Consider the following 231,233-nt stretch of genomic DNA (forward strand, 5'->3'; position numbering starts at 1 on the left):
ATGAAAACAGGGGCGTGGCTCGCGATCGCGGGTCCACCCGCTAAGCCACGCCCCCTTTCCCGTTAGCCATGCCCCCTTTTTGCTGTGTGTGTGTCCCTCCTGCCTGAAGAAAGCTGGAAGGTATGCACTCCTGCCTGTGCCATGCCCATACCATCTGCTCCTGCTCCAAGTCTCCTATAGATTTGCCCAGATCTGGGACTCATTTGACTAACTCCGCCCACTGTTTTGACTCCGCCCAGTGTTAGCAAATGAAGCACAAAGTCACAGATCTGGGCTATTATATAGGAGATATATATATATATATATATATATATATATGTGTGTGACACAGCCTCATATACAGGAATCGTATACATGTCCTTATCACTGCCATGTATAGTGTATATGTGTGTGACACAGCCTCATCTACAGGAATCGTATACATGTCCTAGCAGGGCCGGTTCTTGCCCTTGTGGCGCCCCGGGCAAAAGTTAGGGGCGTGGCTTAGTATGGGGGCGTGGTCAGTCACGCCCCCATTTGTAGCGCGGCTGAAAGGGAAAAAAGAAAAAGCATACTTACTATACCCCGCTCCTGTTTCCAGACCCTGCAGACCGGCGCCGCTCTTCTCCTCGGATCTATGGGAGAGACGTCAGTCATGACGTCTCTCCCATAGCACAGCATAGGCACTAGAGGTCAATTATGACCCCTAGCGTCTGTGCCACAATGCTGTGCGTTGCGCGATGACGTCATCGCGCACCGCACACCAAAGGTCCTCTCCATGAAGGGAAACTAGACGCTTAGCGTCTGATTCCCTTCAGAGCGGGGGAGGACCAGCGCCACGAAGCGAAACCAGATGCGTAGCGTCTGGTTCCCTTCTCACAGCGGGAGGGGGGGCACAGCGGGGGGACACTGCTGGGGCGCACACTGACAGTGGCGGATCTTGCCATGGTGCGGCGCCCTCCGGATGGCGCCGGCGCCCTCCGGAAGGCGGCGCCCCGGGCAAAAGTCCTGCTTGCCCGTGGCAAGATCCGCCACTGTGTCCTAGTCACCGTCATGTGTATTGTATATGTGTTTTATATATATATATATATATATATATATATGTGATACAGCCTCGTATACAGGAATAGTATAGATCTCCTAATTAACACCATGTGTAGTGTGTATGTTTTATATATATATATATATATATATATATTTATTTATATAGCAAAAGTGACAAGCTGGCACTTGTGGAGACTTAAATGAACAGAAGACACAGTTTCAGATGTCTGAAACTGTCTCCCCTGTTCATTTAAGTCTCCACGAGTGCCAGCTTGTCTCTTTTGCCATACATTCATCTTTGTGAGCAGGGCACCGGAGCATTTACTATATATACAAGTGGAGTGCCGGACTTTTCTTTCATTATTTTATATATAGATGGAGGGAAGTGCGGCACTCGGCTCTTAATGAATATTACAAAGTCAAATATTGATATAACAACGTTTCAGTGCCTCCGCACTGTCGTCAGGTTTATTAAGAATGAAGTGTACAGAACATACCTTTATACCGTAGAGAACACCCCAGTGAAGGACGCCAGCTCCGGGAGCGGGACCACGCACCGGTCCGGCGGCCGTGTCTGATGACATCATCAGTTAAAGTCAATGTGCACACCCACCAAACAATGTTGCTATGGCAACTGTAAAGCAAAACGGAGAAGCAATGGAAGATTTAATCTCTCATACAAATGTATAGCACAACATAGTGATGGCAATCGATCTCAAAGTTATAAAGATATCGAAACACAATGGCAGTAAAAAAGATACATGAAAAGCAAACAGATGCATTATAAGAAACAAGTATGATTAATAACATCATTAAGGCCTTTAGGTGAACTAACATCAAGGCGAATAATCCACCTTGTTTCGCACTGAAGCAATTTGCGCGCCCTATCGCCACCCCTTTTTGACAAGGGTACATGATCAATCATGCGATATCGGAGGCTATTGAGGGGATGCTTATGTTCACAAAAGTGACGTGCCACAGGCTGGTCACTCTTCCCGGATTCCAAAGCATGGCGTATGGCAGAACGATGGGCAGCCATCCGTTCTTTGAATTTCCGCTCTGTCTTGCCCACATAACTTAATCCACATGGGCATAGTAGTTGATATACAACAAACGTGGAATTGCATGAGAGCAAATGATGAATTTTAATTTTTTTACCTGTGTGAGGATGACATAAATAATTACCGGGAATAAGAAACTGGCAGGTCACACAAGTACAGCGAACGCATCCTGTTTTATTGGATGCAGAAGCTGTTTTCATAAGAGGTGCGATGTCGGTTTTAACCAGAAAATCTCTCAAGTTCCTCCCTCTAGCATAACATGGCATTAGGCTGAAATTCTGTAAGGGTAATGATTTATCAGATTCGATAATTGGCCATAAATTCTTAGAGATCTGGTTGATTGTTGGAGATGCTGTATTAAATTTGTTAACCCAGGGGAATTTGAGGTTATTTTTGTTATTGGTACATTGCTTATTAAGCAAGGTGTTCCTATCAAGCATAAGTACTTTTTCTTTTGTAGCCAGTAATTCTTTACGAGAATACCCTCTAATTACAAATTTTTCAATTAGTGCATCGATCTGAGAGATGGATGCTTCCATCTGATTATTGATCCTGTGTATACGGATCATTTGTGAATATGGCAAACCTCTAGTCAAAGTTATTTTTTATATATATATATATATATATATATATATATATACACAGTCAATTTTGTTCGGCACTCACTGCTTCCCTATGCGCTGATCAACAGGCCGGGTGCCTTCCGTGTGAAATGGATAAATGAAGCATAGAGTCGGCGGCACTCACAGTCAAATAAACAGTCAAAGACCATGTGAAACTTTCTACGTTTCGATTTTAGTGCAAAATCGTCATCAGGAACATGTACATTACAAACAAGCTTACCTTATAAATGCTCTAAACACCACCAGTGCCCCACGTGCTTCCCCGCCATCTTCCGGCTAAAACTGACGTCATCAGCAGCGGCCCCGCCGTCGACCTGACAACCTGCGCCGGCTTCCCCTCAGTGCTCCCCATCACCAAGGTTACGGAGTATAAACAACATACGGCATTGCCGTTAAAACTTGTATCACAGCAAAAAGTTGTCCATACTTAAAATAGAAGGCGATTAGCAGTACAAGATCATACAATAAATATACATACATATATAAGAAACGTACTTATGAAAAACTACTAAAAGTAAGATACTCATTTAGCCCGAAAGGCTGTACTGTATTTAACTCAAAAATCCATCTGGACTCTTTTTGCAACAATGTCCTATCACGATCACCCCCTCTCTTATTATCTGGTACATGATCTATGATCTTATAACGCAGCTGCGCCAAAGTATGCCTACATTGTTTGAAATGCCTGGCAGCAGGCTGGTCAATAGTTTTACCTTCCAATGCTTGATGTATGGCACTCCTATGTTGGGCCATCCTTTCTTTGAACGTTCTAATAGATTTCCCAACATAGTAGCTGCCACAGGGACATCTAATAAAATAAATCGTGTATCTGGTGGAACATGTGACTACATGTTTGATTGGGATTCTTTTACCCGTATGCGGGTGTGCAAATGAATCCCCTACTTCCATATAGGTGCAAGTAGTGCACCCCAGACACCGATATACTCCTGTTTTTTTTTTGTTAAAAAATTACCACCTACCACCGGTTTTAGTTTTGATACATCCGTACAAACTAATCTATCCCTTAAATTCCTGCCTCTTCTATAGCAAGGCATCAGCCTCTTGTTTTTCACTGAAGATAAATGCCCATCTTGTTGTACAACAGGCCATAAGCGTTTTGCTTCCTTCATTAATTCTAGATTAGTGTCAGTATAATCACTTACCCAAACCATAAAATCCGTGGTATTAGACTTATCATCCTGTGGTATAGGAATCTTTGGAGCTGACCTAGCCTTCAACATAGCCTTATTCAGTTCCCCACTATCATATCCACGCTGTAGGAATGTTTTCCTCATTTTTTCAAGATGTCTATTCTCATCGTCAATCTCACTGCAAATCCTGCGTACTCTCAGGAATTGCGAGTAAGGCAGACCTTTATCGAGTGGAGCTGGATGAAAGCTACTAGCTTCTAACATCGTTTTGCAATCGGTTGGTTTCGAATATAATGAAGTTCTCAAATTATTGTTAACCAGAGAAACCTCTACATCGAGATAATGGATGCTGATTGCTTGAATATCATACGTAAATTTAATGTTTGGATCTAATGTATTGACCACATCCATCATCTCAATGAACTGCTCTTTTGTACCCAACCACAACATGAAAACATCATCGATGTAGCGCGTAAAGAAATGTATGTTATTGGAAAAAGACCTTCCAAAAAACATAAATCTCTCAACCTCAAACATAAATGTATTCGCAAACACTGGAGCTACGCAACTGCCCATCGCGCAGCCCAGTGTCTGCAAAAAGAAGACATCATCAAATAAGAAATAATTACTGCTTAAAGCTAAGTGCAACAATTTCAAAAAGAAAGACAAATTTGGACCTTCATACAAAGGACTATTCTCTAACAATTTCCTTACAGCTTCCACTCCCCTATCTAATGGAATATTTGTATATAAGCTGATTATATCAACTGTACACAACCAACAGGGGGAGGGAATTTGTCCCAATGCTCTTAATTTGGACAAAAAGGTGTTAGTGTCCTTCAAATAAGTATCCTGCGCCTGTACCACTGGTTGGATATAGTGATCAAGATATTGAGATACTTCATAAAACAAAGAGTCTCTGGCAGACACGATTGGTCTGCCAGGAGGATTTTTACTGTTCTTGTGCAACTTCGGTATCATATAAAAAATGGGTATTTTCGGATATTTCTTCTGCAGTGCTGTAGCAACATACTCTGTAATGTAACCCTCAGATCGAGCTTCTTCCAATAAATCAGAAAGTTCTTGCATATATTGCAGTGTAGGATCACTTTCCAACTTACAATAAACTGACGTATCCAGAAGCTGCCTAAACGCCTCATTCTTGTAATCAATCAGATCTTGTATAACCAGTGCACCCCCTTTATCTGCGGGGCGCACTACTATATCGGAGTAGGTCTCAAGATCCTTTAGAGCATCCCACTCCGCTTTGGATAAATTACTATGGTGTGTCTTGACATGATTACTATCAGGATGCCTAGCCTTGGAAATCAGTGCATTAGTATAAGCCTTAATTGAAGAATTATTAGAAATGGGGTCAAATGTACTTTTTACTCGTACTGGACAACTTTCCTTTTGTACTACCACCTCTTTCTTAGCATCAAAAAACTCCCGAAGGCGCAATTGTCTGCTAAATTTATTGATTTCAACAATAGAATCAAAGATAGAATAAGGCTTTGTTGGGACAAAATTCAATCCCTTTTGCAGCACCGTAATCTCCATCGGCTTTAATGTCCTGGAAGACAAGTTGTAAATGTTCATTTCTTCTTTGATTGAGGCACGGCTTCCTCTTTGACATTGCTTGCCCCTTCTGGTTCTTGCCCTTTTTTGGGCTTTTTGTGGGCTCTTGTACGAACTCCTAAAGGGGGACGCCCGGTACCTTTAACCTGACTTGGTCCAGCCACCTCTGCTTCACTAGTAGAAGAACCAGCTCCACTAGTAGTTTCTGTGTCCATAGGGTTTCTTCTTGGTCCTCTCCTATAGCTTTGTTGTCTCTGCCTAATCTCGGCTTAAGTAGAGTTGACCCAAGCGTACACCCTATTTTCTTCATAGTCACGGCTCACCACTTCGTATTTATCAGTCTTGAATTTTAGCAAGTCCTTTTTGTATTTTTCAACCTGCCCATTCAATTTTGTAATCCAATCACATGTATCATCAGCTACCAACACTGCCCGACAAGCTTCCTCCATCATTTTAATTTTATCTCTCACAAGTGTCAGCTCTCTATTAGCCTCCTCTATCACTAATAAAATCAGATCAAAGGAGGCCTTGTTCAATACAGCTGCCCACTTCCGACAAAACTCTGGGCTGTGTCGCCCTATAGTGGGGATATTGTGTATCATAAACCCCCTCGGAATTTTTCGGTTTCCTTTGTATGAAGGTCCAAATTTGTCTTTCTTTTTGAAATTGTTGCACTTAGCTTTAAGCAGTAATTATTTCTTATTTGATGATGTCTTCTTTTTGCAGACACTGGGCTGCGCGATGGGCAGTTGCGTAGCTCCAGTGTTTGCGAATACATTTATGTTTGAGGTTGAGAGATTTATGTTTTTTGGAAGGTCTTTTTCCAATAACATACATTTCTTTACGCGCTACATCGATGATGTTTTCATGTTGTGGTTGGGTACAAAAGAGCAGTTCATTGAGATGATGGATGTGGTCAATACATTAGATCCAAACATTAAATTTACGTATGATATTCAAGCAATCAGCATCCATTATCTCGATGTAGAGGTTTCTCTGGTTAACAATAATTTGAGAACTTCATTATATTCGAAACCAACCGATTGCAAAACGATGTTAGAAGCTAGTAGCTTTCATCCAGCTCCACTCGATAAAGGTCTGCCTTACTCGCAATTCCTGAGAGTACGCAGGATTTGCAGTGAGATTGACGATGAGAATAGACATCTTGAAAAAATGAGGAAAACATTCCTACAGCGTGGATATGATAGTGGGGAACTGAATAAGGCTATGTTGAAGGCTAGGTCAGCTCCAAAGATTCCTATACCACAGGATGATAAGTCTAATACCACGGATTTTATGGTTTGGGTAAGTGATTATACTGACACTAATCTAGAATTAATGAAGGAAGCAAAACGCTTATGGCCTGTTGTACAACAAGATGGGCATTTATCTTCAGTGAAAAACAAGAGGCTGATGCCTTGTGTCAAAGTCAGAAAAACATCACGATGCACACTGCCATATTTGCACCTCATACAGGTCTGCGCTGCGCATGCGTGCGCTCTCCCGTGCGTGCGCATACTCGCTGTTGCGGGCACCCGCGGGCGCGCGGTATGTGCATTTACGGTAGAGTTCATGTGTTCGTAGCGTGCGACTCAATCGTTACATATTTTCACCATATAATGTATTTTGTAGATCATGGTCCCTTTGATAGAATCTGAAAGTTTGGTTAATGTAGAATGTTCATGAACAGAGAAATCCCCCTTTGTTTGATACGAAGGGTCAGACAGGAGTAATACAGTGGTGTTTAGTATCCATCGGAAGAGTATTTAATTAGCAATATTCCGGTGTTGGTTTGAAGCGGATTAATCGCTCGTGCGAATAGTTATGGACATAAGAAGTTTATGTCCATTTACTGTATTTGCACTTACTTATCCATGCGGCGGGAAACCCAGTTTCCCTCCCACCTGTGCTGTTGGAAATAGTCACAGCCCACCTGTATGAATCAACCTATGACCTTTTGTTATAATGCGAGGAGGAATTCCTGTGTCCAATGAACAATGAGATTGTAGGGACCATTGAATTGTATTGTGTGTGGGGCATAAATAGACAAGCCGATCACATCCAGCTCTCACTCTTCAACGGTTATCATTGCTGAAAATCGGGAGCTGGATGTCCAGAGGCGCATGCGATCGTTTCCTTTGTGCGTAAGTTTTCTCCGCAATCATATTGTCTTTCTTGTTGTTATGGGCCATATCTCTCTCTCTCTTCTCCTCTTTCTCTCGTATTCTCTTAAACGTAATAGTATTATATCGTATTTCATGTGTAGTTATCTGGTTAGGTAGTCTATGTTATATTGTAGTGTATGACTTGTATTGTATTAATTCTTTTGCAAGTATAACATTCATAATATATATATTAGGCGTTGGACCCTAAGCACGGTATCTGTGTATTTCTTATAGTGTTAAGTATTCTCAGAGCGTCGGTGACGCTCAAACAGCTTTTAAGTTAATAAGGTTACACTGTGTTGCATCTACACCCTATCTCTACACTAAGGTTTTACAGCATATTACATTGTTTATGGTTTAGATATAAAGGTTTAACATTGTGAGCGTCTGCGCCGCTCGTGATCTCCTCGTGGTCTCGAGCATCCGCTACGCTGTTAGCGTAGCATTACGGTAGTCGCTCACCTATAAGTGTGCCCGATACCAACAGCGTATTCTCGTGAGCGTCTGTATCGCTCGAGCAGCCCGCTCCCGATACAGCGTCCGTTACGCTATAGTGAACCATTACGTTAGTCGGCAGCCAATAGCGTGCCTGCCTGTGATCTCTTGGCCGTGAGCGAACGTGACGCTTGAGCGTCTCGACCACGGCTAAGCGATTGTTAACGCAACGAGCGTACCCTTACGGTACTCCATACGTAAATAGCGTACAGTGTTCTTAGACCTCATAAAGGGTTTTATATAAGATAAATATTTAGCTTTATCAATTGGCGGCTCGTCCTGTCCTTCACATATCTCTGCTAGGTAATTTCAGCAGACATTATCCATCAGCAAAGGGCGGGAGATCATATTCTTCGCAGTGCTGACGGGATAAGCGTCTGCTTCGCTTAGTAAAGGGTGCTGAAGGAATCCGGAACCGGAGGTAAGAACAACACGCTAGTGTCTTTTAAAACTGTTTATTTCTGTCTTGCGTACACACGCACATATCTGCACTTCTTTTTCATTCGTGTATTTTCATATATCACTCTCCTGTTTGCCATTTTATAATTGATAAAACGTGCTAAGAGAGATTTGTCGCTATTTCATAGTTAAAGTGTAAAAGTAATGCGTTAAGGGATAAAGTGTAAAGCACACACAGCTCTACCTAAAGGTAAAAGGAGAGATTGGTGTGTTGCGCGGTAGACGATCGAGGATCATCTACATTGATAAACGTGTTAGTTGTGTTACGGTGGACATTGGTTTTGTGTACACGTGTCTCTAACAAAGGACTGAGACTCGCGTACGCAAAGGCCGACGCACGCAGCGTAAATTACGCAACGGAGCGTCTGGGTACGCCCACGTAACTCAAGTCACACGATAGTGTTGATTTTTAAATAGCGCAACAGGCGCGATAAGTAGCGCAACAGGCGATAAGTAGCGCAACAGGCGATAAGTGACGCAACAAGCGATAAATAGCGCATCAGGCGATAAGTAGTGCAAATCTATTTTAAATCCGAAATTTAAATTAACAGATCCTTCTCCAAATTTACAACACATCTGGTCTAAAGAAAAATTTCTGCGCAGAAATAGAAATAGAAACAAAAGTTTGTATGTGATGAGTGAGTGTTTTTAAGTTTTACAATTTTGGGGATTGAACCACAGAAGTCATCGAGTTCTCGTGAAGGTACATACGTGTAAGTGACATACATGGTGGCTAGGGAGGCATCTCTGGTTAAACATATATAATTTGAGCATTAGAGTGTAGCAGACCAGGAGGTCATACTGTAACAGACCAGGAGGTCAGACCAGGAGGTCGAACAGACCAGGAGGTCCAGGTACAGCAGACAAGGAAGTCCGCTATAGAGACAAGGCACAACACCAAAGAAGGGTTGGTGCGACACCCATATAGGAAAATAAAGCTCAGGCTGAAGGAATTCGCAGCTGCTGAATGTCGATTCCACTGGTCGCTCCGTACATAAGATTAGTTGCTTATGTACTGAACGATTGTACCGCACGTAATTGTGTGCATTAGTTAGTAACCTGACCAGTACCATTTGTGTACAAACCCGGTCATAAACGCTATTTGTACATTCTAACGTGATTTGTGTAATTTTTTATTTTAACCAAAAAGGGAAATTCTCTGGTCACTCAGGAATTATCCGACAACCCCACCTTTACTGGAAAGGGTTAATGCTCTTCGGATCACACCCACATGTTCCAGTAAACTCAGGTTAATAGGGGCCCTGGGTCGAGTACGCCAGCACTATATCAGTGTGTGGGCATATTGGTCGGCGTGGGCGAGTGAGTGAGGTGCTCGGTAAACTTCACCGTCAACCTATCTTTGAATATTTTGGTTTTTTAAGGGTTAGCAACACCTGCAAATTATGGGGGCCAGTTGTTCAAGAAGGGGGCGATCAACCTCGGTTCGGGTTGATTCTGTAAACCGACCAGTCGGGTCGGCAAGGTACGTAATGTGTGAAAAATACGGAAGGCACACAGAAATTTTATGTGATGAATGGGAGAAAATGACTGTACATGACGGGGAGAAATTCCCAAGAGTAGGTAGCTTCAGCCCAGAAGTGTTAATGAATTTAAGGAGAAGGATATGTCTCATTAAATCAGCAAAGAGACAAATCCAACATTATGATTATTTGCAGCTATGGCAACAGGAGGGTGAAATACAGAGAGGATTGGCTCAGGCGGCGGGATCTGGCCCTATCAGAAAACTGATAGCCACGGCCCCGCCGCCACCATACATATCAGGAGAGAAATTGGTTGCGGAGAATGACGCATCAGGGGGTAACAAACAGGCACTTAGCAACTGTATAAATGTTAAGGATAATGTTAATAAGTTAACCCATGCAAGTATTAACCCGTGCAAGTTGTACCCTGTTTTGAACTTTCCCCAGGAGTGTGATCAGGAAGACGAATCGGCAACAATATCGGCGCTCTCTCTAGCAGCCACCATATCAGAAACAGTAGGCACGGCCCAACCCATAAGATTAGTAACAAAGCCCCCTAGCGGAGGGACAGGTGAGGTCGTATCAACGGGTAAGTACGGCACCATACACTATGCTGAAACTATTTCACCACAGGCTGTAGAATCTACACAGAATGATGTTGTTAGAATTAATCCTGTTAAGGTAATAGTAGTGCCAAATGGGAAAACGGACACTTCAGGAGTCACTCCTGTTAGGAACATTGCCATGTACAGCCCGTTTTCCCGAATGGAATTAAGGACCATAGTGTCTGAATTCCCTGACCCCAGAAAAGACTTAGTTGCTAGCCAAAAATACATCAGAGACCTAGGAAACACTTTAGAGCCCAATAACAAAGATTGGCAGGTATTGCTGAGGGCATGTTTACCCTCCAATGTCGACGCAGCTCAATTTTTAGCTGACTGTGGACTGGATCAGGATGTACCTCTTACAGATGTGTACAACAAAGATAACGTAAAAAGAATAAATTCACAGTTAAAGGAGTATTTCCCAGCTGTAGCCAAATGGAATAGAATTTTTTCCATTAAACAAAAAGAGTCAGAAACAGCTGCTGATTATTTTCACCGGGCATTATTAGAAATGGCAAAGTACACTGGCATAGAGGACATTAGGACCAATGCAAATCATCAAGAAGTAGCAGTATCTGTGCTAATGGATGGTTTAAAAGAGGCATTAAAGACCAGGGTACAGACCACACAACCATGTTGGCGAGGTCTGTCGGTGGCTACTTTGAGAGAGGCTGCTATTGATCACGACCGGAATATCACCAGACACAGGGAGTCGCAAGGTGATAAGTTAATGTCAGTAAGTATACAGGCCCTGACCACAAAACAGCCTGTGTTTATATCACCAAACCCTGTGGGTAAGTCAAAGGTGGTAACATGTTATTTTTGTCATAAACAGGGACACATAGCACGAGACTGTAGAGCGAAAAATTCGCAAAGATCATACCAACCCCCTAGACAACGACACGACACACGACATTGGGAGCAAGGTCCGCAGAGACGGAGTTATGAGCCACATACAGGGGAAACAAAAAGATACCCCCCGAACAGAGACTGGCAAGCCACTGGTAGTTCCCATTTCACCCCATCACAAGTAGTTGCTGCCAGCGGGATTCAGGGAGGTCACCATACCCAATAGGGGTGTGGCCATACCTGTAATCTGCAGCCAGTAAAATTGATTGCAAGTCTTGGGAGTGAACCAGAAATTGCAATCAATGTAGCTGGTAAATCATTAAACTTTCTTGTAGACACAGGGGCGGCCAAATCAGTGATAAATTCGACAGTGGGCATGAGAACCACTGGTAAGACAATTCCAGCCATAGGAGTAACAGGAGTAGTCCAGCACTACCCTGTTAGCAAACCAGCCGAGATTACAGTAGGGCCGTTACATACCAAGCATTCCTTTTTGCTGGCTGCATCGGCACCGACTAATCTCCTGGGAAGAGACTTATTGTGCAAAATGGGGTGCGTCATTTATTGTACTCCTGAAGGTGTATTCTTGGACATACCTGAGAATCACGCTCAGGAAGTGCAAGACATGTTAGACTCCCCGTCAAAATTAATGTCACATACCATTATGACAAATAGGACTCCATCCCAAGTAGAGGAAATGACATCCCAGATACCAGAGTCACTTTGGACTAAAGATGGACAGGACACTGGATTAATGGCAAACGTAGCTCCGGTAGTTGTACAAGTAAAAGATGGTAGGATAGCTCCAAAAATCCCACAGTACCCTCTGAAGCCAGAGGTGGAGTTAGGAGTGTATCCCGTAATAGAGCGCTTGCTACAACAGGGCATTCTGGTAAGAACGTCCAGCACTGCCAATAGTCCCATCTTCCCTGTGAAAAAGAGTGGGGGGAGGGGTTACCGGCTAGTGCAGGATCTAAGGGGGATTAACAAAATAGTTGAGAGTCAGTTCCCCGTAGTGCCAAATCCAGCTGTCATCCTTATGCAAATCCCTCCCACTGCGAAATTTTTCACTGTTATTGACCTCTGCTCCGCTTTCTTTTCGGTACCTCTGCACCCTGACAGCCAATATTTGTTTGCATTCACATACAGAGGAGTCCAATACACATGGACTCGATTACCACAAGGTTTCATAGACAGTCCAAGTATCTTTTCCCAGGCTTTGCATGATTGTTTACAGTCTTTCCAACCAGAGAGTGGATCAGTATTAATACAGTACGTGGATGATCTACTACTGTGTTCTGATTCATTGGAAGCATCCCTGAAGGATACGAAACAGCTCCTGTTTCATCTTTCAGACACAGGAAACAAGGTTTCCAAAGACAAGTTGCAATTATGCCAAACTAAGGTAAAATATTTGGGACACTGTCTAACACAAGGACTGAGACACCTGACCGCTGATAGAATTCAAGCAATTAGAGACATGACTCTGCCACAAACCCAGCAACAGATCAGAACATTTTTAGGAATGTGTGGGTATTGCCGTAACTGGATCCCAGGGTTTTCCATTCTAGCGTTACCTTTGCAGGAGATGGTTTCCTCAAACAAACCTGATCGGATTTCGCATACAGACGAGTCCGAGATGGCATTTGAGAGACTTAAACAGTGCCTAACGCAGGCACCAGCTTTAGGTATGCCAGACTATGGGAAACCCTTTGAGCTGTACGGAACAGAAAGTGCTGGTTGCGCGGCAGGCGTCTTAACCCAAAAGCACGGTGATGCCAGCAGGCCAGTAGCATACTACAGCGCTCAGCTAGACACGGTAGCGCGATCCCTCCCCACATGCTTGCGAAGCGTTGCTGCGATAGCATTGCTAGTAACGAAAAGCGAAGATGTAGTGCTAGGTCACAACCTCACAATTCATACACCACATGCAGTGTCAGCCTTGCTAAAATCTGCCCAAACCAGGCACGTCTCATCAGCGCGGTTTACAAGATGGGAATTGGCACTAATGGCCCCCGTAAACATCACCATAAGGAGATGCAGTGCATTAAATCCTGCAACATATCTCCCAGGTGTGCCTGGACAGGCACAAAGGGTGGAGGATGAGAGTGGTGGGGAAGGAGAATTTAACACAAAGGAAGACACACATGATTGTATGGAATATTTGACCCAAAATTTTACCGCAAGGCCTGACATCAGTGACAACCCACTGGAAGATGTAGATCTAACTTTCTACACGGATGGTAGTTGTCACAGACAGTCAGACTCGGGAGACTTGTGTACTGGATACGCAGTCGTAGATGACCAAGGCACCATAGAAGCGGAACCGCTAGGCCCACCTCACTCAGCCCAGGTTGCTGAACTGGTCGCCCTAACCAGAGCATGTGAATTGGCTAAGGGCAAATCAGCCAATATCTACACCGACTCTAGATACGCATTCGGGGTAGTCCATGATTTCGGAGCCCTATGGCGCCTCAGAAATTTCATGACGGCAGCTGGTACACCGATAGCGCATGCAGCTCACATCAAAAGGCTTCTAACAGCGATACAGGAACCCGACAGAGTGGCTGTTATCAAGTGTAAAGCACACACATATAGCCAGGACCCAGTATCACTTGGTAACAGCCGAGCAGATGAAGCAGCTAAGTTAGCAGCTGGTACCCCCAGACAGACAGACACCACGCAACTGATGGTATTTAATACCATCAACACACAGAAGTTGTGTGAAATGCAAAATTTGTGTTCCACACAGGAAAAGGCAGTCTGGAAGGCAAAGGGACATGGCCAGGAGTCCTCAGGACTCTGGACGGATGGACAAGGTAAACCGGTGGCCCCCAGAGCATATCTTCCATGTTTAGCTGAGGCAGCACACGGGCTGACTCATCTGGGCAAGGAGGGAATGTGCAAGTTGGTAAGAGCATATTGGTGCGCCCCAGGATTTTCATCTCATGCAAGTAAGAGAGCAATGTCATGCCTTACCTGTTTGAGAAAGAACATCGGAAAGGCAATACCAACAGAACCATCTCATATCCCACCTGCAGGCGGCCCTTTCCAAGTAATACAGATTGACTTCATTCAATTACCCCCTTGTCGAAATTTGAAATATGTACTTGTTTGTATAGATGTTTTTTCAAATTGGGTCGAAGCATTTCCTGCGGCCACAAATACCGCTATGTTTACTGCTAAGAAAATTGTGCAGGAATTTGTATGTAGATATGGTATCCCTAGAATAATTGAAAGTGATAGGGGTACCCATTTTACAGGTGATGTCTTTCAAGGAATGTGTAAGTTGATGGGAATTGATAGCAAGCTGCACACTCCATACCGTCCACAGGCGAGTGCGAAGGTGGAAAGAGTGAACAGCACCATTAAAAATAAACTGAGCAAAGTTATGGCAGAGACAGGATTGACATGGCCAGAAGCTCTACCCATTGTACTATACAGCATCAGAACCACTCCCAGGTCCCCTCTTAATCTGTCTCCCTTTGAAATCTTGTTTGGTCGACAACCGCATGTTATGATTAACCCTCAGGATGATTTGAAGTGTAACAATGAAGTGACTGTAAAGTACTTGATTAACATGAGTAAACAGCTAAGGAATCAAAATGATAATTTGAAGTTAGTGATTCCTGATTTACCAGATAGTAATTGTCATGACATTGAACCTGCGGATTATGTAATGATACGGAATTTTCTACGCTCAGGTTGCCTTATTGACAGATGGGAAGGACCATACCAAGTCTTATTGACTAGCACTACAGCATTGAAAGTTGCCGAGAGAGAGACTTGGGTTCATTCGTCCCATTGTAAGAAGGTTGCTGATCCAGAGAGGTCCCGTGATAAGGAACAGACGGTAGAGGACGTTGTATCACTGGAGTGTCTGTTCCAGGAGGACTGAGGCGGCACCTGAGCATTGAAAATCACAAGATCAAAAGCAGTTGTCGATCCCCCGTTTCCCTTTTATTGTTTTTCTCCACTTCCCATCCCCTCTCCCTCAAATTATTTTTCCCCCTTCTCATTCTTCTTCGTTTCCTCCTAAGATGGACTTGCCTCAAGAGACTGTGATCCGGATTTTCCTGTTGACCAGAGCAGTCTGTTCCGGCGAGAGTACCATGGAGTTCGAGAGAGGTTCTGGAATGGGTTCTGATGACAGAGATGGAGGCGTAGTTTCCCAAGAACAACATAATCAACAAGCAAAGGCGAGTATCAGAAAACGATCCGATAGCATTGACCATAGAAGGAATTGTGAAGGATTGTTAGCTGAAGAAAACTGTATCTGTAGGCTCTGTGACAACGTAGTTGAGGATGGGTGCATCAAGAAGTGCCAATCCAGTTTTAATATCCACATGGACCGGCATCCCTTGAGTGACTATCACTCTTTAGTGGGTAGTGTGCTAAATCAAACAGATTGTTGGGTATGCTCTCAAGTACCTCAAGGTCATAGCAAATCAGGACTAGTACCATTTCCTTTAACGATAGGGGAGGTACTTGAGCTAAGTGGTGGGAGGCCGGTGGACAGGAGGTTTAATATCTCCAGTCCTCCTAGTTTGAAGCTCCACCAATATCATGTGGATAGATCCCTCATATGTTTTAACATTTCCAATCCCCGAAAGCCGGGACATTGGGAAGTGTCATGGAGTAACCAAACCATGACCTTTTCATATAGAGCAGATAGAATGCCGACAGATACAGAGCTTATACGCCACATAGCCAGTAGAGGAAAATCTTTCCAATATAGGTATACCCTAGGAAATAGGATTACGAGAGTTGGAGAGGTATCACCAGGATACTGTGCACATATCGTACAATCTGATACGTGTACTAGACAGATGGGAGAATTAGGGTTAGGAGATTTCACATGGAAGATGTGTAATATGGTTATGTCCTACTCCGTCCCATATGTTCTCCCCGATGATGCATATTTCATATGCGGGAGGAAGGCGTATAAGTGGCTTGCCCCAAACTCTGAAGGATTGTGTTATATTGGAAAAGTACTGCCTGAAGTAATGACTGTATCACATGCCAAAATGAAAGATATACACCGTGTTGCCCAAGCTCCTTATACTCATACCCATTACGAGCACGTAGTTAAACGGCACCTGATAGAAAGAACAGAGCATCCGGCCTCTGACATGATTCATGAATCCACCGGGATTCAGTTTCTAATCGCGTTAGACATCGCTCGCACCGCCAGAGGAGTGTTGAATTATAAATATATATCTGCGCTCGCAAATTTGTTAGACAATATCACAGAAATGTATGATGACACGTTTAGGTATACTGGAAGAGAGCTTCAAGCTTATAAAACAGAACTAGTTCAGCATAGAATGATTCTCAATTATCTCACGGCAGTAACAGGTGGATATTGTGTCACACTGGCAACGCAGTACGGCGTGAAATGTTGCACATATATTACAAATAGTACCGAGGACCCAGTCGAGGTCATAGACCAAAAGATGGACGATATTCTCCAATTGAAGTGGGAATTTCGCAGGAGACACAATCTCACCCTTGCTGCTGTGAGTAATGAGCTGACTGGTTGGGTGTCATGGTTGAACCCGCGAAATTGGTTCTCCGGTTTAGGAGAATGGGCTCAAGGAGTCATAATGGATGTAGGGAAGTTTCTCCTATGTATCTTAGGTGTTATCATAACGATTGGCTTGATATTCAGATGCGGTCAGGCTTTAACGAAGTGCAAACGAAGTACCAGGGTGATGAGTTTAAGGAGTGAGGAAATTGTAATTCCAATGGATTTGATTTATGACCCAAATGTAGAAACAATGATGTGATGAAAATGCGATTTCTACGGTCCGTTTCTTTCACCTGTTTTTCCGTTCTCCTCCAAGGTAAAAAGACCCACTTGGACGAGGAATTTGATGAGCCGATATACAGACAACAGATGGATTAAAGAAGAAGTTTTGACAACCTTATACACAGATTTTTGATGAACTATGCCATAGATCCCCAGTTTCCCTAGAAATTTTAAAATTACGCTAGCCCAACACTTTTGTAAATCTATGGACATTGACAAAGCTTTTGCTCGCACCTTATGGGCAAAAGCACAAAGAAGACTGCATTCAACAGACACCGAACAAGACTTCAACCGACAAATGTTCATTTACCTGACATAGAATACCACTGCATTTACCGTAATTATGTCTTTTCTTCATCTCTACAACCTTCAGGTAATTACACACATAGTATAGGGAATACAGGCACAGATATCAGCAATCACATATTCCCCCATTCATGTATCATCAACTAAAATGTGCTCCCCATTTTGTTACAACCAAAATCCGAAAAGAGCTCGGTAAAGTTTGACAGCCCATCCACAGACCCGTACCGCGGGATAAGAAGGAATTCAAATGTATACTTCGCAATGCCTCGAAGCTTGATTTAAAACACGTACGGCACGATGATACATGACCCCCAAGCACGGATTCATACACACATGCTTCTGCTATCACACTAGGTCATACCCTTTTCCTACCTTCTCCTCTCCTCCCCTACCCAACCATGTAAATGTATTAACCCCTGACATATATTTTTCTCTTTTTGAAATGTTTTAGGAAGTGGCAGTTATTGATGACTGCCAAAGGGTGGACTGTCAAAGTCAGAAAAATATCACGATGCACACTGCCATATTTGCACCTCATACAGGTCTGCGCTGCGCATGCGTGCGCTCTCACGTGCGTGCGCATACTCGCTGTTGCGGGCACCCGCGGGCGCGCGGTATGTGCATTTACGGTAGAGTTCATGTGTTTGTAGCGTGCGACTCAATCGTTACATATTTTCACCATATAATGTATTTTGTAGATCATGGTCCCTTTGATAGAATCTGAAAGTTTGATTAATGTAGAATGTTCATGAACAGAGAAATCCCCCTTTGTTTGATACGAAGGGTCAGACAGGAGTAATACAGTGGTGTTTAGTATCCATCGGAAGAGTATTTAATTAGCAATATTCCGGTGTTGGTTTGAAGCGGATTAATCGCTCGTGCGAATAGTTATGGACATAAGAAGTTTATGTCCATTTACTGTATTTGCACTTACTTATCCATGCGGCGGGAAACCCAGTTTCCCTCCCACCTGTGCTGTTGGAAATAGTCACAGCCCACCTGTATGAATCAACCTATGACCTTTTGTTATAATGCGAGGAGGAATTCCTGTGTCCAATGAACAATGAGATTGTAGGGACCATTGAATTGTATTGTGTGTGGGGCATAAATAGACAAGCCGATCACATCCAGCTCTCACTCTTCAACGGTTATCATTGCTGAAAATCGGGAGCTGGATGTCCAGAGGCGCATGCGATCGTTTCCTTTGTGCGTAAGTTTTCTCCGCAATCATATTGTCTTTCTTGTTGTTATGGGCCATATATCTCTCTCTCTCTCTCTTCTCCTCTTTCTCTCGTATTCTCTTAAACGTAATAGTATTGTATCGTATTTCATGTGTAGTTATCTGGTTAGGTAGTCTATGTTATATTGTAGTGTATGACTTGTATTGTATTAATTCTTTTGCAAGTATAACATTCATAATATATATATTAGGCGTTGGACCCTAAGCACGGTATCTGTGTATTTCTTATAGTGTTAAGTATTCTCAGAGCGTCGGTGACGCTCAAACAGCTTTTAAGTTAATAAGGTTACACTGTGTTGCATCTACACCCTATCCCTACACTAAGGTTTTACAGCATATTACATTGTTTATGGTTTAGATATAAAGGTTTAACATTGTGAGCGTCTGCGCCGCTCGTGATCTCCTCGTGGTCTCGAGCATCTGCTACGCTGTTAGCGTAGCATTACGGTAGTCGCTCACCTATAAGTGTGCCCGATACCAACAGCGTATTCTCGTGAGCGTCTGTATCGCTCGAGCAGCCCGCTCCCGATACAGCGTCCGTTACGCTATAGTGAACCATTACGTTAGTCGGCAGCCAATAGCGTGCCTGCCTGTGATCTCTTGGCCGTGAGCGAACGTGACGCTTGAGCGTCTCGACCACGGCTAAGCGATTGTTAACGCAACGAGCGTACCCTTACGGTACTCCATACGTAAATAGCGTACAGTGTTCTTAGACCTCATAAAGGGTTTTATATAAGATAAATATTTAGCTTTATCACTTGCTATAGAAGAGGCAGGAATTTAAGGGATAGATTAGTTTGTACGGATATATCAAAACTAAAACCGGTGGTAGGTGGTAATTTTTTAACAAAAAAAACAGGAGTATATCGGTGTCTGGGGTGCACTACTTGCACCTATATGGAAGTAGGGGATTCATTTGCACACCCGCATACGGGTAAAAGAATCCCAATCAAACATGTAGTCACATGTTCCACCAGATACACAATTTATTTTATTAGATGTCCCTGTGGCAGCTACTATGTTGGGAAATCTATTAGAACGTTCAAAGAAAGGATGGCCCAACATAGGAGTGCCATACATCAAGCATTGGAAGGTAAAACTATTGACCAGCCAGTTGCCAGACATTTCAAACAATGTAGGCATACTTTGGCACAGCTGCGTTATAAGATCATAGATCATGTACCAGACAATAAGAGAGGGGGTGATCGTGATAGGATATTGTTGCAAAAAGAGTCCAGATGGATTTTTGAGTTAAATACAGTACAGCCTTTCGGGCTAAATGAGTATCTTACTTTTAGTAGTTTTTCATAAGTACGTTTCTTATATATGCATGTATATTTATTATATGATCTTGTACTGCTAATCGCCTTCTATTTTAAGTATGGACAACTTTTTGCTGTGATACAAGTTTTAACGGCAACGCCGTATGTTGTTTATACTCCGTAACCTTGGTGATGGGGAGCACTGAGGGGAAGCCGGCGCAGGTTGTCAGGGTGACGGCAGGGCCGCTGCTGATGATGTCAGTTTTAGCCGGAAGATGGTGGGGAAGCACGTGGGGCACTGGTGGTGTTTAGAGCATTTATAAGGTAAGCTTGTTTGTAATGTCAAAGTCGAAAAATATTGCAGAACACACAGCACGTATAAACTGCACACACATGCCCACTGCGCGTGCACTTGTTCTGCAGTGCGTGCACATGTACGCACTTTGCGTATGGTCGCTCCCGCGGTCCTGCGCATCGGCGCGTGGTATGGGTATTTACGGCAGAGTTTGTGTACGTATGGAGGGCCATTAGAACACATTACATATTTAATCCAAATAGTGCACAATGTACACATAGTCTCCTGGCACCACATCAGAAAGTTATAGCTGTTTAAATGGTTGCAGATCAAAGGGATTCACCTTTACAGGATAAGAGGGGACAGACTAAGGTTATAAGGTGGTATTTGGTATCCAGCTGTAGGGTATTTTAAGGGAAACATTCCGGTGTTGGTCTGCGGAAGATCGCATGTTCCTGCGGATAGTTATGTGCAGAAGCAGAATATAGATATAAACTGTATTTACTGTATATTATGTATGCGGCGGGAATCCAGAGGAGACCACCCACAAGAGCAGTTGAGAAAGACATCGCCTACCTTTTCAAATCAACCTATGACCTCTCCTGTACTGTAAAATTGCATCCCTGTGTCCAATGGACAAAAGGTGCATCCCTGTGTCCAATGGACAAAGGGATTACAGTATCCATTGTATTGCTTTTGGAAGACTTGTATAACTAAAGCCTGCTGCAGAGCGGCCAGTCACAAGACTCACAACGTTATCTATTTGATTACGGAGGACTGGACCAAGAAGCGCACGCGAATATTCTCACGTATGTACATTGACTGTAGCCATTATTCTGTTACATATATATTGTCTGTATTGTAGTGTATAATTTGTATTGTAAACCCTCTTTCAGAAAGAATCCACTGTGGTGTCGGAACCCAGCGGTTAATCACAATTGGTGTCGTGTGCTCATTGCCCTGCTAAGGTTTAAAGTGTAATAGCATCACACTGCATTGCTGCATAAGGTTTAAAGTGTAATAGCATCTCACTGCATTGCTGCATAAGGTTTAAAGTGTAATAGCATCACACTGCATTGCTGCATAAGGTTTAAAGTGTAATAGCATCACACTGCATTGCAGCATAAGGTTTAAAGTGTAATAGCATCACACTGCATTGCTGCATAAGGTTTAAAGTGTAATAACATCTCACTACATTGCTGCATAAGGTTTAAAGTGTAATAGCATCACACTGCATTGCTGCATAAGGTTTAGAGTGTAATATCATTGCATTGCATTACTGTGAAGGTTTAAAGTGTATCGCTGGGTGTGTACGCGCTGAGAGTACTTTGTACCGTCAGCGCGGCGTGTGTACGCAAAATCCGTACACTGTACGGGACTCTGACCGCAAATAGCCTAAAAGGTGCGTAGAGTGAAATTAAGTATAGCGCCCACAGCGGCTAAAGGTTTAAAGTGTATTTAAGGTGTGTTTAAGGTATAGCTTTTATTCCTGTAAAGATAATCGACATTATCAATTGGGGGCATCGTCCGATTTTCCACATTTTTACTGCTTAACAGGTCACAAGCAGACATAATTGGGCAGTACGGATGGTGTAGTGGTTAGCATTACTTCCTCACAGCACTTAGGTCATGGGTTTAATTCCCACCATGGCCCTATCTGTGTGGAGTTTGTATATTCTCCCCGTACTTGCGTGGGTTTCCTCCGGGTACTCCGGTTTCCTCCCACAATCCAAAAATATACTGGTAGGGTAATTGGCTCCCAACAAAATTAACCCTAGCGTGAATGTGTCTGTGTGTACATGTGGTAGGGAATATAGATTGGTATCCGTTCACATGGTCGACCATGTTATGTCGACAGTCATTAGGTCGACCACTATTGGTCGACATTGACATGGTCGACACGGACACATGGTCGGCATGTGAAAATGGTCGACAAATGAAAGGTCAACACATGAAAAGGTCGACATGAGTTTTTTTACTTTTTTTTAGAGATGAGCGCCTGAAATTTTTCGGGTTTTGTGTTTTGGTTTTGGGTTCGGTTCCGCGGCCGTGTTTTGGGTTCGACCGCGTTTTGGCAAAACCTCACCGAATTTTTTTTGTCGGATTCGGGTGTGTTTTGGATTCGGGTGTTTTTTTCCAAAAACACTAAAAAACAGCTTAAATCATAGAATTTGGGGGTCATTTTGATCCCAAAGTATTATTAACATCAAAAACCATAATTTACACTCATTTTCAGTCTATTCTGAATACCTCACACCTCACAATATTATTTTTAGTCCTAAAATTTGCACCGAGGTCGCTGTGTGAGTAAGATAAGCGACCCTAGTGGCTGACACAAACACCGGGCCCATCTAGGAGTGGCACTGCAGTGTCACGCAGGATGTCCCTTCCAAAAAACCCTCCCCAAACAGCACATGACGCAAAGAAAAAAAGAGGCGCAATGAGGTAGCTGTGTGAGTAAGATTAGCGACCCTAGTGGCCGACACAAACACCGGGCCCATCTAGGAGTGGCACTGCAGTGTCACGCAGGATGGCCCTTCCAAAAAACCCTCCCCAAACAGCACATGACGCAAAGAAAAAAAGAGGCGCAATGAGGTAGCTGTGTGAGTAAGATTAGCGACCCTAGTGGCCGACACAAACACCGGGCCCATCTAGGAGTGGCACTGCAGTGTCACGCAGGATGGCCCTTCCAAAAAACCCTCCCCAAACAGCACATGACGCAAAGAAAAAAAGAGGCACAATGAGGTAGCTGTGTGAGTAAGATTAGCGACCCTAGTGGCCGACACAAACACCGGGCCCATCTAGGAGTGGCACTGCAGTGTCACGCAGGATGTCCCTTCCAAAAAACCCTCCCCAAACAGCACATGACGCAAAGAAAAAAAGAGGCGCAATGAGGTAGCTGTGTGAGTAAGATTAGCGACCCTAGTGGCCGACACAAACACCGGGCCCATCTAGGAGTGGCACTGCAGTGTCACGCAGGATGGCCCTTCCAAAAAACCCTCCCCAAACAGCACATGACGCAAAGAAAAAAAGAGGCGCAATGAGGTAGCTGTGTGAGTAAGATTAGCGACCCTAGTGGCCGACACAAACACCGGGCCCATCTAGGAGTGGCACTGCAGTGTCACGCAGGATGTCCCTTCCAAAAAACCCTCCCCAAACAGCACATGACGCAAAGAAAAAAAGAGGCACAATGAGGTAGCTGACTGTGTGAGTAAGATTAGCGACCCTAGTGGCCGACACAAACACCGGGCCCATCTAGGAGTGGCACTGCAGTGTCACGCAGGATGTCCCTTCCAAAAAAACCCTCCCCAATCAGCACATGATGCAAAGAAAAAGAAAAGAAAAAAGAGGTGCAAGATGGAATTGTCCTTGGGCCCTCCCACCCACCCTTATGTTGTATAAACAAAACAGGACATGCACACTTTAACCAACCCATCATTTCAGTGACAGGGTCTGCCACACGACTGTGACTGATATGACGGGTTGGTTTGGACCCCCCCCAAAAAAGAAGCAATTAATCTCTCCTTGCACAAACTGGCTCTACAGAGGCAAGATGTCCACCTCATCTTCACCCTCCGATATATCACCGTGTACATCCCCCTCCTCACAGATTATCAATTCGTCCCCACTGGAATCCACCATCTCAGCTCCCTGTGTACTTTGTGGAGGCAATTGCTGCTGGTCAATGTCTCCGCGGAGGAATTGATTATAATTCATTTTAATGAACATCATCTTCTCCACATTTTCTGGATGTAACCTCGTACGCCGATTGCTGACAAGGTGAGCGGCGGCACTAAACACTCTTTCGGAGTACACACTTGTGGGAGGGCAACTTAGGTAGAATAAAGCCAGTTTGTGCAAGGGCCTCCAAATTGCCTCTTTTTCCTGCCAGTATAAGTACGGACTGTGTGACGTGCCTACTTGGATGCGGTCACTCATATAATCCTCCACCATTCTATCAATGTTGAGAGAATCATATGCAGTGACAGTAGACGACATGTCCGTAATCGTTGTCAGGTCCTTCAGTCCGGACCAGATGTCAGCATCAGCAGTCGCTCCAGACTGCCCTGCATCACCGCCAGCGGGTGGGCTCGGAATTCTGAGCCTTTTCCTCGCACCCCCAGTTGCGGGAGAATGTGAAGGAGGAGATGTTGACAGGTCGCGTTCCGCTTGACTTGACAATTTTGTCACCAGCAGGTCTTTCAACCCCAGCAGACCTGTGTCTGCCGGAAAGAGAGATCCAAGGTAGGCTTTAAATCTAGGATCGAGCACGGTGGCCAAAATGTAGTGCTCTGATTTCAACAGATTGACCACCCGTGAATCCTTGTTAAGCGAATTAAGGGCTGCATCCACAAGTCCCACATGCCTAGCGGAATCGCTCCCTTTTAGCTCCTTCTTCAATGCCTCCAGCTTCTTCTGCAAAAGCCTGATGAGGGGAATGACCTGACTCAGGCTGGCAGTGTCTGAACTGACTTCACGTGTGGCAAGTTCAAAGGGCATCAGAACCTTGCACAACGTTGAAATCATTCTCCACTGCACTTGAGACAGGTGCATTCCATCTCCTATATCGTGCTCAATTGTATAGGCTTGAATGGCCTTTTGCTGCTCCTCCAACCTCTGAAGCATATAGAGGGTTGAATTCCACCTCGTTACCACTTCTTGCTTCAGATGATGGCAGGGCAGGTTCAGTAGTTTTTGGTGGTGCTCCAGTCTTCTGTACGTGGTGCCTGTACGCCGAAAGTGTCCCGCAATTTTTCTGGCCACCGACAGCATCTCTTGCACGCCCCTGTCGTTTTTTAAAAAATTCTGCACCACCAAATTCAAGGTATGTGCAAAACATGGGACGTGCTGGAATTTGCCCATATTTAATGCACACACAATATTGCTGGCGTTGTCCGATGCCACAAATCCACAGGAGAGTCCAATTGGGGTAAGCCATTCCGCGATGATCTTCCTCAGTTGCCGTAAGAGGTTTTCAGCTGTGTGCGTATTCTGGAAAGCGGTGATACAAAGCGTAGCCTGCCTAGGAAAGAGTTGGCGTTTGCGAGATGCTGCTACTGGTGCCGCCGCTGCTGTTCTTGCGGCGGGAGTCCATACATCTACCCAGTGGGCTGTCACAGTCATATAGTCCTGACCCTGCCCTGCTCCACTTGTCCACATGTCCGTGGTTAAGTGGACATTGGGTACAACTGCATTTTTTAGGAGACTGGTGAGTCTTTTTCTGACGTCCGTGTACATTCTCGGTATCGCCTGCCTAGAGAAGTGGAACCTAGATGGTATTTGGTAACGGGGGCACACTGCCTCAATAAATTGTCTAGTTCCCTGTGAACTAACGGCGGATACCGGACGCACGTCTAACACCAACATAGTTGTCAAGGACTCAGTTATCCGCTTTGCAGTAGGATGACTGCTGTGATATTTCATCTTCCTCGCAAAGGACTGTTGAACAGTCAATTGCTTACTGGAAGTAGTACAAGTGGGCTTACGACTTCCCCTCTGGGATGACCATCGACTCCCAGCGGCAACAACAGCAGCGCCAGCAGCAGTAGGCGTTACACGCAAGGATGCATCGGAGGAATCCCAGGCAGGAGAGGACTCGTCAGACTTGCCAGTGACATGGCCTGCAGGACTATTGGCATTCCTGGGGAAGGAGGAAATTGACACTGAGGGAGTTGGTGGGGTGGTTTGCGTGAGCTTGGTTACAAGAGGAAGGGATTTACTGGTCAGTGGACTGCTTCCGCTGTCACCCAAAGTTTTTGAACTTGTCACTGACTTATTATGAATGCGCTGCAGGTGACGTATAAGGGAGGATGTTCCGAGGTGGTTAACGTCCTTACCCCTACTTATTACAGCTTGACAAAGGGAACACACGGCTTGACACCTGTTGTCCGCATTTCTGGTGAAATACCTCCACACCGAAGAGCTGATTTTTTTGGTATTTTCACCTGGCATGTCAACGGCCATATTCCTCCCACGGACAACAGGTGTCTCCCCGGGTGCCTGACTTAAACAAACCACCTCACCATCAGAATCCTCCTGGTCAATTTCCTCCCCAGCGCCAGCAACACCCATATCCTCCTCATCCTGGTGTACTTCAACACTGACATCTTCAATCTGACTATCAGGAACTGGACTGCGGGTGCTCCTTCCAGCACTTGCAGGGGGCGTGCAAATGGTGGAAGGCGCATGCTCTTCACGTCCAGTGTTGGGAAGGTCAGGCATCGCAACCGACACAATTGGACTCTCCTTGTGGATTTGGGATTTCAAAGAACGCACAGTTCTTTGCGGTGCTTTTGCCAGCTTGAGTCTTTTCAGTTTTCTAGCGAGAGGATGAGTGCTTCCATCCTCATGTGAAGCTGAACCACTAGCCATGAACATAGGCCAGGGCCTCAGCCGTTCCTTGCCACTCCGTGTGGTAAATGGCATATTGGCAAGTTTACGCTTCTCCTCCGACAATTTTATTTTAGGTTTTGGAGTCCTTTTTTTACTGATATTTGGTGTTTTGGTTTTGACATGCTCTGTACTATGCCATTGGGCATCGGCCTTGGCAGACGACGTTGCTGGCATTTCATCGTCTCGGCCATGACTAGTGGCAGCAGCTTCAGCACGAGGTGGAAGTGGATCTTGATCTTTCCCTAATTTTGGAACCTCAACATTTTTGTTCTCCATATTTTAATAGGCACAACTAAAAGGCACCTCAGGTAAACAATGGAGATGGATGGATTGGATACTAGTATACAATTATGGACGGGCTGCCGAGTGCCGACACAGAGGTAGCCACAGCCGTGAACTACCGCACTGTACTGTGTCTGCTGCTAATATATAGACTGGTTGATAAAGAGATAGTATACTCGTAACTAGTATGTATGTATAAAGAAAGAAAAAAAAACCACGGTTAGGTGGTATATACAATTATGGACGGGCTGCCGAGTGCCGACACAGAGGTAGCCACAGCCGTGAACTACCGCACTGTACTGTGTCTGCTGCTAATATATAGACTGGTTGATAAAGAGATAGTATACTCGTAACTAGTATGTATGTATAAAGAAAGAAAAAAAAACCACGGTTAGGTGGTATATACAATTATGGACGGGCTGCCGAGTGCCGACACAGAGGTAGCCACAGCCGTGAACTACCGCACTGTACTGTGTCTGCTGCTAATATATAGACTGGTTGATAAAGAGATAGTATACTCGTAACTAGTATGTATGTATAAAGAAAGAAAAAAAAACCACGGTTAGGTGGTATATACAATTATGGACGGGCTGCCGAGTGCCGACACAGAGGTAGCCACAGCCGTGAACTACCGCACTGTACTGTGTCTGCTGCTAATATATAGACTGGTTGATAAAGAGATAGTATACTCGTAACTAGTATGTATGTATAAAGAAAGAAAAAAAAACCACGGTTAGGTGGTATATACAATTATGGACGGGCTGCCGAGTGCAGACACAGAGGTAGCCACAGCCGTGAACTACCGCACTGTACTGTGTCTGCTGCTAATATATAGACTGGTTGATAAAGAGATAGTATACTCGTAACTAGTATGTATGTATAAAGAAAGAAAAAAAAACCACGGTTAGGTGGTATATACAATTATGGACGGGCTGCCGAGTGCCGACACAGAGGTAGCCACAGCCGTGAACTACCGCACTGTACTGTGTCTGCTGCTAATATATAGACTGGTTGATAAAGAGATAGTATACTCGTAACTAGTATGTATGTATAAAGAAAGAAAAAAAAACCACGGTTAGGTGGTATATACAATTATGGACGGGCTGCCGAGTGCCGACACAGAGGTAGCCACAGCCGTGAACTACCGCACTGTACTGTGTCTGCTGCTAATATATAGACTGGTTGATAAAGAGATAGTATACTCGTAACTAGTATGTATGTATAAAGAAAGAAAAAAAAAACACGGTTAGGTGGTATATACAATTATGGACGGGCTGCCGAGTGCCGACACAGAGGTAGCCACAGCCGTGAACTACCGCACTGTACTGTGTCTGCTGCTAATATATAGACTGGTTGATAAAGAGATAGTATACTCGTAACTAGTATGTATGTATAAAGAAAGAAAAAAAAACCACGGTTAGGTGGTATATACAATTATGGACGGGCTGCCGAGTGCCGACACAGAGGTAGCCACAGCCGTGAACTACAGTACCGCACTGTACTGTGTCTGCTGCTAATATATAGACTGGTTGATAAAGAGATAGTATACTACTAATATTATATACTGGTGGTCAGGTCACTGGTCACTAGTCACACTGGCAGTGGCACTCCTGCAGCAAAAGTGTGCACTGTTTAATTTTAATATAATATTATGTACTCCTGGCTCCTGCTATAACCTATAACTGGCACTGCAGTAGTGCTCCCCAGTCTCCCCCACAATTATAAGCTGTGTGAGCTGAGCAGTCAGACAGATATATAATATATATATAGATGATGCAGCACACTGGCCTGAGCCTGAGCAGTGCACACAGATATGGTATGTGACTGACTGAGTCACTGTGTGTATCGCTTTTTTCAGGCAGAGAACGGATATATTAAATAAACTGCACTGTGTGTCTGGTGGTCACTCACTATATAATATATTATGTACTCCCGGCTCCTGCTATAACCTATAACTGGCACTGCAGTAGTGCTCCCCAGTCTCCCCCACAATTATAAGCTGTGTGAGCTGAGCAGTCAGACAGATATATATAATATTATATATAGATAATAGATGATGCAGCACACTGGCCTGAGCCTGAGCAGTGCACACAGATATGGTATGTGACTGAGTCACTGTGTGCTGTGTATCGCTTTTTTCAGGCAGAGAACGGATTATAAATAAAAGTGGTGGTCACTGGTCACTATCAGCAAAACTCTGCACTGTACACTACTGAGTACTCCTAATGCTCCCCAAAATTAGTAAATCAAGTGTCTCTCTAATCTATTCTAATTCTAAACGGAGAGGACGCCAGCCACGTCCTCTCCCTATCAATCTCAATGCACGTGTGAAAATGGCGGCGACGCGGGCTCCTTATATAGAATCCGAGTCTCGCGATAGAATCCGAGCCTCGCGAGAATCCGACAGCGTCATGATGACGTTCGGGCGCGCTCGGGTTAACCGAGCAAGGCGGGAAGATCCGAGTCGCTCGGACCCGTGAAAAAAAACATGAAGTTCTGGCGGGTTCGGATTCAGAGAAACCGAACCCGCTCATCTCTACTTTTTTTTTCTTTTGGGGAACTTTACCATACTTTCCGATCCACATGGACTACGATTGGAACGGTAATCTGTGCCGAGCGAAGCGGTAGCGGAGCGAAGGCACTATGCCCGAAGCATGGCAAGCGAAGCGAGCCATGTGAGGGGACGTGGTGCACTAATTGGGGTTCCCAGTCACTTTACGCAAAAAACGACACCAAAAAAAGTTAAAAAACTCATGTCGACCTTTTCATGTGTCGACCTTTCATGTGTCGACCATTTTCATGTGTCGACCATGTGTCCATGTTGACCATGTCAATGTCGACCAATAGTGGTCGACCTAATGACTGTCGACCATAACATGGTCGACCATTCATACCGGAACCATATAGATTGTAAGCTCCACTGGGGCAGGGACTGATGTGAATGAGCAAATATTCTCTGTAAAGCGCTGCGGAATATGTGTGCGCTATATAAATAACTGGTAATAATAATAATAAATAATAATCTATCAGCATAAGGGTGGACAGAAGGTATCCTACGTATCCTTTTCTTGGTCGGTGGATACACTGAAAACCCTACTTAATTGCTGATTAGATGGTGTCTGCTCTGTATGGTTTGGATGCTGGTAAGAACTCGTAAGGTAAGCAGGAAAAAAGCTATTTAAAATCTGTGAATTTATTTTTGGCGCCAAATGCGTACACAACAAAAGCGTACACCCATACTCTGTGCATACTCTCCCACATTGTTGCCATAACATTCAGATTACTAGATTCGTAATATAAACAAAGGAAGTAAGTGTAAAACACAAACGCAGTCTGGCCTAGTTATAAAGGTTTATACAGAAAAGAAACTGTGTGGCGTGTTAAATGAGCAATTATAGTTAATATTGCTCACATTTATAGAAATTGTATGATTTGTGCTATTGCGGACATACGGTTTTGTACACGTGTCTCGGACAAGGTACGGAACTGCACACGCGGCTTAAGCACGGTCGCGGGTTTACGCAAATTGCGTAAGAATACGGTCGCTAAGTACAAATTAAACAATAGTTCATTTAGTTTAAAGGTGAGACAGTAGCCACGCTACAATAACACAAGATTGTCCAGCTTCCAAAGTTTAGTATAAAACCCTTATTTACTGTATTGCCTCTGAGAGTAAAGCTGCTTGTCTGAATGATAATTTTCTGTACAGAAAAATAAAGTAGATTTGAGTGAGCGAGTGCAGGAGTGAGTGGATACTGAACCCAAGAACTAAGTGAACAAGGTGGACTAAAGTGGTCTAAGTGTGCACACTGGGTTAGTAGAGATCCGGTGGCGTAGGGTTCGCAACCCTGCGTTATTAAGAGTGGACTAAAGTGGTCTTAGTGGACTGAGTGGTATCCCATACAACTCTGAGGTGGTCTACTAAGTGGTCTACAACAATCGTAGGGCATATAGATAACTAGTATCTATAGGCTGTGCTATTGCATCACACGTCCGTTTGTTCTGCACAGAGCAACGTGATATTATTGTATCATCAGTGGAAGAGCATACGCAGACGTGATTGTATAGACAAAGGGGTTTTTCTTTGATAACTTCGGGAAATCTCCCTGGTGGGCTTCACTGGAAAGGGTGAAGGATAGTTATCTAATTTCTCTGTTTTTCATCCTACAAACAATTCCAGTGAAAGAAACCGAAAAGGAAATTTTCACTGCGCCTCTCAGGAAAATATTCCAAACAGAACTTCCACTGAAAGAAATTACGGTGTAAGGTCTGATAGGAGCCCTAAGCTGGGTACATTGCCTTCGCTATCAACAGTGTATGATAGTACTGGCCAGCGTGGGCGCGAGCGAGTGGAAGGCGCTCAGGTATACCTCCACCGTCTACTTATATTGAGTATTTTGGTGTTTGTGGGAATTTTTTAAAAGGTATTAGAAGAGACCCACAAATATGGGAGCCAGTTGCTCAAGTAAGAGACGTTTAGACAGGGTTCAGGCAGAATTGTGGCCAAAAGGCTCCGCAAGGTTAATCATGTGTGAAAAATATGGTTCACACACAGAAGATTTATGCAATGAGTGGATATGTATGACTAACAATGATAGGGAACCATTCCCTAGGGTGGGCAGCTTTAAACCAGAGGTACTACAGAATGTAAGCAGTAGAATATGTCTTCTTAAATCCAGAAAACAAAGGATTAGACATAATGATTGTTTAAAATTATGGCAACAGGAGGGGGATATGCAAAGAGAACAAATTCGCAAAACAGGTTCAAGACCTAGCGGGAATGAGAACACAAACACACCAGTGTCGACACAGGTCGAAGGGGAAGAGATGGCTGCAGTCAATGGTATATCCGTAAATGATAGTAGTATGCAAAAACAATGTATTAACTCTATTTTTTGCAAGATATATCCTGTTTTGAAGTATTTTCAAGGTTATAGGTCACAAGAAGATGAAGGATCCAGCCAAATTCCAGCTCTCCTCCAAGCAGTCATTTTGCAGGAAACTCAGGTGGGACCTGTCCAACCAGGTAGGGCAGTAACAATATTCCCCAATGAAAGAACTGGTGAGGTCACAGCTACCGGTAAGTGTGAGACAGTTCATTGCACAGAGACAACAACACCTCACACTAAACAGATTAGGAACAGAATGGTAGAATTACACCCTGTCTTGGAGATAGTAACTCCCAATGGGGGAACCGATAGTCAGGGAGTAGTCCTCACCAGGAATAATGCAATGTATTGCCTGTGGCCCAGAGATGAGCTGCGATCAATCATTTCAGAATTCCCCGACCATCGGAAGCATTTAGCCAGATGTCAGAAATTTATCAGAGATCTGGGTAATGCGTATGAACCGACAAAAATACACTGGTGGATATTTTGGAAAGCGTGCCTACCCCCTAATATTGACACCCAAAAATGTATCACTGATTGTAGATTAGAGTCGGATAGTCTTATGACCAGGGCCGGTGCAAGGTTTCACGACACCCTAGGCAAAACTTCTGCGCACTCTCCCCCTCAGGTGAAAATGTGGAGGTGGCGTCTTAGAAGTTCAACAGCCGATATTGCTAAATAGAGAATGCCACCTACAAAAAAAAAATGCTAAGCACGACTTTTGCAGAGACCCCAGGTAGGCTGTAGTGTAGGGAAGAGGGACAACGCAGGCAGGAGATATAAATAGATACACAGCATATGGAGTGTACGATAGTTGCGAGGGAGGGTTCTTTGCTCGGTATGCGGTTAACATCATGGCTGTCGGGATCCCGGCGGTCAGGATACCGACGCCGGAATCCCGACACACTGCGAAATGGCGGCAGTCGGAATACCGACCCAAGCACGGAATTCACCCTTGTGTGGTGGTCCACGGTGGTCCGAGGGGGGAATATATTAGTGTGGCGACCAAAGGTCGCCACTGGGACCGATGTGTGGCGAGCGCAACAAGCCCGCATGGGTACACGCTGCGCTCGCTGCCGGGATTCCGCCTGTCAGGATCCCAGTGTCACTCTCCTAACCGCAGGGATCGCCACTGCCGGGATCCCATACCAATCCCCTTTGCTCATTTCAATGAGTAGATCACATTATGTCACATTACAGTGCCCTCTACCATTATAACATCCACTACACACTCCTCTCACGGACAATGTAATGTCACACAGCTCAGGCTGAGAATGGATCAGACCCAATTGCTTAGCAGCCAAAACTAGGGAAATTGCTATGCAACTTTATAACTTGAGTCCAGGCCCCCCTAAGCCTCCGGGCCCCATAACAATGGCACTCCTTGCACCCACAATAGTTACACCCATGATTATAGGATCAATGCAGTGACAGACCATACAATACTGACAACACTGCAATGCTGCACATTCACTATCCCAATGACTACCACACCACATAGACAGCATGCCAGTAAGTGCCACACCGCACAGAGAGCATCCTATCATCTGCCGTATTGCACAGACAGCACACGGTAACAGTGACCACCATACCATACAGACAACACCTTTGGGATTGCAATACAGTACACTGAGTACAGGGTGTGCTGGAACTTGTAGTACCTCTATTGCTAGATACTTGTGGCCCCTCTGCTAGCTGGGCATAATCATGTCAGTCAGTTACATGGATTAATACAAGACTCACAAAACTCCCATGATCCATAGCTGCAGTTGCCAAATGTGGTGACATGCACCAGAACAAAAGGGGTGGGATAATTCATTGCTGACCAGGAGGGAATGGAGAGACTACAGCCAGGGAGGAGCCACCCAGGAGCAGGTGCTGCACAGGCAGGCGACATCACAGCACATGACAGTCATGTGACTGTCAGTGCTGATGTTGTAGCCACACTGAGACCAGCACTTAAGGCCCATACACACTTTCCGAGGAAATGAGCGACGGCGCTCATTTTCCCCCTTCCTGAGCGACGTCGCTCATTTTCTCCCTTCCTGAGCGACATCGCTCATTTTCCCCCTTCCTGAGCGACATCGCTCATTTTCCCCCTTCCTGAGCGACGTCGCTCATTTTCTCTGCAAGTGTGTATGCCACCAGCGATGACCGATGCGCGGCCCTGCAGGTCAGCAACGATCGTCGCTGTCGGCAGTGCATGCATGCTCTATCTGGACTGTCGGCAGTGCATGCACGGCCGGCGGCTGCGTGACGTCACTGAGCAATATGAACAGTCATATAGCTCAGTGTGTATGGGCGGTCGCCGACCGCTCAGCCCGGGAGGGGAAACTCTAGACAACATCGCTCATAGAGCATTGTCGTCTAGTGTGTATGGACCTTTAGAGCCAGGCTGGCAGTTTAATCATATGTGCAGGCAGGCACTGCCCGAGTGTAACCCTTCCTAATCTGTACTAACTCGGTTACAATACTAGAATGTGCCTCCACCCAAGCTACACCAAGAGGGTAGGGTAAAATGACTTGCTTGGGTAAGCCTGTCCCACTAGGTGGGTTCTACCCTGATATACTATTATACTGGGGTACTTCTACCTGTTCTTCTTCCTCTTTCCAGGTCTCCTCTGACCCACCTCCCCGAATACAAGTATTACGGTAAATATTATCAACTTTAACAGATAGTGGGGTCCATACAATAAACCTTCAATAACAATTGTACACACATGTGAATATAAATATACTTCTACTCCCTCTCACTTTGGCTATACAACAAAAGGTTGCATGCATTACAAAAAAAAAACTCTTTCACCTTTCCCAAGGGGTCTTAGACTCGGATACCCTTAATCAGTGAGTGCACTCGTTGGGCCCCTTACAAATATATGTTCCTCTGGCTGAGTAGGTAATCCTGATACTTTAGGGTGTTACAGTCCAGTATGGCGATACCTAGAGCTCTGACCTTATAGCAGGAGTTCAGTTCCCTTGGCTCAGACAGTACCACCTCATAAGGGGTGAACAAGCTGTAAGGTGTCTACTGTCAATCTCAGAGCGCTGGGGCACAGGGACGCTCCTTGGATAACAGCTTGTGACCGGTTGACGCCAGCTTACCCTCTGAATATCACTGTGAGCCCAATTTATCCTGTATACAGTCTAGAGCTCGCCGCAGCAGTCTGTAGTAACTGGGCTCTTGCTAATGGGAGCAGCTCTCTGGAATATATCTCCTGAATGGGCTCTATCTCTAGAAAGCCCTACGAAATTAGTCTTTAGTCTCGTGTGCTACGGTGCAGTTTAGTCTCTTGCTATTTTTAGTCTATATACCCCCCAGTTCAGGTACCTAATCAGAGCCGGCCATAGGCATAGGCAAACTAGGCAATTGCCTAGGGCATTTGATATGCCTTGGGGCATCAGAAGCTTCTGCTGATTAAAATGATATGCGGCATGCCTATATTCTGTGTGTAGCATTTCATATGCAGATACAGCCACAGTATCACACAGTATATAGGCAGGCTGCATATCATTTTAATCAGCAGAAGCTGCTTGTGCATCCTAGCCACATAGCAATGCAAATAAGATGCATTTTCATTAAAAAAAAATGTGCCCGACGTTAGCACTGAGGCAAGATTTATGAGGACACATCTGTATTCAAGCAGAGACAGAGGTCACAGTGTTAGTGGTAGTGTGAGTGTTGTGTGCATGTGAGTAGGTTGGTTGTGCAGTAGTGTTCAGAATATGTGTAAGGAGCATTATGTGTGTCATGTAAAAATGGATTAATAATGTGCAACATATGTGTAAGGGGCACTATGTGTGTGATTATGTGTGTATAAGGGCATTAATAATGTGAGGCATATGTGTAACAGGGTACTACTGTATGTGTGTCATTATGTGTATAGGGGCACTAATAATGTGCAGCAAATGTGTAGGGGGCACTATGTGTGTCATTATGTGTATAAGGGCATTAATAATGTGCGGCACATGTGTAACAGGGTACTACTGTATGTGTGTCATTATGTGTATAGGGGCACTAATAATGTGCAGCAAATGTGTAGGGGGCACTATGTGTGTCATTATGTGCATAAGTGCATTAATAATGTGCAGCATATGTGTAAGGGACATTACGTGTAAAAGGGCATTAATAAAGGTTGTCATAATGTGTAAGGCGCATTATGTTTATAAGGACATTAATAATGTGTCTCATATGTGTAAGGGGCATTACTGTGTGGCATTATGTGTATAAGGTGCTCTACTATGTAGCGTCGCATATAGAAAGGGCACTACTGTGTTGTCTAATGTGAATAAAGAGCAATAGAGTGTGGTGTATATGTGTATAAGGAGCAATTCAGTGTGATGTAATGTGAATAAGGGGCTCTACTGTGAGGAGTAACGTTTATAAGGTAAAGTTATACTACTGTGGGATGTAATATGAATTATGGACACTATCGCATGATCAAATGTGAATATAGTTGCAGTACTGTGCGACGTAATTGGGGTTACTATTGTGCGGCCATGCCCCTTGCCAGCAAAAACACACCCCTTTTTGGGCTGTGCGCCAAATGTGCGAACTGTTCCTATTTAAAATATAGAGGGTACAAACTAGAGATGAGCGGGTTCGGTTCCTCTGAATCCGAACCCGCCCGAACTTCAGGTTTTTTACACGGGTCCGAGCAGGCTCGGATCTTCCCGCCTTGCTCGGCTAACCCGAGCGCGCCCGAACGTCATCATCACGCTGTCGGATTCTCGCGAGGCTCGGATTCTATCGAGAGACTCGGATTCTATATAAGGAGCCGCGCGTCGCCGCCATTTTCACACGTGCATTGAGAGTCATAGGGAGAGGACGTGGCTGGCGTCCTCTCCGTTTAGAGAAGAGAGAGACACAGTATTTACGGGGAGCATTATTAGGAGAAGTACTACTGTATACTACTATACTACTTGCTGAAGTGATATTTATAGATTAGATAGTGTGACTGTAAGTGTATTATCTGACTTGTGGGGGAGACACTGACAGTGGGGAGCAGTTAGAGTCTGAGAGCAGGACTCAGGAGTACATATAACGTACAGTGCACACTTTTGCTGCCAGAGTCAGTGCCACACTGCCATTGTTGTGACCACACTGACCACCAGTATAATAATATATTTTGTGATTGTCTGCTTAGGCCTCGGAGTACTAGTTGCAAGTTGCAACGTGACCTGAAGTGACCACCAGTTTAATAATCAATCACCACCAGTTTAATATATATATATATATATATATATATATATAATTGTATATAATATATATATATATATATATAATATTGTATACCACCTACCCGTGGTTTTTTTTTTTTTCATTCTTCTTTATACATACTACTATAGTAGCTTACTGTAGCAGTCTGCGGTGCTGTGCTGACCTGACAGTGTCCAGCAGGTCCGTCATCAGTCATTACATAATAAATATATATAGTACCTGTCCGGCTGCAGTACTAGTGATATTATATTGATTTCATCTCATTATCAATAATTTATCATCCAGTCTAGACTCTATATTAGCAGCAGACACAGTACGTTAGTCCACGGCTGTAGCTACCTCTGTGTCGGCACTCGGCAGTCCATCCATAATTGTATACCACCTACCCGTGGTTTTTTTTTTTTTTTTCTTCTTTGTACATACTACTATAGAGTATAGTAGCTTACTGTAGCAGTCTGCGGTGCTGCTGAGCTGACAGTGTCCAGCAGGTCCGTCATCAGTCATCATTACCTAATAAATATATTATCTACCTGTCCGGCTGCAGTACTAGTGATATTATATATACATACATATATATATTGATTTCATCTCATTATCAATCATCCAGTCTATATTAGCAGCAGACACAGTACGTTAGTCCACGGCTGTAGCTACCTCTGTGTCGGCACTCAGCAGTCCATCCATAATTGTATACCACCTACCCGTGGTTTTTTTTTTTCCGTTCTTCTTTGTACATACTACTATAGTATAGTAGCTTACTGTAGCAGTCTGCGGTGCTGCTGAGCTGACAGTGTCCAGCAGGTCCGTCATCAGTCATCATTACCTAATAAATATATTATCTACCTGTCCGGCTGCAGTACTAGTGATATTATATATACATACATATATATATTGATTTCATCTCATTATCAATCATCCAGTCTATATTAGCAGCAGACACAGTACGTTAGTCCACGGCTGTAGCTACCTCTGTGTCGGCACTCAGCAGTCCATCCATAATTGTATACCACCTACCCGTGGTTTTTTTTTTTCCGTTCTTCTTTGTACATACTACTATAGTATAGTAGCTTACTGTAGCAGTCTGCGGTGCTGCTGAGCTGACAGTGTCCAGCAGGTCCGTCATCAGTCATCATTACCTAATAAATATATTATCTACCTGTCCGGCTGCAGTACTAGTGATATTATATATACATACATATATATATTGATTTCATCTCATTATCAATCATCCAGTCTATATTAGCAGCAGACACAGTACGTTAGTCCACGGCTGTAGCTACCTCTGTGTCGGCACTCGGCAGTCCATCCATAATTGTATACCACCTACCCGTGGTTTTTTTTTTTTCTTTCTTCTTTGTACATACTACTATAGAGTATAGTAGCTTACTGTAGCAGTCTGCGGTGCTGCTGAGCTGACAGTGTCCAGCAGGTCCGTCATCAGTCATCATTACCTAATAAATATATTATCTACCTGTCCGGCTGCAGTACTAGTGATATTATATATACATACATATATATATTGATTTCATCTCATTATCAATCATCCAGTCTATATTAGCAGCAGACACAGTACGTTAGTCCACGGCTGTAGCTACCTCTGTGTCGGCACTCAGCAGTCCATCCATAATTGTATACCACCTACCCGTGGTTTTTTTTCTTTTCTTTCTTCTTTGTACACACTACTATAGTATAGTAGCTTACTGTAGCAGTCTGCGGTGCTGCTGAGCTGACAGTGTCCAGCAGGTCCGTCATCAGTCATCATTACCTAATAAATATATTATCTACCTGTCCGGCTGCAGTACTAGTGATATTATATATACATACATATATATATTGATTTCATCTCATTATCAATCATCCAGTCTATATTAGCAGCAGACACAGTACGTTAGTCCACGGCTGTAGCTACCTCTGTGTCGGCACTCGGCAGTCCATCCATAATTGTATACCACCTACCCGTGGTTTTTTTTTTTCTTTCTTCTTTGTACATACTACTATAGAGTATAGTAGCTTACTGTAGCAGTCTGCGGTGCTGCTGAGCTGACAGTGTCCAGCAGGTCCGTCATCAGTCATCATTACCTAATAAATATATTATCTACCTGTCCGGCTGCAGTACTAGTGATATTATATATACATACATATATATATTGATTTCATCTCATTATCAATCATCCAGTCTATATTAGCAGCAGACACAGTACGTTAATCTACGGCTGTAGCTACCTCTGTGTCGGCACTCAGCAGTCCATCCATAATTGTATACCACCTACCCGTGGTTTTTTTTTTTTCGTTCTTCTTTGTACATACTACTATAGTATAGTAGCTTACTGTAGCAGTCTGCGGTGCTGCTGAGCTGACAGTGTCCAGCAGGTCCGTCATCAGTCATCATTACCTAATAAATATATTATCTACCTGTCCGGCTGCAGTACTAGTGATATTATATATACATACATATATATATTGATTTCATCTCATTATCAATCATCCAGTCTATATTAGCAGCAGACACAGTACGTTAGTCCACGGCTGTAGCTACCTCTGTGTCGGCACTCGGCAGTCCATCCATAATTGTATACCACCTACCCGTGGTTTTTTTTTTTCGTTCTTCTTTGTACATACTACTATAGTATAGTAGCTTACTGTAGCAGTCTGCGGTGCTGCTGAGCTGACAGTGTCCAGCAGGTCCGTCATCAGTCATCATTACCTAATAAATATATTATCTACCTGTCCGGCTGCAGTACTAGTGATATTATATATACATACATATATATATTGATTTCATCTCATTATCAATCATCCAGTCTATATTAGCAGCAGACACAGTACGTTAGTCCACGGCTGTAGCTACCTCTGTGTCGGCACTCGGCAGTCCATCCATAAGTATACTAGTATCCATCCATCTCCATTGTTTACCTGAGGTGCCTTTTAGTTGTGCCTATTAAAATATGGAGAACAAAAATGTTGAGGTTCCAAAATTAGGGAAAGATCAAGATCCACTTCCACCTCGTGCTGAAGCTGCTGCCACTAGTCATGGCCGAGACGATGAAATGCCAGCAACGTCGTCTGCCAAGGCCGATGCCCAATGTCATAGTACAGAGCATGTCAAATCCAAAACACCAAATATCAGTAAAAAAAGGACTCCAAAACCTAAAATAAAATTGTCGGAGGAGAAGCGTAAACTTGCCAATATGCCATTTACCACACGGAGTGGCAAGGAACGGCTGAGGCCCTGGCCTATGTTCATGGCTAGTGGTTCAGCTTCACATGAGGATGGAAGCACTCAGCCTCTCGCTAGAAAACTGAAAAGACTCAAGCTGGCAAAAGCACCGCAAAGAACTGTGCGTTCTTCGAAATCCCAAATCCACAAGGAGAGTCCAATTGTGTCGGTTGCGATGCCTGACCTTCCCAACACTGGACGTGAAGAGCATGCGCCTTCCACCATTTGCACGCCCCCTGCAAGTGCTGGAAGGAGCACCCGCAGTCCAGTTCCTGATAGTCAGATTGAAGATGTCAGTGTTGAAGTACACCAGGATGAGGAGGATATGGGTGTTGCTGGCGCTGGGGAGGAAATTGACCAGGAGGATTCTGATGGTGAGGTGGTTTGTTTAAGTCAGGCACCCGGGGAGACACCTGTTGTCCGTGGGAGGAATATGGCCACTGACATGCCTGGTGAAAATACCAAAAAAATCAGCTCTTCGGTGTGGAAGTATTTCAACAGAAATGCGGACAACAGGTGTCAAGCCGTGTGTTGCCTTTGTCAAGCTGTAATAAGTAGGGGTAAGGACGTTAACCACCTCGGAACATCCTCCCTTATACGTCACCTGCAGCGCATTCATAATAAGTCAGTGACAAGTTCAAAAACTTTGGGTGACAGCGGAAGCAGTCCACTGACCAGTAAATCCCTTCCTCTTGTAACCAAGCTCACGCAAACCACCCCACCAACTCCCTCAGTGTCAATTTCCTCCTTCCCCAGGAATGCCAATAGTCCTGCAGGCCATGTCACTGGCAATTCTGACGATTCCTCTCCTGCCTGGGATTCCTCCGATGCATCCTTGCGTGTAACGCCTACTGCTGCTGGCGCTGCTGTTGTTGCTGCTGGGAGTCGATGGTCATCCCAGAGGGGAAGTCGTAAGACCACTTTTACTACTTCCACCAAGCAATTGACTGTCCAACAGTCCTTTGCGAGGAAGATGAAATATCACAGCAGTCATCCTACTGCAAAGCGGATAACTGAGGCCTTGGCATCCTGGGTGGTGAGAAACGTGGTTCCGGTATCCATCATTACTGCAGAGCCAACTAGAGACTTGTTGGAGGTACTGTGTCCCCGGTACCAAATACCATCTAGGTTCCATTTCTCTAGGCAGGCGATACCGAAAATGTACACAGACCTCAGAAAAAGAGTCACCAGTGTCCTAAAAAATGCAGCTGTACCCAATGTCCACTTAACCACGGACATGTGGACAAGTGGAGCAGGGCAGGGTCAGGACTATATGACTGTGACAGCCCACTGGGTAGATGTATGGACTCCCGCCGCAAGAACAGCAGCGGCGGCACCAGTAGCAGCATCTCGCAAACGCCAACTCTTTCCTAGGCAGGCTACGCTTTGTATCACCGGTTTCCAGAATACGCACACAGCTGAAAACCTCTTACGGCAACTGAGGAAGATCATCGCGGAATGGCTTACCCCAATTGGACTCTCCTGTGGATTTGTGGCATCGGACAACGCCAGCAATATTGTGTGTGCATTAAATATGGGCAAATTCCAGCACGTCCCATGTTTTGCACATACCTTGAATTTGGTGGTGCAGAATTATTTAAAAAACGACAGGGGCGTGCAAGAGATGCTGTCGGTGGCCAGAAGAATTGCGGGACACTTTCGGCGTACAGGCACCACGTACAGAAGACTGGAGCACCACCAAAAACTACTGAACCTGCCCTGCCATCATCTGAAGCAAGAAGTGGTAACGAGGTGGAATTCAACCCTCTATATGCTTCAGAGGTTGGAGGAGCAGCAAAAGGCCATTCAAGCCTATACAATTGAGCACGATATAGGAGGTGGAATGCACCTGTCTCAAGCGCAGTGGAGAATGATTTCAACGTTGTGCAAGGTTCTGATGCCCTTTGAACTTGCCACACGTGAAGTCAGTTCAGACACTGCCAGCCTGAGTCAGGTCATTCCCCTCATCAGGCTTTTGCAGAAGAAGCTGGAGACATTGAAGGAGGAGCTAACACGGAGCGATTCCGCTAGGCATGTGGGACTTGTGGATGGAGCCCTTAATTCGCTTAACAAGGATTCACGGGTGGTCAATCTGTTGAAATCAGAGCACTACATTTTGGCCACCGTGCTCGATCCTAGATTTAAAGCCTACCTTGGATCTCTCTTTCCGGCAGACACAAGTCTGCTGGGGTTCAAAGACCTGCTGGTGAGAAAATTGTCAAGTCAAGCGGAACGCGACCTGTCAACATCTCCTCCTTCACATTCTCCCGCAACTGGGGGTGCGAGGAAAAGGCTCAGAATTCCGAGCCCACCCGCTGGCGGTGATGCAGGGCAGTCTGGAGCGACTGCTGATGCTGACATCTGGTCCGGACTGAAGGACCTGACAACGATTACGGACATGTCGTCTACTGTCACTGCATATGATTCTCTCAACATTGAAAGAATGGTGGAGGATTATATGAGTGACCGCATCCAAGTAGGCACGTCACACAGTCCGTACTTATACTGGCAGGAAAAAGAGGCAATTTGGAGCCCCTTGCACAAACTGGCTTTATTCTACCTAAGTTGCCCTCCCACAAGTGTGTACTCCGAAAGAGTGTTTAGTGCCGCCGCTCACCTTGTCAGCAATCGGCGTACGAGGTTACATCCAGAAAATGTGGAGAAGATGATGTTCATTAAAATGAATTATAATCAATTCCTCCGTGGAGACATTGACCAGCAGCAATTGCCTCCACAAAGTACACAGGGAGCTGAGATGGTGGATTCCAGTGGGGACGAATTGATAATCTGTGAGGAGGGGGATGTACACGGTGATATATCGGAGGATGATGATGAGGTGGACATCTTGCCTCTGTAGAGCCAGTTTGTGCAAGGAGATATTAATTGCTTCTTTTTTGGTGGGGGTCCAAACCAACCCGTCATTTCAGTCACAGTCGTGTGGCAGACCCTGTCACTGAAATGATGGGTTGGTTAAAGTGTGTATGTCCTGTTTATACAACATAAGGGTGGGTGGGAGGGCCCAAGGACAATTCCATCTTGCACCTCTTTTTTCTTTAATTTTTCTTTGCGTCATGTGCTGTTTGGGGAGGGTTTTTTGGAAGGGACATCCTGCGTGACACTGCAGTGCCACTCCTAGATGGGCCCGGTGTTTGTGTCGGCCAATAGGGTCGCTTATCTTACTCACACAGCTACCTCATTGCGCCTCTTTTTTTCTTTGCGTCATGTGCTGTTTGGGGAGGGTTTTTTGGAAGGGACATCCTGCGTGACACTGCAGTGACACTCCTAGATGGGCCCGGTGTTTGTGTCGGCCACTAGGGTCGCTTATCTTACTCACACAGCTACCTCATTGCGCCTCTTTTTTTCTTTGCGTCATGTGCTGTTTGGGGAGGGTTTTTTGGAAGGGACATCCTGCGTGACACTGCAGTGACACTCCTAGATGGGCCCGGTGTTTGTGTCGGCCACTAGGGTCGCTTATCTTACTCACACAGCTACCTCATTGCGCCTCTTTTTTTCTTTGCGTCATGTGCTGTTTGGGGAGGGTTTTTTGGAAGGGACATCCTGCGTGACACTGCAGTGACACTCCTAGATGGGCCCGGTGCTTGTGTCGGCCACTAGGGTCGCTTATCTTACTCACACAGCTACCTCATTGCGCCTCTTTTTTTCTTTGCGTCATGTGCTGTTTGGGGAGGGTTTTTTGGAAGGGACATCCTGCGTGACACTGCAGTGCCACTCCTAGATGGGCCCGGTGTTTGTGTCGGCCACTAGGGTCGCTTATCTTACTCACACAGCTACCTCATTGCGCCTCTTTTTTTCTTTGCGTCATGTGCTGTTTGGGGAGGGTTTTTTGGAAGGGACATCCTGCGTGACACTGCAGTGCCACTCCTAGATGGGCCCGGTGTTTGTGTCGGCCACTAGGGTCGCTTATCTTACTCACACAGCTACCTCATTGCGCCTCTTTTTTTCTTTGCGTCATGTGCTGTTTGGGGAGGGTTTTTTGGAAGGGACATCCTGCGTGACACTGCAGTGCCACTCCTAGATGGGCCCGGTGCTTGTGTCGGCCACTAGGGTCGCTTATCTTACTCACACAGCTACCTCATTGCGCCTCTTTTTTTCTTTGCGTCATGTGCTGTTTGGGGAGGGTTTTTTGGAAGGGACATCCTGCGTGACACTGCAGTGCCACTCCTAGATGGGCCCGGTGTTTGTGTCGGCCACTAGGGTCGCTTATCTTACTCACACAGCTACCTCATTGCGCCTCTTTTTTTCTTTGCGTCATGTGCTGTTTGGGGAGGGTTTTTTGGAAGGGACATCCTGCGTGACACTGCAGTGCCACTCCTAGATGGGCCCGGTGTTTGTGTCGGCCACTAGGGTCGCTTAGCTTAGTCATCCAGCGACCTAGGTGCAAATTTTAGGACTAAAAATAATATTGTGAGGTGTGAGGTATTCAGAATAGACTGAAAATGAGTGTAAATTATGGTTTTTGAGGTTAATAATACTGTGGGATCAAAATGACCCCCAAATTCTATGATTTAAGCTGTTTTTTTAGTGTTTTTTGAAAAAAACACCCGAATCCAAAACACACCCGAATCCGACAAAAAAAATTCGGTGAGGTTTTGCCAAAACGCGGTCGAACCCAAAACACGGCCGCGGAACCGAACCCAAAACCAAAACACAAAACCCGAAAAATTTCCGGCGCTCATCTCTAGTACAAACCCCAAAATAAGGACTGCTATGGATGAGGGGTGATGGTGCTGGGAAAGAGGTGCAAGGTCAGAGGCGGAACCAGTGGTGGTGCTAGGGGGCACCAGCCAAAATCTTGCCTAGGGCATCATATTGGCTAGGGCCGGCTCTGTACCTAATTACACCGTAACTCAGCAATACTCCTCCGTCTACTTGTTAATATGCCTCTCTCCTGGGTGCTTTAACTGAGTGTATATTTCCTCTAGACACCAACATCGCAGGCTGCGGCTAGCCGTCCCACGGACCTTTTACTATCTGTGCTCTTATGCCGTCTTTCCAGCTCCTTGGTGGAACATGCACCCCTATTTTCGACTACAGCAGATTCAGGGTTATGTTACTTTATAGAGGTATGCGTATTTGGCCCAGTGTCTACTCTCGATGCTACCGATAAGTGGGAGCTAGTACCATTATCAATGATGGTGCGGCTACCTGAGGCTGCTTTATATTCCCCTCACTGCTTCCAAAGCGATGCAGAGTGATTACTCAGCACTCCCCCGACTCCTCCTCTCACAGCTGACTTGCTACTCGTCCTCGATCTGGGGCATGCAGGCTATCAGCTGATATGTAGCAGACGTCCTATTGAATATGAAGCCGCCCTCACCTCTGCTGCTCATCTATAGAAGCTCACCCCCGCTGTGGCTCGACTTCACTTCTCACTTGCTGTGCAGTGCCGGTTGTGTCTATGTTCTCTTCGTGCTAAGGACCTGGACGTGACAAAACGAGAGGGCAGGAGAGAGCTTCCGCCCTTACAGCTCCTAAATGTCTGCTTCGTTCTCCGTTTGGGGGTTTGTTTGTTTTTCTATGCAGTATTGGACCATCGCGGGCTCGCTTCGCTCGCCACGCATCGGGATCGGTGTCTCGCTTCGCTCGCCACACTTTACTATTCCAAATAGATTGTGACATGGCCCCAGGGGATTATGGGAAAGGTCCTTAGCACGAAGAGAAACTAGACACTACCACTCGGGTCCGGCTCTTTCTCCCCCGGCTGTGGCTCCCAGGTCAGCACAGCTAGCTCCCAAGCTTATCTACAGCTTCCGTTCCTCCGCTGCCGCTGCCGCTGCCACTCGACACTTCAGGCCGGCCGCTCCCTCTACGGCCGCGGACACAGCTCACTCAGCGACCCCGGGACTCCAGACCTCTACCCCCGTCCTGCGTCACCTGCACCGTGCTCTCCTCACCGGTCATCTCTGCTCGCACTGCCTCTATCTTCCTCTACCCGCGCGATCACACCTTCCCGGAGTGAGGGGCTTCTAGAAGGGTATCTCCAGTGCCCTCCATTTACCACACTCAGGGCTCCCTTACAAAACATTATCATTAATTGCTAAATAAAACAATATGTACACATTATATTTTACAGTGTTACCCTTTACACCAGGTTACTATATCATACCCCCGTAGCCATCTTTTCATTAGGGCGCTACACTAGCCTAATTTTTTTGGTAAGCGGATATAGATTTTGGCACCCCTCGGTGGAATAAATCCTTATTTTTACATACAGATGTAGCCATGGTCATCATGGCTACATCTGCGCTTAACGAGCACTCTCGGCGTGTATAGGTGCACCCATTCATGTGAACGTAGCTGTCTGACTCTGTAACTGTCATTTGCTTGATGTGTGAAAAAAAACACACACTAGCCTCCACGATAAAAAAAAAACATACACATATACCCCACATTAAAAAACCCACATACTGGACATTAGCCTCCACATGAAAATAATGAAACGCACTGGAGTATACTCAATACTGTACATACCAAACACAAACTGCATTTGTATAGTATATAAATCCAGACCTACAGTATTTTACATTGTCCTGTACTGTAGATAGACAATGATGCACATGTAAACAAAGTTCAACTTAATTATTTTTTTATTAATTCTACTTCGAATAATTCAGTAAGAACCTTTGGTAAATGTTAGTCAATTTGTTTGGAACAAAAAGCAGAAATGCCTGCCCATGTTTTCCTCATTAACAAATGAATCCAGCTTCAGTCTGTAGCAGGGCCGGTTCAAGGGCGCAGAGCGCCCCGGGCAGGAAAGGGGCGTGGCCTAATACAGGGGGCGTGGTGAGTCACGCCCCCTGTACATTGAAAGCGCCGCTTGAATGCTGAGCGGTGCGCGATGACGTCATCGCGCACCGCACAGCAAAAGGTCCTCTCCACGAAGAGAAACTAGACGCTATGCGTCTAGTTCCCTTCGTGGAGAGGACCTTTGCTGTGCGGTGCGCGATGACGTCATCGCGCACCGCTCAGCAGTTACTCTCCACGAAGGGAAACTAGACGCATAGCATCTAGTTCCCTTCACAGGAGGCGCCGAGGACGGGGACGGCAGCGGGCAGCGGAGGCGGACGGGGGACACAGCGGGCAGCAGTGGCGGATCTTGCCACGGTGCGGCGCCCTCCGGATGGCGCCAGCGCCCTCCGGAAGGCGGCGCCCTGGGCAAAAGTCCTGCTTGCCCGTGGCAAGAACCGCCACTGGTCTGTAGCTATATATACTCTATTCACAGCTGCCACTTGATCCACATATTTGCTAACAAGAAAATTACACACCAAACTTTCTACATACTTTGACAAAACCGTGTGTGGGCACGGTACTGGTAGGCGCAGACGGGCAGCAGCCACAATGGGGTGATGGATGCACAAGCAATGAAGGGAGGAAGACTAGATCAGTCAGTGGGGACCAGGAGCTGGGAGGCACCGATGGGCAGGCAGCTACAGGTGAAGCTAACAGCGCCGGTGGTCGTTGTCAGTGCAGCAAGTGGAAGATGGCACCCTTGCAGATTTGTGCTGCACGTGACTGAGGGGGAGATTTACTAAGCAGTGATAAGAGAGGAGAAGTGAGCCAGTGGAGAAGTTGCCCCATCAACCAATCAGCAGCTCTGTATCATTTTATAGCATGCAAATTATAGATGTTACTTCTGTGCTGATTGGTTGCCATGGGCAACTTCTCCACTGGCTCACTTCTTCACTTTTATCACTGCTTAGTAAATGTCCCCCTGAGTACCTGGCATAACTGGGCGGCCAACCCTGACTGAATAACAAGGTGCACACAACTCATGTCCCATCCCTATTAGTGACCATGTTTCTAAGGGGGTGATTCATACCTGATTGCTGCTGTGCGTTTTCGCACAGCGGGCGATCAGGGCATAACTGCGCATCCACCGCAATGCGCTCGCGCGCCGGACAGCAACAAAGGGCATCACTGGTCAGCGACAGGATGGTGCGAAAAAAACGAACGCAAGGTGATTGACAGGAGGAAGGCGTTTGTGGGTGGTAACTGACTGTTTATTGGGAGTGTCCGCAAAAACGTAGGTGTGTCCAAGCGTTTTCAGGGCGGGTGTGTGACGTCAGCTCCGGCCCCCGATCAGCCTGTTCTCATCGCACTGTAGGAGTAAGTCCTGGTCTGCGCACACTCTGCACACAGTTGATTTTTACAGCTCGGCGTACACATGGGATCTCACACTTGCACAGCGAAAATACACTCCCCCTGAAGGCGGTGACGATCTGAACGTAGGACAGCAAAGATAGCAGCCCAGCGATCAGGTCTGAATCACCCCCTAAGATCTCTGATTCTGCATAACTCTCCCATCAGAGCCTTAAGGCCCATACACACTGGGCGATTCTGAGCTGAGAGCAGGACACTTTTGGTGTGTTGAGCAGCTTTCAGCTCAAAGCCGCCCAGTGTGTATGGACAAGCGATGAGTGGTGAGTGCTGACGCGCTTCATCGCTGGCGACCGCCATTCATCTACTGGTATTACAAGCAGATGAACGGCGGGGTGAGCGGCTTTCCATAGCGTCCTGCTATGGAAAGCCGCTCACCCCCGCTGACATCGCTGTGCAGGGGGGAAAAGAGCTCAGTGTGTATGCACCTTTAGTCATGCCATGTACACAAAGGGAGGGAGGGGGGGGGGGGATATTGTGCTAATGTTACCCACTCCTCTGCTTCCCTCTGCCCAGCTACACAGAGATGTGTCTCACTGTGTCATTCATGTAAAACCTGACTGCACACGACTATACCGCAGCAGTGTACAGTGGTAGCAGCGCAGATCGAGTACCATCTCACTGCGGTGTGGGGGGTGCTGTGACTGACAGATGAGAGGTTAAGCTGCGCTGCCCTTCTTCTTGTTGTCCCGAGGCGCCAGTAATGCCTCTCATGCTCAGCGTGAGAGGTAGGTGCCGCTGTGCAGTGCGCCCAGGCCCCTCACCTCATCCTCCATAGTCTGTTTTTCCCCTGGGTCCTAGAGCAGACACATGGCAGCTGGTGGCACCGCTGCTCCTCATTCTCCACTATGACCCTGTGCAGGGACGTCGGCGTACTGTGGCTGAGCCTGCCGGAATCCCTGTGCCTGGAGCTCCTCATGCGCAAATGCGGCTGCTTCGTGTGAGAGCTGCGAGGAGGAAGACTGGATACATCAGCGGTGACTGAGAGCCAGTAAGCACTGACGGGCAGGCAGCTGCGGCTTAAGTTGTCAGTGCAGCCTGCCCTTGAAGCTTGACACCATACGCGGCTGCGTACCCAGCGTAATTGGCCAGCCGGCCCTATGTGCATAGGCAAACGCAGGATTTATGCAGGGGTGTTTCCAAAGATTGGCTGGAGCCCCAAACATGGGGGGAGGCAGAGACTGAGGTGACCCTCTATATGTGGGGTGTGTTAGTGTTTGTGTATGTACTGTATGAATTATATATATATATATATATATATATATATAAATACCCCCCATAAGTACACTGGCATCAATAATTACAAGTCATGCACAATATATATCTAAGCTGTACATACACCCCGTTCTTACCGCTGACTGAGGTCAGCAGCAGGAGCAGCACAGCGTATACAGTAGGTCACTGACTGCAACTGGAACAGGAGCCGGCCGGGTGCCTAACTCAATCAGGCCCCGCCCCCTTGTAGCGTGTCATGGTCTGTAAAAAAAGGGGTGGAGCCAAATGCAGATTGGGTGCGGAGCTTAAATAGCGGGTGTGAGCGGGCGAGGCGACTTCGTAGCAAGAAAATAAATATGCTAGCCTGTGGGGAAGGGGTGAGGGGTTGATAAGTCTGGCGGCCTGCGGCTGCTACCAGCATTATCTAAATGGAAGGGTGTCTCTCAGACAAGAGACATCCTTCTGTGTTTTTTGTTAAGAGGATCAGTGCCGCCCTCCAGTGGCTGGCGCTCTAGGCAGCTGCCTAATGGTAGCGCCGGCCCTGCTTATGACTGACAAACACAATCAGGAGAACTTAGAGAAAATTAACAGGCAACTAGAGTTGTGTTTCCCCACTGAGTGGAGAAGAATTTTCTCCATAAAACAGAGGGAAAATGAAATGACATCTGAATATTTCCATCGGGCCCTGCAAATAATGGATAGATACATGGGGGTATCAGATACAGGGAACGATATGAATTACAGGAAGGTAGCTGTCTCTGTGCTAATGGACGGACTCAATAAGACAGTGAGGGAACAGGGTACAAACATCTTTGCCTAGTTGGAAAAAGGTCACAGTAGCTTGTCTTAGAGAATGTGCGATTGAACACCATAAGAATATTGCTAGGCGTAGAGAACTGCAGGAGGAGAGGCTGAGGATTGAAAGAATACAGGCTCTTACACCAAAGTCTCATCAACCTAAACCCCAAAACACGGATAGTAAGAAAGGACCTAGGATATGCTACACTTGTAGGAAGGAAGGGCATTTTGCCAGGGATTGTAGGAGTAGTAGAACACATAGCCAATATAGACCCCTAGACAGAGAAAACAAGCCACGTTATTAAACACAGAGACGGGATCAAGGGACATATAGTAAGGAATCACGATACAGTATAGAAAAACACAGATTCGGTTAATGGGAAGAACAGAATAAATGCAACTTTACCCTTTTGACAGAACTTACTGGGGTTAGGAGGAGGCCTCTAAACTTCTGCTTCTCTCTCTAGCAGAAGTGACCTCTAAATAACTTAACAGGAGTTTTGTTAGAGATGGTATACATATAGAGTGCTCCCACCCAGGAAGCACAAAATATGTTAGATACCCACGAAGACTTATGTTGCATTTTCACTGTTTTAGATGCATGTCCATCACAGGTAGAGGAAATTATCTCAAAGATACCGGTTGAATGGACAAGACACTGGATTGATGGCTGGGATAGTCCCAGTAGAGATATAACACACATAGAATTTTTTTTAAGGGGAACAGACCGATTAGGGAATCATTCCCCGTAGTGCCCAATCCAGATGTCAAACTTTGTAAAATCTTCTTTGCCTTTACAAACTTACCTGTTACTAAACCCTGTGATTTGTCTTCAAAATTTCCTCTTCATTTCTTACGTTCACTGACAGGATTACAGTTCAAACGTCACATGCCTACTCGGTCTTTTCAGCGTTCTGCCCAAATCCAGTATATCTCACCAGCATAGGGACACCAGTATCGGTGTGCCTGGCCATGCACAAAGGGTGGAGAATGGGAATACTGGTGAAGGGAGACTGCATAGATACCGATATACATGATGGTGTGACAGCCTGATGGTGAACGCAAATCTGACATATTTTCTTTTTATTATTTCCCCTCTCTTTTCACTTTCCAAAGATGGTTCACTTCACACAACAGTTAAACACATTGAAATGCAAGATTTATGTTCCCTACAAAAAGGTCGCTGACCCGGAAAGAACCCGTCACAAAGAGCAGAGTGTAGAGAACATCGTATCACTGGAGTGTCTGTCCGGGAAGGTTGAGAGGCAGTACTGTTGAGACGGCACCTGAGCGCGGAGAACAACAAGACCAGAGGTGGTTTTCTCCATTTCCCACTACCCTCCTTCTCTTCTTCTTTTTCTCCCCCCCCCCCCTTCTTGTTTCCTTTCTCTCCCCTTAACAAGATGGACTTACCCCAAGAGACTGCGTTCCAGGTTTTCCTGTTAATCCTGATGTTGACCAGGACAGTCTGTTTCGGTGAGGGTCTCAGAGAGGTCGAGAAAGGATCTGGAATGGGTTCTGATGGCGGGGATGGATTTGTAGAATCTCAAGAGCAACACATCGCTCGAGCAATGGCGAGTATCAGAAAGCGATTGTCACAACTGAGGGCCTGAGCTGACGGGAGGCAGCCTCAGTTGTAGGGGCTGAGATGTACCGGAACCTGGGAGGTTGTATCAGACCCCTGGACATGTAAGTAACATGAATAATAACTGCCCGAAGGCGTGACCACGACAACTTAGATAAAAGTCAATGATGTTTATTATGACAACTCCGCATCACAGCAGCAATAAAGGAAAACGTAAAAGTCAGCAAAGAATAAATACAGTTCCTGAGTACTACAGCATGGCAGGAGCCACAGGGCACTGGTAGTGTGAGATAGTTCTTATGATCTTCTAGATGGAAAGTCCTTACCAGGCCCGGCTGTAGCAATGGAGATAACCCAGGATTGTACCAGCTGGTGTTCCAGGAAGAGCTGGGTTGCTGAAGGTAAAACAGCTGCTGTGGATACTGGCTGGAACCAGACTGTTGTAAGCACGGAGTGGATACTGGCTGGAACCAGTTAAATAATAAATGAACTTTGGGAGCGATGAAATGTGAACTGAAATGTAGAACTTGAGAGCGGAGAAATAATAATTCCGGTGGAGAGTGGTAAAGTGTAGAAAGGACACCGGCCCTTTAAGGGAAGCTGTATTCTGCTGGAAGCTGAGGCTGGAAGCAGGTAGTGTTGTAGCTGGAAACAGATGAATCCACAATGGATTGGAGAGTCAGGCTACACCGCAGGTGGAATGCTGGTGCGGGTCTCTATGGTGGAAGTCTTGAGACAGGAGCTGGAACCTGGAAGACAATCATAGAAGAGAGACAAACAGGAACTAGGTTTGACAACCAAAGCACTGACGTCTTCCTTGCTCAGGCACAGCTTACTTATACCTGCAGCAAGGAAGGGGTTGGCTAGGCAATTATGCAAATCAACAATACAAACAGCAGATTGGTGGAAATGATCAGATGACAGAATCCAAGATGGCTGCGCCCATGCAGACACTTGGAGGGAAGTTTGGTTTGTAATCCATGTGGTCTGGGAAACAGTAATGGCGGCGCCGGCCACCGGAGACAGGAGACGCCAGGCTGATAGATGCACATTTAACCACGCGGGCACAGCGGAGGCCGCGGCTGATGAAAACACCACTCTGACACTCTGCATGTGGAAACTCAGGAACAGCGGAATCTGGTCCTGGAACGCTGAGCCCGCCTTAGGAGGCATCTGAAGGGTAAGTAATGGCGTCCAGATACCCGGATCGTGACAGCACCCCCCCCTTTAGGAGTGGCCCCAGGACACTTCTTAGGCTTTAAAGGAAACTTTGCGTGGAAATTTCGGACCAAGGCAGGAGCATGGACGTCAGAGGCATTGGTCCAAGAGCGTTCTTCAGGACCATAGCCCTTCCAGTCAATGAGATACTGAAGTTGACCGTAACGGTGACGTGAGTCCAGGATCTTGGCCACTTCATACTCAACGCCTCGTTGAGTTTGGACTTTCGGAGTTGGTGGAAGTGAGGAATGAAACCGATTCAAGATTAGCGGTTTCAACAGGGAAACATGGAATGTCCTGGGTATTTTTAAGAAGGGAGGTAACTGGAGTCTGTAAGCAACAGGATTGATGACTTGATCAATTTTAAAAGGACCGATGTAGCGAGGTGCAAACTTCATACTGGGAACTCTTAACCTCAAATTCTTCGTGGATAACCATACCCGATCACCCACCTTGAGAGCAGGAACTGCTCGACGCTTCTTATCCGCAAACTTCTTGTACCTGAACGATGCCTTGAGCAGAGCTGATCGTACGCTCTTCCAGATATTGGCAAACTGATGCAAGGTGATATCCACTGCGGGAACAGAAGTTGCTGGAAGCGGTTGGAACTCAGGGACTTTAGGGTGGAATCCAAAGTTGGTGAAGAATGGTGTTGAAGAAGATGAAGAATGATACTGGTTGTTATGACAGAACTCGGCCCAGGGAAGTAATTGAACCCAGTCATCTTGAGAGGAGGACACATAGATGCGGAGGAAGGCCTCCAAGTCCTGATTCACCCTCTCAGTTTGACCATTGGTCTGAGGATGGTAAGCCGTGGAAAACTTTAACTTGACTTGGAGGACTTGACATAAACTTCGCCAGAATTTGGCTGTGAATTGAACTCCTCGATCTGAGATAATTTCTTCTGGAAGACCGTGGAGTCGGAAGATCTCTTGTATGAATACTTGAGCCAACTTGGAAGCTGACGGAAGACCGGTGAGAGGAATGAAGTGTGCCATCTTGGTGAACCGGTCAACTACCACCCAGATGGTATTGAACTTGTTGCACATGGGCAAATCTGTAATAAAATCCATCGACAAATGGGTCCATGGTCGACGGGGAACAGATAGTGGAACCAGTTGCCCCGCAGGCGACTGGCGGGATACTTTATGTTGAGCACACTTTGGGCAAGATGCAATAAACTCCAAAACGTCCTTTTTCAGAGTTGGCCACCAATAGGACCTAGAGATAAACTCCAGGGTTTTTTGGATACCTGTATGTCCGGCAAAACGGGAAGCATGGGCCCAATGCATGAGCTTCTTCCTTAGTGTCGGCTTCACAAAACTTTTCCCTGATGGGGGCGTAGAGTCCATCCCTACCGTGGAGAATGCCAACGGATTTATAATAGGATGCTTGTCTGAAGACTCTGACTCATTTTCTTGCTCCCATGAGCGGGAAAGGGCATCGGCCTTGCGATTCTGAGAGCCCGGACAGAACTGGAGTTTAAAGTCGAACCTGGAAAAGAAAAGTGCCCATCTGGCCTGACGAGGGTTGAGACATTGTGCGCCTTTTAGATATAGAAGGTTCTTGTGGTCTGTAAGGATGGTGATTGAATGAGAAGCTCCCTCCAACAGATATCTCCACTCCTCTAGAGCGAGCTTGATGGCTAGCAACTCCTGGTCGCCAATGGCATAGTTGCGCTCCGCTGGGGAGAACTTCCGTGAGAAGAAACTGCAAGGATGTAAATGACCATCTTTAGCCCTCTGAGATAACACCGCTCCTACTCCAACGGAGGAGGCATCCACCTCTAAGATGAAAGGAGAGTCGACGTCAGGCTGTTTCAGGACAGGTGCAGAGATGAACCTCTGTTTTAAAAGATGAAAAGCTTGCATGGCTTCTTCAGACCACTTGGACGGGTTAGCACCCTTCTTGGTGAAAGCAGTAATAGGCGCCACAATGGTGGAAAAGTCTCGTATAAACTTTCGGTAATAATTGGCGAACCCTAAGAACCTCTGGACCCCTTTGAGGGTTAAGGGTACTGGCCAATTCTGGATTGCTTGTAGTTTCTCAGGATCCATCTCTAGTCCGGAACCGGACACAATGTACCCTAGAAACGGAATGGACTTGACTTCAAAGACGCATTTCTCTAATTTGCAGTAGAGATGATTGACACGGAGACGGGACAGAACCTCCTTTACCCAGAAACGATGTTCCTCTAAATTGTTGGCAAAAATGAGGATATCATCTAGATAGACCACGACATGACGGTATAGAATGTCTCTGAAGATCTCATTGACGAAATGCTGGAAGACAGCTGGAGCATTGCTCAATCCGAAGGGCATGACGAGGTACTCATAATGTCCGTCACGGGTGTTAAATGCGGTCTTCCACTCGTCACCCTCACGGATCCGGATGAGATTGTATGCACCTCTCAGGTCCAGCTTTGTAAAGATGGTAGCTCCGCTAACTCTGTCAAAGAGCTCAGTAATCAGGGGTAAAGGATAACGGTTCTTGATGGTAATGTCGTTCAAACCTCTGTAGTCGATGCACGGCCGCAGACCACCATCTTTCTTCTTTACAAAAAAGAAGCCTGCGCCGGCTGGAGAAGAAGAAGGTCGAATGAACCCCTTTGCTAGGTTCTCTTTTATGTATTCCTCCATAGAATGCGTCTCGGGGAGAGACAACGGATAAGTTCGGCCTCGAGGTGGAACCTTCCCTGGAACGAGATCAATCGGGCAGTCCCATTCTCTATGAGGGGGAAGGATATCAGCAGAAGCTTTACTGAACACATCCGTGAAATCTTGATATGGAGGAGGTGGAACATCAGACGACCTGGGGGAGGAGGAACAGACAGGCAACACTTTAAACAAACATGTCTTAGTACAGGAGGAACCCCATGCCAGGATTTGCGTAGTCGTCCAATCAATTGTAGGATTGTGAAGACGGAGCCATGGAAGGCCCAGGACCACAGGATGTGTGGCTCTTGGAATCACTAAAAGTGAAATAAGTTCGGAATGAAGAACTCCCACTCTCAGACGAACTGGTAGAGTCCTTAGAGAAATAACTGTATCAAAAATTTTACTGCCATCCACAGCAGTTAAGGAAAAGGACGAAGGAAGTCTCTCGGTGGGTAGGGACCACCGTTTAACATAGGCTTCGGTAATAAAGTTCCCAGCTGCTCCGGAATCCAGGAGGGCAATGACGTTCTGATAACGTTGAGCAACTTGAAGCGAGACTGGGAGGTTACAATCTTGAGGAGATGGAGAGGAGATCATTACTCCTAGCCGGCCCTCTCCTTGGCGAGCTAGGATTTGGAGTTTCCCGGACGTTTGGGACAGGCATTAATGGTGTGAGACGGAGCTGCACAGTACAAACAGAGAAACTCGGAGAGACGTCTTCGGCGCTCAGCAGGAGTTAAACGGGAACGGCCAATTTGCATGGGTTCATCTTTAGTTGGTGACAGTTGGCGAGGAGGAGGAGCAGAAGATTTTGGAGCAGATGATCTTCCACGCTCAGTTGCTCTCTCTCTGAAACGTAAGTCAACTTTCGTACAAAGTGAGATTAACTCATCTAACTTGGAGGGTAAGTCTCTGGTAGCTAACTCATCTTTAATACGCTCGGATAAACCATGCCAGAATGCAGCATACAGGGCCTCGTCGTTCCATGCCAGTTCGGATGCCAGGATCTGGAACTGTATAAGATATTGTCCTACAGTACGTGATCCCTGGCGTAAACGGAGAATCTCAGACGAAGCTGAAGTTACCCGGCCTGGCTCGTCGAAGATGCGCCTGAATGTTGACACGAATGCAGTGTAAGAAGATAGCAGGGTGTCGGACCTCTCCCATAACGGTGATGCCCAATCGAGGGCTGAGCCACTGAGAAGAGAAATAATGTAGGCAATTTTTGTACGGTCACTGGGGAAATTGCCAGGTTGTAGCTCAAACTGAATCTCACACTGGTTGAGAAATCCCCTGCAGAATCTTGGAGATCCGTCAAATTTTGCTGGCGTTGGAAGATGAAGACGTGGAGCAGAAATGGGTAAGGTGGGTGGGGTTATAGCTGGAGTCACTGTGGTTGACGCACCAGACGCGCCTGATCCACGGAGAGTGGTCTGAATCCCATCCAGCCGAGTAGAGAGATCCTGGAGACAGCGGATGATGTGGCCCTGTGCAGCCTCCTGATGTTCTAGTCGGGCTGCCAGTTCTTGCATCGGCCTGGCCGCTTGATCCTGGTCTCCGGCTGGATTCATTAGGTCAGTGCTTACTGTCACAACTGAGGGCCTGAGCTGACGGGAGGCAGCCTCAGTTGTAGGGGCTGAGATGTACCGGAACCTGGGAGGTTGTATCAGACCCCTGGACATGTAAGTAACATGAATAATAACTGCCCGAAGGCGTGACCACGACAACTTAGATAAAAGTCAATGATGTTTATTATGACAACTCCGCATCACAGCAGCAATAAAGGAAAACGTAAAAGTCAGCAAAGAATAAATACAGTTCCTGAGTACTACAGCATGGCAGGAGCCACAGGGCACTGGTAGTGTGAGATAGTTCTTATGATCTTCTAGATGGAAAGTCCTTACCAGGCCCGGCTGTAGCAATGGAGATAACCCAGGATTGTACCAGCTGGTGTTCCAGGAAGAGCTGGGTTGCTGAAGGTAAAACAGCTGCTGTGGATACTGGCTGGAACCAGACTGTTGTAAGCACGGAGTGGATACTGGCTGGAACCAGTTAAATAATAAATGAACTTTGGGAGCGATGAAATGTGAACTGAAATGTAGAACTTGAGAGCGGAGAAATAATAATTCCGGTGGAGAGTGGTAAAGTGTAGAAAGGACACCGGCCCTTTAAGGGAAGCTGTATTCTGCTGGAAGCTGAGGCTGGAAGCAGGTAGTGTTGTAGCTGGAAACAGATGAATCCACAATGGATTGGAGAGTCAGGCTACACCGCAGGTGGAATGCTGGTGCGGGTCTCTATGGTGGAAGTCTTGAGACAGGAGCTGGAACCTGGAAGACAATCATAGAAGAGAGACAAACAGGAACTAGGTTTGACAACCAAAGCACTGACGTCTTCCTTGCTCAGGCACAGCTTACTTATACCTGCAGCAAGGAAGGGGTTGGCTAGGCAATTATGCAAATCAACAATACAAACAGCAGATTGGTGGAAATGATCAGATGACAGAATCCAAGATGGCTGCGCCCATGCAGACACTTGGAGGGAAGTTTGGTTTGTAATCCATGTGGTCTGGGAAACAGTAATGGCGGCGCCGGCCACCGGAGACAGGAGACGCCAGGCTGATAGATGCACATTTAACCACGCGGGCACAGCGGAGGCCGCGGCTGATGAAAACACCACTCTGACACTCTGCATGTGGAAACTCAGGAACAGCGGAATCTGGTCCTGGAACGCTGAGCCCGCCTTAGGAGGCATCTGAAGGGTAAGTAATGGCGTCCAGATACCCGGATCGTGACAGCACCCCCCCCTTTAGGAGTGGCCCCAGGACACTTCTTAGGCTTTAAAGGAAACTTTGCGTGGAAATTTCGGACCAAGGCAGGAGCATGGACGTCAGAGGCATTGGTCCAAGAGCGTTCTTCAGGACCATAGCCCTTCCAGTCAATGAGATACTGAAGTTGACCGTAACGGTGACGTGAGTCCAGGATCTTGGCCACTTCATACTCAACGCCTCGTTGAGTTTGGACTTTCGGAGTTGGTGGAAGTGAGGAATGAAACCGATTCAAGATTAGCGGTTTCAACAGGGAAACATGGAATGTCCTGGGTATTTTTAAGAAGGGAGGTAACTGGAGTCTGTAAGCAACAGGATTGATGACTTGATCAATTTTAAAAGGACCGATGTAGCGAGGTGCAAACTTCATACTGGGAACTCTTAACCTCAAATTCTTCGTGGATAACCATACCCGATCACCCACCTTGAGAGCAGGAACTGCTCGACGCTTCTTATCCGCAAACTTCTTGTACCTGAACGATGCCTTGAGCAGAGCTGATCGTACGCTCTTCCAGATATTGGCAAACTGATGCAAGGTGATATCCACTGCGGGAACAGAAGTTGCTGGAAGCGGTTGGAACTCAGGGACTTTAGGGTGGAATCCAAAGTTGGTGAAGAATGGTGTTGAAGAAGATGAAGAATGATACTGGTTGTTATGACAGAACTCGGCCCAGGGAAGTAATTGAACCCAGTCATCTTGAGAGGAGGACACATAGATGCGGAGGAAGGCCTCCAAGTCCTGATTCACCCTCTCAGTTTGACCATTGGTCTGAGGATGGTAAGCCGTGGAAAACTTTAACTTGACTTGGAGGACTTGACATAAACTTCGCCAGAATTTGGCTGTGAATTGAACTCCTCGATCTGAGATAATTTCTTCTGGAAGACCGTGGAGTCGGAAGATCTCTTGTATGAATACTTGAGCCAACTTGGAAGCTGACGGAAGACCGGTGAGAGGAATGAAGTGTGCCATCTTGGTGAACCGGTCAACTACCACCCAGATGGTATTGAACTTGTTGCACATGGGCAAATCTGTAATAAAATCCATCGACAAATGGGTCCATGGTCGACGGGGAACAGATAGTGGAACCAGTTGCCCCGCAGGCGACTGGCGGGATACTTTATGTTGAGCACACTTTGGGCAAGATGCAATAAACTCCAAAACGTCCTTTTTCAGAGTTGGCCACCAATAGGACCTAGAGATAAACTCCAGGGTTTTTTGGATACCTGTATGTCCGGCAAAACGGGAAGCATGGGCCCAATGCATGAGCTTCTTCCTTAGTGTCGGCTTCACAAAACTTTTCCCTGATGGGGGCGTAGAGTCCATCCCTACCGTGGAGAATGCCAACGGATTTATAATAGGATGCTTGTCTGAAGACTCTGACTCATTTTCTTGCTCCCATGAGCGGGAAAGGGCATCGGCCTTGCGATTCTGAGAGCCCGGACAGAACTGGAGTTTAAAGTCGAACCTGGAAAAGAAAAGTGCCCATCTGGCCTGACGAGGGTTGAGACATTGTGCGCCTTTTAGATATAGAAGGTTCTTGTGGTCTGTAAGGATGGTGATTGAATGAGAAGCTCCCTCCAACAGATATCTCCACTCCTCTAGAGCGAGCTTGATGGCTAGCAACTCCTGGTCGCCAATGGCATAGTTGCGCTCCGCTGGGGAGAACTTCCGTGAGAAGAAACTGCAAGGATGTAAATGACCATCTTTAGCCCTCTGAGATAACACCGCTCCTACTCCAACGGAGGAGGCATCCACCTCTAAGATGAAAGGAGAGTCGACGTCAGGCTGTTTCAGGACAGGTGCAGAGATGAACCTCTGTTTTAAAAGATGAAAAGCTTGCATGGCTTCTTCAGACCACTTGGACGGGTTAGCACCCTTCTTGGTGAAAGCAGTAATAGGCGCCACAATGGTGGAAAAGTCTCGTATAAACTTTCGGTAATAATTGGCGAACCCTAAGAACCTCTGGACCCCTTTGAGGGTTAAGGGTACTGGCCAATTCTGGATTGCTTGTAGTTTCTCAGGATCCATCTCTAGTCCGGAACCGGACACAATGTACCCTAGAAACGGAATGGACTTGACTTCAAAGACGCATTTCTCTAATTTGCAGTAGAGATGATTGACACGGAGACGGGACAGAACCTCCTTTACCCAGAAACGATGTTCCTCTAAATTGTTGGCAAAAATGAGGATATCATCTAGATAGACCACGACATGACGGTATAGAATGTCTCTGAAGATCTCATTGACGAAATGCTGGAAGACAGCTGGAGCATTGCTCAATCCGAAGGGCATGACGAGGTACTCATAATGTCCGTCACGGGTGTTAAATGCGGTCTTCCACTCGTCACCCTCACGGATCCGGATGAGATTGTATGCACCTCTCAGGTCCAGCTTTGTAAAGATGGTAGCTCCGCTAACTCTGTCAAAGAGCTCAGTAATCAGGGGTAAAGGATAACGGTTCTTGATGGTAATGTCGTTCAAACCTCTGTAGTCGATGCACGGCCGCAGACCACCATCTTTCTTCTTTACAAAAAAGAAGCCTGCGCCGGCTGGAGAAGAAGAAGGTCGAATGAACCCCTTTGCTAGGTTCTCTTTTATGTATTCCTCCATAGAATGCGTCTCGGGGAGAGACAACGGATAAGTTCGGCCTCGAGGTGGAACCTTCCCTGGAACGAGATCAATCGGGCAGTCCCATTCTCTATGAGGGGGAAGGATATCAGCAGAAGCTTTACTGAACACATCCGTGAAATCTTGATATGGAGGAGGTGGAACATCAGACGACCTGGGGGAGGAGGAACAGACAGGCAACACTTTAAACAAACATGTCTTAGTACAGGAGGAACCCCATGCCAGGATTTGCGTAGTCGTCCAATCAATTGTAGGATTGTGAAGACGGAGCCATGGAAGGCCCAGGACCACAGGATGTGTGGCTCTTGGAATCACTAAAAGTGAAATAAGTTCGGAATGAAGAACTCCCACTCTCAGACGAACTGGTAGAGTCCTTAGAGAAATAACTGTATCAAAAATTTTACTGCCATCCACAGCAGTTAAGGAAAAGGACGAAGGAAGTCTCTCGGTGGGTAGGGACCACCGTTTAACATAGGCTTCGGTAATAAAGTTCCCAGCTGCTCCGGAATCCAGGAGGGCAATGACGTTCTGATAACGTTGAGCAACTTGAAGCGAGACTGGGAGGTTACAATCTTGAGGAGATGGAGAGGAGATCATTACTCCTAGCCGGCCCTCTCCTTGGCGAGCTAGGATTTGGAGTTTCCCGGACGTTTGGGACAGGCATTAATGGTGTGAGACGGAGCTGCACAGTACAAACAGAGAAACTCGGAGAGACGTCTTCGGCGCTCAGCAGGAGTTAAACGGGAACGGCCAATTTGCATGGGTTCATCTTTAGTTGGTGACAGTTGGCGAGGAGGAGGAGCAGAAGATTTTGGAGCAGATGATCTTCCACGCTCAGTTGCTCTCTCTCTGAAACGTAAGTCAACTTTCGTACAAAGTGAGATTAACTCATCTAACTTGGAGGGTAAGTCTCTGGTAGCTAACTCATCTTTAATACGCTCGGATAAACCATGCCAGAATGCAGCATACAGGGCCTCGTCGTTCCATGCCAGTTCGGATGCCAGGATCTGGAACTGTATAAGATATTGTCCTACAGTACGTGATCCCTGGCGTAAACGGAGAATCTCAGACGAAGCTGAAGTTACCCGGCCTGGCTCGTCGAAGATGCGCCTGAATGTTGACACGAATGCAGTGTAAGAAGATAGCAGGGTGTCGGACCTCTCCCATAACGGTGATGCCCAATCGAGGGCTGAGCCACTGAGAAGAGAAATAATGTAGGCAATTTTTGTACGGTCACTGGGGAAATTGCCAGGTTGTAGCTCAAACTGAATCTCACACTGGTTGAGAAATCCCCTGCAGAATCTTGGAGATCCGTCAAATTTTGCTGGCGTTGGAAGATGAAGACGTGGAGCAGAAATGGGTAAGGTGGGTGGGGTTATAGCTGGAGTCACTGTGGTTGACGCACCAGACGCGCCTGATCCACGGAGAGTGGTCTGAATCCCATCCAGCCGAGTAGAGAGATCCTGGAGACAGCGGATGATGTGGCCCTGTGCAGCCTCCTGATGTTCTAGTCGGGCTGCCAGTTCTTGCATCGGCCTGGCCGCTTGATCCTGGTCTCCGGCTGGATTCATTAGGTCAGTGCTTACTGTCACAACTGAGGGCCTGAGCTGACGGGAGGCAGCCTCAGTTGTAGGGGCTGAGATGTACCGGAACCTGGGAGGTTGTATCAGACCCCTGGACATGTAAGTAACATGAATAATAACTGCCCGAAGGCGTGACCACGACAACTTAGATAAAAGTCAATGATGTTTATTATGACAACTCCGCATCACAGCAGCAATAAAGGAAAACGTAAAAGTCAGCAAAGAATAAATACAGTTCCTGAGTACTACAGCATGGCAGGAGCCACAGGGCACTGGTAGTGTGAGATAGTTCTTATGATCTTCTAGATGGAAAGTCCTTACCAGGCCCGGCTGTAGCAATGGAGATAACCCAGGATTGTACCAGCTGGTGTTCCAGGAAGAGCTGGGTTGCTGAAGGTAAAACAGCTGCTGTGGATACTGGCTGGAACCAGACTGTTGTAAGCACGGAGTGGATACTGGCTGGAACCAGTTAAATAATAAATGAACTTTGGGAGCGATGAAATGTGAACTGAAATGTAGAACTTGAGAGCGGAGAAATAATAATTCCGGTGGAGAGTGGTAAAGTGTAGAAAGGACACCGGCCCTTTAAGGGAAGCTGTATTCTGCTGGAAGCTGAGGCTGGAAGCAGGTAGTGTTGTAGCTGGAAACAGATGAATCCACAATGGATTGGAGAGTCAGGCTACACCGCAGGTGGAATGCTGGTGCGGGTCTCTATGGTGGAAGTCTTGAGACAGGAGCTGGAACCTGGAAGACAATCATAGAAGAGAGACAAACAGGAACTAGGTTTGACAACCAAAGCACTGACGTCTTCCTTGCTCAGGCACAGCTTACTTATACCTGCAGCAAGGAAGGGGTTGGCTAGGCAATTATGCAAATCAACAATACAAACAGCAGATTGGTGGAAATGATCAGATGACAGAATCCAAGATGGCTGCGCCCATGCAGACACTTGGAGGGAAGTTTGGTTTGTAATCCATGTGGTCTGGGAAACAGTAATGGCGGCGCCGGCCACCGGAGACAGGAGACGCCAGGCTGATAGATGCACATTTAACCACGCGGGCACAGCGGAGGCCGCGGCTGATGAAAACACCACTCTGACACTCTGCATGTGGAAACTCAGGAACAGCGGAATCTGGTCCTGGAACGCTGAGCCCGCCTTAGGAGGCATCTGAAGGGTAAGTAATGGCGTCCAGATACCCGGATCGTGACAGCGATCTGGTAGTCAGGGAGCTCGGAGGCACTGTGAAGGGTTATTGGCTGATGAAAATTGCATTTGTAGGAATTGTGAGAACATTGTCGAGGATGGGTGCATCCAGAGATGTCAGTCCAGCCTTAATATCAACATGGACCGTCATCCATTGAGTGATTACCACTCACTAGTGGGTAAGGTCTTAAACCAGACAGAATGCTGGGTGTGCTCACAAGTACCTCAAGGTCAGAGCAAGTCAGGATTAGTACCGTACCCTTTAGCAATAGATGAGGTACTCGAATTACGGGGTGGGAGACCGGTGGACAAGAAATTCAATATTTATAGGCCCCCTAGTTTGAAGCTCCACCAGTACCAAGTAGATAGATCCTTATTATGTTTCAATATTTCCAATTACCGAAAACCGGGAATTTGGGAAGTGACGTGGAATAACCAGACAATGGCCTTTTTCGCACAGAGCTGATAGGATACCCATAGACTCGCAACTTGTACGCCAAATAGCCGACAGTGGAAGGTATTTCCGGTATAGGTATACTCGAGAAAGCAAGACCATGCGGGTTGGAGAAGTATCACCAGGGTACTGTGCTCATATCATCCAGCCCGATACTTGTACTGAGCAGATGGGAGAACTAGGGATTGGGTTTTTCACTTGGAAAGTTTGCAATATGGTAATGTCATATTCTGTCCCATATGTTCTCCCCGATGATGCCTATTTCATATGTGGGAGGAAGGCGTATAAGTGGCTTGCCCCGAACTCATAGGGATTGTGTTATGTTGGAAGAGTGTTGCCAGAGGTCATGACCATAACCCATGATAAGATGAAAGATGTTCACTGCAGTGCTCAGGCTCCTTATACTCATACTCACTATGAACACATCATCAAGAGACACCTCATAGATAGGACAGAACACGTAGCCTCTGATTTGATCCACGAATCCACCGGGATTCAGTTCCTTCTCGCATTAGACATCACCCGTACTGCCAGAGGAATTATAAATTATAGGTATATCCATGCGCTAGCGAACTTGATAGATAATATCACTGAGATGTATGACGACACCTTCAGGTATACGGGAAGGGAGTTACAAGCTTACAAGACGGAATTGATCCAGCACAGGATGGTCCTTAATTATATCACAGCCGTGACGGGTGGGTACTGTGTCACTTTGGCAACTCAGTATGGTGTGAAGTGCTGTACGTATATTACAAACAGCACTGACGACCCCACAGAGATTATCGATCAAAAGATGGACGATATATTGCAGTTGAAGTGGGAGTTCCGGAGGAGACACAACCTTACCCTGACCGCTGTGGGTAATGAGCTGACCGGCTGGGTCTCATGGTTGAACCCACGCAATTGGTTCTCAGGTTTAGGAGAGTGGGCTCAAAATGTTATTATGAGTGTAGGAAAGTTTCTCCTTTGTATCCTGGGAGTCGTCATAATTATTGGCTTGATATTTAGGTGTGTTCGAATTCTGACGCGGCGCAAGCACGGCACAAATTTGATGAGTTTAAGGAGCGAGGGCGCTGTTATAGCAGCAGATTTAATTTACGACCCATCCATAGAGACAGTGTTATGATAAGGATTGCAAATTAATTCCATGGCCTGTTTCTTTCACCCGTTTTTCCTTTGTCTCCCCCTCTGCCCAGATACACCCATCCGGAAAAGACATCGATCCTACCCAAGAATGTTTATATAAGTGTTATGTGAATGTATTTTAGATATGTGTCTTATCTTCATCTCTACAACCTTCAGTTAATGGCACACATAGTCGACAGGTGATATCCACATATACTAGCACTCACATATGTTCCCCATCCATGTATCATCAACTAAATGTGCACCCCATTTGTTGGAACAAGAAGCCGAAAAGAGCTCAATAGTGTTTGTCAGCCCACTTACAGACCCTTAATACGGGATGAGAAGGATTTAATGTATACTTCGCAATACCTCGAAGCTTATCTAAAACATATACGGCACGATGATACATGCCCCTCAGACATGGATTCATACATACATGCTTTTTACTATCCCACTAGGTCCTACATTTCCGGCCTACAACTCTCCTCCGACCATCCAATCGTCTGTAGATATTATATTGATATTTTTATGTTTAGTGATTAGATAGTGGCAGTTATTGGTGACTGCCAAAAGGTGGACTGTCAAAGTCGAAAAATATTGCAGAACACACAGCACGTATAAACTGCACACACATGTCCACTGCGCGTGCACTTGTTCTGCAGTGCGTGCACATGAACGCACTTTGCGTATGGTCGCTCCCGCGGTCCTGCGCATCGGCGCGTGGTATGGGTAATATTTACGGCAGAGTTTGTGTACGTATGGAGGGCCATTAGAACACATTACATATTTAATCCAAATAGTGCACAATGTACACATAGTCTCCTGGCACCACATCAGAAAGTTATAGCTGTTTAAATGGTTGCAGAACAAAGGGATTCACCTTTACAGGATAAGAGGGGACAGACTAAGGTTATAAGGTGGTATTTGGTATCAGCTGTAGGGTATTTTAAGGGAAACATTCCAGTGTTGGTCTGCGGAAGATCGCATGTTCCTGCGGATAGTTATGTGCAGAAGCAGAATATAGATATAAACTGTATTTACTGTATATTATGTATGCGGCGGGAATCCAGAGGAGACCACCCACAAGAGCAGTTGAGAAAGACATCGCCTACCTTTTCAAATCAACCTATGACCTCTCCTGTACTGTAAAAGTGCATCCCTGTGTCCAATGGACAAAGGGATTACAGTATCCATTGTATTGCTTTTGGAAGACTTGTATAACTAAAGCCTGCTGCAGAGCGGCCAGTCACAAGACTCACAACGTTATCTATTTGATTACGGAGGACTGGACCAGGAAGCGCACGCGAATATTCTCACGTATGTACATTGACTGTAGCCATTATTCTGTTATATATATTGTCTGTATTGTAGTGTATAATTTGTATTGTAAACCCCCTTTCAGAAATAATCCACTGTGGTGTCGGAACCCAGCGATTAATCACAATTGGTGTCGTGTGCTCATTGCCCTGCTAAGGTTTAAAGTGTAATAGCATCACACTGCATTGCTGCATAAGGTTTAAAGTGTAATAGCATCTCACTGCATTGCTGCATAAGGTTTAAAGTGTAATAGCATCTCACTGCATTGCTGCATAAGGTTTAAAGTGTAATAGCATCACACTGCATTGCTGCATAAGGTTTAAAGTGTAATAGCATCACACTGCATTGCTGCATAATGTTTAAAGTGTAATAGCATCTTACTGCATTGCTGTATAAGGTTTAAAGGGGGTCATTCCGAGTTGTTCGCTCGCAAGCTGCTTTTAGCAGCCTTGCACACGCTAAGCCGCAGCCTACTGGGAGTGAATCTTAGCTTATCAAAATTGCGATCGAAAGATTCGCAATATTGCGAAAAGACTTCTCTGTGCAGTTTCTGAGTAGCTCGAGACTTACTCTGCCAGTGCGATCAGTTCAGTGCTTGTCGTTCCTGGTTTGACGTCACAAACACTCCCAGCGTTCGCCCAGACACTCCTCCGTTTCTCCAGCCACTCCCGCGTTTTTCCCAGAAACGGTAGCGTTTTTTCACACACTCCCATAAAACGGCCAGTTTCCGCCCAGAAACACCCACTTCCTGTCAATCACATTACGATCACCTGAACAAAGAAAAAACCTCGTAATGCCGTGAGTAAAATTCCTAACTGCATAGCAAATTTACTTGGCGCAGTCGCACTGCGGACATTGCGCATGCGCATTAGCGACTAATCGCTCCGTTGCGAGAAAAAAATAACGAGCGAACAACTCGGAATGACCCCCAAAGTGTAATAGCATCACACTGCATTGCTGCATAAGGTTTAAAGTGTAATAGCATCTCACTGCATTGCTGCATAAGGTTTAAAGTGTAATAGCATCACACTGCATTGCTGCATAAGGGTTAGAGTGTAATATCATTGCATCGCATTACTGTGAAGGTTTAAAGTGTATCGCTGGGTGTGTACGCGCTGAGAGTACTTTGTACCGTCAGCGCGGCGTGTGTACGCAAAGTCCGTACACTGTACGGGACTCTGACCGCAAATAGCGTAAAAGGTGCGTAGAGTGAATTAAGTATAGCGGCCACAGCGGCTAAAGGTTTAAAGTGTATTTAAGGTGTGTTTAAGGTATAGCTTTTATTCCTGCAAAGATAATCGACATTATCAGTAATGTACATGTTCCTGATGACGATTTTGCACTAAAATCGAAACGTAGAAAGTTTCACATGGTCTTTGACTGTTTATTTGACTGTGAGTGCCGCCGACTCTATGCTTCATTTATGTGTGTGTGTGTGTGTGTGTGTGTGTGTGTATGTGTGTGTGTGTGTGTGTGTGTGACACAGCCTCATATACAGGTATAATATAGGTCTCCTAGTCACGGCCATGTATAGTGTATAATATGTGTTTTATATTTATAATATATATATGTGTGTGTGTGACACAGGCTCATAGTGTGTATATATTATATATGTGACAGCTTCATTTACAGGAGTCATATACATGTCCTCGTCACTGCCCTGTTTAGTGTATATAGGAGTCACAGGCACCACCCTGTACACACACAAGGTTTGGTTATCACGTTTCGGTGCTTTATTGGAGCTATCATCAGGATACAAAATGTAAAGCGCTGAGATGTTGATAATCAAACCTTGTGTTTGTACTTCTTGGAGTTTGGAGCGGAGTGCTGCACCTAAGATGCATTATATACAGTATATATCAGGGACGTGCGGTGAGGTAAGTGGCTCAGGTGGCACCGGGTATAATATAACTGCTATCTGCGCTCTGATTATATATAATGTGCCGGTCACACACCCTCATGTGTCAATCTGGGTGGTGATAGTCAGGTCCTGTGTTACCTGTGCTCTGATTATATATAATGTGCCGGTCACACACCCTCCTGTGTCAGTCTGGATGGTGATAGTCAGGTCCTGTGCTACCTGTGCTCTGATTATATATAATGTGCCGGTCACACACCCTCATGTGTCAGTCTGGATGGTGATAGGTCCTGTGCTACCTGTGCTCTGATTATATATAATGTGCCGGTCACACACCCTCATGTGTCAGTCTGGATGGTGATAGGTCCTGTGCTACCTGCGCTCTGATTATATATAATGTGCCGGTCACACACCCTCATGTGTCAGTCTGGATGGTGATAGTCAGGTCCTGTGCTACCTGCGCTCTGATTATATATAATGTGCTGGTCACACACCCTCATGTGTCAGTCTGGATGGTGATAGGTCCTGTGCTACCTGCGCTCTGATTATATATAATGTGCCGGTCACACACCCTCATGTGTCAGTCTGGATGGTGATAGGTCCTGTGCTACCTGCGCTCTGATTATATATAATGTGCTGGTCACACACCCTCCTGTGTCAGTCTGGATGGTGATAGTCAGGTCCTGTGCTACCTGTGCTCTGATTATATATAATGTGCCGGTCACACACCCTCATGTGTCAGTCTGGATGGTGATAGTCAGGTCCTGTGCTACCTGCGCTCTGATTATATATAATGTACCGGTCACACACCCTCATGTGTCAGTCTGGATGGTGATAGGTCCTGTGCTACCTGTGCTCTGATTATATATAATGTGCCGGTCACACACCCTCCTGTGTCAGTCTGGATGGTGATAGGTCCTGTGCTACCTGTGCTCTGATTATATATAATGTGCCGGTCACACACCCTCATGTGTCAGTCTGGATGGTGATAGGTCCTGTGCTACCTGTGCTCTGATTATATATAATGTGCCGGTCACACACCCTCATGTGTCAGTCTGGATGGTGATAGTCAGGTCCTGTGCTACCTGTGCTCTGATTATATATAATGTGTCGGTCACACACCCTCATGTGTCAGTCTGGATGGTGATAGGTCCTGTGCTACCTGTGCTCTGATTATATATAATGTGCCGGTCACACACCCTCCTGTGTCAGTCTGGATGGTGATAGGTCCTGTGCTACCTGTGCTCTGATTATATATAATGTGCCGGTCACACACCCTCCTGTGTCAGTCTGGATGGTGATAGTCAGGTCCTGTGCTACCTGCGCTCTGATTATATATAATGTGCCGGTCACACACCCTCCTGTGTCAGTCTGGATGGTGATAGGTCCTGTGCTACCTGCGCTCTGATTATATATAATGTGCCGGTCACACACCCTCCTGTGTCAGTCTGGATGGTGATAGTCAGGTCCTGTGCTACCTGTGCTCTGATTATATATAATGTGCCGGTCACACACCCTCATGTGTCAGTCTGGATGGTGATAGTCAGGTCCTGTGCTACCTGCGCTCTGATTATATATAATGTGCCGGTCACACACCCTCATGTGTCAGTCTGGATGGTGATAGTCAGGTCCTGTGCTACCTGTGCTCTGATTATATATAATGTGCCGGTCACACACCCTCATGTGTCAGTCTGGATGGTGATAGTCAGGTCCTGTGCTACCTGTGCTCTGATTATATATAATGTGCCGGTCACACACCCTCATGTGTCAGTCTGGATGGTGATAGTCAGGTCCTGTGCTACCTGCGCTCTGATTATATATAATGTGCCGGTCACACACCCTCCTGTGTCAGTCTGGATGGTGATAGGTCCTGTGCTACCTGCGCTCTGATTATATATAATGTGCCGGTCACACACCCTCCTGTGTCAGTCTGGATGGTGATAGTCAGGTCCTGTGCTACCTGTGCTCTGATTATATATAATGTGCCGGTCACACACCCTCCTGTGTCAGTCTGGATGGTGATAGTCAGGTCCTGTGCTACCTGCGCTCTGATTATATATAATGTGCCGGTCACACACCCTCATGTGTCAGTCTGGATGGTGATAGTCAGGTCCTGTGCTACCTGCGCTCTGATTATATATAATGTGCCGGTCACACACCCTCATGTGTCAGTCTGGATGGTGATAGGTCCTGTGCTACCTGTGCTCTGATTATATATAATGTGCCGGTCACACACCCTCATGTGTCAGTCTGGATGGTGATAGTCAGGTCCTGTGCTACCTGCGCTCTGATTATATATAATGTGCCGGTCACACACCCTCATGTGTCAGTCTGGATGGTGATAGGTCCTGTGCTACCTGTGCTCTGATTATATATAATGTGCCGGTCACACACCCTCCTGTGTCAGTCTGGATGGTGATAGGTCCTGTGCTACCTGCGCTCTGATTATATATAATGTGCCGGTCACACACCCTCCTGTGTCAGTCTGGATGGTGATAGTCAGGTCCTGTGCTACCTGTGCTCTGATTATATATAATGTGCCGGTCACACACCCTCCTGTGTCAGTCTGGATGGTGATAGGTCCTGTGCTACCTGCGCTCTGATTATATATAATGTGCCGGTCACACACCCTCATGTGTCAGTCTGGATGGTGATAGGTCCTGTGCTACCTGTGCTCTGATTATATATAATGTGCCGGTCACACACCCTCCTGTGTCAGTCTGGATGGTGATAGTCAGGTCCTGTGCTACCTGTGCTCTGATTATATATAATGTGCCGGTCACACACCCTCCTGTGTCAGTCTGGATGGTGATAGTCAGGTCCTGTGCTACCTGCGCTCTGATTATATATAATGTGCCGGTCACACACCCTCATGTGTCAGTCTGGATGGTGATAGGTCCTGTGCTACCTGTGCTCTGATTATATATAATGTGCCGGTCACACACCCTCATGTGTCAGTCTGGATGGTGATAGGTCCTGTGCTACCTGTGCTCTGATTATATATAATGTGCCGGTCACACACCCTCATGTGTCAGTCTGGATGGTGATAGTCAGGTCCTGTGCTACCTGCGCTCTGATTATATATAATGTGCCGGTCACACACCCTCATGTGTCAGTCTGGATGGTGATAGGTCCTGTGCTACCTGCGCTCTGATTATATATAATGTGCCGGTCACACACCCTCCTGTGTCAGTCTGGATGGTGATAGGTCCTGTGCTACCTGTGCTCTGATTATATATAATGTGCCGGTCACACACCCTCCTGTGTCAGTCTGGATGGTGATAGGTCCTGTGCTACCTGTGCTCTGATTATATATAATGTACCGGTCACACACCCTCATGTGTCAGTCTGGATGGTGATAGGTCCTGTGCTACCTGTGCTCTGATTATATATAATGTGCCGGTCACACACCCTCATGTGTCAGTCTGGATGGTGATAGGTCCTGTGCTACCTGCGCTCTGATTATATATAATGTACCGGTCACACACCCTCCTGTGTCAGTCTGGATGGTGATAGTCAGGTCCTGTGCTACCTGCGCTCTGATTATATATAATGTGCCGGTCACACACCCTCATGTGTCAGTCTGGATGGTGATAGGTCCTGTGCTACCTGTGCTCTGATTATATATAATGTGCCGGTCACACACCCTCCTGTGTCAGTCTGGATGGTGATAGTCAGGTCCTGTGTTACCTGCGCTCTGATTATATATAATGTGCCGGTCACACACCCTCATGTGTCAGTCTGGATGGTGATAGGTCCTGTGCTACCTGTGCTCTGATTATATATAATGTGCCGGTCACACACCCTCATGTGTCAGTCTGGATGGTGATAGGTCCTGTGCTACCTGCGCTCTGATTATATATAATGTGCCGGTCACACACCCTCATGTGTCAGTCTGGATGGTGATAGGTCCTGTGCTACCTGCGCTCTGATTATATATAATGTGCCGGTCACACACCCTCCTGTGTCAGTCTGGATGGTGATAGTCAGGTCCTGTGCTACCTGTGCTCTGATTATATATAATGTGCCGGTCACACACCCTCATGTGTCAGTCTGGATGGTGATAGTCAGGTCCTGTGCTACCTGTGCTCTGATTATATATAATGTACCGGTCACACACCCTCATGTGTCAGTCTGGATGGTGATAGTCAGGTCCTGTGCTACCTGTGCTCTGATTATATATAATGTACCGGTCACACACCCTCATGTGTCAGTCTGGATGGTGATAGTCAGGTCCTGTGCTACCTGCGCTCTGATTATATATAATGTGCCGGTCACACACCCTCATGTGTCAGTCTGGATGGTGATAGGTCCTGTGCTACCTGTGCTCTGATTATATATAATGTGCCGGTCACACACCCTCCTGTGTCAGTCTGGATGGTGATAGTCAGGTCCTGTGCTACCTGTGCTCTGATTATATATAATGTGCCGGTCACACACCCTCCTGTGTCAGTCTGGATGGTGATAGGTCCTGTGCTACCTGCGCTCTGATTATATATAATGTGCCGGTCACACACCCTCCTGTGTCAGTCTGGATGGTGATAGGTCCTGTGCTACCTGCGCTCTGATTATATATAATGTGCCGGTCACACACCCTCCTGTGTCAGTCTGGATGGTGATAGGTCCTGTGCTACCTGTGCTCTGATTATATATAATGTGCCGGTCACACACCCTCATGTGTCAGTCTGGATGGTGATAGTCAGGTCCTGTGCTACCTGCGCTCTGATTATATATAATGTGCCGGTCACACACCCTCCTGTGTCAGTCTGGATGGTGATAATCAGGTCCTGTGCTACCTGCGCTCTGATTATATATAATTTGCCGGTCACACACCCTCCTGTGTCAGTCTGGATGGTGATAGGTCCTGTGCTACCTGCGCTCTGATTATATATAATGTGCCGGTCACACACCCTCCTGTGTCAGTCTGGATGGTGATAGTCAGGTCCTGTGCTACCTGTGCTCTGATTATATATAATGTGCCGGTCACACACCCTCCTGTGTCAGTCTGGATGGTGATAGGTCCTGTGCTACCTGCGCTCTGATTATATATAATGTGCCGGTCACACACCCTCATGTGTCAGTCTGGATGGTGATAGTCAGGTCCTGTGCTACCTGTGCTCTGATTATATATAATGTGCCGGTCACACACCCTCATGTGTCAGTCTGGATGGTGATAATCAGGTCCTGTGCTACCTGCGCTCTGATTATATATAATGTGCCGGTCACACACCCTCCTGTGTCAGTCTGGATGGTGATAGTCAGGTCCTGTGCTACCTGCGCTCTGATTATATATAATGTGCCGGTCACACACCCTCATGTGTCAGTCTGGATGGTGATAGTCAGGTCCTGTGCTACCTGCGCTCTGATTATATATAATGTGCCGGTCACACACCCTCCTGTGTCAGTCTGGATGGTGATAGGTCCTGTGCTACCTGCGCTCTGATTATATATAATGTGCTGGTCACACACCCTCCTGTGTCAGTCTGGATGGTGATAGTCAGGTCCTGTGCTACCTGTGCTCTGATTATATATAATGTGCCGGTCACACACCCTCATGTGTCAGTCTGGATGGTGATAGGTCCTGTGCTACCTGTGCTCTGATTATATATAATGTGCCGGTCACACACCCTCATGTGTCAGTCTGGATGGTGATAGGTCCTGTGCTACCTGCGCTCTGATTATATATAATGTGCCGGTCACACACCCTCATGTGTCAGTGTGGATGGTGATAGGTCCTGTGCTACCTGTGCTCTGATTATATATAATGTGCTGGTCACACACCCTCCTGTGTCAGTCTGGATGGTGATAGTCAGGTCCTGTGCTACCTGCGCTCTGATTATATATAATGTGCCAGTCACACACCCTCCTGTGTCAGTCTGGATGGTGATAGTCAGGTCCTGTGTTACCTGTGCTCTGATTATATATAATGTGCCGGTCACACACCCTCATGTGTCAGTCTGGATGGTGATAGGTCCTGTGCTACCTGCGCTCTGATTATATATAATGTGCCGGTCACACACCCTCATGTGTCAGTCTGGATGGTGATAGTCAGGTCCTGTGCTACCTGTGCTCTGATTATATATAATGTGCCGGTCACACACCCTCATGTGTCAGTCTGGATGGTGATAGGTCCTGTGCTACCTGCGCTCTGATTATATATAATGTGCCGGTCACACACCCTCCTGTGTCAGTCTGGATGGTGATAGGTCCTGTGCTACCTGCGCTCTGATTATATATAATGTGCCGGTCACACACCCTCATGTGTCAGTCTGGATGGTGATAGGTCCTGTGCTACCTGCGCTCTGATTATATATAATGTGCCGGTCACACACCCTCCTGTGTCAGTCTGGATGGTGATAGTCAGGTCCTGTGCTACCTGCGCTCTGATTATATATAATGTGCCGGTCACACACCCTCATGTGTCAGTCTGGATGGTGATAGGTCCTGTGCTACCTGTGCTCTGATTATATATAATGTGCCGGTCACACACCCTCCTGTGTCAGTCTGGATGGTGATAGTCAGGTCCTGTGCTACCTGTGCTCTGATTATATATAATGTGCCGGTCACACACCCTCCTGTGTCAGTCTGGATGGTGATAGTCAGGTCCTGTGCTACCTGCGCTCTGATTATATATAATGTGCTGGTCACACACCCTCCTGTGTCAGTCTGGATGGTGATAGGTCCTGTGCTACCTGCGCTCTGATTATATATAATGTGCCGGTCACACACCCTCATGTGTCAGTCTGGATGGTGATAGTCAGGTCCTGTGCTACCAGTGCTCTGATTATATATAATGTGCCGGTCACACACCCTCCTGTGTCAGTCTGGATGGTGATAGGTCCTGTGCTACCAGTGCTCTGATTATATATAATGTGCCGGTCACACACCCTCATGTGTCAGTCTGGATGGTGATAGTCAGGTCCTGTGCTACCTGTGCTCTGATTATATATAATGTGCTGGTCACACACCCTCCTGTGTCAGTCTGGATGGTGATAGTCAGGTCCTGTGCTACCTGTGCTCTGATTATATATAATGTGCTGGTCACACACCCTCATGTGTCAGTCTGGATGGTGATAGGTCCTGTGCTACCTGTGCTCTGATTATAATGTGCCGGTCACACACCCTCCTGTGTCAGTCTGGATGGTGATAGTCAGGTCCTGTGCTACATGTGCTCTGATTATATATAATGTGCCGGTCACACACCCTCCTGTGTCAGTCTGGATGGTGATAGTCAGGTCCTGTGCTACCTGTGCTCTGATTATATATAATGTACCGGTCACACACCCTCATGTGTCAGTCTGGATGGTGATAGTCAGGTCCTGTGCTACCTGTGCTCTGATTATATATAATGTGCTGGTCACACACCCTCCTGTGTCAGTCTGCATGGTGATAGTCAGGTCCTGTGCTACCTGTGCTCTGATTATATATAATGTGCCGGTCACACACCCTCATGTGTCAGTCTGGATGGTGATAGGTCCTGTGCTACCTGTGCTCTGATTATATATAATGTGCCGGTCACACACCCTCCTGTGTCAGTCTGGATGGTGATAGTCAGGTCCTGTGCTACCTGTGCTCTGATTATATATAATGTGCCGGTCACACACCCTCCTGTGTCAGTCTGGATGGTGATAGGTCCTGTGCTACCTGCGCTCTGATTATATATAATGTGCCGGTCATACACCCTCATGTGTCAGTCTGGATGGTGATAGGTCCTGTGCTACCTGTGCTCTGATTATATATAATGTGCAGGTCACACACCCTCCTGTGTCAGTCTGGATGGTGATAGTCAGGTCCTGTGCTACCTGTGCTCTGATTATATATAATGTGCCGGTCACACACCCTCATGTGTCAGTCTGGATGGTGATAGGTCCTGTGCTACCTGTGCTCTGATTATATATAATGTGCCGGTCACACACCCTCCTGTGTCAGTCTGGATGGTGATAGTCAGGTCCTGTGCTACCTGTGCTCTGATTATATATAATGTGCCGGTCACACACCCGCATGTGTCAGTCTGGATGGTGATAGTCAGGTCCTGTGCTACCTGTGCTCTGATTATATATAATGTGCCGGTCACACACCCTCATGTGTCAGTCTGGATGGTGATAGGTCCTGTGCTACCTGTGCTCTGATTATATATAATGTGCCGGTCACACACCCTCATGTGTCAGTCTGGATGGTGATAGGTCCTGTGCTACCTGTGCTCTGATTATATATAATGTGCTGGTCACACACCCTCATGTGTCAGTCTGGATGGTGATAGTCAGGTCCTGTGCTACCTGTGCTCTGATTATATATAATGTGCCGGTCACACACCCTCATGTGTCAGTCTGGATGGTGATAGGTCCTGTGCTACCTGCGCTCTGATTATATATAATGTGCCGGTCACACACCCTCATGTGTCAGTCTGGATGGTGATAGGTCCTGTGCTACCTGTGCTCTGATTATATATAATGTGCCGGTCACACACCCTCCTGTGTCAGTCTGGATGGTGATAGTCAGGTCCTGTGCTACCTGCGCTCTGATTATATATAATGTGCCGGTCACACACCCGCATGTGTCAGTCTGGATGGTGATAGTCAGGTCCTGTGTTACCTGTGCTCTGATTATATATAATGTGCCGGTCACACACCCTCATGTGTCAGTCTGGATGGTGATAGGTCCTGTGCTACCTGTGCTCTGATTATATATAATGTGCCGGTCACACACCCTCCTGTGTCAGTTTGGATGGTGATAGTCAGGTCCTGTGCTACCTGCGCTCTGATTATATATAATGTGCCGGTCACACACCCGCATGTGTCAGTCTGGATGGTGATAGTCAGGTCCTGTGTTACCTGTGCTCTGATTATATATAATGTGCCGGTCACACACCCTCCTGTGTCAGTCTGGATGGTGATAGTCAGGTCCTGTGCTACCTGTGCTCTGATTATATATAATGTGCCGGTCACACACCCTCCTGTGTCAGTCTGGATGGTGATAGTCAGGTCCTGTGCTACCTGTGCTCTGATTATATATAATGTGCCGGTCACACACCCTCATGTGTCAGTCTGGATGGTGATAGTCAGGTCCTGTGTTACCTGTGCTCTGATTATATATAATGTGCCGGTCACACACCCTCCTGTGTCAGTCTGGATGGTGATAGTCAGGTCCTGTGCTACCTGTGCTCTGATTATATATAATGTGCCGGTCACACACCCTCCTGTGTCAGTCTGGATGGTGATAGTCAGGTCCTGTGCTACCTGTGCTCTGATTATATATAATGTGCCGGTCACACACCCTCCTGTGTCAGTCTGGATGGTGATAGTCAGGTCCTGTGCTACCTGCGCTCTGATTATATATAATGTGCCGGTCACACACCCTCCTGTGTCAGTCTGGATGGTGATAGGTCCTGTGCTATCTGCGCTCTGATTATATATAATGTGCCGGTCACACACCCTCATGTGTCAGTCTGGATGGTGATAGGTCCTGTGCTACCTGCGCTCTGATTATATATAATGTGCTGGTCACACACCCTCCTGTGTCAGTCTGGATGGTGATAGTCAGGTCCTGTGCTACCTGTGCTCTGATTATATATAATGTGCCGGTCACACACCCTCATGTGTCAGTCTGGATGGTGATAGTCAGGTCTTGTGTTACCTGTGCTCTGATTATATATAATGTGCCGGTCACACACCCTCCTGTGTCAGTCTGGATGGTGATAGTCAGGTCCTGTGCTACCTGTGCTCTGATTATATATAATGTGCCGGTCACACACCCTCATGTGTCAGTCTGGATGGTGATAGGTCCTGTGCTACCTGTGCTCTGATTATATATAATGTGCTGGTCACACACCCTCATGTGTCAGTCTGGATGGTGATAGGTCCTGTGCTACCTGTGCTCTGATTATATATAATGTGCCGGTCACACACCCTCCTGTGTCAGTCTGGATGGTGATAGGTCCTGTGCTACCTGCGCTCTGATTATATATAATGTGCCGGTCACACACCCTCATGTGTCAGTCTGGATGGTGATAGTCAGGTCCTGTGCTACCTGTGCTCTGATTATATATAATGTGCCGGTCACACACCCTCCTGTGTCAGTCTGGATGGTGATAGGTCCTGTGCTACCTGCGCTCTGATTATATATAATGTGCCGGTCACACACCCTCATGTGTCAGTCTGGATGGTGATAGTCAGGTCCTGTGCTACCTGTGCTCTGATTATATATAATGTACCGGTCACACACCCTCATGTGTCAGTCTGGATGGTGATAGGTCCTGTGCTACCTGCGCTCTGATTATATATAATGTGTCGGTCACACACCCTCATGTGTCAGTCTGGATGGTGATAGTTAGGTCCTGTGCTACCTGTGCTCTGATTATATATAATGTGCCGGTCACACACCCTCATGTGTCAGTCTGGATGGTGATAGTCAGGTCCTGTGCTACCTGCGCTCTGATTATATATAATGTGCCGGTCACACACCCTCCTGTGTCAGTCTGGATGGTGATAGGTCCTGTGCTACCTGTGCTCTGATTATATATAATGTGCCGGTCACACACCCTCATGTGTCAGTCTGGATGGTGATAGGTCCTGTGCTACCTGCGCTCTGATTATATATAATGTGCCGGTCACACACCCTCCTGTGTCAGTCTGGATGGTGATAGGTCCTGTGCTACCTGTGCTCTGATTATATATAATGTGCCGGTCACACACCCTCATGTGTCAGTCTGGATGGTGATAGTCAGGTCCTGTGCTACCTGTGCTCTGATTATATATAATGTGCCGGTCACACACCCTCCTGTGTCAGTCTGGATGGTGATAGGTCCTGTGCTACCTGCGCTCTGATTATATATAATGTGCCGGTCACACACCCTCATGTGTCAGTCTGGATGGTGATAGGTCCTGTGCTACCTGTGCTCTGATTATATATAATGTGCAGGTCACACACCCTCCTGTGTCAGTCTGGATGGTGATAGTCAGGTCCTGTGCTACCTGCGCTCTGATTATATATAATGTGCCGGTCACACACCCTCCTGTGTCAGTCTGGATGGTGATAGGTCCTGTGCTACCTGTGCTCTGATTATATATAATGTGCTGGTCACACACCCTCCTGTGTCAGTCTGGATGGTGATAGGTCCTGTGCTACCTGTGCTCTGATTATATATAATGTGCCGGTCACACACCCTCATGTGTCAGTCTGGATGGTGATAGTCAGGTCCTGTGCTACCTGTGCTCTGATTATATATAATGTGCCGGTCACACACCCTCATGTGTCAGTCTGGATGGTGATAGGTCCTGTGCTACCTGCGCTCTGATTATATATAATGTGCCGGTCACACACCCTCATGTGTCAGTCTGGATGGTGATAGGTCCTGTGCTACCTGTGCTCTGATTATATATAATGTGCCGGTCACACACCCTCATGTGTCAGTCTGGATGGTGATAGTCAGGTCCTGTGCTACCTGCGCTCTGATTATATATAATGTGCCGGTCACACACCCTCCTGTGTCAGTCTGAATGGTGATAGTCAGGTCCTGTGCTACCTGCGCTCTGATTATATATAATGTGCCGGTCACACACCCTCATGTCTCAGTCTGGATGGTGATAGGTCCTGTGCTACCTGTGCTCTGATTATATATAATGTGCCGGTCACACACCCTCATGTGTCAGTCTGGATGGTGATAGGTCCTGTGCTACCTGTGCTCTGATTATATATAATGTGCCGGTCACACACCCTCATGTGTCAGTCTGGATGGTGATAGGTCCTGTGCTACCTGCGCTCTGATTATATATAATGTGCCGGTCACACACCCTCATGTGTCAGTCTGGATGGTGATAGGTCCTGTGCTACCTGTGCTCTGATTATATATAATGTGCCGGTCACACACCCTCATGTGTCAGTCTGGATGGTGATAGTCAGGTCCTGTGCTACCTGCGCTCTGATTATATATAATGTGCCGGTCACACACCCTCCTGTGTCAGTCTGGATGGTGATAGGTCCTGTGCTACCTGCGCTCTGATTATATATAATGTGCCGGTCACACACCCTCATGTGTCAGTCTGGATGGTGATAGTCAGGTCCTGTGCTACCTGCGCTCTGATTATATATAATGTGCCGGTCACACACCCTCCTGTGTCAGTCTGGATGGTGATAGTCAGGTCCTGTGCTACCTGTGCTCTGATTATATATAATGTGCCGGTCACACACCCTCATGTGTCAGTCTGGATGGTGATAGTCAGGTCCTGTGCTACCTGCGCTCTGATTATATATAATGTGCCGGTCACACACCCTCCTGTGTCAGTCTGGATGGTGATAGTCAGGTCCTGTGCTACCTGTGCTCTGATTATATATAATGTGCCGGTCACACACCCTCATGTGTCAGTCTGGATGGTGATAGGTCCTGTGCTACCTGCGCTCTGATTATATATAATGTGCCGGTCACACACCCTCATGTGTCAGTCTGGATGGTGATAGGTCCTGTGCTACCTGCGCTCTGATTATATATAATGTGCCGGTCACACACCCTCCTGTGTCAGTCTGGATGGTGATAGTCAGGTCCTGTGCTACCTGTGCTCTGATTATATATAATGTGCCGGTCACACACCCTCCTGTGTCAGTCTGGATGGTGATAGGTCCTGTGCTACCTGCGCTCTGATTATATATAATGTGCCGGTCACACACCCTCCTGTGTCAGTCTGGATGGTGATAGTCAGGTCCTGTGCTACCTGTGCTCTGATTATATATAATGTGCCGGTCACACACCCTCATGTGTCAGTCTGGATGGTGATAGTCAGGTCCTGTGCTACCTGTGCTCTGATTATATATAATGTGCCGGTCACACACCCTCCTGTGTCAGTCTGGATGGTGATAGGTCCTGTGCTACCTGCGCTCTGATTATATATAATGTGCCGGTCACACACCCTCATGTGTCAGTCTGGATGGTGATAGTCAGGTCCTGTGCTACCTGTGCTCTGATTATATATAATGTGCCGGTCACACACCCTCATGTGTCAGTCTGGATGGTGATAGGTCCTGTGCTACCTGCGCTCTGATTATATATAATGTGCCGGTCACACACCCTCATGTGTCAGTCTGGATGGTGATAGTCAGGTCCTGTGCTACCTGTGCTCTGATTATATATAATGTGCCGGTCACACACCCTCATGTGTCAGTCTGGATGGTGATAGGTCCTGTGTTACCTGTGCTCTGATTATATATAATGTACCGGTCACACACCCTCATGTGTCAGTCTGGATGGTGATAGGTCCTGTGCTACCTGCGCTCTGATTATATATAATGTGCCGGTCACACACCCTCATGTGTCAGTCTGGATGGTGATAGGTCCTGTGCTACCTGTGCTCTGATTATATATAATGTGCCGGTCACACACCCTCCTGTGTCAGTCTGGATGGTGATAGGTCCTGTGCTACCTGCGCTCTGATTATATATAATGTGCCGGTCACACACCCTCCTGTGTCAGTCTGGATGGTGATAGGTCCTGTGTTACCTGTGCTCTGATTATATATAATGTGCCGGTCACACACCCTCATGTGTCAGTCTGGATGGTGATAGGTCCTGTGCTACCTGTGCTCTGATTATATATAATGTGCCGGTCACACACCCTCATGTGTCAGTCTGGATGGTGATAGTCAGGTCCTGTGCTACCTGCGCTCTGATTATATATAATGTGCCGGTCACACACCCTCCTGTGTCAGTCTGGATGGTGATAGTCAGGTCCTGTGCTACCTGCGCTCTGATTATATATAATGTGCCTGTCACACACCCTCATGTGTCAGTCTGGATGGTGATAGTCAGGTCCTGTGCTACCTGCGCTCTGATTATATATAATGTGCCGGTCACACACCCTCATGTGTCAGTCTGGATGGTGATAGGTCCTGTGCTACCTGTGCTCTGATTATATATAATGTGCCGGTCACACACCCTCATGTGTCAGTCTGGATGGTGATAGTCAGGTCCTGTGCTACCTGCGCTCTGATTATATATAATGTGCCGGTCACACACCCTCATGTGTCAGTCTGGATGGTGATAGTCAGGTCCTGTGCTACCTGTGCTCTGATTATATATAATGTGCCGGTCACACACCCTCCTGTGTCAGTCTGGATGGTGATAGTCAGGTCCTGTGCTACCTGCGCTCTGATTATATATAATGTGCCGGTCACACACCCTCATGTGTCAGTCTGGATGGTGATAGTCAGGTCCTGTGCTACCTGTGCTCTGATTATATATAATGTGCCGGTCACACACCCTCCTGTGTCAGTCTGGATGGTGATAGTCAGGTCCTGTGCTACCTGCGCTCTGATTATATATAATGTGCCGGTCACATACCCTCATGTGTCAGTCTGGATGGTGATAGGTCCTGTGCTACCTGTGCTCTGATTATATATAATGTGCCGGTCACACACCCTCATGTGTCAGTCTGGATGGTGATAGTCAGGTCCTGTGCTACCTGCGCTCTGATTATATATAATGTGCCGGTCACACACCCTCATGTGTCAGTCTGGATGGTGATAGGTCCTGTGCTACCTGCGCTCTGATTATATATAATGTGCCGGTCACACACCCTCATGTGTCAGTCTGGATGGTGATAGGTCCTGTGCTACCTGCGCTCTGATTATATATAATGTGCCGGTCACACGCCCTCATGTGTCAGTCTGGATGGTGATAGTCAGGTCCTGTGCTACCTGCGCTCTGATTATATATAATATGCCGGTCACACACCCTCATGTGTCAGTCTGGATGGTGATAGGTCCTGTGCTACCTGTGCTCTGATTATATATAATGTGCCGGTCACACACCCTCATGTGTCAGTCTGGATGGTGATAGGTCCTGTGCTACCTGTGCTCTGATTATATATAATGTGCCGGTCACACACCCTCATGTGTCAGTCTGGATGGTGATAGTCAGGTCCTGTGCTACCTGTGCTCTGATTATATATAATGTGCCGGTCACACACCCTCATGTGTCAGTCTGGATGGTGATAGGTCCTGTGCTACCTGCGCTCTGATTATATATAATGTGCCGGTCACACACCCTCATGTGTCAGTCTGGATGGTGATAGGTCCTGTGCTACCTGTGCTCTGATTATATATAATGTGCTGGTCACACACCCTCATGTGTCAGTCTGGATGGTGATAGTCAGGTCCTGTGCTACCTGCGCTCTGATTATATATAATGTGCCGGTCACACACCCTCATGTGTCAGTCTGGATGGTGATAGGTCCTGTGCTACCTGCGCTCTGATTATATATAATGTGCCGGTCACACACCCTCATGTGTCAGTCTGGATGGTGATAGGTCCTGTGCTACCTGCGCTCTGATTATATATAATGTGCCGGTCACACACCCTCATGTGTCAGTCTGGATGGTGATAGTCAGGTCCTGTGCTACCTGCGCTCTGATTATATATAATGTGCCGGTCACACACCCTCCTGTGTCAGTCTGGATGGTGATAGTCAGGTCCTGTGCTACCTGTGCTCTGATTATATATAATGTGCCGGTCACACACCCTCATGTGTCAGTCTGGATGGTGATAGGTCCTGTGCTACCTGCGCTCTGATTATATATAATGTGCCGGTCACACACCCTCCTGTGTCAGTCTGGATGGTGATAGGTCCTGTGCTACCTGCGCTCTGATTATATATAATGTGCCGGTCACACACCCTCCTGTGTCAGTCTGGATGGTGATAGTCAGGTCCTGTGCTACCTGTGCTCTGATTATATATAATGTGCCGGTCACACACCCTCATGTGTCAGTCTGGATGGTGATAGTCAGGTCCTGTGCTACCTGTGCTCTGATTATATATAATGTGCCGGTCACACACCCTCATGTGTCAGTCTGGATGGTGATAGTCAGGTCCTGTGCTACCTGTGCTCTGATTATATATAATGTGCCGGTCACACACCCTCCTGTGTCAGTCTGGATGGTGATAGGTCCTGTGCTACCTGTGCTCTGATTATATATAATGTGCCGGTCACACACCCTCCTGTGTCAGTCTGGATGGTGATAGGTCCTGTGCTACCTGTGCTCTGATTATATATAATGTGCCGGTCACACACCCTCATGTGTCAGTCTGGATGGTGATAGTCAGGTCCTGTGCTACCTGTGCTCTGATTATATATAATGTGCCGGTCACACCCTCCTGTGTCAGTCTGGATGGTGATAGTCAGGTCCTGTGCTACCTGCGCTCTGATTATATATAATGTGCCGGTCACACACCCTCATGTGTCAGTCTGGATGGTGATAGGTCCTGTGCTACCTGCGCTCTGATTATATATAATGTGCCTGTCACACACCCTCATGTGTCAGTCTGGATGGTGATAGTCAGGTCCTGTGCTACCTGCGCTCTGATTATATATAATGTGCCGGTCACACACCCTCATGTGTCAGTCTGGATGGTGATAGTCAGGTCCTGTGCTACCTGTGCTCTGATTATATATAATGTGCCGGTCACACACCCTCCTGTGTCAGTCTGGATGGTGATAGTCAGGTCCTGTGCTACCTGTGCTCTGATTATATATAATGTGCCGGTCACACACCCTCCTGTGTCAGTCTGGATGGTGATAGTCAGGTCCTGTGCTACCTGTGCTCTGATTATATATAATGTGCCGGTCACACACCCTCATGTGTCAGTCTGGATGGTGATAGGTCCTGTGCTACCTGCGCTCTGATTATATATAATGTGCCGGTCACACACCCTCCTGTGTCAGTCTGGATGGTGATAGGTCCTGTGCTACCTGTGCTCTGATTATATATAATGTGCCGGTCACACACCCTCCTGTGTCAGTCTGGATGGTGATAGGTCCTGTGCTACCTGTGCTCTGATTATATATAATGTGCCGGTCACACACCCTCCTGTGTCAGTCTGGATGGTGATAGGTCCTGTGCTACCTGTGCTCTGATTATATATAATGTGCCGGTCACACACCCTCATGTGTCAGTCTGGATGGTGATAGGTCCTGTGCTACCTGCGCTCTGATTATATATAATGTGCTGGTCACACACCCTCATGTGTCAGTCAGGATGGTGATAGGTCCTGTGCTACCTGTGCTCTGATTATATATAATGTGCCGGTCACACACCCTCATGTGTCAGTCTGGATGGTGATAGGTCCTGTGCTACCTGTGCTCTGATTATATATAATGTGCCGGTCACACACCCTCCTGTGTCAGTCTGGATGGTGATAGGTCCTGTGCTACCTGTGCTCTGATTATATATAATGTGCCGGTCATACACCCTCCTGTGTCAGTCTGGATGGTGATAGTCAGGTCCTGTGTTACCTGCGCTCTGATTATATATAATGTGCCGGTCACACACCCGCATGTGTCAGTCTGGATGGTGATAGGTCCTGTGCTACCTGTGCTCTGATTATATATAATGTGCCGGTCACACACCCTCCTGTGTCAGTCTGGATGGTGATAGGTCCTGTGCTACCTGTGCTCTGATTATATATAATGTGCCGGTCACACACCCTCATGTGTCAGTCTGGATGGTGATAGTCAGGTCCTGTGCTACCTGTGCTCTGATTATATATAATGTGCCGGTCACACACCCTCCTGTGTCAGTCTGGATGGTGATAGTCAGGTCCTGTGCTACCTGCGCTCTGATTATATATAATGTGCCTGTCACACACCCTCCTGTGTCAGTCTGGATGGTGATAGGTCCTGTGCTACCTGTGCTCTGATTATATATAATGTGCCGGTCACACACCCTCCTGTGTCAGTCTGGATGGTGATAGTCAGGTCCTGTGTTACCTGTGCTCTGATTATATATAATGTGCCGGTCACACACCCTCCTGTGTCAGTCTGGATGGTGATAGTCAGGTCCTGTGCTACCTGCGCTCTGATTATATATAATGTGCCGGTCACACACCCTCATGTGTCAGTCTGGATGGTGATAGTCAGGTCCTGTGCTACCTGCGCTCTGATTATATATAATGTGCCGGTCACACACCCTCATGTGTCAGTCTGGATGGTGATAGTCAGGTCCTGTGCTACCTGTGCTCTGATTATATATAATGTGCCGGTCACACACCCTCATGTGTCAGTCTGGATGGTGATAGTCAGGTCCTGTGCTACCTGTGCTCTGATTATATATAATGTGCCGGTCACACACCCTCATGTGTCAGTCTGGATGGTGATAGGTCCTGTGCTACCTGTGCTCTGATTATATATAATGTGCCGGTCACACACCCTCATGTGTCAGTCTGGATGGTGATAGGTCCTGTGCTATCTGCGCTCTGATTATATATAATGTGCCGGTCACACACCCTCCTGTGTCAGTCTGGATGGTGATAGGTCCTGTGCTACCTGCGCTCTGATTATATATAATGTGCCGGTCACACCCCCTCCTGTGTCAGTCTGGATGGTGATAGTCAGGTCCTGTGCTACCTGCGCTCTGATTATATATAATGTGCGGGTCACACACCCTCATGTGTCAGTCTGGATGGTGATAGGTCCTGTGCTACCTGTGCTCTGATTATATATAATGTACCGGTCACACACCCTCCTGTGTCAGTCTGGATGGTGATAGGTCCTGTGCTACCTGTGCTCTGATTATATATAATGTGCCGGTCACACACCCTCCTGTGTCAGTCTGGATGGTGATAGTCAGGTCCTGTGCTACCTGTGCTCTGATTATATATAATGTGCCGGTCACACACCCTCCTGTGTCAGTCTGGATGGTGATAGTCAGGTCCTGTGCTACCTGTGCTCTGATTATATATAATGTGCCGGTCACACACCCGCATGTGTCAGTCTGGATGGTGATAGTCAGGTCCTGTGCTATCTGCGCTCTGATTATATATAATGTGCCGGTCACACACCCTCCTGTGTCAGTCTGGATGGTGATAGGTCCTGTGCTACCTGTGCTCTGATTATATATAATGTGCCGGTCACACACCCTCATGTGTCAGTCTGGATGGTGATAGTCAGGTCCTGTGCTACCTGTGCTCTGATTATATATAATGTGCCGGTCACACACCCTCATGTGTCAGTCTGGATGGTGATAGTCAGGTCCTGTGCTACCTGCGCTCTGATTATATATAATGTGCCGGTCACACACCCTCCTGTGTCAGTCTGGATGGTGATAGGTCCTGTGCTACCTGCGCTCTGATTATATATAATGTGCCGGTCACACACCCTCCTGTGTCAGTCTGGATGGTGATAGGTCCTGTGCTACCTGTGCTCTGATTATATATAATGTGCCGGTCACACACCCTCATGTGTCAGTCTGGATGGTGATAGTCAGGTCCTGTGCTACCTGCGCTCTGATTATATATAATGTGCCGGTCACACACCCTCCTGTGTCAGTCTGGATGGTGATAATCAGGTCCTGTGCTACCTGCGCTCTGATTATATATAATTTGCCGGTCACACACCCTCCTGTGTCAGTCTGGATGGTGATAGGTCCTGTGCTACCTGCGCTCTGATTATATATAATGTGCCGGTCACACACCCTCCTGTGTCAGTCTGGATGGTGATAGTCAGGTCCTGTGCTACCTGTGCTCTGATTATATATAATGTGCCGGTCACACACCCTCCTGTGTCAGTCTGGATGGTGATAGGTCCTGTGCTACCTGCGCTCTGATTATATATAATGTGCCGGTCACACACCCTCATGTGTCAGTCTGGATGGTGATAGTCAGGTCCTGTGCTACCTGTGCTCTGATTATATATAATGTGCCGGTCACACACCCTCATGTGTCAGTCTGGATGGTGATAATCAGGTCCTGTGCTACCTGCGCTCTGATTATATATAATGTGCCGGTCACACACCCTCCTGTGTCAGTCTGGATGGTGATAGTCAGGTCCTGTGCTACCTGCGCTCTGATTATATATAATGTGCCGGTCACACACCCTCATGTGTCAGTCTGGATGGTGATAGTCAGGTCCTGTGCTACCTGCGCTCTGATTATATATAATGTGCCGGTCACACACCCTCCTGTGTCAGTCTGGATGGTGATAGGTCCTGTGCTACCTGCGCTCTGATTATATATAATGTGCTGGTCACACACCCTCCTGTGTCAGTCTGGATGGTGATAGTCAGGTCCTGTGCTACCTGTGCTCTGATTATATATAATGTGCCGGTCACACACCCTCATGTGTCAGTCTGGATGGTGATAGGTCCTGTGCTACCTGTGCTCTGATTATATATAATGTGCCGGTCACACACCCTCATGTGTCAGTCTGGATGGTGATAGGTCCTGTGCTACCTGCGCTCTGATTATATATAATGTGCCGGTCACACACCCTCATGTGTCAGTGTGGATGGTGATAGGTCCTGTGCTACCTGTGCTCTGATTATATATAATGTGCTGGTCACACACCCTCCTGTGTCAGTCTGGATGGTGATAGTCAGGTCCTGTGCTACCTGCGCTCTGATTATATATAATGTGCCAGTCACACACCCTCCTGTGTCAGTCTGGATGGTGATAGTCAGGTCCTGTGTTACCTGTGCTCTGATTATATATAATGTGCCGGTCACACACCCTCATGTGTCAGTCTGGATGGTGATAGGTCCTGTGCTACCTGCGCTCTGATTATATATAATGTGCCGGTCACACACCCTCATGTGTCAGTCTGGATGGTGATAGTCAGGTCCTGTGCTACCTGTGCTCTGATTATATATAATGTGCCGGTCACACACCCTCATGTGTCAGTCTGGATGGTGATAGGTCCTGTGCTACCTGCGCTCTGATTATATATAATGTGCCGGTCACACACCCTCCTGTGTCAGTCTGGATGGTGATAGGTCCTGTGCTACCTGCGCTCTGATTATATATAATGTGCCGGTCACACACCCTCATGTGTCAGTCTGGATGGTGATAGGTCCTGTGCTACCTGCGCTCTGATTATATATAATGTGCCGGTCACACACCCTCCTGTGTCAGTCTGGATGGTGATAGTCAGGTCCTGTGCTACCTGCGCTCTGATTATATATAATGTGCCGGTCACACACCCTCATGTGTCAGTCTGGATGGTGATAGGTCCTGTGCTACCTGTGCTCTGATTATATATAATGTGCCGGTCACACACCCTCCTGTGTCAGTCTGGATGGTGATAGTCAGGTCCTGTGCTACCTGTGCTCTGATTATATATAATGTGCCGGTCACACACCCTCCTGTGTCAGTCTGGATGGTGATAGTCAGGTCCTGTGCTACCTGCGCTCTGATTATATATAATGTGCTGGTCACACACCCTCCTGTGTCAGTCTGGATGGTGATAGGTCCTGTGCTACCTGCGCTCTGATTATATATAATGTGCCGGTCACACACCCTCATGTGTCAGTCTGGATGGTGATAGTCAGGTCCTGTGCTACCAGTGCTCTGATTATATATAATGTGCCGGTCACACACCCTCCTGTGTCAGTCTGGATGGTGATAGGTCCTGTGCTACCAGTGCTCTGATTATATATAATGTGCCGGTCACACACCCTCATGTGTCAGTCTGGATGGTGATAGTCAGGTCCTGTGCTACCTGTGCTCTGATTATATATAATGTGCTGGTCACACACCCTCATGTGTCAGTCTGGATGGTGATAGGTCCTGTGCTACCTGTGCTCTGATTATAATGTGCCGGTCACACACCCTCCTGTGTCAGTCTGGATGGTGATAGTCAGGTCCTGTGCTACATGTGCTCTGATTATATATAATGTGCCGGTCACACACCCTCCTGTGTCAGTCTGGATGGTGATAGTCAGGTCCTGTGCTACCTGTGCTCTGATTATATATAATGTACCGGTCACACACCCTCATGTGTCAGTCTGGATGGTGATAGTCAGGTCCTGTGCTACCTGTGCTCTGATTATATATAATGTGCTGGTCACACACCCTCCTGTGTCAGTCTGCATGGTGATAGTCAGGTCCTGTGCTACCTGTGCTCTGATTATATATAATGTGCCGGTCACACACCCTCATGTGTCAGTCTGGATGGTGATAGGTCCTGTGCTACCTGTGCTCTGATTATATATAATGTGCCGGTCACACACCCTCCTGTGTCAGTCTGGATGGTGATAGTCAGGTCCTGTGCTACCTGTGCTCTGATTATATATAATGTGCCGGTCACACACCCTCCTGTGTCAGTCTGGATGGTGATAGGTCCTGTGCTACCTGCGCTCTGATTATATATAATGTGCCGGTCACACACCCTCATGTGTCAGTCTGGATGGTGATAGGTCCTGTGCTACCTGTGCTCTGATTATATATAATGTGCAGGTCACACACCCTCCTGTGTCAGTCTGGATGGTGATAGTCAGGTCCTGTGCTACCTGTGCTCTGATTATATATAATGTGCCGGTCACACACCCTCATGTGTCAGTCTGGATGGTGATAGGTCCTGTGCTACCTGTGCTCTGATTATATATAATGTGCCGGTCACACACCCTCCTGTGTCAGTCTGGATGGTGATAGTCAGGTCCTGTGCTACCTGTGCTCTGATTATATATAATGTGCCGGTCACACACCCGCATGTGTCAGTCTGGATGGTGATAGTCAGGTCCTGTGCTACCTGTGCTCTGATTATATATAATGTGCCGGTCACACACCCTCATGTGTCAGTCTGGATGGTGATAGGTCCTGTGCTACCTGTGCTCTGATTATATATAATGTGCCGGTCACACACCCTCATGTGTCAGTCTGGATGGTGATAGGTCCTGTGCTACCTGTGCTCTGATTATATATAATGTGCTGGTCACACACCCTCATGTGTCAGTCTGGATGGTGATAGTCAGGTCCTGTGCTACCTGTGCTCTGATTATATATAATGTGCCGGTCACACACCCTCATGTGTCAGTCTGGATGGTGATAGGTCCTGTGCTACCTGCGCTCTGATTATATATAATGTGCCGGTCACACACCCTCATGTGTCAGTCTGGATGGTGATAGGTCCTGTGCTACCTGTGCTCTGATTATATATAATGTGCCGGTCACACACCCTCCTGTGTCAGTCTGGATGGTGATAGTCAGGTCCTGTGCTACCTGCGCTCTGATTATATATAATGTGCCGGTCACACACCCGCATGTGTCAGTCTGGATGGTGATAGTCAGGTCCTGTGTTACCTGTGCTCTGATTATATATAATGTGCCGGTCACACACCCTCATGTGTCAGTCTGGATGGTGATAGGTCCTGTGCTACCTGTGCTCTGATTATATATAATGTGCCGGTCACACACCCTCCTGTGTCAGTTTGGATGGTGATAGTCAGGTCCTGTGCTACCTGCGCTCTGATTATATATAATGTGCCGGTCACACACCCGCATGTGTCAGTCTGGATGGTGATAGTCAGGTCCTGTGTTACCTGTGCTCTGATTATATATAATGTGCCGGTCACACACCCTCCTGTGTCAGTCTGGATGGTGATAGTCAGGTCCTGTGCTACCTGTGCTCTGATTATATATAATGTGCCGGTCACACACCCTCCTGTGTCAGTCTGGATGGTGATAGTCAGGTCCTGTGCTACCTGTGCTCTGATTATATATAATGTGCCGGTCACACACCCTCATGTGTCAGTCTGGATGGTGATAGTCAGGTCCTGTGTTACCTGTGCTCTGATTATATATAATGTGCCGGTCACACACCCTCCTGTGTCAGTCTGGATGGTGATAGTCAGGTCCTGTGCTACCTGTGCTCTGATTATATATAATGTGCCGGTCACACACCCTCCTGTGTCAGTCTGGATGGTGATAGTCAGGTCCTGTGCTACCTGTGCTCTGATTATATATAATGTGCCGGTCACACACCCTCCTGTGTCAGTCTGGATGGTGATAGTCAGGTCCTGTGCTACCTGCGCTCTGATTATATATAATGTGCCGGTCACACACCCTCCTGTGTCAGTCTGGATGGTGATAGTCAGGTCCTGTGCTACCTGTGCTCTGATTATATATAATGTGCCGGTCACACACCCTCATGTGTCAGTCTGGATGGTGATAGTCAGGTCTTGTGTTACCTGTGCTCTGATTATATATAATGTGCCGGTCACACACCCTCCTGTGTCAGTCTGGATGGTGATAGTCAGGTCCTGTGCTACCTGTGCTCTGATTATATATAATGTGCCGGTCACACACCCTCATGTGTCAGTCTGGATGGTGATAGGTCCTGTGCTACCTGTGCTCTGATTATATATAATGTGCTGGTCACACACCCTCATGTGTCAGTCTGGATGGTGATAGGTCCTGTGCTACCTGTGCTCTGATTATATATAATGTGCCGGTCACACACCCTCCTGTGTCAGTCTGGATGGTGATAGGTCCTGTGCTACCTGCGCTCTGATTATATATAATGTGCCGGTCACACACCCTCATGTGTCAGTCTGGATGGTGATAGTCAGGTCCTGTGCTACCTGTGCTCTGATTATATATAATGTGCCGGTCACACACCCTCCTGTGTCAGTCTGGATGGTGATAGGTCCTGTGCTACCTGCGCTCTGATTATATATAATGTGCCGGTCACACACCCTCATGTGTCAGTCTGGATGGTGATAGTCAGGTCCTGTGCTACCTGTGCTCTGATTATATATAATGTACCGGTCACACACCCTCATGTGTCAGTCTGGATGGTGATAGGTCCTGTGCTACCTGCGCTCTGATTATATATAATGTGTCGGTCACACACCCTCATGTGTCAGTCTGGATGGTGATAGTCAGGTCCTGTGCTACCTGTGCTCTGATTATATATAATGTGCCGGTCACACACCCTCATGTGTCAGTCTGGATGGTGATAGTCAGGTCCTGTGCTACCTGCGCTCTGATTATATATAATGTGCCGGTCACACACCCTCCTGTGTCAGTCTGGATGGTGATAGGTCCTGTGCTACCTGTGCTCTGATTATATATAATGTGCCGGTCACACACCCTCATGTGTCAGTCTGGATGGTGATAGGTCCTGTGCTACCTGCGCTCTGATTATATATAATGTGCCGGTCACACACCCTCCTGTGTCAGTCTGGATGGTGATAGGTCCTGTGCTACCTGTGCTCTGATTATATATAATGTGCCGGTCACACACCCTCATGTGTCAGTCTGGATGGTGATAGTCAGGTCCTGTGCTACCTGTGCTCTGATTATATATAATGTGCCGGTCACACACCCTCCTGTGTCAGTCTGGATGGTGATAGGTCCTGTGCTACCTGCGCTCTGATTATATATAATGTGCCGGTCACACACCCTCATGTGTCAGTCTGGATGGTGATAGGTCCTGTGCTACCTGTGCTCTGATTATATATAATGTGCAGGTCACACACCCTCCTGTGTCAGTCTGGATGGTGATAGTCAGGTCCTGTGCTACCTGCGCTCTGATTATATATAATGTGCCGGTCACACACCCTCCTGTGTCAGTCTGGATGGTGATAGGTCCTGTGCTACCTGTGCTCTGATTATATATAATGTGCTGGTCACACACCCTCCTGTGTCAGTCTGGATGGTGATAGGTCCTGTGCTACCTGTGCTCTGATTATATATAATGTGCCGGTCACACACCCTCATGTGTCAGTCTGGATGGTGATAGTCAGGTCCTGTGCTACCTGTGCTCTGATTATATATAATGTGCCGGTCACACACCCTCATGTGTCAGTCTGGATGGTGATAGTCAGGTCCTGTGCTACCTGTGCTCTGATTATATATAATGTGCCGGTCACACACCCTCCTGTGTCAGTCTGGATGGTGATAGGTCCTGTGCTACCTGCGCTCTGATTATATATAATGTGCCGGTCACACACCCTCATGTGTCAGTCTGGATGGTGATAGGTCCTGTGCTACCTGTGCTCTGATTATATATAATGTGCCGGTCACACACCCTCATGTGTCAGTCTGGATGGTGATAGTCAGGTCCTGTGCTACCTGCGCTCTGATTATATATAATGTGCCGGTCACACACCCTCCTGTGTCAGTCTGGATGGTGATAGGTCCTGTGCTACCTGCGCTCTGATTATATATAATGTGCCGGTCACACACCCTCCTGTGTCAGTCTGGATGGTGATAGTCAGGTCCTGTGCTACCTGTGCTCTGATTATATATAATGTGCCGGTCACACACCCTCATGTGTCAGTCTGGATGGTGATAGTCAGGTCCTGTGCTACCTGTGCTCTGATTATATATAATGTGCCGGTCACACACCCTCCTGTGTCAGTCTGGATGGTGATAGGTCCTGTGCTACCTGCGCTCTGATTATATATAATGTGCCGGTCACACACCCTCATGTGTCAGTCTGGATGGTGATAGGTCCTGTGCTACCTGTGCTCTGATTATATATAATGTGCCGGTCACACACCCTCATGTGTCAGTCTGGATGGTGATAGTCAGGTCCTGTGCTACCTGCGCTCTGATTATATATAATGTGCCGGTCACACACCCTCCTGTGTCAGTCTGGATGGTGATAGGTCCTGTGCTACCTGCGCTCTGATTATATATAATGTGCCGGTCACACACCCTCATGTGTCAGTCTGGATGGTGATAGTCAGGTCCTGTGCTACCTGCGCTCTGATTATATATAATGTGCCGGTCACACACCCTCCTGTGTCAGTCTGGATGGTGATAGTCAGGTCCTGTGCTACCTGTGCTCTGATTATATATAATGTGCCGGTCACACACCCTCATGTGTCAGTCTGGATGGTGATAGTCAGGTCCTGTGCTACCTGCGCTCTGATTATATATAATGTGCCGGTCACACACCCTCCTGTGTCAGTCTGGATGGTGATAGTCAGGTCCTGTGCTACCTGTGCTCTGATTATATATAATGTGCCGGTCACACACCCTCATGTGTCAGTCTGGATGGTGATAGGTCCTGTGCTACCTGCGCTCTGATTATATATAATGTGCCGGTCACACACCCTCATGTGTCAGTCTGGATGGTGATAGGTCCTGTGCTACCTGCGCTCTGATTATATATAATGTGCCGGTCACACACCCTCCTGTGTCAGTCTGGATGGTGATAGTCAGGTCCTGTGCTACCTGTGCTCTGATTATATATAATGTGCCGGTCACACACCCTCCTGTGTCAGTCTGGATGGTGATAGGTCCTGTGCTACCTGCGCTCTGATTATATATAATGTGCCGGTCACACACCCTCCTGTGTCAGTCTGGATGGTGATAGTCAGGTCCTGTGCTACCTGTGCTCTGATTATATATAATGTGCCGGTCACACACCCTCATGTGTCAGTCTGGATGGTGATAGTCAGGTCCTGTGCTACCTGTGCTCTGATTATATATAATGTGCCGGTCACACACCCTCCTGTGTCAGTCTGGATGGTGATAGGTCCTGTGCTACCTGCGCTCTGATTATATATAATGTGCCGGTCACACACCCTCATGTGTCAGTCTGGATGGTGATAGTCAGGTCCTGTGCTACCTGTGCTCTGATTATATATAATGTGCCGGTCACACACCCTCATGTGTCAGTCTGGATGGTGATAGGTCCTGTGCTACCTGCGCTCTGATTATATATAATGTGCCGGTCACACACCCTCATGTGTCAGTCTGGATGGTGATAGTCAGGTCCTGTGCTACCTGTGCTCTGATTATATATAATGTGCCGGTCACACACCCTCATGTGTCAGTCTGGATGGTGATAGGTCCTGTGTTACCTGTGCTCTGATTATATATAATGTACCGGTCACACACCCTCATGTGTCAGTCTGGATGGTGATAGGTCCTGTGCTACCTGCGCTCTGATTATATATAATGTGCCGGTCACACACCCTCATGTGTCAGTCTGGATGGTGATAGGTCCTGTGCTACCTGTGCTCTGATTATATATAATGTGCCGGTCACACACCCTCCTGTGTCAGTCTGGATGGTGATAGGTCCTGTGCTACCTGCGCTCTGATTATATATAATGTGCCGGTCACACACCCTCCTGTGTCAGTCTGGATGGTGATAGGTCCTGTGTTACCTGTGCTCTGATTATATATAATGTGCCGGTCACACACCCTCATGTGTCAGTCTGGATGGTGATAGGTCCTGTGCTACCTGTGCTCTGATTATATATAATGTGCCGGTCACACACCCTCATGTGTCAGTCTGGATGGTGATAGTCAGGTCCTGTGCTACCTGCGCTCTGATTATATATAATGTGCCGGTCACACACCCTCCTGTGTCAGTCTGGATGGTGATAGTCAGGTCCTGTGCTACCTGCGCTCTGATTATATATAATGTGCCTGTCACACACCCTCATGTGTCAGTCTGGATGGTGATAGTCAGGTCCTGTGCTACCTGCGCTCTGATTATATATAATGTGCCGGTCACACACCCTCATGTGTCAGTCTGGATGGTGATAGGTCCTGTGCTACCTGTGCTCTGATTATATATAATGTGCCGGTCACACACCCTCATGTGTCAGTCTGGATGGTGATAGTCAGGTCCTGTGCTACCTGCGCTCTGATTATATATAATGTGCCGGTCACACACCCTCATGTGTCAGTCTGGATGGTGATAGTCAGGTCCTGTGCTACCTGTGCTCTGATTATATATAATGTGCCGGTCACACACCCTCCTGTGTCAGTCTGGATGGTGATAGTCAGGTCCTGTGCTACCTGCGCTCTGATTATATATAATGTGCCGGTCACACACCCTCATGTGTCAGTCTGGATGGTGATAGTCAGGTCCTGTGCTACCTGTGCTCTGATTATATATAATGTGCCGGTCACACACCCTCCTGTGTCAGTCTGGATGGTGATAGTCAGGTCCTGTGCTACCTGCGCTCTGATTATATATAATGTGCCGGTCACATACCCTCATGTGTCAGTCTGGATGGTGATAGGTCCTGTGCTACCTGTGCTCTGATTATATATAATGTGCCGGTCACACACCCTCATGTGTCAGTCTGGATGGTGATAGTCAGGTCCTGTGCTACCTGCGCTCTGATTATATATAATGTGCCGGTCACACACCCTCATGTGTCAGTCTGGATGGTGATAGGTCCTGTGCTACCTGCGCTCTGATTATATATAATGTGCCGGTCACACACCCTCATGTGTCAGTCTGGATGGTGATAGGTCCTGTGCTACCTGCGCTCTGATTATATATAATGTGCCGGTCACACGCCCTCATGTGTCAGTCTGGATGGTGATAGTCAGGTCCTGTGCTACCTGCGCTCTGATTATATATAATATGCCGGTCACACACCCTCATGTGTCAGTCTGGATGGTGATAGGTCCTGTGCTACCTGTGCTCTGATTATATATAATGTGCCGGTCACACACCCTCATGTGTCAGTCTGGATGGTGATAGGTCCTGTGCTACCTGTGCTCTGATTATATATAATGTGCCGGTCACACACCCTCATGTGTCAGTCTGGATGGTGATAGTCAGGTCCTGTGCTACCTGTGCTCTGATTATATATAATGTGCCGGTCACACACCCTCATGTGTCAGTCTGGATGGTGATAGGTCCTGTGCTACCTGCGCTCTGATTATATATAATGTGCCGGTCACACACCCTCATGTGTCAGTCTGGATGGTGATAGGTCCTGTGCTACCTGTGCTCTGATTATATATAATGTGCTGGTCACACACCCTCATGTGTCAGTCTGGATGGTGATAGTCAGGTCCTGTGCTACCTGCGCTCTGATTATATATAATGTGCCGGTCACACACCCTCATGTGTCAGTCTGGATGGTGATAGGTCCTGTGCTACCTGCGCTCTGATTATATATAATGTGCCGGTCACACACCCTCATGTGTCAGTCTGGATGGTGATAGGTCCTGTGCTACCTGCGCTCTGATTATATATAATGTGCCGGTCACACACCCTCATGTGTCAGTCTGGATGGTGATAGTCAGGTCCTGTGCTACCTGCGCTCTGATTATATATAATGTGCCGGTCACACACCCTCCTGTGTCAGTCTGGATGGTGATAGTCAGGTCCTGTGCTACCTGTGCTCTGATTATATATAATGTGCCGGTCACACACCCTCATGTGTCAGTCTGGATGGTGATAGGTCCTGTGCTACCTGCGCTCTGATTATATATAATGTGCCGGTCACACACCCTCCTGTGTCAGTCTGGATGGTGATAGGTCCTGTGCTACCTGCGCTCTGATTATATATAATGTGCCGGTCACACACCCTCCTGTGTCAGTCTGGATGGTGATAGTCAGGTCCTGTGCTACCTGTGCTCTGATTATATATAATGTGCCGGTCACACACCCTCATGTGTCAGTCTGGATGGTGATAGTCAGGTCCTGTGCTACCTGTGCTCTGATTATATATAATGTGCCGGTCACACACCCTCATGTGTCAGTCTGGATGGTGATAGTCAGGTCCTGTGCTACCTGTGCTCTGATTATATATAATGTGCCGGTCACACACCCTCCTGTGTCAGTCTGGATGGTGATAGGTCCTGTGCTACCTGTGCTCTGATTATATATAATGTGCCGGTCACACACCCTCCTGTGTCAGTCTGGATGGTGATAGGTCCTGTGCTACCTGTGCTCTGATTATATATAATGTGCCGGTCACACACCCTCATGTGTCAGTCTGGATGGTGATAGTCAGGTCCTGTGCTACCTGTGCTCTGATTATATATAATGTGCCGGTCACACCCTCCTGTGTCAGTCTGGATGGTGATAGTCAGGTCCTGTGCTACCTGCGCTCTGATTATATATAATGTGCCGGTCACACACCCTCATGTGTCAGTCTGGATGGTGATAGGTCCTGTGCTACCTGCGCTCTGATTATATATAATGTGCCTGTCACACACCCTCATGTGTCAGTCTGGATGGTGATAGTCAGGTCCTGTGCTACCTGCGCTCTGATTATATATAATGTGCCGGTCACACACCCTCATGTGTCAGTCTGGATGGTGATAGTCAGGTCCTGTGCTACCTGTGCTCTGATTATATATAATGTGCCGGTCACACACCCTCCTGTGTCAGTCTGGATGGTGATAGTCAGGTCCTGTGCTACCTGTGCTCTGATTATATATAATGTGCCGGTCACACACCCTCCTGTGTCAGTCTGGATGGTGATAGTCAGGTCCTGTGCTACCTGTGCTCTGATTATATATAATGTGCCGGTCACACACCCTCATGTGTCAGTCTGGATGGTGATAGGTCCTGTGCTACCTGCGCTCTGATTATATATAATGTGCCGGTCACACACCCTCCTGTGTCAGTCTGGATGGTGATAGGTCCTGTGCTACCTGTGCTCTGATTATATATAATGTGCCGGTCACACACCCTCCTGTGTCAGTCTGGATGGTGATAGGTCCTGTGCTACCTGTGCTCTGATTATATATAATGTGCCGGTCACACACCCTCCTGTGTCAGTCTGGATGGTGATAGGTCCTGTGCTACCTGTGCTCTGATTATATATAATGTGCCGGTCACACACCCTCATGTGTCAGTCTGGATGGTGATAGGTCCTGTGCTACCTGCGCTCTGATTATATATAATGTGCTGGTCACACACCCTCATGTGTCAGTCAGGATGGTGATAGGTCCTGTGCTACCTGTGCTCTGATTATATATAATGTGCCGGTCACACACCCTCATGTGTCAGTCTGGATGGTGATAGGTCCTGTGCTACCTGTGCTCTGATTATATATAATGTGCCGGTCACACACCCTCCTGTGTCAGTCTGGATGGTGATAGGTCCTGTGCTACCTGTGCTCTGATTATATATAATGTGCCGGTCATACACCCTCCTGTGTCAGTCTGGATGGTGATAGTCAGGTCCTGTGTTACCTGCGCTCTGATTATATATAATGTGCCGGTCACACATCCGCATGTGTCAGTCTGGATGGTGATAGGTCCTGTGCTACCTGTGCTCTGATTATATATAATGTGCCGGTCACACACCCTCCTGTGTCAGTCTGGATGGTGATAGGTCCTGTGCTACCTGTGCTCTGATTATATATAATGTGCCGGTCACACACCCTCATGTGTCAGTCTGGATGGTGATAGTCAGGTCCTGTGCTACCTGTGCTCTGATTATATATAATGTGCCGGTCACACACCCTCCTGTGTCAGTCTGGATGGTGATAGTCAGGTCCTGTGCTACCTGCGCTCTGATTATATATAATGTGCCTGTCACACACCCTCCTGTGTCAGTCTGGATGGTGATAGGTCCTGTGCTACCTGTGCTCTGATTATATATAATGTGCCGGTCACACACCCTCCTGTGTCAGTCTGGATGGTGATAGTCAGGTCCTGTGTTACCTGTGCTCTGATTATATATAATGTGCCGGTCACACACCCTCCTGTGTCAGTCTGGATGGTGATAGTCAGGTCCTGTGCTACCTGCGCTCTGATTATATATAATGTGCCGGTCACACACCCTCATGTGTCAGTCTGGATGGTGATAGTCAGGTCCTGTGCTACCTGCGCTCTGATTATATATAATGTGCCGGTCACACACCCTCATGTGTCAGTCTGGATGGTGATAGTCAGGTCCTGTGCTACCTGTGCTCTGATTATATATAATGTGCCGGTCACACACCCTCATGTGTCAGTCTGGATGGTGATAGTCAGGTCCTGTGCTACCTGTGCTCTGATTATATATAATGTGCCGGTCACACACCCTCATGTGTCAGTCTGGATGGTGATAGGTCCTGTGCTACCTGTGCTCTGATTATATATAATGTGCCGGTCACACACCCTCATGTGTCAGTCTGGATGGTGATAGGTCCTGTGCTATCTGCGCTCTGATTATATATAATGTGCCGGTCACACACCCTCCTGTGTCAGTCTGGATGGTGATAGGTCCTGTGCTACCTGCGCTCTGATTATATATAATGTGCCGGTCACACCCCCTCCTGTGTCAGTCTGGATGGTGATAGTCAGGTCCTGTGCTACCTGCGCTCTGATTATATATAATGTGCGGGTCACACACCCTCATGTGTCAGTCTGGATGGTGATAGGTCCTGTGCTACCTGTGCTCTGATTATATATAATGTACCGGTCACACACCCTCCTGTGTCAGTCTGGATGGTGATAGGTCCTGTGCTACCTGTGCTCTGATTATATATAATGTGCCGGTCACACACCCTCCTGTGTCAGTCTGGATGGTGATAGTCAGGTCCTGTGCTACCTGTGCTCTGATTATATATAATGTGCCGGTCACACACCCTCCTGTGTCAGTCTGGATGGTGATAGTCAGGTCCTGTGCTACCTGTGCTCTGATTATATATAATGTGCCGGTCACACACCCGCATGTGTCAGTCTGGATGGTGATAGTCAGGTCCTGTGCTATCTGCGCTCTGATTATATATAATGTGCCGGTCACACACCCTCCTGTGTCAGTCTGGATGGTGATAGGTCCTGTGCTACCTGTGCTCTGATTATATATAATGTGCCGGTCACACACCCTCATGTGTCAGTCTGGATGGTGATAGTCAGGTCCTGTGCTACCTGTGCTCTGATTATATATAATGTGCCGGTCACACACCCTCATGTGTCAGTCTGGATGGTGATAGTCAGGTCCTGTGCTACCTGCGCTCTGATTATATATAATGTGCCGGTCACACACCCTCATGTGTCAGTCTGGATGGTGATAGGTCCTGTGCTACCTGCGCTCTGATTATATATAATGTGCCGGTCACACACCCTCATGTGTCAGTCTGGATGGTGATAGGTCCTGTGCTACCTGCGCTCTGATTATATATAATGTGCCGGTCACACACCCTCCTGTGTCAGTCTGGATGGTGATAGTCAGGTCCTGTGCTACCTGTGCTCTGATTATATATAATGTGCCGGTCACACACCCTCCTGTGTCAGTCTGGATGGTGATAGGTCCTGTGCTACCTGTGCTCTGATTATATATAATGTGCCGGTCACACACCCTCCTGTGTCAGTCTGGATGGTGATAGGTCCTGTGCTACCTGCGCTCTGATTATATATAATGTGCCGGTCACACACCCTCCTGTGTCAGTCTGGATGGTGATAGGTCCTGTGCTACCTGCGCTCTGATTATATATAATGTGCCGGTCACACACCCTCATGTGTCAGTCTGGATGGTGATAGTCAGGTCCTGTGCTACCTGTGCTCTGATTATATATAATGTGCCGGTCACACACCCTCCTGTGTCAGTCTGGATGGTGATAGTCAGGTCCTGTGCTACCTGCGCTCTGATTATATATAATGTGCCGGTCACACACCCTCATGTGTCAGTCTGGATGGTGATAGTCAGGTCCTGTGCTACCTGCGCTCTGATTATATATAATGTGCCGGTCACACACCCTCATGTGTCAGTCTGGATGGTGATAGGTCCTGTGCTACCTGCGCTCTGATTATATATAATGTGCCGGTCACACACCCTCATGTGTCAGTCTGGATGGTGATAGGTCCTGTGCTACCTGCGCTCTGATTATATATAATGTGCCGGTCACACACCCTCATGTGTCAGTCTGGATGGTGATAGGTCCTGTGCTACCTGTGCTCTGATTATATATAATGTGCCGGTCACACACCCTCCTGTGTCAGTCTGGATGGTGATAGTCAGGTCCTGTGCTACCTGTGCTCTGATTATATATAATGTGCCGGTCACACACCCTCATGTGTCAGTCTGGATGGTGATAGTCAGGTCCTGTGCTACCTGCGCTCTGATTATATATAATGTGCCGGTCACACACCTTCCTGTGTCAGTCTGGATGGTGATAGGTCCTGTGCTACCTGTGCTCTGATTATATATAATGTGCCGGTCACACACCCTCCTGTGTCAGTCTGGATGGTGATAGGTCCTGTGCTACCTGTGCTCTGATTATATATAATGTGCCGGTCACACACCCTCATGTGTCAGTCTGGATGGTGATAGGTCCTGTGCTACCTGCGCTCTGATTATATATAATGTGCCGGTCACACACCCTCATGTGTCAGTCTGGATGGTGATAGGTCCTGTGCTACCTGTGCTCTGATTATATATAATGTGCCGGTCACACACCCTCCTGTGTCAGTCTGGATGGTGATAGGTCCTGTGCTACCTGTGCTCTGATTATATATAATGTGCCGGTCACACACCCTCATGTGTCAGTCTGGATGGTGATAGGTCCTGTGCTACCTGTGCTCTGATTATATATAATGTGCCGGTCACACACCCTCATGTGTCAGTCTGGATGGTGATAGGTCCTGTGCTACCTGTGCTCTGATTATATATAATGTGCCGGTCACACACCCTCCTGTGTCAGTCTGGATGGTGATAGTCAGGTCCTGTGCTACCTGTGCTCTGATTATATATAATGTGCCGGTCACACACCCTCCTGTGTCAGTCTGGATGGTGATAGTCAGGTCCTGTGTTACCTGCGCTCTGATTATATATAATGTGCCGGTCACACACCCTCATGTGTCAGTCTGGATGGTGATAGTCAGGTCCTGTGCTACCTGCGCTCTGATTATATATAATGTACCGGTCACACACCCTCCTGTGTCAGTCTGGATGGTGATAGGTCCTGTGCTACCTGTGCTCTGATTATATATAATGTGCCGGTCACACACCCTCCTGTGTCAGTCTGGATGGTGATAGGTCCTGTGCTACCTGTGCTCTGATTATATATAATGTGCCGGTCACACACCCTCATGTGTCAGTCTGGATGGTGATAGGTCCTGTGCTACCTGCGCTCTGATTATATATAATGTGCCGGTCACACACCCTCATGTGTCAGTCTGGATGGTGATAGGTCCTGTGCTACCTGCGCTCTGATTATATATAATGTGCCGGTCACACACCCTCCTGTGTCAGTCTGGATGGTGATAGGTCCTGTGCTACCTGTGCTCTGATTATATATAATGTGCCGGTCACACACCCTCATGTGTCAGTCTGGATGGTGATAGGTCCTGTGCTACCTGTGCTCTGATTATATATAATGTGCCGGTCACACACCCTCATGTGTCAGTCTGGATGGTGATAGTCAGGTCCTGTGCTACCTGTGCTCTGATTATATATAATGTGCCGGTCACACACCCTCATGTGTCAGTCTGGATGGTGATAGTCAGGTCCTGTGCTACCTGCGCTCTGATTATATATAATGTGCCGGTCACACACCCTCCTGTGTCAGTCTGGATGGTGATAGTCAGGTCCTGTGCTACCTGCGCTCTGATTATATATAATGTGCCGGTCACACACCCTCCTGTGTCAGTCTGGATGGTGATAGTCAGGTCCTGTGCTACCTGTGCTCTGATTATATATAATGTGCCGGTCACACACCCTCATGTGTCAGTCTGGATGGTGATAGTCAGGTCCTGTGCTACCTGCGCTCTGATTATATATAATGTGCCGGTCACACACCCTCCTGTGTCAGTCTGGATGGTGATAGTCAGGTCCTGTGCTACCTGCGCTCTGATTATATATAATGTGCCGGTCACACACCCTCCTGTGTCAGTCTGGATGGTGATAGGTCCTGTGCTACCTGTGCTCTGATTATATATAATGTGCCGGTCACACACCCTCATGTGTCAGTCTGGATGGTGATAGGTCCTGTGCTACCTGCGCTCTGATTATATATAATGTGCCGGTCACACACCCTCATGTGTCAGTCTGGATGGTGATAGTCAGGTCCTGTGTTACCTGTGCTCTGATTATATATAATGTGCCGGTCACACACCCTCATGTGTCAGTCTGGATGGTGATAGTCAGGTCCTGTGTTACCTGTGCTCTGATTATATATAATGTGCCGGTCACACACCCTCCTGTGTCAGTCTGGATGGTGATAGGTCCTGTGCTACCTGTGCTCTGATTATATATAATGTGCCGGTCACACACCCTCCTGTGTCAGTCTGGATGGTGATAGGTCCTGTGCTACCTGTGCTCTGATTATATATAATGTGCCGGTCACACACCCTCATGTGTCAGTCTGGATGGTGATAGGTCCTGTGCTACCTGCGCTCTGATTATATATAATGTGCCGGTCACACACAATCATGTGTCAGTCTGGATGGTGATAGGTCCTGTGCTACCTGCGCTCTGATTATATATAATGTGCCGGTCACACACCCTCCTGTGTCAGTCTGGATGGTGATAGGTCCTGTGCTACCTGTGCTCTGATTATATATAATGTGCCGGTCACACACCCTCATGTGTCAGTCTGGATGGTGATAGGTCCTGTGCTACCTGTGCTCTGATTATATATAATGTGCTGGTCACACACCCTCCTGTGTCAGTCTGGATGGTGATAGTCAGGTCCTGTGCTACCTGCGCTCTGATTATATATAATGTGCCGGTCACACACCCTCATGTGTCAGTCTGGATGGTGATAGGTCCTGTGCTACCTGCGCTCTGATTATATATAATGTGCCGGTCACACACCCTCCTGTGTCAGTCTGGATGGTGATAGGTCCTGTGCTACCTGTGCTCTGATTATATATAATGTGCCGGTCACACACCCTCCTGTGTCAGTCTGGATGGTGATAGGTCCTGTGCTACCTGTGCTCTGATTATATATAATGTGCCGGTCACACACCCTCCTGTGTCAGTCTGGATGGTGATAGTCAGGTCCTGTGCTACCTGTGCTCTGATTATATATAATGTGCCGGTCACACACCCTCCTGTGTCAGTCTGGATGGTGATAGTCAGGTCCTGTGTTACCTGCGCTCTGATTATATATAATGTGCCGGTCACACACCCTCCTGTGTCAGTCTGGATGGTGATAGTCAGGTCCTGTGCTACCTGCGCTCTGATTATATATAATGTGCCGGTCACACACCCTCCTGTGTCAGTCTGGATGGTGATAGTCAGGTCCTGTGCTACCTGTGCTCTGATTATATATAATGTGCCGGTCACACACCCTCATGTGTCAGTCTGGATGGTGATAGTCAGGTCCTGTGCTACCTGCGCTCTGATTATATATAATGTGCCGGTCACACACCCTCCTGTGTCAGTCTGGATGGTGATAGTCAGGTCCTGTGCTACCTGCGCTCTGATTATATATAATGTGCCGGTCACACACCCTCCTGTGTCAGTCTGGATGGTGATAGGTCCTGTGCTACCTGTGCTCTGATTATATATAATGTGCCGGTCACACACCCTCATGTGTCAGTCTGGATGGTGATAGGTCCTGTGCTACCTGCGCTCTGATTATATATAATGTGCCGGTCACACACCCTCATGTGTCAGTCTGGATGGTGATAGTCAGGTCCTGTGTTACCTGTGCTCTGATTATATATAATGTGCCGGTCACACACCCTCATGTGTCAGTCTGGATGGTGATAGTCAGGTCCTGTGTTACCTGTGCTCTGATTATATATAATGTGCCGGTCACACACCCTCCTGTGTCAGTCTGGATGGTGATAGGTCCTGTGCTACCTGTGCTCTGATTATATATAATGTGCCGGTCACACACCCTCATGTGTCAGTCTGGATGGTGATAGGTCCTGTGCTACCTGCGCTCTGATTATATATAATGTGCCGGTCACACACCCTCATGTGTCAGTCTGGATGGTGATAGGTCCTGTGCTACCTGTGCTCTGATTATATATAATGTACCGGTCACACACCCTCCTGTGTCAGTCTGGATGGTGATAGGTCCTGTGCTACCTGTGCTCTGATTATATATAATGTGCCGGTCACACACCCTCATGTGTCAGTCTGGATGGTGATAGGTCCTGTGCTACCTGCGCTCTGATTATATATAATGTGCCGGTCACACACCCTCATGTGTCAGTCTGGATGGTGATAGGTCCTGTGCTACCTGTGCTCTGATTATATATAATGTGCCGGTCACACACCCTCATGTGTCAGTCTGGATGGTGATAGGTCCTGTGCTACCTGCGCTCTGATTATATATAATGTGCTGGTCACACACCCTCATGTGTCAGTCTGGATGGTGATAGGTCCTGTGCTACCTGTGCTCTGATTATATATAATGTGCCGGTCACACACCCTCATGTGTCAGTCTGGATGGTGATAGGTCCTGTGCTACCTGTGCTCTGATTATATATAATGTGCCGGTCACACACCCTCCTGTGTCAGTCTGGATGGTGATAGGTCCTGTGCTACCTGTGCTCTGATTATATATAATGTGCCGGTCATACACCCTCCTGTGTCAGTCTGGATGGTGATAGTCAGGTCCTGTGTTACCTGCGCTCTGATTATATATAATGTGCCGGTCACACACCCGCATGTGTCAGTCTGGATGGTGATAGGTCCTGTGCTACCTGTGCTCTGATTATATATAATGTGCCGGTCACACACCCTCCTGTGTCAGTCTGGATGGTGATAGGTCCTGTGCTACCTGTGCTCTGATTATATATAATGTGCCGGTCACACACCCTCATGTGTCAGTCTGGATGGTGATAGTCAGGTCCTGTGCTACCTGTGCTCTGATTATATATAATGTGCCGGTCACACACCCTCATGTGTCAGTCTGGATGGTGATAGTCAGGTCCTGTGCTACCTGCGCTCTGATTATATATAATGTGCCTGTCACACACCCTCCTGTGTCAGTCTGGATGGTGATAGGTCCTGTGCTACCTGTGCTCTGATTATATATAATGTGCCGGTCACACACCCTCCTGTGTCAGTCTGGATGGTGATAGTCAGGTCCTGTGCTACCTGTGCTCTGATTATATATAATGTGCCGGTCACACACCCTCCTGTGTCAGTCTGGATGGTGATAGTCAGGTCCTGTGCTACCTGCGCTCTGATTATATATAATGTGCCGGTCACACACCCTCATGTGTCAGTCTGGATGGTGATAGTCAGGTCCTGTGCTACCTGCGCTCTGATTATATATAATGTGCCGGTCACACACCCTCCTGTGTCAGTCTGGATGGTGATAGTCAGGTCCTGTGCTACCTGCGCTCTGATTATATATAATGTGCCGGTCACACACCCTCATGTGTCAGTCTGGATGGTGATAGTCAGGTCCTGTGCTACCTGTGCTCTGATTATATATAATGTGCCGGTCACACACCCTCATGTGTCAGTCTGGATGGTGATAGTCAGGTCCTGTGCTACCTGTGCTCTGATTATATATAATGTGCCGGTCACACACCCTCATGTGTCAGTCTGGATGGTGATAGGTCCTGTGCTACCTGTGCTCTGATTATATATAATGTGCCGGTCACACACCCTCATGTGTCAGTCTGGATGGTGATAGGTCCTGTGCTATCTGCGCTCTGATTATATATAATGTGCCGGTCACACACCCTCCTGTGTCAGTCTGGATGGTGATAGGTCCTGTGCTACCTGCGCTCTGATTATATATAATGTGCCGGTCACACACCCTCCTGTGTCAGTCTGGATGGTGATAGTCAGGTCCTGTGCTACCTGCGCTCTGATTATATATAATGTGCGGGTCACACACCCTCATGTGTCAGTCTGGATGGTGATAGGTCCTGTGCTACCTGTGCTCTGATTATATATAATGTACCGGTCACACACCCTCCTGTGTCAGTCTGGATGGTGATAGGTCCTGTGCTACCTGTGCTCTGATTATATATAATGTGCCGGTCACACACCCTCCTGTGTCAGTCTGGATGGTGATAGTCAGGTCCTGTGCTACCTGTGCTCTGATTATATATAATGTGCCGGTCACACACCCTCCTGTGTCAGTCTGGATGGTGATAGTCAGGTCCTGTGCTACCTGTGCTCTGATTATATATAATGTGCCGGTCACACACCCGCATGTGTCAGTCTGGATGGTGATAGTCAGGTCCTGTGCTATCTGCGCTCTGATTATATATAATGTGCCGGTCACACACCCTCCTGTGTCAGTCTGGATGGTGATAGGTCCTGTGCTACCTGTGCTCTGATTATATATAATGTGCCGGTCACACACCCTCATGTGTCAGTCTGGATGGTGATAGTCAGGTCCTGTGCTACCTGTGCTCTGATTATATATAATGTGCCGGTCACACACCCTCATGTGTCAGTCTGGATGGTGATAGTCAGGTCCTGTGCTACCTGCGCTCTGATTATATATAATGTGCCGGTCACACACCCTCATGTGTCAGTCTGGATGGTGATAGGTCCTGTGCTACCTGCGCTCTGATTATATATAATGTGCCGGTCACACACCCTCATGTGTCAGTCTGGATGGTGATAGGTCCTGTGCTACCTGCGCTCTGATTATATATAATGTGCCGGTCACACACCCTCCTGTGTCAGTCTGGATGGTGATAGTCAGGTCCTGTGCTACCTGTGCTCTGATTATATATAATGTGCCGGTCACACACCCTCCTGTGTCAGTCTGGATGGTGATAGGTCCTGTGCTACCTGTGCTCTGATTATATATAATGTGCCGGTCACACACCCTCCTGTGTCAGTCTGGATGGTGATAGGTCCTGTGCTACCTGCGCTCTGATTATATATAATGTGCCGGTCACACACCCTCCTGTGTCAGTCTGGATGGTGATAGGTCCTGTGCTACCTGCGCTCTGATTATATATAATGTGCCGGTCACACACCCTCATGTGTCAGTCTGGATGGTGATAGTCAGGTCCTGTGCTACCTGTGCTCTGATTATATATAATGTGCTGGTCACACACCCTCCTGTGTCAGTCTGGATGGTGATAGTCAGGTCCTGTGCTACCTGCGCTCTGATTATATATAATGTGCCGGTCACACACCCTCATGTGTCAGTCTGGATGGTGATAGGTCCTGTGCTACCTGCGCTCTGATTATATATAATGTGCCGGTCACACACCCTCATGTGTCAGTCTGGATGGTGATAGGTCCTGTGCTACCTGCGCTCTGATTATATATAATGTGCCGGTCACACACCCTCATGTGTCAGTCTGGATGGTGATAGTCAGGTCCTGTGCTACCTGCGCTCTGATTATATATAATGTGCCGGTCACACACCCTCATGTGTCAGTCTGGATGGTGATAGGTCCTGTGCTACCTGCGCTCTGATTATATATAATGTGCCGGTCACACACCCTCATGTGTCAGTCTGGATGGTGATAGGTCCTGTGCTACCTGCGCTCTGATTATATATAATGTGCCGGTCACACACCCTCATGTGTCAGTCTGGATGGTGATAGGTCCTGTGCTACCTGTGCTCTGATTATATATAATGTGCCGGTCACACACCCTCCTGTGTCAGTCTGGATGGTGATAGTCAGGTCCTGTGCTACCTGTGCTCTGATTATATATAATGTGCCGGTCACACACCCTCATGTGTCAGTCTGGATGGTGATAGTCAGGTCCTGTGCTACCTGCGCTCTGATTATATATAATGTGCCGGTCACACACCTTCCTGTGTCAGTCTGGATGGTGATAGGTCCTGTGCTACCTGTGCTCTGATTATATATAATGTGCCGGTCACACACCCTCCTGTGTCAGTCTGGATGGTGATAGGTCCTGTGCTACCTGTGCTCTGATTATATATAATGTGCCGGTCACACACCCTCATGTGTCAGTCTGGATGGTGATAAGTCCTGTGCTACCTGCGCTCTGATTATATATAATGTGCCGGTCACACACCCTCATGTGTCAGTCTGGATGGTGATAGGTCCTGTGCTACCTGTGCTCTGATTATATATAATGTGCCGGTCACACACCCTCATGTGTCAGTCTGGATGGTGATAGGTCCTGTGCTACCTGTGCTCTGATTATATATAATGTGCCGGTCACACACCCTCCTGTGTCAGTCTGGATGGTGATAGGTCCTGTGCTACCTGTGCTCTGATTATATATAATGTGCCGGTCACACACCCTCATGTGTCAGTCTGGATGGTGATAGGTCCTGTGCTACCTGTGCTCTGATTATATATAATGTGCCGGTCACACACCCTCATGTGTCAGTCTGGATGGTGATAGGTCCTGTGCTACCTGTGCTCTGATTATATATAATGTGCCGGTCACACACCCTCCTGTGTCAGTCTGGATGGTGATAGTCAGGTCCTGTGCTACCTGTGCTCTGATTATATATAATGTGCCGGTCACACACCCTCCTGTGTCAGTCTGGATGGTGATAGTCAGGTCCTGTGTTACCTGCGCTCTGATTATATATAATGTGCCGGTCACACACCCTCCTGTGTCAGTCTGGATGGTGATAGTCAGGTCCTGTGCTACCTGCGCTCTGATTATATATAATGTGCCGGTCACACACCCTCCTGTGTCAGTCTGGATGGTGATAGTCAGGTCCTGTGCTACCTGTGCTCTGATTATATATAATGTGCCGGTCACACACCCTCATGTGTCAGTCTGGATGGTGATAGTCAGGTCCTGTGCTACCTGCGCTCTGATTATATATAATGTGCCGGTCACACACCCTCCTGTGTCAGTCTGGATGGTGATAGTCAGGTCCTGTGCTACCTGCGCTCTGATTATATATAATGTGCCGGTCACACACCCTCCTGTGTCAGTCTGGATGGTGATAGGTCCTGTGCTACCTGTGCTCTGATTATATATAATGTGCCGGTCACACACCCTCATGTGTCAGTCTGGATGGTGATAGGTCCTGTGCTACCTGCGCTCTGATTATATATAATGTGCCGGTCACACACCCTCATGTGTCAGTCTGGATGGTGATAGTCAGGTCCTGTGTTACCTGTGCTCTGATTATATATAATGTGCCGGTCACACACCCTCATGTGTCAGTCTGGATGGTGATAGTCAGGTCCTGTGTTACCTGTGCTCTGATTATATATAATGTGCCGGTCACACACCCTCCTGTGTCAGTCTGGATGGTGATAGGTCCTGTGCTACCTGTGCTCTGATTATATATAATGTGCCGGTCACACACCCTCCTGTGTCAGTCTGGATGGTGATAGGTCCTGTGCTACCTGTGCTCTGATTATATATAATGTGCCGGTCACACACCCTCATGTGTCAGTCTGGATGGTGATAGGTCCTGTGCTACCTGCGCTCTGATTATATATAATGTGCCGGTCACACACAATCATGTGTCAGTCTGGATGGTGATAGGTCCTGTGCTACCTGCGCTCTGATTATATATAATGTGCCGGTCACACACCCTCCTGTGTCAGTCTGGATGGTGATAGGTCCTGTGCTACCTGTGCTCTGATTATATATAATGTGCCGGTCACACACCCTCATGTGTCAGTCTGGATGGTGATAGGTCCTGTGCTACCTGTGCTCTGATTATATATAATGTGCTGGTCACACACCCTCCTGTGTCAGTCTGGATGGTGATAGTCAGGTCCTGTGCTACCTGCGCTCTGATTATATATAATGTGCCGGTCACACACCCTCATGTGTCAGTCTGGATGGTGATAGGTCCTGTGCTACCTGCGCTCTGATTATATATAATGTGCCGGTCACACACCCTCCTGTGTCAGTCTGGATGGTGATAGGTCCTGTGCTACCTGTGCTCTGATTATATATAATGTGCCGGTCACACACCCTCCTGTGTCAGTCTGGATGGTGATAGGTCCTGTGCTACCTGTGCTCTGATTATATATAATGTGCCGGTCACACACCCTCCTGTGTCAGTCTGGATGGTGATAGGTCCTGTGCTACCTGTGCTCTGATTATATATAATGTGCCGGTCACACACCCTCATGTGTCAGTCTGGATGGTGATAGGTCCTGTGCTACCTGCGCTCTGATTATATATAATGTGCCGGTCACACACCCTCATGTGTCAGTCTGGATGGTGATAGGTCCTGTGCTACCTGTGCTCTGATTATATATAATGTGCCGGTCACACACCCTCATGTGTCAGTCTGGATGGTGATAGGTCCTGTGCTACCTGCGCTCTGATTATATATAATGTGCTGGTCACACACCCTCATGTGTCAGTCTGGATGGTGATAGGTCCTGTGCTACCTGTGCTCTGATTATATATAATGTGCCGGTCACACACCCTCATGTGTCAGTCTGGATGGTGATAGGTCCTGTGCTACCTGTGCTCTGATTATATATAATGTGCCGGTCACACACCCTCCTGTGTCAGTCTGGATGGTGATAGGTCCTGTGCTACCTGTGCTCTGATTATATATAATGTGCCGGTCATACACCCTCCTGTGTCAGTCTGGATGGTGATAGTCAGGTCCTGTGTTACCTGCGCTCTGATTATATATAATGTGCCGGTCACACACCCGCATGTGTCAGTCTGGATGGTGATAGGTCCTGTGCTACCTGTGCTCTGATTATATATAATGTGCCGGTCACACACCCTCCTGTGTCAGTCTGGATGGTGATAGGTCCTGTGCTACCTGTGCTCTGATTATATATAATGTGCCGGTCACACACCCTCATGTGTCAGTCTGGATGGTGATAGTCAGGTCCTGTGCTACCTGTGCTCTGATTATATATAATGTGCCGGTCACACACCCTCATGTGTCAGTCTGGATGGTGATAGTCAGGTCCTGTGCTACCTGCGCTCTGATTATATATAATGTGCCTGTCACACACCCTCCTGTGTCAGTCTGGATGGTGATAGGTCCTGTGCTACCTGTGCTCTGATTATATATAATGTGCCGGTCACACACCCTCCTGTGTCAGTCTGGATGGTGATAGTCAGGTCCTGTGCTACCTGTGCTCTGATTATATATAATGTGCCGGTCACACACCCTCCTGTGTCAGTCTGGATGGTGATAGTCAGGTCCTGTGCTACCTGCGCTCTGATTATATATAATGTGCCGGTCACACACCCTCATGTGTCAGTCTGGATGGTGATAGTCAGGTCCTGTGCTACCTGCGCTCTGATTATATATAATGTGCCGGTCACACACCCTCCTGTGTCAGTCTGGATGGTGATAGTCAGGTCCTGTGCTACCTGCGCTCTGATTATATATAATGTGCCGGTCACACACCCTCATGTGTCAGTCTGGATGGTGATAGTCAGGTCCTGTGCTACCTGTGCTCTGATTATAATAAGATTTTACTTACCGATAAATCTATTTCTCGGAGTCCGTAGTGGATGCTGGGGTTCCTGAAAGGACCATGGGGAATAGCGGCTCCGCAGGAGACAGGGCACAAAAAGTAAAGCTTTTCCGATCAGGTGGTGTGCACTGGCTCCTCCCCCCATGACCCCCCTCCAGACTCCAGTCAGGTACTGTGCCCGGACGAGCGTACACAATAAGGGAGGATTTTGAATCCCGGGTAAGACTCATACCAGCCACACCAATCACACCGTACAACTTGTGATCTAAACCCAGTTAACAGTATGATAACAGCGGAGCCTCTGAAAGATGGCTTCCTTTAACAATAACCCGAATTAGTTAACAATAACTATGTACAACTTATGCAGATAATCCGCACTTGGGATGGGCGCCCAGCATCCACTACGGACTCCGAGAAATAGATTTATCGGTAAGTAAAATCTTATTTTCTCTATCGTCCTAGTGGATGCTGGGGTTCCTGAAAGGACCATGGGGATTATACCAAAGCTCCCAAACGGGCGGGAGAGTGCGGATGACTCTGCAGCACCGAATGAGAGAACTCCAGGTCCTCCTTAGCCAGAGTATCAAATTTGTAAAATTTTACAAACGTGTTCTCCCCTGACCACGTAGCTGCTCGGCAAAGTTGTAATGCCGAGACCCCTCGGGCAGCCGCCCAAGAGGAGCCCACCTTCCTTGTGGAGTGGGCCTTTACAGATTTAGGCTGTGGCAAGCCTGCCACAGAATGTGCAAGTTGGATTGTGCTACAGATCCAACGAGCAATCGTCTGCTTAGACGCAGGAGCACCCATCTTGTTGGGTGCATACAATATAAACAACGAGTCAGATTTTCTGACTCCAGCTGTCCTTGCAATATATATTTTTAATGCTCTGACAACGTCCAGTAACTTGGAGTCCTCCAAGTCACTTGTAGCCGCAGGCACTACAATAGGCTGGTTCAGATGAAATGCTGACACCACCTTAGGGAGAAAATGCGGACGAGTCCGCAGTTCTGCCCTGTCCGAATGGAAAATCAGATATGGGCTTTTGTAAGATAAAGCTGCCAATTCTGACACTCTCCTGGCAGAAGCCAGGGCTAGAAGCATGGTCACTTTCCATGTGAGATATTTCAAATCCACCTTTTTTAGTGGTTCAAACCAATGAGATTTTAGGAAGTCCAAAACCACATTTAGATCCCACGGTGCCACTGGAGGCACCACAGGAGGCTGAATATGCAGCACTCCCTTAACAAAGGTCTGGACTTCAGGGACTGAAGCCAATTCTTTTTGAAAGAAAATTGACAGGGCCGAAATTTGAACCTTAATAGATCCCAATTTGAGAGCCATTGACAATCCTGATTGCAGGAAATGTAGGAATCGACCCAGTTGAAATTCCTCCGTCGGAGCACTCCGATCTTCGCACCACGCAACATATTTTCGCCAAATTCGGTGATAATGTTGCACGGTTACTTCCTTCCTTGCTTTAATCAAAGTAGGAATGACTTCTTCCGGCATGCCTCTTTCCTTTAGGATCCGGCGTTCAACCGCCATGCCGTCAAACGCAGCCGCGGTAAGTCTTGAAACAGACAGGGACCCTGCTGAAGCAAGTCCCTCCTTAGAGGTAGAGGCCACGGATCTTCCGTGATCATCTCTTGAAGTTCCGGGTACCAAGTCCTCCTTGGCCAATCCGGAACCACTAGTATCGTTCTTACGCCTCTTTGCCGTATAATTCTCAATACTTTTGGTATGAGAGGCAGAGGAGGAAACACATACACCGACTGGTACACCCAAGGCGTTACCAGCGCGTCCACAGCTATTGCCTGCGGATCTCTTGACCTGGCGCAATACCTGTCCAGTTTTTTGTTGAGGCGAGACGCCATCATGTCCACCATTGGTCTTTCCCAACGGGTTACCAGCATGTGGAAGACTTCTGGATGAAGTCCCCACTCTCCCGGGTGAAGATCGTGTCTGCTGAGGAAGTCTGCTTCCCAGTTGTCCACTCCCGGGATGAACACTGCTGACAGTGCTATCACATGATTCTCTGCCCAGCGAAGAATCCTTGCAGCTTCTGCCATTGCCCTCCTGCTTCTTGTGCCGCCCTGTCTGTTCACATGGGCGACTGCCGTGATGTTGTCCGACTGGATCAATACCGGTTTTCCCTGAAGCAGAGGTTCTGCCTGGTTTAGAGCATTGTATATTGCTCTTAGTTCCAGAATGTTTATGTGAAGAGACGTTTCCAGGCTCGTCCATACTCCCTGGAAGTTTCTTCCTTGTGTGACTGCTCCCCAGCCTCTCAGGCTGGCGTCCGTGGTCACCAGGATCCAATCCTGTATTCCGAATCTGCGGCCCTCCAATAGATGAGCACTCTGCAACCACCACAGAAGAGACACCCTTGTCCTTGGAGACAGGGTTATCCGTAGGTGCATCTGAAGATGCGACCCTGACCATTTGTCCAACAGATCCCTTTGGAAAATTCTTGCGTGGAATCTGCCGAATGGAATCGCTTCGTAAGAAGCCACCATTTTTCCCAGGACTCTTGTGCATTGATGTACAGACACCTTTCCTGGTTTTAGGAGGTTCCTGACAAGCTCGGATAACTCCTTGGCTTTTTCCTCCGGGAGAAAAACCTTTTTCTGAACCGTGTCCAGAATCATCCCTAGGAACAGCAGACGAGTTGTCGGCATTAACTGGGATTTTGGAATATTCAGAATCCACCCGTGCTGTTTTAGCACTTCTTGAGACAGTGCTAATCCCATCTCTAGCTGTTCTCTGGACCTCGCCCTTATTAGGAGATCGTCCAAGTATGGGATAATTAATACGCCTTTTCTTCGAAGAAGAATCATCATCTCGGCCATTACCTTTGTAAAGATCCGAGGTGCCGTGGACAATCCGAACGGCAGCGTCTGAAACTGATAGTGACAGTTTTGTACGACGAACCTGAGGTACCCCTGGTGTGAGGGGTAAATTGGAACGTGGAGATACGCATCCTTGATGTCCAAGGATACCATAAAGTCCCCCTCTTCCAGGTTCGCTATCACTGCTCTGAGTGACTCCATTTTGAACTTGAACTTCTTTATGTACAGGTTCAAGGACTTCAGATTTAGAATAGGCCTTACCGAGCCATCCGGCTTCGGTACCACAAAAAGAGTGGAATAATACCCCTTCCCTTGTTGCAGAAGAGGTACCTTGACTATCACCTGCTGAGAGTACAGCTTGTGAATGGCTTCCAACACCGTCTCCCTTTCGGAGGGGGACGTTGGTAAAGCAGACCTCAGGAAACGGCGAGGTGGATCTGTCTCTAATTCCAACCTGTATCCCTGAGATATTATCTGCAGGATCCAGGGATCTACTTGCGAGTGAGCCCACTGCGCGCTGTAATTTTTGAGACGACCGCCCACCGTCCCCGAGTCCGCTTGAGAAGCCCCAGCGTCATGCTGAGGCTTTTGTAGAAGCCGGGGAGGGCTTCTGATCCTGGGAAGGAGCTGCGTGTTGCTGTCTCTTCCCTCGACCTTTGCCTCGTGGCAAATATGAATAGCCCTTTGCTCTCTTATTTTTAAAGGAACGAAAGGGCTGCGGTTGAAAAGTCGGTGCCTTTTTCTGTTGGGGAGTGACTTGAGGTAGAAAGGTGGATTTCCCGGCTGTAGCCGTGGCCACCAAATCTGATAGACCGACTCCAAATAACTCCTCCCCCTTATACGGCAAAACTTCCATATGCCGTTTTGAATCCGCATCGCCTGTCCACTGTCGCGTCCATAAAGCTCTTCTGGCCGAAATGGACATAGCACTTACCCGTGATGCCAGTGTGCATATATCCCTCTGTGCATCACGCATATAAAGAAATGCATCCTTTATTTGTTCTAACGACAGTAAAATATTGTCCCTGTCCAGGGTATCAATATTTTCAATCAGGGATTCTGACCAAACTACCCCCGCACTGCCCATCCAGGCAGTTGCTACAGCTGGTCGTAGTATAACACCTGCATGTGTGTATATACTTTTTTGGATATTTTCCATCCTCCTATCTGATGGATCTTTAAGTGCGGCCGTCTCAGGAGAGGGTAACGCCACTTGTTTAGATAAGCGTGTTAGCGCCTTGTCCACCCTAGGAGGTGTTTCCCAGCGCTCCCTAACCTCTGGCGGGAAAGGGTATAATGCCAATAATTTCTTTGAAATTATCAGCTTTTTATCAGGGGCAACCCACGCTTCATTACACACGTCATTTAGTTCTTCTGATTCAGGAAAAACTATAGGTAGTTTTTTCATACCCCACATAATACCCTGTTTAGTGGTACCTGTAGTATCAGCTAAATGTAACGCCTCCTTCATTGCCAAAATCATATAACGTGTGGCCCTACTGGAAAATACGGTTGATTCGTCACCGTCACCACTGGAGTCATCGCCTGTGTCTGGGTCTGTGTCGACCGACTGAGGCAAAGGGCGTTTCACAGCCCCTGACGGTGTTTGAGTCGCCTGGACAGGCACTAATTGATTGTCCGGCCGTCTCATGTCGTCAAACGACTGCTTTAGCGTGTTGACACTATCCCGTAGTTCCATAAATAAAGGCATCCATTCTGGTGTCGACCCCCTAGGAGGTGACATCCCCATATTTGGCAATTGCTCCGCCTCCACACCAATATCGTCCTCATACATGTCGACACACACGTACCGACACACAGCAGACACACAGGGAATGCTCCTAATGAAGACAGGACCCACTAGCCCTTTGGGGAGACAGAGGGAGAGTTTGCCAGCACACACCAAAAGCGCTATATATATATCAGGGATAGCCTTATAATAAGTGCTCCCCTATAGCTGCTTTGTTATATAAAAATATCGCCATAAATTTGCCCCCCCTCTCTGTTTTACCCTGTTTCTGTAGTGCAGTGCAGGGGAGAGACCTGGGAGCCGTCCTGACCAGCGGAGCTGTGAGAGGAAATGGCGCCGTGTGCTGAGGAGATAGGCCCCGCCCCTTTTCCGGCGGGCTCGTCTCCCGCTATTTTGAGAAATCAGGCAGGGGTTAAATATCTCCATATAGCCTCTAGGGCTATATGTGAGGTATTTTTAGCCTTTATAGGTACTATTTTGCCTCCCAGGGCGCCCCCCTCCCAGCGCCCTGCACCCTCAGTGACTGCCGTGTGAAGTGTGCTGAGAGGAAAATGGCGCACAGCTGCAGTGCTGTGCGCTACCTTTAGAAGACTGCAGGAGTCTTCAGCCGCCGATTCTGGACCTCTTCTGTCTTCAGCATCTGCAAGGGGGCCGGCGGCGCGGCTCCGGTGACCATCCAGGCTGTACCTGTGATCGTCCCTCTGGAGCTTGATGTCCAGTAGCCAAGAAGCCAATCCATCCTGCACGCAGGTGAGTTGACTCCTTCTCCCCTCAGTCCCTCGCTGCAGTGATCCTGTTGCCAGCAGGAATCACTGTAACATAAAAAACCTAGCTAAACTTTCTCTAAGCAGCTCTTTAGGAGAGCCACCTAGATTGCACCCTTCTCGGCCGGGCACAAAAATCTAACTGGAGTCTGGAGGGGGGTCATGGGGGGAGGAGCCAGTGCACACCACCTGATCGGAAAAGCTTTACTTTTTGTGCCCTGTCTCCTGCGGAGCCGCTATTCCCCATGGTCCTTTCAGGAACCCCAGCATCCACTAGGACGATAGAGAAATATAATGTGCCGGTCACACACCCTCATGTGTCAGTCTGGATGGTGATAGTCAGGTCCTGTGCTACCTGTGCTCTGATTATATATAATGTGCCGGTCACACACCCTCATGTGTCAGTCTGGATGGTGATAGGTCCTGTGCTACCTGTGCTCTGATTATATATAATGTGCCGGTCACACACCCTCATGTGTCAGTCTGGATGGTGATAGGTCCTGTGCTATCTGCGCTCTGATTATATATAATGTGCCGGTCACACACCCTCCTGTGTCAGTCTGGATGGTGATAGGTCCTGTGCTACCTGCGCTCTGATTATATATAATGTGCCGGTCACACACCCTCCTGTGTCAGTCTGGATGGTGATAGTCAGGTCCTGTGCTACCTGCGCTCTGATTATATATAATGTGCGGGTCACACACCCTCATGTGTCAGTCTGGATGGTGATAGGTCCTGTGCTACCTGTGCTCTGATTATATATAATGTACCGGTCACACACCCTCCTGTGTCAGTCTGGATGGTGATAGGTCCTGTGCTACCTGTGCTCTGATTATATATAATGTGCCGGTCACACACCCTCCTGTGTCAGTCTGGATGGTGATAGTCAGGTCCTGTGCTACCTGTGCTCTGATTATATATAATGTGCCGGTCACACACCCTCCTGTGTCAGTCTGGATGGTGATAGTCAGGTCCTGTGCTACCTGTGCTCTGATTATATATAATGTGCCGGTCACACACCCGCATGTGTCAGTCTGGATGGTGATAGTCAGGTCCTGTGCTATCTGCGCTCTGATTATATATAATGTGCCGGTCACACACCCTCCTGTGTCAGTCTGGATGGTGATAGGTCCTGTGCTACCTGTGCTCTGATTATATATAATGTGCCGGTCACACACCCTCATGTGTCAGTCTGGATGGTGATAGTCAGGTCCTGTGCTACCTGTGCTCTGATTATATATAATGTGCCGGTCACACACCCTCATGTGTCAGTCTGGATGGTGATAGTCAGGTCCTGTGCTACCTGCGCTCTGATTATATATAATGTGCCGGTCACACACCCTCATGTGTCAGTCTGGATGGTGATAGGTCCTGTGCTACCTGCGCTCTGATTATATATAATGTGCCGGTCACACACCCTCATGTGTCAGTCTGGATGGTGATAGGTCCTGTGCTACCTGCGCTCTGATTATATATAATGTGCCGGTCACACACCCTCCTGTGTCAGTCTGGATGGTGATAGTCAGGTCCTGTGCTACCTGTGCTCTGATTATATATAATGTGCCGGTCACACACCCTCCTGTGTCAGTCTGGATGGTGATAGGTCCTGTGCTACCTGTGCTCTGATTATATATAATGTGCCGGTCACACACCCTCCTGTGTCAGTCTGGATGGTGATAGGTCCTGTGCTACCTGCGCTCTGATTATATATAATGTGCCGGTCACACACCCTCCTGTGTCAGTCTGGATGGTGATAGGTCCTGTGCTACCTGCGCTCTGATTATATATAATGTGCCGGTCACACACCCTCATGTGTCAGTCTGGATGGTGATAGTCAGGTCCTGTGCTACCTGTGCTCTGATTATATATAATGTGCTGGTCACACACCCTCCTGTGTCAGTCTGGATGGTGATAGTCAGGTCCTGTGCTACCTGCGCTCTGATTATATATAATGTGCCGGTCACACACCCTCATGTGTCAGTCTGGATGGTGATAGGTCCTGTGCTACCTGCGCTCTGATTATATATAATGTGCCGGTCACACACCCTCATGTGTCAGTCTGGATGGTGATAGGTCCTGTGCTACCTGCGCTCTGATTATATATAATGTGCCGGTCACACACCCTCATGTGTCAGTCTGGATGGTGATAGTCAGGTCCTGTGCTACCTGCGCTCTGATTATATATAATGTGCCGGTCACACACCCTCATGTGTCAGTCTGGATGGTGATAGGTCCTGTGCTACCTGCGCTCTGATTATATATAATGTGCCGGTCACACACCCTCATGTGTCAGTCTGGATGGTGATAGGTCCTGTGCTACCTGCGCTCTGATTATATATAATGTGCCGGTCACACACCCTCATGTGTCAGTCTGGATGGTGATAGGTCCTGTGCTACCTGTGCTCTGATTATATATAATGTGCCGGTCACACACCCTCCTGTGTCAGTCTGGATGGTGATAGTCAGGTCCTGTGCTACCTGTGCTCTGATTATATATAATGTGCCGGTCACACACCTTCCTGTGTCAGTCTGGATGGTGATAGGTCCTGTGCTACCTGTGCTCTGATTATATATAATGTGCCGGTCACACACCCTCCTGTGTCAGTCTGGATGGTGATAGGTCCTGTGCTACCTGTGCTCTGATTATATATAATGTGCCGGTCACACACCCTCATGTGTCAGTCTGGATGGTGATAAGTCCTGTGCTACCTGCGCTCTGATTATATATAATGTGCCGGTCACACACCCTCATGTGTCAGTCTGGATGGTGATAGGTCCTGTGCTACCTGTGCTCTGATTATAAATAATGTGCCGGTCACACACCCTCATGTGTCAGTCTGGATGGTGATAGGTCCTGTGCTACCTGTGCTCTGATTATATATAATGTGCCGGTCACACACCCTCCTGTGTCAGTCTGGATGGTGATAGGTCCTGTGCTACCTGTGCTCTGATTATATATAATGTGCCGGTCACACACCCTCATGTGTCAGTCTGGATGGTGATAGGTCCTGTGCTACCTGTGCTCTGATTATATATAATGTGCCGGTCACACACCCTCATGTGTCAGTCTGGATGGTGATAGGTCCTGTGCTACCTGTGCTCTGATTATATATAATGTGCCGGTCACACACCCTCCTGTGTCAGTCTGGATGGTGATAGTCAGGTCCTGTGCTACCTGTGCTCTGATTATATATAATGTGCCGGTCACACACCCTCCTGTGTCAGTCTGGATGGTGATAGTCAGGTCCTGTGTTACCTGCGCTCTGATTATATATAATGTGCCGGTCACACACCCTCATGTGTCAGTCTGGATGGTGATAGTCAGGTCCTGTGCTACCTGCGCTCTGATTATATATAATGTGCCGGTCACACACCCTCCTGTGTCAGTCTGGATGGTGATAGGTCCTGTGCTACCTGTGCTCTGATTATATATAATGTGCCGGTCACACACCCTCCTGTGTCAGTCTGGATGGTGATAGGTCCTGTGCTACCTGTGCTCTGATTATATATAATGTGCCGGTCACACACCCTCATGTGTCAGTCTGGATGGTGATAGGTCCTGTGCTACCTGCGCTCTGATTATATATAATGTGCCGGTCACACACCCTCATGTGTCAGTCTGGATGGTGATAGGTCCTGTGCTACCTGCGCTCTGATTATATATAATGTGCCGGTCACACACCCTCCTGTGTCAGTCTGGATGGTGATAGGTCCTGTGCTACCTGTGCTCTGATTATATATAATGTGCCGGTCACACACCCTCATGTGTCAGTCTGGATGGTGATAGGTCCTGTGCTACCTGTGCTCTGATTATATATAATGTGCCGGTCACACACCCTCATGTGTCAGTCTGGATGGTGATAGTCAGGTCCTGTGCTACCTGTGCTCTGATTATATATAATGTGCCGGTCACACACCCTCATGTGTCAGTCTGGATGGTGATAGTCAGGTCCTGTGCTACCTGCGCTCTGATTATATATAATGTGCCGGTCACACACCCTCCTGTGTCAGTCTGGATGGTGATAGTCAGGTCCTGTGCTACCTGCGCTCTGATTATATATAATGTGCCGGTCACACACCCTCCTGTGTCAGTCTGGATGGTGATAGTCAGGTCCTGTGCTACCTGTGCTCTGATTATATATAATGTGCCGGTCACACACCCTCATGTGTCAGTCTGGATGGTGATAGTCAGGTCCTGTGCTACCTGCGCTCTGATTATATATAATGTGCCGGTCACACACCCTCCTGTGTCAGTCTGGATGGTGATAGTCAGGTCCTGTGCTACCTGCGCTCTGATTATATATAATGTGCCGGTCACACACCCTCCTGTGTCAGTCTGGATGGTGATAGGTCCTGTGCTACCTGTGCTCTGATTATATATAATGTGCCGGTCACACACCCTCCTGTGTCAGTCTGGATGGTGATAGTCAGGTCCTGTGCTACCTGTGCTCTGATTATATATAATGTGCCGGTCACACACCCTCCTGTGTCAGTCTGGATGGTGATAGTCAGGTCCTGTGTTACCTGCGCTCTGATTATATATAATGTGCCGGTCACACACCCTCATGTGTCAGTCTGGATGGTGATAGTCAGGTCCTGTGCTACCTGCGCTCTGATTATATATAATGTGCCGGTCACACACCCTCCTGTGTCAGTCTGGATGGTGATAGGTCCTGTGCTACCTGTGCTCTGATTATATATAATGTGCCGGTCACACACCCTCCTGTGTCAGTCTGGATGGTGATAGGTCCTGTGCTACCTGTGCTCTGATTATATATAATGTGCCGGTCACACACCCTCATGTGTCAGTCTGGATGGTGATAGGTCCTGTGCTACCTGCGCTCTGATTATATATAATGTGCCGGTCACACACCCTCATGTGTCAGTCTGGATGGTGATAGGTCCTGTGCTACCTGCGCTCTGATTATATATAATGTGCCGGTCACACACCCTCATGTGTCAGTCTGGATGGTGATAGTCAGGTCCTGTGTTACCTGTGCTCTGATTATATATAATGTGCCGGTCACACACCCTCATGTGTCAGTCTGGATGGTGATAGTCAGGTCCTGTGTTACCTGTGCTCTGATTATATATAATGTGCCGGTCACACACCCTCCTGTGTCAGTCTGGATGGTGATAGGTCCTGTGCTACCTGTGCTCTGATTATATATAATGTGCCGGTCACACACCCTCCTGTGTCAGTCTGGATGGTGATAGGTCCTGTGCTACCTGTGCTCTGATTATATATAATGTGCCGGTCACACACCCTCATGTGTCAGTCTGGATGGTGATAGGTCCTGTGCTACCTGCGCTCTGATTATATATAATGTGCCGGTCACACACCCTCATGTGTCAGTCTGGATGGTGATAGGTCCTGTGCTACCTGCGCTCTGATTATATATAATGTGCCGGTCACACACCCTCCTGTGTCAGTCTGGATGGTGATAGGTCCTGTGCTACCTGTGCTCTGATTATATATAATGTGCCGGTCACACACCCTCATGTGTCAGTCTGGATGGTGATAGGTCCTGTGCTACCTGTGCTCTGATTATATATAATGTGCTGGTCACACACCCTCCTGTGTCAGTCTGGATGGTGATAGTCAGGTCCTGTGCTACCTGCGCTCTGATTATATATAATGTGCCGGTCACACACCCTCATGTGTCAGTCTGGATGGTGATAGGTCCTGTGCTACCTGCGCTCTGATTATATATAATGTGCCGGTCACACACCCTCCTGTGTCAGTCTGGATGGTGATAGGTCCTGTGCTACCTGCGCTCTGATTATATATAATGTGCCGGTCACACACCCTCCTGTGTCAGTCTGGATGGTGATAGTCAGGTCCTGTGCTACCTGTGCTCTGATTATATATAATGTGCCGGTCACACACCCTCATGTGTCAGTCTGGATGGTGATAGTCAGGTCCTGTGCTACCTGTGCTCTGATTATATATAATGTGCCGGTCACACACCCTCATGTGTCAGTCTGGATGGTGATAGTCAGGTCCTGTGCTACCTGTGCTCTGATTATATATAATGTGCCGGTCACACACCCTCATGTGTCAGTCTGGATGGTGATAGTCAGGTCCTGTGCTACCTGTGCTCTGATTATATATAATGTGCCGGTCACACACCCTCCTGTGTCAGTCTGGATGGTGATAGGTCCTGTGCTACCTGTGCTCTGATTATATATAATGTGCCGGTCACACACCCTCCTGTGTCAGTCTGGATGGTGATAGGTCCTGTGCTACCTGCGCTCTGATTATATATAATGTGCCGGTCACACACCCTCATGTGTCAGTCTGGATGGTGATAGGTCCTGTGCTACCTGCGCTCTGATTATATATAATGTGCCGGTCACACACCCTCATGTGTCAGTCTGGATGGTGATAGGTCCTGTGCTACCTGTGCTCTGATTATATATAATGTGCTGGTCACACACCCTCATGTGTCAGTCTGGATGGTGATAGGTCCTGTGCTACCTGTGCTCTGATTATATATAATGTGCTGGTCACACACCCTCATGTGTCAGTCTGGATGGTGATAGTCAGGTCCTGTGCTACCTGCGCTCTGATTATATATAATGTGCCGGTCACACACCCTCATGTGTCAGTCTGGATGGTGATAGTCAGGTCCTGTGCTATGATTATATATAATGTGCTGGTCACACACCCTCCTGTGTCAGTCTGGATGGTGATAGGTCCTGTGCTACCTGTGCTCTGATTATATATAATGTGCCGGTCACACACCCTCATGTGTCAGTCTGGATGGTGATAGTCAGGTCCTGTGCTACCTGCGCTCTGATTATATATAATGTGCCGGTCACACACCCTCCTGTGTCAGTCTGGATGGTGATAGGTCCTGTGCTACCTGCGCTCTGATTATATATAATGTGCCGGTCACACACCCTCATGTGTCAGTCTGGATGGTGATAGGTCCTGTGCTACCTGCGCTCTGATTATATATAATGTGCCGGTCACACACCCTCATGTGTCAGTCTGGATGGTGATAGGTCCTGTGCTACCTGTGCTCTGATTATATATAATGTGCCGGTCACACACCCTCCTGTGTCAGTCTGGATGGTGATAGGTCCTGTGCTACCTGTGCTCTGATTATATATAATGTGCTGGTCACACACCCTCCTGTGTCAGTCTGGATGGTGATAGTCAGGTCCTGTGCTACCTGTGCTCTGATTATATATAATGTGCCGGTCACACACCCTCATGTGTCAGTCTGGATGGTGATAGGTCCTGTGCTACCTGTGCTCTGATTATATATAATGTGCCGGTCACACACCCTCCTGTGTCAGTCTGGATGGTGATAGGTCCTGTGCTACCTGTGCTCTGATTATATATAATGTGCCGGTCACACACCCTCATGTGTCAGTCTGGATGGTGATAGTCAGGTCCTGTGCTACCTGTGCTCTGATTATATATAATGTGCCGGTCACACACCCTCCTGTGTCAGTCTGGATGGTGATAGTCAGGTCCTGTGCTACCTGTGCTCTGATTATATATAATGTGCCGGTCACACACCCTCATGTGTCAGTCTGGATGGTGATAGGTCCTGTGCTACCTGTGCTCTGATTATATATAATGTGCCGGTCACACACCCTCATGTGTCAGTCTGGATGGTGATAGGTCCTGTGCTACCTGCGCTCTGATTATATATAATGTGCCGGTCACACACCCTCATGTGTCAGTCTGGATGGTGATAGGTCCTGTGCTACCTGCGCTCTGATTATATATAATGTGCCGGTCACACACCCTCCTGTGTCAGTCTGGATGGTGATAGTCAGGTCCTGTGCTACCTGTGCTCTGATTATATATAATGTGCCGGTCACACACCCTCATGTGTCAGTCTGGATGGTGATAGTCAGGTCCTGTGCTACCTGTGCTCTGATTATATATAATGTGCCGGTCATACACCCTCCTGTGTCAGTCTGGATGGTGATAGGTCCTGTGCTACTTGCGGTGGGGCAGAGACCTGTTGTGTCCTCACCGCTGCCGCTCTTATGAAATGATTGTATCTCTCCAGCTATTGAGACAAGAAACCCATTGCACCATTACTTCCACCAAAGAGTTGCAGCCGCTTCCTTCCCCGTATGTGGAGCTTCTTAACCAATACTCAGATAATGAAATAATTACCCTTCACTTGCTGTAGGTTTCACATCTCTCCTTGGGGGTCATCCATCAAAAGTAGAGAGAGGCAGAAATAGTTCAGCATGTATCTAAAGGGCCCTACACATTGGCCGATCCGCCGCCGAGCTGCCCGACGGCGGATACGGCCGACGGGCGACCCGGCGGCGGGGGGGCAGTGACAGGGGAAGTGAAGTATTTTCACTCCCCCCGTCACCCGGCTGCATTGAAGTGCAGGCAAATATGGACGAGATCGTCCATATTGGCCTGCATGTACAGCCGACGGGGGACCAGCGATGAACGAGCGCGGGGCCGCGCATCGTTCATCGCTGGAGCCTCCACACTCAAAGATATGAACGGTATCTCGTTCATTTATGAACGAGATCGTTCATATCTTTGGCTGATGTCGGCCAGTGTGTAGGGCCTATTAATGTAATGCTATATGGGTTGGTTACGATATCCCGGCACACAGCATGCCGACAGGGAGAATCCCAGCGTTGAAAATCCCAACTGATTTTGGTAGTTATTGTAACCCTAATCCTCACCTAACACCAGTGCCAGATTAAGGTCTTAATGGGCCTGGAGCTGAAATTTTTGGAGGGCCTGTTGTGTGCTTCCTCAGGGCTGTGATCGGGGCTACGGATATGGGTGCGTGACTAGTGCTGTATTTAAATATATGTATATATGCGTGTGTGTATGCGTGTTTGAAAATAAAATAAAAAATCTATCTATATATCTTTATCTCTCTCTATATCTAGCTCTCTAGAGAGAGTCACTGGGGGGAATTTATTTTTTGGGTGACCATAAGTAATGGGCGCCCAATGGAACTATTCAATTGTATTGCCATGACTGCATGATTTCTGCTCGCAGTCTCTTGAGGTGGTAAGCAGAAATCTGTGAACAATTGGCTGTTGGATCGCCCAAACTGCTATTTTGGCAGCATGACCAATAGTTTAGACTGGTTTAGCCACATTATGCAGTTTTACCAAGTGCTTCTAAGTGATAAGCAATAGGTGGCCATAGCCTTCACTTTCATTTGCATTACAACTGAATAGCTCTGTCGAGCTGCCATTAATTATGGGCATGCAAGAAACAACTGGATTCAACTCGCTAAGGGGGTCATTCAGACCTGATCACAAGCTAGGATTTTTTGCTACGCTGCGATCAGGTCAGAACTGCGCGTCATACGGTTACAAAGCGGATTGTTGCAGAGTGATGGATTGTATGAAGAATCCATTCGCCCAGCCGATCACAAGGAGATTGACAGGAAGAAGGCGTTTGTGGGTGGCAACTGACCGTTTTCAGGGAGTGGTAGGAAAAATGCAGGCGTGTCCAAGCGTTTGCAGGGCGGGTGTCTGATGTCAATTTTGGGACCAGACAGGCTGAAGTGATCGCAGCGGCTGAGTAAGTCCTGGGCTACTCAGAAACTGCTAAAAACTTTTTTTGTGCAGTTCGGCTGCACAGGCGATCACACACTTGCAAAGCGAAAATACACTCCCCTATAGGCGCCGACTATCTGATCGCAGCGCTGCAAAAAGTAGCTAGCGAGCGATCAACTCGGAATGATCCCCTATGACAAAGGACACAATATGTCTAATCAAAATAGATATGTAAGTGTGTTTGTGTGTATGTATGTATGTATGTGTATATATATATATATATATATAATAAGAATTTACTTACCGATAATTCTATTTCTCGGAGTCCGTAGTGGATGCTGGGGTTCCTGAAAGGACCATGGGGAATAGCGGCTCCGCAGGAGACAGGGCACAAAAGTAAAGCTTTCCGATCAGGTGGTGTGCACTGGCTCCTCCCCCTATGACCCTCCTCCAAGCCAGTTAGGTACTGTGCCCGGACGAGCGTACACAATAAGGGAGGAATTTTGAATCCCGGGTAAGACTCATACCAGCCACACCAATCACACCGTACAACTTGTGATCTAAACCCAGTTAACAGTATGATAACAGCGGAGCCTCTGAAAAGATGGCTCACAACAATAATAACCCGATTTTTGTAACTATGTACAAGTATTGCAGATAATCCGCACTTGGGATGGGCGCCCAGCATCCACTACGGACTCCGAGAAATAGAATTATCGGTAAGTAAATTCTTATTTTCTCTATCGTCCTAGTGGATGCTGGGGTTCCTGAAAGGACCATGGGGATTATACCAAAGCTCCCAAACGGGCGGGAGAGTGCGGATGACTCTGCAGCACCGAATGAGAGAACTCCAGGTCCTCCTTAGCCAGGGTATCAAATTTGTAGAATTTAGCAAACGTGTTTGCCCCTGACCAAGTAGCTGCTCGGCAAAGTTGTAAAGCCGAGACCCCTCGGGCAGCCGCCCAAGATGAGCCCACCTTCCTTGTGGAATGGGCATTTACATATTTTGGCTGTGGCAGGCCTGCCACAGAATGTGCAAGCTGAATTGTATTACACATCCAACTAGCAATAGTCTGCTTAGAAGCAAGAGCACCCAGTTTGTTGGGTGCATACAGGATAACAGCAAGTCAGTTTTCCTGACTCCAGCCGTCCTGGAACATATTTTCAGGGCCCTGACAACATCTAGCAACTTGGAGTCCTCCAAGTCCCTAGTAGGTGCAAGGCACCACAATAAGCTGGTTCAGGTGAAACACTGACACCACCTTAGGGAGAGAACTGGGGACGAGTCCGCAGCTCTGCCCTGTCCGAATGGACAAACAGATATGGGCTTTTTTGAGAAAAAACCACCAATTTGACACTCGCCTGGTCCAGGCCAGGGCCAAGAGCATGGTCACTTTTCATGTGAGATGCTTCAAATCCACAGATTTGACTGGTTTTAAACCAATGTGATTTGAGGAATCCCAGAACTACGTTGAGATCCCACAGTGCCACTGGAGGCACAAAAGGGGGTTGTATATGCAATACTCCCTTGACAAACTTCTGGACTTCAGGAACTGAAGCCAATTCTTTCTGGAAGAAAATCGACAGGGCCGAAATTTGAACCTTAATGGACCCCAATTTGAGGCCCATAGACACTCCTGTTTGCAGGAAATGCAGGAAACGACCGAGTTGAAATTACTTTGTGGGGCCTTCCTGGCCTCACACCACGCAACATATTTTCGCCACATGTGGTGATAATGTTGTGCGGTCACCTCCTTTCTGGCTTTGACCAGGGTAGGAATGACCTCTTCCGGAATGCCTTTTCCCTTAGGATCCGGCTTTCCACCGCCATGCCGACAAACGCAGCTGCGGTAAGTCTTGGAACAGACCTGGTACTTGCTGAAGCAAGTCCCTTCTTAGCGGCAGAGGCCATAAGACCTCTGTAAGCATCTCTTGAAGTTCCGGGTACCAAGTCCTTCTTGGCCAATCCGGAGCCATGAGTATAGTTCTTACTCCTCTACGTCTTATAATTCTCAGCACCTTAGGTATGAGAAGCAGAGGAGGGAACACATACACCGACTGGTACACCCACGGTGTTACCAGAACGTCCACAGCTATTGCCTGAGGGTCTCTTGACCTGGCGCAATACCTGTCCCGTTTTTTGTTCAGACGGGACGCCATCATGTCCACCTTTGGTATTTCCCAACGGTTTACAATCATGTGGAAAAAACTTCCCGATGAAGTTTCCACTCTCCCGGGTGGAGGTCGTGCCTGCTGAGGAAGTCTGCTCCCCAGTTTCCATTCCCGGGATGAAACACTGCTGACAGTGCTATCACATGATTTTCCGCCCAGCGAAAAGTCCTTGCAGTTTTTGCCATTGCCCTCCTGCTTCTTGTGTCGCCCTGTCTGTTTACGTGGGCGACTGCCGTGATGTTTTTCCCACTGGATCAATACCGGCTGACCTTGAAGCAGAGGTCTTGCTAAGCTTAGAGCATTATAAATTTACCCTTAGCTCCAGTATATTTATGTGGAGAAAAGTCTCCAGACTTGATCACACTCCCTGGAAATTTTTTCCTTGTGTGACTGCTCCCCAGCCTCTCGGGCTGGGCTCCGTGGTCACCAGCATCCAATCCTGAATGCCGAATCTGCGGCCCTCTAGAAGATGAGCACTCTATAACCACCACAGGAGAGACACCCTTGTCTTTGGATATAGGGTTATCCGCTGATGCATCTGAAGATGCGATCCGGACCATTTGTCCAGCAGATCCCACTGAAAAGTTCTTGCGTGAAATCTGCCGAATGGAATTGCTTCGTAGGAAGCCACCATTTTTACCAGGACCCTTGTGCAATGATGCACTGTTTTTAGGAGGTTCCTGACTAGCTCGGATAACTCCCTGGCTTTCTCTTCCGGGAGAAACACCTTTTTCTGGACTGTGTCCAGAATCATCCCTAGGCACAGCAGACGTGTCGTCGGGATCAGCTGCGATTTTGGAATATTTAGAATCCACCCGTGCTGTTGTAGCAGTATCCGAGATAGTGCTACTCCGACCTCCAACTGTTCCCTGGACTATGCCCTTATCAGGAGATCGTCCAAGTAAGGGATAATTAAGACGCCTTTTCTTCGAAGAAGAATCATCATTTCGGCCATTACCTTGGTAAAGACCCGGGGTGCCGTGGACAATCCAAACGGCAGCGTCTGAAACTGATAGTGACAGTTCTGCCCCACGAACCTGAGGTACCCTTAGTGAGAAGGGCAAATTTGGGACATAGAAGGTAAGCATCCCTGATGTCCCGGGACACTATATAGTCCCCTTCTTCCTGGTTCGTTATCACTGCTCTGAGTGACTCCATCTTGATTTGAACCTTTGTAAGTGTTCAAAAAAAATTTTTAGAATAAGTCTCACCTAGCCTTCTGGCTTCAGTACCACAATATAGTGTGGAATAATACCCCTTTTCTTGTAGTAGGAGGGGTAATTTAATTATCACCTGCTGGGAATACAGCTTGTGAATTTTTTCCCATACTGCCTCCTTGTCGGAGGGAGACCTTGGTAAAGCAGACTTCAGGAGCCTGCGAAGGGGAAACGTCTCGACATTCCAATCTGTACCCCTGGGATACTACTTGTAGGATCCAGGGGTCCTGTACGGTCTCAGCGCCATGCTGAGAACTTGTCAGAAGCGGTGGAACGCTTCTGTTCCTGGGAATGGGCTGCCTGCTGCAGTCTTCTTCCCTTTCCTCTATCCCTGGGCAGATATGATCTTATAGGGACGAAAGGACTGAGGCTGAAAAGACGGAGTCTTTTTCTGCAGAGATGTGACTTAGGGTAAAAACGGCGGATTTTCCAGCAGTTGCCGTGGCCACCAGGTCCGATGGACCGACCCCAAATAACTCCTCTTCCTTTATACGGCAATACACCTTTGTGCCGTTTGGAATCTGCATCACCTGACCACTGTCGTGTCCATAACATCTTCTGGCAGATATGGACATCGCATTTACTCTTGATGCCAGAGTGCAAATATCCCTCTGTGCATCTCGCATATATAGAAATGCATCCTTTAAATGCTCTATAGTCAATAAAATACTGTCCCTGTCAAGGGTATCAATATTTTTAGTCAGGGAATCCGACCAAGCCACCCCAGCTCTGCACACCCAGGCTGAGGCGATCGCTGGTCGCAGTATAACACCAGTATGTGTGTATATACTTTTTATGATATTTTTCCAGCCTCCTGTCAGCTGGTCCTTGAGGACGGCCCTATCTATAGACGGTACCGCCACTTGTTTTGATAAGCGTGTGAGCGCCTTATCCACCCTAAGGGGTGTTTCCCAACGCGCCCTAACTTCTGGCGGGAAAGGGTATACCGCCCATAATTTTCTATCGGGGGGAACCCACGCATCATCACACACTTTATTTAATTTATCTGATTCAGGAAAAACTACGGTAGTTTTTTCACATCCCACATAATACCCTCTTTTGTGGTACTTGTAGTATCAGAAATATGTAACACCTCCTTCATTGCCTTTAACGTGTGGCCCTAATAAGGAATACGTTTGTTTATTCACCGTCGACACTGGATTCAGTGTCCCTGTCTGTGTCTGTGTCGACCGACTAAAGTAAACGGGCGTTTTAAAACCCCTGACGGTGTTTTTGAGACGTCTGGACCGGTACTAATTGTTTGTCGGCCGTCTCATGTCGTCAACCGACCTTGCAGCGTGTTGACATTATCACGTAATTTCCTAAATAAGCCATCCATTCCGGTGTCGACTCCCTAGAGAGTGACATCACCATTACAGGCAATTGCTCCGCCTCCTCACCAACATCGTCCTCATACATGTCGACACACACGTACCGACACACAGCACACACACAGGGAATGCTCTGATAGAGGACAGGACCCACTAGCCCTTTGGAGAGACAGAGGGAGAGTTTACCAGCACACACCAAAAACGCTATAATTATATAGGGACAACCTTATATAAGTGTTTTCCCTTATAGCATCTTTTTTATATATTTCTAACGCCAATTTAGTGCCCCCCCTCTCTGTTTTAACCCTGTTTCTGTAGTGCAGTGCAGGGGAGAGCCTGGGAGCCTTCCCTCCAGCCTTTCTGTGAGGGAAAATGGCGCTGTGTGCTGAGGAGATAGGCCCCGCCCCTTTTTCGGCGGCCTCGTCTCCCGCTCTTAACGGATTCTGGCAGGGGTTAAATATCTCCATATAGCCTCCGGAGGCTATATGTGAGGTATTTTTTGCCAAAATAGGTATTCATTTGCCTCCCAGGGCGCCCCCCTCCCAGCGCCCTGCACCCTCAGTGACTGCCGTGTGAAGTGTGCTGAGAGGAAAATGGCGCACAGCTGCAGTGCTGTGCGCTACCTTTAGAAGACTGAGGAGTCTTCTGCCGCCGATTCTGGACCTCTTCTTACTTCAGCATCTGCAAGGGGGCCGGCGGCAAGGCTCCGGTGACCATCCAGGCTGTACCTGTGATCGTCCCTCTGGAGCTGATGTCCAGTAGCCAAGAAGCCAATCCATCCTGCACGCAGGTGAGTTCACTTCTTCTCCCCTAAGTCCCTCGTTGCAGTGATCCTGTTGCCAGCAGGACTCACTGTAAAATAAAAAACCTAAGCTAAACTTTTCTAAGCAGCTCTTTAGGAGAGCCACCTAGATTGCACCCTTCTCGGCCGGGCACAAAAATCTAACTGGCTTGGAGGAGGGTCATAGGGGGAGGAGCCAGTGCACACCACCTGATCGGAAAGCTTTACTTTTGTGCCCTGTCTCCTGCGGAGCCGCTATTCCCCATGGTCCTTTCAGGAACCCCAGCATCCACTAGGACGATAGAGAATATATATATATATATATATATATATATATATATATATATATACACACACACACACACACACACACACACACACACACACACACACACTATGCTGTTACTGGGAGTGCCATACCGAAAAAAAACTCCTCACCTCAGGAGGCCCGGGCCACCTTCATGGAGAATCCTGCTGTCAATGCTGCCAGTGCTTCCTGGTGTAGTGGTGGCAAGGCGGCACACTCAGAGCCGGCCCTAACCAGTTTGATGCCCAAGGCAAGATTCTAGCTGGTGGCCCCTAGCATCGCCCGCTAGTTCCGCCTCTGACCAGCACCCTTCTCCCAGCATCGCACCCAACAGTACAGATCACAGCAGCAGCCAGCAACACCCATCATCCCTCATAAAGGGGACGAGAGGGATAGAGAGACAACGGGGTGAGAGAGAGGAGAGAGAAAGGGAGTAGAGAGAAAGAGAGAGAAAGGGACACAGATAGCAGGGTAGAGAAAGCAGGGTGAGACAGAAGAGAGAGAGGTGAGAGGGGGAGTGGGAGAGGGTTGAGAGAGAGGGGGAGCAGGGTTTAAGAGAGGGGAGGGAGAAGAGAACAAAAGAAAGAGAGATAGGTAGAAAGAAGGTTAGAGAGAAAGAAAAATAGGGAGAGAGAGAAAAAGAGAGCGAGGTGAGACAGAGGGAGGGGTGAAAGGAGAGAGCAGGAGAGAGAGAAATAAAAAGAATGAAAGAGAGGGGAGACAGAGAGGAAGGATGAGATATAATGGAAAGAAAGAAAGAAAGAAAGAGAGAAAGAAAGAAAGAAAGTTGAGATAAGTGGGTGAGAGGTTTGAAAGAGGGAGAGGGGAGCGGGGGAGAGGAGGCAGGGAAGAGAGAATGAGAGGGAGAGAAAAGAATGAGAGAGAGAGGTAGAGAGAGGTGAGACAAAGGAGGGGGTGAGAGAAAGGAAGGGGGAGAGGAAAGAGGTGACAGAGTGTGTGTGAGAGAGAGAGAGAAAGAGAGAGGAGAGAGAAAGGGGAGAGAAAGAGGTGAGACAGACAGCAGGGTAGAGAAAGCAGCGCAAGAGAGTCGAGAGGAGGAGAAAGAAAAAAAGACAGAGAAAGAAAGAGAGACAGACGGTTGTGAGAGTGGGGGAGCAGGGTGTAAGAGAGAGGGAAAGAGAGCAAAAGAAAGCGAGGGAGAGAGGGTTAGAGAGAGAAAGTATGAGAAAGAAAAAGGTGAGACAGAGAGGTAGTGTAAGAGAGAGGGTTGAGAGAGAGTGGGATGGGTGGAGAGCAGGGGGGAGAGAGAGAGAATTAGAGAGACAGGGAGGATGCGAGACAAAGTTGAGTAAGACAGGGGTGTGTGAACGAGGGAGGGTCAGAGAAGAGGGAGCAGGGTATAGAGAGAAAGGTGACAAAGAAAGTGAGAGAGAAAGAAAGAGCAAGACAGAGAAATGAGAGAAAGAAAAGAGAAACGAGAGAGAGAGTTAGAGAGAGAGAGAGAGAGAGAGAGAGAGAAGGGGGTGACAAAGAGGGGGGTGGGGGGATACAGAATGAAAGAAAAAGAAAGAGGGAAACAGTGGAGGTGAGAGAGACCAGGGTTGAGAGAGGGGAAAGAGAGAAAAAGAGAGAGGTGAGACGGATGGAGGATTGAGAGAGAGGGGGTACAGATGGCCCTGTGTACTTAGCTCTGTCCCCCTGCCCCCAGTACAAGTGACACTGTGCGTCCCTCCCTTCAGTGAAACGGCACTGTGTACCTCGGGCAGTAGTGGGTCCCCCTTCTCATCAGTGACAGGAAAAGCGGGTCCCCTTTCTTCTCCGGCAGCAGTGGGTCCCTTCTTCTGTTTTTTGTTGGATCATGACGTCGGGCAACAGCGTCAGAGAGTGGTAAAAAAGGTGAGTGCGGCTGGACTGGCTGGACCATCTCCTCCTGCTAGTACTGCTGCATGCCCCTTCATGGCACCACACTGCCGCAGGTCCCTGCTTGAAAAAAAAAAAAAAAAGTGGCAGAAACAACATGGGGTGGCTCCGACAGTGCCTCCAGTCACCCCACACAGCCTGTTCCCCCCCAGTCACCCCCCCTTACTCACACACACACAGCCTGTTACCCCCAGCCACACACCCCTCCCCACACACACACAGCCTGTTCCCCCCAGCCACACACCCCCTCCCCGCACATACACAGCCTGTTCCCCCTAGTCACACACACACAGCCACCACCAGCCAAGTCATGCCCCCCCTCCCCTCACACGGCCTGTTACCCCGCAGTCACCCCCACACACACGCAGCCTGTTCACCCTAGTCACACACACAGCCACCCCCCAGCCAAGTCATCCCCCCTCCCCTCAAACTCACACGGCCTGTTACCCCCAGTCACCCTCACACACAGACAGCCTGTTACCCCCAGTCACCCCCACACACAGACAGCCTGTTACCCCCAGTCACCCTCACACACAGACAGCCTGTTACCCCCAGTCACCCTCACACACAGACAGCCTGTTACCCCCAGTCACCCCCACACACACGCCGCCTGTTCCCCCTAGTCACACACACTCACATACACACACACAGCCACCCCCCAGCCAAGTCATCCCCCCTCCCCTCAAACTCACACAGCCTGTTACCCCCAGTCACCCACACACACAGCCTGTTACCCCGTCACCCCCCCCAACACACACACAGCCTGTTACCCCCAGTCACCCCCACAGCCTGTTACCCCCAGTCACCCCCCCACACACACAGCCTGTTACCCCCCAACACACACAGCCTGTTACCCCCAGTCACCCCCCCCCCCCCCCCCACACACACGCACAGCCTGTTAGGGTGCATACACACGGTGAGATTCGGACTTATCCGATTCTCACCGTGCGACAGGGGGCCGGGTCGGCACTTAGCCAGTATCGCAAGCACATAATAACTGTGCTTGCGATGCTGGCTATGTGCGATTTCAATCCTGACTATCTCTTCTATAGAGATAGTCAGGATTGACTTGCCTGCACAGCCTATTTTTTCTTCCGATGCCGACCGCGCGGGGCCGCGCATCGGCATCGGATCGGGATCGCAAGGTGACTGTCACCTTGCGATCTGCACTATATTTTCTTCCGATTCTGACTATATAGTCAGAATCGGAAGAAAATATCTTACCGTGTGTACACACCTTTACTCGCAGTCATCCCCTCACCCACACACAAACAGCCTGTTATCCCCCCAGTCACACCCACACAGCTGTTACCCCCAGTCATCCCCCCCACACACACACAACCAGTTACCCCCAGTCACCCCCTCCCACACACACACACACCCTGTTACCCCCAGTCACCCCCTCCCACACACACACACCCTGTTACCCCCAGTCACCCCCTCCCACACACACACACACCCTGTTACCCCCAGTCACCCCCTCCCACACACACACACACCCTGTTACCCCCAGTCACCCCCTCCCACACACACACACACACCCTGTTACCCCCAGTCACCCCCCCCCACACACACGCACAGCCTGTTACTCGCAGTCATCCCCTCCCCCACACACAAACAGCCTGTTATCCCCCCAGTCACACCCACACAGCTGTTACCCCCAGTCACCCCCCCCCCACATACACACACACACAACCAGTTACCCCCAGTCACCCCCTCCCACACACACACACACACACACACACACCCTGTTACCCCCAGTCACCCCCTCACACACACATCCTGTTACCCCCCAGTCACCACCCCACACACACATCCTGTTACCCCCAGTCACCCCCCCACACATACAGCCTGTTATCCCAGTAACCCCCCCACACATACAGCCTGTTATCCCAGTCACCACACATACACTCAGCCTGTCCCCTCGCCCCACACACACACATGTATTCTGTACCTGTCACCTCCAAGTCCCCACAGAGGAAGCAGTGAGGGGCAGGCCACACACAGACTACCGCCGACGCCAGGAGCCAAGCAAAATCGGGGGCGTGGCCTAACATCGGACCCCCCGTGGCCACGCCCATTTTTATGAATTATTTTATTTTATTTTTTTATTTTATTTATGACCTGGCTGGAGGCGGAGCTACCGGGACTCCGGAAGAAAGGCGGAAACACTGACTGGTGTTACGTCACTGCCTGTGCGGCGCAGGGAGGGTTAGTGACCCCTTCCACTCCGCCGCCCATGAAGTTTGTGCCTGCGGTGGCCTTTGTGCGTGGGTGCCACAGAAGGAGGGGAGGTGGTCGGAGGGTGGCAATTGCAGGCTGCTGTAGCAGGAAAAATGTTTCCTGTCTACAGCCGCAGCACAGTAGATGCAGTGGGCCTATTTTGATGGGGGGCCTGGAGCTGCAGCTCCATCCGCCCCATTGTTAATCCGGCCCTGCCTAACACCCCTCCCGAAGCCTAGCCCTAACCCACCAATCCTGCAGCCTAGCCCTGACCCTCCCCTCCCGAAGCCTAGCCCTGAACCACCAATTCCGCAGCCTAACCCTGACCCACTATCCCGCAGCCTAGCCCTGACCCTCCCCTCCTGCAGCCTAGACCTAACCCACCAATCCCACAGCCTAGCCCTGGCCCTCCCCTCCTGCAGCCTAGCCCTAACCCACCAATCCCGCAGCCTAACCCTAACCTCCCCTACCCACAGCCAGACCCTAACCTCCCCTCCCACAGCCTAACCCTAACATCTCCCCTCCCGCAGCCTAACCCTAACCTCCCCTACGCACAGCCTGACCCTAACCTCCCCTCCCACAGCCTAACCCTAACCCTCCCCTCCCGCAGCCTAACCCTAACCTCCCCTCCCGCAGCCAAACCCTAACCTCCCCTCCCGCAGCCTAACCCTAACCTCCCCTCCCGCAGCCTAACCCTATCCTCCCCTCCCGCAGCCAAACCCTAACCTCCCCTCCCGCAGCCTAACCCTAACCTCCCCTCCCGCAGCCTAACCCTAACCTCCCCTCCCGCAGCCAAACCCTAACCTCCCCTCCTGCAGCCTAACCCTAACCTCCCCTCCCGCAGCCTAACCCTAACCTCCCCTCCACAGCCTAACCCTAACCTCCCCTCCCGCAGCCTAACCCTAACCTCCCCTCCACAGCCTAACCCTAACCTCCCCTCCCGCAGCCTAACCCTAACCTCCCCTCCCGCAGCCTAACCCTATCCTCCCCTCCACAGCCTAACCCTAACCTCCCCTCCACAGCCTAACCCTAACCTCCCCTCCCGCAGCCTAACCCTATCCTCCCCTCCACAGCCTAACCCTAACCTCCCCTCCACAGCCTAACCCTAACCTCCCCTCCACAGCCTAACCCTAACCTCCCCTCCCGCAGCCTAGCCGCTCCTCCATCCCCCTGCCTCATGCCTTGAACATCTCAGCTTTGCTTGCATACTGCCATCAGGCTACCTCCCGCTTGCTTGCACCTCATGTCATCTGTCTGTCGACCCTTCCCACTAGATTGTTAGCTCTTCAGAGCAGGGCCCTCTTTCCTCTTGTTGTCTAAGCCCTCTTCTCGACACATATCACTCGCAGCTCTCTACTACTCAGCGACCATCTTTACCGCTTTGACAATGCTAAATTCCTTTGTCGTATAACCAACCCTTATGAAGCTAAGAACACTGTACGCTGTTTACTTAAGAAGTACCGTAATGGTACGCTATCTGCGTAGCGATCGCTCAGCCGTAGGCGAGACGCTCAAGCGTCACGTTCGCTCGCGGCCCAGTGATCACAGGACACGTTATTGGTTAAGTCTAGGGGAAAGATTCGCTGTTACGTAGTGTACGCTAGAGACCACGAGGAGGTCACCAGCGATGCAGACGCTTACAACACTTTACCTTGATATTAAACCTTATACCAATGAAACACACAGAATACCTTAATGTGAGTACAGGGTGTAAATGCAACCTTGTGTAACCTGACTACCTACAAAGCTGTTTGAGCGTCACCGACGCTCAAATGAACACTTAACACTATAGTAAATACACAAATACTGATTTAGGGTTCCAAAGCCTATTATCTGTATTATATCTAGTATACTTGTAAAAGAGTAACACAGTACAAATGATACACTACAATATAACAAAGACTTCCTAACCAAACACCTAACTAAGGGATAAACTACAATACTATCCTGGTCTAACACAATACAATACAATACTATAAAGTTTAGTCTAGGGGAGATATGAGAGAAAAGAGAAAATAGAGAGAGAGAGAGATAGACACAGAGAGAGAGAGAGGAATTGGCTCACAGAAAGACAATGATTACGGAGAGAACTTACGCACAAAGGGTATGATCGCCAGCGCCTCGATATCCAGCTCCCGATTATCAGCAGATAACCGTTGATGAGAGAGTGAGAGCTGGATGTGGTTGGTCTGCCTATTTATGCCCCACACACAATGCAATCTCCTAGTCCCTACAATCCTACAGTTTATTGGACACAGGAATTCGGCCCTGTACTGTAACCAAAGGTCATAGGTTGATTCATACAGGTGGGCTGTGCTGATTTCCAACAGCTCAGGTGGGTGGGGAACTGGGTTTCCCGCCGCATACCTGAGTATGTGCAAATCATAGAAATGGACATAAACTTCTTATGTCCATAACTATTCGCACGAGCGATTAATACGCTCCAAACCAACACCGGAATATTGCTAATTAAATACTCTTCCGATGGGTATCAAACACTGCTGTATGACTCCTGTTAGACCCTTCGTGCAATACAAAGAGGGATTCCTCCGCTCAGGGACATTCTATCTAAACCAAACTTACAGAAACTATTGAGGGGAACATGATCTATGAAATACATTAATTGTGAATATTTGTAACGAATGAGTCGCACGCTACGATCACATAAACTCTACCGTAAATGCGCATACTGCGCGTGCGAGTGCACGCTATTGCGGGTATGCGCTTCCACGGGAGAGCGTACGCATGCGCAGCACGGACCAGTGTGCGGTGCAAATATGGCAGTGTGCATTAAGACATTTTTCTGACTTCGACAGTCCACCCTTTGGCAGTCAATAATAACTGCCACAAAACATTTAAGGAGAAAAATGTAAGTCAGGGGTTAATTGATTTCCATGGTTGGGTAGGGGAGGAGAGAGGAGAAGGTGTGAAGAGGGTATGACCTAGTGAGAAAGTAGAAGCATGTGTGTATGAGTCCATGTTTGGGGGGGTCATGTATCATCGTGCCGTACGTGTGGTAAATCAAGCTTCGAGGTATTGCGAAGTATACATTTGAATTCCTTCTTATCCCGTACTAAGGGTCTGTGGATGGGCTGTCAAACTCTACCGAGCTCATTTCGGCTGTGGTTGCAACAAAATGGGGATGCACATTTTAGTTGATGATACATGAATGGGGGAGGTATGTGGTTGCTGATATCTGTGCCTGTATTCCCTATCGACTATGTGTGTCATTACCTGAGGGTTGTAGAGATGAAGATAAAGAACACTTATGGAAAATGCAATGATATTCTATGTCAGGGAAATGTACATTCGTCGATTGAGGTCTTGATTGGTGTCATTTGCTTGGAGTCTTCTTCTTTGTGCTTTTGCTCATAAATCGTGAGTAAAGCAATCAACGTCCATGGATTTACAAAAAAATGTTGGGCTAGCGTGATTTTAAAGTTCCTAGGGAAACTGGGGTACCCATGGCATTGTCCATCAAAATCTTGTATATCAGGTCGTCTGCTCTTCCTCTTTCCATCTTTCCGTTGTCGGCCCCTTGGCTCATCAAATCCTTCGTCTACGTGGGTCTTTGTACCTCGGAGGAAAACATAGAAATGGGTGAAAGACGGACCGTATACTCATTACATCATTACGTCATGGTTTCTAGCATTGGGTCATAAATCAAATCCAGGTTAATTACAGTTTCCTCACTCCTCAAGCTCATCACTTTCGTACTTTGTTTACACTTCGTCAAAGCCTGCCCGCATCTAAATATCAATCCAATCGATATAACGACACCCAAGATACACAGTAGAAACTTTCCAACATCCATTATGACTCCTTGAGCCCACTCTCCCAAACCGGAGAACCAATTTCGCGGGTTCAACCATGACACCCAACCAGTCAGCTCATTACCTACAGCAACAAGGGTGAGATTGTGTTTTCGACGAAATTCCCATTTTAATTGCAGAATATCATCCATCTTTTGGTCTATGACCTCTACCGGATCCTCGGTACTATTTGTGATGTACGTGCAACACTTTATGCCGTACTGTGTTGCCAATGTAACACAATATCCGCCTGTTACTGCTGTAAGGTAATTAAGAACCATCCTATGCTGAACTAGTTCCGTTTTGTAAGCTTGGAGTTCTCTTCCGGTGTATCTAAACGTGTCATCATACATTTCAGTGATATTATCTAACAAATTGGCGAGTGCGGAAATGTATTTATAATTCATCACTCCTCGAGCGGTACGAGTGAAATCTAACGCTACCAGAACCTGAATCCCGGTGGATTCATGGATAAGATCAGAGGCCGGATGCTCTAACCTTTCTGACAGGTGTCTTTTAACTCGGTGTTCGTAGTGAGTGTGAGTATAAGGAGCTTGGGCACCACGGTGTATGTCTTTCATTTTGTCATGTGTTACAGTCATCACTTCAGGCAATACTTTTCCAATATAACACAATCCTTCAGAGTTTGGGGCAAGCCACTTGTACGCCTTTCTCCCGCATATGAAATATGCATCATCGGGGAGAACATAAGGGACGGAGAAGGACATGACCATGTTACAAACCTTCCAGGTGAAATCTCCTGACCCTAATTCTTCCATCTGTCTAATGCACGTATCAGTTTGTACGATATGTGCACAGTATCCTGGTGATACCTCTCCAACTTTAGTAATCCTATTTCCTAAGGTATATCGATACCGAAAAGATTTTCCTCTACTGGCTATGTGGCGTACGAGCTCTGTATCTGTAGGCATTCTATCTGCTCTGTGTGAAAAGGTCATGGTAAGGTTGCTCCATGACACTTCCCAATTTCCCGGTTTTCTAGGATTGGAGATGTTAAAACATATGAGGGACCTATCCACATGGTATTGGTGGAGCTTCAAACTAGGAGGGCTGGAGATGTTAAACCTCCGGTCCACCGGTCTCCCACCACTTAGCTCAAGTACCTCCCCTAACGTTAAAGGAAATGGTACTAGCCCTGATTTGCTGTGACCCTGAGGTACTTGAGAGCATACCCAACAATCGGTCTTGTTTAATACGTTACCCACTAGAGAGTGATAGTCACTCAATGGATGCCGGTCCATATGGATATTAAAACTAGATTGGCATTTCTTTATGCATCCATCTTCAACCAGATTATCACAAAGCCTACAGATACAATTTTCTTCAGCTAACAATCCATCACAATTTCTTCTATCGGATCGTTTTCTGATACTCGCCTTTGCTTGTTGGATTGGTTGATCTTGGAAAACTACACCTCCATCATCATAATCGGAACCCATTCCAGAACCTCTCTCGACCTCTATGGTACTCTCGCCGGAACAGACTGCTCTGGTCAACATCATGGTCAACATCAAAATCCGGATTACAGTCTCTTGGGGCAAGTCCATCTTTGAGGAGGAAATGGAGAAGAATGAGAAAGGGGAAAAAGAAATATCAAGGGAGAAGGGATGGGAAGTGGAGAAAAACAATAAAAGGGAGTGGGGAGTCGACAGCTGCTTTCGATCTTCAAGGCTCAGGTGCCGCCTCAGTCCTCCTGAAACAGACACTCCAGTGATACAACCTCTACCGTCTGTTCCTTATCACGGGACTTCTCTGGGTCAGCAACCTTTTTGCAGTGGGATGAATGGACCCAAGTCTCTCTCTCAGCAACCTTCAATGCTGTGGTGCTAGTCAATAATAACTGGTATGGTCCTTCCCATCTATCAATAAGACAACCTGAGCGTAGAAAATTTCGTATCATTACATAATCCCCAGGTTCAATGTCATGACAATTACTATCTGGTAAATCAGGAATCACCAACTTCAGATTATCATTTTGACTCCTCAACTGCTTACTCATGTTAATTAAGTACTTTACAGTTACTTCATTGTTACATTTCAAATCATCCTGAGGGTTAATCATGACGTGCGGTTGTCGACCAAACAGAATTTCAAAAGGAGACAGATTAAGAGGGGACCTGGGAGTGGTTCTGATGCTATACAAAACAATGGGTAAAGCTTCTGGCCACGTCAAACCTGTCTCTGCCATTACTTTACTCAATTTATTTTTAATAGTGCTGTTCACTCTTTCGACCTTCGCGCTCGCCTGTGGACGGTACGGAGTGTGCAGCTTACTATCAATACCCATCAACTTACACATTCCTTGGAAGACATCACCTGTAAAATGGGTACCCCTATCACTTTCAATGATTCTAGGGATACCATATCTACATACAAATTCCTGCACAATTTTCTTAGCTGTAAACATAGCAGTGTTTGTAGCTGCTGGAAAAGCTTCGACCCAATTCGAGAAAACATCTATACAAACAAGTACATACTTCAAATTTCTACATGGGGGTAATTGGATGAAGTCAATTTGTATTACTTGGAAAGGGCCGCCGGCAGGTGGGATATGGGAGGGTTCTGTAGGTATTGCCTTTCCAATATTCTTTCTCAGACAGGTAAGGCATGACATTGCTCTTTTACTAGCATGGGAGGAGAATCCTGGGGCACACCAGTATGCTCTTACCAATTTGCACATCCCCTCCTTGCCTAGATGAGTCAGCCCGTGAGCTGCTTCAGCCAGACATGGAAGGTATGCCCTGGGGGCCACTGGTTTACCATGTCCATCCGTCCAGAGCCCTGAGGACTCCTGGCCATATCCCTTTGCCTTCCAGACTGCTCTCTCCTGAGTGGAACACAAATTCTGCATCTCACACAACTTCTGTGTGTTGATGGTATTGAATACCATCAACTGTGTGGCGTCTGTCTGTATGGGGGTAGCAGCTGCAAGCTTTGCGGCTTCGTCTGCTCGGCTGTTACCAAGGGATACTGGGTCTTGGCTATATGTATGTGCTTTACATTTGATAACAGCCACTCTGTCGGGTTCCTGTATCGCTGTTAGAAGCCTTTTTATATACGCTGCATGCGCTATCGGTGTGCCAGCTGCCGTCATGAAATTTCTGAGCCGCCATAGGGCTCCGAAATCATGGACTACCCCGAACGCGTATCTAGAATCGGTGTAGATATTGGCAGACTTTCCCTTAGCCAATTCACATGCTCTGGTTAGGGCGACCAGTTCAGCAACCTGGGCTGAGTGAGGTGGGCCTAGCGGTTCCGCTTCTATGGTGTCTTGGTCATCTACGACTGCGTATCCAGTACACAAGTCTCCCGAGTCTGACTGTCTGTGACAACTACCGTCCGTGTAGAACGTGAGTTCTGCATCTTCTAGTGGATTGTCACTGATGTCAGGCCTTGCGGTAAAATTTTGGGTCAAATATTCCATACAATCATGTGTATCTTCCTTTGCATTAAATCCTCCTTCCCCATCACTCTCACCTCCCACCCTTTGTGCCTGTCCAGGCACACCTGGGAGAAATGTTGCAGGGTTTAATGCACTGCATCTCCTTATGGTGATGTTTACGGGGGCCATTAATGCCAATTCCCATCTCGTAAACCTGGCTGATGAGACGTGTCTGGTTTGGGCAGAATTCAATAAGGCAGATACTGCATGTGGCGTATGGATTGTGAGGTTGTGGCCTAGCACGACATCTTCGCTTTTCGTCACTAGCAATGCTATCGCCGCAACACTACGCAAGCATGTGGGGAGGGATCGCGCTACCGTGTCTAGCTGCGCGCTGTAGTATGCAATTGGCCTGCTGGCATCACCGTGTTTTTGTGTTAGTACACCTGCTGCGCACCCAGCACTTTCTGTTCCGTATAGTTCAAAGGGTTTCCCATAGTCTGGCATACCTAGTGCTGGTGCCTGCGTTAGGCATTGCTTGAGTCTTTCAAATGCTGTTTCGGATTCGTCTGTATGCGAAATCCGATCAGGTTTGTTTGAAGAGACCATTTCCTGCAAAGGTAACGCCAATATGGAAAACCCTGGGATCCAATTACGGCAATACCCACACATTCCTAAAAACGTCCTTATCTGTTGCTGGGTTTGTGGCAGTGTCATGTCTCTAATGGCTTGGATTCTATCAGCGGTCAGGTGTCTCAGTCCTTGTGTTAGACAGTGTCCCAAATATTTTACCTTAGTCTGGCATAATTGCAACTTGTCTTTGGAAACCTTGTGACCTGTGTCTGAAAGGTGAAACAGGAGCTGTTTCGTATCTTTCAGGGAAGCTTCCAGTGAATCTGAACACAGCAGTAAATCATCCACATACTGTATCAATACTGATCCACTCTCTGGTTGAAAAGACTGTAAACAATCATGCAAAGCCTGAGAAAATATACTTGGACTATCTATGAAACCTTGGGGTAATCGAGTCCACGTGTATTGGACTCCTCTGTATGTGAATGCAAACAAATATTGGCTGTCAGGGTGCAGAGGTACCGAAAAGAAAGCGGAGCAGAGGTCAATAACAGTGAAAAATTTGGCAGTGGGAGGAATTTGCATTAGGATGACAGCTGGATTAGGCACTACGGGGAACTGACTCTCGACTATTTTGTTAATCCCCCTTAGATCCTGCACTAGCCTGTAACCCCTCCCCCCACTCTTTTTAACAGGGAAGATGGGACTATTTGCTGTGCTGGACGTTCTTACTAGAATGCCCTGTTGTAGCAAGCGCTCTATTACGGGAAAAACTCCTAACTCCACCTCTGGCTTCAGAGGATACTGTGGGATTTTTGGAGCTATCCTACCATCTTTTACTTGTACTACTACTGGAGCTACGTTTGCCATTAATCCAGTGTCCTGTCCATCTTTTGTCCAAAGTGACTCTGGTATCTGAGATGTCATCTCTTCTACCTGGGATGGGTTCCTATTTGTTATAACGGTGTGTGACATTAATTTTGATGGGGAGTCTAACATGTCTCGTACTTCCTGAGCGTGATTCTCAGGGATGTCCAAGAATACACCTTCAGGAGTACAATAGATGACGCAACCCATTTTACATAGTAAGTCTCTTCCCAGGAGATTGGTTGGTGCCGATGCAGCCAGCAAAAAGGAATGCTTGGTGTGCAAAGGCCCTATTGTAATCTCGGCTGGTTTGCTAACAGGGTAGTGCTGGACTACTCCTGTTACTCCCATGGCTGGAATTGTCCTACCAGTGGTTCTCATGCCCACTGTCGAATTTATCACTGACTTGGCCGCCCCTGTGTCTACAAGAAAGTTTAAAGTTTTACCAGCCACATTGATTGCAATCTCTGGTTCACTTCCAAGACTAGCAATCAATTTAACTGGTTGCAGATTACAGGTATGGCCACACCCCTATTGGGTATGCTGACCTCCCTGAATCCCATTGGCAGCAACTATTTGTGAGGGGGTTAGCTGGGAACTACCAGAGGCATGCCAATCTCTGTTCGGGGGATATCTTTTTGTTTCCCCTGTATGTGGCTCAAAACTCCGCCTCTGTGGACCCTGCTCCCAATGTCGTGTGTTGTGTTGTTGTCTAGGGGGTTGAAAAGATCTTTGTACATTTCTTACTCTACAGTCTCGTGCAAAGTGTCCTGGTTTGTTACAAGAAAAACATGTTATTATACTTGCCTTACCCACAGGATTCGGTGGTACATACGCAGGCTGCCTTGTGGTCAGCGCCTGTATACTTACTGACATCAACTTATCACTTTGCGACTCCCTGTGCCTAGTGATGTTTTTGTCATGATCAACAGCAGCCTCTCTCAATGTGGACACTGACAGACCTCGCCAGCATGGCTGCGTGGTCTGAACCCTAGTCTTTAATGTTTCTTTCAAACCATCCATCAGTACAGACACTGCTACTTCCCGATGGTTTGGGTTGGTCTTTATGTCCTCTATACCAGTGTACTTTGCTATTTCTGTTAGTGCCCGGTGGAAATATTCTGCTGCCGTTTCGGACTCTTTTTGCTTAATGGAAAATATTTTATTCCATTTAACAACGGCTGGGAAATACTCCTTTAGTTGTAAATTTATCCTTTTTACATTATCCTTATTGTATACGTCTGTAAGCGGTACATCTTTATCCAATTGACAGTCAGCTAAAAACTGAGTTGCGTCGACATTGGAAGGTAAACAAGCTCTTAGCAGTACCTGCCAATCCTTGTTGTTGGGCTCTACAGTGTTACCTAAATCCCTGATGTATTTTTGGCTAGCAACTAAGTCTTTCCTGGGGTCAGGAAATTCGGACACTATTGCTCTTATTTCCATTCTGGAAAATGGGGCGTACATGGCAATGTTCCTTAGGGGAGTGGCTCCAGACACATCTGTTTTTCCATTGGGAACTGCTATTACCCTTACAGGAGCAATTCTAACAGCATCTTCCTGTGTAGATTCTACAACTTGTGGTACAATGGTTTCAGTGTAGTGCATGGTGCCGTACTTACCCGTTGACACGACCTCACCTATCCCTCCGCTAGGGGCTTTCACTAATCTCGTGGGTGTCGCTGTGCCTACTGTGGTCTCTGATATGGTGGCCGCAAGAGAGAGAGCTGAAATTGTTGCCGAATCGTCTTCTTGTTCACACTCCTGAGGAAGGTTCAAAACAGGGTACAACTTGCACGGGTTAATACTTGCATGAGTTATTCGGTTAACATCATTTACATTTACAGGGTTACTAAGAGTTTGTGTTTTACAACCCAGTGCGTTTCTCTCCGCAATCAACCTCTCTCCTGCAATGTATGGTGGAGGAGGAGCTGTGGCAATCAGCTTCCTGACCGCCCCAGTTCCCGCCGCCAGAGCCAAACCTCTCTGTATCTCACCTTCCTGGTGCCATAACTGCAAGTAATCATGATGCTGAATTCGTCTCTTTGATGATTTTACGAGACATATCCTCCTCCTTAAATTTTGTAACACATCTGGACTGAAGCTACCTATTCTTGGGAACTTGTCCCTGTCTTGTACAGTCATTCTCTCCCATTCATCACATAAAACCTCAGTGTGACTACCGTATTTTTCACACATAATGTATCTTGCCGACCCGACTGGTCGGTTCTCCGAATCAACCTGAACCTGGGTTGATCGCCCCCTACCTGAGCAACTGGCCCCCATCGTCTGTAGGTGTTGCTTAGTCCTCCTTGGATTTTCTGTATCAAGGTTTTCAGCAAGCCTTTACAGACAACCAAATTACTCCACAGTAGGCCGGCGGTGGCGGTTTACCGAGTACCCCACTCACTCGCCCACCTCGACCAATACGACCTGATCACACCGATATGGTGCTGGCGTACTCGATACAGGGCCCCTATGGAACCTTCAGTTTACTGGAACATATGAGGGTTACCCGCAGGACACTTACTCTTTCCAGTAAAGTTGGGGTTGTTAGATAGTTCCTGAGTGACCAGCGAACTTCCCTTCCAAAAATAAAAAATTACACAAATCACGTCAGAATGTACAAGTAGCGTTTGTGACCACTTTTCTCTAATGGTATGAGGTCAGATTACTAACTACTGCACACAATTACGTGCGGTCCAATCGTTCAGTACGCGAGCACTATTTGTCATGTACTGAAAGATTAATGGAATCGATGTTTCCGGCTGCGATTCCTTCAACCAGAGCTTGTATGGCCTATATGGGTTCTGCACCAACACCCCAGGCGTTGTGCCACTGGACTTTTATAGCGGACCTTTTTACCTTATGACCTCCTGGTCTTGTTACCTTATGGTCCGCTATACTCTAATGCTCAAATATTATTTAACCAGGGATGCCTCCCTAGCCACCGTATATGTCACTTACACGTATGTCCCTTTACGAGTACCCGACTTTCCTTTTGGTTCCACCTTTAAAATTGTATAAACTTTTGTATACAAAACACACTCACTCAACACATGTACACTTTTGTTTCTATATCTATTTCTGCGCAGAAATTGTCTTCAGGCCAAGTGTGTTACCAATTAGGAGCAGGATCTGTTAAACTAAATTTCAGATTTTCCAAAAATAGATTTGCGTTATTTACCGCTTCGCGTTAATTATCGCTTTGCGCTAAAATCCAACTTTATCACAACTTGAGCTACGTGGGCGTAACCAGACGCTACGTTGCGTAATGTACGCTGCGTGCGTCTGCCTTTTGGATTGCGTACGCTAGTCTTTGTTAGCGACACGTGTACGCAATGCAAAGGATCCACCGTAACACAATATATATTTTATCAATGTAGATGATCCCTGATCATCTACCGCAATCCACACTGCACACTGGCTGCCTCGTCTCTCGGACAAGCCGTGTGTTGTTCTATACTTTAACTATTACCTCTATTATTAAATAACAGCAAATCTCCTTTTAGCCCTTTCTATCAACTATAAAAATGTGGCAAACAGGAATAGTGATATACGAAAAATGAAATACACAAGTGAAAAGAAATGCAGGTATATATGCGTGCGTATGCAAGACAAAAGAAAAAAATAAACAGTTTTAAAAAGACACAAGCGTTTTGTTCTTACTTCCGGTTACCGGGTTCCTTCAGCACTCTTTACCTAAGCGAAGCAGACGCTTATCCCGTCAGCAACTGCGAGACAACCTCCCACCCTTTTGCTGGGGGATAAAGTCTGCTGATCTACCTAGTGCAGATGTGAAAAGGACCGGGCGAGCCCGCAATTGACAATGCTAAATTCCTTTGTCGTATAACCAACCCTTATGAAGCTAAGAACACTGTACGCTGTTTACTTAAGAAGTACCGTAATGGTACGCTATCTGCGTAGCGATCGCTCAGCCGTAGGCGAGACGCTCAAGCGTCACGTTCGCTCGCGGCCCAGTGATCACAGGACACGTTATTGGTTAAGTCTAGGGGAAAGATTCGCTGTTACGTAGTGTACGCTAGAGACCACGAGGAGGTCACCAGCGATGCAGACGCTTACAACACTTTACCTTGATATTAAACCTTATACCAATGAAACACACAGAATACCTTAATGTGAGTACAGGGTGTAAATGCAACCTTGTGTAACCTGACTACCTACAAAGCTGTTTGAGCGTCACCGACGCTCAAATGAACACTTAACACTATAGTAAATACACAAATACTGATTTAGGGTTCCAAAGCCTATTATCTGTATTATATCTAGTATACTTGTAAAAGAGTAACACAGTACAAATGATACACTACAATATAACAAAGACTTCCTAACCAAACACCTAACTAAGGGATAAACTACAATACTATCCTGGTCTAACACAATACAATACAATACTATAAAGTTTAGTCTAGGGGAGATATGAGAGAAAAGAGAAAATAGAGAGAGAGAGAGATAGACACAGAGAGAGAGAGAGGAATTGGCTCACAGAAAGACAATGATTACGGAGAGAACTTACGCACAAAGGGTATGATCGCCAGCGCCTCGATATCCAGCTCCCGATTATCAGCAGATAACCGTTGATGAGAGAGTGAGAGCTGGATGTGGTTGGTCTGCCTATTTATGCCCCACACACAATGCAATCTCCTAGTCCCTACAATCCTACAGTTTATTGGACACAGGAATTCGGCCCTGTACTGTAACCAAAGGTCATAGGTTGATTCATACAGGTGGGCTGTGCTGATTTCCAACAGCTCAGGTGGGTGGGGAACTGGGTTTCCCGCCGCATACCTGAGTATGTGCAAATCATAGAAATGGACATAAACTTCTTATGTCCATAACTATTCGCACGAGCGATTAATACGCTCCAAACCAACACCGGAATATTGCTAATTAAATACTCTTCCGATGGGTATCAAACACTGCTGTATGACTCCTGTTAGACCCTTCGTGCAATACAAAGAGGGATTCCTCCGCTCAGGGACATTCTATCTAAACCAAACTTACAGAAACTATTGAGGGGAACATGATCTATGAAATACATTAATTGTGAATATTTGTAACGAATGAGTCGCACGCTACGATCACATAAACTCTACCGTAAATGCGCATACTGCGCGTGCGAGTGCACGCTATTGCGGGTATGCGCTTCCACGGGAGAGCGTACGCATGCGCAGCACGGACCAGTGTGCGGTGCAAATATGGCAGTGTGCATTAAGACATTTTTCTGACTTCGACAGCTTTTTCTCCTACTGGTAAAGGCTCCTCTCTATCTATGGCCGCCAGCCCCTAGTAATACCATGATTACTCCCTCACTACTTACATCTCAGCTGTATTATGTATGAGAATTGTGCTGCTCTGTGTTACCTGTACTCTGTTTCTGTTATTTATTTACTGTAATGCTAAGTTCTGTGTCCCTGTACTGTCCTCTGTACGGCGCTGCAAAACACTTGTGGCGCCTTATAAATAAAATGTAATAATAATAATAGCCCTAACCTCCCCTCCCGCAGCCAAACCTTAACCTCCCCTCCCGCAGCCAAACCCCCCCCCCCCCTCCCCCAGCCTAACCCTAACCACCCCTCCCGCAGCCTAACCCTAACCACCCCTCCCGCAGCCAAATCCTATCCTCCCCTCCCCCAGCCTAACCCTAACCACCCCTACCGCAGCCTTACCCTAACCTCCCCTCCCGCAGCCAAATCCTAACCTCCCCTCCCCCAGCCTAACCCTAACCACCCCTACCGCAGCCTGACCCTAACCTCCCCTCCCGCAGCCAAACCCTAACCCCCCCTCCCCCAGCCTAACCCTAACCACCCCTCCCGCAGCCTAACCCTAACCACCCCTCCCGCAGCCAAATCCTATCCTCCCCTCCCCCAGCCTAACCCTAACCACCCCTACCGCAGCCTTACCCTAACCTCCCCTCCCGCAGCCAAACCCTAACCTCCCCTCCCGCAGCCAAATCCTAACCTCCCCTCCCCCAGCCTAACCCTAACCACCCCTACCGCAGCCTGACCCTAACCTCCCCTCCCGCAGCCTAACTCTAACCTCCCCTCCCACAGCCTAACCCTAACCTCCCCTCCCGCAGCCTAACCCTAACCTCCCCTCCCGCAGCCTAACCCTAACCTCCCCTCCCGCAGCCTAACACTAACCTCCCCTCCCGCAGCCTAACCCTCCCCTCCCGCAGCCTAACCCTAACCTCCCCTCCCGCAGCCTAACCCTAACCTCCCCTCCCGCAGCCTAACCCTAACCACCCCTCCCGCAGCCTAACCCTCCCCTCCCGCAGCCTAACCCTAACCTCCCCTCCAGCAGCCAAACCCTAACATCCCCTCCCGCAGCCAAATCCTAACCTCCCCTCCCCCAGCCTAACCCTAACCACCCCTACCGCAGCCTAACCCTAACTTCCCCTCCCGCAGCCTAACCCTAACCTCCCCTCCCGCAGCCTAACACTAACCTCCCCTCCCGCAGCCTAACCTCCCCTCCCGCAGCCTAACCCTAACCTCCCCTCCCGCAGCCTAACCCTAACCACCCCTCCCGCAGCCTAACCCTCCCCTCCCGCAGCCTAACCCTAACCTCCCCTCCCACAGCCTAAACCTAACCCTCACCTACCGTAGCCTAACCCTAACCCTCTCCTCCTGTAGCCTAACCCTCCCCCCCTGTAGCCTAACCCTAACCCTCTCCTCCTGTAGCCTAACCCTCCCCTCCCGCAGGCTAACCCTAACCCTCTCCTCCTGTAGCTGAACCCTAACCCTCTCCTCCTGTAGCCTAACCCTCCCCCCCTGTAGCCTAACCCTAACCCTCTCCTCCTGTAGCCTAACCCTAACCCTCCCGCAGGCTAACCCTAACCCTCTCCTCCTGTAGCTGAACCCTAACCCTCTCCTCCTGTAGCCTAACCCTCCCCTCCCGCAGCCTAACCCTAACCCTCTCCTCCTGTAGCCTAACCCTCTCCTCCTGTAGCCTAAACCTCACCTCCCGCAGCCTAACCCTAACCCTCTCCTCCTCTAGCCTAACCCTAACCCTCTCCTCCTGTAGCCTAACCTCCCCTCCCGCAGCCTAACCCTAACCACCCACACCCTAACCCTCTCCTCATCTAGCCTAACCCTAATCCTCCCCTCCCACAGCCTAACCCTAACCCTGTCCTCCTGTAGCCTAACCTCCCCTTCCACAGCCTAACCCTCTCCTCCTGTAGCCTAACCCTAACCCTCCCCTCCCATAGCCTAACCCTAACCCTCTACTCCTGTAGCCTAACCCTAACCCTCTCCTCCTGTAGCCTAACCCTAACCTCCCCTCCCACACCCTAACCCTCTCCTCATCTAGCCTAACCCTAATCCTCCCCTCGCACTGCCTAACCCTAACCCTCTCCTCCTATAGCCTAACTTCCCCTTCCACAGCCTAACCCTAACCCGCTCCTCCTGTAGCCTAACCCTAACCCTCCCCTCCCATAGCCTAACCCTAACCCTCTCCTCCTGTAGCCTAACCCTAACCCTCTCCTCCTGTAGCCTAACCCTAACCCTCTCCTCCTGTAGTCTAACCCTCTCCTCCTGTAGCCTAACCCTAACCCTCTCCTCCTGTAGCCTAACCTCCCCTTCCACACCCTAACTCTCTCCTCATCTAGCCTAACCCTCCCCTCCCATACCCTAACCCTCTCCTCCTGTAGCCTAACCCTAACCCTCTCCTCTTGTAGCCTAACCTCCCCTCCCACAGCCTAACCCTAACCCTCTCCTCCTGTAGCCTAACCCTAACCCTCTCCTCCTGTAGCCTAACCTCCCCTCCCGCAGCCTATCCCTAACCTCCCCTCCCACACCCTAACCCTCTCCTCTCACAGCCTAACCCTAACCCTCTACTCCTGTAGCCTAACCTCCCCTCCAACAGCCTAACCCTCTCCTCCTGTAGCCTAACCCTAACCGTCCCCTCCTGTAGCCTAACCCTCTCCTCCTGTAGCCTAACCTCCCCTCCCACAGCCTAACCCTAACCTCCCCTCCCACAGCCTAACCCTAACCTTCCCTCCCATAGCCTAACCCTAACCCTCTCCTCCTGTAGCCTAACCCTAACCCTCTCCTCCTGTAGCCTAACCCTAACCCTCTTCTCCTGTAGCCTAACCCTAACCCTCTTCTCCTGTAGCCTAACCCTCTCCTCCTGTAGCCTAACCCTAACCCTCTCCTCCTGTAGCCTAACCTCCCCTCCCATAGCCTAACCCTAATCCTCTCCTCCTGTAGCCTAACCCTAACCCTCTCCTCCTGCAGCCTAACCCTAACCCTCTCCTCCTGTAGCCTAACCCTAACCCTCTCCTCCTAAAGCCTAACCTCCCCTCCCACAGCCTAACCCTAACCTCCCCTTCCACAGCCTAACCCTAACCTCCCCTCCCGTAGCCTAACCCTAACCCTCTTCTCCTGTAGCCTAACCCTAACCCTCTCCTCCTGTAGCCTAACCCTAACCCTCTCCTCCTGTAGCCTAACCCTAACCCTCTCCTCCTGTAGCCTAACCTCCTTTCCCACAGCCTAACCCTAGTCTCCCCTCCCATAGCCTAACCCTAACCCTCTCCTCCTGTAGCCTAACCCTAACCCTCTCCTCCTGTAGCCTAACCCTAACCCTCTCCTCCTGTAGCCTAACCTCCCCTCCCACAGCCTAACCCTAACCCTCTCCTCCTGTAGCCTAACCTCCCCTCGCATAGCCTAACCCTAACCCTCTCCTCCCGTAACCAAACCCTAACCCTCTCCTCCTGTAGCCTAACCTCCCCTCCCACAGCCTAACCCTAACCTCCCCTCCCACAGCCTAACCCTAACCCTCTCCTCCTGTAGCCTAACCATAACCTTCTCCTGTAGCCTAACCTCCCCTCCCATAGCCTAACCCTAACCCTCTCCTTCCATAGCCTAACCCTAACCCTCTCCTCCTATAGCCTAACCCTCTCCTCCTGTAGCCTAACCTCCCCTCCCACAGCCTAACCCTAACCCTCTCCTCCTGTAGCCTAACCCTCTCCTCCTGTAGCCTAACCCTAACCCTCACCTCCTGTAGCCTAACCTCCCCTCCCGCAGCCTAACCCTAACCTCCCCTCCCACACCCTAACCCTCTCCTCCCGCAGCTTAACCCTAACCTCCCCTCCCCTCCCATAGCCTAACCCTAACCCTCTCCTCCTGTAGCCTACCCCCACCCTCTCCTGTAGCCTAACCCTAACCCTCTCCTCCTGTAGCCTAACCTCCCCTCCCACAGCCTAACCCTAACCCTCCCCTCCTGTAGCCTAACCCTAACTCTCTCCTCCTGTAGCCTAACCCTAACCCTCTCCCCCTGTAGCCTAACCCTAACCCTCTCCTCCTGTAGCCTAACCTCCCCTCCCACAGCCTAACCCTAACCCTCTCCTCCTGTAGCCTAACCTCCCCTCCCATAGCCTAACCCTAACCCTCTCCTCCCGTAACCTAACCCTAACCCTCTCCTCCTGTAGCCTACCCCCACCCTCTCCTGTAGCCTAACCCTAACCCTCTCCTCCTGTAGCCTAACCCTAACCCTCTCCTCCTGTAGCCTAACCCTAACCCTCTCCTCCTATAGCCTAACCCTAACCCTCTCCTCCTATAGCCTAACCTCCCCTCCCACAGCCTAACCCTAACCCTCTCCTCCTGCAACATAACCCTAATCCTCTCCTCCTGTAGCCTAACCTCCCCTCCCATAGCCTAACTCTAACCCTCTCCTCCCGTAGCCTAACCCTAACCCTCTCCTCCTATAGCCTAACCCTAACCCTCTCCTCCTGTAGCCTAACCTCCCCTCCCACAGCCTAACTCTAACCCTCTCCTCCTGTAGCCTAACCTCCCCTCACACAGCCTAACCCTAACCTCCCCTACCATAGCCTAACCCTCTCCTCCTGTAGCCTAACCCGAACCCTCCTCCTGTAGCCTAACCTCCCCTCCCACAGCCTAACCCTAACCCTCTCCTCCTGTAGCCTAACCTCCCCTCCCGCAGCCTATCCCTAACCTCCCCTCCCACACCCTAACCCTCTCCTCTCACAGCCTAACCCTAACCCTCTACTCCTGTAGCCTAACCTCCCCTCCAACAGCCTAACCCTCTCCTCCTGTAGCCTAACCCTAACCGTCCCCTCCTGTAGCCTAACCCTAACCCTCTCCTCCTGTAGCCTAACCTCCCCTCCCACAGCCTAACCCTAACCTCCCCTCCCACAGCCTAACCCTAACCTTCCCTCCCATAGCCTAACCCTAACCCTCTCCTCCTGTAGCCTAACCCTAACCCTCTCCTCCTGTAGCCTAACCCTAACCCTCTTCTCCTGTAGCCTAACCCTAACCCTCTTCTCCTGTAGCCTAACCCTAACCCTCTCCTCCTGTAGCCTAACCCTAACCCTCTCCTCCTGTAGCCTAACCTCCCCTCCCATAGCCTAACCCTAACCCTCTCCTCCTGTAGCCTAACCCTAACCCTCTCCTCCTGCAGCCTAACCCTAACCCTCTCCTCCTGTAGCCTAACCCTAACCCTCTCCTCCTAAAGCCTAACCTCCCCTCCCACAGCCTAACCCTAACCTCCCCTCCCACAGCCTAACCCTAACCTCCCCTCCCGTAGCCTAACCCTAACCCTCTTCTCCTGTAGCCTAACCCTAACCCTCTCCTCCTGTAGCCTAACCCTAACCCTCTCCTCCTGTAGCCTAACCTCCTTTCCCACAGCCTAACCCTAGTCTCCCCTCCCATAGCCTAACCCTAACCCTCTCCTCCTGTAGCCTAACCCTAACTCTCTCCTCCTGTAGCCTAACCCTAACCCTCTCCTCCTGTAGCCTAACCCTAACCCTCTCCTCCTGTAGCCTAACCTCCCCTCCCACAGCCTAACCCTAACCCTCTCCTCCTGTAGCCTAACCTCCCCTCCCATAGCCTAACCCTAACCCTCTCCTCCCGTAACCAAACCCTAACCCTCTCCTCCTGTAGCCTAACCTCCCCTCCCACAGCCTAACCCTAACCTCCCCTCCCACAGCCTAACCCTCTCCTCCTGTAGCCTAACCATAACCCTCTCCTCCTGTAGCCTAACCTCCCCTCCCATAGCCTAACCCTAACCCTCTCCTTCCATAGCCTAACCCTAACCCTCTCCTCCTATAGCCTAACCCTAACCCTCTCCTCCTGTAGCCTAACCTCCCCTCCCACAGCCTAACCCTAACCCTCTCTTCCTGTAGCCTAACCCTCTCCTCCTGTAGCCTAACCCTCACCTCCTGTAGCCTAACCTCCCCTCCCGCAGCCTAACCCTAACCTCCCCTCCCACACCCTAACCCTCTCCTCCCACAGCTTAACCCTAACCTCCCCTCCCATAGCCTAACCCTAACCCTCTCCTCCTGTAGCCTAACCCTAACCCTCTCCTCCTGTAGCCTAACCTCCCCTCCCGCAGCCTATCCCTAACCTCCCCTCCCACACCCTAACCCTCTCCTCTCACAGCCTAACCCTAACCCTCTACTCCTGTAGCCTAACCTCCCCTCCAACAGCCTAACCCTCTCCTCCTGTAGCCTAACCCTAACCGTCCCCTCCTGTAGCCTAACCCTAACCCTCTCCTCCTGTAGCCTAACCTCCCCTCCCACAGCCTAACCCTAACCTCCCCTCCCACAGCCTAACCCTAACCTTCCCTCCCACAGCCTAACCCTAACCCTCTCCTCCTGTAGCCTAACCCTAACCCTCTCCTCCTGTAGCCTAACCCTAACCCTCTTCTCCTGTAGCCTAACCCTAACCCTCTTCTCCTGTAGCCTAACCCTAACCCTCTCCTCCTGTAGCCTAACCCTAACCCTCTCCTCCTGTAGCCTAACCTCCCCTCCCATAGCCTAACCCTAACCCTCTCCTCCTGTAGCCTAACCCTAACCCTCTCCTCCTGCAGCCTAACCCTAACCCTCTCCTCCTGTAGCCTAACCCTAACCCTCTCCTCCTAAAGCCTAACCTCCCCTCCCACAGCCTAACCCTAACCTCCCCTCCCACAGCCTAACCCTAACCTCCCCTCCCGTAGCCTAACCCTAACCCTCTTCTCCTGTAGCCTAACCCTAACCCTCTCCTCCTGTAGCCTAACCCTAACCCTCTCCTCCTGTAGCCTAACCTCCTTTCCCACAGCCTAACCCTAGTCTCCCCTCCCATAGCCTAACCCTAACCCTCTCCTCCTGTAGCCTAACCCTAACTCTCTCCTCCTGTAGCCTAACCCTAACCCTCTCCTCCTGTAGCCTAACCCTAACCCTCTCCTCCTGTAGCCTAACCTCCCCTCCCACAGCCTATCCCTAACCCTCTCCTCCTGTAGCCTAACCTCCCCTCCCATAGCCTAACCCTAACCCTCTCCTCCCGTAACCAAACCCTAACCCTCTCCTCCTGTAGCCTAACCTCCCCTCCCACAGCCTAACCCTAACCTCCCCTCCCACAGCCTAACCCTAACCCTCTCCTCCTGTAGCCTAACCATAACCCTCTCCTCCTGTAGCCTAACCTCCCCTCCCATAGCCTAACCCTAACCCTCTCCTTCCATAGCCTAACCCTAACCCTCTCCTCCTATAGCCTAACCCTCTCCTCCTGTAGCCTAACCTCCCCTCCCACAGTCTAACCCTAACCCTCTCTTCCTGTAGCCTAACCCTCTCCTCCTGTAGCCTAACCCTAACCCTCACCTCCTGTAGCCTAACCTCCCCTCCCGCAGCCTAACCCTAACCTCCCCTCCCACACCCTAACCCTCTCCTCCCACAGCTTAACCCTAACCTCCCCTCCCATAGCCTAACCCTAACCCTCTCCTCCTGTAGCCTACCCCCACCCTCTCCTGTAGCCTAACCCTAACCCTCTCCTCCTGTAGCCTAACCTCCCCTCCCACAGCCTAACCCTAACCCTCTCCTCCTGTAGCCTAACCACCCCTCCCATAGCCTAACCCTAACCCTCTCCTCCCGTAACCTAACCCTCTCCTCCTGTAGCCTACCCCCACCCACCCTCTCCTCCTGTAGCCTAACCCTAACTCTCTCCTCCTGTAGCCTAACCCTAACCCTCTACCCCTGTAGCCTAACCCTAACCCTCTCCTCCTGTAGCCTAACCTCCCCTCCCACAGCCTAACCCTAACCCTCTCCTCCTGTAGCCTAACCTCCCCTCCCATAGCCTAACCCTAACCCTCTCCTCCCGTAACCTAACCCTCTCCTCATGTAGCCTACCCCCACCCTCTCCTGTAGCCTAACCCTAACCCTCTCCTCCTGTAGCCTAACCCTAACCCTCTCCTCCTGTAGCCTAACCCTAACCCTCTCCTCCTGTAGCCTAACCCTAACCCTCTCCTCCTATAGCCTAACCCTAACCCTCTCCTCCTATAGCCTAACCTCCCCTCCCACAGCCTAACCCTAACCCTAACCCTCTCCTCCTGTAACATAACCCTAACCCTCTCCTCATGTAGCCTAACCTCCCCTCCCATAGCCTAACTCTAACCCTCTCCTCCCGTAGCCTAACCCTAACCCTCTCCTCCTATAGCCTAACCCTAACCCTCTCCTCCTGTAGCCTAACCTCCCCTCCCACAGCCTAACTCTAACCCTCTCCTCCTGTAGCCTAACCTCCCCTCACACAGCCTAACCCTAACCTCCCCTACCATAGCCTAACCCTCTCCTCCTGTAGCCTAACCCAAACCCTCCTCCTGTAGCCTAACCTCCCCTCCCGCAGCCTAACCCTCTCCTCCTGTAGCCTAACCCTAACCCTCTCCTCCTGTAGCCTAACCTCCCCTCCCGCAGCCTATCCCTAACCTCCCCTCCCACACCCTAACCCTCTCCTCTCACAGCCTAACCCTAACCCTCTACTCCTGTAGCCTAACCTCCCCTCCAACAGCCTAACCCTCTCCTCCTGTAGCCTAACCCTAACCGTCCCCTCCTGTAGCCTAACCCTAACCCTCTCCTCCTGTAGCCTAACCCCCCCCCCCACAGCCTAACCCTAACCTCCCCTCCCACAGCCTAACCCTAACCTCCCCTCCCATAGCCTAACCCTAACCCTCTCCTCCTGTAGCCTAACCCTAACCCTCTCCTCCTGTAGCCTAACCCTAACCCTCTTCTCCTGTAGCCTAACCCTAACCCTCTTCTCCTGTAGCCTAACCCTAACCCTCTCCTCCTGTAGCCTAACCTCCCCTCCCATAGCCTAACCCTAACCCTCTACTCCTGTAGCCTAACCCTAACCCTCTCCTCCTGCAGCCTAACCCTAGCCCTCTCCTCCTGTAGCCTAACCCTAACCCTCTCCTCCTAAAGCCTAACCTCCCCTCCCACAGCCTAACCCTAACCTCCCCTCCCACAGCCTAACCCTAACCTCCCCTCCCGTAGCCTAACCCTCTTCTCCTGTAGCCTAACCCTCTCCTCCTGTAGCCTAACCCTAACCCTCTCCTCCTGTAGCCTAGCCCGAACCCTCTCCTCCTGTAGCCTAACCTCCTTTCCCACAGCCTAACCCTAATCTCCCCTCCCATAGCCTAACCCTAACCCTCTCCTCCTGTAGCCTAACCCTAACTCTCTCCTCCTGTAGCCTAACCCTAACCCTCTCCTCCTGTAGCCTAACCCTAACCCTCTCCTCCTGTAGCCTAACCTCCCCTCCCACAGCCTAACCCTAACCCTCTCCTCCTGTAGCCTAACCTCCCCTCCCATAGCCTAACCCTAACCTCCCCTCCCACAGCCTAACCCTAACCTCCCCTCCCACAGCCTAACCCTAACCCTCTCCTCCTATAGCCTAACCCTAACCCTCTCCTTCCATAGCCTAACCCTCTCCTCCTATAGCCTAACCCTAACCCTCTCCTCCTGTAGCCTAACCTCCCCTCCCACAGCCTAACCCTAACCCTCTCCTCCTGTAGCCTAACCCTCTCCTCCTGTAGCCTAACCCTAACCCTCACCTCCTGTAGCCTAACCTCCCCTCCCGCAGCCTAACCCTAACCTCCCCTCCCACACCCTAACCCTCTCCTCCCACAGCTTAACCCTAACCTCCCCTCCCATAGCCTAACCCTAACCCTCTCCTCCCCTCCCGTAACCTAACCCTAACCCTCTCCTCTTGTAGGCTAACCTCCCCTCCCACAGCCTAACCCTATTCCTCCCCTCCCACAGCCTAATTAGATTGTTTGTAATTTGATATTCATGACCAAGCGTCTTTACAAAGAGCGTGTAAAACGTAAAAAAAAGTGCTGTACATAGGCCCTCATTCCGAGTTGTTCGCTCGCTAGCTGCTTTTAACAGCATTGCTCACGCTAAGCCGCCACCCTCTGGGAGTGAATCTTAGCTTTGCAGAATTGCAAACGAAAGATTAGCAGAATTGAGAATAGAATAGCGATTAGAAATTTCTTTGCAGTTTCCGAGTAGCTCGAGACTTACTCTGCCACTGCGATCAGTTCAGTCCATTTAGTTCCTGGTTTGACGTCACAAACACTCCCAGCGTTCGCCCAGCCACTCCCCCGTTTCTCCAGACACTCCCGCGTTTTTCCCTGACACGCCTGCAGGTCAGGAGTACATATAACGTACAGTGCACACTTTTGCTGCCAGAGTCAGTGCCACACTGCCATTGTTGTGACCACACTGACCACCAGTATAATAATATATTTTGTGATTGTCTGCTTAGGACTCGGAGTACTAGTTGCAAGTTGCAACGTGACCTGACCACCAGTTTAATAATCAATCACCACCAGTTTAATATATATATATATATATATATATATATAGGTAGCAAACTGTGTAACAAACAGCGGCACTCAGAGACTGACACAGCGTGAATAAAGTGCTGGTGCTTTTAATTCATGGCTGGTAACTCAGTGGCGTAACTACTGCCCCCGCAGTCCTCGCGGTGGCTTGGGGGCGAGGGGCTGCGGGGGCGCCACTGATTACAGCAGACTGACATGCGGACGAACGTCCGCATGTCAGTCTGCTTTATTGGAGGGACACGGCGGGCGCAGCGTGTGCCTATCCTGTGTCCCTCCTGAGCCCTGCATCATCTCCGGCGGCCCGCGGGTCTAATAGGGGGAAGTGCCGTCCGTGAGCCAATTAGAGCTCACGGACGGCACTTCCCCCTATCAGACCCGCGGCCGCCGGAGATGATGCAGGACTCAGGAGGGACACAGGAGAGGCACACGCTGCGCCCGCCGTGTCCCTCCAAGTTCTCCAACAAGCGGCGGCTGCACTGCGGCATATCTGTCACGGGGGGGGAGAGAGGAGAGGGTGTCTGGCACCGGGGAATATATGGCCATTGGGGGGGGGGATGTCAGGCACTAGGGGGGATATCCGGCACTGGGGCATATATGACACTGTGGGGGGGGGGCGGGGGATATCTGGCACTAGGGCATATCTGGCACTGGGGAAGGGGGGGGGGATATCTGGCACTGGGGCATATATGGCACTGGGGGGGGGGGGGATATCTGGCACTAGGGCATATCGCACTGGGGGGGGGGATGTCTGGCACTGGGGGGGATATCTGGCACTGGGGCATATATGGCACTGGGGGGGGGATATCTGGCACGGGGTGGATATGTGGCACTGGGGGGGGGGGGGGATATCTGGCACTGGGAGGGAATATCTGGCCCTGGGGCTTATATGGCACTGGGGGAGAATATCTGGCACTGGGGGGGAATATCTGTCACTGGGGATATATGGCACTCGGGGGGAATATATGGCACTGGCGGCATATCTGGCACTGGGGGAATATCTGGCACTGGGGGCATATGTGGCACTGGGGGGGAATATATGGCACTGGCGGCATATCTGGCATGGGGGGAATATCTGGCACTGGGGGCATATGTGGCACTGGGGGGGAATATCTGGCACTGGGGGCATATCTGGCACTGGGGGGGTATATGTGTACCTGGCACATGGGGGGGGGGGGCTATATTTGGCACCGGGGGCATGTGAGTACCTGGCACCGTGGGGAAATATCTGGCACTGGGGACATATGTGGCACTGGGAGCACAGCCCTAGCAACAAGGACTACCTCCTAGCAACGAGCATGACACCCAGTGCATGAAACACCTGACAACGAGCATGACACCCAGTGCATGAAACACCTGGCAACGAGCATGACACCCAGTGCATGAAACCCCTGACAACGAGAAGGTAATTGAAAAGTAATTAGAAGCCTTACTGTAGGACTTAATGTGTAATGGGCATTACGGTGTGTGGCATAATGTATCACGGACATTGTGGTGTGTGTCATAATGTGTCACAGGCATTACGGTGTATGGTATACTATATCGCGGGCATTGTGATATGTGGTATAATGTCTCAGGGTCATTGCAGTGTGTGGCATAATGTATCACGGACATTGCGGTGTGTGTCATAATGTGTCAGGCATTACGGTGTGTGGTATACTATATCACGGGCATTGTGGTATGTGGTATAATGTCTCAGGGTCATTGCAGTGTGGCATAATACATAACGGGCATTGCGGTGTGTGGCATAGGGTATAACGGGCAGGGCATTGCGGTATGTGTCACAGGCATTACGGTGTATGGTATACTATATCACGGGCATTGTGGTATAATGTCTCAAGGTCATTGCGGTGTGTGTCATAATGTGTCACAGGCATTGTATGTGCTATAATGTATCAGGGGCATTGCAGTGTGTAGCATAATGTATAACGGGCATTGCGATTCCTGTCATAATGTGTCGGGGGCATTACGGTGTGTGGCATAATGTGTCGGGGGCATTACAGTGTGTGCATATTGTGTCATGTGCATTGTTGTGTGCGGCATAATGTCTAAGGGCCATTGCAGTATGTGGCATAATGTATACTGGGCATTACTATAAGGAGGAAAAATGACAAATAATGTAAGGGGCATGAATCAGGATTATTTTTCTTTCCTGTGGTGGCTAACGTCTGGGCGTGCAGGTTGCAAAACTGGGGTATAAGGTAGTCTTTTCCTGCAATACCACGCCCCTTTACGAGAAACCACGCCCATTCCAACAAAACCACGCCCCTTTTTTGCAGCGCGCGCCGAAGGCGCGCGCATATTTGTCCCTTTCTTGCTCCCAGTTATGCAGCGGGGGGGGGGGGGGGGGGGCGCCAAAAATTTTTTGGCTTGGGGGAGAAAAATTTCTAGTTACGCCACTGTGGTAACTCCAACGTTTCGGGGCACGCAAGCCCCTTTTTCAAGGTGAGCCAAATACAAAGTGACTTTGTATTTGGCTCACCTTGAAAAAGGGGCTTGCGTGCCCCGAAACGTTGGAGTTACCAGCCATGAATTAAAAGCACCAGCACTTTATTCACGCTGTGTCAGTCTCTGAGTGCCGCTGTTTGTTACACAGTTTGCTACCTGCATTAATTCCTCCAGATGGCACCTGAGCAACATATCCATCGCTAGGAGAGTGCCGATCCGACAATTGCAAGTATATATATATATATATATATATATATAATTGTATATAATATATATATATATATATATATATATATATATATAATATTGTATACCACCTACCCGTGGTTTTTTTTTTTTTCATTCTTCTTTATACATACTACTATAGTAGCTTACTGTAGCAGTCTGCGGTGCTGCTGACCTGACAGTGTCCAGCAGGTCCGTCATCAGTCATTACATAATAAATATATATAGTACCTGTCCGGCTGCAGTACTAGTGATATTATATTGATTTCATCTCATTATCAATAATTTATCATCCAGTCTAGACTCTATATTAGCAGCAGACACAGTACGTTAGTCCACGGCTGTAGCTACCTCTGTGTCGGCACTCGGCAGTCCATCCATAATTGTATACCACCTACCCGTGGTTTTTTTTTTCTTTCTTCTTTGTACATACTACTATAGTATAGTAGCTTACTGTAGCAGTCTGCGGTGCTGCTGAGCTGACAGTGTCCAGCAGGTCCGTCATCAGTCATCATTACCTAATAAATATATTATCTACCTGTCCGGCTGCAGTACTAGTGATATTATATATACATACATATATATATTGATTTCATATCATTATCATCCAGTCTATATTAGCAGCAGACACAGTACGTTAGTCCACGGCTGTAGCTACCTCTGTGTCGGCACTCGGCAGTCCATCCATAATTGTATACCACCTACCCGTGGTTTTTTTTTTTTCTTTCTTCTTTGTACATACTACTATAGTATAGTAGCTTACTGTAGCAGTCTGCGGTGCTGCTGAGCTGACAGTGTCCAGCAGGTCCGTCATCAGTCATCATTACCTAATAAATATATTATCTACCTGTCCGGCTGCAGTACTAGTGATATTATATATACATACATATATATATTGATTTCATATCATTATCATCCAGTCTATATTAGCAGCAGACACAGTACGGTAGTCCACGGCTGTAGCTACCTCTGTGTCGGCACTCGGCAGTCCATCCATAATTGTATACCACCTACCCGTGGTTTTTTTTTTTTTCTTTCTTCTTTGTACATACTACTATAGTATAGTAGCTTACTGTAGCAGTCTGCGGTGCTGCTGAGCTGACAGTGTCCAGCAGGTCTGTCATCAGTCATCATTACCTAATAAATATATTATCTACCTGTCCGGCTGCAGTACTAGTGATATTATATATACATACATATATATATTGATTTCATATCATTATCATCCAGTCTATATTAGCAGCAGACACAGTACGGTAGTCCACGGCTGTAGCTACCTCTGTGTCGGCACTCGGCAGTCCATCCATAAGTATACTAGTATCCATCCATCTCCATTGTTTACCTGAGGTGCCTTTTAGTTGTGCCTATTAAAATATGGAGAACAAAAATGTTGAGGTTCCAAAATTAGGGAAAGATCAAGATCCACTTCCACCTCGTGCTGAAGCTGCTGCCACTAGTCATGGCCGAGACGATGAAATGCCAGCAACGTCGTCTGCCAAGGCCGATGCCCAATGTCATAGTACAGAGCATGTCAAATCCAAAACACCAAATATCAGTAAAGAAAGGACTCCAAAACCTAAAATAAAATTGTCGGAGGAGAAGCGTAAACTTGCCAATATGCCATTTACCACACGGAGTGGCAAGGAACGGCTGAGGCCCTGGCCTATGTTCATGGCTAGTGGTTCAGCTTCACATGAGGATGGAAGCACTCAGCCTCTCGCTAGAAAAATGAAAAGACTCAAGCTGGCAAAAGCAGTAGCACCGCAAAGAACTGTGCGTTCTTCGAAATCCCAAATCCACAAGGAGAGTCCGACTCCAATTGTGTCGGTTGCGATGCCTGACCTTCCCAACACTGGACGTGAAGAGCATGCGCCTTCCACCATTTGCACGCCCCCTGCAAGTGCTGGAAGGAGCACCCGCAGTCCAGTTCCTGATAGTCAGATTGAAGATGTCAGTGTTGAAGTACACCAGGATGAGGAGGATATGGGTGTTGCTGGCGCTGGGGAGGAAATTGACCAGGAGGATTCTGATGGTGAGGTGGTTTGTTTAAGTCAGGCACCCGGGGAGACACCTGTTGTCCGTGGGAGGAATATGGCCACTGACATGCCTGGTGAAAATACCAAAAAAATCAGCTCTTCGGTGTGGAAGTATTTCAACAGAAATGCGGACAACAGGTGTCAAGCCGTGTGTTGCCTTTGTCAAGCTGTAATAAGTAGGGGTAAGGACGTTAACCACCTCGGAACATCCTCCCTTATACGTCACCTGCAGCGCATTCATAATAAGTCAGTGACAAGTTCAAAAACTTTGGGTGACAGCGGAAGCAGTCCACTGACCAGTAAATACCTTCCTCTTGTAACCAAGCTCACGCAAACCACCCCACCAACTCCCTCAGTGTCAATTTCCTCCTTCCCCAGGAATGCCAATAGTCCTGCAGGCCATGTCACTGGCAATTCTGACGATTCCTCTCCTGCCTGGGATTCCTCCGATGCATCCTTGCGTGTAACGCCTACTGCTGCTGGCGCTGCTGTTGTTGCTGCTGGGAGTCGATGGTCATCCCAGAGGGGAAGTCGTAAGACCACTTTTACTACTTCCACCAAGCAATTGACTGTCCAACAGTCCTTTGCGAGGAAGATGAAATATCACAGCAGTCATCCTACTGCAAAGCGGATAACTGAGGCCTTGGCATCCTGGGTGGTGAGAAACGTGGTTCCGGTATCCATCATTACTGCAGAGCCAACTAGAGACTTGTTGGAGGTACTGTGTCCCCGGTACCAAATACCATCTAGGTTCCATTTCTCTAGGCAGGCGATACCGAAAATGTACACAGACCTCAGAAAAAGAGTCACCAGTGTCCTAAAAAATGCAGCTGTACCCAATGTCCACTTAACCACGGACATGTGGACAAGTGGAGCAGGGCAGGGTCAGGACTATATGACTGTGACAGCCCACTGGGTAGATGTATGGACTCCCGCCGCAAGAACAGCAGCGGCGGCACCAGTAGCAGCATCTCGCAAACGCCAACTCTTTCCTAGGCAGGCTACGCTTTGTATCACCGGTTTCCAGAATACGCACACAGCTGAAAACCTCTTACGGCAACTGAGGAAGATCATCGCGGAATGGCTTACCCCAATTGGACTCTCCTGTGGATTTGTGGCATCGGACAATGCCAGCAATATTGTGTGTGCATTAAATATGGGCAAATTCCAGCACGTCCCATGTTTTGCACATATCTTGAATTTGGTGGTGCAGAATTATTTAAAAAACGACAGGGGCGTGCAAGAGATGCTGTCGTGGCCAGAAGAATTGCGGGACACTTTCGGCGTACAGGCACCACGTACAGAAGACTGGAGCACCACCAAAAACTACTGAACCTGCCCTGCCATCATCTGAAGCAAGAAGTGGTAACGAGGTGGAATTCAACCCTCTATATGCTTCAGAGGTTGGAGGAGCAGCAAAAGGCCATTCAAGCCTATACAATTGAGCACGATATAGGAGGTGGAATGCACCTGTCTCAAGCGCAATGGAGAATGATTTCAACGTTGTGCAAGGTTCTGATGCCCTTTGAACTTGCCACACGTGAAGTCAGTTCAGACACTGCCAGCCTGAGTCAGGTCATTCCCCTCATCAGGCTTTTGCAGAAGAAGCTGGAGACATTGAAGGAGGAGCTAACACGGAGCGATTCCGCTAGGCATGTGGGACTTGTGGATGGAGCCCTTAATTCGCTTAACAAGGATTCACGGGTGGTCAATCTGTTGAAATCAGAGCACTACATTTTGGCCACCGTGCTCGATCCTAGATTTAAAGCCTACCTTGGATCTCTCTTTCCGGCAGACACAAGTCTGCTGGGGTTGAAAGACCTGCTGGTGAGAAAATTGTCAAGTCAAGCGGAACGCGACCTGTCAACATCTCCTCCTTCACATTCTCCCGCAACTGGGGGTGCGAGGAAAAGGCTCAGAATTCCGAGCCCACCCGCTGGCGGTGATGCAGGGCAGTCTGGAGCGACTGCTGATGCTGACATCTGGTCCGGACTGAAGGACCTGACAACGATTACGGACATGTCGTCTACTGTCACTGCATATGATTCTCTTAACATTGAAAGAATGGTGGAGGATTATATGAGTGACCGCATCCAAGTAGGCACGTCACACAGTCCGTACTTATACTGGCAGGAAAAAATAAGAATTTACTCACCGGTAATTCTATTTCTCGTAGTCCGTAGTGGATGCTGGGAACTCCGTAAGGACCATGGGGAATAGCGGGCTCCGAAGGAGGCTGGGCACTCTAGAAAGATCTTAGACTACCTGGTGTGCACTGGCTCCTCCCACTATGACCCTCCTCCAAGCCCCAGTTAGGTACTGTGCCCGGACGAGCGTACACAATAAGGAAGGATTTTGAATCCCGGGTAAGACTCATACCAGCCACACCAATCACACCGTACAACTCGTGATATGAAACACAGTTAACAGTATGAAACAATAGAGCCTCTCAACAGATGGCTCAACAATAACCCGATTTAGTTAACCATAACTATGTACAAGTATTGCAGATAAACCGCACTTGGGATGGGCGCCCAGCATCCACTACGGACTACGAGAAATAGAATTACCGGTGAGTAAATTCTTATTTTCTCTAACGTCCTAGTGGATGCTGGGAACTCCGTAAGGACCATGGGGATTATACCAAAGCTCCCAAACGGGCGGGAGAGTGCGGATGACTCTGCAGCACTGAATGAGAGAACTCCAGGTCCTCCTCAGCCAGGGTATCAAATTTGTAGAATTTTTGCAAACGTGTTTGCCCCTGACCAAGTAGCTGCTCGGCAAAATTGTAAAGCCGAGACCTCTCGGGCAGCCGCCCAAGATGAGCCCACCTTCCTTGTGGAATGGGCATTGACAGATTTTGGCTGTGGCAGGCCTGCCACAGTATGTGCAAGCTGAATTGTACTACAAATCCAACGAGCAATAGTCTGCTTAGAAGCAGGAGCACCCAGCTTGTTAGGTGCATATAGGATAAACAGCGAGTCAGATTTTCTGACTCTAGCCGTTCTGGAAACATATATTTTCAGTGCCCTGACAACGTCTAGCAACTTGGAGTCCTCCAAGTCCCTAGTAGCCTAGGCACCACAATAGGCTGGTTCAGGTGAAACGCTGACACCACCTTTGGGAGAAACTGGGGACGAGTCCTCAATTCTGCCCTATCCATATGGAAAATCAAATAAGGGCTTTTACAAGACAAAGCCGCCAACTTTGATACTCGCCTGGCAGAAGCCAAGGCCAATAACATAACCACCTTCCACGTGAGATATTTCAGATCCACGGTTTTTAGTGGTTCAAACCAATGTGATTTTAAGAAACTCAACACCACGTTGAGATCCCAAGGTGCCACAGGAGGCACAAACGGGGGCTGACTCTGCAGCACTCCTTTTATAAATGTCTGAACTTCAGGTACTGAAGCTAGTTCTTTTTGAAAGAAAATCGACAGAGCCGAGATCTGTACCTTAATGGAACCCAATTTAAGGCCCATAGTCACTCCTGCTTGCAGGAAATGCAGAAATCGACCTAGTTGAAATTCCTCTGTTGGGCCCTTTCGGCCTCACACCATGCAACATATTTTCGCCATATGCGGTGATAATGAGTTGCTGTAACCTCTTTCCTGGCTTTAGTAAGCGTAGGAATGACTTCCTCCGGAATGCCCTTTTCCTTCAGGATCCGGCGTTCAACCGCCATGCCGACAAACGCAGCCGCGGTAAGTCTTGGAACAGACAGGGCCCCTGCTGCCGCAGGTCCTGTCTGAGTGGCAGAGGCCATGGATCCTCTGATATAAATTCTTGAAGTTCTGGGTACCAAGCTCTTCTTGGCCATCCACGAGTATCGTTCTTACTCCTCGCCTTCTTATTATTCTCAGTACCTTTGGTATGAGAGGCAGAGGGGAGAACACATAAACCGACTGGTACACCCACGGTGTTACCAGAGCGTCCATAGCTATCGCCTGAGGGTCCCTTGACCCGGTGCAATATCTTTTATAGCTTTTTGTTGAGGCGGGACGCCATCATGTCCACCTGTGGCCTTTCCCAATGGTGTACAATCCTATTGGAAGACTTCTGGAGGAAGTCCCCATTCTCCCGGGTGGAGGTCGTGTCTGTTGAGAAGATCTGCTTCCCAGTTGTCCACTCCGGGAATGAACACTGCTGACAGTGCTAACACATGATTTTCCGCCTATCGGAGAATCCTTGTGGCTTCTGCCATCGCCATCCTGCTTCTTGTGCCGCCCTGTTGGTTTACATGGGCGACTGCCGTGATGTTGTCTGATTGGATCAGTACCGGCTGGTTTTGAAGCAGAGGCCTTGCCGGCCTCAGGGCATTGTAAATGGCCCTCAGGTCCAGAATATTTATGTGTAGGGAAATAACCTGACTTGACCAAAGTCCCTGGAAATTTCTTCCCTGTGTGACTGCCTCCCAGCCTCAAAGGCTGGAATCCATGGTCACTAGGACCTAGTCCTGTATGCCGAACCTGCGGCCCTCTTGAAGATGGGCACTCTGCAGCCACCACAGTAGAGATACCCTGGTCCTTGGAGACAGGGTTATCAGCCTATGCATCGGAAGATGCGATCCGGACCACTTGTCCAACAGGTCCCTCTGAAAAGTTCTTGTATGGAACCTGCCTAATGGGATTGCTTCGTAGGAAGCTACCATTTTTCCCAGGACTCGCGTGCAATGATGCACCGCTACCTATTTTGGCTTCAGGAGGTCTCTGACTAGAGATGACAACTCCTTGGCTTTCTCCTCCGGGAGAAACACTATTTCTGGTTTATGTCCAGAACCATCCCCAGGAACAGTAGACGTGTCATAGGAACCAGCTGTGACTTTGGACTGTTTAGAATCCAACCATGCTGTTGTAGCACTTTCCAAAATAGTGCTACCCCGACTACCAACTGCTCCTTGGACCTCGCCCTTATAACGAGATTGTCCAAGTACGGGATAATTACAACTCCCTTTTTTTGAAGGAGTATCAACATTTCGGCCATTACCTTGATAAAACACCCTCGGTGCCATGTACAGTCCAAACGGCAGTGTCTGGACTTGGTAATGGTAATCCTGTACCACAAATCTGAGGTACTCCTGGCGAGGATGGTAAATGGGGACATGCAGGTAAGCATCCTTGATGTCCCAGGATACCATGTAATCCCCCTCGTCCAGGCTTGGAATAACCGCCCTGAGCGATTCCATCTTGAACTTGAATTTTTGTGTTCAAGGATTTTAAATATAAAATGGGTCACACCGAACCATGCGGTTTCGGTACCCCAACCCGTGTGGAATAGTAACCCCGTCCTTGTTGAAGTAGGGGCACCTTGAGTATTACCTGCTGGGAATACCGCTTATTAATTGCCTCTAGCACAGCCTCCCTGCCTGAGGGAGTTGTCAGCAAGGCATATTTTAGGAAACGGCTGGGGGGAGACATCTCGAATTTCAGCTTGTACCCCTGAAATACTACTTGAAAGAAACAGGGATCCACCTGTGAGCGAGCCCACTAATTGCAGAAATTTTTGAGACGGCCCCCCACCGTACCTGGCTACACCTGTGGAGCACCCGCGTCATGGTGTGGCCTCACAGGAGGCGGGGGAAGAATCTTGATTCTGGGAACAGGCTGACTGGTGCAGCTTTTTCCCTCTTCCCTTGTCTCTGTACAGAAAGGAAGCGCCATTTGACCCGCTTGCTTTTCTGAAGCCGAAAGGACTGTACCTTTGTCTGTGAGGAAACCTGAGGTAAAATTATTTCTTCCCAGCAGTTGCTGTGGATACGAGGTCCCAGAGACCATCCCCAAATAATTCCTCACCCTTATAAGGCTCTCTATGCGCTTTTTAAGTCAGCATCACCTGTCCAGTGACAGGTCTCTAATACCCTCCTGACAGAATGGACATTACATTTATTTTGGATGCCAGCCGGCAAAATATCCCTCTGTGCATCCCCCATATATAAGACGACGTCTTTAATATGTTTTTATGTTTTCCAACTAGTATCCCTGTTTGACAGGGTCACCGACCACGCTGCAGCAGCACTATCTGCAGGTCTCAGTCTAGTACCTGAGTGTGTAAATACAGACTTCAGGATAGCCTCCTGTTTTTTATCAACAGGTACCTATTAAAGTGGCCGTATCCTAAGACGGCAGTGCCACCTTTTTTGACAAACGTGTGAGCGCCTTATCCACCCTAGGGGATATCTCCCAGCGTAACTTATCCACCTGGCGGGAAAAGGTACGCCATCAGTAACTTTTTATAAATTACCAGTTTCTTAACGGGGGAACCCACGCTTTCACACACTTCATTTATTCATCTGATGGGGGAACAAAACACTGCCTGTTTTTTCTCCCCAAACCTAAAACCCATTTTTAGAGGTGCTTGGGTTAAAGTCAGAAATGTATAACACATTTTTTATTGCCGGGATCACGTCACGGATGTTCCTAGTGGATTGTGTATATGTCTCCACCTTGTCGACACTGGAGTCAGACTCCGTGTCGACATCTGTGTCTGCCATCTGAGAGAGCGGGCGTTTTTGAGCCCCTGATGGCCTTTGAGACGCCTGGGCAAGCGCGGGCTGCGAAGCCGGCTGTCCCACAGCTGCTACGTCATCCACCCTTTTATGTAAGGAGTTGACACTGTCGGTTAATACCTTTCACCTATCCATCCACTCTGGTGTCGGCCCCACAGGGGGCGACATCACATATATCGGCCTCTGTTCTGTCACCATATAAGCCTCCTCATTCAACATGTCGACACAGCCGTACCGACACACCGCAGACACACAGGGAATGCTCTAAACGAGGACAGGACCCACAAAAGCCCTTTGGGGGGACAGAGTAAGAGTATGCCAGCACACACCAGAGCGCTATATATATACAGGGACTAACTGAGTTATGTCCCTAATAGCTTTTATATAATATACTGTATACAGTGCCAATTTTAATGCCCCCCCTCTCTTTTCCCTCTTACTGTACTGTAGAATTGCAGGGAAGAGCCAGGGAGCTTCCCTCCAGCCGAGCTGTGAGGGAAAAATGGCGCCAGTGTGCTGAGGAGATAGGCTCCGCCCCTTTTTCGCGGCCTATTCTCCCGTTTTTTATGGAATTCTGGCAGGGGTATTTACCTCATATATAGCCCCTGGGGCCATATATTGAGGTATTTTAGCCAGCCAAGGTGTTTTTATTGCTGCCTCAGGGCGCCCCCCCCAGCGCCCTGCACCCTCAGTGACCGGAGTGTGAAGTGTGTGAGAGGAGCAATGGCGCACAGCTGCAGTGCTGTGCGCTACCTTGGTGAAGACAGAGTCTTCATGCCGCCGATTTTCCGGACCATCTTCTTGCTTCTGGCTCTGTAAGGGGGACGGCGGCGCGGCTCCGGGACCGAACATCAAGGCTGGGCCTGCGGTCGATCCCTCTGGAGCTAATGGTGTCCAGTAGCCTAAGAAGCCCAATCCGGCTGCAAGCAGGCGAGTTCGCTTCTTCTCCCCTTAGTCCCTCGCTGCAGTGAGCCTGTTGCCAGCAGGTCTCACTGAAAATAACAAATTCTAAGACTATAACTTTCTAAGAGCTCAGGAGAGCCCCTAGTGTGCATCCAACCTCGGCCGGGCACGAAATCTAACTGGGGCTTGGAGGAGGGTCATAGTGGGAGGAGCCAGTGCACACCAGGTAGTCTAAGATCTTTCTAGAGTGCCCAGCCTCCTTCGGAGCCCGCTATTCCCCATGGTCCTTACGGAGTTCCCAGCATCCACTAGGACGTTAGAGAAAGAGGCAATTTGGAGGCCCTTGCACAAACTGGCTTTATTCTACCTAAGTTGCCCTCCCACAAGTGTGTACTCCGAAAGAGTGTTTAGTGCCGCCGCTCACCTTGTCAGCAATCGGCGTACGAGGTTACATCCAGAAAATGTGGAGAAGATGATGTTCATTAAAATGAATTATAATCAATTCCTCCGTGGAGACATTGACCAGCAGCAATTGCCTCCACAAAGTACACAGGGAGCTGAGATGGTGGATTCCAGTGGGGACGAATTGATAATCTGTGAGGAGGGGGATGTACACGGTGATATATCGGAGGATGATGATGAGGTGGACATCTTGCCTCTGTAGAGCCAGTTTGTGCAAGGAGAGATTAATTGCTTCTTTTTTGGTGGGGGTCCAAACCAACCCGTCATTTCAGTCACAGTCGTGTGGCAGACCCTGTCACTGAAATGATGGGTTGGTTAAAGTGTGCATGTCCTGTTTATACAACATAAGGGTGGGTGGGAGGGCCCAAGGACAATTCCATCTTGCACCTCTTTTTTCTTTAATTTTTCTTTGCGTCATGTGCTGTTTGTGGAATGTTTTTTGGAAGGGCCATCCTGCGTGACACTGCAGTGCCACTCCTAGATGGGCCCGGTGTTTGTGTCGGCCACTAGGGTCGCTTATCTTACTCACACAGCTACCTCATTGCGCCTCTTTTTTTCTTTGCGTCATGTGCTGTTTGGGGAGGGTTTTTTGGAAGGACCATCCTGCGTGACACTGCAGTGCCACTCCTAGATGGGCCCGGTGTTTGTGTCGGCCACTAGGGTCGCTTATCTTACTCACACAGCTACCTCATTGCGCCTCTTTTTTTCTTTGCGTCATGTGCTGTTTGGGGAGGGTTTTTTGGAAGGGACATCCTGCGTGACACTGCAGTGCCACTCCTAGATGGGCCCGGTGTTTGTGTCGGCCACTAGGGTCGCTTATCTTACTCACACAGCTACCTCATTGCGCCTCTTTTTTTCTTTGCGTCATGTGCTGTTTGGGGAGGGTTTTTTGGAAGGGACATCCTGCGTGACACTGCAGTGCCACTCCTAGATGGGCCCGGTGTTTGTGTCGGCCACTAGGGTCGCTTATCTTACTCACACAGCTACCTCATTGCGCCTCTTTTTTTCTTTGCGTCATGTGCTGTTTGGGGAGGGTTTTTTGGAAGGGACATCCTGCGTGACACTGCAGTGCCACTCCTAGATGGGCCCGGTGTTTGTGTCGGCCACTAGGGTCGCTTATCTTACTCACACAGCTACCTCATTGCGCCTCTTTTTTTCTTTGCGTCATGTGCTGTTTGGGGAGGGTTTTTTGGAAGGGACATCCTGCGTGACACTGCAGTGCCACTCCTAGATGGGCCCGGTGTTTGTGTCGGCCACTAGGGTCGCTTATCTTACTCACACAGCTACCTCATTGCGCCTCTTTTTTTCTTTGCGTCATGTGCTGTTTGGGGAGGGTTTTTTGGAAGGGACATCCTGCGTGACACTGCAGTGCCACTCCTAGATGGGCCCGGTGTTTGTGTCGGCCACTAGGGTCGCTTATCTTACTCACACAGCTACCTCATTGCGCCTCTTTTTTTCTTTGCGTCATGTGCTGTTTGGGGAGGGTTTTTTGGAAGGGACATCCTGCGTGACACTGCAGTGCCACTCCTAGATGGGCCCGGTGTTTGTGTCGGCCACTAGGGTCGCTTATCTTACTCACACAGCTACCTCATTGCGCCTCTTTTTTTCTTTGCGTCATGTGCTGTTTGGGGAGGGTTTTTTGGAAGGGACATCCTGCGTGACACTGCAGTGCCACTCCTAGATGGGCCCGGTGTTTGTGTCGGCCACTAGGGTCGCTTATCTTACTCACACAGCTACCTCATTGCGCCTCTTTTTTTCTTTGCGTCATGTGCTGTTTGGGGAGGGTTTTTTGGAAGGGACATCCTGCGTGACACTGCAGTGCCACTCCTAGATGGGCCCGGTGTTTGTGTCGGCCTCTAGGGTCGCTTAGCTTAGTCATCCAGCGACCTAGGTGCAAATTTTAGGACTAAAAATAATATTGTGAGGTGTGAGGTATTCAGAATAGACTGAAAATGAGTGTAAATTATGGTTTTTGAGGTTAATAATACTTTGGGATCAAAATGACCCCCAAATTCTATGATTTAAGCTGTTTTTAAAAAAAAACACCCGAATCCAAAACACACCCGAATCCGACAAAAAAAATTCGGTGAGGTTTTGCCAAAACGCGGTCGAACCCAAAACACGGCCGCGGAACCGAACCCAAAACCAAAACACAAAACCCGAAAAATTTCCGGCGCTCATCTCTAGTTTATATGCACACAACTAGGTAACACCATGCTGCACTGCAGGTGGGGCAGATGTAATATGTGCAGAGAGAGTTAGCTTTGGGTGGGGCATGGCTATGCCCAGTTATGTGCTTTTTTGCGTTGCTTACAAACCTGAATCAGACCCATTGACTGTATCCACTCAGTAGTCTGCAGAGTGACAGCAGGCACCGAGGTGCGTTATATGGGGGTCATTCCAAGTTGATCGCTCGCTACGGATTTTTGCAGCACAGCGATCATGGCAAAACGGGGCTAATCTGCGTATGCACCGCAATGCGCAGGCGTGTCGTACGAGTACACTGTGGTTCGTTACCCAGCGATGGCTTCTACGACGATTCCGTTCGCACAGCCGGTCGCAAGGAGATTGACAGAAGGAGGGCGGATGTGGGTGTCAACTGATCGTTTTCTGGGAGTGTTTGGAAAAACGCAGGCGTGTCCAGGCGTTTGCAGGGCGGGTGTCTGACGTCAATTCCGGGAACAAAAAACACTGAAGTGATCGCAAGGACTGAGTAAGTCCAGACCTACTCTGAAACTGCACAAACTGTTTTTGCAGAGCTTGGCTGCACAGGCGTTCGCACACTTGCAAAGCGAAAATACATTTCCCCGTGGGCGGCGACTATGCGTTTGCACGGCTGCTAAAAGTAGCTAGCGAGCGATCAACTCAGAATGAGAGCCTATATACAGAACTCCAGCAGCTGTGTATCAGCTGAGGCCACCTACCACTACAGCGGACCTTATATAATAAGGAGAAATCTCTACTTTGAATCCACCTGTGGAATATTATCGGGACTTACCTGAGAAGCGGAAAGTTCAGGACCGGTGATTTGGTAACAAACACCGTGTCAGGGTTTAACCACAGCTGTACCGTTACATCCTTACGTACCGCCACAAAAATGGTGGGAATATGCGTCTGCAACCAGGCTTGTAATCTAACACGATAAGTGTGTGACTTTCTCATTCCTCCACAAATGTATATATGTGTGTGTTTTATTATATCCAAATGCAATCAATCGCTGTGTGTTAAATAAGATTTCAAACATACAACTTTGGGGGTCATTCCGACCCGTTCGCACGCAGCGGTTCTCTGCTGCAGTGCAAACGGGTCGGGACTGCGGCTGTGTGGTGGCCGCAGTGCGCACGTGCGTCATTGCCCGGCGACGGTCATCACTGGGCAGCGACGCCGCCAGCGCAGAAAGTGATCGCAGTGGCGATTGCATGAAGACTGACAGTCTGGAGACGTTCCGGAGCGTCAACTGACCGTTTTCAAGGCGTGGTGAGGCGAACGCAGGCGGATCCAGGCGTTTGGAGGGCGGATGTCTGACGTCAATCCTGGGACCTTTATCGTTGGATCCGTCGCACAGGGTAAGTCTGACGTTGGTCTTGTTTTGCAGGACACTTTTTTGCATAGCACGGCTGCACAAGCGATCGCAGCCCTGCTATGCTAAAATACACTCCCCCATAGGCCGCGTCAAGTTGATCGCACGAGCAGCAAAAAGTTGGTACGTGCGATCAACTCGGAATGAGGGCCTGTGTTCCAAAGCTTTATTTGGAAACCCAGGAAACCTAGAATCACCAGAGCAAGATTGCTGCTACTTAAAGGGCTTGGTCCTGCTATACACAAACGTCTAGGCCAGATCCGATCCCTATTCCACTAAATTTCTATAATTATGGGGCAACCCCCGGATTGTTCTTCCTCCCTTTCCAATCCACAATACCATACCTGGAAACAGAAAGGGTTACCGCTATACGCAACGTCTTTCATCCCGGGGCAATTTATACTCAATCAACAACTCAAAGATATTTATTCAGTTCCAGACTCACATGTTTTCCTATATCTGCAGATCCGACACTATAGTAACAGTAAGGCGTCCCGGTACATAGGACTCTCCCAAATATATCTACGCCGTCTCCTTTATCTACTTTATTACGCTTCATTTCCACTTGTAAGTCCCAGCGTCGCTATTTATATCAGGATCTCATTCCCTAATGTTGAAGTTCTATGGAAACGAGTTTGGTCTTCCCGGTCCCGTGATTTCCCAGGCGTTATATTCCATGATCGCATCCTGACACAATTCCCTTATGTTTGTAATGGGGTTGGCTCTGCTAAATGACGGGAAATACAATTAAAGGGGGTTATTCAGTCATTGTTTGCATTTTTCTAGGTCCAAACCTTCCTGGTAAAAGCAGCCCTGTACAACTGAGGTTGGTTTAGAACCATGATGGTGGATACCCCATTTATGGTTACACCAGTCCAGGCTGTCAAAGCCAAGTGGTTATCAGAAAATCACTGGGGACCCACGTCGGTTCTCATCCAGATTTTGGGGTGAGCAGCTGTGGGCCGGGCGTGTGTGTGGGGAGGCGCCATGCACTGTATTCTTATTATTACCGTTAGGTGTCTGTCTGGATTGATAATGGTGTGTGTCTGGCTTCATTCTGTGACTTCTGGAAAGTAATATTTGCTGAAATGAGCAATAAAAAGGCATCACGCATGACCGTTTAATAACGTAGCACCAAGTATCACTGCAACTGTATCATATAACAGCGGTGACAAAGCCTTTTATAGACTATTATCTCTCCTATCAGCCAAATAGTGAGGACATGGACGTATCAGAGCACAATGGCTGTCGCTCTGCCCCCCTCATCATGCTGCAGTAGTGTCACTGTGTGGTGAGGGGCTGGGCAGGGGTCACCCTCTGGCACTGGGTACACTGTGTGGTGAGGGGCTGGGCAGGGGTCACCCTCTGGCACTGGGTACACTGTGTGGTGAGGGGCTGGGCAGGGGTCACCCTCTGGCACTGGGTACACTGTGTGGTGAGGGCTGGGCAGGGGTCACCCTCTGGCACTGGGTACACTGTGTGGTGAGGGGCTGGGCAGGGGTCACCCTCTGGCACTGGGTACACTGTGTGGTGAGGGCTGGGCAGGGGTCACCCTCTGGCACTGGGTACACTGTGTGGTGAGGGCTGGGCAGGAGTCACCCTCTGGCACTGGGTACACTGTGTGGTGAGGGGCTGGGCAGGGGTCACCCTCTGGCACTGGGTACACTGTGTGGTGAGGGCTGGGCAGGGGTCACCCTCTGGCACTGGATACACTGTGTGGTGAGGGCTGGGCAGGAGTCACCCTCTGGCACTGGGTACACTGTGTGGTGAGGGGCTGGGCAGGGGTCACCCTCTGGCACTGGGTACACTGTGTGGTGAGGGCTGGGCAGGAGTCACACTCTGGCACTGGGTACACTGTGTGGTGAGGGGCTGGGCAGGGGTCACCCTCTGGCACTGGGTACACTGTGTGGTGAGGGCTGGGCAGGAGTCACCCTCTGGCACTGGGTACACTGTGTGGTGAGGGCTGGGCAGGAGTCACCCTCTGGCACTGGGTACACTGTGTGGTGAGGGGCTGGGCAGGAGTCACCCTCTGGCACTGGGTACACTGTGTGGTGAGGGGCTGGGCAGGGGTCACCCTCTGGCACTGGGTACACTGTGTGGTGAGGGGCTGGGCAGGGGTCACCCTCTGGCACTGGGTACACTGTGTGGTGAGGGCTGGGCAGGGGTCACCCTCTGGCACTGGGTACACTGTGTGGTGAGGGGCTGGGCAGGGGTCACCCTCTGGCACTGGGTACACTGTGTGGTGAGGGCTGGGCAGGGGTCACCCTCTGGCACTGGGTACACTGTGTGGTGAGGGCTGGGCAGGAGTCACCCTCTGGCACTGGGTACACTGTGTGGTGAGGGGCTGGGCAGGGGTCACCCTCTGGCACTGGGTACACTGTGTGGTGAGGGCTGGGCAGGGGTCACCCTCTGGCACTGGGTACACTGTGTGGTGAGGGCTGGGCAGGAGTCACCCTCTGGCACTGGGTACACTGTGTGGTGAGGGGCTGGGCAGGGGTCACCCTCTGGCACTGGGTACACTGTGTGGTGAGGGCTGGGCAGGAGTCACACTCTGGCACTGGGTACACTGTGTGGTGAGGGGCTGGGCAGGGGTCACCCTCTGGCACTGGGTACACTGTGTGGTGAGGGCTGGGCAGGAGTCACCCTCTGGCACTGGGTACACTGTGTGGTGAGGGCTGGGCAGGAGTCACCCTCTGGCACTGGGTACACTGTGTGGTGAGGGGCTGGGCAGGAGTCACCCTCTGGCACTGGGTACACTGTGTGGTGAGGGGCTGGGCAGGAGTCACCCTCTGGCACTGGGTACACTGTGTGGTGAGGGCTGGGCAGGGGTCACCCTCTGGCACTGGGTACACTGTGTGGTGAGGGCTGGGCAGGGGTCACCCTCTGGCACTGGGTACACTGTGTGGTGAGGGTTGGGCAGGGGTCACCCTCTGGCACTGGGTACACTGTGTGGTGAGGGTTGGGCAGGAGTCACCCTCTGGCACTGTGTACACTGTGTGGTGAGGGGCTGGGCAGGAGTCACCCTCTGGCACTGGGTACACTGTGTGGTGAGGGCTGGGCAGGGGTCACCCTCTAGCACTGGGTACACTGTGTGGTGAGGGCTGGGCAGGGGTCACCCTCTGGCACTGGGTACACTGTGTGGTGAGGGTTGGGCAGGGGTCACCCTCTGGCACTGGGTACACTGTGTGGTGAGGGCTGGGCAGGGGTCACCCTCTGGCACTGGGTACACTGTGTGGTGAGGGCTGGGCAGGAGTCACCCTCTGGCACTGGGTACACTGTGTGGTGAGGGCTGGGCAGGGGTCACCCTCTGGCACTGGGTACACTGTGTGGTGAGGGCTGGGCAGGGGTCACCCTCTGGCACTGGGTACACTGTGTGGTGAGGGCTGGGCAGGGGTCACCCTCTGGCACTGGGTACACTGTGTGGTGAGGGCTGGGCAGGGGTCACCCTCTGGCACTGGGTACACTGTGTGGTGAGGGCTGGGCAGGGGTCACCCTCTGGCACTGGGTACACTGTGTGGTGAGGGTTGGGCAGGAGTCACCCTCTGGCACTGTGTACACTGTGTGGTGAGGGGCTGGGCAGGAGTCACCCTCTGGCACTGGGTACACTGTGTGGTGAGGGCTGGGCAGGGGTCACCCTCTAGCACTGGGTACACTGTGTGGTGAGGGCTGGGCAGGGGTCACCCTCTGGCACTGGGTACACTGTGTGGTGAGGGTTGGGCAGGGGTCACCCTCTGGCACTGGGTACACTGTGTGGTGAGGGCTGGGCAGGGGTCACCCTCTGGCACTGGGTACACTGTGTGGTGAGGGGCTGGGCAGGAGTCACCCTCTGGCACTGGGTACACTGTGTGGTGAGGGGCTGGGCAGGAGTCACCCTCTGGCACTGGGTACACTGTGTGGTGAGGGCTGGGCAGGGGTCACCCTCTGGCACTGGGTACACTGTGTCGTGAGGGCTGGGCAGGGGTCACCCTCTGGCACTGGGTACACTGTGTGGTGAGGGTTGGGCAGGGGTCACCCTCTGGCACTGGGTACACTGTGTGGTGAGGGTTGGGCAGGAGTCACCCTCTGGCACTGTGTACACTGTGTGGTGAGGGGCTGGGCAGGAGTCACCCTCTGGCACTGGGTACACTGTGTGGTGAGGGCTGGGCAGGGGTCACCCTCTAGCACTGGGTACACTGTGTGGTGAGGGCTGGGCAGGGGTCACCCTCTGGCACTGGGTACACTGTGTGGTGAGGGTTGGGCAGGGGTCACCCTCTGGCACTGGGTACACTGTGTGGTGAGGGTTGGGCAGGGGTCACCCTCTGGCACTGGGTACACTGTGTGGTGAGGGCTGGGCAGGGGTCACCCTCTGGCACTGGGTACACTGTGTGGTGAGGGCTGGGCAGGAGTCACCCTCTGGCACTGGGTACACTGTGTGGTGAGGGCTGGGCAGGGGTCACCCTCTGGCACTGGGTACACTGTGTGGTGAGGGCTGGGCAGGGGTCACCCTCTGGCACTGGGTACACTGTGTGGTGAGGGTTGGGCAGGAGTCACACTCTGGCACTGGGTACACTGTGTGGTGAGGGGCTGGGCAGGGGTCACCCTCTGGCACTGGGTACACTGTGTGGTGAGGGTTGGGCAGGACTCACCCTCTGGCACTGTGTACACTGTGTGGTGAGGGGCTGGGCAGGGGTCACACTCTGGCACTGGGTACACTGTGTGGTGAGGGGCTGGGCAGGGGTCACCCTCTGGCACTGGGTACACTGTGTGGTGAGGGTTGGGCAGGAGTCACCCTCTGGCACTGTGTACACTGTGTGGTGAGGGGCTGGGCAGGAGTCACCCTCTGGCACTGGGTACACTGTGTGGTGAGGGCTGGGCAGGGGTCACCCTCTGGCACTGGGTACACTGTGTGGTGAGGGCTGGGCAGGGGTCACCCTCTGGCACTGGGTACACTGTGTGGTGAGGGTTGGGCAGGGGTCACCCTCTGGCACTGGGTACACTGTGTGGTGAGGGTTGGGCAGGAGTCACCCTCTGGCACTGTGTACACTGTGTGGTGAGGGCTGGGCAGGGGTCACACTCTGGCACTGGGTACACTGTGTGGTGAGGGGCTGGGCAGGGATCACCCTCTGGCACTGGGTACACTGTGTGGTGAGGGGCTGCGCAGGGGTCACACTCTGGCACTGGGTACACTGTGTGGTGAGGGTTGGGCACTGGGTACACTGTGTGGTGAGGGCTGGGCAGGGGTCACCCTCTGGCACTGGGTACACTGTGTGGTGAGGGGCTGGGCAGGGGTCACACTCTGGCACTGGGTACACTGTGTGGTGAGGGCTGGGCAGGGAGTCACACCCTGGCACTGGGTACACTGTGTGGGGAGGGTTGGGCAGGGAGTCACACCCTGGCACTGGGTACACTGTGTGGTGAGGGTTGGGCACTGGGTACACTGTGTGGTGAGGGTTGGGAACTGGGTACACTGTGTGGTGAGGGATGGGCAGAAGTAACCCCCTGGCACTGGGTACACTGTGTGGTGAGGGCTGGCCAGGGGTCATCCTCTGGCACTGGGTACACTGTGTGGTGAGGGTTGGGCAGGGGTCACCCCCTGGCACTGGGTACACTGTGTGGTGAGGGCTGGGCAGGGGTCACACCCTGGAACTGGGTACACTGTGTGGTGAGGGTTGGGCAGGGGTCACACTCTGGCACTGGGTACACTGTGTGGTGAGGGGCTGGGCAGGGGTCACCCTCTGGCACTGGGTACACTGTGTGGTGAGGGTTGGGCAGGAGTCACCCTCTGGCACTGGGTACATTGTGTGGTGAGGGGCTGGGCAGGGGTCACACTCTGGCACTGGGTACACTGTGTGGTGAGGGCTGGGCAGGGGTCACACCCTGGCACTGGGTACACTGTGTGGTGAGGGGCTGGGCAGGGGTCACACTCTGGCACTGGGTACACTGTGTGGTGAGGGGCTGGGCAGGGGTCACACTCTGGCACTGGGTACACTGTGTGGTGAGGGGCTGGGCAGGGGTCACACTCTGGCACTGGGTACATTGTGTGGCAGGGGCTGGGCAGGAGTCACCCTCTGGCACTGGGTACATTGTGTGGTGAGGGGCTGGGCAGGGGTCACACTCTGGCACTGGGTACACTGTGTGGTGAGGGCTGGGCAGGGGTCACACCCTGGCACTGGGTACACTGTGTGGTGAGGGGCTGGGCAGGGGTCAACCTCTGGCACTGGGTACACTGTGTGGTGAGGGCTGGGCAGGGGTCACACTCTGGCACTGGGTACACTGTGTGGTGAGGGGCTGGGCAGGAGTCACACTCTGGCACTGGGTACAATGTGTGGTGAGGGGCTGGGCAGGGGTCACCCTCTGGCACTGGGTACACTGTGTGGTGAGGGCTGGCCAGGGGTCACCCTCTGGCACTGGGTACACTGTGTGGTGTGGGGCTGGGCAGGGGTCACCCTCTGGCACTGGGTACACTGTGTGGTGAGGGCTGGGCAGGAGTCACCCTCTGGCACTGGGTACACTGTGTGGTGAGGGCTGGGCAGGGGTCACCCTCTGGCACTGGGTACACTGTGTGGTGAGGGCTGGGCAGGTGTCACCCTCTGGCACTGGGTACACTGTGTGGTGAGGGGCTGGGCAGGGGTCACCCTCTGGCACTGGGTACACTGTGTGGTGAGGGGCTGGGCAGGGGTCACACTCTGGCACTGGGTACACTGTGTGGTGAGGGCTGGGCAGTAGTCACCCTCTGGCACTGGGTACACTGTGTGGTGAGGGCTGGGCAGGGGTCACACTCTGGCACTGGGTACATTGTGTGGTGAGGGGCTGGGCAGGGGTCACACTCTGGCACTGGGTACACTGTGGTGAGGGGTTGGGCAGGAGTCACCCTCTGGCACTGGGTACACTGTGTGGTGAGGGCTGGGCAGGGGTCACACTCTGGCACTGGGTACACTGTGTGGTAAGGGGCTGGGCAGGAGTCACCCTCTGGCACTGGGTACACTGTGTGGTGAGGGGCTGGGCAGGGGTCACCCTCTGGCACTGGGTACACTGTGTGGTGAGGGCTGAGCAGGAATCACCCTCTGGCACTGGGTACACTGTGTGGTGAGGGCTGGGCAGGGGTTACCCTCTGGCACTGGGTACACTGTGTGGTGAGGGCTGGGCAGGGGTCACACTCTGGCACTGGGTACACTGTGTGGTGAGGGGCTGGGCAGGAGTCACCCTCTGGCACTGGGTACACTGTGTGGTGAGGGCTGAGCAGGAATCACCCTCTGGCACTGGGTACAATGTGTGGTGAGGGGCTGGGCAGGGGTCACACACTGGCACTGGGTACACTGTGTGGTGAGGGGCTGGGCAGGGGTCACACACTGGCACTGGGTACACTGTGTGGTTAGGTGCTGGGCAGGGGTCACCCTCTGGCACTGGGTACACTGTGTGGTGAGGGGCTGGGCAGGAGTCACCCTCTGGCACTGGGTACTCTGTGTGGTGAGGGCTGGGCAGGAATCACCCTCTGGCACTGGGTACACTGTGTGGTGAGGGGCTGGGCAGGGGTCACCCTCTGGCACTGGGTACACTGTGTGGTGAGGGCTGGGCAGGTATCACCCTCTGGCACTGGGTACACTGTGTGGTGAGGGGCTGGGCAGGGGTCACACTCTGGCACTGGGTACACTGTGTGGTGAGGGCTGGGCAGGGGTCACACACTGGCACTGGGTACATTGTGTGGCAGGGGCTGGGCAGGAGTCAACCTCTGGCACTGGGTACACTGTGTGGTGAGGGCTGGGCAGGGGTCACACTCTGGCACTGGGTACACTGTGTGGTGAGGTGCTGGGCAGGGGTCACCCTCTGGCACTGGGTACTCTGTGTGGTGAGGGGCTGGGCAGGTGTCACCCTCTGGCACTGGGTACACTGTGTGGTGAGGTGCTGGGCAGGGGTCACCCTCTGGCACCGGGTACACTGTGTGGTGAGGGGCTGGGCAGGGGTCACCCTCTGGCACTGGGTACACTGTGTGGTGAGGGGCTGGGCAGGAGTCACCCTCTGGCACTGGGTACACTGTGTGGTGAGGTGCTGGGCAGGAGTCACCCTCTGGCACTGGGTACACTGTGTGGTGAGGGGCTGGGCAGGAATCACCCCCTGGCACTGGGTACACTGTGTGGTGAGGGTTGGGCAGGAGTCACCCTCTGGCACTGGGTACACTGTCTGGTGAGGGCTGGGCAGGAATCACCCTCTGGCACTGGGTACACTGTGTGGTGAGGGCTGAGCAGGAATCACCCTCTGGCACTGGGTACACTGTGTGGTGAGGGCTGAGCAGGAATCACCCTCTGGCACTGGGTACACTGTGTGGTGAGGGGCTGGGCAGGGGTCACACTCTGGCACTGGGTACACTGTGTGGTGAGGGGCTGGGCAGGAGTCACCCTCTGGCACTGGGTACACTGTTTGGTGAGGGGCTGGGCTGGGGTCACACACTGGCACTGGGTACACTGTGTGGTGAGGGGCTGGGCAGGGGTCACACTCTGGCACTGGGTACAATGTGTGGTGAGGGGCTGGGCAGGGGTCACCCTCTGGTACTGGGTACATTGTGTGGTGAGGGGCTGGGCAGGGGTCACACTCTGGCACTGGGTACAATGTGTGGTGAGGGGCTGGGCAGGGGTCACCCTCTGGTACTGGGTACAATGTGTGGTGAGGGGCTGGGCAGGTATCACCCTCTGGCACTGGGTACACTGTGTGGTGAGGGGCTGGGCAGGGGTCACACTCTAGCACTGGGTACACTGTGTGGTGAGGGGCTGGGCAGGAGTCACCCTCTGGCACTGGGTACACTGTGTGGTGAGGGCTGGGCAGGGGTCACACTCTGGCACTGGGTACACTGTGTGGTGAGGTGCTGGGCAGGGGTCACCCTCTGGCACTGGGTACACTGTGTGGTGAGGGGCTGGGCAGGAGTCACCCTCTGGCACTGGGTACACTGTGTGGTGAGGGGCTGGGCAGGAGTCACCCTCTGGCACTGGGTACACTGTGTGGTGAGGGCTGGGCAGGGGTGACCCCCTGGCACTGGGTACACTGTGTGGTGAGGGCTGGGCAGGAGTCACCCTCTGGCACTGGGTACACTGTGGTGAGGGTTGGGCAGGGGGTCACACTCTGGCACTGGGTACACTGTGTGGTGAGGGTTGGGCACTGGGTACACTGTGTGGTGAGGGGTTGGGCAGCAGTCACCCCCTGGCACTGGGTATACTGTGTGGTGAGGGTTGGACACTGGGTACACTGTGTGGTGAGGGTTGGGCACTGGGTACACTGTGTGGTGAGGGATGGGCAGGAGTCACCCCCTGGCACTGGGTACACTGTGTGGTGAGGGCTGGCCAGGGGTCACCCTCTGGCACTGGGTACACTGTGTGGTGAGGTTGGGCAGGGGTCACCCCCTGGCACTGGGTACACTGTGTGGTGAGGGCTGGGCAGGGGTCACACTCTGGCACTGGGTACACTGTGTGGTGAGGGCTGGGCAGGAGTCACCCTCTGGCACTGGGTACACTGTGTGGTGAGGGGCTGGGCAGGAGTTGCCCCCTGGCACTGGGTACACTGTGATGAGGGGTTGGGCAAGTCACCCCCTGGCACTGGGTACACTGTGTGGTGAGGGTTGTGCAGGAGTCCCCCCTCTGGCACTGGGTACACTGTGTGGTGAGGGTTGGGAACTGGGTACACTGTGTGGTGAGGGATGGGCAGGAGTCACCCCCTGGCACTGGGTACACTGTGTGGTGAGGGCTGGCCAGGGGTCACCCTCTGGCACTGGGTACACTGTGTGGTGAGGGTTGGGCAGGGGTCACCCCCTGGCACTGGGTACACTGTGTGGTAAGGGCTGGGCAGGAGTCACCCTCTGGCACTGGGTACACTGTGTGGTGAGGGCTGGGCAGGGGTCACACCCTGGCACTGGGTACACTGTGTGGTGAGGGGCTGGGCAGGAGTCACCCTCTGGCACTGGGTACACTGTGTGGTGAGGGCTGGGCAGGGGTCACACTCTGGCACTGGGTACACTGTGTGGTGAGGGCTGGGCAGGAGTCACCCTCTGGCACTGGGTACACTGTGTGGTGAGGGGCTGGGCAGGAGTCGCCCCCTGGCACTGGGTACACTGTGGTGAGGGGTTGGGCAACAGTCACCCCCTGGCACTGGGTACACTGTGTGGTGAGGGTTGTGCAGGAGTCCCCCCTCTGGCACTGGGTACACTGTGTGGTGAGGGTACACTGTGTGGTGAGGGGCTGGGCAGGAGTCGCCCCCTGGCACTGGGTACACTGTGTGGTGAGGGTTGTGCAGGAGTCACCCCTCTGGCACTGGGTACATTGTGTGGTGAGGGGCTGGACAGGAGTTGCCCCCTGGCACTGGGTACACTGTGGTGAGGGGTTGGGCAACAGTCACCCCCTGGCACTGGGTACACTGTGTGGTGAGGGTTGTGCAGGAGTCCCCCCTCTGGCACTGCGTACACTCTGTGGTGAGGGGCTGGGCAGGAGTTGCCCCCTGGCACTGGGTACACTGTGTGGTGAGGGTTGTGCAGGAGTCCCCCTTCTGGCACTGGGTACACTGTGTGGTGAGGGTTGGGCACTGGGTACACTGTGTGGTGAGGGTTGGGAACTGGGTACACTGTGTGGTGAGGGTTGGGCAGGAGTCACCCTCTGGCACTGGGTACACTGTCTGGTGAGGGCTGGGCAGGAATCACCCTCTGGCACTGGGTACACTGTGTGGTGAGGGCTGAGCAGGAATCACCCTCTGGCACTGGGTACACTGTGTGGTGAGGGCTGAGCAGGAATCACCCTCTGGCACTGGGTACACTGTGTGGTGAGGGGCTGGGCAGGGGTCACACTCTGGCACTGGGTACACTGTGTGGTGAGGGGCTGGGCAGGAGTCACCCTCTGGCACTGGGTACACTGTTTGGTGAGGGGCTGGGCTGGGGTCACACACTGGCACTGGGTACACTGTGTGGTGAGGGGCTGGGCAGGGGTCACACTCTGGCACTGGGTACAATGTGTGGTGAGGGGCTGGGCAGGGGTCACCCTCTGGTACTGGGTACATTGTGTGGTGAGGGGCTGGGCAGGGGTCACACTCTGGCACTGGGTACAATGTGTGGTGAGGGGCTGGGCAGGGGTCACCCTCTGGTACTGGGTACAATGTGTGGTGAGGGGCTGGGCAGGTATCACCCTCTGGCACTGGGTACACTGTGTGGTGAGGGGCTGGGCAGGGGTCACACTCTGGCACTGGGTACACTGTGTGGTGAGGGGCTGGGCAGGAGTCACCCTCTGGCACTGGGTACACTGTGTGGTGAGGGCTGGGCAGGGGTCACACTCTGGCACTGGGTACACTGTGTGGTGAGGTGCTGGGCAGGGGTCACCCTCTGGCACTGGGTACACTGTGTGGTGAGGGGCTGGGCAGGAGTCACCCTCTGGCACTGGGTACACTGTGTGGTGAGGGGCTGGGCAGGAGTCACCCTCTGGCACTGGGTACACTGTGTGGTGAGGGCTGGGCAGGGGTGACCCCCTGGCACTGGGTACACTGTGTGGTGAGGGCTGGGCAGGAGTCACCCTCTGGCACTGGGTACACTGTGGTGAGGGTTGGGCAGGGGGTCACACTCTGGCACTGGGTACACTGTGTGGTGAGGGTTGGGCACTGGGTACACTGTGTGGTGAGGGGTTGGGCAGCAGTCACCCCCTGGCACTGGGTATACTGTGTGGTGAGGGTTGGGCACTGGGTACACTGTGTGGTGAGGGTTGGGCACTGGGTACACTGTGTGGTGAGGGATGGGCAGGAGTCACCCCCTGGCACTGGGTACACTGTGTGGTGAGGGCTGGCCAGGGGTCACCCCCTGGCACTGGGTACACTGTGTGGTGAGGGCTGGGCAGGGGTCACACTCTGGCACTGGGTACACTGTGTGGTGAGGGCTGGGCAGGAGTCACCCTCTGGCACTGGGTACACTGTGTGGTGAGGGGCTGGGCAGGAGTTGCCCCCTGGCACTGGGTACACTGTGATGAGGGGTTGGGCAAGTCACCCCCTGGCACTGGGTACACTGTGTGGTGAGGGTTGTGCAGGAGTCCCCCCTCTGGCACTGGGTACACTGTGTGGTGAGGGTTGGGAACTGGGTACACTGTGTGGTGAGGGATGGGCAGGAGTCACCCCCTGGCACTGGGTACACTGTGTGGTGAGGGCTGGCCAGGGGTCACCCTCTGGCACTGGGTACACTGTGTGGTGAGGGTTGGGCAGGGGTCACCCCCTGGCACTGGGTACACTGTGTGGTGAGGGCTGGGCAGGAGTCACCCTCTGGCACTGGGTACACTGTGTGGTGAGGGCTGGGCAGGGGTCACACCCTGGCACTGGGTACACTGTGTGGTGAGGGGCTGGGCAGGAGTCACCCTCTGGCACTGGGTACACTGTGTGGTGAGGGCTGGGCAGGGGTCACACTCTGGCACTGGGTACACTGTGTGGTGAGGGCTGGGCAGGAGTCACCCTCTGGCACTGGGTACACTGTGTGGTGAGGGGCTGGGCAGGAGTCGCCCCCTGGCACTGGGTACACTGTGGTGAGGGGTTGGGCAACAGTCACCCCCTGGCACTGGGTACACTGTGTGGTGAGGGTTGTGCAGGAGTCCCCCCTCTGGCACTGGGTACACTGTGTGGTGAGGGTACACTGTGTGGTGAGGGGCTGGGCAGGAGTCGCCCCCTGGCACTGGGTACACTGTGTGGTGAGGGTTGTGCAGGAGTCACCCCTCTGGCACTGGGTACATTGTGTGGTGAGGGGCTGGACAGGAGTCGCCCCCTGGCACTGGGTACACTGTGGTGAGGGGTTGCGCAACAGTCACCCCCTGGCACTGGGTACACTGTGTGGTGAGGGTTGTGCAGGAGTCCCCCCTCTGGCACTGCGTACACTCTGTGGTGAGGGGCTGGGCAGGAGTTGCCCCCTGGCACTGGGTACACTGTGTGGTGAGGGTTGTGCAGGAGTCCCCCCTCTGGCACTGGGTACACTGTGTGGTGAGGGTTGGGCACTGGGTACACTGTGTGGTGAGGGTTGGGAACTGGGTACACTGTGTGGTGAGGGATGGGCAGGAGTCACCCCCTGGCACTGGGTACACTGTGTGGTGAGGGCTGGCCAGGGGTCACCCTCTGGCACTGGGTACACTGTGTGGTGAGGGTTGGGCAGGGGTCATCCCCTGGCACTGGGTACACTGTGTGGTGAGGGCTGGGCAGGAGTCACCCTCTGGCACTGGGTACACTGTGTGGTGAGGGCTGGGCAGGGGTCACACCCTGGCACTGGGTACACTGTGTGGTGAGGGCTGGGCAGGGGTCACACTCTGGCACTGGGTACACTGTGTGGTGAGGGCTGGGCAGGAGTCACCCTCTGGCACTGGGTACACTGTGTGGTGAGGGGCTGGGCAGGAGTCGCCCCCTGGCACTGGGTACACTGTGTGGTGAGGGTTGGGCAGGAGTCGCCCCCTGGCACTGGGTACACTGTGTGGTGAGGGTTGTGCAGTTGGCACTGGGTACACTGTGGTGAGGGTTGGGCAGGAGTCACCCCCTGGCACTGGGTACACTGTGGTGAGGGTTGGGCTGGAGTCACCCCCTGGCACTGGTGATTCCCTCAGTCACTGTGACTGTGTGTGTGCGGGTGATGAGGTAACGCCGGGTGAGCGGCTGATCGGCAGCTGATTGCTCAGGTCTGCGCGTGATTGGTCGGCTCGCCGCCAGACTGAGGAGCCTCCCTCACAGTGTCTGGGGGGAGTGACAGCTGGGCCCCGCCCCGCATGGACGCTGAGCCAATCGGAGACAGGGATGGGCGTGACGTCAGGTGGGTGGAGAGAAGAATTAGGGCTGGAGGCGTGCGGCTCTGTCACACAGCACAGACGGGACAGCAGAGTATCATCCGGGCACCTGCGAGCTCCCTCATCACCTGAGACTTCATCATGGCGGAGTGAGTGTCCTGCGTGCTGTGAGGGGACTTGTATTCTGTGATGGGTGTGTCTGAGGGGCCCTCCGTGCTCTCAGGGGCATAGGAGGGTCCTGTATCCTCCGGGAAGAGGGGTGTGTGAGGGTATTGCAGCAGGTGATCCTGTTTCCTATGATGAGAGGAGTGGGGGGTATGGGGCTCCTGCATGCTGAGAGAGGAGTGGGGGGGTATGGGGGCCCTGCATGCTGAGAGAGGAGTGGGGGGTTCCTGCATGCAGAGAGAGGAGTGGGGGGTTCCTGCATGCTGAGAGAGGAGTGGGGGGTTCCTGCATGCTGAGAGAGGAGTGGGGGGTTCCTGCATGCTGAGAGAGGAGAGGGGGTATGGGGGTTCCTGCATGCTGAGAGAGGAGTGGGGGGTTCCTGCATGCTGAGAGAGGAGTGGGGGGTTCCTGCATGCTGAGAGAGGAGTGGGGGGTTCCTGCATGCTGAGAGAGGAGTGGGGGGTATGGGGTTCCTGCATGCTGAGAGAGGAGTGGGGGGTATGGGGTTCCTGCATGCTGAGAGAGGAGTGGGGGGTTCCTGCATGCTGAGAGAGGAGTGGGGGTATGGGGGTTCCTGCATGCTGAGAGAGGAGTGGGGGGTTCCTGCATGCTGAGAGAGGAGTGGGGGGTATGGGGTTCCTGCATGCTGAGAGAGGAGTGGGGGTCCCTGCATGCTGAGAGTGGAGTGGAGTGGGGGAGGGGTTCCTGCATGCTGAGAGAGGGGGGGGGGGGGGGTTCCTGCATGCAGAGAGAGGAGTGGGGGGGTTCCTGCATGCAGAGAGAGGAGTGGGGGGTTCCTGCATGCAGAGAGAGGAGTGGGGGGTTCCTGCATGCAGAGAGAGGAGTGGGGGGTTCCTGCATGCAGAGAGAGGAGTGGGGGGTTCCTGCATGCTGAGAGAGGAGTGGGGGTTCCTGCATGCTGAGAGAGGAGTGGGGGGTATGGGGTTCCTGCATGCTGAGAGAGGAGTGGGGGGTATGGGGTTCCTGCATGCTGAGAGAGGAGTGGGGTGGGGTTCCTGCATGCTGAGAGAGGAGTGGGGGGTATGGGGTTCCTGCATGCTGAGAGAGGGGCGGGGGTTCCTGCATGCTGAGAGAGGAGTGGGGGTGGGGGGGTTCCTGCATGCTGAGAGAGGAGTGGGGGGTTCCTGCATGCTGAGAGAGGAGTGGGGGGCCCTGCATGCTGAGAGAGGAGTGGGGGGTATGGGGTTCCTGGATGCTGAGAGAGGAGTGGGGGGTTCCTGGATGCTGAGAGAGGAGTGGGGGGGTTCCTGCATGCTGAGAGGAGTGGGGGGGGGGGGGGGGTTTCCTGCATGCTGCGAGAGGAGTGGGGGGGGGGGTTCCTGCATGCTGAGAGAGGAGTGGGGGTGTATGGGGTTCCTGCATGCTGAGAGAGGAGTGTGTGGGGGGGGGGGTTTTCCTGGATGCTGAGAGAGGAGTGTGTGTGTGTGTGGGGGGGGGGGGTTCCTGCATGCTGAGAGAGGAGTGGGGGGGTTCCTGCATTCTGAGAGGGGGGGGGGGTTCCTGCATGCTGAGAGAGGAGTGTGTGTGTGGGGGGGGGGGTTTCCTGGATGCTGAGAGAGGAGTGGGGGTATGGGGGTTCCTGCATGCTGAGAGAGGAGTGGGGGGTATGGGGTTCCTGGATGCTGAGAGAGGAGTGTGTGTGTGTGGGGGGGGGGGGGGGGTTCCTGGATGCTGAGAGAGGAGTGGGGGTATGGGGGTTCCTGCATGCTGAGAGAGGAGTGGGGGGTATGGGGTTCCTGGATGCTGAGAGAGGAGTGTGTGTGTGTGGGGGGGGGGGGGTTCCTGGATGCTGAGAGAGGAGTGGGGGGGTTCCTGCATTCTGAGAGGGGGGGGGGGTTCCTGCATGCTGAGAGAGGAGTGTGTGTGGGTGGGGGGGGGGGGGGGGGGGGGTTCCTGGATGCTGAGAGAGGAGTGGGGGGTATGGGGGTTCCTGCATGCTGAGAGAGGAGTGGGGGGTATGGGGTTCCTGCATGCTGAGAGAGGAGTGGGGGTATGGGGGTTCCTGCATGCTGAGAGAGGAGTGGGGGGTATGGGGTTCCTGCATGCTGAGAGAGGAGTGGGGGGGGGGGGGGGGGGTTTCCTGGATGCTGAGAGAGGAGTGGGGGTATGGGGTTCCTGGATGCTGAGAGAGGAGTGTGTGCGGGGGGGGGGGGGGGGTTTCCTGGATGCTGAGAGGAGTGGGGGGGTTCCTGCATGCTGAGAGGAGTTAGGGGGGGGGGGGGTTCCTGCATGCTGAGAGAGGAGTGGGGGTATGGGGGTTCCTGCATGCTGAGAGAGGAGTGGGGGGTTCCTGCATGCTGAGAGAGGAGAGGGGGGGTTCCTGCATTCTGAGAGGGGGGGGGGGGGGGTTCCTGCATGCTGAGAGAGGAGTGTGGGGGGGGGGGTTTCCTGGATGCTGAGAGAGGAGTGGGGGTATGGGGGTTCCTGCATGCTGAGAGAGGAGTGGGGGGGGGGGTTTCCTGGATGCTGAGAGAGGAGTGGGGGGGGGGGGGGGGGGTTCCTGCATGCTGAGAGAGGAGTGGGGGGTATGGGGTTCCTGGATGCTGAGAGAGGAGTGTGTGGGGGGGGTTTCCTGGATGCTGAGAGAGGAGTGGGGGGGTTCCTGCATGCTGAGAGGAGTTGGGGGGGGGGGGGGGGGGTTTCCTGCATGCTGAGAGAGGAGAGGGGGGGTTCCTGCATTCTGAGAGGGGGGGGGGGTTCCTGCATGCTGAGAGAGGAGTGTGGGTGGGTGGGGGGGGGGTTTCCTGGATGCTGAGAGAGGAGTGGGGGTATGGGGGTTCCTGCATGCGGAGAGAGGAGTGTGGGGGGGGGGGGGGCGGTTCCTGGATGCTGAGAGAGGAGGGGGGGGGGGGTTCCTGCATGCTGAGAGAGGAGTGGGGGGTATAGGGTTCCTGGATGCTGAGAGAGGAGTGTGTGTGGGGGGGGGGGGGGGTTTCCTGGATGCTGAGAGAGGAGTGGGGGGGTTCCTGCATGCTGGGAGGAGTTGGGGGGGGGGGGGGGGGTTCCTGCATGCTGAGAGAGGAGTGGGGGGGTTCCTGCATTCTGAGAGGGGGGGGGGGGGTTTCCTGCATGCTGAGAGGGGAGTGTGTGTGTGTGTGGGGGGGGGGGGGTTCCTGGATGCTGAGAGGAGTGGGGGGGGGGGTTCCTGGATGCTGAGAGGAGTGGGGGGGTTCCTGCATGCTGAGAGAGGAGTGGGGGGGGGGGGGGGGGGGTTCCTGCATGCTGAGAGAGGAGTGGGGGGTTATGGGGTTCCTGCATGCTGAGAGAGGAGTGGGGGGTTATGGGGTTCCTGCATGCTGAGAGGAGTGGGGGGTTATGGGGTTCCTGCATGCTGAGAGAGGAGTGGGGGGTTATGGGGTTCCTGCATGCTGAGAGAGGAGTGGGGGGTTATGGGGTTCCTGCATGCTGAGAGAGGAGTGGGGGGTTATAGGGTTCCTGCATGCTGAGAGAGGAGTGGGGGGTATGGGGTTCCTGCATGCTGAGAGAGGAGTGTGTGTGGGTGGGTGGGGGGGGGGGTTCCTGGATGCTGAGAGAGGAGTGGGGGTATGGGGGTTCCTGCATGCTGAGAGAGGAGTGTGGGGGGGGGGGGGGGGGTTTCCTGGATGCTGGGAGAGGAGTGGGGGTGGGGGGGGTTCCTGGATACTGAGAGAGGAGTGGGGGGGTTCCTGCATGCTGAGAGAGGAGTGGGGGGGGGGGGGGTTCCTGCATGCTGAGAGAGGAGTGGGGGGTTATGGGGTTCCTGCATGGCAAGGGAAGAGAGGAGTGGGGGGTTATGGGGTTCCTGCATGCTGAGAGAGGAGTGGGGGGTTATAGGGTTCCTGCATGCTGAGTGGGGGGTGGGGGGGGTTCCTGCATGCTGAGAGAGGAGTGGGGGGGGGGGGGGGGGGTTCCTGCATGCTGAGAGAGGAGTGGAGTATGGGGGTTCCTGCATGCTGAGAGAGGAGTGGGGTATGGGGGTTCCTGGTTCCTCTGTGGGTAGGTTGTGTAAATAAATCTGCAATGTATGGGGATCGCAGATTCAGACCAAACATAGTTTGGGATTGTACACAGGTTGCAGGGAGGTACGGCGTGCTAGTGTATGGCAACAATCAGCAGATCTGCAGACTGTTACTAGTAACTGATGAGCCTGGCCAGACTGGCGGATCTGCAATCACTGACACATATCTGTAGTGTATAATATCTGTAATGTGGGCGCTGATTGGTGGATTGTGGAATCTTTACATCTGGGAAAAGATCTCAGAATCTGCAGATTGATTGATTTTTTTTTTTTTTCTTGTGATTACTGATGACTAACCTGATGTAACTCCCAATCGGCTTTTGGTTGGAATCTGTTATCTGTGTGTCTCGTATGCTGTAGATTTAAACCACTTTCAGACACACAACCCGCCGGCCCCTGTCTGACTCCCCCCCCCCTCGAGAATTTAAACCCAGTAACTTGTGGATCAACGCGGGTCTAAATTCCTGGGTCTCCAACCCTGGTAAATTCCAGGGCTGAAGTCCCGGGAATTTCTACCCGGATTGACCCTTTCACACAGTAAAAGGACCCGCGTGTATCATGAAATTACTGGTGGAACTGCGTCACCCGGTAATTCCTGTCTGTGTGTGAAAGGGGTATTATTTATACAATCGACTTCAGAATACAAATTGCCCCAGTTGATTGCTGATGTCTGGGGGCTGTTACTCCGGGCACATGAATAGACGTGACCAGTGTCGATCAGACACTTCATGGGATTACATACAGACTCAGTACCAGGTACGCTTTACTCCGCTTCCTCTCCAACTATTGTAGAACTGTAAATCCCAGCATCTCTGCCAACTTGTGGCCTCTGAGCTTGCTGGTATTTATAGTTCTACAGCTACTGTACAGCCCTTCCAGTTCGGTGGTAATGAGCTGCTCTCCTGTTCCTGGAGTCAGTGGGGTTAGTGCTGGATTAGCGAGTGCAGCGTCTGTTGTGTAATCCACGGTGACATGTTCTGGCCACAATACTGCAATAGTTGCTTTGTCACTGTTACTTTGTGACACTTGTCATCCTGTTAGGAAAGGGGCTCTGTGGTATGGAGGCGCGGGGGCTCTGTGGTATGGAGGCACGGGGGCTCTGTGGTATGGAGGCGCGGGGGCTCTGTGGTATGGAGGCGCGGGGGCTCTGTGACATGGTGGCACATGCTGCAAATGTATCCTCTCATGCCATTCATTTCCCAAACCAAGGGCCTACTTCAGAGTTGATTGCAGCACCAAATTTGTTAGCTAATGGGCAAAACCATGGGGGGTCATTCCAAGTTGATCGTAGCTGTGTTAAATTTAGCACAGCTACGATCAGGCACTTAGACATGCGGGGGGGACGCCCAGCACAGGGCTAGTCCGCCCCGCATACCAGTGCCGCCCCCCCTGCAGAAATGCAAAAGCATCACACAGCGGCTTTTGCATTTGAGGAGTAACTCCCGGCCAGCGCAGCTCCTGCAGCTGGCCGGGAGAACCTCTTCGCTGCCCGGGTTGTAGCGGCCGCGTGTGACGTCACACAGCCGCCGCGGCCCGTCCCCCCCAACGGTCTGGCCACGCCTGCATTGGCCGGACCGCGCCCCCCCTAAACGGTGGCTTAACGCCGCCGTCCAGCCCCTCCTGTCAATCAGGGAGAGGCAATCGCTAGGCTAGGCAACGACTGCCTTTGGCCGTCTGGCATGCACCGGCGCATGCGCAGTTCCAACCCGAATGCTGCACTGCGATAAACTGCAGCGAGCGATCGGGTCGGAATGACCCCCCCCCCCCCCCCCCCCCATGTGCACTGCAGGTGTGGCAGATGTAACATGTGCAGAGAGAGTTAGATTTGGGTGGGTTATATTGTTTCTGTGCAGGGTAAATACTGGCTGCTTTATTTTAAAAATGTTTTGCAATTTAGGTTTCAGTTTGAGCACACCCCACCCAAATCTAACTCTCTCTGCACATGTTACATCTGCCCCCCCTGCACTGCACATACCTTTGCCCATTAACTAACAAATGTTGCTGCTACGATCAGATCTGAATTAGTCCTCAAATACAGAACAATTTCAGTGCCCATGTTCTGCCCCGGCCTCCTGAGAGGGCAATGAATGGCTCATCCCCATAACCAGTGTAGGTAAGGCTATTCTCTTACATTGCGGCATGGAGCTATCACTTGTGTAGCTGGCCTCACCGGAAGCCATGAGTTCTGTAATCAGGCCACTTCTGCCCTGAGATTAGTCTGGAGATCATGTGACACCTGCGCGTCCTAAAATTCGGAGAGAATAAGTCATTGTAACATTTACATTTCTTAATTCTTCCATGCTGGGCTCAGAAGCTGACGCTCATTAGGACTGACAGTCACAGGAGAGTGTCCCCCAATGAATGACAATTTTGGGGTTCTTCTTTAAATGTAAGCATGTAAAATAACACTTGGGTGCCCTCCAGGTGCTTCTGCAAGTACACAAACCCTCCAGTTATATACTTAGTTACGGGTAGTTTCGGGTCCGTCCCCATCGCGCTATATTTCTTCAGGTTAAGCTTGCCTGTTATTAGGTGGTGTGACCTGGCATGTCATGGGGTGGTGGGTGCGGATTTCCCAAAGTAGCCAATAATCCTGTTTAGTAATGGGATCAGGAGGAGGCTCCCAGCCCCTTACACCAGAATGTATTTTTATACCATTGATGCTCAGTATTAATGGTTTCTGCACAGGCTCCGCAGGTCCTGACACCGCACTCACATGTGAATGATAATATAAATTGTGTATTTGTGGGTGAGGGTGCCACGGGGTGAGTGCTGCAGCCGGGGTGTGGTATCAGTGGCTGGAGCACAGGGCTAGCAGGGAGTACCTGCTGCTGATGGCAGTACATCGGAGCCCCCTGTCCTGTCAGCACACCTTGCTCAGTCCTGTGGCTCCCAGCCAGGAACAAGGAAGACTGAACCCAAGTATAAAGGTGTGGCAGGCTGAGGCCTTTATACTGTAATCCTGGTGCGCGCACGTATATCGCAGACACAGCCAGGTATAAAAGTGTGGCCAAGAATCGGTATTTGTGTATGATATCGCTGCTTGCCCTGTCATGCCAGAGGCTTGCTACCCTCCTCTCCCATTATCCTGCAGGATACACCCAGTCTCTCCTCACATCGGTCTCCTCGCCTATAGTTCTGATGTATTTATATTATACCAGCATAAGCCGCAGCGCTGTACAATGTGTAAGGAACACTCAGTGTGGCTAGTAACAGACAGGCAAAGCGGTATGAGGGCGCTGCGGCCATATTGTGGGCTGCACAGATATTCATGAGACTGCAGCCTGCCAATTCTCCAGGAACCAGAGACCTCACTGAGGCATGAGGCACTAATTTGAAATGAGAGAATTGCTTCGCTTCATATTTTGCCCTCAGCGTTTATAGGCGTATCAGGCCCATATTCTACAATTTGGCTCCTCCCACAAAATGGCTGGCGCTTCTGTGTAGAAGTTGGCGCTGTGTTGCATGGCTCTGGCTCATTTATGACTGCACATAATTGCCAAACCACAGTGCAAATGCTCTTGTGATGTCTTATGCCAATGCACCTGTCTGGATGGGGGGGTGGCATGGATTTGCTGAGTGCTCCAACATCTGCAGACACACGCGCAGGAGTGTTGTCCACTAAGGGGCTCGCTAGCTAATTTTTGCAGCGTTGCGATCAGATAGTTGCCGCCTATAGGGGAGTGTATTTTCGCTTTGCAAGTGTGCGATCGCATGTGCAGCGAGCGGTACAAAAAAGTTTTGTGCAGTTTCTGAGTAGCTCAGAACTTACTCAGCCGCTGCCATCACTTCAGCCTGTCTGGGCCCGGAATTGACGTCGGACACCCGACCTGCAAACGCCTGGACACGCCTGCGTTTTTCGAACCACTCCCAGAAAACGGTCAGTTGACACCCACAAACGCCCTCTTCCTCTCAATCTCCTTGCAATCGGCTGTGTGAATGGATTCTTCGTTAAATCCATCGCTCAGCAACGATCTGCTTCGTACCCATACGACGCGCCTGCGCATTGTGGTGCATGCGCAGTAGTGACCTGATAGCTAGCTGCTTCTGTGTACACTGCTCCCTCATGCTGCTCCTGTCCTGTGTGATAGCGCTGGACTCCCCAGGGTGTTATACTGTGCTGCTCCTGTCCTGTGTGATAGCGCTGGACTCCCCAGAGTGTTGTACTGTGCTGTTCCTGTCCTGTATGATAGTGCTGGACTCCCCAGAGTGTTATACTGTGCTGCTCCTGTCCTGTGTGATAGCGCTGGACTCCCCAGAGTGTTATACTGTGCTGTTCCTGTCCTGTGTGATAGTGCTGGACTCCCCAGAGTGTTATACTGTGCTGTTCCTGTCCTGTGTGATAGCGCTGGACTCCCCAGAGTGTTATACTGTGCTGTTCCTGTCCTGTATGATAGTGCTGGACTCCCCAGAGTGTTATACTGTGCTGCTCCTGTCCTGTGTGATAGCGCTGGACTCCCCAGAGTCACACTTGGAGTGACGCTAGCTGCTCCTGTGTACACTGCTCCCTCGTGCTGCTCCTGTCCTGTATGAACCTCAGACCTGGCTAATTACTCTGCTCTTCTGTTTCTACAGAGCTGACATCGCTCTCATTGGACTGGCTGTGATGGGACAGAACCTGATTCTGAACATGAATGACCACGGTTATGTGGTAAGAGGATATGGCGCCACGGAACGTTGGTTCATCTCACGGTTATGTAACTCCTTGCTTCCTTGTGTGGCAAGCACTTACGTAGAAAGACAACATCCTGAGCTCCTGTAGGGTTTTGCAGTTAAGATTTTAGAAAGGGTAACCAGCTCGCAACGTTCAGAGAGGGACCTTAGGCTGTCCCAAATTCCTATAACACCGACAGAGTCTGCAGCACAGTACAGAGCGATTATTACTTGGCTAAATCAGTCATAGATGTGTATATAAATGTCACCAGCAACGTCATAGAAGCTGTTTATCTACCAGCGTTTCAGTGTGCAGGTCTTTTCATCAGGGACACGACTGTACGCTGAAACGTTGGTTGACAGATTACTGCAAACAAAAGTAAAGGTGGAAATTATGTATATTGCAGCTGGAGTTTGTTTCGGCATTAGCTACAGGGCGGTGGCGATCCGTTAGCGAAGTCCTTCTGGATCTTCAGCAACCCATCCAAGCGGGGTTTTAATTTGTTTGCATGAAAATATGAGTTATAAGTAGCATGGATCTGCTGAGTTCCTTGCAGCATTTACGGCCTAATCTGTCCGGCTTCAATTCCTTGGGCGTTCTATAAATTAGCTGTCCTGTGGGCTTGCCATCATTCACCAGACCTTATCTGAAAGCTATAGCACGGCCCACTGTTTTATGTCACAGAAGGTTCCTCAGCGCACGTTGGACATGCTCCTGTCCGTGTGGGCTATTTCGCCTCTTTGTTACCCATGAACATGGCTGGCTCGCCAAGTGAATGAGTTACGTCGGTGTAATATGTGCGTTCTGTGATATCCGTGCAGATAGTGTACCTGATAGTGTAATGACGGATGCTCCATTTTACCATCGTCCCCCTATCCCCCACCTAGGTCTGTGCCTTCAACAGGACGGTTTCAAAAGTGGACGAGTTCCTGGCTAATGAGGCGAAAGGCACCAAGGTGATCGGGGCTCATTCCTTAGCCGAAATGGTCTGCAAGTTAAAGAAGCCGCGGCGAATCATTATGCTGGTGAAAGCCGGGCAGGCGGTGGACGACTTCATCAAAAACTTGGTAGGAAACCTTTTCATCTGTTTGTGCATCGGTGTCACTGTGCAGAGAGGAGGGCGAGTTTTTTTTGGGGTGGGGGTATTCGTTATCAGCACGATCTGTGATTAATATTTTTGGCTCCGCATAGCCATTCCTCCGACAATGGACCCCTCCCAGTGTGCAGAGCTTTGTGCCTTATTGACTTTGCCAGTTCACTGAACGTTATTTGTGCCAAGAATCCGCTTCCTTTGTGGTGTTCTAATCCCTCGTTACAAAGATACAGGCCGTTGTGACTATACTCTGATCTTGCTTTATGGTTGCAGGTTCCATTGCTTGAGCCTGGAGACATTATCATTGATGGTGGAAACTCTGAGTACAGAGACAGTACGGTAAGCTCCAGACTATAGAGGATCTCTGTATCTACGCTCCAACTCATGCAGGCCAAAACTTCTCCTTGACATCTAATCCATTATTGTTCCTTTCTTATAGAGACGGTGTAAAGAGCTGAAGGCAAAGGGTATCCGGTTTGTTGGCAGCGGTGTCAGTGGAGGGGAGGACGGTGCCAGGTACGGGCCCTCCCTGATGCCCGGAGGAGACAGTGAAGCTTGGTAAGAAGAGTCCGTTTACTGTAGCTCTCAGGAACTATAGAGTAGCCTTCTGGACGGTCTTGCTTGTAATCAGAAATGAGGGTTAAGGGGTCGGAGAAGTTCCAGCAATCGGCAGTTTGAGTACTAGCCACTCGCCTGTCCATTGTGAGATTGGATCATTTAGCAGAGACGTTTAGGCCATGTTAAGCTTCCCTGTTTCCTGGTGAGACTCTATATACAGCAGTGTTCATCATCTCCTGACCTGACCTGTGTTCATGGCAGCTTACCCTGCATGTGTCTCCCGTGCTGAGATCAGCGGGTCTCCCTGCGTTTCAGAATCCCTAAATCAGACTAAAAACCTGATTTAGAGGCGGCCGCTAATGCGCGCTGCGTTGTGACTTTGTGGAGTTGCAGTGCTGATGATATACAGGCGCTAGTTCCAGCCTTCTTACTAGTGTGCACAGGAGTGTGCAAGCTCTGAGACGCCAACTTTCAGTGCTCGTGGACAGTGCGGCTCTGTTGGTGGTTCTGTACACGCCGCCGCCCATGAGATGGCTTGTTTTTGCATTCACTTCAGGCCACCTCCTAGTCACCGCTCTGGAACGCCCATGATTGTGCGCCACCACTTCTAATGCCAGTGATATAGTACGTAACAGGGGTCTCTGTGTACAGTCAAACGCCCTAGGAGTTTTCAGGACTTTTCTGCAGTAACTAAATAAATCGCACAACTGCGCAAATATCGGCACTGCGTCTACCCCGGAATCTGGCCCGAAGACTGAAACGGGGTATTATGGTGGGGTATGGGACTCGGAATCGACACCAATTAGGTCGACATGAAAAAAGGTCGACATGAGTTTTGTGTGTGTTTTTTGTTGTTTTCTCTGTCAACTGACCGGGAACCCCAATTAGTGCACCACGTCCCCTTGCATGGCTCGCTTCACTCGTTGCCGTTCCCAATTGTAGTCCACGTGGATGGTAAAGCATGAAAGTCCCCCACAAAAAATTGTGAAAAACTCATGTCGACCGATTTATAGTGTCGTCTTAATTGGTTTCGACCTGGAGTCCGGATACCTTATGAGGTCAGCCCAATGTTGCTGCGTCATGCAGTATATATCCTACATCAGGTCAGTGTAGCGATACGTGTATTAGTAACACTCCGGCGGCTTTACATTCATCGTTCTCATCATCCCCTCTTCCCGGCAGGCCTCACATCAAAACCATCTTCCAGAGCATTGCTGCGAAGGTTGGGACGGAGCCGTGCTGCGACTGGGTGAGTGATCTCAGGCGGATTTCGCTACCATTGTGAATCTAGTACTCGGCCACCTGGAAGAGAAACACCTGCGTTTCATTCTGTCCTTCATAAGTAATGTCTGGGGCAGAACCTTGGCTCCTGTACATGAGTTTCCTTCTGTTGCAAACAAAACATAACACAGATATTAGTGGAGGGAAAATAGCCCTGGATAGAGGCAACCCGACCTGTACTCCCATGTATGTTCTGCTACGCATGTTGTCCACGCGGAGGGCTACAGACACACATGTAGCCCTGTTTCTCAGCACAGGCCTCTCGCTGCGTTCCATGTGGGGTGCAATGGGAGAGAACGTCGCTGGGTGTCTGCCTGTAAGACAACGGATGCTACTGTATGTGGAGGCTTTCAGAACATAAAGTGACTGATGGGGACACAATGATTTCTCCACTCCTATACTGTATAATATGATGGAGAGTGAGCACATACCTCCAGCCAGTGTCGGCAGTATTGGTTTTTACGTTACCTTTTATTTGCTAGTTGTGCACCAACATGTTTCCTGCTTAAACATACTGATTTTTGGATATTGATGACCCATTACTGTTACATCTGACGCCCAGGTGGGGGTATACGGGGGTACGTCTGTCACGGAGATGGAAATGTTTGACGGTCTCCTGTTGCACCATATGCTGATTGTGTTTCTGGGCAGGTGGGGGAAGAAGGCTCCGGTCACTTTGTGAAAATGGTGCACAACGGGATTGAGTACGGTGATATGCAGCTGATCTGCGAGGCTTACCATCTAATGAAGGATATCCTGGGCATGGAGCAGGATGAGATGGCGAAGGTGAGATGATGTCTCCTAGATGGTAATGCAGCTCTATAGGACATATACCCTGTGCTATAACGGTGTCCATGTGTTCTCTCTGCTCCCCGGTTACGCAGACGTTTGAAGACTGGAACAAGACCCAGCTGGACTCTTTCCTGATTGAGATTACAGCAGACATTCTGAAATTCCGGGACACCACGGGCAAGCACTTGCTCCCTAAGATCCAGGACACCGCTGGGCAGAAAGGCACAGGGAAATGGACAGCAATCTCTGCTCTAGATTTCGGGGTCCCTGTGACTCTCATAGGTAAGCTTTGTTAGTCTGCCTTGTGTGTGACATTCCCTCAGCTGTAGGGGGACACAGAAGAGGGGTTATATAATACTTTATAGGAGGTGCAGGGTGTAATGGCCCTACTAGGAGTGAGTCGTCAGTGGGTGTCCCTTGCTGACGGGCTGTGATAGGCTTAGAAGTGGAGGCAGCTGTTGTCGGCTGTCCCTTCTCTTCCTGTGTGTTCTCTGGCTGAGGTGAGGGATGTGGCGTGCAGGTGATTCCTACACGTGTGTCAGTGTCTGTCTGATCTGGACGGAGCTCATTAGTGCAGGATATGGGTTTTCTGCTCAGATTGTGTAACTCCATAGAACCTGTTTAATAAGCGCTTGGAGAGTTGTCCTGTTCCCGTATTACGGTGGATGGAAGGTCTGCATTGCGGAGTACTGTGTGGGTGGAAGTCCCCTTGTGCAACCACTTCCTGCTACTCCCCAGTGCAGTGATGTAATTCCACAATCATTGTGTCACCGCTGAGATCAGACATGCACTGTGTTTACATGGATTGCTGTTAGTTGGACAGTACGCTTGCGTAGTGGATAGCATTGCTATCTCGCTCTACTGCGGTCATGAGTTTAATTCCCAGTGAGGGCTGTATATGTGTGGAGTTTGTCTGTTCTTACTGTGTGTTCCTCCCACAGTCCAAAAAATATACTGGTAGGTTACTTGTCTGCTGAATAAAGTGTGTGTGCATGTACGTGCTTCCTTGGGAATTTAGACTGTAAGCTCCAATGGGGCAGGAACTGGAGATAATGATAAATACTATGTACAGTGCTGTATGTACAGTGCTGTATGTGTGTGTATATATATATATATATATATATATATATATATATATATATATATATATATATATATTCTCTCGCAATAATTATTTTAATGTTTCAGAATTGATTTGATAACCATGTCACCATATACCAGTTCTACTAAAGGGCAGGGACACCCTGTCACGGTGTCGGCTGCCTCTTCCCTTACATCGGTCTCTGTTCCTCCCCTTACAGGTGAAGCCGTGTTTGCACGTTGCCTGTCCTCGCTGAAGGCTGAGCGGGTTGTAGCTAGCAAGCAGTTACCAGGACCAAAAATTGTTCCCTTTAAGGGTGACAAGAAGGCGTTCCTGGAGGACATCCGAAAAGTAAGTTTGTGGGTGACTTAATGTTGTAATTATGTTTGTGCTACGGGGGGACCTTCATGGAAAGTGGGGGAAATCCGCTTAGTGCACCAACACGTTTCCCTGTTATGTGTCCTCGTACGTAGCCTAATCCTCTCCCTGCAAATTCTGGTGGTCACTGAGGAATGCTTTCAGCATAGGGTACAGCAGATTGGGAGAGCAGGGTGAAACGTTGTCAGTGTGATGGACATTTTTCCCTTTCTCCAGGCTTTATATGCATCCAAGATCATTTCCTACGCACAAGGATTCATCCTGTTCCGTCAAGCAGCAAATGACTTCGGGTGGAAATTAAATTACGGAGGAATTGCAATGATGTGGAGAGGAGGCTGCATTATCCGCAGGTAACGTGACGACTATTTCCGTTCACACAACGACATACGTGTCTGCCGAGCCGACGCAGTTCTAGCTATGAAGTCATTATTTTTGAGAGACTCGGAGGGTTGAGAAAAATCAAAGTCTGATACACGGGGATGAAATGCATGATCGTTTATTAGAAATGTTTCAGGTTTTTCTATTTTTTTAGCTGAAATATTCCCGTGTTGCACGCCCGTGCCTCTCGTACATAATTAGTCTGTTACAATTAGTGATGTATATTTGCAGTGTGTTTCTGGGCAAGATCACAGAAGCCTTTGACAGGAATCCTGAGCTCCAGAATCTGCTGCTGGACGGGTTTTTCAAGAAAGAGATGCAGGATTGTCAGGTGAGTGCTGGGCGCGCGGACTGTTACTGCAGCAGAGAGCCGGCCCGGCCGTCCGGTCTGTGAAAAAGGGGAGTTTATTTTCCCTCATCTTATTACCCTCATATTCCTAAAACAAATGTATTATTCTATACCATCTAGTGACTAATAATAATAATAATAATCATCAATAAATTATATACTGTACCTTTTTAATGTATTTGCAAGGTTACCACTAACATCATAAGGATAGTTATATTCAAGAAAGATCTGCACACGTGATTTAGAATGTATTTTCATTACAATTGATGCTCTTAAAGTTCAAATAGATCATAAAACAGTATTTGCACATTGTAAATCACCATACAATATTTGCACAAGTTTAAACTATATAAGAAAGAAATACAAGAGCGTATGAAAGAAGTATGTATAATACATACTGTATATTACTGGGGAAATACTTCATGCTCTCTGCAAATCACAGATTTATTCAAACCCTAGACTTATTAATAAATACTGGACAGCACCTAGCTGAAGGAATATTTATGGGAAGTATAGATTTTGGATTATGTATTTGTGTGAGAGAGAGACAGAGAGAATATATATGGAAAAGGAAAAAAAAAAAAAAAATATATATATATATATATATATATATATATATATATATATATATATATATATATATATATATATATTACATAACTACTACAGTAAGTAAAAATACACCATATAGGGGAAACATATGACGCATATCTACCACCCTGCGAGTCACTGACTTCCACCTGGACAACCTTACACCCTACATCAGTACCCGCCTCACCTAACTGCCTAATATTTATACCCCCTGGCATATATCTAACTGCCTAATATTTATACCCCCTGGCATATATCTAACTGCCTAATATTTATACCCCCTGGCATATATCTAACTGCCTAATATTTATACCCCCTGGCATATATCTAACTGCCTAATATTTATACCCCCTGGCATATATCTAACTGCCTAATATTTATACCCCCTGGCATATATCTAACTGCCTAATATTTATACCCCCTGGCATATATCTAACTGCCTAATATTTATACCCCCTGGCATATATCTAACTGCCTAATATTTATACCCCCTGGCATATATCTAACTGCCTAATATTTATACCCCCTGGCATATATCTAACTGCCTAATATTTATACCCCCTGGCATATATCTAACTGCCTAATATTTATACCCCCTGGCATATATCTAACTGCCTAATATTTATACCCCCTGGCATATATCTAACTGCCTAATATTTATACCCCCTGGCATATATCTAACTGCCTAATATTTATACCCCCTGGCATATATCTAACTGCCTAATATTTATACCCCCTGGCATATATCTAACTGCCTAATATTTATACCCCCTGGCATATATCTGACTGCCTAATATTTATACCCCCTGGCATATATCTGCCTGCCTAATATTTATACCCCCTGGCATATATCTGCCTGCCTAATATTTATACCCCCTGGCATATATCTGCCTGCCTAATATTTATACCCCCTGGCATATATCTGCCTGCCTAATATTTATACCCCCTGGCATATATCTGCCTGCCTAATATTTATACCCCCTGGCATATATCTGCCTGCCTAATATTTATACCCCCTGGCATATATCTGCCTGCCTAATATTTATACCCCCTGGCATATATCTGCCTGCCTAATATTTATACCCCCTGGCATATATCTGCCTGCCTAATATTTATACCCCCTGGCATATATCTGCCTGCCTAATATTTATACCCCCTGGCATATATCTGCCTGCCTAATATTTATACCCCCTGGCATATATCTGCCTGCCTAATATTTATACCCCCTGGCATATATCTAACTGGCTTTTTCTCAGTGTGTTGAGATCAGAAATAACCAGTATGCTCTGATTATTGACAGTCGTGTAAAATACCAACACTAGCATCCTTCCATTATTACGGGGAACCCTCATTTAGATTAAGGCTCTATGATTGTAGTCTTCTCAGATGTCTTTTGATCCTATTTAAATTCCTCCAGGTAACGATCAGTCAGACATCTTGTCATCAACCTATTGTCTGACCCCTATGTCCTGCATTCCTACTGTTCTACTCAAAGACCATCTATTTCTCAAAGCTAAACAGAAGCGACCTTAAACCACATTTGCATCTAGACTCGTATATACAAACTGGTTCACATCATCATCTATTCATTTACCATATTCACTGAATGACCGCTCTTGGCCATATTGTACAATGATGGAGTATGTGGCAATTATATAAATATCTAAAATGTTTGATATTAAATATCCTCTAACAGTCTGCATGCTGGTAAATAGTGACTGTGTGGCCTGTTCTCACGCTGGAGGTATACGTCATGCTCTATTTAACGCCTTGCCCCAATTAGACAGTAGAATATTTACATTACGCCATATTACCGTGGATCCTGCCCATTAGGATACTGTATGTGCATCAGACATGTCTGATAATGAATTATTGTCCTCTGTCCTCCAGGAGTCCTGGCGCCGAGTGGTGAGCACCGGAGTGCAGTACGGTATTCCGATGCCTTGTTTCACCACCGCACTCTCTTTCTACGACGGTTACAGACATGAAATGTTACCCGCAAACCTGATCCAGGTCAGACTCTTGACGTTGGCGTCACTTGATTTGGGGCTATATCGGGATGCAGCGGGCTCACCCTTCCCACGACGTGCGCGGGCGCCCAGTTGTATTGGTGTTAACGTTTCCTGCGCTGCATAGCCTGACCTGTTCTCTCTCCTTTGTGTTTCAGGCCCAGAGAGATTACTTCGGGGCGCACACCTACGAGCTGCTGTCCAATCCGGGACATTTTATCCACACAAACTGGACCGGTCATGGTGGAAACGTGTCGTCCTCTTCCTACAACGCGTGAGCCCTGTTCTCCAGCCTGGGCCAGTCGCTGTTATAGTTCTGTGTCGCTGATTATCTGCACATCTCTGATCTATGTAATAAGAATATATCTTCTTTTTATACAGGTGACCTAATGTGTTGTGTGTTTCCTTCATGCTGTCAGCAAATCCTTTTATTCAGTGTGTATGACCTGGAATAAATACCCTCTAATGTGTCAGAGCACCCCAGTTCCCAGGCTCTGTTCTCACCAGTAGTCCGGCCACAATTTAGCTGCTCGTTCCTCCGTGATGTCCATAGGCCCTGGTACATTGATGAGCTGTGTTATAGGTAAAGGGTCGGCTTTAGAGTACGTGTTAGTGACTGAGTGGCCTGTCATCTCTTGCAAGAGGCTGGCTGCTGCAAGATGTGTTATTGGCATTCTCTTGTGTCCAGTGACCTCTGCTCAGCCATGTTCCGTCATGTGACCTCTGCTCAGCCATGTTCCGTCATGTGACCTCTGCTCAGCCATGTTCTGTCAAGTGTCTGTGATCTAATTTACGGTCTCCATAATTACCCCCGCTCATGAGGATCAGGGCCCCTAAGCACTGGACACGTTACCCAGACCATATGCAAGTCAGTCTCCCCAGTTTTCAAAGCCACGATGGATCGCTTGCTACCACCACCCAAAGAGGTACCAGTGTTACCCAGGTAGGGAGGGAAAAGATGACAAAAAACCGCTGTACATGTAGTGTAACCATTCTGTGATTGTCTAGACTTCTGCCAGTGTAACATAAAATTCAGAGTTGCACACGAACCCAGTCATTGTAAAAAAGACAATGAACCTGTTCCATTATTTTGCAGTTTATATTAATACTGGTTGACCGTGGCTTACTGATTGGAGCTTAAGGAAGTTGACAAACTGAGACCTATATAGTGTTCAAATGGAGACCACCGATTAGTATGACTGGTCCAATGGATAAAGGCCCGTAGTGTGATCATCGCAGAATTGCTGCAATGTTCAGATAAAGGGTAACAAGAACGTCGCTCAAGTGCGATAGTGTAGCGTCAACTTGGGCAGCGAGTATTGGTGGCTGTGAGTAACCGATCTTTAGTAAATATAGCCTGCAGAATAATCTTCGTATTGCCAGGAATTCCTAATAGCTAAGGGATCTATCAGTGCAGCTGCGCCATACTTAGCATTCAGTCGCTCTCCTGACGTCCTGTTCTGTCCTTGGCTCGGGCCGTATGTGCTACATCATTGTCTCCCTGTCCAGTGAGGAATAGGGGAAAACGGGAGTCTCTACAAGAGAAGATATAAAATGGACGTCGCTGTACTACGGTTCTGTAACACCATAGCCATGACTGACTTGGAGCTGAGAATGGAGATTGAGCAGAGAGGGGACAACTGCAAGAAAATAATTGTGTCAAACATTGGGTAAAGATATGAAATGGTCACCTGATAACATGAATACACCTGGTGACAAGTACAGCGTAACATATACATGTGATACATACCAAGGCAATATTTAAAGCAAATTACAATTGAGAAGAACCCAGAAGACTATTCTCTGTCATAGTATTATCTAAACATGCAAATGTCACGTCGCGCACAGACATATCATGGCGGCCCTGCAGCACAGCCGATGGCCAATATATCGGAGCATTGGGCAGTGTGTAAGGGAGGTCTGACGACCATCTGTACACTTGCCGCGGGGGCCGACGTCACAACTGCATGACGTGGAACAACATATTGAGAAGCCAATCAGTAAATGTGTGCACTTACCTTGATCGGCAAGAAGGCGGGTCCATTGACTTATATGTCAGGTGTGCACCCAGCATAAATCTGAGCAGCTTCTCCGTATACAGATACATCTGCAGTAGACGTACATAACACTAGACAGAAACGGACTACAAGCCAAGGGTCGATTTAAGGGGCGACTGAGTATGCAATGGAGGATGTGTAACTAAAAGAACTCTGGAGATAAACCGCCGGTCTTCTACAATAACTGGAGGCCACTTCTGTTTGTTCAGGTATATAGTCGTAAAGGTGGCAGGGCAGTCTAGAAATTGTGCTTTTATGAGTACCTGCATGACCCCCTTCTTCCCATTGGGTAGAAAGTGTATCCGACCCCCAATTTATGGCTGAGAAAAAGTCTGCCCCAGAACACAAGTAGAACCTCCACAGAGCCTACATTACCCAGGTGCAGAGTGGGCGATGACTGTGGGTATAGGGTCTCTGTCTGTATCATTAGGTGTATATCGAGCAAGATCTGGATTAAATGGGGGAACAAAAGAATCATCCCCCCCTGTTCCCATGTACCATGGCTGACTGGTCAGATAAATAAGATTTTACTCACCGGTAAATCTATTTCTTTTTCATCCACTAGGGGTCACTGGAGTACTCTTGGGATATGGACGGCTTAGCAGGAACAAAGGCACTGAATATTTAAATTTAGAACTCTCCACCCCTCCATATCCCCGAGTACCTCAGTGTACTACCTCAGTGTTTTTTCTGTGCTCACAGCACTAACAAGGCTTGTGGGAAGTTCCCACACTTTGTGGAAGATTTTATTAATTTTTACTTTTTACAATAGCACATCCCTTCCCAGTTTCTGGAAAAACATGGGTCCGGGATAGTGCCGCTGCACGGGCAGCGCATGGCGTGTCGGTCCTCACAAAGAGCACCCTCACAGCCACAGGCAGCCCACTGCTCCTGCAACAGCTGGGCGGAGCTTACACATAGAAGCCCCGTCTCAGCCATGACCTGGAGAGCTGAACGGAGCTTACAAATAGAAGCCCCGTCTCAGCCATGACTGGAAGATTACAGAGCCGTCGCAGCCTCCCTACAACAAGGTAGGCTGGGGAAACGGGGCGGTCAGCGCAGGCTGCCGCCCCGCTGTGTGGGTCAGTGTTGTAATGCCGCCGCTCCCGCCGCTCATACAGCCGCCCGCACCAGCCGCTCCGTCCGGCCGCCCAGCACCGTCCAGGACGCTACGTCAATGCTGTACAGCGCTGAGAGGGTGAGAACCGCGCCGCTCCGGGCAGCCGACCTCCGCTGCTCAGCAAGAGTTGTCCCTCGCCTCCCTGCAAAGCCTTCCCGGCGCTCCCCGCTGAGACACAGCGCTACAGGGAGTACAGGGGGAAGGGGGGGGGGTGTAATCTGGCTGATTACAGCGGCAAGGGTATGTAAAGGGCTGCCATACCTATATAAAAGGCAGAGTTAATGTATGATAGGCTATTGAGCCTATATTAATATTGGATGTATTGTAGCCTGTGATTTTCACTGGGTGATAGACTATTGAGCCTATATTAATACTACAGCATGTATGGTGGCCTGCCTGTGATTATCACTGTATAATAGGCTATTGAGCCTATATTAACACTGGAGGCATGTATTGTAAACTGCCTGTGAATTTCACTGTATAATAGGCTATTGAGCCTATATTAACACTGGAGGCATGTATTGTAAACTGCCTGTGATTTTCACTGTATAATAGGCTATTGAGCCTATATTAATACTGGAGGAATGTATTGTAAACTGCCTGTGATTTTCACTGTATAATAGGCTATTGAGCCTATATTAACACTAGAGCATGTATTGTACCCTGCCTGTGATTATCACTGTATAATAGGCTATTGAGCCTATATTAACACTGAAGCAATTGTAACTTGTCCTGTGATTATCAGTGTAAGCATGGCATGGGGGCCATTTTAACCATGCTTCCTGTTTCTTCCAGTTTGTAATTCCAGAACATTCCTGCCCTACATTACGCCACCGGAGGCGCAGGGGTGTTAGTGGGAATTTTGGTTCAGGTTTCACATAGGCTGCCCATGTGAACTGCATTTCGGCCATAAATAGATAGATATATATTACACACCTTAAGATAATAATTTTACTGAGTCGTGCAAGTGTCTGTCCTTTGGCTATTGTGTTGTCTGTCTGCATAAGGAGTAAGGCTCCAGCACAGACTAAAAAGGCTTTTAAACAATGTCTGGACATAAATCTACCACATGTTCACTATGTTTTGTAGGTTTTCAGGAAGCCGGTTCATTCCCAGATCCTATGTTAAGCATTGGCAATTCAAATTGACTCTGCTCGACAGGAGCGGTAAGATCAGAGTCTCAAAAGTTACTCCGCCAGCTATTACGGAGGGTGTTAATTTAACTGATCTTATAATTTACACATTTCTTCTATGTGGCACACCTGACAATTCTATGTCAAATCTCACAGCGCTAAATACGAGTGAGGAGGGCACATTAGACAGTCAGATAGGGAAGTTTTGACAACCATACATTGCTAATGACCAGTGAGTCAGTCTCTGAAATTTACAGAGAATAAGGAGCCTCTAACATCTAATCCGTCGTATTTACTAAACGACAGATCTTCAATGGGTTTCTTACTTAGGATATCTCACTAAGATTTAAGGCTATTTACCCGTGTCCAAACAGTGACATCTAAATTGGAGAATCCCCCATTGGTGAATTCGTCTGTGCCAAACCTTATAAAGACCCAAGATACATTTGGGTCACTGGGGCGCTCTGTGTATGGAAACAATGACGATCACTTTATACTTATTGTTAATGAGAAGCTGCTGAGTATCTCGGTACAGCGTCTGCTGCCGCCTGTTACCTTGCTTCTCGTTTTTCATCGTCGCTAGTTTCAGTACTACAAGGCCAGAAGTTGTTTGGTCCTAAATTTGACAAAATTGCCTCCTCCGATATCAGAAATACTATGGTCCGGCGTTTAAAGCTTTTAGACTTCAGTCTTTTCAAGGCGGTGGTACAAAAACAGTCGCGCCTTGTAACGCCAGGGCGCTAAAGTCACAACAAGCCAGTGACTTGACGGGCTCTCAGCCCATCTCGAATTTCCAATTGTGGAAGCGCGCCTTTACACGTTACATTTGCCGGGTTTCCAGACATCCACTCATGGATGTATCTGCTATTTAGGGTTAAAAGACAAGACTGCCTCTGTCGGACGAAATAAGGCGTTTTGGCACGTTGCCATTCAGTCTCTGCTGGTTTCAGCAGTTTTTATTTCCAGGCCTGGTACACCAACAAAGTCAGGGTTATTATTCCCGTTTGTTTGTGGTACCGAAGCCGGAGGGCTCCGTCGCAGTCTCAATCAGCAAGTCACTTACTACAGATTGAAGATGGATTTTCTGCAGTTAGTATTTGCATATTTGGAGCCACAAGATTGCATGATTGCGCTTGATCTCCAGGATGCGTATTTACCCATTCCGGTTTGGTCACCGCATCACAGGTTCTTGCGTTTTGCAATACGCCACAACCATTAACCGTTTCAGGTTCTACCGTTTGGCCTCTTGTCAGCGCCTCGGGTATTCACCAAAGTGATGTTGGTGATGATAGCTCATCTCAGATCCCTGGCAGTGACAATCGTTCCATACTTGAGACGGAGCTCTTATGAGCAGATCGTCTAACAGATGCTCCTCCTACTTGCGCTGCTAACGTACACCACGGTTGCAGTGTCAAGTTCAAAAACAATCGCATCCAATTCCGTATCAACGACTTCAATTCCTAGGTATGATTCCAGATACGGTAAATCAAAGAATTTACCTACTACACCAGAAAGTACAGATTATACGCCATCTGGTACAATTAGTGCTCAAGCCACGCACACTATTGGTACATTGGTGTATTCGCCTATTAGGAACAATGATGGGTTTTCGAAGCGCTTCAGGTCAGAGGTTTTCACTCGCGTTTCCCACAGGGGGGCGAGGGTGTCTCTACTCTGGGCGAGAGTCTCAGAGTTTGGGGCGTTGTAGTTTAGAATGGTCAGCGACAGGGTTTCTAAACGGATCACGACAGATTGCTGTCTATAAATGTCCTGGAACTCCGTGCAATTTACAATGCACTACATGCTTCGCTCTCAGACTCTCCAAGTGCAGTCAGACAACGCGACGGCAGTCGCATACAAGGGAGGAACGAGAAGCCGCATGGCAATGCGGGAAGTAGCTCGAATCCTCAATTGCCCAGAATACCACAAGGCGATATTGGCGTCTGGGTTCATTCCGGGAGTGGACATCTGTAAGACAGATGATCTCAGCCGTCGGGATTTTCATCCAGGAGACTGGGCATTAAATCCAGAGGTGTTTCACATGTTGGTCCACAGGTAGGGTTACCCTAAGGTGGACATGATGGCATCTCGCCACAATTACAAACGCCCAGTATGTGTCCAGAACGACAGATCCCAAGGGCAGTGGCGGTGGATGCTCTCACAATCGCGTGGCCGTACAGCCTCGTGTATCTGTTTCCACTGTTTTCCGCTGCTCTCTCCATTGCTAAAACGGATCATAAGAGAGTCCGTCACAGTCATACTAGTGATAGCTCATGGGTCTCGGAGAGCTTGGTTCTTGAATCTCCGAGGACTACTCGCAGACGAGCCTTGGCCGCTCATACTACGTCCAACCCGTTACAACAGGGGCCGTTCTTTTACTCCTATTTAGCGCGGCTGCGGTGGACGGAGTGGTTGTTGAAACCGCCCTCTTAAGAAGAGAGAGAGGGCATTACAGTATCGGTTATACCACCATGTTACGAGCTAGGAAGCCGGTTACGGCAGCTCATTATTACAGAATTTGGCGTGCCTATATAGGTTGGTGTGAAGCTCGGAAGTTTCCGACATCATTTTTCAAGTTACCCGTATTCTGTTATTTTTACAGACGGGGTTGGATGGAGGACTGCGTTTATCTACACTGAAGGTGCAGGTATCTGTGTTGTCAATTTATTTTCAAAGACGATTGGCTCTATTGCCGTCGGTACACACTTTTCTGCAGGGTGTTCTCAGAGTACAGCCTCTATTTATCCCACCTACAGCGCCATGGGACTTGAATTTGGGTTCAGATTTCTTACAGTCTTCATATTTTGAACCCTTACAGCAAGTGGATATTAAGTTTCTGACTTGGAAAACGTTTTTTCTTCTAGCCTTAGCTTCGGCAAGGCGTTTTTCAAATTTGGGTGCCTTGTCTTGCAAGCCACCGTATTTGGTGTTTCCTGATGACAGAGCGTAACTTCGGACGATTTCCGATTTCTTACCAAAGGTAGTGTCATCTTTTCACATCAATCAACCAATAGTGGTTCCTGTGTTGACAGCACATTCTAGAATTCTGAATGTGGTACGCGCATTACGCGTTTATATGTCCCGAACGTCTACAGTTCGTAATACGGATACGTTGTTTGTTCTCTATGATGCTGCCAAGTGGGGTTGGCCAGCTTCTCAGCAGACCTTATCCAGATGGATAAAACTGACTATACGTCAGGCTTACCTTAAGGCTAAGTTACAGTCGCCTACATCAGTAATAGCTCATCCCACAGGTTCTGTGGGAACGTCATGGTCAGCTGGTCGTGGAGCTTCTACGACACAGCTTGACCGTGCGGCTACATGGTCTTCAGTGCACACGTTTGTGCGCTTTTACAAGTTTGATACGTTTGCGGCATCAGCATCTAGCTTTGGCCGCCTAGTGTTACAAGTGTCAAACAGCTCTCCCGCCCACGGGGGAAGCTTTGGTACGTCCCAAGAGTACTCCAGTGACCCCTAGTGGATGATAAAGAAAATAGGATTTTGGTACTTACCAGGTAAATCCTTTTCTTTGAATCCATAGGGGGCACTGGACGCCCACCCAGAGCAGTTTTACCTGGGTTGTATTAAGCTCAGGGGATCTTATGGTAACACATTTTCACCGACTGGTTCAAATTATAAAGTTCTATCGGTTATGGTGTCAACTGTTTAGTTGGCAGTAATGTTATGTGTAAACTTTGTTGTTGTCCGTTATGTTATAAGAATTCTCCATTGTCAACCTCTCTATAGTTCCTGTTCGGCTCAGTAAAAAACACTGAGGTAGTACACTGAGGTACTCGGGGATATGGAGGGGTGGAGAGTTCTAAATTTAAATATTCAGTGCCTTTGTTCCTGCTAAGCCGTCCATATCCCAAGAGTACTCCAGTGCCCCCTATGGATTCAAAGAAAAGGATTTAACTGGTAAGTACCAAAATCCTATTTTCTTGTAGTCCGTAGTGGATGCTGGGACTCCGTAAGGAGACTGGGCACAACTAAAGAAAGCTTTAGGACTACCTGGTGTGCACTGGCTCCTCCCTCTATGCCCCTCCTCCAGACCTCAGTTAGGAAACTGTGCCCGGAAGAGCTGACACAATAAGGAAGGATTTTGAATCCCGGGTAAGACTCATACCAGCCACACCAATCACACCGTATAACTCGTGATACTATACCCAGTTAACAGTATGAAATATAACTGAGCCTCTCAACAGATGGCTCAACAATAACCCTTTAGTTAGGCAATAACTATGTACAAGTATTGCAGACAATCCGCACTTGGGATGGGCGCCCAGCATCCACTACGGACTACGAGAAATAGATTTACCGGTGAGTAAAATCTTATTTTCTCTGACGTCCTAAGTGGATGCTGGGACTCCGTAAGGACCATGGGGATTATACCAAAGCTCCCAAACGGGCGGGAGAGTGCGGATGACTCTGCAGCACCGAATGAGCAAACTCTAGGTCCTCCTCAGCCAGGGTATCAAACTAGTAGACTCTTGCAAAAGTGTTTGAACCCGACCAAGTAACTGCTCGGCAAATTTGTAAAGCCGAGACCCCTCGGGCAGCCGCCCAAGAAGAGCCCACTTTCCTCGTGGAATGGGCTTTTACAGATTTAGGGTGCGGCAGTCCAGCCGCAGAATGTGCAAGTTGAATCGTGCTACCGATCCAGCGAGCAATAGTCTGCTTAGAAGCAGGAGCACCCAGCTTGTTGGGTGCATACAGGATAAATAGCGAGTCAGTTTTCCTGACTCCAGCCCACCTGGAACATAGATTTTTCAGGGCCCTGACTACGTCCAGCAACTTGGAATCCTCCAAGTCCCAAGTAGCCGCAGGCACCACAATAGGTTGGTTCACATGAAAAACTGATACCACCTTAGGAAGGAATTGGGAACGAGTCCTCAATTCCGCCCCATCCATATAAAAAATTAGATAAGGGCTTTTGCATGATAAAGCCGCTAATTCTGATACACGCCTGGCCAAGGCCAACAACATGACCACTTTCCACGTGAGGTATTTTAGCTCCACGGATTTAAGTGGCTCAACCCAATGCGACTTCAGGAAATCTAACACCACGTTGAGATCCCACGGTGCCAATGGAGGCACAAACGGGGGCTGACTATGCAGCACTCCCTTAACAAAAGTCTGAACTTCAGACAGTGAAGTCAGTTCTATTTTGGAAGAAAACCGATAGAGCCGAAATCTGGACCTTAATGGGACCCAATTTTAGGCCCATAGTCACCCCTGACTGTAGGAAGTGCAGAAATCGACCTAGCTGAAATTCCTCCGTTGGGGCCTTCCTGGCCTCCCAGCACGCAACATATTTCCGCCATATGCGGTGATAATGGTTTGCGTTCACTTATTTTCTAGCTTTAATTAGCGTAGGGATAACTTCCTCCGGAATGCCCTTTTCCTTCAGGATCCGGTGTTCAACCGCCATGCCGTCAAACGCAGCCGTGGTACGTCTTGGAACAGACAGGCCCCCTGCTGCAGCAGGTCCTGCCTGAGCGGCAGAGGCCATGGGTCCTCTGAGATCATTTCTTGGAGTTCTGGGTACCAAGCTCTTCTTGGCCAATCCGGAACAATGAGTATAGTTCTTACTCCTCTCCTTCTTATTATTCTCATAACCCTGGGTATGAGAGGCAGAGAAGGGAACACATACACCGACTGGTACACCCACGGTGTTACCAGAGCGTCCACAGCTATCGCCTGAGGGTCCCTTGACCTGGCGTAATATCTTTTTAGCTTTTTGTTGAGGCGGGACGCCATCATGTCCACCTGTGGCCTTTCCCAACGGTGTACAATCATTTGGAAGACTTCTGGATGAAGTCCCCACTCTCCCGGGTGGAGGTCGTGTCTGCTGAGAAAGTCTGCTTCCCAGTTGTCCACTCCGGGAATGAACACTGCTGACAGTGCTAACACATGATTTTCCGCCCATCGGAGAATCCTTGTGGCTTCTGCTATCGCCCATCCTGCTTCTTGTGCCGCCGTGTCGGTTTACATGAGCGACCGCCGTGATGTTGTCTGACTGGATCAGTACCGGCCGGTGTTGAAGCAGGGGTCTAGCCCGACTTAGGGCATTGTAAATGGCCCTTAGTTCTAGAATATTTTTGTGTAGGGAAGTCTCCTGACTTGTCCATAGTCCTTGGAAGTTTATTCCCTGTGTGACTGCCCCCCAGCCTCGAAGGCTGGTATCCGTGGTCACCAGGACCCAGTCCTGTATGCCGAATCTGCGGCCCTCTAGAAGATGAGCACTCTGCAGCCACCACAACAGCAACACCCTGGCCCTTGGAGACAGGGTTATCCGCCGATGCATCTGAAGATGCGACCCGGACCACTTGTCCAACAGATCCCACTGGAAGATCCTTGCATGGGACCTGGCGCATGGAATTTCTTCGTAAGAAGCTACCATCTTTCCCAGGGCTCGCGTGCATTGATGCACCGACGCCTGTATTTGTATTAGGAGGTCTCTGTCTAGAGACGACAACTCCTTGGACTTCTCCTCCGGGAGAAACCCTTTTTTCTTGTTCTGTGTCCAGAACCATACCCAGGAACAGTAGACGCGTCGTAGGAACCAGCTGCGACTTTGGAATATTCAGAATCCAGCCGTGCTGTTGTAGCACTTCCCGAGATAGTGCTACTCCGACGAACTGCTCCCTGGACCTCGCCTTTATAAGGAGATCGTCCAAGTACGGGATAATTATTTCGGCCATTACCTTGGTAAATACCTTCGGTGCCGGGGACAGACCAACGGCAACGTCTGGAATTGGTAATGACAATCCTGTACCACAATTTTGAGGTACTCCTGGTGAGGAGGGTAAATAGGGATGCAGGTAAGCATCCTTGATGTCCAGTGATACCATGAAATTCTCCAGGCTTGTAATAATCGCCCTGAGCGATTCCATTTCGAACTTGAACCTTCGTATATAAGTGTTCAAGGATTTCAATTTTAGAATGGGTCTCACCGAACCGTCTGGTTTCGGTACCACAAACATTTTGGAATAGTAACCACGGCCTTGTTGAAGGAGGGGTACCTTGATTTCACATGCTGGAAGTATAGCTTGTGAATTGCCGCCAGTACTACCTCCCTTTCTCCGAGGGCAGCAGGCAAGGCTGATGTGAGGTAACGGCGAGGGTGAGTCGCCTCGAACTCCAGCTTGTATCCCTGTGATACTACTTGTAGAACCTAGGGATCCACCTGTGGGCAAGCCCACTGGTCCCTGAAGATCCCGAGACGCGCCCCCACCGCACCTGTCTCCACCTGTGGAGCCCCAGCGTCATGCGGTGGACTCAGAGGAAGCGGGGGAAGATTTTTGATCCTGGGAACTGGCCGTCTGGTGCAGCTTTTTCCCTCTTCCCTTGTCTCTGTGCAGAAAGGAAGCGCCTTTGACCTGCTTGCTTTTCTGAAGCCGAAAGGACTGTACCTGAAAATACGGTGCTTTCTTAGGCTGTGAGGAAACCTGAGGTAAATTTTTTTCTTCCCAGCTGTTGCTGTGGATACGAGGTCCCAGAGACCATCCCCAAACAATTCCTCACCCTTATAAGGCAGAATCTCCATGTGCCTTTTAAAGTCAGCATCACCTGTCCACTGCCGGGTCTCTAATACCCTCCTGGCAGAATGGACATTGCATTAATTGTGGATGCCAGTCGGCAAATATCCCTCTGTGCATCCCTCATATATAAGACGACGTCTTTAATATGCTCTATGTTGGCAAAATATTATCCCTGTCTAGGGTATTAATATTATCTGACAGGGTATCAGACCACGCTGCAGCAGCACTATTCATGCTGAGGCAATTGCAGGTCTCAGTATATAACCTGAGTGTGTATATACAGACTTCAGGATAGCCTCCTGCTTTTTATCAGCAGGCTCCTTCAAAGTGGCCGTATCCTAAGACGGCAGTGCCACCTTTTTTGACAAACGTGTGAGCGCCTTATCCACCCTAGGGGGATTTCCTCTGGCGGGAAAGGGTACGCCAGCAGTAACTTTTTAGAAATTACCAGTTTCTTATCGGGGGAACCCACGCTTCTTTACACACTTCATTCACTCATCTGATGGGGGAACAAAACACTGGCTGCTTTTTCTCCCCAAACATAAAACCCCTTTTATGTGGTACTTGGGTTAATGTCAGAAATGTGTAACACATTTTTCATTGCCGAGATCATGCAACGGATGTTCCTAGTGGATTGTGTATACGTCTCAACCTCGTCGACACTGGAGTCAGACTCCGTGTCGACATCTGTGTCTGCCATCTGAGGTAACGGGCGTTTTTTGAGCCCCTGATGGCCTTCGAGACGCCTGGGCAGGCGCGGGCTGAGAAGCTGGCTGTCCCACAGCTGTTACGTCATCCAGCTTTTTATGTAAGGAGTTGACATTGTCTGTTAATACCTTCCACCTATCCATCCACTCTGGTGTCGGCCCCACAGGGGGCGACATCCCATTTATCGGCCTCTGCTCCGCCTCCACGTAACCTTCTTCATCCAACCTGTCGACACAGAAGTACCGACACACCGCACACACACAGGGAATGCTCTGACTGAGGACAGGACCCCACAAAGTCCTTTGGGGAGACAGAGAGAGTATGCCAGCACACACCAGAGCGCTATATAATGCAGGGATTAACACTATAACTGAGTGATTTTTCCCCCAATAGCTGCTTGTATACACAAATTGCGCCTAAATTTAGTGCCCCCCCCCCTCTCTTTTTAACCCTTTGAGCCTGAAAACTACAGGGGAGAGCCTGGGGAGCTGTCTTCCAGCTGCACTGTGAAGAAAAAATGGCGCCAGTGTGCTGAGGGAGATAGCCCTGCCCCTTTTTCGGCTGACTTTTCTCCCGCTTTTTTCATGGATTCTGGCAGGGGTAATTTATCACATATATAGCCCTGGGACTATATATTGTGATGATTTGCCAGCCAAGGTGTTTATATTGCTGCTCAGGGCGCCCCCCCCCCCCCCCCCCCCCCCAGCGCCCTGCACCCATCAGTGATTGGAGTGTGAGGTGTGCATGAGGAGCAATGTCGCACAGCTGCAGTGCTGTGCGCTACCTTGTTGAAGACAGATGTCTTCTGCCGCCGATTTTCCGGAACACTGCTTGCTTCTGGCTCTGTAAGGGGGCCGGCGGCGCGGCTCCGGGACCGAACATCGAGGTCGGTCCTGTGGTCGATCCCTCTGGAGCTAATGGTGTCCAGTAGCCTAAGAAGCCCAAGCTACCACCAGTTAGGTAGGTTCGCTTCTTCTCCCCTTAGTCCCTCGCTGCAGTGAGTCTGTTGCCAGCAGATCTCACTGTAAAATAAAAAACCTAAAATATACTTTCTTTCTAGGAGCTCAGGAGAGCCCCTAGTGTGCATCCAGCTCAGCCGGGCACAAGATTCTAACTGAGGTCTGGAGGAGGGTCATAGTGGGAGGAGCCAGTGCACACCAGGTAGTCCTAAAGCTTTCTTTAGTTGTGCCCAGTCTCCTGCGGAGCCGCTATTCCCCATGGTCCTTACGGAGTCCCAGCATCCACTTAGGACGTCAGAGAAAAGGGGGCAGTACAAGGCCAAAGGGGTCACATTGTGTAATTCAGGCAATAGTTTCAGCAACTCTGTAGCCATTGTACCGGTGATCAGCCTAGTATCGGATGCTAACATTAGTAGTTGTAGAACCAAAGTCGCTAATAAGAGTATGCAATGTATGGGTACAAAGCGTATATCATTACATAGTGGACCTGCACAGTCATGTCAGTAGAGGAGTGAAAGCCCCAATAGAAGCTCATGTTTTACAGAAAGTAATGATACAGTAAGGGCAGGCTGGCATATAAGTGTTACACAGTATAAACCACAGAGACCGCTACAGGCATCACTCCTGTAAGATGTAAATTATTTATTACCAGTTATTTATATAGCGCACACATATACCGCAGCGCTGTACAGAGAATATTTGCCCATTCACATCAGTCCCTGCCCCAGTGGAGCTTACACTCTAGATTCCCCATGTACACGCACACACTCACGCTAGGGTTAATTTTGTTGGGAGTAAATTAACCTACCAGTATATATTTGGATTGCGGGAGGAAACCGGAGTACCTGGAGGAAATCCACCCAAGTACGGGGGAGAATATACAAACTCCACAGTTAGGGCCATGGTGGGAATAGAACCCATGACCTCAGTGCTGTGAGGCAGTAATGCTAACCACTACACCATCCGTGCTAGCGATAACGGATTACACGCACCTTTTCTTACTTCTGTGATAATCCAGATCGCAGCTTAGTGGAAAAAGGTCCACAAAAAATTCCGTGTCCAATAACCCAGCAATCCTTCCCTGGGAGCTACCAGGGTTGGTCCTGGGAAGGGGTCAGGTAAGGCTCAGTGTATACTGGTGACCCTGGGTCCCATTTACAGCGTGGGGAGAGCCGGATTTCCCGGCGCTTGGAGATGATGTCCTGGTCCAGGGATCTGTTCAATTTGCTGGCAGTTAGGATACTGACGCCGGAATCCCAGCATAACAGGACTATTCCCACTTGTGGGAGTCCACAACACCCATAGAGTGGAAATAGATCCCGGCGCGAGCCCGCAAGGGGACTCTTTGTTCTTGCCCAGCTGCCGGCATTCTGGCGAGTGGGATGCCGCTGTTGGGATATGGACATCCGGCGTCCGCTGTATGGAGGTGCTCCCTGAGGGTGCTGGTGGGAATATGATGCTGTAACTGAAACGTGAGTCACTGCTGCGGTATGGAGGACGCTGTGTGCCGATCAGCAGTGCAGCACCGCAGTCCAGGCGTAAGATACACTTTGGTTACAGTACCTTTTTCCTATGGGTCGGGTGTGGCGTACGGGTGTCTGGGAGGCTAGGGAGTGGGCATCAGGGGTGGACAGCATCTGCCTCTGGTATGTAACAAGGGGATCTGTCTATTGTATCATTTCACTTTAATCTTTGCGCAGAAAGATCCAACTGGTTCATAGTGTCGGCCATTTGTTAGTTGGCTACGGGGCGATGAATAGAACGTGACTGGATGCCTGTTGCAGTGTGAGGACGCCTTGCTGCACCCCAGCGAGGGCGTAGGGGAGTGTGATGCCAGTACTGACACGTATACATTGTGCGTGTGTGTATATATATATATATATATATATCCTTGTAAGCAGGCGGCACTTGGGACACTCCACAACCGGTAAAGAAATTATCCGATTCAACGTTTCAGTCGTCACAGCCACTTTCATCAGAAACAATACAGGTATCAACATAACACACCTACAGTAAATACCCCCTAGCAAAGCTCCATCACCTGTGCCAAATACCTTGTCATGACCTCGCAGCACTGGGGAAGGAGGCGGAGTCTCCGAGATGTCACTACTGAGCCTTCACTTCAGATAAGTTCTCATACAGGAGCCCGCTCATCAATCGTTGTATTTCTGCTGCGATTTGGGCGCGATATTGGTACACGCCGTACCTGCAATGTGCCAGGAATGGGATCAGTACGTAATCCCGCTGGACGGGATCCCGGCGGTCGAAATACCGACGCCGGAATCCCGACCACACAATCCCGACAGGGGTGGCGAGCGGAACGCAGCCCCTTGCGGGCTCGCTTCGCTCGCCACACTATTATATTCTCCCTCTATGGGTGTCGTGGACACCCACGGAGGGCGAATATGTCGGGATTGTGGCGGCCGGGATTCCGGCGTCGGTATTTCGACCGCCGGGATCCCGTCCAGCGGGATGTTGACCGCATGCCCCTGGAATGAATAACTGGCTCCTGCGTATGCGTGGCAGTCTTCAGATGGCGCTAGCCAATCACCGGAAAGGTTCACATTCTGGAGCATACTAAGCGTGGCAGATGCCTATAGGGGCTGTGGCTGCAGGCGGGAACAGAGGGGAGATATCTGCTGCTGTCCTTTTATCATACATTAGGGTGGTAATAAATATTTGCAGATATCCTCCCACAACACTTTCATTAATAAATTAACTGATAAATAGGTGCCGCAGCCCCATCTGCGTGCTGCTGCTTCTTTCTCTGTGCGCTCACCTCTGGTTGTGTCTTTGCCGTGCACCTGGGCCGGCAATGACCGGGAGGTCTGTGCTATCCAGGTGCTGATATATAAATCCCAGAGGCTCTGCACACACCATAATAAATAATGGGGTTCCGTTCATATATTGAGGAATACATTTAGGCTTGCAGCCCCTGTCATGGGACCCCATTTTTCTACAAGTTCCTACTCTATCACTCAACACAATTATAAACAGCTCTATCCAGCCCCTGCGCCATGCTGCTGCGCCACACTACTCCCATACCCCCTGCACTATACCGCTGCGCCACACCACTCCCATACCCCCTGCACTATACCGCTGCGTCACACTACTCCCATACCCCCTGCGCCGTACCGCTGCGTCACACTACTCCCATAATCCCTGCACTATACCGCTGCGTCACACTACTCCCATACCCCCTGCACTATACCGCTGCGTCACACTACTCCCATACTCCCTGCGCCATACCGCTGTGTCACACTACTCCCATAATCCCTGCACTATACCGCTGCGTCACACTACTCCCATACCCCCTGCACTATACCGCTGCGTCACACTACTCCCATACTCCCTGCGCCATACCGCTGCGTCACACTACTCCCATAACCCCTGCACTATACCGCTGCGTCACACCACTCCCATACCCCCTGCACTATACCGCTGCGTCACACTACTCCCATACCCCCTGCGCCATACCGCTGCGTCACAGTACTCCCATACCCCCTGTGCTATACCGCTGCGCCACACCACTCCCATACCCCCTGCGCCACACCACTCCCATACCCCCTGCGCTATACCGCTGCATCACACCACTCCCATACCCCCTACGCTATACCGCTATGTTACACTACTCCCATACCCCCTGCACTATACCGCTGCGTCACACTACTCCCATAAACCCAGCGCCATACCGCTGCGTCACAATACTCCCAAACCCCCTGCGCCATATCGCTGCGTCACACTACTCCCATCCCCCCTGCACCATACCGCTGCGTCACACTACTCCCATACCCCCTGCACTATACCGCTGCGTCATACTACTCCCATACCCCCTGCACTATACCGATGCGTCACACTACTCCCATACACCCTGCGCCATACCGCTGCGTCACACTACTCCCATACCCCCTGCACTATACTGCTGTTACACTACTCCCATACCCCCTGCACCATACCGCTGCGTCACACTACTCCTATAAACCCTGCGCCATACCGCTGCGTCACAATACTCCCATACCCCCTGCGTCACACTACTCCCATACCCCCTGCACTATACCGCTGCGTCACACTACTCCCATACCCCCTGCACTATACCGCTGCGTCACACTACTCCCATACCCCCTGCGCCATACCGCTGCGTCACACTACTCCCATACCCCCTGCGCCATACCACTGCGTCACACTACTCCCATGCCCCCTGCGCTATACCGCTGCGTCACACTACTCCCATACCCCCTGCACTATACCGCTGCGTCACACTACTCCCATACCCCCTGCACTATACTGCTGCGTCACACTACTCCCATACCCCCTGTACTGCTGCGTCACACTACTCCCATACCCCCTGCACTATACCGCTGCATCACACTACTCCCATACCCCCTGCGCCATACCGCTGCGTCACACTACTCCCATACCCCCTGTACTGCTGCGTCACACTACTCCCATACCCCCTGCACTATACCGCTGCATCACACTACTCCCATACCCCCTGCGCCATACCGCTGCGTCACACTACTCCCATACCCCCTGCACTATACCGCTGCGTCACACTACTCCCATACCCCCTGCGCTATACCGCTGCGTCACACTACTCACATACCCCCTGCGCCATACCGCTGCGTCACACTACTCCCATACCCCCTGCGCCATACCGCTGCGTCACACTACTCCCATACCTCCTGCGCCATACCGCTGCGTCCCACTACCCCCATACCCCCTGCACGATACCGCTGCATCACACTACTCCCATACCGCTGCGTCACAATACTCCCATACCCCCTGCGCCATACCGCTGCATCACACTACTCCCATACCCCCTGCGCCATACCGCTGCGTCACACTACTCCCATACCCCCTGCGCCATACCGCTGCAACACACTACTCCCATACCCCCTGCACTATACCGCTGCGTCACACTACTCCCATACCCCCTGCGCTATACCGCTGCGTCACACTACTCACATACCCCCTGCACCATACCGCTGCGTCACACTACTCCCATACCCCCTGCGTCACATTACTCCCATACCCCCTGCGCCATACCGCTGCGTCCCACTACTCCCATACCCCCTGCACGATACCTCTGCATCACACTACTCCCATACCCCATGCGCCATACCGCTGCGTCACACTACTCCCATACCGCTGCGTAACACTACTTCCATACACCTTGCGCCATATCACTGCGTCACACTACTTCCATACCCCCTGCGCTATACCGCTGCGTCACACAACTCCCATACCCCCTGCGCTATACCGCTGCGTCACACTACTCCCATACCCCCTGCGCCATACCGCTGCGTCACACTACTCACATACCCCCTGCGCCATACCGCTGCGTCACACTACTCCCATACCCCCTGCGCCATACCGCTGCGTCACACTACTCCCATACCCCCTGCGCCATACCGCTGCGTCCCACTACTCCCATACCCCCTGCACGATACCGCTGCATCACACTACTCCCATACCCCATGCGCCATACCGCTGCGTCACACTACTCCCATACCGCTGCGTCACAATACTCCCATACCCCCTGCGCCATACCGCTGCGTCACACTACTCCCATACCCCCTGCGCCATACCGCTGCGTCACACTACTCCCATACCCCCTGCGCCATACCGCTGCGTCACACTACTCCCATACCCCCTGCGCCATACCGCTGCGTCACACTACTCCCATACCCCCTGCACTATACCGCTGCGTCACACTACTCCCATAACCCCTGCGCTATACCGCTGCGTCACACTACTCCCATACCCCCTGCGCCATACCGCTGCGTCCCACTACTCCCATACCCCCTGCACGATACCGCTGCATCACACTACTCCCATACCCCCTGCGCCATACCGCTGCGTCACACTACTCCCATACCGCTGCTTAACACTACTCCCATACACCTTGCGCCATATCACTGCGTCACACTACTTCCATACCCCCTGCGCTATACCGCTGCGTCACACAACTCCCATACCCCCTGCGCTATACCGCTGCATCACACTACTCCCATACCCCCTGCGCTATACCGCTGCGTCACACTACTCCCATACCCCCTGCGCCATACCGCTGCGTCACACTACTCCCATACCCCCTGCGCCATACCGCTGCGTCACACTACTCCCATACCCCCTGCGCCATACCGCTGCGTCACACTACTCCCATACCCCCTGCGCCATACCGCTGCGTCACACTACTCCCATACCCCCTGCACGATACCGCTGCGTCACACTACTCCCATACCGCTGCGTAACACTACTCCCATACACCTCGCGCCATACCACTGCGTCACACTACTTCCATACCCCCTGCGCTATACCGCTGCGTCACACAACTCCCATACCCCCTGCGCTATACCGCTGCGACACACTACTCCCATACCCCCTGCGCTATACCGCTGCGTCACACTACTCCCATACCCCCTGCGCTATACCGCTGCGTCACACTACTCCCATACCCCCTGCGCTATACCGCTGCGTCACACTACTCCCATACTGACTGCGCAATACAGCTGCGTCACACTACTCCCATACCTCCTGCACCATACCGCTGCGCCACACTACTCCCATAACCCCTGCACTATATTGCTGCGTCACACTACTCCCATACCCCATGCGCTATACCGCTGCGTCAC

The 231,233-nt window shown here is 49.5% G+C and overlaps 1 protein-coding gene and 1 long non-coding RNA gene across 2 annotated transcripts; one reads left to right on the forward strand and one right to left on the reverse strand.

Annotated features, from left to right (window-relative positions):
• Positions 1-1,515: 1,515 nt before the first annotated feature.
• On the reverse strand, positions 1,516-139,363 carry LOC134965700 (uncharacterized). Its single transcript, XR_010188501.1, has 3 exons — positions 139,286-139,363; positions 137,169-137,391; positions 1,516-1,657 (listed from the first exon to the last, which is right to left on the reverse strand). It is a non-coding gene; the product is annotated as an uncharacterized LOC134965700 (long non-coding RNA).
• A 54,407-nt stretch (positions 139,364-193,770) lies between these two features.
• On the forward strand, positions 193,771-211,462 carry PGD (phosphogluconate dehydrogenase). Its single transcript, XM_063943856.1, has 13 exons — positions 193,771-193,879; positions 202,489-202,564; positions 203,455-203,634; positions 203,934-203,999; positions 204,100-204,218; positions 205,401-205,467; positions 206,151-206,285; positions 206,384-206,573; positions 207,593-207,723; positions 207,967-208,100; positions 208,360-208,459; positions 210,959-211,081; positions 211,236-211,462. Exons 1-13 carry the CDS (start codon positions 193,872-193,874, stop codon positions 211,353-211,355), a joined length of 1,449 nt encoding a protein of 482 aa, XP_063799926.1. The 5' UTR covers positions 193,771-193,871; the 3' UTR covers positions 211,356-211,462.
• The last annotated feature ends 19,771 nt before the right edge of the window (positions 211,463-231,233 follow it).

The sequence above is a fragment of the Pseudophryne corroboree genome, chromosome 10, assembly GCF_028390025.1.
Source record: "Pseudophryne corroboree isolate aPseCor3 chromosome 10, aPseCor3.hap2, whole genome shotgun sequence".
NCBI classification, from domain to species: domain Eukaryota; kingdom Metazoa; phylum Chordata; class Amphibia; order Anura; family Myobatrachidae; genus Pseudophryne; species Pseudophryne corroboree.

Coding starts and splice junctions, on each gene's coding strand:
- PGD (XM_063943856.1), top strand. Junction 202,565..203,454: donor TGAATGACCACGGTTATGTG/GTAAGAGGATAT, acceptor TCCCCCACCTAG/GTCTGTGCCTTCAACAGGAC. Junction 208,460..210,958: donor AAGAGATGCAGGATTGTCAG/GTGAGTGCTGGG, acceptor TCTGTCCTCCAG/GAGTCCTGGCGCCGAGTGGT.